The sequence below is a fragment of the Plectropomus leopardus genome, chromosome 10, assembly GCF_026936395.1.
Source record: "Plectropomus leopardus strain MGB_pleo_1.0 chromosome 10, ASM2693639v1, whole genome shotgun sequence".
NCBI classification, from domain to species: domain Eukaryota; kingdom Metazoa; phylum Chordata; class Actinopteri; order Perciformes; family Serranidae; genus Plectropomus; species Plectropomus leopardus.
In genome coordinates, this window is record NC_142185.1 from 23487778 (window position 1) to 23776135 (window position 288358).

Here is a 288358-nt window from a genome sequence, read left to right on the forward strand (position 1 = left end):
ATGAAATAAAGTATATATTTTTTTACAACAAAATAGTCACGGCTTTAGCTAATAACACAGGACCTACCTTTGTTGATTTTGGGGCACAAATTAACCAAGATATTTGCATTTAATCCAATTACAATCAAATGCCATGCACTGAAATTGGGGCTTTTGCAGCCCCAAGAGATCTGGAGCTCCAGTATAGTTTCCTGGTAATCCAGTCTTGCAATTTTAATCACTTGTACACTAATGAAATGAAGATTAATTTCTAGCACAACACAGGTTTCATTGTCTCTTGAGAAAAAAAAAAAAAGACTAAAAAAAAAAACACAGCACAGCCTGTCACAAACATCTTTGTTGTCGAGTTGTCAGGATTTGCCAGCTCTTGTGCACATGTGCAACATCTGGAGTTTATATTATGTTCCAATATAGTCTTCAGGGCTGTATCATAACAAAGATGCATTCATAAATGAGGCCATCATATCAATATGATCCGTGCAGAGTGAGTGTGGAAATAATATTGTCGAACATAATGATGAGGATTAAAGACTGCGTCGTCTGGGTATTGTTTCATTAGTGCTGGTGTTTGCTGTCTCTGGGGTGGATTTTGGATTAGTGCAGCCATCTTCCTCTGAATGTCAGCGACAATATAACACAAGCTTCTTTAACAACATGCAAATATAAATTGTACCCTTTCCATATCTGCACCCATACCTGCTCATCTGTATCCTTATTAATATACACAGAGTATTCTGAATTGAACTAAAATCAGTCCTTGTATATATGCTTAGTGATGCTGTGTGAAGGAAAAAGCTAATCTTGTGTTTCAGTGATCTGTATTAGTGTTCCATGTTTCCGAGCAGCTTGTTGAGACTGCAGGCTCATACGGGTTGAACAGGGATGAGGGGTTAGAGAAGCATACGAAGGCACATTTAGATCTACTCCAACGGTCACAGTTGCCTGGCCACCATTGCCTTAAGTGTGTTTTGAGTGTACAGTATGTGTATGTCCGTGTGTGCAACGTGCATGTGTGTATATGTGTCCCTCGTGCATTTACTGTGTGTATACATGAGTCACTGTTGTTTGAGGGAAAACCAGAGCTGGAGATGAAAGCATTTGGCAGCTTTGTTTCCCCAGCCGTGGAAGAGGCACAGCTTACTGTGACTATTGTCCTCTCTAAAACAGTGACAACTTTGAGAAAACAATCTGTGAAAAATAGTTGATGTGGTTTTCTTGGCTGCTGTCCACGCTGTTATCTTGACAAGTTTGTGCTGCTATGACGCTATAAGGCCTTAGGTGTTTACTTGTGGTTTGGAGTGTGTAGTTTTCCGCTCTGGTTTATGCTCTAGATGGAGGAGGTTCAACAGGTCTACCTCCAGCGCAGATTCATTGCTATTATGATTGTCATTACAGCTACTATCCGTTGTTGGCAGACAGAAGGGGATGTGCTATCTCTCGGCATGAGGATCATCTGGATAGCATTTGTATATTCTAAGTATGGAAAGTATGAGTGAGTATGTGTGTGGGTCAGAGATGGAGCCAGGATCATAAAGTAGAGGCAGATTTTGTGCCATTTGTTTCATGTGATCTTTGAGATTTCATTCTGGCTGCTGTCACTTACTACAATGGTGAACCTCATGTCTGACAGATGCACATTTAGTGTTTCCCGTCTGTCTCTATGTCTCTGTCTCTCTCTTTCTCAGACAAACACACAGTTATAAATGTGTACGTACATCTGGGCGACTGTCCAGCTGGTAGTACTTTGCTTTTGCTTTTTGTGTAATGTTATTTAATTCTAATAAAGTGTCTATGTCAAAATTACACAAAATCTCAATATGTATTCTTTGTCATTCTACTGTAAATATGAGAGGGTTTTTTTTTTCCTGTGCTTTTGATGCTTTTCATGAATTTGAAAATACCTTACTGACCGTTTGAAATTTTACTTTGTACAAATTATTTGCGATTTTCAGAAATATTTACTGTTTGCAAACACAACATTCATACTTTGCCACTCCTCTCTACACTGCTTGTATGGTCACTGAAGAAATACGATTGTTCAATGCAGTCCAGCCCCCAAGTTGTAAAATACTGACCAAGTAGCAATCGTCGAGGCTCTAAAACAGAATGGATGGTTGGATGTGCGCTACTGCTAATACCTGATCCTGAATTTGTGTTTCCTAGCCTCTGATTGGCTTGGCCTGCCGTTCTTACCCTCAACCAAACCAATCCTACTCTAAAGCTAACCTATCCAACCAATGATGGCAACTAGTGCTAGCCAATCGTAAATAGAGTAGGGTGGGTCATGTCTCTGCTGTCCTTGGATTCGTAAATTTGCTACCTGATCGCTGCAGTCCAGATCTCATCAGTGCATCATTTTTGGAGGGGGTTTAACACTATTGCCCAAAGGTTGCAGCCCATGGATGTCCCAATAACAGCAAAATAAGAAGAAAAAATACAGTCAATAGGAAAGGTTTCTTTAGATACATACATGGCCACGAACTTCTAGTGGGTCATATGTGAGTGATGTCTGCGAGGGATTACTTTTGTGTGAGTCTGTACATTGTTTTTAGGAAAATCCTGCATGGTATACCATAAAAGGAAACAGAAGAGCAACAAATTAATTGAGACTCATCTGTCTGTTTCAGCTCCTGTGAGCACTTTTAGCAAAGTATAAGGCCGTGCTGAAACTCTAGAAGGTAAAGTGCAAAGGCATTGCCACTGACTCATTCTTTTGCTTACTTGGTAGTTATGCTTAGAGTGGCCTTAATGGAATCAAAAAGAAACTTAATGTTGGCTTATAGCTACTCTTTACATAGTCCTTCTATAGCTTCTCAAAATACCAACCAGCGCATAAAATGTAAATAAATCTATACAGTGTTCTAAAATAACCACTCGGCCTAAATGGGCAGTAAAATATACAGTGACAATAGTATTCCATCACACAGGAGCACTAACGAAATACTTCATGCATGAGAGTGAAGCAGAGATGTGCTGATTTAGCACTGTTAGCTTGACCTTCAAAACACAATTCCCTTCCAGCTGGCGTCTCTTGACATCATTTTAATTGTAATAGATAACCGTGTTTACAGGTACTCACTGAAAACTGAATATAATTTAGATGACAAGGTTATGAGTAATGGTTGACGAGTGGTGGTTGATAGAGGGCAGTACTTTCTATCAATAGGGACTCACAAGGATTAGCACTGCCTGGCTACATGTGTGAATGAATGAGCATTTAGCCCAGAAATCAATGTGCCTTTAAAAGGATTTCATCATTCCTCCTACTTGTCAATAATGACACAAATCCTTTAGGTCCCAAGTGAACAGGCTGTTATTTATCTTGTTGGTTGCTGTCACTGAGACACAGATCAGCTTGTATACAAACAAAACACTTTAAAGACTCAAAATGGTGATGTGTTTGGAAGGTTTGGCTTGTTTTTAAGCAGCAGCTACTGTCCTTGTTTAGACAAAAATAAAAAAGTATTGATTTTTCCTTGGATCAATAACCACCGATATTATCTCTGACATAAAGCCAGTAAATTTCAGGGAGCAATTAACAGCAATGGCCATTACCTCCTGCTAAACATCCTCAAATCATCACCTCAGAGCAGCCCAAGTACGGGAGGTCAAGGAGGTCACAGAACGAAGCAGATGCTTATATGTCTCTGTTGATGGATGAAGAAGACATGAAAAAATAAACTAATACCTAAATAAATACTGATATATTAAAGATTATTTATATAGCACTTATTGAGATGAGATGCAACGAAGTGCTTTGTAAGGAAAAGAGAAAATATATGGTGACATCAGTAAACCATGTTTGAACTGGGTCACAGAAAATTTAGATCAGGTCATACAAATGTACATGTCACATGTATTTAAACACATTTTTACCAAGTCACAACCCCAAAGCCTGAAAAATGAAGCCAGTGGGGAACTGCGAACAACTGCATCTCATTGAATTGCCCGTCAATCCTCACAGACCCCCATGTTTAAAAGCCCAGCTTGACAGCAGAAATAAACATATTTACAGCCTGGTAACAGAAACAGTCTCTATAGCTAATTTCAGTAAAATTTATTGAGGCCCAACATTTATGCATATTTAAGTGTGACAGATGGTTTGTGAGACTGATCACAAACCATTCGTCAAATCTACCTCTCGCTCTTCCACAGTTTTAACCTCTCGTTCAAATGATTTCTTCTTGCTCCAAAAAAAACAAGATGACAACGGCCAAAATACTAAACTCAGTCTACAAACCAATGGCTGACTCTAGCAATATCCATTATTTGTACAGTCAATGACATATACCAACCTAGATACGCATTAATACCCACACTAGATACACATTAGAAATAGCCTTTCAATAAAGTCATGTAAGAGATGATAGGCCCACTGATTTTGCAAATCAAATTTAATCTGACAAGTTGTTCCTGAGGGTGGGCTACTAATAACAGCTAATTTAGTTCCCTTTAGTCTTACAGGTCAAAATGTTCCTGTCTAAGGACCTTAGACTGTGTGTGTGTGTGTGTGCACTCGCGCATATATATAACAGGGAACATACTCATCGTTACACAGTCACCAACAGGGAACGGCAAAACTAACAGGGGACATTTTTTAAGTCCCCACTTGGACATGCTCTAAATCATCATAAAATCATGTGTTATGGCCTCTGGTGAAATTTTTCAGATTTTGCCAAGAGGGGACCAAAGTGTGTGTGTGAGTGTTTATATCCATATTCAGAGCTCTCCTCCTGGTTGAGCTGGTATTTGAACGACCCATTCACACACGTCGCTTTTAACACTCCTCTCCCCAGCAGCCTTTCAGACTGCAGATGGGCCGTTAAACAGGCTTTAGTAATGTTAATGTGGGTGACATGAAGACCACAGAATGTAATGTATCAAATATGATACAAATAGCATGATAGGGTTAATAAAGACACCAGTCTCCTGAAAAGTGATTTGTTATTAGTCTTTGCATTAAAATTCAAGGCTTGGCTTTAGGTGATTTCATAAGTTTTAAGCTCTATACTGTATTAAAATAAAGGGCTACCCAGAAGGCAGGAGAGAAATCAGTATTTTAGAGCCTTAAAAAAAGCAAGAAAACTATAATCCAAGCAGAATAAACCTTTACATAAAATGATCAGCAGTAAGATTTTTTCTTCTTAGGTTTAATTATGTAAAATGATGTAACATCAGACCTTGACTAGACCTTTAAAGTTGTTCAGTCCCTGACGATACTGACCTGACCAGTTTTCACGAGCACTGAATGTCAATCAGTTTTTCAATATACTTCAAAATACACTCTCAGTCTGTACGCATAGAAATGTAATTTGTTTGTGGGTGCACATTATAGAAAACATGTCCAAACATAGGATAATGCAACATGAGTCCACTGTTGGCTGGTACATAATGACAATTAGTTCTCTGATAGCATGGAGTGACGCTCACACCATGTAAAGAATAAATAAAATGAGATAGATAAGACTTACACAAAAAGAATCTCACCTAAATAATTCAAAAATTATTCCTCAACTATGATTACAATGACTGTGATTATTATAATTATAACTAATATTTTATAACAAACTATAAAGGCTCAGTTTTAGTGGATGGCTTAACCATCTAGCTTGACACTGTTTTACAATACACGGCTTCCCAGAGGGCAAGGGAAATATTTTTAAATCTAAAGAAAGGAGAAATAACAATAACAACAATAATAATAATAATAATAATAAGGGTAGGAAGAAAATGTGGAGAGAAAATACCAGCAAGATCTTTACTAATTTTAATGAATTGCTTAAATTAGTTTATTATCAGAATTTAACTTAACCTTGAGATTAGCTCAATCCTCCAAAACTCCCTTTGAGTTTTTAGATGCACTAGAAGCACTAGATTTCTGTCAATCTTACAATGTACATATGTTTTTTTTTCTCTCTTGACACTGTGTTTAAAAAGGGAGCTACCCCAGTCCATTCTCATTGTTAACTTTTCAAATACATTCCCTCTGTCAGTGCTTTTGGCATACCTGCATCAATCTGGATCATGGCAGGATGATGTGAGATGAGAACAGGCCGGACAGAGCCAGCGGCATTGTTATTATATCGCCAGTAGACAGCCAGACAGCACGAGGCACATCTGCATACATCTTGCGTGGCTAGCATCACTTGAGAATATGGATGGACGTACTCAAAACTTCCATTTAACAGTTTTTACAAGCAAAAAAAATGCCATGCAAGTTTTAGGTTTTATTTTTGAGGATTTAAAGTTTTTTTTTCTATTGGGAAAAGAATATTAAAACAAAAATGTTATTTTTTTTTTTAAAAAAGGAATAAAGTTTCATCATCATTGAATGATGCCTTTTCAGAGCCAATATTTGCATAAAATGAAGCAAATAATTTAAAAATAGCTTTGCTGGTCCAAAGTCTTCTTTGTAAAACATCAGAGCCACTCAGAAATACTTAGAGGGCAACTGAGGAACTGAGTGGATTAGTTGTGGGCAGACATACAGTGAAAATCAGATTTTAACCGGTTTAAATAGTTAAGAATTCTGTATAGTTGCAGTGATTTGACAAAATTGCAGGGTCTCCCAGAATTCACAGGAATCAGCTGAATTTGGGTATTTATTGTTATGGTTGAACCAATGTATGTGTGCCCATCTATAGGGAATCCATTTTATTTGTCGCCCACATTACAGAAAAGAGGTCCACACTTGAGTTGTATAAAGTGACATGAGTCCACTGTTGGCTAGTATATATTGACACAAGTTCCATCTAGATATATAGTATAGAGTGACATTCCCATTTCAACATGGATAAATGACAAAGAATAGGAAAAAAAGAAGTTAGATGCATTATTGTTCAAAGAAAATAATCTTACAAAAATGTAATAATAAAATTATTTATTTTTTTAGGAAATTGGAGATAGAAATATCATTTTAGTTTTTTCGTACATTGCTTTTTGAATCGTGCACCTGAATAAGTTTTTGAGTTGCTGTTTAAGAGTGTGCTCCTTTTTACCTTGTGTTGAAAAACACATTGACAACCCATCATGATATAAATGACTAGAGCAATCTTTAATGGTATTTATAATATGGGAGGTTTTGTGAGCAATCAGTTTGTCTCAGTTACAGGGATAAGTCAGTTAGAGGAATGATTAACCTCTGAAACCTCTGTTCAACTGCTGAGATGAACTATTTCAAATTCTATAGGTTTTGGCTGTACTTTTGGCTGTACTTTTAACTTTAAATTCTAAAAAAGGAAAGTCAGTCCACACTTTGTCCCTCTTGGCCTGTACAAATGACACTTCTTGTTTTGTTTTGTTTTGTTTGTTTTATATTTTCTCCAATGTTTTAAATTAATCTTAAATCTGCATTAGACAGCAGACAAATTGTATATACACATTACTAGATCTCAAGAAAACCAAAACAACTACAACTACTAAAACAACTAAAGAAATATAAAACAGCCAACAATACAAAAACTGCAGAACTAGGATCAAAATAGGATTCACTTTCAAGTAAAATAAAAAAAATAACGCTGAGAGATTTGGATTGATTGTCTGCTGTGTGTACGACCTTTAAAGTCTTCTGTTGTAGGAGAGGGAACTGAGAGTTTTTTAAATGGGTGTACTGGCATGCAAAATTACCAGCACATTTATGGATTGTGTTCTTTAACAGAGGCTGACTACTCATTTTGTATTGGATTAAATGATTTGCCATCTCTCTGTGTATGCTGCAGTGACCAGAGGGACTTATTATTATTCAACACAGTTTTGGTTTATATGAAGAATTTCAAATTCCTTAAAGGGTTTTAGTTTATGATGTAAGCATTAAACAATCCTCCACATTGACTGAGGGAGTGTCCAGCACCCATGCGTGCCTTTAAGGTTGCCTCTGAGAAATGAGTGACTTGGAGAGGGTGAGGGTCAGCGTGTGCAGCTCTGTGCCAGGCCTTGACCCTCTGCAGTGTGGGGTTGGTTTCTTTGTTGTTGACTTATGGTCAATAGGCCATTCCACATTAAGCTTCAGAGATGCTAATTTATAGCTAGCTAGAATGTTACATCCAACTCTGACTGCCTGAGACATGGGTCTGTCCCCTGTCCTGGTTACAAGTGGCACACAGTGCTTATTTTAGCTGGTACAACATCTCTGATTATTGGGAAGAACATCCTAAAAGTTTACAGATTGGGCATATAATTCTCCACTCAAATTCCCACCAGCTTGAATACTGATACAAAAGTAGTACTTTTTTACTGGATAGTTAAATATTTGAACATATTTAATCACCTAATTACATGAATTTCATGGCAAACCATTGTGATGTTACATAGTTTATTGTGCCAAGTTAACATTTAATTGTTCTAATCATAATAAAAGGTTTGGTTTCAACTATAGGAGTAAAACAAAACTAAAGAGTAAGAGTGATCGCCTGATCATCATGTTAAACATATTCAGGAAACAGAAATAAAATGTCAGAATGCAACATTGAGCCAAAGAAAAACATGGTGGATTATTGTAGTTTTGGTAACATAGGTTTTGTTATTGATCTGTAATGTTGAATTTATGTAGTCCATTTTTCACCTCCTGAACCCTTTTCATTTTGAGCTGCAGTGATATAAATTTAAAAGGTTTGGTCATAAATCAGTTTGAACTTATATATGAAAATAAATAGTTTTCTAACCTATAAACATTTAATGGGGCAAACGCGTATGCATGCTTAACACAGCGCTGAGAAACAAAGCATTTTTTAAGTGACTGTAAGATTTAAAACAGCAAATGCAACTTTAAATGGCCTCCCAAATATTATAAGTCAAGATCCACTACATGGTATTTTTTAACAGTTTAACAATATACCATCAGTAGTGTATCAGTGTATCAGCTGCACATCAGTAGTTGCAATTTATTTATTAGTTATCAAGTAGTATTGACAAAAGTGAAATTAACAGTCTGTTAACAGCCAGCTTAGGAAAGATGACACTGACATGTAAAATTACCAGCACATTTATGGAGCGAAATGCATCCCTAAAGGAGGTTAAATATTCATTTGTTTGTGAAAAATTGTTGTTCATCTCTAAGATGTTAAACATTTGATTCAGTGGTGCTCTGCATTATTAAGTAAGCAATCACATGGTGTTATAGATATATTGTTAGATTTATGAGCCTTCAGTTGATGAAGCTGACAAAATATGTAATTTCCTCTACACTGAAGAGGTGGAGTGACCAGCACCCATATGATTCTCAGATCCTAACCTTTGAATGTTGAACAGTGGAGACTGCTGCCACTGAGAAGTGAGTGACCTGCAGTGAGTGAGGGGGTTTGACTCTGTGCAAGTCAGTCTGTGAAAATCTGTCAGGCCTTGATTCCTGCAGTGCGGATGGTTTCTTCTAGCTGATTTATGGTCGCAGTAGCACATGACACATTGAGCTAAGGGGTTGCTAACTTCTCATATCCAAGATGCTGTATCTGATTTAGACTGACTGAAACGTGGCTTATTCCCCCATCCTGGGTTTAACAAGTAGCACACACTGCTTATCTTGGTTAGTACAACATCCCTGGATTATTGGGAAGAACACCCTGAAATTGTAATGAGTAGGCATACAATTCCTCCACTTTAATTTCCATTTTAAATACTGTTTTTTTTTTTTCAAAACTTGTACTATTATGGATATTTAAGTAGTTGAACATATTCAGTTACCTAATGATTACATCTGTTATTTCATGACATACCATTTTGATGTTGCACAGGTTATTGCCCAAGTTTACATTTCATTATTCTAATTATAATAAAAGGTTCTGTTTTTAACTAAAGAGGTAAACAATACTACAGAATTAGATACTCTGTAAAGCATCTACAAACATTATTTAGATAGTTAAAATGTTGTCAATGGTTATTGATTGTATGGAGTAAAACTAATTTGGCCCTTTTAAATGTTTTATAGGTGAGCTACATAAAGAGTACATGTTTGTGTCCTGATTGTGTGATTATCATTTTAAACACATATATGAACAGAAAGTCAATGTTGAGATGCAACTTTGAGCCAAAGATAAATGTAATGGGTTATTGTTGTTTTGCAACTTTTGTAACCTATTAAAAATTTAATGAAGGGCAAAACATGTATGTATACCTTACAAAGTGCTTAGAAAGACATTATTTATTAAGTGACCTCAAAAGATTTAAATAGCAACTGCAACTTTATAATGGTCTTCCAAATAGTATTTCAAGATCTGCTACATGGTATTTGTTAACAGTTTAACAAGTTTATTACCATTAGCAGTTTCAACTTTATAGAAACCATCCAAACAATGTTTATAAACAGTTTTCAAACCAACTATTAATAGTTAACAAAGTGTTATAAATATTTGGTCTATCTATCCAAGAGATATTTATATTGTATAATTTACTTTTTTTGTTTTTACAAAGGTTTACAAATTAGTTGGAAACCATTAATACTTAGTTTATGTATTTATACAAGACTGTATAAGTCTTGGTATTTGACTAATAAAATAATCTATAACATTACTTATAATGGGTAAAGTTAATTAGTTATCATTTCTTCATTGGTTATCAAGGAGTATTGACAAAAGTATAATTAACAGTCAGTTAACAAATTATTAATGATGCCTATAATACAGTAATGCCAGCTTCAGAAAGATGATACCACATCTAAAATTACCACATTTATGGAGTAAGATGCATCCCAAAAGAGGCTGAGTATTCATATGTGTGAAAAAAATGTTATTCATCTCTGTATGATCTATGTACATTTGATTCAATGGTTTTGTGCATTCTTTAGAAAGCAATCTGTCTTTATTACATTCACACACAGTTTTATAGATATATTTTTATATTTACTTGGCCTTCAGTTGATGAAGTGGACAAAAATATGTAATTTCTTCTACACTGAAGAGGTGGAGTGACCAGCACCCATATGATTCTCAGATCCTAACTTTGAGTGTTGAACAGTGGAGACTGCTGCCACTAAGAAGTGAGTGACCTGCAGTGGTGAGGGGTTTGATTCTGCAAGTCAGCCTGTGAAAATCTGTCAGGCCTTGATTCCCTGCAGTGCGGGGGATGGTTTCTTCTAGCTGACGATGGTCGTTATGGGCGTGAGGACATTACACATTGGGCTTCAGGGTTGCTTACTTCATATCCTAGATGTTGTATCTGACTGAAACATGGCTTTTTCCTCTTCCTGTGTTAAACAAGTGGATGTTGGGTAAGATAATGTTAAACTGTAAAGAGTAGAAATACAAGCAGAATTCCACATTTGTCGCCGATTGCACAATTGACTACAAGCTATTCAAAAAAGGAGTTAAACATGTTTTTCACATGAAGAAACATCTGCTGGGAAGTGACATAATAACCACATGTATGTAATATCACTGAAATAATTGAAAGGTAATTATTTATTAAGTGGCCCCTCTAAAGCAGTAGGGCATCTTGGCTCAGTGGCTCTGTTTGTCTGAATTTTTAACGCAATGGCCATCAGAAACACATTAACATTAGTTAAACTTAAGTGCTAAAGAGTTGTTTCAGTTGACAACACTGGAATGTAAAGACCTGTAAAGCTGAGTGTCAATGTAAACTTATTTTAGCTATCTCACATGCCTTCATGCACACTCTCTGTGCTGCAAGTGACAATGTTGTATACCAGCCCTGTATTTGCCAACTAATTTACAACTCTATGTGTTACCAACTATAGTTATCAAAAACAACCAAAAAATAGATATAACAATAATAAAAAACTTAGTTCTGGTTGCACAAACCTCTTTGAATGGGGTCAACAGAAGATAACTAGTGAAGGCCCATTCATAGATGTGTATCCTGCTGTGATGGTTTTGAGATGAGGTGTTGGTGGCTCATCACCATTTCAATGCCCATCAAAAACACTAACATACCAGTTAAACTTTTAAGTGTTAAAGAAAGGTTTTAGTTCACAATACTGGAATTTAAAGTCCTGTAAAGCTGAGTGTCATTGTGAACTTATCGTATTATTATATTATTTATTATGTGCCTTTCACTTTCATGCACACTCTTTTGTGCACTGTGACAATGCTGCATGCCAGTGTGTGTAGTATATGTTATAGACTGTAGTCATTAAAAACAAACATCGTTGAATGGGGTCTAGATTAGATAATGATAGAATACACTTACAAACACAGGTGTTTCACCCATCACAAAAAAACTATTCATTTTGAACACAATGGAACACATTACAAAACAAGATATTTGGTGTTCAAATCCATTACCTATCATAATAGCATGAAAAGGAGCCTTTGAGAAATACATAAAAGAGACAAGGCTAAAACCAAAATGAATGGCCATGACCTTGACCCATAAAGCTGCACTGCATTAAATACCAACATGACTGGAAGGATATCACAAATGAGCTCTGGGACACTAAAAACCACTGACAGTGGACACAGTTTATCACTGTATCTATAAATGCAAATTAAGACTTAACTATGCAAAGTGAAAGCCAGATATCAGCAAAATCCAGAAACACTGCCAACTTCCGCCGGACCTGAGCTCATCTGTCACGTCACAGTGAATATTAAGACAAGTTATAATTGTGTTCACATTATAGCCTCTTATTTTAAAAGCTACAATGGCAACATTTCTGGTGCCAATTTACTAAACAATGAGAAGCTTTACTGAATAGATACATTTTTGTATTAGATATTTTTCTCTTACAAAATGCACCTTTCTATTTCTTTTCATTAATCTATGGTGGAGTGTGAATATCACTCTGTCCTATCCAAAAGGGAACTTGTGTCATTATACCAGCCAACTTGGGACCAACTGCCGCTTTATTCTATATGTGTGGGCCCTTTTTTCTGTAATGTTGATCAACAAAGAAAATGCATTCTTATGCATATAAATTGAAAGCACACATACATTGTAAAAAGAGATCCTGTGCTTGTAATAACTCTTAATGGGAATTTCCAGTAAAAGTCTGATAATAAATCTATTTTTATGATTAATCAGCAAATACTGTTGCTGACCTTTATATCGCTTTTTGGTCCTTTCTGAGAAACCCTTCATTGTAAAGGTGAACATCTAAAGTAGGAATTCCAGTATGTTTTTTCCATGGCCAAGGGATCAGCCAGTATGTGTGATATCTCTGATCTAGACACTAGAGAAAGAAGTCTCAGACTTGTAATGTCATGAAGTATAAAGTCTGAGCTGCTCCTTCTGCTCATCGAGAGCCTAATTTTGGGGACCAACAGAATGTTTGTTATCCTCAAACCCAAGTGAACTTTTATTATATTGGTGTTGTCAGTTCTGTAACAGAAAATGTTCTATATACTTATAACATTGTTCTGGCTGTTCTCAGTGTCATCTAGAAAATCTTCACAATTTCATATCAATGAGTAACTTCTACACTTTATATCACATGACATCACAAGCACTCCAGTTTTTTGGATATGGGAGCGAAGTTGCCCATGTTTACTAATGTTTTAGACTGCCTTAGATCATAGAAATAATATGTATGTATTTTAGAAATGGGCATAATTTCCCATTAATACAGTATCAAGCCATAAAAAGGTTAAGCCAGCCACTAAAGTTGAGCCTTTATATTCTGTTACACAAACATACTAACAAATCATATTTGAAGAAGAAATGTAACATTATTCAGATGAGATTTTTTTCACAAAGTATTATTAAATATGTTTGTATGTGCTTTACATGGTTGAGTGTGAATGTCACTCCGTGTGCTATCTAAGAAGGAACTTGTGACATTATGTACCAGCCAACAGTGGACTCATGTCATTATATCCTACTCAAGGGTGGACCTTCTTCTGTAATGTGCACCAACAAACAAGTTGCATTTCTTTAAGTACAGACTGAGAACACAAGTATATTGAAAACTTGATTGACATTCACTACTTGTGAAAACTGGTCAGGTAAGTATTTGAACAATTTTAAAGGTCAAGTCAAAGTTTGATGTTACATAATTTTAATTTAAAACTCCTTTTTAGTTTTCTTACAAAAGGAAATGGAGTGTGACTTTTTTTTCTTTCTTTAGAGTGCAAAGTTCAAAGTACAAACAGAAGTCGACTTATGAAGGCCCATTCATAGATGTGTATCCTGTTGTGATGGTTTTGAGATGAGTTGTTGGTGGCTCATCACCATTTCAATGCCCATGTTCAAATCCATTAACTATCTGCCATAATAGCATGAAAAGATTTAGAGAACCTTGAGAAATCTCTGCATAAAAGGGACAAGGCTAAAAACCAAAAATGAATGGCCATGACCTTTGACCCATAAAGCTGCACTGCATTAAATACCAACATGATATCACAAAAATGAGCTTGGGGACACTGAAAACCACTGACAGTGAACACAGTTCATCACTGCATCTATAAATGCAATTTAAGACTCTACTATGCTAAGTGAAAGCCAGATTCAACAAAATCCAGAAACGCGCACTGACTTCTCTGGACCTGAGCTCATCTGTCATGTCACAGTTTGATTTCTTTCTTTTGGAAGCAAACAGCTTTTAAGGATTAGTCACAGACTTGTGTTAAATCATTTTATAGTGATTAACTAATTAAAATAAATATATTATTTATTAAAATAAGTAATTATATTGCTGATCATTTTATGTATAATGTTACTCGTTTATAGATTTATTTTTCTGAATTTTTGGTGATACATTGGTAGTTACAATTGGTCTGGTCTAAATATACATACATATATATATATATATATATATATATATATATATATACATATATAAAACAAAGACAACAATAAAGTTATTAACAGTAAATAGTAAGATAAAACTGAATTCACAGGATTATGGGAGCCTTCTTTAAAAGATATACTTTGCTTTGGCAAGTATTATTTCTGTAATATTTATTATCACAAAAAATGTTGATATATTGCAAGCAATAAAGTTTACATACCCATTTTTAAAGATACAAATGAAGTTTTAGTGAAAAAGAAGCACTCTATAGGTGAGAGAACCAGGATAAACCAGTTTGACTGCAGTATATGGATGTCCCCTTTGATAGGCAGATCGCCAAGGCTTCAGGTCCTCTTGGCAATTTCTTTAAAAATTGTAAAAATCACATTTGCAGTAATATTGTGAAAGAAGACCTCAAAAGTAAATTTTCAATTCTAGTTTTGTATTTTTAAAATGACTGCTAATAAAGGTTCCCTCTTGGATAGTACACTTAGATAGTCCCCTATTATTCATGTTCGCATGTATGTGTGTGTGTGTGTGTGTGTGTGTGTGAGAGAGAGAGAGTATTCTGTTGATGAAGGAAGTAATTTCTCAATTCAGTTCAATTGTATCTATACAACCCAATATCACAAATCACACTTTGCCTCAGAGGGCTTTACAGCTTATGACAGAGATATAATCTGGGGCATCTGGGCTATTGAACAAAATCATGATATACCGATATACTGTTAATAATATAAAGACCTTAAAAGGGGGAAAATAACGTCTGCCCACTATCAGCATTGTGCTCTGTCTAACACTTTCAGTAAAACTACTGCAGGTAACAAACAAACAAACATGCACACACACATACACATGCATTCACATGCATAATAATGAATAATATACAACAATTTTTCTCTAAAATCAGCATTTTTATGAGCTGTAAAACACTGAAACAGCCCCTTCCAGCTGCCTCCATCAGCCAGATGCATCACCTGAAGAAATCGTGCATCATTGTGCTCGCACATGCTTTGGAAAGAGATGCATTTATCACTGCCGGTTTGCTTCGTCACTTCACCAGATGTACAGACGTGCTGTAACACCTGTCTGAGTCATGTTTCATGCGTAAATGACCTCCCCTGAGTGTCAGCTTTTACTAAGGTGGAAAAAAACATGAAAAGTGGTGTTCTGTTCTTATGTAGGTGAGGGATCACTCCTAAGACCTGGATGCATCTGAATACAGTATGAGCAAATAAATACTGATGTTGATGCTTTGTCCAGAAAAAAAAAGGCTTGTCCTGGCTCAATTTTCACCACATCACAGTGCAATCTTGTGCAGAAAATAGTGCACTTTGTTAGTCAGTGAAATATGTGCAAGGTTGAATATTGTTGGTCTGAACGAGGCCTTTAGTAGCCGAGTTTAGTAATTTCAATACAGAGGAGCCAAAATGTCCATTATTCTGTGTGAAAGAACCGGATGAGCAATCATGTGACTCTGTGACCCTGTGTGTCCCATAGGGGACGTCATGGGACAGAAATAATCACTCACGCTAACCTTCCTTGTACTTTAAATGTATTGCATACTGTGTATTGAATGGGGATGCAGCCTTTGCATCCCTGGAAAGACAAAATCCTGCACAGTAACAGGATGAACCATGGTAGTTAAGACTTTGACTGTAATGACCGAAAGAATTGTCCCCCACACTAATTCAGAAAGCTGTGAAAGAAAACACAACAGATTGAGGTAAAGAGTTTGTGTTCTTTAAAAAGTGTACAGGACCAAAGGCAATAATACAAGTGAGCAGTGGACAAAAAGGTCTACAGCCCCACTTGTTCTTGCTGTGAAGTGACATTTTAGCTCAGGAACCACTTGACAACGTTTTCACAAACCGCTGGGACTTTGTGCCCTTGGGCACTTCTGAGTTTTGCGTGTGATGGCATCATCTACCAGCCTGATTGCAGAATGAATTCAAGGAAATCATTAATTACTTAAAATCTGATTTAATAATGGTATATTGAGGGTTAACAGAGAAACAGAGAGTTTAGTTTAAACAAGTGTTGATATTGGCCAAGTAGAGTTGAAAAAAAGCTTTCATCCTGATATGCAGACTGTTCTCAGGTATTTTTTTTTATACCTATGGAACGTAATGCACCACAATTTGCATATAATCCACATAAACAAAGAGCCAGTAATTTATATACCACGTAATTGTGAAGGCTGCAGTCATGCGTCGAATGCACTGACAAAAGAAAAGAAGGGAGTGGTATAATGACTGAAAGTCTGCATAAGTAGGCAGGCTGGGGAGCTAATTGGTCAAACAAATGCTCAACTTTCCCCCAAAAGACCAGTATTTGTGCCTTGTGCAAAATCAATTAAATTTTGAGTCACTTTAAGTCCATTCAGAATGAACCTATTACACACTTTTGGACTGCAAGCCACCAGTTGGGAACCACTGCTTTAAGGTACAGCTTTTTAACTAAACCTAATCGGTAGGGGCGCCATTTGGTCGGGGGCCACATCAGTAGATATCTTGCAAACTGTTGTATGAGGATATATTATTTTATATAATAAAAGCAGCCAAACGGTCTGACAAACTGCAGGCAGGCAGTTATGCTAATGGACACACAGTAGCTCACAGGCAAGCAGGCAAGCAGAAAGACAAACATACAAAGCAACAGAATGACTCACATCCCTGCATCACAGCAGCCTGCGGTGTACCGAGGTACTGTAAAGGTAACAAGACCCCCCAGAGAACAAATGAGAGAAGCAGGAAAACAAAGCATTTAGGGAGTCTTTCTATCAGTGGACCTGTTTCTGAATGGAACATTTCATCAGTCGATTTCAGTAACTTAGCAACTAACTCGGTGACAAAAAGAGGGAAATGAGATCTTTTGTTTGTGTCACTGTGGTGGGATGCAAGCTCCTTAGCAGAAAAATGAAAAATAATCTTGCAGCTTGGACAAATAATAGCATGTTTATGACTGTCTGCAATTCATTTCAAAGTCACAGCATCTGTGTAAGACCAATTATATCAATTAAATTCATTTTGGTTGATATCTCTTGTGCTCTTGTGCCTATGTACTGTGAAAATACAAATTTGGTTGAGTTGGCCAAGTCTGGAGTGTTCTTTGACATTTCACTAAAGCTATATCCAAATAATGAGCGGACATATTGAACACCTTTTCTGAAGCCCTATAATGGATCTCAGCCATGGAAATACATTTCAGAGCTTTATCTGAACAGTTTGGAGTGTGTTCACAAAGATATCTATGATGTCATAAAAAGGAAAATGTACATAATTAGTGTAACAATAATTAGTTATTTTTCAGAACATCATGAGGATTTATGTACTCTTAAATCAAACCATTATTTGTAAGATACAGAGTAATTTATTGGTACAGTCGCATACTGCCACTTACTACTAAAAAAACTATTAAACTTACTATTAAAAAAACTCTCACACTACCACCACCACAAGAAAGCACTGGATGTGAAACGAAAAAAGCAAAGCACCTTCTCCTTTTTCTTAATGTAGCCAAGCTACAAAAGTTTTGTAATTGATTATACTCGTATATAAGTCACTGTTGTATTTATTTCTATGCCCCTCCTAAACACAAATACATCTATATTACTGTCTCCAATCTGTTTCATCTGTACTCATGTGGCAAAAAGACATGTGTGTCAATCATACTTACAAATTGAAGTGAAGCCGAATTGAAAAGAAGAGAGACAGAGATGGGAAGCTGACCATATAACACTTAAAGGGACAGCAGAGCTGTGAAAAGGAAAAAGGGGCATATGGGGGGATTGGAGAGTGACTCTTCCATCTCCACTTACCTAATTGCTACATTAGAAGACAGGATGGAAAAATGGACAGAGCGCTCCGGAGAGCCACGGAAATACAGACAGGAGTGAGTTTTAATGCAGCACGCAGCAATTCCACGGATCTGATGGAGCTTCATGTAGATATTATTTCCACATGGCTAAAAGCCTACCTCAGAGAAGACTACGCTCTCTTACTTTTCAGACCTACTACTTTAGAATCCATTACGGAGCCTTGCACTTTCTGCCTAGAACACAGATTCATTCCTGTGACTACAGTTCGGTTACAAAATCAGGCTGTTTGAGGAAAATGACAACTCCTCTGTTAGAACGAGTGCTGGCACAAAAACAAAGTGACTCGGTAAGGCATTGTCATTGCAATCAGAACTTAAGCTGTTTAAGATTATTGAATTAAACTTTTTTATATATCTCTTTAAGATAAACCAGGCTTCCTCTCACTCTGAAACACATGGCATGCACTAACATTGCCTTGTTGTTGCACTGGCAGCTGGCTTATTGTGGGAGTGGGCTGGAAGGAGGTTCAGGGATGGATGGGCTTTATGCAGACCTGCCAATGAAACAGACAGGTGACCTTTAGGTTGTTTCCTAATGCTAATAAGACATCTCCACAGGGAGAGCGGTAAGTGCATCAGAGTCATGGTTGCCATCATCAGAGCCATGATGTGATGAAAAGGCTGATAATTGGGACCATCAATGGTTTTAGGTCACTACGAGGTCGCTGGGTTACATGGATGGTGACACTGTGATTGATTAATAAATAACCAACTAATAATGCTGTAGTCTTGTTCTTTGTCCATCAAATTTTTGAAAGTTTATATCTCAATTTTTCTTTGATTTGAATCAATAATTTCATCTCATGCTGCTTTTATTGTCACCATCAGTTTTGCATTCAGTGGCCATGAGAGGGTAATGTTTTCCCTGTTTGCTACAGGCAATTTAACTGAAAAATTGCTGTGTCAGTTTAGGTCAGTCATGACATGTGAAGCCTTCATATGTTGCACTACAATACATGACCAAGTCTTACTTTGGAACAAATATTTTGTTTTTTTGTAAGAAAAGGAAGCCAATTAAAAAATGCATTATTATTATTATTATTATTAGTAGTAGTAGTAGTAGTAGTAGTAGTAGTAGTAGTAGTGCTATTAAACACAACAACACATTAACCATGGTGTTGTTGAAATGTTAAACAACATAAAGTCTCAACATATGCCCTACATAATATTGTTTAAATGTAATGTATTCATGTTGTGCAGAAACTTACAATGCCACATTCATTCTGTTGACTAGGTTGAGGTGCTACATGCTAAACACCATAAAATATATTGTTGTGTAAATGACAGACGGATGATTTCGAAAACTGACATGAGGAAAGAAATAGATAGACCAAACCAGTGTGAATAGGTTGGTTTGACTTCACTTAATAGCTTAAAAGTACAGTATGTATTTACTCATATTTAACTATGTGTTCATACATGTGCCTGCCAGGGTTTGAGGTTATGTTAAGGTACCCACATTGCACAAATTAAACAATTTAGAACATGCTGTCGTGGAAATCCTGTGGAAGGCAAACATGTCCCACCACTGTACCTGGACTGAGGCATATCAAGGTTGCTTTGAATGTTCAACAGTTCGAACAACATTAGACTAAAAACAAATTCATCTTTTATTCAATTTCCTGTTTCTGTGTTGGACCACTTAAGACGGGGTCAAGATCCTGATTGAATGAGTCAAACTTTAAGTTTCAAAGAGGATAAATGAAACTTTGACTCTTCATCTAGATCATTCGATTACATGACATTGAATTAATCAGTGTCCAGAAAGGCACACAAAATACACACACACACGCACACACACACACACACACACACACACACACACACACACACACACACACACACACACACACACACACCAATCCTAATTTTCCTCTGGAATTCATCTCATCAAAATAGTTAAAGGTAATTACTGCTGTCACCTGCACCTCATTCCCTAATGATGACTGATGCAGTCTGTAGGAGGAAAGGAAAGGAAGAGGGAGGAATGAGCGAGTTTAATATGTTTGCTGCGTGTGTTCAGGATCTTATCTGTCTGCCTGTGGGATGCTGGTAAATGGCGACGACAGAGCTGAATTCTAACATGTTAATCAAAGAGTGAGAATGTTTCTACCTAAGGGAAATCAGTACTTAATTTAGCACTGAGCAGAACATGCACAGACGCAATAAACTCAGATAATACACGAGCAGGCACTCTGGATGGTATACATACAAACAGAGAACATCTGCCACCACACTTAGATTTTTCTATTTCAGTACCTGTAACAGAAAGCAGATCCAAACTCTGCTTCACCATAAAAACTTTTCAGCTCCATATATGATTCACTACGAGTCCAAAAGGTTTTAAGGCATAAACAAGTGGATCACAAAGCTTCATTAACAAGCACTGGCCTGATAAATTAACTCAGTTATGTAGTTACAGCAAAGAGCTGCCATGAATGTCACAGGCATAAAGACTGAGGCATCATATCTTGTTTTATTATGTGCTTTCAGCCCCAGGCATGAAAGATCTCATCAACCTTCAATTAACCTTACGGCTCCTCATCTCCTCCTGCCCCTTTTCTCTTGTTCTTAGAGGTGTGGGTGACCGGAGGCTGTTTTTTTTACAGTCGCACACTGTAGGTTGACAAATCAGGCAATCAAATCTATCAGCGCTAATTGCTGGCTTCCCCTCAGTGCCTCTCACTGGAGGTAGAATCGGTGCTGGATTAAAACGGAGCACTCACAAAAAAGCAGCCAGGATAAAGCCACCACTTGAGGTGAAGTAGGTGTCTTTGTTTTTCATCAATCTGCTTCCCCTTTGTGCCTTTTCCTGACCTAACGTCCTGACTCTGTTTGAATTGATTTCACCAAAGCACGCTTTCAGTTCCTTCCACATGATTTTCATTCTGTCTACCTGCTCACTTGATTTTATTATCAGGCTGTAACTGTTGCACCTTACATTTAAAAGTTACAACTACTAGAGTGGGGGAATTTATTCACAATTTTATATTTAAAAACCTGCCATTATGCATGTTTTTATTTCCATGCTTGTGTTTTAGGTTTCTACTGAAACAAATTATCAATAAACACATTCTTTTCATTCCTTTCCTCATAGTGTCTGTGCTGAAACACCTGTATTTACCCACAAAATGCTTTGTTTTAGTGCCTGTCTCTTTAAGCCATCCCACCCGAAAAGCCCTTGTCTGCTCTGATTAGTCAGCATCTCTGGGCCCTTCAGGTCTTCCAGGTCTATCATATCTGCACTATTGACAATCCTGCATCCTGACTGCAGCTGGAAATAGACTGCAGTGATAATGCTCCATATAGTCCTTTACACAATAACTTACAAATGTCACTTATCCATGGTTTACAGACATGTGCAGTGCTAGCACTTATTCTAATGATTGGGTAGTACTGCATCCTGGCCACACACAGACAAAGTTTTCAAGGACATGAATATTGGGGGTGTTTCAGGTGATCTAGACACCTGCCATGGAGACTTAACACAGCCTCTGCCTTCTGTCGACCCACCCAATACTCAACAATAGCCTGGCCTTGGGACTTCTCATCAGCCTCGCTGATGGAACACACTGATGGTAACACTGCAGACTCTGTTTGATAAGGCTTGGATAAGTGATAAAGTTTCCACTTCTGGGTGGAAAAGTGCGTGACACAGACAACGCTCAGCCTTGGTGGGTAGGCGTCCACCCACAGCAGCTTAACTTACTGGAATCCCCTGTTGACGCACTGATCTGAGAGGGCTTAACTGGTGGCTCAATGCAGCAAGCACAAGAAATAGGAACACGTCCAGGAGGCTTTACCCACTGTGTGTTCTTTGCATTACATCCAAACTCACACACAAAGTATACACTCAGGCTGTTTTTCTGTACTGTTCATATATATACTTAACAAAAGTAATGCACCAGAATTTGTATTTAAACCATGTAATCATGAGGACTGCAAACGCATGACCAATGCACTCACCAGAGTGAAGAAGGTCGAATTATCAAAAGTCTGCCTATAGAGGCAAGTCAGGGTAGTGAATAGGTCAAACAAACACAGGAATTTCCCCCTGGAGACTTATGTTTGTGTCCTACATAAAATCATGTGAACTTTCAGTTTTTTAAAGGTACGCCGTTATGTTTAGTACATAATTTTGCATCAGGTATGTAACCTGTGAATGCCCAGTTTTACCTCCACTACCGCTGCATAGAAATAGGCATTTTCTTTTCCCCTATTTTTGACAAAAAAAGTTACTATATCAATTTCTAGTCATTGAATCATATCTTATTGTTTCGCTCTAAATGAGCCCATATCATTCTTGTATTGTATTGCGAATGATGTATTTTAACAAGCATCATATTGTTATCAAAACGTTTCGCTACACCCCTAATACAAAACCCTGTAACGTGATGATAGCCAGTCATAATTCTTTAATTAAACCTTACCTAGCCTGTAGAGGCCCTTATTCATTGAGTGCTAATTTACTAGATATCATACAAAATGTTGTATGTGCATTTGTGCAAGCTATGCGAGCCATTGTATAAGAAAACATTGATATACTGCATTTGTGTGTGTGTGCCCAGAAACTCATAAAGTGTAAGTTCACAAACTAGCAAAAAAGAACAAGTGACTCAGCAACTAAAAGGCAGAGAATTACCAAATACATCTATTTATAATGCACAAAAGAATCAGAAACAGGGAGAGTCAATTATTATATTATGCGAAAAAAATAGGTGATTCTCAGAAGCTGAAGAGAAATTCATCAGCCAGGGATGACAGCAGGTCAACTTGACCTCAGCACTTGGATTTCTGATGTGCTTTTATTAGATTCAACTGACTGGAAAATAAAAGAAATTGGTGCAGATAAAACGACAATCAATAATTCTATTCTTTTTTTTTGAGCTTTCTTAAAAGTATGTGATTAAATTTAAAAAAATCCATTATGATAAGCCAGTTATGTAAGTTATTGAGATTGATTTTTTTAAGTGTACTTTTTTTAAACTGTTCTTTAAACATATACTGGCACCATTTTACCAGCAGACTACTTATAATACAGGTGATGTATGTTATGTATCAAACAAAAACCTCAGGATCTAACATTGAAGTAATGAACTAAATGTTTGATGTTCTGTGAAAAGCCCTTTTGCTACAACTAAAAACAGTGAGGAGAGAGCCAGACTGCGTTGCCAGGACTGATATTTAGAAGGCCTGGGACGTCGAGCACTTTAAGCACAGTAGGGGTCAAAGCAAGCACACACATCGCTATTTTTACTCGACAAGCCGCTTAGAACCATTTCATAACATCAGTTTATATTTTTACACCACACAGCAGACATCTGTTTTTATTCATTCATCCTCCTTTCAAATTCAATTGGTTCTGAGTATGAACTACATTTCTAGGCCGAGGGGTCTGCCAAAATGTTTCTCTCAATTTTATTTCCTCTCTTTGTTTGTAATTAATGTGAGGTCTCAAAGTTTGGGAAGAATTACATAAACAAAGAAAATGTTCTTAACAAATTATAAAGATGGAGTGCAGCCAGTACATTCTTAGTCACGTTTGGTTGTTGTTTTTTGTTGACAAGTCAAATACATCGATATAAAGACCACATCGTAAGAGAAATAATCCTTGCAAATGATGTATTACACAGCGAGTTTCAAATGAATGACTTTTTTTTTTGCAGACTATGGAATCACGAGTCGACACAAGGATTTGTGTAACAAAACACAACTTCAAAAAAGCTTTAACTCATTTAAAATCTAGAACACGGGACTTAAGAGGTGTTACAGGTTAATGCTCTCTGTGGGTATCCAGGTAACTAATACTGCTTTGTAAAGAAACTGTCTTCCCATGAACAGCGACAGCATCAGTTATATAAATGCCCCAAAACAGCACATGTCCAGGAGACAAAGCATTATGTTTTATTATGGGCATGTTACAATTTCTGTTCATTCTGCCTCTCTGAAGCCACATTTCATATCATTTACCTGTCCAGCAGATGCCTCAAGACGCTCCGTTAATTCCAGATCCTGCCACTCCTCCTGCCCTGCAACAAGCTGAGTTTTTCTGTCCATCTCCACACCTGCACCTCGTTTCCTCATCGGACCATCAGTACTAATGCCGAAATCCTTTGTTCTCCAGTCCTACTGACTTGATCTGTGCTTGACTGAACTCTTTGGGAGCATGCTTTGTTGTCTCCATCCACACAAAATGAATGTACACAAGTTCCACTGACTGTGGTTTAAGCTATTTTGAGGCGAGTCCAAAATTTGGAGAAATTTTGAAATATTATAGCTAATAATAATAACACTGAATCCCAGAGATGCAATTTCAAACTAGTGAGTGGACATCTATGGTCACAATGTTTGCAGATGCGGGCAGGAGCTGACACACACCCTGCGGGACTGGGCGGGAATAGATAACACACTCAGCAGGAGTAGAGGTAATGGTTAAAAATCCACTGGGAGCCTGCAGGAGCAGAAAATCCCATCAACTGTTGACACAAGGCATTTTATTTTGAAATACTTGCAGGAATGTGTTGTTGGCAATGCAGGAGCTTGCAGACTTCATAAATGAGTGGAATTTGTGCTTATGAATGTGGAAATACAGTACTCATAGCAGCAGGCAGCGACGCAGCGGCGGCACAGCAGCATGTGTGAACACACGCTGACACAAACACAACACACACACAACTTGGTTTTCCAACACAAATTGGAAAACCAAGAGGCACGCCAGTTCAATACAAGTTCTAGCTAGTTTGTAAGCAGTACCAGTTGATCTGCTGTCTGTTGCCTGTTAATCCTGGATTCTGAGATGTCCTACCTGCCTGTTTGAACATCTGCCTGATCTCTCTCTAATTTGTTTGTCTGTTTGAACTCCCAGTTTGGACCTGTCTGCCTCATCACCACTCCTGTATCATGTATGTGTGCATACCTTTAATCAATAAAGTGATTCAGTCTGCCTTCTTTGTCTGCATTTGAATCCAAACCATTTCCTTAGTTATGACAGGGTTACAGGCCAACAACATATTTGTGGATTTATTCGAGGACTTGTTGGTAAAACAAGCCACAGATGTCACTAAATGCTCACCAAAATAAACACATTTAAGATAAGAAAAGAGAAAAACACAAATTAAAGTCATTATAGTACTTTTAAAAGATTGGAGACAATGTTATATGTGACTGGAGGATATATAATTACTCAAACCTTGTGTCTTTTGCTTTGTGACATCAATCTTACCACCTAGTGGGGCATAATAACCAGATTTGAAGCCCATTGCTGAATAAAAGACAGCACAGATGCTTTGGGGCATTCAGAGCCAGTACTGAGGACTGATTCACTGCTGTGTTGATGACATCTGATTAATCCCTGCTCTGCCATTCTAGTCTTTCAGCCTGAAAGCCTCCAAAATCCTTTTTTACAACCAAATCAGCCTGTCCAGCAGACCAGACTGCAGGTGAAGCAACTTAAGGTTTGTAAGGTGAACCCAAGTATTTTCCTTTGTGCAGAGGGTTTGTCTTTGTTTGGGAGTAATGTTGCCATTGTTGGTTATAGCACTGTTGTTTAATGGCCTTGAAATTTAGGTGTAAGAACTCACAATGCATGAATATAAAAATTGTTTTTATTGGATGTACATGCATAATGCATTTCCCTTAGACCTCTCTCTTATATTCTCACATTCAGTCAGTATAGACAGATATCATGAGAACTTGAAAAATCTAAATGAAGTCAGTGCAGTGCAGAAGACTGGTGACATCAATCAGGATAAATTTGTAGTTTTTAGCAAGCCATTTCATCAACATTTGCTGCTATAGTACGTCATGTTTTTCCTTCTTTACACACACAAGATGTTCGAAATGGCTCATTCTGAATCACATCAAATGGATGTAGCTGCTCCAGACTTGGGAAAACAAATGTATATGTGCATTGGGAGTGTGTGATTACATCTTCTTTGGTCACCTTGAATAGGTTTAAAACAAGCCGACAAGGTGACCTCGTACAAGAAGCAGCTGAATGACTCTCAGTAATTAACGTACAGTTATTTGTCATTCATCTGGCAGATTCGACCTCTGCTCAAGCTTGGTGTTGCTATGATGGGAAGCATATAAGTGCCCCAGATTCAATAAACCAATAAGTGTCAGGGAGATGCTCAAGGACATTTTACATGCCCACAATGTGATCATGCAACATGTTTTCTATGGCGCACCCTACAGGTGTTAATATTTGCTCATTCCCATGCTCTTGGATGTAAAAACTATTTAGCACTTCATTTAATATTCATGATTCTTGACTGTGAAGTATTTTTTTTCTTTAATTTCCTGCATTTGAATCCACAAAAGACCGAACTGTTGCTTGTTAGTTCAGCCAGATTCACATCACTTTTTACAGATTTTCCATTAGCCTTGATGGCTGCACAATTTCTCAGTAATATACTTTTCTCTAGCCTAACTGAGACGGCAACAAAAGGTTTCCAATTGGTTCAGAGTGATACTGCAAGAATTCTCAAAAGATCTAAGAGGTTGGATTAAATACTGTCCCACCAGTACTGATACTGATGTGCATTGGCTAAATGTTCGTGCAAAAAAGATTTTAAAATCCTCCCTCTATAAGACTTTGAATGAACTGGCTTCTTCAAATGTATCCTGTTGTCACATATCCTGTTAGAAAAGTTTGTCCAGTCCACAAAGGCTGTTACCTCCTTAACATAAATTTTTGTGAAAAATGCCAAGTTACTGTGGATAGCTTTATGAAAAGAAACACCTTAAAATAGCTAAAAGTTCAAATGCTTCTGAACACCATTCTCCTAGAAGAAAGTCCTGCGTTTTGTCACCCATCCAACACCCGAATGCTTCCTTCTTCACTCCTGTCCGCACATTGGTCACGTGATCTCAGCCTTCCAAAATATTTGAGTTATGCAAAGTTAACTGGCTCATGATTTTTTCCTTTTTAAAAATGTATTCTGTATGTACTGCAGTGTGCATTAGCTTTCAGTGATGTGCTTTGAACTGTATTTCACAAAATACTTCACACATTATGGATTCTTGCCTTGTTGACTTGTCGGGTCCTGCGGGTGAACAGCAGCATTTTAAAGCACCTGTGTGCAGAGCTGATTCCATATAAGATGCAACAGGACTGCATGCAATTGATAAGAAATCAAATATCGTTGTCAGAATTCTACATGGACATAATGTGAAGCATATTTGAAACTACTTAAACTAAGCACGTACAGGGCAAGCCCAAAATTGGATTTGCTGAATTGGTTTCAAATACGAAAAAAATACTGGCAGGCTAACCTTGAAAACACCATACCTGGTGGAATTGGATAATGTGACTCTTCTGAATGCCAATGTAACTGCCATAAGGTAATGCCAGAAACATAATAATATCAAGAAATACCGACCATTGCTGCCTGCCAAAGTGATGTATGGGAAGACAAACAAAAACCCCCTATCAAGCTGATTAAACCAAACATAAGGGCTTGGTCTAGGCTCCTGAATTCAGGACATCCTCTGCTTTCTCTGTATTAGATTTTCTTTGCATTAAGAAATCACTAATGCTTCACTACCATTCAACTTGACATCTGGGAAACAAGTGAAGCAGAATAACCAGGTTTATAATGTCTATCTTAGTGTAATGTCATTAGTCCAGGCATTATTCTGCCAGCAGTGGGTAGTTTCAGTTGAAATATTAAGTATCTTTTCCCCACCCGCAAAATCCTTGTTTGACTATAATTTGTATGCACTAAGTTTATTGAATCTATTTCTTCACTGTTGGCTGGGATTTTCGATATTACAATGCAATTAGACGCATGTTCAACATAAAGATTCATTCATTCATTCATTAAGTAACAGTTTTCCAGCATTCCTCAAATAGGCTTCTTCTAAGTACAGTGGGAGCAAGAAAATGTAAAAAATGATACATGCATACATAGTGAAAGCCAAAATTGCATAACCAAATGTAAAAACAAAAAAAGGTAGCTGCTATAATCAGTCTTTTGTAGTTTGTCTCCTGTTTTGTAATTCAGGTCACTCTCTTAATGTTTCATATCTGGTTTTACAGCCGACTTTTTCCATTTTTCCTGTTTTCCCTGTATACCTGTCTTGTATTAGTCTGGTTTGTTCCATCCCTGCAAAACCCTCGTTATCTCCACCAGCCGGTCTTACTTCATATGCCAGCGCCCACCGACCCAAGCTGTATCTTGTTCTTGTGATTAACTCTCTGTAAAGGCCTACAGACTATTTCAAAGTGTCTTTCAGTTGCTAGAAAACGACAGTGTTGTTCCCTTCAGATTTCTGGTCCAGCTACGACTGCATCAAAGCAGCATATGAATGATGAATTTTAGTCCACCTGAACTCAGAATCAGAATCAGAATCAGAAAAAGCTTTATTGCCAGGTATAGTTAACACAATACGAGGAATTTGTTCTGGTGCATTGGTGCAACATAAATATGGAAAAAAGAAAACAGATAAAATAGAAGATACAAATATAAAATATAAAATATAAAAATAGATACACACTTTGGGAAATGATTTCTGCAGTCAAATAAGAGACCTGAACACTATCAGGAAACTCGGGTCTGTGGTGCTTATTTCCTTACCTAATTCCAATTTTGATGGAAATGAAACTGACAAGACACACACACAGCACACATAAATCCAAATGCTCTTCTCTTCTTCTATAAATGGTTGACTAGCAATTGTTAGCTTTAACAAGCTGACTTATTGGTTGCAGTGGAGGCTTGACCCAAAGTCCAACCAAAAGAAGCCTTGAAACAGTCAACATAAACCAGTGTGTTTCCCTTTGCCCCTACCAGTTCTTTGTTAGTGTTGCAGTCTTTGTTTTGGTTATTTGTCTTGGCTCATCGTATTTCAAGCCAGCCAGTATTTTGCCTCCGTCGGCCTGTTCCAATATTTTCTTGAGTTGCTGTTTTTTTCTGCACTTGGGTCCACCTGCCTGCATAACTGTGACATATTCAAGGGGAACAATCTGAAAATATATTAAAAATATATCAGAGCAAGGGCGATCTACATCAGTGGTTGGCATCACACCAGCGATCCTCTACACACCATTTTTGTTCTGGTGTGCAGGAAAAATAGTGGTGACACATTAAAAATTATGCTTCCTAATGTCCACTGAGGCCATGTCCTATTGACTGACTGAGCAGTTGTGGGTATTTGGAAAAACAAATGGGTTATGGATGAATAAAAATAAAGCTTGCCTGGCATAAGTCAGGGTCTTAACTGGCAGCCTCTGACAGGGTGGGAGGCTTTGACGGTGCCTTTTAAGCTATAAAAAATAATTTCATGTCGGGTCAACTTGAATGATCTGTTGAAGATATGGCTCAATAATATTGGCTGTAATATTGCTGTAGCATCGTCAGCACGATTTGAGTGCTGTCAAGACTCAGTGTGGAGCTCAATATAATAAATGACTGCATGGGGCTCCTTTTTTGACACAACAAACATAACTAACCAAGCTTTGGATTTGTTTTTAGTTGCACAGTTATGAGTTAATACTCTTTGAATGATGCTGAAGTTATCAAAAGTTCTGTTTATCATATTTTTCAAGCCCCATGTGATGTATTTATGGATTACACCTGAGCCAAGGAGAGACCTGTGCAGACAAATGGAAATATCCGAATTTCTCTCAATGTATGGAATTTTTTTTTAAGCTTTGCTTTACACAATGGGCCTCATGCAAGAAATGATGTATGAACAAATTCTCTATTTTTATTATTTATTATCTATTATTTTTACCCGTATCCACAGTTTGTTCTTATTTTGATTGTACAAAAAACCATTTCATGGTTCCAGCTTCTCCTATAGGGACTTTTCATTTTAGTTATTCTAATTATTTTGATTTATTGAATTTATTTAACCCTTTTTGCATCTGTACTTTTACTTTTATTACCTCAATAAAAGTATATTATATATAATTATATATAAAACCATATCCCTGAAATCACATTTACTTTTCTATGCAGAAGTTCTTCAAATTTTTATTGGTGGCTTTTCTCCAGTCTTGGGTATATGCCAAATCTTTGCACACAGCTTAAAACCTCAACTTATATAGTGTTTAAGGGGCATTACCTATGCTAAGAGGTGACTTATGATCAAGAAGGATCCATGACTGAGCACACCTGGGCTGGGTAAGAGCAGACTTGAATGGTTAAGAACATATGGTGTATCTGGAGTTGACTTTTCTTACCTTTTTCTTACCAGAAAATTAAGAGAAAATGTGTTTAAGAGAATGTTCCCGCATGAGGCCAAATGTGTCAAATTCTCTGTCACGCTCTTCCCTGCTCACCTTTAATGACTCAATTTAAGGGGAAGGCTCAACCTTTTCTAATGAGTTAATCAGGATCAGCCATGCAACCCTTCTGATTAGTTTAATATCCTGTTATAACCTGTGGGAAGTCTGGAAAGTGCATACATTTGAGATTGTTTCGGGGGCACTAGTTATGCTGAAGGAAGTTGTATGACAGATTTAAGATAAATGCCATCATTATAAACCTTCATGGCAGAGTAATCATTAGTTTCATGACCGATAGTTTCATTTCCTATTACTTACACTCTTGGTGTGGTATGTTATTTACAGTTTTTGATTCATTATTGGAGCCAGTTCCCCTAAGGACACAGCAGCTGATTACTTTTGAGGCAGCCGTCCCTCAGGTGTGCTCCTGGACAGTCGGGCACAGTGTATAGCCTGCACACTATGAGACCTGTGGCTTGTGGATTATGTCAATATCTGGGCAGTATTGAATTAAAAAGGATAGTTTCTTAATTTCTTTTTTTGTGTGTGTGTGTTAAAATGCATCAAATTTCAAATGCATATATTTAAAGGCCATTTTCTCAAATGAGTTTTTGTCATAGGATTATGGTTTGAGTTAGGGATTAGGGTTATAGCCAAAAATATCTATGTCCATAGCACTTACACACACCAAAATTTACAGTTTTATTCCTGTCTATATTCTGAAGGGTTTCACAGAGGGGTTTGATTTATATCACATTTTATTCCTAAAAACATTGCAAAATTTGTTATTGTTTTATGGTTGTTGCAATGTTTCTGGTTTATGAAGTGTTAACAACAGATATCCAAAATTCCCTCTGTTAAAACCTTTGACTTAGAGAACATAAATCAAGAATTTGAGCGAAGTGTCATGGTGATATCGATTAGTAAAAAAAATGACCCCATTCACCTGGGGTCTCTCCTTCAGTTATGTATCTAAATTGAACAAAAAACAAACAAATACGCATCTTTACTCTTCTGCACTGTGGAAACAGCATTACGCAAGTCTCATCGTGCATGCCCCCGTCTGTTAATTGTAGACAGAGTCAGATCATCATCAGTGAGCCGGCTGATGTCTGCGGCAGATGGCATTAGAAACAGATGCTGTCAGTCAGGGTTGAGCTCCATTTGGGTCTAATAACTGATGCTCTATGTGACCTGTATACGCGTGTGCATGTGTTAATGTGTGTATACATGCGTGCTTGTGTGTGTGTGTGTGCAAGACAGAGAGAGAGAGAGAGAGAGAGAGAGAGAGAGAGAGAGAGAGAGAGAGAGAGAGAGAGATGAGTGTGTGTGTGTGTCAATGAACTTAATCTCTCTACTCCTTATGAGACAACTAAAAACTGCTTACTACATCTGCTTGGTAATGTGTGTCTGTTTGTCTGCTCGTGTGTGTGTGTGTGTGTGTGTGTGTGTGTGTGTGTGTGTGTGTGGGCAGGGATTAGTTTATTTTAAAACTGGCCATCCTGCAGGGAGCTGACAGACGACAACATTTTACCCCATTACCCACTAACTTTTACATCTTCTGTCCTTCCCATCTGTTTGGCCTGTGACCTTTGACCTATGGTGTACTTTTAAAAGAAATCACAAAATTAACTACAGCTGAACATTCACTGACAAGCAGTGTATGAAAAGTAAAGAAATACTTCAAAGAGCACAACAGAATTTAACTCAGAGGTCTCGCTCTGTGATTTCCGATATTTATATGTTCATTTGTGACTCAAAAGTGACAGAAAGTACAAAATAAAATGGGAGATGGAAGTAGTGTTGTCTACAGCATCTCAATAACTTGTGAAAGTCTTCATCCAAGCTTTGTAGATTTTAAATCCAAGGAGGCACAAAGTTTTACTAGGGAGAAGAATTTGAAGGCATGCAGCGCCTACTCTTCATTATACCATGTACACTTTTGTAAGAGCACTCAACTAATTATAACTTATGGGTTCAGTTTCAGTACTATTGGGCTAAACAGGGGTGTGGCACCAAATTCTTCTCCTGATTCATAAGCAGTCTCTGTTGGCCCCCTGCCCTTCTCTTGAGCCATGTCTCTCTCATCTCCTTTTTTATAAAGTCAGTTTGCTTTCTCTACCGCTCCATTCATTTCTCTTTTGTAACCCTGATTCTCACTTCTAGAGGAGGACTTTACAGTGTACATTATTGCTCCAGCAGCTTAAGCAGTCACTCAAGAGACTCATGAAAACACATAACCTCGTGCAAGGGCAGACTAAGCCATTTTGCACCTTTAAGGCGTGAAAGGGAGTCTCAAAGAGACTACACCGTTTTTGGTCTTTCACCTCAATTATTCAGCCACTTTTAATTTGGTTGTGGCACTTATTGCTTGGAAAAAAAGAGATTGCAAACAAAATCAGTCTTAGTATCCCAGACTTTACAAGAGCCCCGTCCAACATGGTCCCAAGGTCAGTCCCACTTTCCGCCCTCTATCACACCCTTGCACCTAACCTCAACTGAGTAGCAGCACATAGAAACAGAGCAAGTTAAACATATGATCTGTACAAAAACTCATCTCCAGTCCAAAATATGTAAGATACCAGATCTGAAACAAAAAAGTGAATATATGCTTATTCACAGCACGTTGTGAGACCCATCTTCAAGGCAGGTCTCTGAGCACATTAGAGCACATTAGAGCCTCAGACCAGCTCTTTGAAGTGCTATTATGGTGGTGAGATGATGGGTATGAGGAATGGCATCCACAATGCACTGTGCACATACATGCGTGTGTGCGCACATGCACATGCCTGCGTGCGTCTGCACATACCTGCATGCTAAAACTTTGGTTCCCATTGATTACCTTATTTTGGCGGCATACACACTAGTGTGTCATTTTGTAAATTCCTGGGTGACATTGAAAGATACTCTCAGTGCAAATTTGTGCACAACACTGTTGATATTTGTAGGAAAATACGATGTACATTTCCAATTTCTGATCACTCTATCGTACCACTGAGCTCCTTACAACTGTAACGCATCTCCCAGCTATTCATCAGCAGATTCCTCTGATGACATGCTAGCTTATTACAGTTATAATGCCAATGTCCTTCATTGGTTTTATGTCATCCTTTGATAATCTCATCAAATCAAATGAGCAATCCAGTTATGAAACAGGTTTCCAGCCCATAGACCAGTTGATGCCTGATAATAAATTGGACAGAACAGTAATCTCATTATGATGGGGTGTTCTGCTTTGTGTCCAGTTGTGGCAGATGTGAAGAATGAAAATTTGAACATGTACACAAATACAACAGATAGAAAGGTACCTTTGACACAGCTGTTTCCTCCTGATTCTATGCTCTCAACAAGCTTTGTTTGCACATCGCTGCACCTCATGCACAGACATTAAATCAGTCACAAAGCTCGGTAAGACCACAAATAAGCATATTTCCCAATATGACATTGTTTTTCATTATATTTTCCATGAGTCACAGCAACATTAGTCGTGGGAAACAAGAACTGTGAAGGGAAAATTGCTCAATTTATCTAATTGCCTATAAATATCTGCATACCACACTTGAACAAGCCATTCTAAACCCAAAAAGCAAAAAGCAAGAAACAGTAGGCAAGATAGTGTGTGTCATACAGCGACTTTCTGAGAGCATAAAGTGGCTTTTGAGCGTTGGGTACACTTTTGTTGACCGAGTTCAACCGAGTTATGTGGAGCTGCAATGTGTTTTATTAAGTTTTAAGCTGTGCCTTCCTTGCTGTTTACTGCATGATTTATTTCAGGTAGCTTTGCCAAAAATGAAAAACACCCAGAAAAAAAAAATTAAAAAAACTCTTGATAAACCCTGGATTCTTTTTTTGCCTTCACATCTTAAAGATAAACATCTGCAATTAAACATCAGCCTTAAGCAATATTCATTCACCGCATCTGCAGGAGCTTATTTTCTCTCAAAAGGCCGATCTGTTTAGAGATTGATATTGATAACATCAACTTTGACTTATCGACTGGACTGTTCTGGAATTAAAGATGTTCTGCCAATAGTCTAACAGGTGTCTAAAGCACTGAGTCATTCACACTTTGAGGTCACGTGATGTCAGCTGAGGTATCATGTGCGTTGTAAACGTCACATGACACTCATATATCCAGCATAAACATATCCAACTGTTTATAGTTGTGTGAGAGGAGATTTTATAACTATGGAAAGTTATCACAACAGTCTTTTACCTTTTCTGAGTTGAACCTGGAATCCAGCATCTTAAACTTAATGTGATCAGCCAAAACAGTGTATTGCCAGATAAGATCAGGCTGTTTAGCTATGTCCCACCATTTTTCACCTGAGGCCTCTGCCTCTGTCAACACGGTATCACATTAAATGAATGGGGGTGCGGCTTTTGGGTGCATGGTTGTACTATTTACTTCAGTGAAAGTTGTCATTGTGTGTCGAAAGTGTATCCAAAAAGAGTTTAACTCTTACTCCCTGCTCCTGCGCGGTGGTGGATGTGTATTCAGATCTGTTAGTTAAGTAAATATTACAGCGTAAAAATACCCCGTTACAAAAAAGGACTTGCATATTAATAATGAATTCATAGTGCATACATACACACCAGCAAATGCATAGAAAATGTACTCATAATGCAACACAGTCTATTTTAGATTAATATATGTTGATTACAATTAGTGATGCATAAATGTGCACATCACTCAAATGTTGTTCCAGCTCCAAAGGTTGATTTTAATTATTTTATATACTGATGGTTAGTGTAACCTTTAAAAAGAATAAGAATAAAATATAATATATAAGTTGAGTACAAGTATGCTATAATAAAATGTTATAAACAAGCATTCAGACTATAACATAATTTAAATTAGAAATATAGTTTTGTGGACATGATCCATATTTTTTGATAACTCTCTCTTTTTAAGCTGGTTTCAGCGCTGTCAAATTCTGGTCCAAATATCTGCACTGAGTAGAAGCCTGAAAAGCAAACTCCCCATGATAGGAGCAGAGGCTCAAAGGGCCTCAGGCTGGTCCTCTGGTGGTTACATTCTCAGTTCAGTCCTGCCATCATTCAAGTCAGTGGAAAGCGCCACTCACGCAAGTACACACATATGAAAACACGCATCAGCACCATCCATGCAAGCATCCTCTTTCATGTAAGCAGGCGATGAAAAAGCATTATATGGCACCAAGATGTCTGCTCCATCTAAGTAGAGGGTTCAAGTGAGTAGTGTGCTGCATATTCATGAAGCTGGATTTATTCACTGGAGTAACATCATTATTGGGGATACTGTCTGTTCCTCCCAACCAAGCAGTTATCAATATTCATAATTACACTGGAAACTTGATTCTTATTTAGGATGCAGGTGCAAATCTCCATTGCCCTCTACATATTTATTTGCCTTTAGTTTTGCCTTTTTCTGTACCATGAAGTCAAACTATACAGGTGTATGTCCAGATTTTGCACAATAACCTGTCAATCTGTGCTATAAATGCATGAGTCCAGATGAACACACTTTGTTAGACCAGAACAGAAGAGTGGAGATGAGTGGCAGAGGGAGAAAATCACAGCGAGACAGTGTTAAAAGCTCTAAATGGGTTCTTCTAATTATTCCTGTCATACGTCAAAGGATGTAAGTTGAGTGGGGGTGCGAATTTTCAGGAGGCACATGTGCAGTATCTATGCAGAGTTGGTTCAGCTGAAAGAAAGGGATGCATGCTTGAGAGAGTGTTTCTGCCTGGCAACCATATATGATGCACTCTAGATATGATTTTCTGGGACTCTTTGTTTGCAGTATTTTCACCCTAACTGCATTAATAAGCACCCTGCTCTCTTGTTCTCTGTGTAGCAACTTGTTCCAGGCAGACAATCAAACACTGGCTCTAGAAAATAATTGCATTTTTGCATATTCACGTCGGCCACTGTAATTAGCAGCCCCTCTGCGAAAAGCCAAATAGCATTAGAAAAACACTTACTTTTAAAATGAAACTGCTTTATTCAGTGTTTTTACCATTTTAAATCACCAGATATTTTGGTTTAGGAGAGGAAGAAACCTCTGTGGGTAGTTTAGCTCCAGGTTAAAACCTCCTGAACGTTTGGATCTTCAGTTATAAGAGAAAAAAAGATGACAAACTTTAGTAGCAGCCCATCTGTGGCAAGCCAGACAGCATTGGGGAAAGCCTAATTTCTAACGTGAAACTGCTTTATTCAGTGTTTTAACTTAAATCACCAAGTTCATTTGATTTGGAAAGAGGGACCCTTGTGGAGTATTCAGCCTCTGGTTAAAAAAAAAAACCTTCTGAATGTCTGGGTCTTAAATTATCAAAGAAAGCGTTGAGCACACATTAGCAGGTGCTGGGCTAGAAGCCCGTCTCGAACATGCCAAACAGCATTAGAAAAACACAGCTTTTTTATGCTAAACTGCTTTATTCAGTATTTTCCCATTTGTTTTGGAGAGGAAGAGACCTCCTTAAATAGTTAGCGTCTCAGTTTAAACCTTCTCAACTATGAACACTGAAGAAATCCTAAACAAGAGTTTAAGCTTGGCAATATGGTTGGCACAAGTTTAAGCTGGTTGCAATGTGCAATCCTCACTGCTAGATGCTGCTGAATCATACAGACTGCTCCTTTAACAGGAACAATGCTCAAGGTAGCTCCTTAGACTAATGTGTTAGGTTTTCTAATTAAGGTCATTACACTTAGCTGCAAGTGGCAGTTTACCCTCCTGCCTTAGTGAAATCCAGGGAGACCTCCAGATTGGACGCACCTCATCAGTAACCGAGGGCCGATGAGAAACAATTAGAGCGTAATTGGGCTTCTCTGGCTGTGACTGACACTTGCCACAACGCCACTCACACGCTGTCGTAAGCAACATTTACAACCCAGTGCCCAGCTCACGCTAATCTAATCAGCTAATCATCTGCTTAATTATACCTCATCCATTAAGCCTTTTAACAGTGGCCAAAACTGAAAACTGAGGAATGCAGAAACTGTGCAGCACAACCAGTAGCCTCACTTCCGCCCCGACATGTCAGCAGTGATGTGTATGACACTGCTGTGTCTGATGTGTTTGAATTTCCGCTGAGGCCGATCATCTTCTTAAATCCCTGTAGTCCTAATGTTGCTTTCCTCCCCTCCCTCTTGTTATAAAACCTGCACAGTATACACATTCTGCTGCAAAAACAAGTGGGAAAAAAAACAGGGGGATGCGCCAGAGACTTGGCTTAAAAACTGTTACGAGGGACCGTTACATAAGGACTTCAGAGGCTTTAACTTTGGGAAATATTAAACCGGGCTTTTCTTAACTCTTCTCACAAGCCTACACAAGAAACATGCAAGTAGCAACACCTCCATGACAGACAAAGAGACTCATGCAAAACCCGGGCTGGTGAAAGGGTGGTTTGAATCTTGCGTAAAAATGTTTTTTAGTTCCTAGTGTTTCTCACACATACAAAGCTTCCAGCAGAACTGACAAATGACTGTTCTGAGGGATTAGCTAACATCCAATCAGCAGCATGCAGCCTGGTGGAAACAGGGGAAAACATGTCTCAGTTCAGCTCAGCTTGCTTCACTGGTTCAGCGCTGCTACCCGGTTTCTGCCTTTTGATTTAACAATTGTTTAGGACTGAAAGCACACATGCAGATGTTAAGTCTTTGTACACGTTATAAGAAACAATTTTGCATAAGAAATGTTGTGAGGGCCGTGTCCACTGCAAAATACACATTTTCCTCTTCAGTAACTGAGAGCAATCTACATTTTTTAATATATTATACTCCCTTTAATGCCTTCATATACTGACCTCTGTTGGTAGGTGTATGGCAGCACCATTGAGTTAACGTTCAAGATCAGCATGAAATGCTGATGAACCAAATTTTAATAGTAAATATACCAATATTGTCCTATAGGACTGTTTTTGATTTCAAAATCAACATCAGTGACTCCTTACATAACATCTGTAGTGCTACATGCCAAAACTACAGAAGCACATTGCTGCAGAAAAAGAGAAAAAAAAGGATCTGGAAATAATGTGAAAAGTTTGTTATAACAATATGGTTTTTCATGATTAAACAAGATATTTTCGTGTCATAACAAGATAATATAATCACGAGAAAATAACTCATATTTTTGCATTTTAACGTGTTATTTTCATGTTACAAAAACATAATCCTAAAACGTGAAAATAACAAATATTTTCACATTTTGACAAGTCGTTTATTTGGTATAAATAGATAATACTATAACATAAAAATAACTAATATTTTCACATTTTAACCAGATTATAACAAGATAATACTATAACATGAATATAACTTAAATATGACAAACATTTTTTTTTTGTCATGGCAGCAATATGTTTTCTTACAGTACAGCAATTTTCTCTACACAAAATACAGCGGCACACACACACACACACACACACACACACACGCTTAGTCTGTGGTCTGAATGGCAGGTGGAATATTGGATGCTGACTATTGGCAGGCTAGTTGAGGATTAGTGAGATGAGCTCCCCCCCCCCCAAACAAGCTGAAATAGAAATGAGGGCTCTAATCCGAAGTGGATGGGCTACTGGGGCAGAGTGGAATATATGCAATTTGGTATTGTTCCTCACTTTAATAATCCACCGTTACAATGGCGTTTTCAGCCTGTCTGTCTGTATGCAATATAGTCAACCACTGAGAAATAAAGCCCAGGCAGCCCATCTCAGTGACTCACCATTATTTATTCCCTGCAGGGTGACACAGTTAATGGGCCATAAAAGTATGAATGGCCACAAACATTATTGTGCATAGTGAGGAGAGTCAGTGACTTACTCCATTATGTCAGCGATGCTTAATAAACAGCTGAATAAATGCATGTGCAGCGACATTAAATTTTAAAAGGTGAGTGTATATACGATTAACCCAACCGGGGTCAGTCTTGGTCAGCAGTTTCATAATGTACGACTGTAAGATATATCCAGCACTCTGGCTTAATTTAGCTCAGAGTGCAGCAGTATACTTAAAGTGTGTGGTATATATTTTTAAGTAAATACTTAATGGAACACCCAGTGGATATTGTATGAAATAATCCCTCTGCTGATGTGAAGGTGCATTGAGTTCAGCAAAAAATTGAGTCAATAAATGAAATGCCCTTATATCATTCATTCATGATCCCTGTGGTTACTCTGACCACATTTATTTCAGAATCTAATTTTATACTCTTGGATGTTTGGCAGCACACACTCCAACGCATAAACGGATACTGCCATCTCCTGGTTATTTTTGGAACTGCATGCTGAGTTTTTGCTGCAGACTTTCTGTTGTACATGGATGACGACAACAATGTATTTATTATGAATTTAATGCTATATCATTATAAATTGAAGCTTTAAAATGTGCGCCACGTATTGTATACTAATGATTAACTATTTTATTTGTTATCATAAGTTGGATTTCCTTCAGGATTTTCTGTGGAGGGATACTTTTCAGTTTGTGAAAGTAACCTCATGAATGTCCCCAGTGTTACCTCAGCAAACGGCCTGCATTAAAAAGAGAATTCATGGATTTTTACCGCCATTGTGGGTCCCCCAAAAAAACAACAGATGGTAAAAGGTTAAGTAAAAAATAAGTAGGTAAGTTACTTGTTGATTATTTTTGGATGGCATTCTATACCATGACTTTTGATAACATTTTTGATGTCATTGATATTTTTGTTAAAATGCAATACTATGACTTTTTGTTTATCTTTTGATGGCGGGCTAATATGACTTTTTATATTTTTTTTATGTCAACCACTATTATGATGTTTTAATGTTCACTTGGAAAACATACTATACTATGATTTTTTGTGCCATTTTGGACGACATACTATACTATGATTTTTTTGTGCCATTGTGGACGACATACTATACTATAACGTTTTTACGCCATTTTGGAGACATTAAGAGTAGACGCGCATGCGTTGGCGCCTGCGCGTAATCAGCAGGAGCTCTCCAAGAAAGTGACCTTTTATACCGTTTTTACCCACTTTCAATTTGGCTGACTTTAACAACATATTTTAGCCGAATATGGAAGCTAGTGTCTTTGTATTTGGATTTTAAATTGTTTTAAGGACTAAACCAAGCAACGCCCCCACGGCTGTCCAAGTTTGACAGCGTGGGAAAATCGTGGACGCTTACACAACAACATCTGAAACCCAGCCTTCAAATCTGTGTTAGAAATGTAATACGGCTTACTCACCAATATCCGCCGCCTAAAGGAAGATATCCGGGATAAAGAGACGTTGATCGATGATTTTAAATCCATCGCATTAACCCAGTCCAGGCATGTATCCTGTATGCGGGCCTCCGATTCACCGTCGCACTCTTCTGGGCTTCCACAACCGGTGGTCTCGGACTCTGCTACCACTCCTCCCCTGGCTAACTTCAATCTGTTTCAGAGCTGGTACCGAAACGGTCTCTGACTGGGCTCCAACGGGAACCAGACCCAAGATTCAAGCTCTTCGGTTAACTCCAATCTGGTCTCGGGCTTAACCTTCACGCCGCCTCCTCGCTGCAGGAGTCTCCGGCCGACTATCCATCCTGTGCTCCGACACTCCGGGGGTCCACGTCGCCCTGAGCCCGGTTACCCTGGATAAAGTCCCCGGCATGCTATGTCCACTCGTATCTTTCATACACAGGGTTATAGTCCGGGTAGGGTGTAAGGACACATCCGGTCAGCAGTCTGAGTTGACTAAAAGGGAGTTTAATGACCTTTTTGGCCTTTTAAAAAAACCGCAGGAAATCCGTTTTTATCGGCGGTCCCCTCCCAACGTTGTCCCGCAAAAGTTTTATTGACAACTGTATATTTTTTGGACCCCCCTCCAGCTAGCTTGGTAGCCGAAAGCTAACGGCAAACTTACACTGCTCGTGCTGCCCAGGTGCTGCTTCACGTGAGTCTTCTTCTTCTTCTTCTATGGGATTTATGGCAGACTCGGCGCGTCTGCCGCATTGCTGCCTCACGCTGTTGCTACCGGTCATTACACCCTAGCTGGCACCTACTGACCCTGGGATTACAGGCCTGCAGCATGGAGAGAAATCATGGATTTTATTGTCAGTTACATGTTTATTCACCGAATGCTCAGTCTTCTCCCTCGTTCATGATGGCAGCTCACAGAACTGCATTAGCTCTCACCAGCGTCAGGCATCTCTTGTCAAATTCTGTGTACAGCGATGAATGTAATATTATGACTGTCATCTCCAATAGCGAGCCTAGAGCAAAGAGTGTTTTGAGGAGCGTCTTACTTTGTTAATGTCCCTCTTAAATGTTATTACTCTGTGAAAAGGCCTTGCCATGATAGTGATTTAAATGTGCCTCATATCGGGGCACTTACAAAAAAGACCTTTTCTGTAAATGATCTTATCTGTGAGTTAAAGCTATACTTTATTTGCCTAACAGAAACTTGGCTAAAGAATCTAGGTGAAACCTCTCCTGCAAACTACAGCTTTATCCACATGATACGTGAGGGAAAGAGAGGAGGAGGACTGGCAGCTATTTTCTCTGATATTTTTAAATGTAAGTGGCTGCATCTTGGCAGTTTCTCACCCTTTCTTACTGGAAAATCGTTCTTCTGTGCTTCTGATAACTATTTATCCAGAGCACACAGCCTCATTTGTTCCTGAAATATCAGAACTGCTCTCTATTTGCTTTACTAATTATGACAGAGTTCTAATTTCTGAAGATTTTCAATTTGCATATGGATAACACCTGGGACAACAAGGCGAGGGAGTTTAGTGAGTTTTTGAACTCCTTTGACTGCACTCAGCATGTTATTGGGCCAACCCACAACTGTGGCCATACCCTAGGTTTATTGGTCTCTAGGGGCCTTGATAATACTGTTGATGTGATCTGATTTGTTCATTGGTTGAATGGTGAGGTGGTTGTCTTTCAATGCTGAGGTTATGAGCTCAATTCCCACTTGTGCCATCATGCAGGTGATTTGAATCTTTGCGTGTTCCACAATGACTTTTGACACTTAGCATTACATTTCTTGAACAAAATAAAAATTCAATACGAATGTAATCATGTGAAGCACATCTTGTTTGTGAAAGTAGATTTATATACATCAAAAGAGCATCAGCATATAGTGATGACCACCATCAACAATCTTAAATAACATCAAGAGTTTAGCTTGCGGTCGGTTGAAAAAGTAGTGAGCAATTCAAATGCATGCAATCTCCTTGGACTCTGCTCAATTCCACTTCTAGCTTTTATTATCATCGTCTTCATTATTATTATTATTATTTATTAAGAGGTGTGTTTTTTTTTAGGTTTTCTTCTTGTCTTCAGGCAGCTGACAGCATACAGTAATTTTGGTGAACATGACTTCATTGTTGGAGGAAAAGCATTATTAGGAGTCATTAGCTCTCGTCAGAATCAGCACCTCTGTGGTAAATATGTCATGTGATTGCTCCGTGTGTCATCATCATGGGTTGTTGTGAAAATTGCAGATTCAGACACTTTTATTTTGGCTTGTCTTCTGCACACAAGTTCAAATACTTCTTTGAGGTACAAACCCTTCCATTATTACAAGCAGTTTATGAAAGCCTGTTACATAAAAATACAAAAACATCCAACTTTCATCGCTGTTTTTGCATCTTGACTGAAACAGTATCACATAGTACAAAAACACAGCAGAGGAACAGATTATATGTCTGTATTTATTTTCATCAGAACACAATTTTAATCATTGTAGCAGTAGTTTTCATACTTTTCGAAAAGATCATGACTCGTGAGACTGTTTTATAAATCATTTCATCAAAGTTGTTTGTAAAAAAATTAAAGAAGTTACTTGAACTAAAGCATCTATAATATTACAATATACTGGTAGTATAATAGTAATCATAATAATCATAATCGCAATGATACTTCTATATGACTTTGAACCTTTTTCATTTCTATTATCATAAATCTTTCGCTTTCACACACACACAGAGCCACAACCTCTCACAATAAGGTTGCGAAGCTGAGAGTGAGTCTATTGGTTAAACTTCCCCACATTCTCTTTTAACATCAATGATTTCAGACGCTCAAAATTAAAAAAAAAGAAAAAACAAAACAAAAAGAATTAGAAGAAGAAGAAGAAGAAGAAGAAGAAAGTAACAGCATGACATCAACTTAAAATACACAAGGAAACCTGGACGCAAAGACATACATTGTTCAGCATACTAGGGAACGTATTTACAACCAAAAAAGGAATGGGCTTCTGCATAGATCCACAGGATAGAGAACGGAACTATTGTGAAAACAGAGAGAGGCTGAGAGGGAGTGACAGAGGGCAATATTTGTGTACATACCATTTGGTGGTGGGTGCACAGGGGGGAGGGGGGTTGGGGGGCAAGAGGCATACATAGTCTATATCTGTAGGGGAAAAACACAAAAATAGTTTTTGTAGGTTGGTGTGTTATGGAATGTGACAGACCATACCCTACGACTGCTACAGACCATTGTCGGGGATCTATACTGAATCTATAGGACCCTACACAATTTCTTCTCAGTATAATGCAGTAAGAAGTGACAAACCAAAACACACAGAAAAATAAAGTTATCACAGCAGAGTAACTGTTGCGTGCATGCCTGCATTACCAACAAAAGTCAAATCAGAGATTTACATCAGTCAAATCTAATTCTATTATTGTCTGGAAGAAACCTTGCACACAAGGTCCGTCCTTGGTGCGAATGTGTCTGAAAGCGGCATGAGGGACGACACACAGCATTTGCAACCCATGCAACCGCAGTGAGGATGCAGTCCTGCATGTAAAGCAGCCTCTGCATGACTTTCGAATGCAGGTTTGTTGTATGAATGCGTGTCCGACAGTTGGTTTGTGATGTCATCACGGCATCAACTGCTGACATGATAGGCAGAATGAAATCACATGTATGTCTTGAAGAGATCCCTTACATGTGTTCATGGTGGAGGGTTTATGAGATGCAATCCGTGTACTGCTAACATGGCACATTTCTCCGGCACTCAGACCCTGTTTTTCTCCTGTTGTGTGTCCTATCAGATCTGAATTGGGTTTATTTTACTCAAGGGTTGCTTTGGCACCAGTTTTGTGTCTGCTTCATTCTCTCTGACCTTCTGTGCATCATCTCATTTCAGACAAAGGGTTCGAGGGATATTCTATGAGGCAAGTGCAGGGGAAAAAATATACCCCTACGCTATTCATTGTGGGGTCTCAGGGCACTGACACAGTTATTACACATTGTACAGTACAATGGTTTCATCCTACAGTCCATGCAGCTTTAGGTGCTGCGGCAAATAGTGAGACAACTAATGTAGCAGGTCCCCGTGGGTCTAAAGACAGCGGTGGTTTGCCACACCTGTCCTGAAGGCCCCAAGGACGCAGCAACACTAATGAGCTCTCCAGAGAACACACTGCAATTAGCGACAGACACAAACACACATTTCTGCATGTATACACACACGCACACATACACACACAACAGCACACTTTTACCCACAGGCCCATCACTTTTTCCTCCAGCTTTCTGACTCCTGTATATGACAGTCCTGGTGTGATAGGTCTTCAGCAGCGGTAGCAATATAAAAGAATAAAAATATCTCCATCTACTGGTGACCAATAGAATAGCAGCATTTTTCTATCACTGACTGCGGTCATCCAAGATGGGCATGGGTGTGCTGTGCTGAATGACAATGAGTAGTTATCATGCAAGCAGGAATGGTGAAAGTGGGGCAGGGTCTTAACAGAATAAGTGTGAAAATAAGCCAATATACTGGTTATATAGACGTGAAAATGTGAATAATGATGAATTTTAAATCCTCATATAAGCTGTGTAATAAAATTCTTGACATCAGATATCGGATTGGACATCTCGTTTGGGTAATCAACATACTTGAGAGTGGAAAAAAAAAAAAGAAGCATTCAGTAACATCTGTTTGTTTTCGAATACCTGATCTCACAGCCTTGTTCATCAAAGAGACAAAATAAAAATCTAGAAACAAAAAGAAGAAGTCAGCCCTTAAGGTCACGCCATTCCTTTCTGTTTACATGCTGGTCAACATTTAGAAAATAAACATAAGTGTCAGCTGACTTAGACGATTATCAGATTATGCCATTAGTGCTTGCACAAACAATGACACGCTCCTCTCTCTGGATTTCTGTTCCTGCTCTCCAGCAGCAGCCAGTGGACTGCCTCTGCACTGCAGGTAAAAAAGAAACAGGAAGTGAGCCATGTTTTTACCCTATGTCTGCTAACAATTTGGATGTGCATGTCGTCAAGTGTGTGTGACTGTGTTGGATGATAATGTTTGTACTGTATATCTTAATAAGCCCTTTACTCAATGAGACATTAGTTTGATGTTTTGAGGAGAAAAATACAAAGACAGTGGGCATGCTACAGGAGCTGATTTGGGATCAGATGTGTTGCAGAGTGGGGCTGAGGACAATCAACAAAAGAGGCCGTCGTAACCTTGCAGAGAGCCTCCACATGCAGTTCATGAGAATCGATTACAAGTTTTGATTCAACAGAAACAAACGGACCATTTTGGACTCAGTGTTGGTGATATGTGGAGTGTCTTTCTGTACGTACTGTGTGGCCAGGGAGTGGTGTAATATACCTATCAGTGGACAGGGGATTTTCCTGCACGCTACTGCAAGTAGCATGCTACCGTTCATAGTGAGATGTTGACATTTTTTTATTCATCATAACTGCTCGGGAATTACAATTCACCAGTTATAAAAAGTCTGTAAAGGTAACATCCAGTCATCGTTGTTCTTGTGAATAAAAAGGCCTGAGGTTAAAATGACACCACTCATATAGATGTCAGTATTGGTTTCAGGGCAAACATTAAATTTAGTTTTTGTTTTCAAGTGGTGGTGATGGAAGAAAATTCTGAGTACTTAAACTTCAAGGAGAAAAGGCTCTTGAGGCAGAGGAGACTAAAAAGGAGCCTTAAACAACCGTCACCTTTATGCAATGGGCATTAGTTTGACTGGATAGTACCTTTAAAATAACCAAAGCTTCTTTGTCTGGAACAACAGTGAATTATATTTATTGATCCAGTGCTATAATCCTGATGTCAGTTAACTCTGCAGAGCAATGTTGCTGAAAAATGACCACAATCTGAATGGGGTTTTGGTAAAACGCCTGAAATAACATCTTTGGTTAAGACAAGCTTAACACAGTTTCATGTGTTGTTCTATGAGATAACATCATCCTGACTGTGCTTTTTGTTAAAGCATCCTGCGCAGTAATTAAAAAAGTCGCTAACAAGAGGCTAACTCTTTAAGAACTGAACTACACAAGATATACTGCAACATATTTATGTTATTATCCAGTCTATAATGGCTGACAGTTAAACCAGGTATTATATTTGGTAAATTAGTGTCATTAAAAGGAAACGGGCAAAGAATTACCAACGTAAAGATTCCCTTCTAATTTTGTCAGAACAAGCTTTCTATGGGTTCTTTGGCATCTAATCACGTGCTTCTGCCTGTCTTTAGTCAACCAAATCACCAGAATAAGTAGTGAAATTTTACATTTCTGCAAACCACAGAAATGTAACATTTCTACTTTTCATACAATATGTAGCTGATATGCTGTAACTTTACATTTAACCAATGATGTGGTTAACAAATGGTTATGTTCAGGCATAAAAACAACTTGGTTCTAGTTAGGAAAATATCATGTATTTGTTTAAAATACACAACCGCAGCTGGATTTGCTGTGCTGTCTCACTAAAAAACATCCGGTTTTGGTTTTGGTTGGTGCAGTGGTCTGTTACTTGGCAGCTGTCTTGCCTCGGTTTCATGCCATCCGCCATCACAATGCACAAATGTTACATATCTGTGGTTTCTGGCAAATGGGCTGCTTTTGTTCATCTTCATTCAAAAGACAGCAGAGTGCAAATCTTAATGCTTTAGTTCAGCGTCTTTAAGCCACAATCATTCAACACATAATATGCAGCCTTGTCAAAATCCAGACATCATATTAAACTTTTTTAAGTTCAGATTTATTGTCAATGTGAAATCATTTTGATTCAGATTTTGTTGACTTGGCTCTGCCCTATCATAGTGCCTGAATCTAAAACAATCAGTCTGGATTAATAGTGCTTGGGTCTTACATTTATAGTTTTGGCTGTCAGTTTTATTGTTTGTGATAAAATCATACTCCAAAACGTTAACAGCTGATATCTGGCACAGAAAACTGTGTATACATACTCAGCGTTCACTTTATCTTCCATATAAGTTTTTTTGGTTGGCTTTGGGCTTGTTTAAACTGATTGCTTTTGTCTCTTCGCCTGTCAGACCTAATTTTATCAGAGTCATCCCATTCCCAGAAAGCAAGAAACATGGTGAGTATAGTACCAGAACAGGCACCACAGTCAAAACTATAAAAAAAAAGGCTCCAAGTTGTAATAAAACTGAAATATTAATGATGTTGCAGGAATGCATCTTGTTTGTTTTTCACAGTTTAGCCGGGTGTTAGCTTTTTACTGATGCTAATTACAGAAATGTTTTGATCCTTTAAAACAGTGTTTATAGGTGAAAATTATCTCATGAAACAAAGTGTAGGACCATAAACCTGTGTTAAACACAGTGCTTATTATGGACATCAGAACCACATTCAAAACCCAGTAAAGTTTTAATGGGATTGTGGCCAACAAACCAGCATGGCAGAGCTAAGTGACATCTGGGTGTGGTGGTGGGGGGGCTCCATAAAAACATTATCGCTGCACCAGCCTGTTAGCTAGACTTTAAGGATACGTGTCACACACTCCTCCTCACACACACACACACACACACACACACACACACACACACACACACACACACACACACACACACGTTTTAAGACATGCACACAAGCACACACACGCCCACGCATACTCACGCGCACATCTAGAAACACAAACCATCTCACACACAAACTTGCAGCTAATTAATTTTTTTTTATACATTATCTGTCTTATTTAGAGAACACATTTTCTTCCTGTATGAGAGACCCAGAAACAAACACAAAGGATGAACATTAGAAAGAGAATATGATTGTGTTATTCCATAGTCAGCCAGTGCAACAGAAACCAATAATTGGAACACAGTGTAAAAAAGCGTAGTGAGAGAAACTCAGCCATGGGGAAGCCGACCTTCCCACTCAACAAAGGCTGTGGCATTGTCCCCTTTCTATCTGAGGGACTGGTCGAGTCCCTCAGTGTGTCTGTTTGTTTACTTATTTATTTGTTTTGATTGATTTGTGTGTCTTTCGTCTCAAAGCGTCCCACATTTTCCATTTGCCAGAAAGCGTTACAGAATGTCCACAGGCACACAGCGCCAGCCGCTCGCACAACTGTAGCTGTATTTTTCCACACTGGTTGCCATGGTGAGGGGAATCCCCCACCCCAACAACCTCACCTCCTCCTGGCAGCTCTATCACTCCTCGTTGGCGGGGCTCTCCTCCAGAGGCGTGATGGCGGGGAGGCCCAGTCCTGTTGCATTGTGGGATGCAGTGAGGCTGGCAACAGTGTGTAGGAGGACGAGGACCAGCAGGCAGAGTTTGAGCCGGCTGTTACACAGTCTGCAGGCTGCCGAGGAGCTGAGGGAGGTACGGTGCTGGCATGGCGGGTGAGTTCTTTTCAGGGTCCCCCGGGAACGGTTGTCCACTTTCAAGTCCCACCGCACGTCACAGCACTCTGAGTCCGGGTCAACACCTGATGGATGGTCTTCCAGCAGCCCTGGGGGTTGTTTTGGGGGGAAGAGAGCGGTAGCGGAGATATAAACAGTTAGTGCACATTTTGTCTGAAAGATTTTGCATGTAGCGTTTTTTTTATTAATCCTGTACTTGCTACCTTTGACTAGAGTATTGCTGCTTTACGGCTTCACCTACAAGCACTGCTTTGAGGACCAAACACATAAATGACAATAATAACGATAGTTTTCCCAATAAACTTGATTATTCTTGAAATTATTGGTTTAAAAGCACAGTGGCTCAAATAACTCAGTGAACTGCAATGTAAGAAAACACAAGCAAATACGGAAAAAAAATCACCAAATTTTACAACAAAAAGTGTTTCATCTGCACATGCTCATCAGTTTTAAATGTCCCTTAAAAAAGGTCTTTTGTGTTTCATTTGCAGCTGGAGCCAAGATGAAGTTTACAATATTTTAACTCTAGTGCTGTAAGCACAAACAAAGTCCTCTACCTGGGGGCCCAGCTGCTGCTGCTGCATACAAACTGTGGGCTTCACAAATATTCAGGCGAGCACGTCCTGATCAAAGCATAAATAATGGATGTAGCTACCGTGATGTCACCCAGTGGTTGTGGACTGTCGTTTTAAAGCCTCGAGTTCAGCGTGTCAGCAGTCGCAAATCTCCTCTAAATTTGGAGGAGTTGAAGATTTGTAGGAGCAAGAGGCGGATCTGACATAATTTAAAGCCTTAGTAAATGTAAACCACTTTTTGTACCAAGCAGTAAACATGTTTATTTCTGGTGTAAAGTTGGGCATTTTAACATGGGGGTGGGATTTACTCTGTTTTGAAGCCGGCCTCAAGTGGCCGGTCGATGAACTGCTCTTTTTGGTACTTCCAAATTGGCTTCATTTTCCAGCCTCAAGGTTGCCGCTTTACCCTGATTGGGTGGCTATGTTTTTGCTCATTTCAGTAGGTAAATGTATGCTCGGGATTAGAGGAGAGTATTACCCTTTGAGTCCAGAAGAGGGCGGAGCCTGTGAGAGATTCAACAATTATTTGTGTAGTTAATTGACAGAAAATTAAAAGAATAGAATCGTCAATATGGTCAATAATCACTTTTTCAAGCATAAATGCAAAAAAAGATTAAGATTAAACTAGCTGCGTGATTATGTCATACTGGGCTCTTAATATATTGTGGCATCTTATAGACCAAATCACTTGTTGATTAATCAGTATTGACAATAATTGTTAGATAATGCTCTTTTCCACTACTCAAGAGTTTCTAAATGTGACATATGTGATATTTGTATAGATATTTGTGATATTTAAATGTGATGATGTGTTCTTGTTTGTGTTTTGTTCTCTTCATGTTCACTTATGCCACAGTGTACTGAGTCGTCTCACCAGGTTGTAATGAATGTGTGATTTCTCCATTCTGAATGCTGCACCTCTAACATCTCTTTTCTACTCTGTTCAGAAACCCATAAATTACTGTGATTACTGTTACCTTTGCTGCTTGGTCTACAGATACACTATGGAAGTGGTTTTGATTTATGGGTTCCATATCGAAATTTTCCAGAAATATATACATATTTTGTGCTTTTTTAAGAAGCATGGAAGACAAAATACATATGAAAAGATTATGCATCATAATGTTCTGAACTGAAATCGCAAACAGCTGATCTGACACTCTCACATGACATTAAAAGGGTGGTTTGTCATGGCCTGTGTGCATGCTAATGTGAGGAGTGAACTTTGAGGAGGTGTGTGCCCACTCAGCACAGTTTGACTGTCAACAGCTTAACTGTGACAAAAGGAACTATGCAATTACAGCGAGTTTCTGATAAATCTGCATTTAAAGCAACCACATCTGCAGAGTTAGTGACAAAACAAACACACATGCACACATACAGAAGTAAAATATGCAGCCTGTGGTTCTGCAACAGCTGCTGTCATCTCACTCATTTACTTATTCAGCAGCGTGTGTGCACAGAGTATAATGTACATTTAAAATTGGTTAGACCTTTCTACTGCAAGTAAGAAAATAGTTTTTCAATTTACCGTTTAGTCAGCAAAGCCCATGGAAAGACTAAAACCATTTAAATGATCCAAAAACAAGTACCGACTATGTAGTCAAGGCCTCATATAGTTTATTCTTATGTGCCACAGATCTCTATTATTGCCCAAAAAGTATTTATAATACATCAGTGAGCTGCACTTTTACACTGGGAGACAAATGTCTTCATTCCAATGAACAAAGGTACTCTAGTAAATTTTTGACTCAATCCCCATTTACACAGTCATATGAACTAACTAGTGCAGCAAATGTGTATTAATCCACAGATGAAAATAGTCCCAAAGAAATGTACTATTTACTCCCTAAGTACCATTTGAGAAAGAAAACACATTGCCCAGCTGCTCTGGAAAAATGTCTACGCTCCTTTAAAATCTTAAGTATTTCTAATGTTGAATACCCAAAGGTTAAGAGGTAGCACACACACAGATCAAGACAAAGTTGCCTAAACTCAATTTCACAATTTATTCTGGCCATGTCAAACAAACACGCTCATGTTTCATTCTAGTGCCCTTCGTCAGAGCAGAGATTTACGGCTGTTTCAGCTGTATATGTTCTTTGGTGTTGTCCCTTTTTTACTCCTGCAGCTCTGCCCAGGTGTGCTGCATTACCTAACGAGGTGCATCACTTCTAGAGGTGCACCTGGCCTGAGAAGGAGCTGCTTCCCGTGGATTTGATTGTTTTAAGGTGTCTTATATGGTTATTTTGGGTCAGTGGTGGAATATTTGCCCCATAAGGCCGCCCAAGGGTGGGGTGTAACAGTGCCATATACATTTTTTTTCTCCAAAATATGGCAATGATTGTAAATACATATGTAAGCTATTTTTGAAGATTTCTTCCAGTGAAAGGAATAGGTATGGGGCTAAGAGCTACAGGTAGGCTTCGATGACTATTTAAAAAACAGACAAACAAACAAAGTGTTGGTTCTGGTCTTTTGTTGATAATAACAAAAAAATATAACAGAATATTGCCAGTCTTATTCATTAACTTCAGAGAGCAGCAAGCGCAGCCTTGTTTAGTGAATTAATAACATCAGTCCAAACAATCAACAGAAAAGCCTACACAAATGAGAAAAAAACATTTTGAGTTTCTTCTGTCATACTTTACATGAATGTAACCTGATACTCAATATGACCACTAGAGGACGCCATCAACATGTGATGTGAGTGTGTGTGTTTGTATTAATCATGTTCTGGGGACAAAATCTGCTCACACAGTGTTAATATGCTCTCGCTCACTCACCTTCCATGTATGTGGACACAAAAGTCTTGTTACGACAATTTATTAAGGATTCAGAATTTGTGTGTGTGTGTGTGTGTGCCCAGAATATTGCAAATAGGCACAAGCACTGACCCGCAGAGTGCAGTACAAACAGTGCTCCGTTGTACAGCTGCCACTTGGTGCTGTGAAAAATTGGCTACAGTTTGTTGTTATCGTGTATCACCCTGTTAGTCCGGTGATTAAACACAGAACATCCTGTAACTGTAATGTCACAAGTGTTCACTGTGTGACCGTCACAGGGTTGTCTCCTATTGAAGTATCATTGAACAAGTATCATTGTGCAGATATACTTTATCCCAATTTTCAATATTCTGCCACTTAGCATTTACCCCTCCGTTTTGTGTGTTCACGTCTAGGGGTAGGGTGTTCCAGTTTTCCTGGGATAGATGGGTAAGGTGAAGGGTTACAGCAAAATGGCCCTCCAAATGATGTTTTTTTTTTTTTTTCAGATGCACACCCAAAACCAAGTGTTATGAGAAATCATGGGACAGATGGCTGCTCAGGCAACTAATGAAACCCACATGTGTATTTTCTTTGTTAATAAAGATTTTAAATTACAATACTCATTGTATTATCTGAAAGTTGTTTCCATGTATTAGGGTCAGATATGGGACCAAGTCATTGTTTTGCAAGTCACAAGTAAGTGTCAAGTCTTTGCACTCAGGTCCCAACTCAAACTGACTTGACTCAGGACTTGTCGGTCCCAACTTAACACTGACAAGTCTCTAGTTAAGTCGCAAGTCCTAAACTTTGAGTTCAAGTCCTAAGCAAGTAACAATGACCTCTTTACCAAATATAACATCATTTTAACATCAGATTAATAATCTATTAAATTTACAAAATTCATGTTTATTTGTTAAAAGTTTGTTGGAATTTGCAACTCATTTTTCGATCTACACATTTTGCATGCTGAAATTAATGTTTTGTTTACCACCCGTTGTTTTTGTATGCAAACAAAATTGTCTTTGGTACTGAATTTTCCAAATGGCACTCAGTAACTATTCTCTCCAGCAGCTTGACTGGATGCTGGCTGACTGGTTCAAACAAAGTGGATCTGGAGAATGAAGTGTTGACTGACTGAGAATGAATAACATTTAGTTGATCCAAGAATTGACATTTTTAAATGATACTTTTTAATTTGGACTTGCATTTTTCAAACCTTTCTGCAAGTACCTCTAGTCATGCGTGTTTTAGATCTCTCCCTGCTGCAACACGGCTGATTCAAATGATCTGCTCGTTATGAACTGCTGAAGCCACTTGATGTTTGAAGTAGCTGTGTTGGAGCAGGGAGAGACCCAAAACATGCAGGACCAGAGGTTATAGGTATTTAAAAGTCAAAAGGCTAAAGTCTAAGACTAGTTACAAGTCACTGGTGTTAAAGTCCAAGACGAATTGCAAATCTTGATTTTGTCAAGTCAAGTCTAAAGTCATCAACTAGCTAATATTACATTGTTGTTGCTGATTTGTGCATGACAGTCCCACATTTTAACATATATCCATGATGCATACCCCTCTTTGGTATAAGAGATTTGACTTAAGGAGCAAAGTTGCTCCTCTGATATCAGTGCAGAATAGCAGGGGAAGAGCACAGGTTGCTGATTTTAGCCGACAGAGCACCGCTATTGGCCTAGTATTAGGCATTATTCTTTTTAATGTGATGACTTGTTTGATGGGTTGATTGATTTTGAAACTTAATTCAATTCCAGAGCAATTTTTGTTGCTAGCATCGATGCTTTTCTGTTTCAATCAAATAAATTACAGGCAAATGTTGTGATTATACCTGTATTACAATTTTTGCGTCTGTTTACGTAAACACCATCAATGGCGATGCTGATGATGTTACAGGGTCTTAAAAGATTGTCCCATTTCACAGAGAAAGATTTCTACCACTGCTATTGTAACTGTGTTCGATCAGGCACTTGAAAAGGAGAGGTTGGGGTAAAAATAAGTTACTCAGGCCAAGAACATGATCTATAGCACACAGGATGGAAAGAAGCAGAAAAGGTTGGAGAAGCTTGTTGCTCGTAGCTTTGAATCCCAGGATTTAGGAAAGTAATGCTCTTTCATCCCTCACACAGTCAACAAAGCGCTTTGCTTCAACTGCTCACTAAGGTTGTTGAGCACTAAAGTTAGACTGGGCAGCTGCATGTGATGCTAATCTTTAAAATAGGGTTTAAAGAAAACAAACACAGGAGGTAAATAAAAACAGATGAATCAATAAAGTGTGAGATTATTAGTTTTTGTACCTGTGCATATAAAACTGGGGCTGCCTCCATGAATGAGATCATCATTGTCGGGCAGGACGAAGGGGCACCGCTGCTGCACCTCCAGGCAGTACTGACCACAGGGGATTCGCTTACTGCAGTGCATCTGGGTGGTCTGGAAGTACTGAGAACACAGCCAGGGCTTATAAACCATCTAGGTAGGAGACAGAGAGGTGAGGGCAGGGGGGAGAGAGAGACAGGTGGAGGGGGTGCAGAGAGAGGATATCGATGAATTAGGGAGGGTTGCATCAGATGATATGCAATCACACACATGCACTCTCTCACATGTATGTGCATCATCCGTGACCTCTGCAGCTATTGATTCACACAGGACTGAGCAGATATCCTGGTGATCCTGAAATCCACTGTTTAATGAATGTGACTGTTGCTGGGCAGTTATCATTTTGTCGGTCAATGTACAGTATTACCCAACCTCCTCTTCAGAACAACTGCATCAGTGTGTGCCGCAGCTAAATTTCACAGTTTTCAGAGAAGGTTTTAGTTTGCAGTGATCCTCAAATACATGGATGTTTCACTATACACAGCCTGAGTAAAATGTGATGCACTATAGGACCTGGGACTTGTTTTATAAGAGTAAAATTGAGTAATCTACAATCTTAATGTGAAGATAAAAGTACCTAAAACACCAAAAATAATAATTTAAGATTTAAGATAACCTGTTATCACTCCTATCACTCCTAGCAGCAACTCACATCAAAACAATCTGATAATTAGCACTACAGGTATTAGGAAATATATGTATTTCTTTTATTTTGGGGTGAACTGTCCCTTTAAAAAGGAATTGCACAGTAAATTATTTATGTGAGATTATTTCAAATGCATGATAAAAACAGGACTTGCATTCATAATGTTGATGTTTGTGTGCTATAATTTGCTTTGTTTTTTTCTCACCCATTTTAGCAACTCTACAAGTGGGGACAAATGATCTACTTAGCACCTTTATCTTTTCTCATGTCATAAGCTAGCGGCTTCATTGTGCGGTATTATCACCTGCAGCAATTAGCTGGTATTTCCTGTGAAACACTCCAGGGACAGCAAGGCAAGCTAGCACCTGTTAAAGTTAATCATGGCGCTTAAAAACAGCGCACTAAACCATATCACTCCCCCATAGATAATCACCGTATATGTTGCTATTGTGGTTGTGCCCAAGCAAGTGTGTGTGTGTGTGTGTGTGTGTGTGCGTGTGCGCGTGTGTGTGTGTGTGTGCCAGAAAGAGAAGAATGTAGCGAGATCGAATGTGTAAGCTAATATGACAAACGTAAATACTACAGATCAAAAGAGAGATATACACAAGAACACAAAATGAAATGATTACTTAAAGTCTGAAATATAGTAATAAATGTAAAAGAAGCTAACCAAGTGTATGCAAGTGTAAAAACTTGCTTTCTGAACTGAACTATTATTTAAAGTGTAGATAATTGCATTCTAGCCAATATGGGCGTCTGTATTTTAGGAGGTAGAGCGGGTCGTCCACTAATCGGAAGGCTTGTGGTTTGATCCCCAGTCAACATGTCAATCTTGGGCAAGATACTGAACTTCAAATTGGTCCCAAAAGCTGTTTCATCAGTGTCTGAGCACATGTGAGTGTCTTAAAACTGAGGTGGCACCTTGAATGGTTGCCACGGCCACCAATGAGCAAATGTGTGTAAATGTGTGAATGTGACTCATAATATGTACGTAATGTAAGGCAGAAAAGAGGGCCAAACCCCGCTCACTCTGGTTTCAATTATAATAAACCCCCCCTCTGTTTTCACTCTCCAGGGAGCCAAAAGGACCTGGCCCAGCACTGGCCCAAACTCGACACACTGGAAGAAAAGAGTCAGGCTGTATCCGATAGCCAAACTCAACTGAGACTCGGCATGAATGACGCCCCAGATTCGGGCCAATTTATTTGTCCGGATTCTGGCTGCCAACACTCCCATCATTGGGCGCTTATCTTAAAAATGACCTGGCCCAGCATCAGCTCAAACTCTGCATGCCAGAGGGAAAAAGTCGGGCAGCATCTGGTTGTCAAACTCGGCTGAGACTGATGAATGAAGGGACATTGTAACTGATATAATACAATTACTACTACTACTACTACTACTACTACTACTACTACTATAACTACTACTACTACTACTAACAACAACAACAACAACAACAACAATAATATGAATAATAATGATAAAGAGATGATGATAGTGTAAAACTATAAACTAAAACTGATATATTTTCTGAGATTGTTATCCTATTATGAAAATCTCATATGTTGCTACCCTTTTCCACACAAAGATGTTTCTTGACTGCTCTGTAATACAGCGTTAGTATATACTTGTGTGTCATTCTACAAATTACTCTTCATATAAATAGGAAAAGGAAAAAGCAATATGTGATTCAAATGAGGAGGAAAAAATGCAATGCATCAGGAAACTATTCTTAGAAATCGTCTGCCTTTGATTCATGTTAGTAAATTATTCAGAACTAGAGTGGGGGCATATTACTGTAAGTCAAAATGTTGCTGGAATAATGAAGAGAGGTTTAACAATTGTCTTTATTGTGACAAGTACCTATTGTCTGGTACTCACGTATCCTTTGTGCTTGTAATGGCCACACTGAGATGTCATTTTTTAGCATCTGAAATTTATCATACCATTATATCATTATGTAAATCTTGCTTCAACATAACATGACTGCTCGGTTGAGTCATCTGTCACGCTCATTGTAGACTGAGAGGCATATATTTTATGCATGATTGAACACGTGCACATACGGACATTCTGCACACATGCACAGATGTTGTACAGTAAATTGCTGTGAGCCAATAATTAGATTTGCAGTCAAAGATAAGGTTGCTTCCTGAGGACACCACACACACACACACACACACACACACACACACACACACACACACACACACACACACTTACATTGCCCTTCTCTCTAGTCTATCACTGTGTGAATGTCACAAATTAAAATGTGGCCTGATGTCACATCTTGTGCATACAGCAGTAGATGATTATTTCTAAATCATTAACATGCTGTGCGTCTGTGTATGTGTGAATATAAGCATCCACGTATGAGTGAGAGTACACGTTTTTTGTTTTTGTTTGCATTTCACTTGTGCAACACATTTTCCACCTCATGTCCTCCTGTTCCCTGTGTTTGGACAACTTCTCATCCTGTTGCTGTCAGCATGGGGAGATAAAGACAAACAGCGCAAAATGCAGCAACGCACCCTGTTTCACTTACAATGTCACTTGCAGTGAGTGTCAAGTGGTGCCTCTTTTGGTATTTATCAGACATTTACCCTACTCAGCAAAATCTCAGGGAACAATGTTAAAGTCAAGGTCTGTGTGGTTGCACTGAGGCTCGGACATGAATCAAAAAATGAAAAGCTGAGTAATGAATAAAATCACAACTAACAAGATTATCATTAAAAACAATGCCTCAAGCAGCCCCCTGGCTAAGACTTGAGTGTGGCAACCATTTTCACGCCCGTGTCACATTTCCTTAAAGTAAAATTGAAATCAGTGTTTAGTGGCGGCTCTTCCTATACACCATATAGGCGGCCACATAGGGCGCTGCCAAAAAAGGATTGTACCAAATTGCCCCCTATCTTATGTCTGTGAAAACATGGATGTTTGACAAGCATCTTCCCCCTGGCAGCACAAAAAATCAACATAATTAGCTTAAGAATTATTGCCAAAAACATGTTTTGCGATGTCATTGTAACCTTCGACCCTTTACTTAACCACCAAATTCTTAACAGTGTATTCTTGAGATATTGCATTCACAAGGATGGGTTGGACACAAGGTCACATTTGACCACCAAATTCTAATCAGTTCATCACAGCAGGTCTATGTGGACGTTTGTGCCAAATTTGAAAAAAAATTCTCTTAAGCTGTTCTTCAGATATTGGGTTCACAGAAATGGGACAGACAGACAACCCGAAAGCAGCCATGAATATTGTCGACACATAGGCATAAAAATCAAATTTCAAGACGTGTATGAGAAAAGCATTATAGTAAGAGAAAATGAAATGGTAAAAATCATTTAAGGCAAAGAAAAAAAAAAGAAAATTTCAACTGTATCCTTTTACTAGTAGCTTATATTATTATTAATTTAATTTTTATTGTGTAAAACAATAATTAGAATCACAATAATAATGTGTGTGTGTCCCGGATGAGGTTTGCCAGGGGAAGCTTGGCTATGGCACTGAATGTACTGGCACTGTATTTGAACTGCTTATTCACAAGGACAAAAGACTACAGTAGGTCAGATCTAGGTGACACTTAGACCACATGACTAGAACAAAAATGAGGGCAGGCGTGCCCTGTGAGCCCGCCAGTCTTCAGAACATCTGTTTGAAATGCAACAGCTGTGGTGTAGAAACCACAGCTCTTTTTGGCCCTTTGCCACACAGTCATATCCTTTTGCGCTCAGTCCCAGTTAGTGAGGCCCACCGCTGCTGCATACGAGATCTCCACTCCCTCAACCATCAGTCTTCTGTGGACGCACGACTGGTAATTTATCATCCTGCTGTCAAATCTCAAAGAGGAAGATAGAGACGACGAGTGAGAGAGACAGGGATAGGAGTGTCATGATAGAGATAGCGGCAGGATTGAGTCTTTCTTTCCTTTATATAACTTTTTCTAGTCTGGAGTGTTCTCTCAAGCCCCTTGGGGAGAGTAAAATACTGCCTTCTCCTCAATCACTGACTCAGTGAGTTAGAGGTCAGCCAGCTGGCTCTCAAATTTTTACTCTCCTTTTTCTGTCACCTTTCACTTCCTTTTACATCTCCCATCCGCTTTTGCTAGCTGAACTTCTGTCATTGTGTCACCTTTCCCGTTCAGGGTGCAACTGAGACACAGTCTCATAACACAGGCCTCGTGGTTTGATGTTGCTTTTCCTGTGAAGTATTTGAAAGAGGCACACAGGAAAAAGCTACTAAATGAATTTTCAAATAATGTGGGAAAACTACTAGTTTGCTTTGAAAAAAGGCAATGGAAAAGATTTATTTCATTCTACAATACAGTCTTCAGGTCAACTCCATAGCCTTTTTTGTATTGCCAACATTTTGTTATGCCCCTCTCTCCTCCCGGCTCTTTCTTGCCTCAGTGATCTGCAGAGTTGACACTCAGCTGTCTCCTGGATTGGATTATTTCATAACGATTGGGCTAATAAGGTTGTAATTGATGGAAGGCCTTACCCTGCCCTGTGGTATTGGTTTTAAGTGGCCCCGGATGGCCCTGCCTTGTCAGTGCCTCGTCTTTAATGTTTTATCTGGACTTGTGGTTTTAGCTAAACTGCTGACAGAGAGGCTGAGGGGGCTGGTAGCAACACTTTACTGCCACTCATTTCTCTTCAACATTACATACATTTGCACAGTACAGTACAAAGACGCACATAAACAGAGTCTCATGAGCTGCCTTGCCAATTACAACTAACAAAGCCATTCACTGCTTTGATGCATTTAGGCTATCCTCTTTTCTTTTATCCTCTTTTCTGCTCTGCTTATTTAAATGATCCTCAGCTTAAATAATGAACCAGGACAAGTGTACATCACAATATCCTGGCATTAGCATACTTTTAACTTTTGTCAGACTGGGGCATGGGTGTAAAAAAACAGAAGGAAATGTTGAAAATGCTGTTAATTGAGGTTAAGCCGCACCTCCTACTTTTTCTTAGACATTTACAGGAAAATAAAGTTTTGTATTTTATTTTTATATGCTGGTTCAAACTGATTATCCATATTTTGTCTCCCAGTATCAAAGGTCATTTGGTGGCCTGCTGCAGAAAGTGAGGAAGAACATGATTGATTGTCTCAGTCATTCGATCTCAATTCCAAGAGAGTGCTGTTAAAAATGTTCATGCTGTAATTTTCAGAATTGGGATCAGAGGTCAACTACAGGGTCATTTCAAGAGCAGACACTCAACACTGAGGTGAGGGGACTTTGAGTACTTTTTATTTCAAAATGCATTCAGCTCCTCTATGTTTCTCTTCTGGCTTTTGCACAGTAGGTTAATAATAAAACAAAAGCCCCCTTTACACTGCTTGTTCAAGGCAGGAATAAAGCACCATTATGTCACCTCACCGTTCTGAATTAAAAGTGCAATCATGAATCTGCGTCCATGTAAAAGGGACAGCCAGCTGGACAGGAACATGTGCGCGACCATAAGTAAAGCAGTTAGCAGCATTAGCTTTGAACTCAAAGAAAAGACCAGCAGCAGTAAATGTCGGCAAATTGGGAAAACAATAAGATTTGGGAGCTCCTTACCCTCTAATCAGAGGACGTGATCAGCTGCCATATAACAAGGATGGTAGCTGATTATTGTTGACATTAACTGCTATTGTAACTGTTTAGAAAGTGCTGCTGACGCATATGTTATATGTCACATTAGAGGTTGACGCCGTTGCGTTAAACATGCCTGTCACATGTCTTTTGCGTGTGAGATGCCTGCATACCGTCTAAAGTCAAACACTGGAGCGACATAATGCCACCATTATTTGATTTTGTGTACTAATACAAAGGCAGCTTTTGTAGCGACCCTATAGCATGTGCACTTTTTTTTTAAAAAAGGCCTCATTACTACCATTAAAGAGCATGAAGGAGGAGCTTTAGATATGCTTCTTCTTAGCTAGGCTACAACATAGCTTAGTCGCTAGCAAAAAATTATATTTAGGGATACTTATCAAATTTTCTTGTGGGTTGGTTGCTCATATTCTATCAATGTCTAAGCCAGTTAGGCTGTTGTATTTTATTGAACATTTTCAATAAAATTAAATATTTTAAAATCATTTAAAATATTGCTTTTACTTTTACTTTATTGCTTTTACTGCTTTTTTTTCTATTATACTGATTTAGGGGCAACCAACCCCATTGTGTGTGACAACGTTGGGCATGGGTGTCACAAGTGCACAAGACATATTTGATAGTCCATATTTTAAAACAGAATAAGCTTAAGGACAGAAAGGTTGCTCAATTCCCACCTGACATTTTAGGCTTCCATTACAAATGGAAAGGGAAACTAATAATGATACAGTCTTAAAAGGGCTAAAATGAAAGTAAAACATGTGACAGCCAGGCCTGATGTCCCCTATTTTACAGTCAACAAGAACAGGTGAAAAACACATTTTCAGTATATTCCCTCTGAGTGCTTAAAAGAACTAGAAATGGTAAACTCTGTAAGTGAACTCAGGAGTATAAACAAAGAGATATGTTTCAAGATTTATTTCAGCAGTATTGAAATGAATTTAACCGACCCTATGTACTGTATACAGTCCACTGATGAAAATGTAATTCCCTACACCAAGTCCACAGAAGCACAGATTATCATTCTGTAAGCTCTTCACAGTGTTGGATGAAATGAGCAGTCCATTCAGGCAGTGACACTTAGGCAGCCCGAGATGTAAGGGGTCAAATAGAGGTTGTTCTTTAGTAGGAGCCAGCATGTAAACTATCGCTTTAATTCCTACACCAGCAGCAGCAGCAATTCCCCATGGGATTTCCACCACAAGATGGGGGCTGAAGGGTCAAATCGCAAAGGTTACACAAAATATAATCTGTAAAACAACACCCGCATTCAAATGTACAAACAAACGGGCGTGTATGGCTAAACACGTAGGTACGTCAATGAATGTAATCAAGCGTGAACTCAAACACAAAGACAAAACAAACCATGGGTCTCTGCTAGAAAAGCGCATGTATAACCAATATCATGGCAGAACTACTCTGCTAACTAAAGCAGATAACATTTAATTGGCTGCAAAGTATTTATGTGCATTTCCTTTTATGTGCAGTGAAAACATGCATGTGTGTGCATAGTGGCTAGCCTAAGGCGTCAGCACCTGGTGAGCACACAAACAATGTCAACAGCAGTAATAAAGAGAAAATGTAACTAATGATTTCAAAAACCGACTGAAATAATCAGGAAGGTTTTAGTCAAGGTGGTAAGAGAAGACAGTGAGAATGTCAGTTTAAAACAAAAGGATGAGCGAGGCTGCCGGCAGACTGAAACCACAATACAATGCATTGATTGAAAAGAGAAGTGGCGCAGAAAGCACGCATGCAACTCCCTGAGAGGCACCTATTCAATTACATTCATGTTATATTTGAATGACTGTGTGGACACATGAGGCTTGGTTTCTCATTATGACCCACCTGCTGTTTGTGGCAGATGCACGACAAAAACACACACACACGCAATCACAACCTACTAAACATGTCCTTTTAATATGGGCTGCTCATTTGGCAAACAAAAGCCATGCTAATGTAATTACTACACACCAAGGACATACAGTATTATGTTAAGTGAGCTTATTAAAAGGAGGATATATCCAAACCGACAGAGAGACAGAGCAGGACATGTGTGTAAAAATAGAGTAACCTCAGACTACAGACTGCACCGAGTTCGCCAGACTGTTTTTCTGAGACGTTTGCTGGGCCATGTTTCGATGTAAGATGGGAAAAATACAACAAGTATGATGAGTGCTGCATCGCAAAATAGCAGCGGTACAGGGATGCATGAAAAATTAATGAATGAAAGATACGGTCATGGCAGTGTGTGAATTAATAATGAAAGAATGAATTTCCTCCATGCAGAAGGTGTTCACTGCCTACAAGAGCGTGTCAGGTGGTGCAGGTGTGAGCCTCCGAGACTTGCTAATAGACCAGATGATAAAGTTACCACTGAGCTCCCCTCACACACACACATTCATAATCATGAACTGTGTGAGAAAAGTGAAGATGGAAGTATTTCACATCGGATTTATAATTTGGGCCTTATTCACAAATAAACACACTTTTAGGCACTGGCTCTAGATTTTATGTATTGTCACTACATTTTGTACAGATATTCATGGTTCTTAGAGGATGAATATGTATAATTTTGTTGATCCTCAGACTTTCCCTGGCACTTTTGTCCGTGCTTAGTCAAATCATGCCGCATCAATTTGCATTTCAATTACCACTTTAAACTGACCATCTACAGAGTTGGGCCAAAAATTTACCTGACCACCTCCAAGCAGACTGTCTCATGGGCCTCATCATTATTATCAGCATAAACATTCAGTGATGATTCAGCAATATGTCTATCAATCAATGTCAAAATATGATGAAAAACAGTGCAAAAGTCTTAGAGAATATATATATATATATATATATATATATATATATATATATATATATATATGGGTGCGCGGTTATGGCAAAAATTATTATTTGTCAATGATTTGACATCATGAATCTATTAACACTGTTAAAAAGTGATTATGACAGCTTTGACCATTGCATTTGTTTAAATTGTCACTCTTGCATGACGCTTTGCTGCTTTAAAAATGTATATGAAAAAATGTAAATGTATATTGACTGGATAATGCCAACTGCAAATATTCTAATTCCTCACTTGGAGAAAAAACTGGTGGAGCATCATTCAGGTGCTCCCTTGCAGCACTACATCTATGTTTCTGAGACACTGTATGCCCTGCGAGGGAGATGTACATCCATACAAGAAAATTCACAATCTCTGACAACAGTAATAAAGTTGTTGACCACAATAACACCAGCGTGGCAGACAGAAAAACATTCAAAGGTTCAAAGATTCAAAAAAGCACACAAGAACAAGTGTTTCATCAGTTGAAGACACACCTTCAAGCAGGTAACCCTGCTGCATGGAGATGTCACTCTGGGCTGACATGCTGAGTCAAACCAGGTCAAGCCACACCAGCACATGGAAAAGCCCTATAGCACCAGCAGGTTGACATAACAAATGAGACTTGGCAGCAGTTCAGTCAGGAAGACTCTTTTCACGCGTTCTTTATTTATTCATTTTCTTTCCTCTCTTGCTCTCTTTTTGTCCTTATTCCCACTCCAACTCAATCAGTTTACTGAGGGCGTTCACTCTTTCAGTTACACCAATCAGGCTTTGCCACAATCTCAGTAAGCAAGTCATCTTGTTGCTGTCAAATTTTAAAACTGTTGCCTTCTCTGCTGCTGTCAGCTGTCATTTCAGTCAATGCAATCCTCAACTCACGTCGACATTTCATCACAACCAGCACCCATGGGTCCTTCCTCTGAGCTCATCAGAAGTCCGCTCCACATCACATTCATGCAGATCCACAGCCATTGCTCTTCGCCCCTTCACCACCACCACCAGTGTCTATACTCCATCGTCAGTGGATATTCCTAAACAGCTCATGGCACCACTACCCCCTTAAAAACATCATGTTTTTAAGGGGGTCATGATGGGGTGTAATTGCCAAAGTCTCTTGTTATATTTCTTCAACTTTCCTTTTGTGCACTATGTCAAAAAATCAATTCAAGTCTCTCCTGATTGAACTACTGGATGGAGTGCCATGAACTTTGGTACAGATATTGCTGCCCCTACATCATACAGCAAAATGTCTCGTGAATTTAACAGCTCAGGTAGAAAAGTCTTAAAAACAGAGGTCGGGACACTAAGATTTTCCCTCTGTACTGAAACTTGGTGCTCCTGGTACTCCTAAACTTCCTCTATTACAAGCATACGGAGAGCAGAGGCAGAGAGCAGAGACGGAGAGAGTGTCGGAGAACGGGGCGACGATGAGACATTTTGAATGCGAGGATGAAGATGAATGAAGAAGAAAGAGGACATTTTCTACAGGCAGCATATCCATATGCACAAAACATTTGCCCTAAAACTCATTTTGTTGATTAATTGAGGTTATCTGGATGTAATTCATCGGCACTGTCAGGCTGACACTTACACTGATAATTAATTTGACAAAGATAATTATCAGCAAGATGGGCCTACTGTGAGTGAGAGTGATGAATCAACACCCACTGCAGTCATACAGCCTGCTGTTAGCTCTACTGGGCCATGCTTGTATGCATGTGTAACGTGTACCTGCAGCTCAGCTCTCTGCCTCTGTGGCGTCCCATTCCTGCATCCCCCTGCCATGCAAACCTGTTAAACACTGCAAGTAATCCCACCAACAGACAACCGTTCACCATAACTGCACAGTATCACAGGAAAATCCCTTCCTCCTCGCGCAACTGCTATCTCTCCTGCTGCTATACATGCCTCCCCCCACCCTGCCTCACTCCCCCCTTGTCTCCCTCTGCAGTGTGTACTGCAGCAGTTGGATGAAAAATGGCCTGGAAGGGGGGGCTGGCGCAAGGTTGCCAGCAGAGACATAACAGATATACACACTCACCTTCAGACACACACTGTGCTCTCTTTCTAGCTTTCCTGTGCTATTTCTCTAGCTTGCTCTCTTTCTGTCTCTTTTACAGGCAAAGCAGACACACATGTAGAACACAGAGACAGAGTTAGAGACAGACAGTGTTGATGGAGGTGTCTTCACAGGTTTTTAATATCTTACAATTGTCAATAGCTTGTTATTAGAGAGTTTTCCCCCGGCCAGGCCAGCCTTTTCAGGTCCTGTGGATCAGATCACTTAAAACTGAGCCCATGTGCCCCTACATTGGTCAGTTAAATACCTTTTTGTTTTAAAGGTCAATGGGCACAGTACAAACATATGCATATGTGAGAATCCACATACACAAACATTTCCTTTAATAGCTCCCCTCAGATGTTTTGCTATTCACGTCTTCATAAAAAGAAAATCATTCCATCCGTGTTTATCTGGCGCAGGCATGAAAGATAAAGTCAGAGCGAGGGGAGCGAAGGATCTTCAAAGGGTGTCACTGAAGTTTATCTCCGCTTCAGTAATTAATACTTTGATTTTGTGTACAGTTTAAGACTAAACTGTCAGCTTTTTTTTTCATCAAAATTGTTCCTCTGTGTAAAGAGAACCTAATAATTCCAAGGTCATACAGTAACTGTGTGTCCACGTCCTGTTTGAGTTGTTGTTTCTGCTGAAATCAGCATTATCCTCTCTTTTCATATAAAGATACTGGAATAAGTTCAATTACGTTCACAAGGCTAACAAAGTTGCAACATGGCTAAAATTTCATTCTTTTGTAGCCAGAGCTGCTGTGCTGTAAGATGGAGTTACTGCAGTGAATCTATTCAAGAAACTGTGTGTCCTTAATCTTTTTGTCTTTATTCCAACCTCCCCATAACTAATGTGAACTTTAAAAGTCAACCTCTCAGTCTCCCAAATCCCCTTTGAGCTGGTAAAATAGAATAATCTTATAATAAATATAAAAACTACACAAATACTTCACCCGTTTCTCTAGCATTTCCTGTATGCAATGACATCACTGTCTCCTTGAAATGACCCCTTTATACTGTATATTATATTAAATGGTTTTGTATATGATTTAGGGGATTCAGTGTTTATAAACAATATTTGTCAATATGATTATGGAAGTAGGGCATACATTATTGTCCTGTGTAGTTTTAAAATGAGATGAAGTATGTTATGCACTGTAGTGTGAGTATGAGAATTAGGCAAGAAGATTTCGTTTCGTATGAATACAAATAAGGTGCTGCCAGCGTGAAGCCTGGAGCAAAACAAAAAAATTATATTTATGTATCCTTATTGCATATAAAAGTGCAAACAAACATATAAAAATGCACGTACACTACATACATCATGGGCAATCTCCTTGAACACGGCAGAAAATCAGCGATATCAACTTTTTAATTATCAGATGAGCAGCTACCAGAGCTGAGGAGGTAACGAAAATGGAGGTCTTGTCTGGACAGGTCCAGCAACAAGCTGGCTGTGAACCCAAGACTGGCTGCTAAAATACATCACACACAAACACAAGCACACATACCCTGTGTAGAGGCCAGCTCCACTGATAAGAGGTTTCACTCTGAACCTTATTAACTCTGAATCTCTCAAAGAATCCAGCCTGCAGTCACTAAATTTACCAGTTTATTAGCTAATTCTGTACAATCAAATGCATACAACAACATCCTGCAATGAATTCTTTTTTTTTTGTAAAGCTCAAAATGTTAAGTTTTTGTTTATTGGGTTTCACAGTGGTTTTTATTTAACTAACTCTGGTCATTTTTTAGGTTATGGCTGTTGGTGGAACTTGTTTGTTTCAAAGATCCCTTGTTCCCAGGGTCCTATACGTTCCCGAGATGCATTGTTTGGAAGGCCCTATATTGCAGTCCAATCTCACTCCGAACTCGGAAAGTAGCACCGCTGTCACTGCTTTTTGCTTAAGTGCAAACACCAAAAGGCACCTTTCGTGTGAAAATGAAACGCTGCTGGACGGCGTCAGCTGAGAACGAGGCTGGACAGAACCCATCGCATTGTTATCATATGCTGGCGTACGGCCAGACAGCACCTGCCACGTCCACATGATACGCGCACGGGCAGCGTCACTTGAGAACGTAGCCGAACAGAACGTGTTGATTGCGCATGAAACACGGCAGAGCGGCGTCAGGTTGAAACACTGCTGGTAACGTTGTAATATAAGGATGTGTCCCACAAACAATGAACTTTCGTGCAGGAGTCCAGTGATCCCTTACTGCTTCCCATGTGAATGTGATGGGTTTTTTGTTTTCGACACCTTACCATGTGCCTCCTTCCTCTAATTCTTACCATCCGTGCCCTTGTTGCTTAAACTTAACCATCCATGCCAGCATGTATTTGCTGATGTTCCTCCGTGGGTTGCCATGTATTGTTTTTGCCTAAATATAAGCACATGTAGCATCATCCTACCACATGCATTCGTTAACATCAAGATATCACCATCCTGAAACATAAACAGCAGATGCAGAAGGATACATAACCTGTAATATGTAGATCCAGAAGTCCACTGACGAAGAGGCAATATGTGACGTATTGAGATGAGAGTGTGTTGCATGTTTCCAAGGTCCTTTGATCCTGAGCTTTGTATCTGCTTACATTAATTTAACATGGGCAAAGGTTAGGTTAGAGGACTGGAATCACATGCAGTGGCACAGATCTTAGTCTAGATTATAGTTACCCTTTTTCAGCGCTAAAATTAAAATAACAAAAGTTAGTCTTCCAATAAATTAACCACTTATGAGAGGAAGTCAGTTCACAATAGACTTTGTTCTGATATCAGACATCTACCTTTTTTTTCTTTATATAAACTCATTCATTCTAATAAATATGCTTTAACATCCTATATTAGCATCAAAACAGCTCACAAATTTGTCCTCAGACTTGGCTGGAGGTCACGAAAATGATCAATTAAACACTGACTCATTTAAATAGCTGGCAAATTAAATGGTGAATTGAGTATAACGTTATCATATTAGATGTTGAATACAATTAAATGCAATTAAATTAAATACTCAAGTGTTACAACCAATTACCCAAATTACATGATTTCACGGTGATCAGATGAAATTGTAAACAAATCATTTTATGATTATAGTTGATCAGCCAGACATTTATTTATCAACAGGAAATTTAAGGAAGTTGATTTAGTGCAATTTTACTCACTGCTGATTTTTTAAACTCATTGCTGCACTTGATTTAATATCGCCTTCAACACCAACCTCATTTAAGTCAATATCGGTTTAACTGTGTGTCAGTCAAGCTGACATCTTACCACACATCACTGTCATGTATCCATGCACTTGATAATGAACATATCTTGCCATTGAAAATGTCAAGCCATGGATAGTGCACATGCACATTTTAAAGTGTACTTGCATGGGTTATAACACATTGTGATGGTCTCTAAAAGAAACTATCAAATCAATGAAAAGCCTTTTAAAGTCTCCAGCATCTTTGCTTCTAGCTGCATGACAAACCATAAGGATAAAGCCACGAAGTACAATGCATTTGGGATGGAAGGGCAGAAATTTGACTTGAATATGTTGTTGAATTAAATAATGTGACCTTAAAAGCACCCTCTAATTAAAGGTGGCAGCGATAGCAAAAATTAAATTAACCGCAGGGCACCATATCATTTGATAGCTATCGATTCCACCCCTCATATCAGATTATAGAATGCTATGGTGCACAGTGTATATAGTGGTTGTGCCTGGTGTCGGTGTATGACAATATAGAGCCTGCTTTGGCAATATAATGCTTCTAATTCATAATAAAAGGCAGGGCACAAGCAGGAAGGATCATGGTTTCATGAATAGAGGTGACATATACAGAATTATTTAGTCTTGTAGCCAAACAGAGGCTGATATATGCGCCCTGCCACCCATGGATGGATTACTTAACGGGAGTAACAGGCAAAGGCAGGGGCTCAAAGTTTCAGGGACCCCCTGGCCTTCACTTGCCAAATGTCACTCAATTTACTGACAAGGAGGAGACTCAAAATGACTGTGACAAGATGCAAAAAAAACTGCAAAGAGACACAGTTTAGGCAAGGCAACCACGAAAGACCAAAAAAAGATGTAAAATTACCTCAGAGATACATAATGACCTTAAAGAGACAAGAAACAACTACAGGGAGACTCAAAAACACAAAGTAACTCAAAACAACCCAAAAGACAAACAAAATTGCCTCAGAGAGACACAAAACAACCAAAAAAACATAAAATTACCTGACAGAGATACATTATGACCTCAATGAGACACAAAACCACAAAGAGACAGAAAACTGCCAAAAAAGACATACAATTATCTTAAACTGATATGCAATGAGCTAAAAGACACAAAAAATACTTCCAGGATTTAAAATCAAAAAGAGACACAAAGTGACAAAAGAAGACACAAGATTACCTCAAAGAAACACAAAGCCACAAATCGACCAAAAAGATTTCAAACTACCTGACAGAGACACACAATGACCTCAATGAGACACAAAATGACTACAAGGAGACACAAAACCACAAAGAGACAGAAACCACTAAAGAAAGAAGACAAAAAAATATCTTAAAGGGACATACAAAGACCTAAGAGACACACAAGATGACTACAGAGACCTAAAACCAAAATGAGACACAACTGACCAAAAAAGACATAAGATTACCCCAAAGAGACACACAATGACCTCAAAAAGACACAAAACAACTTCAAAGAGACACAAAGAGACACAAAATGGCCAAAAAAAGACCTAAAATAGCCTCAAAGACACACAATGACCCCAGAGAGACACAGAACAACAAAGAGACATAAAAGAACAAAAAAGTAGCAAAACCACCACAATGTCTGCATCTTGCTCCAAGAGGTGGTGAGGCATTTTGGCCCATTGTCTCATAATCCGCCCGTGCTACCAGCCCGACATTATAATACACTGTTACTTTGAATTGCTTTGTTAGTTTTGTCAGTTGGTGTTGCTTTCAACACTGAGCCTGTTCAGAGGTGCGTGACAGTTTAGGTGAAACATTTCCAAGGCTAAAGTGGCTGAAGCGCCATTGCATTTGGGGAGTTGCTCATCAAGCAAAGATTTTACTATATTCTCATGTACATTGCAAAAAAATGACTGTGAACGTCAGTCTGTAAACACATCATTATTAACAGCAAAAGTATGTGTTTATTTTGGGGTATTTTTTTAGAACAGCTCAGGTCAAACAAAACATGCTTTGTCAGCAACGCTTCTTAGGAGATTAGTTTCTAATAGCATTATCCCATAAATACGGAGCAAACTCAAGGGCAATGCTCCACGTTATGTTTATGTGCGCAATTATGTATGCACATGCTCGCACAGATATACAGCACACACACATACATGCACAAACACTATGTGGAGCACGTCACTGCAGTGAACTCTCTCGTTGCTCTCTGTTTTCCAGCTGTTGCAGTTCTGAATCATCGTATAACCTGGAGCTAGCAAAGCATAGCACCAATCAAAATATCCTGCAATCCTTCCCACGAAGGAAGAGCCAATGGTCCCCATGGGAATCATCCCCAGTAGCACTGGGTCTCAATAGAGCCAGAGAGGTCAGGAATGTCTGTATTGACCTTGATGAATCACTCACTTGAGTCTCAACCCCCTAAATCCTTCAACATGTCCTCTCCTGTCAGTTTCCCTCTTATTCCCATCTTTACTGGTTTCTCTGGTTACAGCATGGCATCTGCTAAAAGATCACCTATCTCTTCTTTTTCGCACATTCCTTCTCATCCAAAGCAAACATCTATTGACTCACACATTTTTACACAGAGGCAACATTGTCGACTCTTTCTAGCAACAGCATTACAGCAGACAGGTAGCTTTTCTACGCTACCATTTTTACCCAACTCCCTTTCTATCATGGCGTTCCATTTTTTCTGTTTTCTCTGATGTTTTTTTTATCTCACATATGGACGGGAAAGTGGGCCAGGATTGGCCAATGTTTGAAATGCAGGACAGAATTAGAAAGGAATGTTAGAATCCGATGGGGTCACAACGTCTGGGCCGAGCCTGAGACACAGCAGCTTTGCTGCCCCCAATTAGACTAAAAACTACAGGCAGAAAGTCTGAGTCTGATATATTCAACCAGGCCACATTCCGCCCCTGTGCTTCTATCTGTCGGAGAAAGAAAGGAAATGGGAGAGCAAGAGAGAAATGGGGAGATGCAAACATTAGAAGAGGAGGAAGGAGAGACTGAAGATAAATTGGTCAGCCCTCCCCCCACCTCTCTCCCTCCCTCTGCCTCTCTCTCTCGGGACTGCTGTGTGCGAGACTGCAGATAGATTCTGATGTTCTCATTTATGTCTTAATGATTGGGTTAGTATGCAGCTTGTGCTCTGCAATGCTGCGCTTAGACAGAAAGCAAGATCACAGAGGCACGCAAGCATACATGGGCGCTCACACACACATTCACTGCAAGATGAAAGGGATTAACACGGAGATGTGATGCATGCGGTGCCACATATGTAGATGCATGTATCAACGGAACCAGTGATGATGCTGTGTTTTGCAAAGCTCATTGGTATTTTTGGTCAGCAATAAGTTATAATTCTGCAGCACATTAATCTAAAATACACCACAACTGAAGAGAAATGACGCACAGACGGCCTTAGAGTGCACTCGTGTGCAAAAGGGGGACTGAGGTGAGAGAGCGGGAGGCACACACAGAGAGAGATGGTACTTGTAATGACATGTCATACCATCATGGGTGGTTAATGCATGAAATTCCGGGATGAGTGTCCTTTTAGTAAACAGCCGTATCATTTGAATATTTCATTGAGGACAATTACTAGCTTGTTTACTTATTAATCTGATTGCTGCTGCCAGAATAAGCTGCAGCTCTGTATCATGGAGAGAATGAGAGTTTGTGCAAGCAGAGGAGAGCAGAACAGAGCAGCCCCCACACTGCTGGTAGGCCTACTGCAGGGAGAAGCATCACATTTACACTGAATTATAATGATAGCTCGGAGAATATTATCATGGTTGAGTTTAGCAGTCAAAGCCTTAGAAGATATGCACCCAAATGCACAGTCAGTGTGTATCCATGACCACCATAAACGTGTCAACCTGAGGAGAGAGCAGTGATCTCATAAGAAAACACTGGAAGCACAAACAGCTATGAATGAAAAGCTAACATTTCAGAATTACACAATGTAGCAGACTGTTTGCTAAAGCCCTCCCCTCCAAAATTGTCCAATCATCTCTGAGCAACTGTAACTAGGCACGGTAGGCCAGTCAAGCTTTGGATATTTCAAGATCCTGAAGCAGTGTGCATGGGCTCTGAGAACCAAACTCTTCAAGAATTTGAAAGGATTGTTCTTTTATAACCTCCCCAAAAACAAATATATAACAACACTGTGTTTATCAAGTGTAGTGTTAGCATGACTGGCTGATTAGCTCATCTCGTGACGTAGCATCACTTCCAAGGCCAAGAGTTAGCATTTCTTTATGCTTCTGTATAGTGCAGGCAGTAAAAAAAACGTTGACCAACACATTTACTGTGTGGGAAGTTTATACTGTTGCGCTGTGTCTTGGATTTGGAGAGGTTTACCCAATATGAGCTTGCCAAACTCAGGAAACATATGTCGAGATGAGTTTACCAAACTCATCTCATCATATGTCACTCTATTACTGTAGCTACCCAAACTAACGAGCTGCGTCTTTGTCTCTATGTCTCGCACATGATTTATCACCTAGTGAAGAAATTCTACTTTTTTCATAGGACCATTAAGCCCTAGCTTTTTGTTAGCCATCTAATGTATATTAAGACCTTTCTCTATGGTTCTTATTTTCATATTAGTGAGCTAGAAACAAAAAAAGTCAAGTCTTGACTTAAAAAGTCAAGTGCCGACAAAGTTTTCAACTAATTTATTGAGTTAAGATAAGCCAGCTAGCTAGAACTAAACTCTATAAGTGTTACTGAAGTAGTCATCTCAGCAAGCAAAATTTAGAAGTTAAAAACCTTTTTCTGTCTACTTTTGTCTAAAATCAAGGACCCACAGTTAAAAGATTTAAGATGCAAAATTTGAATTCACCACTATTATCACTGTAAACTACACACTGGCAAAAGTAGAGTGGAAAAGCCATAGCAACAGCAACTTAAAGGATGACTGTGCCTCAATCACATGCATGTTATTCCTTTGGTCTAACACCTCTTCCTAACTGGGTGCAATAAAAAAATCAAGCGTACAAACATCAGGTGTCCCGTGTTTGAAAAAGTGCTTGCCCCGGCTCTATTTTGGCGAAGTTTTGCTTACCTCCAGCTCATTGTTAAGGACAGTAGTAACCCGTTGCTTTGGCTCGATCAGGGCTTGATCGGCTCCCTGAAAGTTAAGCTTGTAGCATATTGTTTTTTCGCTTGCTGTATATTGGAAAAAAGGTGTAAGGCAGTCTGACAGTCCAGGTGCTAAAACACAAATTTATGTCATGTCATGTGAGGTGCTCCACAGATGATGAATTGTGAAAGTTGTTTTTTAGATGACACTAAGAGCTCCCAGGGGGATGTATATGACTGCATACTGTATTCTGAGACAATAAAATGAAGCTCATTTATTTATAAAAAAGAAAAAAACGTTCTGTGGATCCACAAAATCAGGCGCTCATTCATTGTCTGTGGAGCAGCTTGGTGCTTTATACTTCATAAAATCACAAGTTCGAGACCTACTTCTGGTTTCTGGCTTTGGGAGAGTAGCTCATGTTCACAAATATTGATTAAACTTGCCTAAGTCATGGAAAGAACATATTGTAAGTCTTAATTTAGCTGATGTTCCCCATTTACAACGCAGCACATGCCTTACTCCAGAACAGCAACTTGGAATAAAACAATATATTTGATAAATAGTTTCCTCACATTAGCAGGAAATAATAAAACAAGAAGATCTGAATAATGCCTGAGACTTTTTTTTGCTTATCTGCTGGAAAACAGATTGATACTGAACTGTTGAGGTGAAAGTGGATCATATGTTCAGACCAAGCGAGGACAGCTCCATTAATCTGAGCTATAGATCCCATTACAAGAGGCTGTGTAGGAACATGGCTGCGTCCCATTACCTGCTGGCTTATTACAACTCAAGGGCCTACTCATACCAACCCCCCTGTCATCTCATATCATCAATCTACATCAGGCGTAACAGAATACATATTTTACACTCTGAGAAAAACAGAGATAATGGGCGAGGGTGGCACAGAAAGGTGCACAGTTGTGTTTCGAAGCTGCCTTCGTCACATCCAATATTTATCTGAGACAAGAACATGGCTGTAGTTCCATTGAGCTGTGATAACAAAATGGACCATCTAATAGCGTCATTGGCTGGGAGAGAGCTAGCCTGGGGGCCCGAATCACCACTGCTTAGGGGAGTTGATATATGAGAGGATGAGAGGAGAGCAGAAGGGAGGAGAGGAGCTTAGGGGTGGCAGCCGTTTCCCATAATAGTAACACTGCAACACCTGCAATACCCATGATCACTATGTTGTGTGTACAGCGCAGGTGCACTGAGTTTTACATAAATGGGGTGAGTGGAGCATGTTTGTGTGTGTGTGCCTGTGTGTGTGTGTGTGCGTGTGTGTGTGCATTTCCCTGGGTCAGGCTCTTCATAATCCAGAGATTTTCCACTCTGCTGCCTCCATTGTGAGGAGGAGAGAACACAGGAACTCTTGGTGCACTCTGCTCCACTTCCAAACACAAGCTCCATGTAACAAAAGCTGATACTACACTTCAGCCTCATCAAGTATATGTGTCCTCTTCAGCACTAATCACTGTCACCCACTCATGGAGGGCTTGCTTAATGAGGAACATTCTCACCAACTGTCTGCCGTGATGAAAGTGCGACACTCTTTTTCTGTGTACAGCAATAAAAGATAACCCATATCTAGCTTCAGTAATTGATAGCCTATATCTCCCCGCAGTTCAAGGTCTGCTCAGGTGGACGTTGTATCAGCTCAGGACCCTTTCACATAAATCTTCCAGGAACAGTGGCTGGTGTCGAGCTGTTAGCACGATCACAAGTCAAGTCACGTGACCTCTTCAATCCAGAATCAGCTGCAACATTCTGTATTTGTGTTACAGTTAACAAATCCTGTGAAAAGACCAAAACCAACGATGCACAGGTCCATCTCTCTGTGTTTTCTGACTCACTGTGTCCGTGGCTTTCAGCCCCGAGCTCATTCATCTCTATTGAAGACATAAATCTTTAAATATGGGTCATAATACCGTATATACTTTCATTTTTGAGAAATGCACTGTAGTGTTCAGCAAATGTCACTCAAAAAGGAGTAAATAGTACATATGTTGGGGAATATTTTCAGCAGCAGGACGGTGTACCTGCCCATAATTATAATGATCGATAATAAAGAAAGATTTCAGGGTGTAACAGTTTTGCTCATTGACGTGCCTTCAAGGGACACTTTGCTGATTTTCGGTCAGCTTTGTATCAAAATGATGTGGATAGTCTGTGGCGAACTTCCCGCCATCTAATCAGTGCCCAGATACCTGCCCTCCCAAATACCCGATTTGAACACTACAAACACAAATAGAAAAGTCCCAACCTGTTGTTAAAATATATCCACCATCCCCTGGTCATCCTGAGAAGAAGCTCAGCTGTTTTTCATGTAATCTGCACGTCATACATATGAAACATGGAAAATCTGCCATTAGTATAAATATGATACCATAGCATACTATAGTATACCATAGCATACACTTTATTGTCCCCTTAAGGAAATTTGTCCTGGACTACGTGGTTGCTGCGCACATAAATGCCCTCACGGGAAAAAACAAAACAAACAAAAACAGTACACATCACACAAGTATATTGCACAAAATCCAATTTGCACATACAAAATAATGCAAAAGCAATGTAATATGCCAACATTTCACTGTGGCAACTGGATTATAACATCTTCAGCCACGCTGACCCGCCGGTGGGTCAATCGTTGTAGGCGTTTGTGTGGACAAAATTTGTTCAGATAAACAAACAATTTCAAACTCAAGTCAAAAACCCAAAGTGTTCAAAGAAACAAAACACATCAGGCTGAATTTGAAGAAATCTTGAAAAATACCTAAATCCATGTAAGTAAATCACCTGCATGGAATCTTAACAGTGTGCTGCACTTTGATCTAGTCGTTACTTTTTCAACAAATGAGTGTGGGCTTTAAAGAATAACCTAGATTTGTTTAATTATTCGTGTAAAGGCTGTTTTGCTTAGTCATTAAGACCTGAAATGTTCCCTGTAGAAATTTGGTACGAGCTTTAGCCACAATGGTATGCTACCTGCAGGGCTCTGATCATTCAGAGCTGTTCCAAATAATCCCAGTGAGATGAACCATCTGTTGGTGATAGACTGTACATTTGGCAACCAATTAATCTCTCTTATTCCAGTGATCTCCCAGTGTTACACTCACCCGCATATGTTTTTTTTTTCCTGACCTTGACGATTACTCTGCCCCCTTTTCCCATTTTCAGTGCAATTTTCATACCATTTTCCTTCTCTTTCATGTCCTCTCGTGTTTTTGCTCATTTACGCCCTCTTATTTGCTACTCCTTAAAATCTTACAAATAAAGGGGGGGGCATAAATATGATAGATTCTGTGTGGCAGAGTAGTATTTGAGTATGGAGATGCAGCTTGCTGAGCCATGACAATGTGTTTTATGAAATTGAAAATTTGGAGCATATTTTTTGCAGACTCACAATCTCCAATGAGTCTGCTCTATTCCATTATGTAAATGAGTCTGTAAGAGTTACTCCTGGGAATTTATGAAAGCAGGGCAGACTTTTATAAAGAGCGCACATATGCTTTGTCCTCCACTGGCTTCAGAGGCTGGACTTGTAGCTAACAGAGTTACCCTGACATTATGAATGGACTAATCAACAGCTTTTGAAAATGAAACAAAGCTGCACATGCTGTTGTTGGCACAAAGAGAGCGCTGACCTTCCTCAGGTCGCTCTTTGGCAGCTATAATGATCCCACCAGGTCCTGCCCTCGGAGATCTTTACTGACAACAACTAGTCACGGGTAATATACTCAGGCCTCTAAACGTCCCTGTACACACAAACTATACACAGCCCACTTCCATCACCACTCCTGGTGTCTCTGTTCTCTTCTAGGAGCTCACATTCCCAACATTTGCATTTAAATTGAAAACAGAGTAAGTAATTCTTTAATTCCCTGAGAATCCACGGTCCCAGATGACCCCACTCCACAGTGTCCTCCCACACACATCTACAAGAACAGAACAATCTTTTCCTGGATACCACTGTGTGCTTGACACCTCCTCTTCCTCCCCCGCATACTATGCACAAAAGGGTGTACATACACGTGCATGCATGCACATACATGAATAAACAGGCTTAGCAGGCTCACGCACACACACCAAGCCATGTCAGCGTCAGAGGAGGATGTGTGAGGATCTGTGTTGTCATAAGGGGAGCACAATGACTCCTGCACTGCTGCTGTGAGCTCTTTGCTTTCTTACTGATGAGTGTGTTATGTGGGCAGTGAATGTGGTCTGAGGACACCCTTTGTCTGCTGCGTTCCATCGAGCAGGGATATAATGCTCAGGAAGACTCAATTAACTCATACAAAAATGTAGCGAGTCCCTTTCTATCACACTGGAATACTTCTGAATGGATTTAATCACGGGGTTGACACTGCCAGGATACTGCTTTTTAAAAATCTGCTGAAACACATATACCTGTCTCACCCCTGCTTACACTCGTCTGAACTGTTTTATAACCAGTTTGCTCTTTTCAAGGCTTGATACCTGTTTGCAGATTGTAAAGTCCTCTGAGGGTTACATAAAATGAATCCAGATGACCACTGGAAGCAATGCTTTTTTGGATGTGTCGTTTTGAATATGGTGCACTGCAGGCACGAGATTTGAAGCGTCAGCAGTGCTCTCACCTGAATTTCAACCCTATGGTGTTCAGGAGTGAAATAAAGTTCGATGCCTGCACTGTTAACGTTTTTCTTGTATCTGGTGACTAGTTTGAAGTACAGGTAACAACTGTGATTCATATTTTAGTCAGACAGCTCACATGGAAGAGATCGTATGTGAATTAGGGATGTCCTGCTCAGATCAGAAGGATCGCTATACAACCCAATCAACGCATTTTTTAATTGATCGGGAGGTTATCCTCTGTTTACGTCCAATGTCACACAGGTGTAGTAAATAGTGAGCACGATTTGAGGCAGATATTCAGGTTTTATTGTGATGCTGCTACTCCAATAAGTACAAAACATTTTTTTTAGTTTCAACTTACACCACTTAACTTGTAAATGAAAATTTTTGTTGATAATTTTTAGTAAACTTGATTTACTATAATGCTGTAATAAGCAGAATTGTGACAGAATTTTATTTGTTGTGACTGAATGTTTAAGTTCAACTATACCACTACTTTGAAGTGGAATTTGTAGTGTTACATTACTACACTAATTGGAGTTGATAGCAATTTATAAAGACATTGTTTGTTTATTGTTATTTTTCTCGAAAAATACTGCACTAAGTGGAGTCACGTTAAAAGCCATATAAAAATAGGTTAAGTTTGTTTCTTTTGTTGGCTCATTTAAACAACTTAAAAGAACTTGACGTATGCATTGTTCACCTGTATTATTAAGGTAAATACAAGTAACAGATCGGGACTGGGTGTCGACAGACACTCAGTATCAAATGACTCGGATCGGGGACAAAGAAACTTGATTGGGACATCACTAACATGAATAAAGAACCATCAATGCACTTTAAAAAACAGTAAAATGTTTATAAAATAAAATCACCATGAAAAGTATGTAAAATCTTCATTAAAGAAGGAAAAATTAATAATAACAGTGGTATCAAAATAAGTATAAATAAATGAAAAATAAAACCATAAAATTATAAAGCACTACATAATAGCCAAACTAAAATACTGAAGTTACCTTTAAAAATCTTTTCAGCTTCTAAAGAAGGCTGCTCCAGCATAATGGCTGAAAGCATTACCGCCAAATATTTTTGTTCCACTATGCAGAACAGCTAAAATAGAGGAATCAAAGGATCTTGGCTTAACTGGTTCATAAACTGAAGGCATTTCTGAGAGGTAGTCTATTGCACAGCCATGTAAAGCCTTGTAAACTTTATAAAATAATTTAAAAATCAATATAAAAACTAATGGGTAAAAAGAGTAAAGACTTTAAAATATGCACAATGTGTGCTCTCCTTTTGGTGTTCGTCAGCACTTGTGCAGCAGAATTTTGAATATATTTTAGCCAATTTATTGAATTCTTCAGCAGACCAGAAACAAGCATTACAACAGTCTAACCTGCTGATCATAAAAGCGTGCATCACTTTCTCTGTGTTGCTCAGCCACAGAAATGGCCTCACTTTGGAGACTTTCTAAAAATGATAAAATGCAGTTTTTGTGACCTGCTGCACATCAGCCTTGAAATTGAAATCAGAATCAAACATCACTGCTAGATCCTTTGCTTCTTGTCTTGGGTTGAGACCTGGTGTATTCACTTTGGAGGCCAGTTTCTCTTTTTAAGCCTCTGAACCGATGATCAGTACTTCTGTTTTATGCTGGTTGAGCCGTAAAAATATCTGTGTCATCCTCGCCTTTATATCTCTAATACCAACTTAATTATTGGTCACGCTAAAATTCTTCCGTCCATGTTAGGGGCTCTACATCAATGTTGGCTTTAGTACGTTTGTAGTTTTTGTAATTTCAGCGAGATTTCCGGGACAGTCATGCAGGACTGTGGACATGGGGCTGCATCAGGCTAAGAGCAACCGCACTATGTTTTCATATGACACATGACATATGACACTTCACTGGCCCACCAAAAACATTTAGGTTGTTTGAAAACACGTGCATCTGCTGCCTCAGGTGCAGCATGGCCTTAAATGTTCCACAGTGTTCAAGCAGTTACATAACCCGCCTGCCTTCTCGCTGGTCTTTGCCAGTGCCAGCTTGGTGGCATCACAGCGGATTGTGTCATCTGTACGTGACTGGCCCCCCTCTCACCACCACCACCGCTGTCTGTCTGCCCGCCTGGCAGCTCTGCAGGCCTGCATAAACACCAGCGGGCTTCACTCCTCCTCTCATTTCACTCCACAGTCACATCTCCTCCTCTGGATTACTGTGACTTTCACAATGAAAAAATAAATGTGTAACTTAGCGACTCAAAACAGAGACAAATCATTAGACGTATCTGCAAACTTGTTTAATCTATGTTCAGCTTTACCTGTTTTGAAGAACAACACAGGGAAGTCAATTTTTCAATAACAAGCAGCGTGTGAAATCCCTCTTTCAACTTCTAAAAAAAAATAAATAAACACACAACAGACACTGGTGTGGAGTTATTTTCCTCTTAACTGGAGCTTATTCCTGGGACTTCCTCTATAAAAGATGCAGCGATGACAAATGTGTATGATAATAGAGCAAACAAGCACATCTCCCGGGGATTCACTCTACTTATCCACATTATTGGGTTTGATATTATGACTTTGGTCTGCCAGCTAACAGCCATGTCTTAATGTCTCCATCATCTAAATAAGGTCCCCTGACTCTGCGCTCAGCTAAATGTCATCAGCATGCGAATGCAGTCGCAACAAACCGCCCATAAGTGGCTTCTGCCTCTAAGCCTTGAAGGAAAAGGTTCCTACCTTAATATGCTAAGTAAAGATGAGCGCCCCAGCGCTCTCCTGGCCTGTATCAATTATTAATAAAAGAGCTAAGAGGTCTGGTCTCTGGGGTTCTGATCAATGCTGAATCGCTTAATGTAGTTTAGTAGGACTGTGTGTGTGTGTGTGTGTGTGTGTGTGTGCACGCTAACATGTGCAATTTATTGACACATCCACAGGTGACGTTTCAAGCCCACACTCTTTATCAGACCTAGTTTGATATGAGATGGCACCATTTTTAAATACCAAAGCTGGATCACACGACGGACACATGGTGGTACAAGTGAAAAAAAAGTCCCCTCAGACACATCACACATACACAGTATCTGCAGATACATGTTTTAACTGCTGAAAACAATACATGCTGCGAATAACACGTACAGAAATAACATACACCAGAAATTTTTACCCAGATGTATATAGGGATCCATACATGTATTACATTTTTTTTAATAGGAAATACCTCTAAGCACATAAGAAATGGCATCAGGCCAGAGGCTGTCAATTCATATGGCTTTATCTATGTAGAGGTGCCTCTGTAATAAATATAAGAAAACAGGATGTCCCCAGTCACGTCTTTTATAGGACATTAACTAACAATCAACAATGTCCTATAGAAGACGTGACAAGGGACATCCTATTTTCTTATACTTTATATAGAGACGAAAACAAGATGGTGGCTTTTCATATCAGAGAAGAGATCAAGAAGAGTATGAGCTCAAAATGTCACTTGTGGATGGAAACTACAGTGTGCAGACCGTTTTCTTGTCCAGCACCTGCCTCACACGGTTTTTGGATGTGCGTCATTACTATGTTTTTTCATATGCTTGCTAACGTGTGTACACATAAGAGCCTTTTTTTATGTAGTTCAGATTTGTTTTACACAGTTATACATGCTGCAGTCGGCTGTTACTCTGTAAACAATACAAACAACACACTTCCTCAGGATTTTAGATGGCTAGTTTTAAGCCTGGGCATGTTTTACATGCAGTACGCATCACGCGCCCTGGAGGTTATGCCTGGGCCACACTGCATGCTTGAGCAGTGTGTGTCCACACTGGCTACGTTTATTGTTGCACTGCTGCTGCAGAGCTGTTTACTGTTTTAACTACTGTATTTCCACACTAATACTGTATTTCATTTTGTCATTGTTCAGGCTACCGAATTGTCAACAACACAGTCCTGCAAACGTTTCACAGTGAAATGCCTTGTGTCAACAACTGAGGGGATTCTGTTAAGAGAAACATTATCAGAGGGCTTTTATTTTGAAATAGAAACAGGAAAGGTTGAGTATAACAGAGTTGCATTTACTGATTTCTGTGACAGATAAAGACATAATTAGCGTTGCACACTGATACCTTCATATAGCATATATCCTGGTGAAATTTCAGTTAGATATGAAAAAAATAGATACCACCCATGCCTAGTCCCAAGCTAGAGAAGTGCTTCAATAAATATAAAAAGTCACACCTAGAAAGTAGCTTAACGCAGTTTGAAAATTTGACAAAAGTTGTCCTTGATTTAGGCTGTTTTGATATCAAGATTATGATCTTGATTTCAAACAGTTGCTGTAGTTGCTTCAGTTTTTTTCCGTACCAGCTTTACCGTGTATGTAACAAGCAGCAAAGAAGAAGTGTCCTGAGGTTCTCTTCAGTTAAAACAACTCGAAAGAAAAGACCGCATGTCTCCTCACCGATAGTTTAGATGCCAACTTTTGACAACTGTTGAGAGGCGTGATGTGGATGAGAGGATAAGGATGCAGCATGGTCGAAATAAATAATCCCATGAGTGTTTTTAGCTGACAAAGAGACCAGCTGCCTCAAACACATCTCTCCGCCAAACAACCAAACACAGGTGAAATCTGCCCATTCATTTTCTCAGTGCGAGCTGCTGCTGGAGCTGTTTAGAAATGTTAGCTACAGTAGCAGGTTATCACTCCCTTGGCACACATAAACAAACCAACATCACAGGCCAGCATGATGCGAGTAAGCTACATTGCTTCCAGCTCCTGAAGGTGTGCAAATGTGTGCACATACACAAACAAGGTCTGTTTACATGATAAAGTGCGTGTAATTCTTATGACTCGTACTTTCTATTTCAGTCCTTTCCAATTCATATTTTCATTTTATTTATTTATTTATTTATATGTTTCAATTTCGTGTCTCCTTTTTATCCCTTTTGATTATTTCCTGCGACAAAATAAAAACAAATTCCATAAATTAGGAATCGTTTGAAATCACGAATACCTGGTGTTGTAAGAGGAATATATTATATATATATATATATATATTATTTAGTTTATTTTTGTGACTTCCCGAACAGCACCTGTAGCACTGAGATAAACAAGCAGCTGAGCCACAAATGCCTGTCTGGGAAGGAGACAAGCAAAAACTTAAGAGCCCATAGTTCCTGTCCTACTGCCCTTGTTTCATCATCGGACACAGCTAGAAAAAGAGTGTGACTTAATAAAGCATTTGTAAGCCCAACACCAAAATCTAAATAAGCCCTATTCTTCTCATGTAAACTGAAAAGTCCTTGTTTTTCTCTGTTATGGCAGCTATGTACCTTTGGAGGTAAGGGGTTGTGCAGCACCTCCGGGTGATCACTTTTAAATAGTTTCATGGTACATTTACTGGGGTAACTGTAGCTTTGCATTTGTGAAATATTGACTAATGATGACATAATTTTAAACATAATACAAAGAATGCAAAATATATTATTCACTTGCCAAATGAGACTGTTCTCTCAAGATGAATGTTAGATCAGAAAATGCCTCTATGTGGCGTTCAAAAGGACGTCAACAAACTGCATATTTTGACCAGACTGTAAAAACAATGGACGTAGCTACTTTAAGGTCATTCTTGTTTTCAAGCCTCTGGTTCAGCATTTCGGCCATTACCATCTTGGTTTTTTGAAGTCAGAAAGTGACTATATTTAAGCGACAGGCTGGAGCTGTGGAGGAGCGAGGCGTGAATCTGACTGAGAAGCCGAGGACACTATCAGCAGACAGCCTGTGACTCAAAGCAGCCTGCTTTTAATTATATGCATTTTTAAGCCTTACTAAAATGTAAACAGGTAAGTTACCTGAAAATCCACTCCCCGCATGTCATAAAGGCAGAAATTAGCTATAGAGACCAAAAGGTTGACTGTAGGCATGTTTATTTCCATAGTAAAGTTGAGCATTTTAACACGGGAGTCTATGGGTACTGGCTCACTTCTGGTGCCAGCCTCAAGTGGCCATAAGAAGAACTGCAGTTTCTGCACTTCTGTGTTCATTTTCAGCTCCGCTGGTTGCCACTTGATTTTTGGTATTTAAAGTTGAGGTTTTGTTGGGTCACACAGCTTATCTTAAAAAATGAGAAATTCACATTATCTCTCAAAAACTCTTACAACCCATTCAAAGCTAGTTTGAAGCTCTATAATTCCCAGCACTGATGCAACTTGGCTTAGGTATGCAATTGTAAACCAAGGTTACTGACTATCCTACAGGTCTTGGTAATAATTTGAAATTCACTATTCTTGATCACAAAATGTCTCAGATAGATTGCAGAATACCACCTGTTCCATTATTTATTTTCATAAAATGACAGCATAAATAAACAAAATCCTGTAAAGCTACCACAGTTTGTAACACACAGCACACACAGGGCTGAATCTCCAGTGTAAAATCACAACACGCAATTGGGTTTTTTTTTGCACCTTAAGAGTGCAAAGAAAGTGTAAGCCAAACCTCTGAAGGCCCCCTTGTTTTGTGATACTCATAAAAGAACCCAGCCTTTAAAATGTTGTAATTTCTCATCTAATTATAAGCGAGCAAAACAATTATGATAATGTGCCAAATACATTTTAGTTATTTATTTATTACGTTTTCAGCCAAGCTATTGGCCAACTCTTTGGTTAAGGCTGAAACATCTCAACAAGTATGCGATAGATTGTCATGAAATCTGTTACATACATTCATGTCCTGCTCAGGAGCAGCTGTAATCATTTTGGTGTTGCACTGATGTTCCATGAAACACCATAATTGGGTCAAAACATTGTGGCAATATTTTGTTTACCATGAAATACCAGCAAAACATATCTGCTTGTAACAGCATGTTTGCAATGCCATTGTGAGCGCGTTAGCCGCGATTTTTCCTGTAGACTAGTACTATTCAATAATGAAGTGAATCACTAGAACAGTGTTTCCAAAACCTCTCCTTTAGTATCACTAGTGCTGCATGTTTGAGATCTTCCTCTGCACACACAGCTGATCTAAATCATCAACTCGTTATGAACCTCTGAAGCTGCTTGATGAGCTGATCGTTTTATTCAGCTGTGTTACAGCAGAGAGAACTAAAACATGCAGGACTGATTGTGCTCAGCGAGAGGTAAACCATGTAATAAACCATGGACAGGTTCCATGTGTAAGTTTTTACACAATCTAGTGGATTTGTGAAACTTTACATTTCAACATTAGGGAGAGATCATGTGGTACAACCCCAGCTGAAAACGATGTTGATGTAAAAAACAACCATTTTTTCATGGCACTATCCTGGCAGAAAACATGGCGGTGTTTTGGTTAAAAATGAATAAATAAATAACTAAATAAATAATTATTTTTCTTTCATGGCAGAAAACTCAGCCATAAAAAAAACATAAAATAAAAATAAAATTAAAAAATCCTTTTTTGTGAGACTATCTAAGTGGAAACACACTGATGTCTCTGTAAAATAACCCGTTTTTTTGCGGTACTACTCTGGCAGGTCTAAAAGACCCAAACAGTGGTCTTTAACAGTGGTCTGCTGACTGATAGGCATCTCACCTAGGTGTCTCACCCTCCACTGTCCCCTCAGACTCTGAATGACAAAGTTAGCTCATGTCACTTTCATAACATTATTATGATACATATGAAATAACCAAATCTAACATATATGCATAGTTTGCACATACAATGCCAACATTATCTTCTAGTGACTGGGCTGCCATTATTAGCTGGCATTCAACTGTACTAACACCAAGCCCTGCCTTCAGCTTTGATGAAGGAGACTGACATCATGATTAACTGACATACTGACAAATCAGTAAACTGGTCACATAAACGAGGTCACTACATCAACGTTTCTTTTATATATTGTGTGCAACAGTATTCGCTGTTTGTTTGTGTGCGTGTGTGTTTGCATGTGTGCTTGTTTTGACATATGTGTTGTCTTGCTGTGCTTCAAAGCTAAGTGTGAGTGAGGATAATAAGTCTGATGCTCTGTAGAGTGAGAGACAGAGAGAGAGAGAGAGAGAGAGAGAGAGAGAGAGAGAGGAGAGGAGAGGAGAGAGGGAGGGATGGGAGGGTTAGCTCTCACAGAATGCACAATGGAGCAAGCAATGAGACAGGAATGTCAATATACCCTATGAGCGTTGCCTGGAATACCTAAACGTGGTGGCAAGTAGAGACACAGTAGGACAGTCTCAGCCTTGAGGTAGTGTGTGTGTGTGTGTGTGTGTGTCTTTATTGCAGCATCCTCTCTGTGTGTACATCAACAGCTACCAGTACCGACGGCACTTCCCAAACACACAAGACAGAATGACATCCTGGACTCTCCCAGTACGTTACAAGGTCAATTCACAATATCCCGTCATCAGATTCAGACTGCACGATAGATGTAGGACAAATAAATACAATCACAGTTTACACTGACAAACACACACATCAAAACACGCATGTGCAGCACTTGTGTAATGACTGAGTGAGGGAGACAGATGGTGACTCATACCCCACTTTAGATTGCCAGCACTACATTTCCCATGAGGCCACTCGTAACGCCTGCTGTCAGAGGCAATGTTCTTCCTGTTTTTCTGTGATTGGAGTGCAGCCTCATGGGAAAAGGTCAGATGTCAGAGCAAGAGAGGGTGACCAGAGGCGGGACGTCACAGAGGAAGCTTACAAATAGCATCAATTAGTTATGTTCAATGGAGGCCAGAAGTTATTTTCAAATAAAGTGGTCTAATTTATTTTTTGCCTGCCTCCTGCTGTACTTTCATTTTTTTACATTTCCCAGAATGACTTTCAGTAACCTCTAAAGAGAACCTGTAAACCCGCTCCACTTTACTGTCTGTGACTCAGTAAAATTAGCTTGATCATTTATTTTCTGTATGGTAATGACATCTATAACCATTAATCAGTTCTCTTTGTTAACACTGTATTCATAATTAAGATTTGCCTCATCATATACAGGACTTTATGTGTTACTGAGCCAGTCTGGACCAAGCGAAGGTTGCAGCCCTTATTCAAACCACAGTACGTCTTGTTGATGTGTCCTCTGAGGCAGCTGTCAGCGGAGAGATTAGTATCACTTCCTCTTTCATGATGGGTTTGTACCTATTGAACCTCGCAGATTACGTTATTGAATCTCGCAAGTAGTCTATACTTGTTTTGGGACACAACTAATGATTATTTTCAATTTGAACTAGTCAGTCGATTACTTTTCCAATTAACTGCTGAATTGTTTAGACTATGAAATGTCAGCAAATAGTAAAACATGCCCAAGGTGACTTATTTAAATTATTCTTTCCATTAACGGTCCAAAACTCACAGTATTCCATTAACAATCTTCTATAACAGAGAAAAGCATCAAATCCTCACATAAGAAGCTAGAGCCAGCAAATGCCATCCGTGCATTTGTCCTTGAAAACTAATTCTAACTAAATAAAGTTAAATGATTAACAGATTATTGAGATAGTTGCTGTTCAGTTTTCTGTCAGTCCACAAATTGCCACTATAATTAACACCCGAAAACTGACATAGACTTTTGATAAATCAGATTCAATTTAGTGTGTTTTCTATTAAACTCTACTGCAAATCGGGTGAAAAAAAGCACATGTGCCGCAGCTCTCTGAACACGCTTTTAGCTTTTTATTTGAAAGGTTTCACCTCCAATATTTGATGACATTTAGCTCTTGATCCTTGAGTTCCTGAGTTTGCAAGTACCTATCGTTTTTACATAAAAGCCTCTGCCAAATTACTTGTAATGATTACAGCATTCTGGCTTTATTACTATCTTTTTTAGTAACATCTAACTGAAACTGCGATTTCTCCCTAACCTAAACCAAAAAGTGCTTTTGATACTTAAGAAGTCTGGAGGTGAATCCAAAGTTCTGATGTAAAAGTTCACCATCCTTCGCAAAGAAGGAAGCATTTGGCACAGCACATGGACAGAGACATACCAATAACAGCGCAAAAAAGTGCAGAAAAGGGTTTGGCAATATGGCCCTAAAATAATATCACAATATTTCAGGGTATTTGTGATAACAATATCATTGATGATATGACAAAATACTAAAATATAAAATATTTCAGTATCAATTGCAACAAATTTAGTGTTAAAATTTTACATGTCAGCATAAACATAACAATTTGCCTTCAAATATTCATTTAAAGTTAACAGCTGTAACAGTTATCAGTCATTATGTCAACAAGTTGGACTATTGCCATTATCATGATATGACCTTCTCTTATAATTATAAAAATTAGACCAGTATCATTGTGAATGATCTGATATAGCACACTCCTGGTGCAGAACAACCATTTCAGCCTTATACGGTGCACTGACCTGCACTGTCCTCCAACATTCAGAATCATCACGTCACCAGACAAAAATCAGACAAAGTGTGTGTTACGGGGTTACCTCGACATCTCATTTTACAGACAGGCAGGAACCTCTCAATATGAAAAAATGCCAAGTGCAAAGGGAACTTTCTCAAGCCAATTACATGTCAATCCACTCATAAACATTCTTGTGAGACACAGAAACATGTCTTTATGATTAAGTCATGGTCAAGGTGCTGTTTGTCTGACAGTGTGGCAGTGTTAGTGTATTATTCCTTTAAATCATTTACGTTCTCACATGTTTGCTGATGAAGTCATACTGGCATGTTGGCTATGGAGGAGCTTAAGGTAGGCTGAAATGTCTTTCTAGCCACCTTGTAGTCCTGAGGCTATCGCTTGGAGCTCTTCTACATTTCCCTTGAAGGGAGAGCATGATTGATGCAACAGGAGCATAAGGGAAGTGTGAGTGTATGTATGTGCATTTGTGTCTGATATGTTTACAGGGACAGACAGATCCTCAGCCTCAGAACTAAGAGCTGACAGCTGCTGGTCAGATACAGTGTGCGCTGAAGAAGACATCCGTCTACCTCCATAAAGGAAAGTGAGTCAGCTGGAGCCAAGGCAGAGTATTTCCACAATAACATGGTCAAAGGCAGAGCTACGCAACTACAACTCATCCACATTTACAGCCCAAAATGTGTATGTACATTAAATTTGCTGCTGTTTTGACGTTACTGCATGCCGCCTAACTTGCTTCATAAATTCATATTTGGCCTGTTTCCAGGCGATTAAGCCGAAATGTCCAAGGGGGAGAGCAAACAGGAAGCAGTCGTACATCACCCGGCATGAAAAGAGTGGTTTCCATGACAACCAGCAGACCTAGATCCAACAACAGCACTTGTTAGGAAGTGTGAGAGGTGAAAAGCATAACCACATTTTCCATGGTTACACTTTTCTGTAAAGTGCTACATTTATAATCTATCAGAGTGTATTATAGTATCGATGGAAAGTAAATATAGACATTAATATCGCAAAATTGAAATATTCCATTTCAGTGTAATGCTCTATGAACTCTACTTATAATCCACAGTATAAAATACAATGGACGACATTAAACCTATTTTAAGCATTAAGCTATGATACACATTTGTTGTTAAAATGTATTTTTTAAAAAATCGTTTGATACATAAGACAAGATATTTTTTTACTTTCAGTAATATCAAAATGAGTTAAAATCAACTCATAACAACCCATAACCCATTTCCTGAAATATGTAAGTTTATTTTGAAAGGACTTTACGCATGAAATAAGCAATTATTGGCAAGCACACTCCGAGTGTGTGAAACTGATGCTACAGAGATATGTAGAGTGTCATAGTTTGAAACATGGGGTTACTGACCATGCTGCCCAATTTGATGAGTTGCTAGTGAGAATGTGTTGTACATAACAGTGCAAATAGCTGTACTAGACTATGTGGAGCAATAAACTGTAATATAGCTTTGAATTGTAAGTAAAGTTTATAATAACAACTTTTCCATAGTACTTGTGGGGGAACATTGCACTATTTATATGTGTGTTGTAAATGGGCTTATAAAGCACAATGTTTTAATAAAGCTATCAAATGACGATATGAAAAAAATACTATGTGTCAGTACAAAGGAGTCTCTCCTTGTATAAAACCTAAATTTATCACCAGACTATGCAGTTAAAATTTAAAATATGGGCTCATCTTGCATATTGTAAACACAATATGGTGTTTACATGTGCCAGCCAAGTTCAGTGCAGAACATTTGAATATCCAAAAAGTAAATGTGTGTGCAAACACTCGATGGCAGTCATATGACTGGATCGCCCTGCAATCTGAGTAAAATTTGGAGAGGATTAGAAAAAGAAAGGTTTTACTTGGCCTAATCTGAAAGACAAACAGCCATATTACAACTGAAGATTTTCAAACAGATTCACAGATTACAGAACTGTGTATCTTTTCTTTGTGCGGTTGATCAGACGTAGCCTGCCATGTGCCATGCCTGCAAGTTCCTTATTTCTGCTTAAAACATTCCCAATCAAGCAGTAGAGTCTTTGGTTGGAATGAAAACTTGCAGACCTCTGTCATAGCGTCGGCCACCCCTGATCTATAATAAACCAAAGACGACACTACTTGATTCTTACAAGAAATATGGATATTAAAGTAATACTTCACCCCCCAAAATAATGAATTCGATATCAGTTACTTGCCTTGTTTGACAATGATTTAGGGAAGAAAACTAGGTTTTTCGTGTCTGCCCACAAGGTGAACAAAGAATCCAAAAATGAATCAATTGAAATTAATTGTTGAATTGTTGAAGCAAGAAATCCGAAATGTGGTCAAAGTGGGAGGTTCAAACTGAGATGAGGTCAACCATCATGGATGGCTGTAAGAGATTGGGACTATCAAGTGAGAAAACAAATCCAATTATCTATATGTCTTGTATCTATATGTCTTCTTAAATGTTTTTTTTGTTTGTTTGTTTGTTTGTTTGTTTGTTTACCACTGATACCATGGGGCAATGCGTTCCAGTTTATTTGTATCCAGCACACTGCTAGATCAAAGCATGGAAAAATACACTGTCCACTGCAGAGGTCAGAAACAGATAGGCAGCATAGTGCATACAAGCCATAACAGAAAAAGACAAACAAATGAAAAACCTCTGGAAGTACCAAGGACTGGAAAAATCTCACAAGTTGCTAGGTCAGCCTGCATATCAAACTCCTGATGTGATAGTTAACCAAACTGGTATTTACTTCAAACACTGACCATGACTATTGTGAGGGGGGTTTCAAGTGTCAGTAAGGCTCCACAAAATGAAGCAATGCACCAGCAAAAAGTAGAGGAGACAGCTTGTCAATATCACTCACTGGTGATAATGTGTGATACCAGTAAAAGAAAAGTAAATGAGGAACTTTTGCTATTAAATGTTAAAAATGTAAAAGCCATAACAGCACCAGTGATTAGCGTAAAAATACTCTGGGCTGTATTAATTTTACACTTATAAACATTTTTATTGCTCTGTTTTTAAAATTTAAACAGTTTTTGGCTCTGAAATGCAAAAGTAACAGTTTAACTGCAGCTCATATATGATGAAACAAATGTACTGGTTATCCTTATATGGTGTTTTATTATTGGTATTTGTTTTTTATAATGTTATGATCTTAACTTCTAGTTGTAAACACTGAAAATGTCTTTTAAACACTGCAATCTGCCTTCAGGACAAGTTGTTTATGGAGAAAACATGCAAATAGTTGAAATAAATTGAGTTACATCACATTGAATGATTCCACACTAACAGTGTTTACATGTTGCTGTACAGCAGCTCTCACTGATAAATGAGCAGAGGGATATTTATGAACATGCGATCACTCAGCTTATTAGGCTTATCTGATGACATGGTTCCTCTGAAATACACACACACACACACACACACACACACACACACACACACACACACACACACAGATACACAGTGCTGGTCAGGGTCGTTTCAGCAATCTCCTTGTAGATCGGTCTTGATTCATGTACTGCAGTCAGTCTCGTTTAATACCAGTTAACAAACTGAGCCAAAACAAATGCACCATGCCATTATCTCATTCCCCCTGGTGTAAGTATGTGTGTGTGTGTGTGTGTGTGTGTGTGTGAGAGAGAAAGAGAGAGAGAGAGATCAGGGGCATTAGAGATAGCTAGAGAGTAAAAGAGACCCATGCTTGTGTGCTGACATAAAACATTTATTTTCACACCACATATTTCTATGGCTGAAGATTAGGACTGGGTATATCTTTTTTTATGGGCAAGGGTTAATGTTTCTATGTTAAATCCCATAATAAACTTTTTTACATACAACATGTCAGAAGAAAGCATGTCATTGATTCCAATCGAAGGCGATATAGGCGTTATGCAAGTGAGAATGGAAAGGCAAGCCCCTTATACGCGTGAGCGGCCATGTATGAGGGATTTCTTGGAGGTAGTAGTCCACAATTTCACAGAGGCATTGTGGATTCAAAACTTCCAGATGATCCGCTCAACTTTTGAAGTGTCATGTGATGCAATAAGACCTCTTGTAGCACCTGCTGCATCATGCACGAGGGAGCTAGTTCCTACCGACAAGCAAATAGCAAGTGCATCATTTGACTTATAAAAGCAAAAAAAGTGTTTCCACTGCAGTTTTGCTCAATATGGCCTTTTTCAAATCACCTGCAATAACACCTCACGTGGGTGTAAAAAGTTTTTTGAGATAAATGTTTGTTTTGGGTTTTTTTTAACTGACATGTTTATATTATAGGCATAGTTTATTTTTGTAATTTCAATTTGCGGAAACCCGCCTACTATCACGCACAAATATTGCAATTGTCTTTGCTTTAGGTTCATCATGTCCTAGGTTAACCACTTCAGTGCCTTAGGCTTACAACTTTTTTGACTATTTCACCTCTCATTTAGTTCAGCTAAAGTTAAAAGCTGGAATGCTAACTCCCAGTAGGACAGGCGGTATATGCATCTCTGTTGACGGGAGTATTTTGATTGAGTGTGTATATGAAAAGATTTCATTCATCTTTATAGAATTAAAAGAAAATAAATGTTCTGTCATAGGGATGATATGAGTCTGCTTGTGTCGGTTGGAAGTCGGCAATTGAAAACAAGGCAGATCATAATGACAGTTGCACTGAAAACTAATCATCTCAAACCAGAAGCACTACATTTTTTAACACTCCAAGACTGACTGCTTGATTGAATTACCTCAGTAAATGATTTGTTTGTTTAGTGCAAAAAAATACACAAACCCACATACATACACATGCATTGATAAGCTGCACAGACAAACACATACACACCCAAGTGCACACAGGTGCTCTAACCAGTAACTGATTGAATTTACGGCAGCCTAAGCCTGGTGAGTGGGGCCCAGAGAGCATCCATGGCGTGTGTTTAGAGGTCCCTCAGGACTATTAAATCAGCCCAGAGTGGATCAGGATGTCATTGCCATAGCGACGGGGAAAAGAAGCAGCCTGATTTACAGCGGGCTTACCAAATGCTGTAAACACATCCTACTATCATGATCAATCACACACACTATTGTCGCACACATGCACAAGGACAAACACCTTGGTCTCCCTGCTTTTCCTCCCTTCAGCCATTTAATCTTGGGGTTGATGGTGTAGAGCTGGGTCCTGTATCCCTAGGCAGAGCTCTTGAAGAGCAGTAGCCCGTCATGGTTCAGTTAATGTCAGGGTTGGAGTTGAGTACCAAACTAGGTACTTTTTAGGGTACAGACTATAAATCCTCTGATACTACTGAGAACCAATTCACATAACCAATTCACAAACCATCGCTGCCAAATGTCAGTACCTAAGAGTGCATCTGTGTGTGTATGGCGACAAGAAGCAGACGCGTGGCAAAGTGAACCAAAGCCTGGAGGCCGGCTATGAAGATCCAAGGCCAGCAATGGAGCTCCAGGGAGTCACTGGGTTCAGAGAGGAGTCAAAAGTGCCCCGCAGTTAGGAAGCCAGCCATGGAGCTCCACCAAACTGTTTTGGTGTCTGGTCTATTTTCTTTTCCAAATCCTTTTAGTGATAGCCTAGTGTCACACAAGCAGACGGGCAGAAAGAGACAGAGGATAAGCTCCATATGTAATTAAAATAGAGCAGAGGAGAAAAAAAATGTTTTTAGTCTACTACGTCAACCCTGCAACTTGATCCAAAATGTAACTTTTGTTATCACAGAGAAAGTAAAGTACCACAAAAAGGGACCGTTTGGTACTTGTACCGAATTCCAGGTACTGGAACTGGAACCAGCATCAGTTCAAATGTAAACAGTACCCAGCCCTACTCTGGGGTTGTAGGGCTTTTGCAACATGGCACACACTGCAGATTGTGTGTGTAGTATTGCGGAGTACAGTACTAGTTTAATATCTCCCAGGAGCATTCACGTAGTTCTTTTCGACATTATATCCAATGGTGAGCTATTTTTGTACTTAGCAGCATGTGACCAAATGCTTGCTATATATTTTTTTTTCTAGAAGACAAAAAAAAAAAATCACTGCATCTTTTCTCCACTAGATTCTTAATCTGCTCTTCTCCCGTCTTCTGAATCTGAAGGGAATGAAGCAGTTGGCTGGTTTTACGCCCCAAAGGACTAAATTTTATGGCCTATCCAAAGAGGTGTCACCCTTCAAATAATGTTTATCTAACAAATTCCACTGTTGAAACACAAGGCAGAACCTGGAGCCAGAACCTTACAGGTTCATAGAAGTTCTTGGGAAGCTCCATGTTCCGGGTCGTTTAGTTCTTACAGTGGAAAAATGTAATAGTTTCTCTCATGGCTTATGTCTGTATTTCAGAATCAATGCTAACAGGAGGATTATCATCCTTCCTTCGCCCTGAAGTCAGCCCACACCTGAGCACACGTGAATGAAGCGCTGCAGTGTTTACCGAGAGAGAGATAGAGGGACAGAGGGAGGCGGGAGGACTCCAGAGCACTGAATCTGTAGGACAGGAGGAGATGTTAAGTTGGAGGTGAGAAATAACTGGTGCAATGCAGGTGAGTGAAGAAGAGGTTTAGCGGGGGGGTAGAGGGGAGCGAGAGTCAGGCCTCTGCAGTGCTTTGCTGAGGAGAACATCAATCCAGAGCCCACTTAGCTGCCATCTCTGCCTTCAGACTCCAATGGGACCCTGTGTTCAGAGAACAGGAAGGACATGGGCCAGCCCTGCAGCACTGTACACTGCCAACTGCGCTATGCAACATTATTCATTCTTATTATTGACCCCATGTGTGCATTGCAGTAAATACAATTATCTCATATTCAGTCCCTTAATCACCACTTCAGCAATAATTCCACTCTACTGTGACAAGAGTGAAAAAAGGTGATGAAGCTCAATTTTTCTCTTTTTACATCATTCTGTTATTTAGTTTTTGAGCTTTATTCTCTGTTTTCAACAGTTTCCGCTGTAATGACTCTCCAATCCCTCTACCCTTTGACCTCGCTGCTGCATTTATAATACATTAAAAACTGATACAGCCTCTTGATGCTGAAATGTCACACAAGAAAAAGTCCACCCCACCTGTCCAAACGGCCTAAAACGGGATCCATTATCAGCATAACTCACAATGCTCCAATCTGTAAAACATTGGTCCAATATCCATTTATCTGTGTAGTTTGTGTATATTCGTGTCCCCCTCCCTCTGTGTTGTTTGGTTTGCCTCCCATTAGAGTGTTGACAGACAGTGGATGCTCCATGCTGTGGAGATGCAGAGAGCGTGGGAGTTGATGGCCAGGATTATGCCACACAGCGCAGATGCCTGCATCCTCACATTTAACCAGAATACATAGCAAACAATCTATATGGAGCAAAATGTCATTTCTTTCAATGTAATGTTTTTAAGTCTAAACTTGAGATGGTTTAAAAGCTTATTTTGAATGTAACAGTTACTGTATTATTTTAAAGTATTTTAACATCATTTTTCCCCATTTATTTTTTTTTTACATTCAACCAAACCTGCAGTGTGACATAATGCTAAAATGTTTGTGCTAAAAACATCTGTGTTAATGCCTTACTCAGTTTATCCTCACACCTACAGTGCATCTCTCCGTTCTTCATCTCCCACTCTTTAGATTAACTGAAGCTGTTTTTCTTAACCATTCATCCTCTGTCTTTTTGCCTTCCTTTTGTTTTCAGTCTCCTTTTCTTCTGTTCTTCTTTCTCAAAATATCTTTTTCTGCTTTTTATCTGATTATCTCAAACGGCAATACGAAAATATATGATATCAAACTGTTGATAGATCATATTATCAAAGGCTGCTGATTGCATGGTGTTCAATAATGCAGGCTCAACACACAAAAGCCTCACTTCTACTGCATGGCACAGCTTGGCTCGACTTGACTAACTTGGATTCTTTTTTGGTTTTCCATTAGATAAAAGTTGCATGGTATGTGGTACTTTTTTTGGTTCAACCTCAGTTGAGGTTCCATGTGAGCTGAGCAAATACTAGAGGATGAAGTTCAAACACTGGAGACCAGTGATTGGTCAGAGAGAATCATCACTCATGCGAAATGGGACATCCTGTGGACACTCACCATTCTTAAATAACCCAGCTATCAGTAGAGGCCACGATTTTTAAAATTCACTCAACCCAGATTTTAAAGGCTGCCCACTAAATCAAGTGCAGTCTTCTGTTTAGTTGTTTACCTGGATGGAGCAATGTGCACCATCGCATTAAAGATGGTGTCACAGCAGATTCATGCGTTATCTCCGACGATCAGCCAAGAATCCCACTTACACTAAAGAAGCACCATAAGCACAGAACATAATTGGGAAAAGCACCGGGTACCAAAAGTAAATCGAGTCAAGTCGAGCTATACAGTGGAAATTATGACAAACGCAGCAAAAGAAGAGGACTGTAAGTTGGGAACAAGTTTAAAAATAGTTTTAAAAAAATATTTTACGAGGAAATAGATGAATTTCATACATTTGTTGGACCTCAACTACACCCACAAAGCATTTTGGCAAACACTGAATGTAAACATAACATGAAAACTCCACAGGTCACCTTTGTTACAACTGCGAACGAGTGAGTCTCATCACCTCTTCTGGTAATGCTGATACTCGTTCAACTAACCCGAACAATTTTCTCAATACATGCCCATGCTGTATGCCTACAATCAGACAGCCACAAAGCATAGTTAAAAAAAAGACATTAAGTTTTGACTCTCATTTGATTCCTGTTTGCTCATATGATGTATGTGGTCTAATTTTTAAGACAGATAATAATTAGATCTCCTCAAGTCTGGATTATTATATTAATAAATTGTTGTTTTTTTTCTCTATTGCACCACAAAGACAAAAAATGCTTTACTTTACTTTACTATACTCAGTCTATTTTATAGACTGATCTGATGCAAGAAGAATCCCCTCTAGCAATTTAAATACACATTAATACTATTTTGTTATGTGTTTAACTGACTTTATTTTCTTTGTGCATAATAGATGATAATTCAAAGACAAAGTTACTGCAGTGCTTACATTCAGTCTCTCCCCCTGATTTTTTCCCCATATCAAATAAGCCCTGATTTTATGGAGAAGTAACTCAGAGCCTTATTAAAACATGAGATGGACATACAACTGCAAATACATTTTTGTTAATATCTGAAAGGGGTTTTAAAATAAAGTATGCTTTCTATCCTTCCTGCCTCAGCGCTACTGTAAGATAGCTCATATAACTGATGCCATCTTCTCCCCGTTGCCAAAACAGGGGCAGTTTTCCTTCTCCTAACCGGATTATCAGTAATCAATAGTGATTATGGGGTGGAGCTGCCCTGGCCTATAGCTAGGGTGTGTGTGCCAGGAGTCAGGAGTCAGTAATCAGTACAGCAGAGGGTTGGAGAGGGCCAGAGTCTTTTCTCAGCCAAATAACACCACTGCCAGGTCATCACTATCTACTCCAATAGCAGAAATCATCCCAGTTACACTGCCGCACCCACCACACACACACAAGGTATGCACAGTTCTATACAGAAATGGATAATGGGTATAAACACATATACTGTGTGCATCATAATGAAACATGCAAGAATATTTGCACACACGCACACTTACAGTACACACACACTCTAGATCACATGATATACCTGGAAACAACGGGCTGGCCAAAAAAAAAAAAAGTATGAACGTGAGTTATCACTCAGGGTTATTTTCTGATCCCCCCCCGAGGCTTCCTTCATGCCATGAAGACAATTAGTAGTCCTGAGTCATAACTGGCTAGAACCAGGAGTGTAGGAGTGAAAGCTGCTAAAAACAGCAGCAACAACACCCTGATGTGAGAGTGAAAGCTACTGTAGAATGCTAATTTCCCTACGTGATATAGATTCTGCTCAGGGAAACATTGCAGGTAGAGACCGCAAAACTTGCCAGCAGAGATCTGAGTGGAAATTTATTTGAAGTGCAAAAAGGGGGCTCAAGCTCATACAGTCCCAGCCGTTTAAAATGTTGAAGGTGTGGTGCATATGAAAGTGTTGCCTGGGATACTGTAACAGTACGATGGCTTGGTTGCATAATGCCCTCAAACTTCTCACAGGAACCGTGCCATGATGCATTTTCTTTGACTGCAGCTACGCTTTAGGCTCACACCAAATGCATGCAAATTCACATAACAAACTGAGAAAATGGCTGGAGGCCAGTCAGACGCTTGCGTACATGCGCACACACACACACACACACACACACACACACACACACAAGCCATGCAAGGTTATGTAAAGTCATTCACCTGACAGAAACTTAAACACTGTTTGATTCTGTTGGATGCACTTTCAGATACTTGCATGCACAGTTTCTATATTCTAGAGACAATGGAAACTGTAAGTTGGTTTTTGTGTGCTATTCTGAAGTATCATTTTATACGACATGAATTAGTTTACATGTTTTTATATCATTTTGCATTTTATATTTCATGATCATTTTATATCTTTTATATTTACTTTAAGATCATCCACATTTTAACCGTGTCCTCATTTATCTACTGTGTCCTGAGGTGAACTGTATTCACACAGCTGAAGTCCTCTCCAGTTCTCAAGGGAAGCCTCAAGGCTCCTCTGGCCTTGTCAGGATTGGGAAATGTAGCATTTGTTTCCTAGAGTCTCAAGCATACCTGGCAGTGAGTGTCAAAATTATTTGTCACATTATCGAGCATGCATACCCCCATACTCATATACATCACCACACAAACACCTAAACTTCATCTCGTCAGCATAAAGAGTGAGCCGTTCTAATGCATTTTTTACGAAAAGTGATGCATCAAAATGTGTGCATATCCCATGTGTTCTTGAGCCAGTAATTCATGTTTAACCCACATACTTGGGAACGCTGCGATCACGTACACTAATGGAATTGAAGAAGGAAGCAGCCCCATAAGAAGGTAGGTTAGGAGGGTGCATGGGTCACAAAACACAAGAATTTCCCCAGAAGACGTGTGTGTGGAAACGTGAACTTTGAGTCATTTTAAGGTACGTCTTCATATGTTTCTTTTCCTAAAGTTAACCACAGTAACATTAAGTACAGTTAAATACGAAACATCTTCAATGGGACACTAATCAGAAGGTTTTCATACGAATCATAGTGTTTGCGTTTTCTTAGGGCATCATTCAAACTGTAGTATGATGATATGTTGAATTTGAATTACACTTCGCCTTAATCACAAGTCTTATTGTTGCCTCAGTAATTCACCTTTCTCTGACCTGGATTCTTCCATTTACCCACAATGTAACTGAATGACAATTAGTGTGGACACATGGTAGTCTCCCTCTGGTCTCCCACCAGGCAGAACCATTTAATAAGCTGCTTTAGCTAGAGCCTCAAAACTCCTTTAGCATTGGTAAGTACGTTAGCACCACCAGCCATGTTGTCACAGCTAATGGTGTTAAAATGGTTAACAGTATTAAGGAGGTTTCTGGCTAAAAATTGAGCTGCTTACTCATCAGGGGTCCTTGAGTGACAACCGGAGGATTGGGAAAATGTTTTAACAACAATGCTCTTGGGTCAGGATGGCATAACGAGTAATAATCGTCAAATGAGCTGCGGAGCTGACTAGCTTCCACCAGACCTAGTTGGTGCTACTGAAGAGTACCAAAACTAACCTATACAACAACTTATAACCTATATAACAACTGGTCAAATTTATTCTCCTTTAGGTTAACTCTTGACATCCCTAATTATGGTAAATGGAATGAGCCTGCACTTGTATACCGCCTTTCGAGTCCTTTTAGACTACTCACTTTCACACCACTAGTCACATTCACTTATTCACACAGCGGTGTCACCTGCTGCTCAGTTTTTGTATACATTCTCACATACTCATACACTGATGGAATAGCCATCACTTCGACATGTTGACTGGAGAAGCTGGGGATCAAACCGCCAACCATCCAATTCGAGGACTACCCATTCTATCTCTGAGCCACAGCTACCCAATTGTAAGATTAAATTTCTATTATATTTAAGATCCCACAGGCTAATGTGCTTCCTTTACTGTGACAATATTATTATATCAAAATGTTGTAGCTATTGATCCAAAATGTCGCATTATCTGTGATTCTTTTACTGCTGCTACATGTTAGCCCTTTAATGATGAGACCTTTTATTTTGAATGAGTGACTTCCTTGGGCTGCAAACTTCACATTGTGCTCGTATCGGTGCTTTATTACTAAGTACACACACATACACAGGATGCACTTGGGTTTATCTTATACACTTGTAATTAACATGCAGACCTTGGTCCCTGCTCTCTTTGTTTTTTCCTTCTGGTCTTGCAGTGAGAAGAGAAGAGAAGAGTTGGAGAATTAGGTTTTCTGTTCCCCTCTGGGTTGATAAGCTCAATAAACCATCAATCACAGCTCATGCGCATCAGTCTCTCTCTGCTCTGCTCTCCGTGGAAAACTTTATTCATGGGCTGGCAAGATGTTATTGCACATGGGACTCGCAAAACAAGACAAAGCTTTTCATCTGAGTTCCTGTATTTGTGTGTGCATGTGTGTGTAATTATTAGTTTTCACAATGTTTTGCAGCCAAATATTCAGACTCATTACTAAAGGGAGACCTGGTCAACATTTCCCATCTCTGTCTACCTGCTCACACACACCAAGAGCTATTCATTCCAACACTCCTGACTGTGATGACTATGACTCATCACTGAGACATCGGTATCTTTTTTGGACCCAGAGTGACATTCTCACATCACAACCTGCTTGTTAAAAAGAGAAGACACATTATCACCTCTGTCTTAACATCTATGCCTAAAATAGCAATGAGACTTAATTAAGAATCAGAAAAAGTTGAACAGAAAATAGGCTCTTTTTTTTAACAACCATGTGTCAAAAGCTAAATCTATCTCTCCAAGTGTTGCTCTCTGTCTGTCTGTCTCCCTCTTAAACACACTTCCACTTCTCTCTCTCTCTCTGCTGCTTCCCAGAAGCCTGAGGTAACTTGTGGCATTTCTATGGTTTCTCTCTGAGGAAACCCAACGCCTTTGCTCTGTGCTGCCCTTCTGTCCTCCATTGTCCTCACATCATGTAGTCACTTTTTCTCTTCTTGGCTCTCTATGCCACATTTTTGCACAGATGCATAAAGAAGTTCAGCTTTGACAGACAAAGTTGTACATGCCTTCACCCTTTTTTTTTCTGCTTATCACTTGATTGAATTATCAGCCTAATAGATGTGGAATAGATGGGGCTTGCTACACCAACTACTACTGCAGTAGATCATTATCCCTTAAAATCAGGAGCATAGACGATGAACTCTCTTGGCCATAGTTATTATGACAGGAGCAAAGGAAGAAGTCAGATGATAGTATAAAGACTGACTATGTATATATGTGTGTGTGTGTGTGTGTGTGTGTGTGTGTGTGTGTGTGTGTGTTTGTGTGTGTGTTTAAAGACCACTGTTCATAACCCAAATGTGGGAGTATCTATGCTTTACTTGAGTGCTGTTTTAGTAGTATTATTTCTGTCAACTTTTACTTTTACTCTACTACATTTCCCCTAAGCATCTTAGTTACTTACTACAAAATAGGGAGAGAACTAAGGTAGGGAGGAGGGGTTGGACAAGTAATTGAAGGAAGAGTTTCTTGCTTGTACTTTAACTTTTGATACTTAAGTACATTTATTAAACATAAAGTTACATTGATACTTATGTACAGTAAATATCATATACTTAAAGACTTTACTCAAGTAATATTCCCAAAGCTGACTTTAACTTCTACCAGTCATTTTTCTGGTAAAATATCTGTACATTTACTCAAGTATGTCTTTCAGGTACTTCATCCACAACTGGCCTTAGTTACATCATGTTACGAAACAAACTTACTATCTTAACACACAACCATGATCTTTTTTTAAACTTAACCAGGTGGTTTTGGTGCCTAAACTTAACCGAACTATAACCATTTTAATGGGCTGATAATGGCCCTCTGAACCTACTAGCAGTTATAGTAGGTCCTTGGCTTGGGCGATGTCACGGTATTACCGCATATCAGGGAATCTAGAAATCCCGGCTGTGATTTTCAGTTTTGTCAAAGATATGGACACTATTGAGCTAATTCTGGAGAGGCCATATTGAGGATGTTTTGCATGCCAAACATTTTACCAACAACAGAGGTCAGTCTTGTGTAGTCTGTTTAGTTGTGCCACACAAAAATTGTTATATACAGTATAACCCAGTTAAATTTCACGAACATTTGAAAAAATAGTAAGTCCTTCTAACCCAAATCAACGAAGTTGATAACTAATGATAACAGCCATTCAATGGAAGGATAACATTCAAAGGGGGTGACCAACAGGTACAACAGCTGTAAGAGGTGTATAATTGGCAATCCAGTGGCACACTGCAGTTTTGGTGTAAGGTATGATTGTTTTTGCATTGTGCACCACCGACACGCTCCAACCAGGTAAACAGGACACTGCAAAGAGCACAAACATGTTTGCTGCTGATTATTTCACATTAAGGTGGAGAAACACCTACAGACAACTCCCCAAAACAACCCAACAACCACATATATACTATGCATTTTTGTTTCACGCAGACTATGAATAATACAAGGTAAACAAAGTAAATCCAATTACTGTGTGGTAATAAGATCAGTAATGCACAGTAAAGTTAAGATAAATGGAAGACGGACGATTGCATCTTGTGCTTGCAACACCACAGTACTGCAAACTCATTACGCATACGTATGTTCACTTGTGCACATCAGACTATTTGGATATACCTCAGTATTACAGCCTTTCAGTTTACTTATCAGACATGTGTGGTAAATAACATCCTCAGGACTCATTAAACACAGAGCACACACAATATCTGAGGAAGTCATGCACAAAGGATTTACGTCATGGTGAGAAGCTGCTTTTAAAGGAGCTGGTGTGACTGATAGCAGACTGTAACTACCCTCTAGCATGTCCTCCGTCCATGTTTAATAAAAGATTACATCATTTTCTACTCTGTCAAAGTTTACTTGGGTGCACGGGACACCTCCGGCTACAATGATATCAGAACGCCACCACCAAACCATTCACTGTCTGCACAATGTTCACCTGACTGTAAGTCGCACATTAAAATGCACCTCGCTTCCAAAGACCTTTCCCTTTCTGCATGCACTTTCCCTTGAACTGTGGCAAAAGAACTAGTCCCAGTACTGTATTTGTTGTGAAGTAGAGGCCATCGGAAATAGGCTGGTACAGTAAGTGATGACTGTGCCGGCCACAATGACACCCAGGAGCCTAGAGCTACAGCACACTCACTCAGAACGTAGCACAGTCTCTAATTAACTAATGAAATATTAAGCATCTCTTCATTCTCCTTCTATTCTGTCTGCCGCCTCCTACACTTTTCTTTCCATGCTTCTCATTACCCATCCTCCTTAGTCCCATTTTTCAAAGATGTTTCATGTTCTTATATACTGATTAGATGAGGTCAAACCTCTGTAGAACGGGGGTAAAGTTACAAGATGTACATGTGTATGCCGTGTTCTAATTTTCCATGATTCATTATGGTCATTATTTAGATGATGTAAATCATGACATTTAAAAATGAGAGCCAGAAGTATAAAGAAAAATGAAGGGAGTCTAATGATACACTCTTTCAATGAGAATATTTCATGACCAGCTACTGTACTTTCCAATGCAGATTATCCCATGTTAGCCTCTGTGTGTGTGTGTGTGTGTGTGTGTGTGTGCGCATTTTTCTCTCAATACAGAACCTACTAACAAAGATAGAAAACAAAAACATAAAAAAAGAGTAAAGTAAAAGTGCCACAATATAAAAACACACACACACACACACACACACACACACACACACACACACACACACACACACACACAGAGTACACAAAGGAGCCACACAAACACACACAAACAACAGCAACTGGGTCCATGTACTGCTGTGATATTGGCAGCTCGGCTCGGTGCCTATCAATAAAGCTCTGGAACAGGCCAGAGGGCCAGGACCCCGTGCTGTTCTCCCAGGTGCCTGATCTATATTAAGGTGGGTTTCCAGACCAGCTGAGCCAGCAGGGGGTGCACAGCAAGGGGAGATGAGGCGGCCTGAACAGTAGTTGGCTACCTCCTACCACGACTCTCTCAAAGAAAAGCACTTATTAGCAACACAGACACAAAAGAGCAAGCAGGTTAACACATACAGTCCGGAAATTTCACTTCTTGTTGTAGCAGCAAAAAGTGAAGCACAACTTGGGAGCAAGTGCTAAAGTTAGAGCATTATAATTCAAGTCATATGATACTTTTTGTTTTGTTTTTGACGCTCAATTGTGCAAGGCAATATTCCCTTTGGGGAAATAACAGAATTTCATTGTTCATTCATTAATAATACTAAATAGTAAATGAAACAATTAACTTGAACTCAATTTGTATTTATTAGCAGAATAATCTCCCTTTTAACTTTTGGCTCTTGATCTATTCCAGGTTTTGAAAAGAGACTACAAAGGGATCAGTCCTTCAAAGAAATAGTGACTGGTTCTCTTTAATGTCTTCCTGCAATTTTATTCTTAGATAACCTGCATATTTGTGTGTTCCCTCCGCGTCTTGCTGCAACTATGTGTGACGTTGAACATTGTGGTGTAGACCAGGACTCATCATAACACACAGGCTTCCTGCTACCTTTCAAGACACTGAGTTCATATTAGTTGACAAAGCTCTTGGCTCTCTCTCCTTAAATGCAAAGAGAATAATGCACTTCGTCAAAACAGGTTTTTAGAGTATCATATTTATGTGTGTGAGCATGTAAATAGCATAATACATTTGTGAGAAACCGCAATATACTACTGGAGTACTCTGAAAGAAACTGGGGTTTATACGTGGAATGTGAATAACCAAATTTCTCTGTGCTTAGGTAAACACCAGATCCTGAATATGATCATAAATAGGTGATTTATGTGCATGTAACCACAATTATTGCACAAATATTGCTTTTTACCCACTTTTTGTAATTTATTTCAATTATTATTACGATACGAGAGGCAACTGTACATTTAGTACAGTACATTAGTGAGTTGTCCCTCAACTATATGCCACTCTGATTTATCACAGAGTCACTTGACATAACTTACTTTTGTATATCTTTCTCACCTGGTAAACCACATATACAGACAGTTGCCAACACCGACAGTTTGTCTGTTCGACAGTGACAGTAATTTAGTCGCTCACTTGTTGTAGTGCCACTGCAGTTTGATTCACTGATACTGACATGCCAACTTATACTATGGGCACACCAAACACTGATTCAAAAGGAAGTCTTCCAAAAGCAAAACGCTTTTAAGTACTCAATCAGCTTTGGGCACTAGTAGCCTAAATATACACCTGGCTGTCTTGATTTACTGATTTTTTTATTTTTTCTGATGAATTTTAAGACCTCTAATCAAGTGATTTATAATGAATCACAAGCAAATTTGGACTCAACCAAGAATCCCTTCACCAAATTTCAAGCCAAACCTCAGAAAGCATGACAGTAAAGTACAAATATATCTTTCAACCCCTTGAGCTTCTTCAATACAAATTGACAAGGAGAAGACAGTGATCTACGCACTATTCTTCCTGGAAAACAAGAGCTGTTTATTGACAAACAGCATGATCAGATACTGCAATCAGACATATGGTCCATCTCTTCCTTACAGTTTCCTTCTCATTTCAAGTATTATCCTTCCCAGTAGAAGGCAGTATCACTGAAATATTCAGCACAGGGTGCGTCACCTATTATAAACTCAGTGCCCTGAAAGGTAGCAGAGTGCCTGTGGATTGTGTTGTTCCCTGGCCCCTCCGGATGTGTTCAACGTCACAAATACGTAGAAGCAGTAAGATGTGGAACAAACACGCAGGTTTTCTGAGGATAAAACCAGAAAGGACGATGTTGAAAAGGATGAATCATTTGAGGATAAGGGGAGTGTGTTTGGTGCCGCCCTGTTTGTACTTACTGATTCTGCTATCGCTCATGAAAAATGATCCGCAAAACAAGATGTTCATTATTTTCTGCATTATTTGTGATTGGATCAGTTTTTTAGCTGTTAGGTGGAGAAAAGCAGGCAACTAGCTGCATAACTTCTTAGTAAGTAACTAACTTCACTGTGTTCTGCTGGAAAACTATTAATGCTGTATGCACCATGAAATCGGATTGTGGTCAAAATTATTATTGATCAGGTTCTTTATTAGAAAAACATTTGTTTTTTTGGCTGCACTGTAAACAGACACACAGTTGCTCCCCTGTTGTATTTCTGACAGTGTAGCTGCTCAGGGAACATTTACTGTAGTCAAACCGTACTTCAGTGACCAGTATTGTTCCTAAATTAACCAGGACCTAAACCTTAAGAATTAGAGCTTAATGTAAAATTCTATGTATTATCTGAGCATTAGGGATGGACCCCAATATTCGAGAATCAGGATAATCGTTTGTTGGATTGGTTATTGGTTTTTAAATTTTCAGATTTGAATATTTGTTAGGTATTTTTTTGTAGTTTTATTTTTGAGAAATGACAATTAAGAAATTATAAATAAATATAAATCCATACATTAATATTTGTAGTAACCTACCACAAATGTTGACCGCCACATATCGAGAGCACATCCTCACACACACAAGGATAACTGTAAGCATTACATGGCTAACATGACCAAACAGTTATTAATGGGTTTAACAACAGTCGAGCTGTTTCTGTGTTGGCGTGAGTTTGTTGGGACCGTTTAAAGGCTTGGTGTCGGATTCTAGCTGCTGCTGTGTCAGCTCTTTCTATGCGGGCATACGCTGAACTAACAATTCACCATAAACGGTCTGTAAACACTAAAACTGATTAATATGATTCCCAAATCTTAAATTTGTTGGAGCTACTGTGCTTCTGTTTAACAACGGTTTGTCAAGTATTGTCTTGGATTTGATATTATTATAGGCAAACACCACAACCGACCCCCATCCAACCCACAGCCAAAGCTTTGAATTTTTGGTCTAGATTACTGTTGAAGCTACTGAGCCCAAAAATGGTATTTGGGACAACCCTAGTGTGCATATTAATTAAAATGTAAACCTTAAAGGAAAAAAGGTTGATTTTTTTAAGTCTTATTGTGCATTTGTCATATAGCCCAGGATTAATATTTTTTATATGCTGCTCTTTGATCAGATTGTAAGAAATCACATCAACATGCATATTTTGAGACATGTTTGTCAAAATTAAAACCATGTCGAAAAAATATTAGCTTTTTCTCCAAAGATATTTTTTCCACCATATTTACATCAATGATGTTAGACTAAATATTAAAATCGAAAAGAAAAACTACCACAAGCTGTAGCAAAAAAATGGCCAAAAATCGACGATGAAGTTGCTTCTCACACACCATTATAACCTTCATTAATGTAGCATTTAGTACAAGGCTGTTGTATTAGACTGCAATAGTTTTAGCTTGGTGTACCTAATAAAGTAACGACCAAGTATATGTTCCACATGTTCCACCATATCATCTGTAATTAGCCTGTCATTGTACAATTTCAAAAGGTTGAAAGAAATGCAATTTAGCCAATTAAGACAACATTACTCAGTCTTCAGCAGCCACAAGGTGCTTCATTATCATGGTGACTGTTCAAGGCACTTGGTCCTGTGAGAGATTATACAAAAGGATGATAATAAATCCAAAGGGATTTAAGATTCGATTCAGACCCATGCCTAGACTTGAAACTCAACTGAGATTAGCATGAAATAGCTTAATAACAATCACGAATGTTCAGTGGGGCCCACGGAGGACTCTCTCTCCTCTCTTCCTCTGCCAGGGACACCTGGAAAGGACAAAGTCTACCTTTCATCACCAGCGGTTGATAACATCAGGCTTCAGAGAGGCCACACTGACACAGGACAAAACATACACAGGTGCACGGCTTACACTGTCTCTCTCTGTCTCTCTCTCTATCTCTCCGTCTGTCTCTGTCTGCGAGTGTGCAGGGCAACAAACACAAGCACATACAAACACATACAACCATTTACACAGGCAAACCTCTGACAGCTAAGGGGAAAAACTTACAGCAGCAGCAGGTGTGATATGTTATCACAGCTGCTCTAATATCATCTTTCACAGAAATCTCTGCATAAACTCTAGAAACAGTATGACCTTTAATGTAATTATAATAGTTTCATACATTAAAACCAAATTTGAGATGTAAAAGAGGTTTTGCAAATCCAGGAAGACAGAAATTCAGACTGTTCTGATTTACTATAATCTACAGAAAGTAGAGCTCTTTAATTCATATATCATCTATGTGATCATGAGTCAGGTGGCTATGACCACTGGACCTATGAGCTGCAAGCTTTCTTGCTTTTCATGACAACAACAAAGGAGGAAGTGAGGTGACATATCTTAAAAAGTGACTAGGTCTGCTTGGGAGGTGGTTGGGGTGGATCAAACAAACACAGGACTTTGACCCAGGAGACCGCTGCCTGTGCCCCGTGCAAAACCAAAAGTCAACGTTACTTTAAGTTACGTACATTATGTTATGTGACAACAGGTCACGTTGTTACGTTACGTTAAGTGTGTAACATGATAATGTCCAAACGCAATTCTTTTCTTAAATATAACATAACTGGTAAAGGCACTCATTCGTAAGATATATGAAGTGTTAAATATACATAACCTATCATAACACACCATTGCATGATACTTTGTCTAATTTCATATGGACGGTGCATTCTTGGAAGATTCACGTGTTGAAATCAATGTTACCTGCAAGTCAGAAAAGTGAAGCCAATGCACAAGTGCCTTAAATCTGCACTCTTTGTAATGGCCAGCAGGAGGTCACTCCAGGAGTTGTAAAAAGAAAATCTATATGAGTCTATGAGAAAATGACCTAATTACCTCAGAAAACATTTTCTAATGGTCTTAATCGCTAGTTTCATATCTTTTTCAGTACAGCATGATGTTCACTCGAAACCAATAGGTGACATCATGGTGGCTATATTCCCTTCTTTACACAGAATATGGTTGATATAGTCCCTGATAGTTTGAGCTCTATCAATAACAAGAGAACAGTTTGCCAGTTGAACAAAATAGTAAGCATGATATCAGTATAGTGAATGAAATATGTTTACACTGAAACACTGACAAAGAGAAGATTAGTTTCCTTAACTCTGAGCTGCAGTTTGTTTTCATATACTTTTTAAATCTTTTCATGACTCGTCAGACTGAAGTTCACATTATTGTCTCACTTGTATCTACTACTACCACTGTTCTACTCATTTTAGACAATAATTGTGCTCACACCTTGAAGGTCGCCTTGTATCTCATAGATACCCCGTAAAATTTATTCTTTGTATTTTATCCCTCTTCACTCAAAAGCACACAATGACTAGAGTTATATTCGATTCCAAATCTTTGTTTTTGTCACATGATTCCTAGTTAGTGAATAGTTGGAATCTCAAAGTGAAAAGTGAGTTCACAAGACTTCATATAAAATAAGGCTGGCGAGGGTTCGCTCAAGGTAATGCAAATTGAGGTGAAGACACGTTTGCGCAAGTTGAAAATGTTGAAAATAATGTTCAGAGCTGTGTGACTCACATCATGAAAAGCAGAGACAGGAGTAAAAAGGAGAGGGTTTGGAGGAAAACAATAGAAAGAATTGTTTCTGGATAGTTTTAAAACCTGTCATAGACACACAGCAAGCACACACAAAATGTGTGTTGTTAGCCGGCTTACTTTTGTTCTGTTAATTCAACTTACTGTAGAATAAAAACATCCAACTAAAAAAATATAAAGTTCAACGGTCAAATTTGTGCTTACAAAGAACTGGTGGAATAATTGCTCAGACAGGAAGTCTGGAGTCTCAATCTTGGTGTGTTTGAATGTTTACAGCGATACTGTCAGAAATGATGATAATTATTTTGATCACACCACCTGCCACATGATGCAATGGAACATTTTTTACATAATCTTAAAAGTGTTTAATGTAAGATAAAATTAACAATGTGGAAACATTAGTGTCCTTGACTCTCATGTCAGGTGCACATTATGTCAAATCACTTCATGTAGAAAAAGGCGTGAACTCTGACAAAGAGCTCATGAAACCATCCTAAATGGACTGCATTTATGTAGTGCCTTTCAGCTTTACTGCACAATGGGCTTTACAATTTCACTCTCATTCACGCATTCACACACACATTCATACACCAATGGTGGCAGAGCTGCCATGCGTGGCACTGGCTGTTCTACTGGGAGCAACTTGGGGTTCATTGTCTTTCAAAAGGACAGGTTATCATGCAGACAGGAGAAGCCGGGAATCAGACCGCCAACATCATGAGAAAAGAACAATCCACTCTACCTCCTGAACCACAACCAGCCCAAGAATGAATAATAATTAAGAAATTCAGGAGGTTTAAGGGCTGTAGCGAATCATATTCTTACATATGCTCACATTCTAAGCTTCAATTGAGGTTTCAAATGAAGCTCCAATTGTCTGTCGTCGTATTCCACAAGGTCACAACCCTTACAAAATTTGAAAAATCCTAAAACAAAATCCTACAATAAGTCTTTTTCAATATATATATATATATATATATATATATATATATATATATATATATATATATATATATATATATATATATATATATATATATATATACATATATATATATACATAATCAACATTCTTTAATGAAAAAATATAAACCTGGACTGCCCTATCAGGCTTTCCCTGTCAGGATAGGCTGCCACAATTGAATCTACTTGCTAACCCAGTTTGTTTTTAGCATGGGAGCTAACTAGCCAACAAGGACAGCAGATATTATCAACGCTGTTTTGCATTAAGACCATCAACAACACCAACTGGGAGGAATCCACAGCTACCTAACCTGCTTACTAAAGGGTTGCTCCATTGTAGCAGGCCCAGTCTTTGGATCGCTAAGTCTCGTTCCCTATAGGACCTCCTGTGTGTAAAGCTACTAGTCTATTTTACAAGTCTACTTTCCACTGTGAGCTATATGGAGTCTATAACTGTGAAGAAATATTGAGTTTGGACATACAAAAAAACCTTTACAGCATTCAAATGTTGATTTAGAATTCTGAACGTGTTTGTTATATATGAAGCTTCAAAGTTTCGAACAAATTGGTACAGCCCTAGTATGGACATTCTCCATAAAAATAAATACATAAATAAATAAGACAAATACACAACAATGGTAGAAAGACATGACCTGTACTGTTTTTATACCCTTTAGCCTGGATGGCCATTGAGGGACAGCCCTTGAACATATGCTCAGTGAGTTTTTTAATTAATGAGGAGCTGAGACCTGGTGCGATGATAATTATCTTCCTTCCTGAACTTAAGCCAAAAGTTACATCCAGAGTGTTCAGGTACACAGGTAAGTTGTAAAACGAAAGCAGTCAGAGTTTCTCGAGGCACAACCAAATATTGTTGAATATAATGAATTCTTACGTATGCAAAATCATTGTTGCAGGTGTAAGATAACTTTGCCTTAAGTATGTCATGTTATTCCATCATCTGATTCCCAATGTGGCTATGTTTCTTTTATAAGGCATAGATCTCATTAACTTGAAAGTTTCTTTGGTGCTACGGTTACAAAACTATCTTTATGATTGCACCTCCAAAGCTATTTCTACCTGTATTTTGTTTGCTTCCGGCTGAGGAACTTTTACTTCCAACACACTGTTTTAAGTTAATGATTGATAGGAGCTTGTCTAATTCAGCTAGGCCACTCAGCCTTGTGGCATATTCTCTCTTACTACTGAACCAAAGAGCCATTTTCCTACTTTAACATATTGTATTCATGGTGAGGAAATCCAGAACATCTGCCACATGTTCTCTATGTGCGTTCTTGTATGACTAGTGGAGGAAAAAGTACAGAATGCTTCATCCCCTTGAAAAATAGATCTGGTAAAGACCCAGAAAGACCATTTAGAATTTTCCTTCATTCTCTACATTAAATATTGACGAAACTGATATCAAACATACTGAAAGTGAATGTTCAACCAAATGCCATTGTATTGCAGGATTAAGTGTTCCATCTTGAATGCATTAACCTTTATTAATTAAGCAAAAGTTTTCAGTGGTCCATTTATAGAACCACTCTGACTGGATTAGCTTAAAGATGGCTGGTTAAAATTTTAAACAGGCAGAGAGAAAGCATACGTTTAATGAACCCCGTCCAACATCTTCCCTCATATGGTAATAATACATCTTGCTTCATACTTACACTGACACTTTTAGTGTTTTAACTTCAGAAACAGAGACCGCCTTGTTCCAATTCAATTGCTACATACCTATACGCTTTATACTTTAGCTGAGTCTAAGGGCACTGACACACCAGGCCGATGGTTGGCCACTGGTCAATGTCAGGTCATCCATGAGCGTCTGTTGCCCTACTTTTTGAGATGTGTCCAAAAACCTTGGAACTTGCCCTTTGCTGGCTAATTTTTCAACTTATTTACCCCACTGAATCGCCGTCAGAGCTGACCGAAGTCAGCTGAGTAATGGACTCTGATTGGCAGTTCAGTTATGTTCACGAGAACAGAAACAGAAATGAGGAAAGTAAACAAACGGCTAAAGTCAAGAGGGCGAGAAATGGAAACAACCTTGTTATATCATGATATTTAATAATTGATCTGTTTAGTAGTAAGTAAATGTGTGCTATTTTTCTCCAGTGCACATGGAATATTATTTGATCTTTCCACAATGAGTTGTGTTGTTAATGTGCTTACTGGCCTACTAACAACTTGAATCCTGTCAGTCTTCCAGTTTCCCTTTTTAATGACGAATAGACTACTGCTGTCTGCTGCAATGGCGAGTACTTATTTCTTCTTACACAGGTGCAGAATGTACATACGAATTCACCGTTAGCGGTCATCTTTGCGATGTGTTCAGTGCAAATTTTTGGCCCCTGACACAGGCAACATGAGGCAATGCAACAGTCAGCCTTTGTCGCCACTGGTTTTTTGATGTCAGTTTGGTGTCTCTGGGCCTTAAGGTAAGATCAGGCTTGACTAAAACATTGCTTTCCAAACTTTGTAAAACACAATATAACAAATAAATATGGAGATATAAATCTAAAATACCTCCACACATCTGACAAGGTTGTTGGTTGCACCCTCAGCTATGCGGTGTACTGGTGCACCGCTGACAAATGACTTAGTGTGCGTCTGTGTAATCACATGCAAACATAAAATCAATTCAATAGATTGGCCCCACTGTCACCAAATTGATGCAGTTTTTTAAGCCAGTATCGGCCCAATCTGAAATATCGAAGTATCCAGTTGGTGCATCCCAGCTTCTGGTCCCTCATCAATCCTCATTCAATCCCCGACTCATCCCCTCATGCTTAACCTCCATTCCACCCGACCCATTGGCTCCTCTCATCTCTCTATTACAAAAACTTAACACTTCACATCCACACACTCACCTGATCCCATCATTACAATAAACCATTTGCATACTGTACATACATGACCCGATGTTCAATAGTTAACATATAAATGTAAGGTCAGAAGTGTGAAGCGACCGGAACACAGATGGATTTATAATATTTTAAAGTGAAAACAGACAAACAGTCATGTTGTTTGATGTCCTTGATCTGAGAAGCATCTCATTCAGGCAGGTGTGGATGATGTCATGTAAAACAGAAAATATTTCAAGGGTAGCAAAGTTCCAAAAAAAGATGTCTACTGTTTGAAAACCTAAAACGTGCAAGTACTATCTATGTTACATGAAAACAGCGATACACTGACATACACAGAACATACATACATACACAGAAATGGGTGGATTGATCCCAAAACTATAGATACTACCAATACAAAGACATATACTGAGTGTTTGTACTAGAAAAATGAATTAATCACATCCTGGGCACATGAACACACTTGTTAGTGCTGCAATATTTGCATCTCTCCATGCGTGCAGTGATCACCTCTCCAGTTCAGAAAATTCATATAATGTACATTTGTTACTTGTCTTTGAAACCTGTCTTGTGTTTAAACATGCATGTGATTTAGTAATTAACAGAGGACAGTCATAAGAAACTTCACGTTTGGCCAATTATTCTGTGATAATTACAGTATATTCAGGAGGAGCCTATTAATAATGCATTCGCCTGTAAATCATGACACATTTCTCTCTCCGACATGATAGCACATTAGCTGGTTTTAAAAATTAGAAGCACCAATATTAATGATACTAGCCCTGTGAGTACTTAAAACTGGATTGAAACCAATTTTTTGGTATTCTTCACCCTTAATCCAATTTTTCTGATTTCATTATGTTATAGAGATCTTGTATATTCAGTATTTTTTGCTAATGTTTTCCTTTGTGCAGTAAAAGTAGTAAATTCGATTAAACTGGAGGCATTTGGCAGTAAAAGTGAGCATCTGCCTGCTTAAGTGAAACTGTATACATAGCTGAAGTGGTAATATGCTGCTGTTACAAGAGCACCACTCAGCAGGTGAGCATGGTAAAAAAAAAAACACAGGCTGTCATCAAGCCAACTCTGCATGACTAAATGAACCTTCTTGCTCCCTCATTTACCTCTAAAACAGGAGAATACTGTTATTTCATATCATTAATTTGGCTGCAAGGCTGTTTTTGCTTCATAGAGGGGGTAGTTGAGTCTTACCAGTGTTGTATTCAAGATCACTTAAACAAACACTAAGTCACTGTGACCAGGACCAGAGAGTATCGAGGGAATGTGGTCAGTTTCTGTTGTTTTCTGTGAGCAAACAAATACAAAAGAACACCAAAGAGCTGAAATCATCTTAAATATCTCTATTCAACACTCCTTTCTTTGCACAGGCAGTTCAGCAACATCCTCACAAAAACTTGTGCTTTCTAGTATAGCAAAGGTATGACCCACCACTGTCCCGCTGACTAGAGCTCATTGCCTTGGTTGGTCAGGTTGGTTAGGTTAAGCAAGGTTGCAACACTTGCAACACTAGCATACAATAAAAGACTAAGGTATTATTTCACAACAGAAACAATAAATAAATTGCTTATTTTTGTTGTTTTAATTAGTAATGGTGAATACATTGGTTAAACTTCAAAATTTGGTTGTCATTGCTTGTATTTAGGATAAACGTCTTGTTTGCCTCGGTGGGCCCCAGCTAGTCGCTGTTTGAAATAAAATCCAGAGTCCCTCTTGTCAGAGACCAAGAAAAGACAGGGTAAAAATGCTGTTCAGTCTAAGACAATACCAAGACCTTTGAAAACAGCCCCGTCACCTAGAAATTAAATTTATACACAACTAATTTGAAGCAGCAAAAACATTTTGAGGGAAATGTAATGTAATTATGTTTTTTTTAACATAACAAGGAAATGTGTCTAATTAACGTACCTGTCAAGTTACAAAAATGTTGATACTCAAAGTATCAGCAACATTTTTACTAACAAATTTCAGTTGTTTTTGAGTAAAATAGGCACGCTAAGAATAAGATATCCGCTCACATTATGTTTTTATTTCTCTTTTTATTATATTAAACCAACATAACTATCGTTCCCTTACTTTAACCACAATGCGTCTGTGGCCTTACTTAACCAGAGACACAAGCCCCAAGTTCTGATGTCAATGTGCTGCACTTTGTTGATGGCTGTCCCACCCCATCACCACCCCACAAATATGCAGCAAATAAGTGTTCTGCTTCATCTTCTGAAAGAACTGTTTCTTAAATAAATCAGGCAAAGATTATATTGCCAAACCAGCGTAATTAAGAAAGCAGTTAAGTAACATATAAACAAAATTTCTAGGAGACGGGGTTGTCAAAAAGTGATCGATCATAAGCAACCTGTTACAACACTGATTCCAACGCTCAAAATATAAGAAGACATCTGTTGATGAATTTGAAGTAACTGAGCACTTCTCCTCACATTTCCAGCATCATCAAGTTGCTTCAGTTTTCTGCATTCATTGTTTAATCTCTGCAAAAAGTCTCAAAGATTCAACTCCAAAACTGCAGCTCTGGGCTTTTATTCACCCCTCCCTTACACATACATACATATACACACACCACCAACAACAAACAACATGGCTCAGCCCAAAGGCCAAAAAACAAATCTATTCATTTCAACACTATATCAAGCCCAGCTACTGACAATAAAGCTGATATTTGTCAACTTTGTATTTTGCAGCAGAGCTGGCATTGCAGCAAGGATGCTGCATAATGCAAATCAGAGACCCCATTTCCTCCAGAAAAAAATGAACTACTGTAGCAGCCAAGTCCCACTGCAGGTGCTGAATGTTCACTCCCTGAGCTTCACTGTTTGTCTCAGCCCCTGACCCTCGAAATGTACTCTCTTTTCTCTCTGTCTCTCCCTCTCTGTTGTTCCTGCTGCAGAAAAACTGCAGATCTGCGTCACCAAGGACACAAGAGACAAGTCTGATGGATCTGCTATCACTCCCTCCACTCCTTCTTGCTTTCACTTTTTGCAGCCCTTTTCACTAAACCTGCTTGTTTCAAGAAAAAAAAAAACATTCATTCAGGGAAAACCATCCGGAACCACAACATCCATTCTGTTTCAAAGCTGCAGCTAACAGAGACACCTGGCCGTGCGTTTAAATGCTAACACATGCAAACACAGACCAGCTGTGAATCAGTTTCTCAGTGCAACACTCTTAGCAAAGCTATGCTGGATTACTTTACAACACCACAGTATCCTCCAGAGGGTATATTTTCTGTGCACAACAGAGATGATTAGCTTAGCATGTTAGCATCATCCTCTCCCCTGCATGTGTGTTAGCATTCTAGAGACAGCGAGGATGCTAAGTGTTAGAGGCTGATTAGCTCGGATGCGTGAAATCAGACAGAACCGGCCTGAACGCAGACACCCATATCCTCCCCTGACCCACTTCTCTCACTCGCTATGGTTCTTTTACTTAATATGCTTGCTGCAAACAACTCAGCTAACTTGGTGCAGAGCTCTCACAGCCATGCTTATTCAAACAGCATTCAGAGGTGGGTCAAGGGACAGCCACAGAAACAGGATGCCAATATCTGGGTGACAAGGGGAAAAGAGATGCACACAGCTGCACAGCCAGCATCTCTGGTTAGCAGTGGAAGACCTTGTATTGTTGTGGTTTCAACTCAGTAAACTGGTCCACACCACGTCTTTCACTCACTTCCAGCCTGTTTCCTGTTACCATGGCAACCGGTCTCTTCCTTCTTCCCAACTATTCCTTCTTTCCACCTCTTCTTTCTCATTCATCCTGCATTATTTCAGCATAAGCTAAGTCAAACAGTGTGCCTATTAAGAGAACTGTTAAGTTATTTAATGAAACTGTGGTGCAGCAAGAGACAATTTATCTTATCCGGTACATCACACCACTTTTTAATAGTGTATATGATTAACCAAAGCATTTGTGTGCTGTTTTGTCTAATTTTGACTACATGAGTAATGAAATTGACAGCACATTAACAACGAATAACAGAAGAAAATTAGAATAGATGCAAGAAATCATTTGAACTGTTAACTTAAGAAGCTTTTACTCTCTCTCTCTCTCTCTTACATGCACACACACACACACACACACACACACACACACACACACACAGACATGGTGGGTAGATTTTGCTGCAGTAGATGTATCGTTGGTGTCTTCACAGTGACATTGGTGCTGAGTTACAGTGCTAATGAGAACTTTAATGTCACCCACACACAGACTCCTGCCAGACAGATTAGAGCTGTGATTACACTGAGCCCCAAGAACACACAGGAACACAATGATACACACACACACACACAGGGACATTACACACCACGCACATGCCCAGATCACACTCACACATGTCGACAAACAAACATAAATGGAGTTGAAGTTTCGAGCAAGCAAAGACTTGTGAAAGCATCATGCGCTCCACCTGCGATTTTCTCCTTTCTGCTGTTGAACTGTGCTACTGTTTGTTCATGCAGCTTCAAGAGTGAGAGACACATACAGAGGGAGAGACAGAGAAATCCAGGCAGGCAGTGGAAGAGAGTTGAGATGCACCAATTTGAACATGTGGATCAGTTTTTGGCAGTGTTCAGCTACTACTGACCTCATTAAGCAGTTCAAGTATCGGCCAAATGTCCCCGATCCACATTAAAATTTGAATTTAGAGCTGTAAGCTAAGGTAACTAAGGCTACCACTTCCTGCATGTGTTTTACTATAATTAGCCTACAATCTAATGTGAAGGCAGCGTTTCTGTGAAACTTAAAGTGTTGACAGTGACTTTAGCAGTTAGCTATTATATATGGAGATTTCCTCCATGTAGTTTTTCTAATGGTATATTTAGATACTTTTAAAACTTTGCGTGGATACTTCACTTAAACTACATTCTTTAGCATCAGTTTTGGTCTTGTGAGAAAAATAAATAAATAAACCAAAAATGGAGCCACACTCAGGTGAAGAGGTTTGGTGAAGAGATGCAGAAGCTGTAATTATGTAATTATGCCGAGGGAAGCCTTCTCTGTGTGGACACAGAACACACTGAGAGCAGCACCAGCTCTGATCCCCGCTGCTCACAGCAGCTCAGAGCTATTTGTTAAGTCTGTATCTGTTCACAACAGCAGTTAACTCTACAGCTTGAACCGCGTGTATGTGTTGAACTGGTTATTCTGAAAATTACCTTTCCAAAAATGAAAAACATATGCAAAGGGGTAAGAAATACACTAAACAGTGTTTATCTGCTCTAAGATAAGCTGCAAACGATACCATGCCAATGTACAGTAATAACCTAGTCTTATTTGCAAAGAAAACTATATTATTAGGTGGGGTTACAGATTATGTTTCAAATATACCTGTTTGGGACTGGAAGAACCAGCCTGTGGTAGCTAATGGGTTAAATATCAGATTTAAGAGTATCTCTAGTCTTTATTTGGTTTGGGGAAGTTCACACTCCAGCAACTCCAAACTCCAAGCAGAACTTGTGATTAATAGTATTAGGCGCTTTATGCTGTCAATGACAACAAATAATAGTGTATACGGTTTGTGTGAAGCTAACATTTGGTCACCCTCAATGCAGCCCTAGGCAAGCTGCAGAACATATCTGATCGAATGTCGCCACAACTAATTTCTAACGTTTCACAGACTGTATGAAATGAGACCTGATGATTGACAGAAGATTGTTAAACTGCCCGCAACTCATCCTAGCCTTGAAACAACCATCATCTGGGCAAAGCTCCTGGACCAGCTGGTGGTAGTCTCACCCTCAATCAGAGCCGGAGAAAGTGCCCTCCGCCTGTCCACTTGTGATTTTACTTCATAGCAAAATAGTGGTTAAGCTAAGGACAGGTGATTTGGTGGTTGTCTAGTAACAATGGAAAAAAAACACAGAAAGCTGCAAAAAAAGCTCTGTCTGATCAGGGCCTTAATCATTAGGAGGTTATTCCTCATTCTCACATTCTTTTCTCTTGCAAACGAAAAGCAAGATGTTTGAACACACAAACACTACAAGCATAAATCGGACTATTTTGTTGCCCTTTTGAGGTGTTTTTTAGTGCACCTAAACAATTTTATAATATTTGAATTATAATTTTACTTATACAGTAACATAAGCCATCAGCTATCAGTCTGATAAAGATTTTACCCTTTGGGGTTAACTGACAATATCGGTGTAGCTGGCAGATATCTGGATAGCACATATCCAGGCAAAGACTTCCTCTTCTTTGCGCCGGTCATTGTTTACAGTCCAATTAACTACTTGAGACACTATATACACGAAGTCACTATGCTCTACAAACAGACATCAGCATATGAATTCAAACAAATGTTGAAAAACCTAATGTAAAGCTCGAGAGGATCGCCGATTGCATTTTAAGATATGTGTTCCACCTCTACACACAGACTGATTACCTGCATGCACCCAAAGCCAGCTCAAAAGTAATTGGCCAATACTACTCCGATTGCAAACAGACTACAAATGGAAACCACAACACTTTTGATACAAAAAAATCTTGTCCTTCAGATTCTGCATTCATTTACAGAAATCTGTTTTTAGAGATTACTTGTACAGTAATAGTGTACTAACTAGCTCTTCCTGTTATTTCCATGTCTTCTATACATCATCAGCTAGTGAGGATACTGACTTTGTACCCTGGACATGCAGCTTTAGCCTCAGTTGGGAAAGACTGATGGAGACGGAGGAGGAGATGAAAGAGAGAAAGAGAGAGCCAAAGTAATTCTGTCAGCAACAGTCCCACTGTCCTCTGTACAGGATATGACCCTCATTGTCCCCTATCAATCAATCACCATCATTTCCTATGCCAGAGCTGCGCTACCAGCATCTGTGTGTCTTGACTGGGAACATCAATCTCAGATGGGCAGGGGGGGTGTAAGGTCAAGCCCTTATATTCCCCATCCCCATCCCTCCCCCTGTGTGTCCGCACTCCTACCACATGTGCTTCAGAACATCATCTGTATCATTCTATTGTCAATCTCAGACCCATCCCCCTCTCTTTTTGTCTTTTCTTTCCACCTCATGTCTTCCTTTCTCTTGACGGCTCCACCTCCCAATCTCTCTCGTCCGAAACCTCACCCCTGCTTTCAAATGGGTAATCAATAAGTCAGTTTGTGAAAGTCACCTTCGTTCTCTCTCACTCTCCCTTTTCGCTTACTCACTCACACAGTCACACACACAAGCGCAGTCACGTATACAGTAAAATGCCTTCCCCGAATCATATCCCACCAACACTGCTACCAACACAAAAACAAATCATTAAATCCTGAATGTTAGAAATTCAGAAAATCCTTCTGACGAATTTGCAACTCCTTTTCATCCTGTCCTATTCAAAGACACTGCACTGCGGGAATGAAATAACACACACACTAGATTATACTGTAGGAATGAAGGCACATTATGCTCAAGCACTGCAATGCATACCACAACTAACTGACACCAAGGACAAGGGGACACTGAGGAAAAATGAGGAGCCCAGACATTTACTTGCTAGCTGAAAGTGAGGACAATCACATTTAAAAAGGTGGACAATGGAAATTGGAGGCCCATGGCCTTTAGTTCTCGTGGAAAAGCTCAGGGAAGTGGATGTGCACTGCAGTTTAACAGTAGTGGGGCAGTTAGCAAGAAGTGCATTTGTCAATCCAGCTTCTCATCCTTAGTCATTTTTCTTTTAAAAGTAAAAGTACTGTTTGAAAGCAAAGTATGAATTTCACCTTTTAGTGGTGTGTCTGGTCACAATTGCGTGTTGGAAAACAATCTTCAACAAGCTACACAAAGATCAGAGTTATACTTTATCGCAAGTCTCTTCAAACTGTGCATTTACAAGACAATCTGCAACAATCTAGTCAGTATGGCAAATCTGGTTAACTTCTCCACCTTGACTAAGCAGCAGCACACAGCTGCATTTCTTTGTGGCAGCCTGCCACGATTAAAACATCTGCCGCCACATATTGATTTTATATTTTTAAAGCTGGACAGTTAATCAAGAGAACGCTGTGGGAATGTCTTGTTTGGTTATTCAGAGCAACACACATTCGGACCACAGCACATACTCTGGGCATAGATGAAGTAGCACAACGCCAGGCGCAGTGAAAGTGAAACTTAACCGTTCATTACGGTGAGATTACATTTACTCTCCTCTGCAGCAGCTGCGTCTCTCATCCATCAATCTGATCAGCTCTGAATGGATTGACAGATCAATAATCTACCTTGTGACTCAAACTTCTCAAAGAAAGACTGGTCTTAAGACCACTTTCAGAGGGTCTCGGTCTCAATAGCGACCTGTTTTATTAATCGAGACCGGTCGAACCACAATTTATTTAACATATTACTGTGATTGGATGTAAAACTTCCTTTTTGATATCCATTCAATCACGTACGTCATTTGTAGTTTGGTTTTATTGTCACCAATAATGGCTGCCACCCTTCATAAAAATCAAAGGAAAATTGTAAACACACACACACACACACACATTTAAGTCTTGGTCTTGTCTCGGTCTCAGCTCTCTCTGGTCTCAGTAAGTATGGTCTTGGACCCACAAAATCAAAATCAAATCAATCAGATCAAAAACATCTGAATTTAGAGAGGAGACACAAAATAATAAAAGAGAGACACATTTACATGCACACACACACACACAAACAAGATTTTTTTTTTTAAAAAAAAGGAAGTTTGCTGATAGCCCCCTCCCCGGTACTTCAACAGTGCTGAACAGGGCAAGGAAAGCCCTAAACGTTATTGTGCCAAAAATAAAATGTCTATCACATGCCATTATAGAACAGTTTACTTGACAGCTGGTTAAAACATAAATGCTCAACAGCGTGTCACAAGGCCAGTTTAGAATCAATATTGTCTCCATTTTCAAGATGACCTTCCCTGACCTTTCTATTCTTCATTTCCGTTCATTGCAGTAAGAGTTTGGACCCTCAGAGATTTCCTTCCCTTGTGCAACTGAATCTTAGGCTCTTCAAAGAGCACGGCCCGTCACACTGGAAACTACCATAAGAGTGCTAAAAGGGGGATATGGAGGGGTACTGCTGTAAATCCTACCATAAAGAGAAAGGATGGGAGACAGCTTTATCCAGCTAAGAGCCTGCACAGGAGGATTAGGGCTACAGGGAGCAAGATAGGGAGAGGAGGAGGAGGTGACGAGCAGGGGCAGCGATCATGTGACGTTTAGCCACCTTGATAAAAATGGAAAGAGGAATGGAAAGGAGACTGTGTAGGATTACAGTGAGGAAATGATATCTACACCAAAACACATTCATGCCCTCCAGGTTAGCGCCATAAAAACACACACATACAGTGGCAGTCCGGACACCGTAAAAATCTTAATTTTATGTTAAGCTCATCCTTACTGTCTTAACACTCAATGACTGCTGTCTCAGCTGTAGGATTCTGGGTATATGGGTATGTGATAGTGAAAAAGATGAGAATTCAGTGTATGTATTTTGACACATCAGGCACACATAAATGGCCAGTTCTGATGAAATCCCGGGAAAAACATTCAGCGACTAAAATTAAGATCTGCAACCATCAAGCAGAGTACAAAGCGTCAACCTTGCTTGAGATGCTGTGTTTGTATGCTATGAGACATAGTACTGTTTTATTTACTGTTGTGCGCCTCTGATGTTTGATGCTGGAAAGAGGACGTGCGCAGGTTGACAGGGAGATTAAAGAATCAGAAAGGTACAGACGCCTGTTTCCATAAAAGTTCTCAAGGGCCTGAAAATGTCCCTTGTGAGTATTTTTGGTCGTGCTCACATGCTTTTTATAAGTCCAGCCGCCAAAGGAAAATGTTGGCATTGTACATTTGTGCAAACCATGGGTATTTTAAATTTGTATGTTCTCTAAAGTGATGTTGTTCAGATTACATGTATATGTGGTTAGTTTCTCATCAGGAGGGGATGATGGAAGGGGAAAGACACCAAGACAAGGCTGCTGCCGAGCAGCAAACAACAGCAGTCCACTGGTGTGTTTTTCAGCAGCAGGTCGTGATATTTCCAGTAGTGTTTGCAACAATAACAACCAGGTATTTTTAAAGCAATGTCAGCACATCTCCAGCAGTGGTTGTATCAGCAATTGGGTATTTTTTAAGGTGACATTGGCACATTTCCAGCGGTCACTGTGGTGACAATACCAGGTATTTTTAAGGTGACATTGGCACATTTCCAGCAGTGGTTTTTGTTACAATACCAGGTACTTTTCAAGCTGTGTTTGTGGCAACAACAACTAGGTATTTTCAAGGCAACATTGGCATTTTTCCAGTGGTGGCTGCCGTGAAAACAACTGTTTTTTTTTTTGTTTCGTTTTTTTTAGGTTATATTTTGGGGCATTTTTTGCTTTATTGATAGGACAGCTTAAGATAGGAAAGGTGGGAGAGAGAAGGGGAATGACATGCAGCAAAGGGATACAGGCTAGACTCGAACCCGGGCTGCTACAGAAGCCTCGGCCATATAGGGCACACACTCTACTGAGTGAGCTCGAGGTCACCCTGACTGGGTATTTTTTAAGGTGATGTCAGCACATTTCCAGCAGAGGTTGTGGCAACAACAACCATGTTTTTTTTGTTTTTTTTAAAGGTGGCATTAGAACAAACTCAGTGGTCGTTGTAACAACAACAACCAGGTATTTTCTAAGGTGAATTCAGGACATTTCCAGCGGTGGTTATAGCTGCAATACCAGGTATCTGAAGCCAAAACATGATCTTTTAATAACTATAACCAAGTGATTTTGAGCCTAAATCAGCCACACTTTAGCCACAGCATTGTCACGACATTAAATTAATATTGGAAGTAACGAAACGTTTCAACATATTTACTACATACAAATGTAATATATATCCATGGTTTGCAGAAATGTATATTGTCAACATTTATTCTGGTGATTGGGTTTGTTAATGTGGCGGTCACACACATGCCTGTGTGTGTGTGTGTGTGTGTGTGTGTGTGTGTGTGTGTGTGTGTGTGTGGGCACACGTCTGAGTTTGCTTAAAAAAAGTGAGGCACAGTGTCACAGGGGTGTGGGAGCAAGGGATAGGAGTGTTCCAGTTCCTGCTCAGCGCTTTTGAAAAGTCAATGACAGATGAATAATTTAAAGAGAATCAGTCAGGGTCTGTCAATGTCGCTGTAAAGCAAAAACTGCATCAAAAGAGACAAAACAGGATGGGACGAAAGCACCAGACATGTTATTCACGAGATTCCCAAGCGGGAGAAAAATAATAAAGAAAAATAAGCATTAAAATGGGAAAGATGGTGTAAAAGGGTGAAGAGGCTGCAGCTGACAAATGGCACATGGTGGCTGAGGACAAATGAACAAAAGAGTCTTAGACAAAGAGCGAAACTTTAGCAGGTGAAAAACCCCACTAACCCCTCCACCATCCATCCACTTCACACACACATACACACACACGCAGCAGGCGAAAAACCATTAGGAAGAGATGCCGATAAGACCCTCATCATCAGGTCAAGCTCCCCTCCATTCCTCTTCTGTCTTGCTTTGTTCCTTTTCCATGTTCCATCTGTACCCATCAATAATCTCTCCCTCTCTCCCTCTTTCTCTGCCCCTCCCTGTCCACAATCAAATTACTGTGTCAGACTGGAGGAGGTGCAGGGTGAGGATACTACTTGCTTAGCTTTAGCCCACTCACAAAAACAGACCACCAAACGTATCGTAGGTCTAACATAGATACTTTAAGCGTGTATCACACACCAGGAAAGGCTCCTCAGGGGTGAGGTGGTTGCTAGGTGCCACTGGAATAATGATGTGAATAATCAGCCTCTTTGGCTTCATAATAAGGGCTGTGAGGAGGACAACACAATCTCATTTGCATTGGTTTGAATGGAGGCGTTTAGTGTAATATTGCCTAAATGCTATTTGAGACGTTTTCCACCCCACCTAAAAAACACATTTTAGAAACACAGGCAATCAAAAGCACACAGACTAAAACAAAGGGCTTTTTTTTTTAAGTAGGTATAACCGTAGGCTTGGGGTAATTATAATGGCCATTTTTCATCATTTCCTGACATTTAATGCAAAAAATAATTAATTAGTTAATCAAGAAAATAATCAGCAGATTAATCTAGAATAAAAATATATTTTTAGTTGCAACCTATAAAATGAAAATGTCCCCACTTTCAAGTTACATCATATACAACTTTAAAGGATAAATTCGACATTTTGGGAAATACCCTTATTTGTTCCCTTGTTGAGAATTTGATGCAGAGATTAACACTGTCTATGCCAAATATGAAGCTAGCACCAACAGGCTTCACAGCTGGAAACAGCTAGCCTGGCTCTGTTTAAAGGCAGGAAAATTTCACCACCGGCACCATTAAAGCTCATTAATTATTACCACACAATATCTTGCTTAACAAATTCAAGAATTAACGTGAAAAGACTGTATCCCACCAATGTAACTACAACTGTTTCCCCAATACATCCTTACTCCTAACTCATGCTTGGGCCCATTACATTAAAATATGACAAGCTGGGTACCCTTCATTCAAACTTGCAGTTTCTGCTTGTTTAATGCATAGAGTGTAAAAAACTAAATTTTCATGTTTACTTTCTTGGGTTTTAGCAAGAAAAGCACATGGTTAGATTTAGAGAGAAACATCATGGAAACATCAACGAAACAGGCCCTAGTCTACATGTTTAATTTATGTCTCTAGCAGTGTATGCTACACATGCTTGCACAGTATGCCATTTTTAAAATAACTTGACTGACTATTGGTTTCACACAGGACACAGCAGACATTCGGTATAAGTGCTAAGTTTGAGTGTCTGAGTTTGTTTAAGTGTGGTTTCTTGCTTTTTATAGCCTACTACTGTAGTTGCCTGGAACATCAGCAAATGCTGCTGTGCATGTTGTCTCATACCACCGTGAAAGGGCTGCTCACCAAGTGTCAATGTTGCATTATGCAACTGCATTATGAATAATGCTTGGTCCATCACATTAAACTAAAACATGCTGGGTACCCTTCCTGTGTCAATTTTAGCCATTCAGGGACAGCATGTCAATTTCCACTCGTTACATACATCGACTCTTCAAAAAAATATACAATGGTAACTGCTGTTAAGCACAGTGCAGAGTGGCATCAATTAGCTAGCGAGAGGGACGCACACACAGAGATTCACATGCGCCAACATGCACGCACAGCCAGACCAGCTACCACAACAGAGAAGCTCGGATTACAACACACATGGAGGAAGCTCGACCTTTTCACTGCTCAGGACGTCATTACTCCACTATACGTTCACAAAGAAAATAGTTGCTTGCTGCTATTAATGCACTGAATGTTGCGTACAGCTCCTTTAAGACTTCTCTCACTCTCACCAAATTAATGTCAAATGGACGGATGAAAACGACTACAATATCCCACTATGCAATGCACTCATGCATGCAAACGTGCTCCCCTTTCACTCAACAAATACACACACACTCATCCATTGACAGAAACACTAGCCTGATTAAAACTGAAAGGATTAGGCACGACCAGGTGCTCAAATGAATTGTTTGTACAAAACCCAGAGAAAATACAGTATGTCAGGGGATCTGACATGAGCCCATCATGCTGCACACATCACTGGGTATTCCCTCTAATCTAACCATTCATTTGTCAGTCTCTCTCCCTCTCCACCCCTCTTCTGTTTGCTCCCGTCACCTGATCGCTGTCAGCCTCTCTCCCATGTGTGTTGTTGGTTATGCTGCAGTATGTGTCTGCTTGCGCTGTGTACGCACAGTCTGTGTGAGTTTATAAACATGAAGCTGCATGTATGTGTGCCTGTCTTCTCTCGCTCCTCTGCTCTGCTCTCCCTGAATCAGGACATGCTGTGAGCGGCTGATGATGATGATGACTCAGTAATGTGAGAATGTCACCAGAGTCTGGGAACTGAGACTGGTTTCTGTCTCTCTGCCAGTGCTGCTCAGACTGTAGCTTTCTCAGCACACTTCACTTTTGCTGCTGTCAGTTCCCTTTTGATCTTGTTGTTTTTGTTCCCATTTCAAGTGTCTTTTAAGCAGGTGAAATCCAGATGCAATTTAATAAACTTCTCCTGACACACAGACACGTAATGTGTCTCCAACTGATTGCAATACCAGCTTTTCTCAAGCTACATGCAAATCAGGATTTCAGTCCAAATGGTGGTTGCAACAGACATGAAGTTATTTGGCTGAAAAACACTTGGAGAAGAATAACTAGTGCAAAAACATAAGTAGCTTAGCTAGGTGGCTAACAACTATCCAAGAACCAGCCAAAACACATGGATTACTCATTTGGATTAACGAACAAGACAAAAGTTTTGCTCTTCATTACTCACATCCCTTCTCACCGATAACAGATCAATGCTCTTTAACCCACACAGATCATTCAGCGGTCGCACTGATCAGGGATCAGATAAACACCACAATAGCACATTATGTTTTCTGTCTGACCTTATGTGTTGCAATCACAGCTTTCTTCCTGCTGCTTTTAATGTGACAGGAACAATGATGGAAAATGTCAGTGTAATTTCAGTGTCACTTCAGCTGCCATTATCACAGGGAATCGGCCCTGTAAATAGCTGCTTCCACAGGCCGCTTACTGACATAGTTACACTTGGGAGCACAAAATTACATTTGCTTCTTGGAGAGATAGATGTATTGATACCTTTTCAGTATCTGGCAAGAATGCTTTTCATTCTTTTTGGCATTTACACTTTTCTGGTATCTCATGCTGTTGCTATCTGATCCACCAGAGACTCTTGAAGTTTTTAAGTGTCAAAAGGGTCTGAGGTCAGCTTTGAAATTTTTTTTTTTTTTACAAATTTTCCCTCTTACCCCAAGTCCAGACTATACATCATAAACAGTGGTGCCCTGTATTTTATCTGACAATAACTAAATACTAAAAACAATGAGGCTTAACCACAACCACCAATGAATCTACTATAGGTTTAGGATGAACAGGAATGAAATCCAGGCATTCCAAACACGTGAAAAACATGGGGGAAAAAACAAGGAGGAAATACATGAAAATGCCTCTATTGTAGTGCACAAATCGTTAAAAAAGACAGCATCTTTCGATCACTACCAGTCTTCGTCAGCACTTTATAAACATTCACATTATAGATATGGCCCCACCCATACAGCGGCAGGAACCAATAGGAAGTCAGCACATAACCCAGATGATGAAATGACAAAAACAGAATGAATAGCAAACCATAATGACAAAACAAAGAGAACATGAATTCAGATAGGAGCCTGAAAATGTCCCATGCAAACCCAGTATGGGTTTAGCTTCACAGTGGTTAAGTTCAGGCTTGAGATGATTTAGGGTGGTTTCGGAGGACATGTAGGATTTGTAAACAGCCTGAGAAGAAGTGCTTTTGCAAGAGTCAAGCTGAAGTGAACAAACTACCCTGCGATTCCTGCATGTAAGCAGGAAGGGGTTGGAGATTTGAGAAAATGTTGTTTAAGATGAATCCATTCTCGTCTGGTGGTTGCAGCTGGGGGAGGTGACAAAAAGCTACAGTCAACTTGGGCAGTTTCCAGCAGCATCAACAGTATATACAGGAAGCCACATTCACATGAATCAGATGCTGACTGAAAAAGAAAAACATGCAGCAGCCTAATTTATACAGTTTTTGCTCACTCAAATACAATGTTCTTGGGTGATAAACAACTACTCCAAGATAACATTCTTTTGTTAAAATATTGTTGGGCTCCTTATGGCCCTTGAAAGGCCACTTCTTTCTAACTCTACATCTTCAGATTTATTTATTTTTCAAACTTAAAGTCTTCATATCATAGATGTATTATAATAACGAGATTCTGGATAGCAAGATGGCACCAATGGAGCAGATACACAAAAAAACATCTTCTAGCTTCCGGGTTTACCTCTGCAGCATGAGGCCTACTGCATAAGCAAAGCAATGTTTCTCCCAACAGCCCTGCCTGCCAGTTCTAGCTCAGCTCATAGACTTTACATTGTGATAATGTCACTGATTTTTAAATTGCTTTTCTCGGCTTGAGTGAAGTTTTACAAATATGAACCTCAACAGCTAAAAAAATCACAATAGAAAGAGTCATAATCTACCTTGTTTGCTATTCAAGGCAATCTCTCAACTATTTCATTGATGTGTCTTTTACAATGGCGGTCTATGGGGAAAAAGCTTTTTAGGTCATGGGGGATTTTTTCACCGCAATACCACAAGTGGCCATTGGAAAAACTTGGAAGAGCGGCTTTCTAGGGCTTGCTTCAGATCCAACCCACATTAGCAATATATCAGATTTAGCGCAGCACCTTCTGGAACCGCAAAAGGCTTTTTATATTTTTGACATATACAGTACTCCCCAAGACCAATATACAAACATTTCATTCATTGAACTATTGTACAGAGAAATTTCATGTGAAGAACCTGTTCACCTGCACTCATAATTCAGATGCTTTTACCTTCAGGATATGAAATGTAATGTACTGTTCCATTCAGTTTCTCACCCAATATGAACACCATCAAAAAGCAAACTGACATTGCTCTAAAAATAGTGTCTATGGAGCACTCACTTGCACTCTCTGCTTTATAAATCCCTTCAATGAAGTTCTGATTAAATGAATTCCACTTTTATCAATGACTTACTCTATTAAAAGGCACATTTTCTCTTCCTTTCAAATAAACAACTGAGTCTACAGATCAATGTCATGCTTACGCACAAGAACTAAATTAAGATGTGCATCTTAACACAAAAGACCTTGAGACCAGAAATGTGAATCAGTGCTGGGCTGTCATAGTGGCACTTCTGTATCTCTAATGGTTTGTGCTTTAAAATCAGTCTCCTCTCATTGTGGTTTTTGTGAATCTAATTGTCATCTTCCTTTTGTTTGCCATCAACTAACACTGCATAAAACTAAAATAACAGACATCCGCCGTATCCTGGACACAAGTGCAAAATCTGTTGCACAGAAGCACACCGGATATTCTATGTAAGTCGTGGAGACGTTTATTATTTGATATAGAAACAGGCTGTCTAACACAAAAAAATCCTCTTAAATAAATAAATGCCTGATGTTTACCGATTTTATCGGAGAGTTTAATGCATTTTGTATGGAGTCAGTTATCAATAGCAGCCATTTCCGTTCTCTCTCGCTCCTTCCTTCTCCTCACTTTGTCACAGAAAATCAAACATAACACATCACCCACTCATCAAATCATTCAACTAAGCATACCAGTGAGACAGAGGAGAGAAGAGACAGATAGCAAGTGTGCATTTGTAAAAGTCATAATTTGTTTATGCCATAGATCTGATTGAATTGGATGCATTACTGCAACTTTCTATCTCATTATGAGTGGGGCTGATCCACAGTGACCGGCTAGATGCATGCAGCTTCTTACTGCACACAGTCACACACATAGACAGGCACATACTGTTTTTCTTTGACTTTTTTCAGCTGACCTAAAAGGTACCCACGCAGCAGGCAAACAGGACAGCACTCCTCTGAATGAGGGAGAGGACTTTTTTCAGAGTAGCGCCGAAAAAAAGGAGAAAAATATGTGGATAGAATGAAATGGGTGTGGACGTGTTGATTGGAGCTAAGGCCCAAGGCAGCGAAGAAGGGAGCTGTATGGTCTCATTGTGCTGCGTAGACGGGGAATCGAGGACGACGAGGAGGCGTTTCCATGGGAGTGCTGCTGTGTTCTTCTCGAACAGACACATTCCCTTATCTCCTGCCTGGGGAGAAACAAACACTGGCAGCTCATATGAAGGGGAGTTTCCCTGGATCTATTTGAGCTGCGTCGAGAAGCAACAGAGCCCTAATTGAATTTGAGGGAGAGAGAGAAAAGTGCAGGACTTGCAGTAAGGCCATGCTGTCTGCGTTGATAGCAGAATAATCTGAGCATTATGTGCTCCATCAAAGCCTACTTTTATTTAATTTACATGGAAAAGCTGTTCGTTTAGCACAACATTCACTCATATTACAGCAAAATGTGTTAACAGAAACATACGCTGAGTCTGTATGTTTCTACGTCTGAATGTGTCCAAAACTCATATAAATATATAAATCCTGTATACTGCATATATATCTACTTTGAGCTGAAAATATCAGGGCAATTGTTCATGTGCTACGTGCTCTCATTTATTTATTTTTTAATATCCATTCCAGGGATGGCAATGTCTGCTGATTGATCACTTATCTCTACGAATACTGGGATTGCCATCACATTTTTGTACACACATTTATGGTCCCCCGACAATGGGTACTATTGATCCTGCTGTTCTCCTCACTTTGTTTTGGTTCAGAGTGAATTTTTAGATGGACTGACAAAAACAAACTCACCACGCACTTATTTAGTAACTCCTCTGGAGCTTTTCAATTGTATCACACAATCTCAACTTCTTTTTAAATAAATGTGTTATTGAATTTTCAACATAGCTCCTCAAGTATAAAACAAACAATCAGGTACACAAACTCATTCGGTGCACTTACAAACATTCACAACCAGGCGAGATTGTTTAGAAAGCGCCACCAACATGTATGTTAAATCACACCAGAGGCAGAAGATCGTGTGTTAAACATCACACCCATCATGCCTCTTTAGATCGCGGGATGCCGCGATGCAGCTGAATGATACCGCCATTGTTTGGTTCTGAGTAAAAATGCAGTAAAAAGAGGGGACTTAGTTGAAAACCTATAATGCGATCTCTGTGTAAAAGCGTCTTCTCTCAGCACTGTTACAGGTGTTAGCATTGTGAGCTACACCACATCCATACTGAGAGCTGGAGAGCTGGTTTCATAACTTGTTGCTTGTATGTTTTTAATTTGTGTGGCTTTCTTTAAAGTCAGAGTAAAGTGAATTCAGAGATTTGTTTCAAAACACATTCTAAATGTTGGAAACTGATTGCTGAAAACATGTTACAAAGACCCTTTACTATATAGTACTGAATTGTGGAGTTAGACGGTTGACTGTTTTTTCACCATTTTCCTGTTTAAAATTTTTTGGGCGAGCCTAAAACCATAGCTCGATGATGCAATGAAGCTATACTCAGCATAACCCGGCCACTGACAATGTAGCAGTATAAAAACGAGGAGCATCATTAGCATAGTCCAGCGATTGGGCGTGGTCTCCAGTCCTCCAGCTGACACGGCCCCAGAGTTTAAGATCAGAGAATACTGTGCATTTATTCATGATTTTGAGACCTTCTTTTACATACTTGGTGATTTTTTTGGTCATTTAAATGTGGCCAGGTGTTAACACATCTGTGATGTGACAAACTCAGAACACATTTTAATTATCACTTTACCTGGACTTTAACTGTAATTTTATTACGTATATTTAGTACTTTTTTAAAAACTTTTTTCTATTCTTTTGTTTGTGTTCTTGCATGTTTACATTGGGGGCCTGTGAAAAATGGAACTTCAATCCTGTTTATGCCTTGTACATAACGCAGAGTTGACAATAAAGTTGACTTTGACTTTGACTGCTTCATCTGCATCTCACATAAACATTGTCAAACATACACATATCTACATCCCCACACTCACAAACATCCAAGCACAAAACCGACACACCAGCTCATCAGCAGACAGACATATTCAGACACGCACATGCTTACACATACACACTTCTATCTTTTCATCAGACACCTTTATGTCTGAACACCCAGCCCGTTCTTTGTTCTTGTTATAGATTCACTGATGTGCCTTCTGCTCTGTTGATCTACCCATGTATACATGAATTAGATGTTACTTTTATCAAGTCCTTTTGTTGCCTGGTTGATTTGTCTTCTTCAGAACTTGATTCTTTCCTTCAAACATCATCAGATCAAATTTAAATTTGTTCAAATTCTTTGATTAACACAAAATACCTGCAAGACCAATGACACTCCCAACAGCCTCAGCTGTACTTTGTGATTAGTGCTACTTAGCCAATATTAGCATGTTAGCGCACAATAAACAAAGGTAGTGACCATGTTTAACTAAACATTAACATGTAAGCACTGTCATCACTGACACACGAAATTATCAATAAAGTTTTATCTTATCTTTTGTATGGTTTTACTTTGACATACACCAAGACTCTAGCAGGCACTTTTTGTTTCTGTTTTAATTCATGTAAAACACAGTCCTCCCATCTTCACTGTTCAAACATAAACAGCTAAATTAAATAGATGCTTAACTGAAAAGTCTTGAAGAAATAACAAGTGATAGAGGTGAAAAGGTGATTTAAAAAGCACAGGGACAGAGACTGGGTGAGGGAGCACACGATGGGATTTGTGTGGACAGGGCTGTAATTCAAGGGAAGGAAAGGACCTTAACCTAGATCAGTATCTATCACTCCAGCAGCAAAAGAGAGCTCAACACCCACATATTTCTAGGAAGGGAGAGGGAGAGAGAAAACAAGGCCCCTGATGGGAAGTAAGTCTATAAGGAGGAGGGAGAGAGGGGTGGAGGTGATGTAGAGACAGATACTGGACACATGTGTACATGTGAGGTTGGTTCCTCAGAGCTCTGACACAGATGGGGGAAAGACAAAGAGGGAAAGGATGTGAAAGTGAGCGAGAGACAATGACAGATAGAGGGAGAAAGGAGATCAACATGTTGAGACAGAGCCCTGGAGACACAGCCACCAGAGAAGCAGAGAATTATGGGAGTGCAAATTAAATTACACCGGAAGGGACAGTCAGGTCTGGACCTGCAGGAAACACTGCACATGGGGCTCTTTGTGTGTGTGTGTGTGTGTGTGTGTGTGTGTGTGTGTGTGTATGTGTATGTATAACCACATGTCTGTGTGATATAAACAGGTACATACAGAGATCAAAAGGTGTAAAGAACAGAAGAAGGAAAAGGTATTGACAGAAAAAAAACAGGTAACAAAGACGGAAGATATAGCCAGGGGTGGTAGTGCTCGAGTCGAGTCTCAATTAGGTCTGACTAGGGAAGATGCCAATCAGAACAAGGCTCACCAAATAATCTTATTTTGGTTTAGAGTGAGTTAATAAAAATACGTGCTTGCTGTGGTCTTGGTAATAATTTGTACACACACTTTCAGGAAGTGGGGCCTGTGAGCCCCAAGTCAAATCAAGAAAGACCCAACTCAGTCAAAAGCAGCATCTGATAATAACAATTTCTCTACTCTGTCTTTGGCACTCAGCCCGATCTGCTCCTTCTAAGGATTTATATCTTTAAAAACATGTCACAAATGTATAGTTGTTTTTTCTGTCATTTTCTAAAACAGCTGTGCACTGTAGTTTTTATCAAATGATAAGCAAAAAGAAGTATATAGTGCATTTGTTGGGGACTATCCAACAGATAAATACACACTCAGAGCTCTAATGAGTATTCACGACAGCAGGACGGGGTATGTGGATTGACTCTAAATAAACTACAGGGCCTACTTTCATGGAAACAGAGAAACATGTCACCTAGAACAACAGTGTGGCTCACTGATGTGTTTTTAATACATTTCGGGCAACAATGGAGGTCCATGACACAGAGAAATATGCTCTATGAGGCTTGAGCTACACAGGTAACACTTGCCAGTAAACTCTAGTAACACATCACTCTCTGACAGCAAACAAGGGCGGCCCAGTGCCAAACAGCATCCTGATGAAAACTAGCTGGTTTGAATGATAACGACATCAGCAGTTTACATCTGTCCATGAAGATTAGTAGACTTGTTATGTCATATTATGTGCGTGCGTGTGTGTGTGTGTGTGTGTGTGTGTGTGTGTGTGTGTGTGTTCTGTTTACAGTATTTGTGTTATTGATGTTGATGCCTCTTTGAATTTGCATAGGCTTCCTCATATTTACCATTATTTCTTCTCCTTTCTTCTCATCCAACTGCTTACCTGTTCTCCTATTCCCTTAACATAAACAATACTGACAACACACGTCTACAGCATAAACAAATACCACATGATGATACAGTTTAAATTCATTTTAAAGGGACAGTTCACCCCCAAATCAAAGCTTCATATTTCTCCCTCATACCCTCATACCTAGATTTATCAGTCTAGATTGTTTTGGTGTGAGTTACAGAGTGTTGGAGATATCGGCTGTAATGATGTCTGCTTTCTGAGTGTTTCCCACAGAATCACAAGTGGCGGTGGCTGACGACAGTGGGGTAGGGGGTGTTACCTTGTGTGTAAGTCCCTTTTTTATTATTCTGTACCCCATCTCTAAATTTGGACATTTTTGTCTGTGAATGCGGCAGAGGCGAAACTCATCCTTAATTATTTTTATCCCTCAGCAGCAGCTTGAGTCATGGATAGCTGATCTGGTCAGAGCTGATCAGATCGATGGACAAGTGGAGATGCTACTGCTGAGTGAGTAAAAGTAAACTTTTAGACCCTGCACAGTGAACGTTTCACTGCGCCTGGTGTTCTTCTACCCCATCTGTGACAACAGTTACGCTCTGATATCCGAGAGTGTGGTGCAATGCATAACCAAACAGGGTGTGTATTTCAACAGCACTCTTAAGGAATGGCCCAGCTCTAAAACTAATTGTGGCGGTGGGTGTTTTGAATGTGGTGGCCCGCCACAAATAAATGAAAGTGTGAGAAACCCTGGCACAAGATGACAAAAGTAATGGCATCATAATTGCATGATTTCTGGAGACATTACTGTTGAATTTTTTTCTATTTTTATTTTTTTTATTTTTATTTTATTGTTGTTTTTTTTCTTTTGGGTGCTTTGAGCACCAGAGGCCATCTAGTTCCACTACACTGGAGAGAAGGCAGACATCTCTACAGCCAATATCTCCAACACTTGGCAACTAACACCAAAACAATCTAGATTGATAAACATGTAAGAGAAAAAAACATGTATTTCAGATTTTGTGGTGAACTGTCCCTTTAAACCATTCCAAAATACACTTTAAGTGGTTGTTTAAAATTTGGATGAAGAAGCAAAAATGTCTGAGATTAGAGATATAAGAGAGATAGGCGTGAATAGCAACAATTATGATTTCAAGCTGTCTAATGTCCTTTTATTGTCCAGCAGAGTGGTTCTTTAAGTAGCAGTGGTTTGCGATGCAGGCCCGGGGTGCTGTGCTTTCACAAAGGTCACACGAACACTGGAGCAGATTAGCAATTCAGATTGGGCTAAAGGGGCTAAAAGGCTGCTGTAGCCCTGCCTGAGTCTGATCACATTAGCAAAGAGTAGGAGTGCAAATGCACACTCGTGATTAGACGGTACAAGAAGGAGGCAGCTATAAGATGTTATAGGACGCGGTTTCATGCACATGCGTACATGCATGCACACAGTCTCTGACAAACAGGCCTAACATTAAATTATGAGTTACAAGAAGCAGACATGTAAACAACACTTGAATCCATTGTGAAGGTTTATCGTCTGCATATCTTCCCACTAACTGTCCTTCCTTTTGACACACGCACACACACGGATTATCAGCACTCTCACCATATGCCGCTCTTCAACATCCATCTCGTAGAAATGGGTTTGGGTTGCAGGATCATTACAAGGGCAGTTTTGAAAGAAGATTTCCTGTTTTCTAAAGTTCACTCCCTGACTTGTTACTATGGAGTGCTGCTGTGGTGATGCAGCAGCTCCTCTGGCCATGGACATGTTTTACTGTAATTATAAATCTTCAAAATGTTAATGTTCAGGACGAGGAAATTGGTTAATATGAGAACATGTTACAGCAAGGGTGAAAAGTTCATCTGCCAAGCATAATTAAAGCTATAGCATAGGTACAGCACAGTACCAGAGCCACTACAAGCCTCACTAACATACAGTAAATCTCTTGTATTCCTGTCAGGCCATATTCCACATTCCTAATGTCATTACATTCCATATTTAACATACCAGCAATTCTCCACCCTGTTAATGAAAGACCCGCATAACCCATATTTTCCATCTTTCATGTGCTTTCAGCCAAACAGAAACACATGAACCCACTCGATTTAGCTAATCAGATATAGATAGAGGTGGGAAAGACAGAAAACATGTAGTGTCTGCTTTGTTTGAGATATGAGGCTGTTCTCTGTGCAAATTCGCCAACAAAGTCAACAAAAACAACCATACGTCACTGCCAGACTAATTAAATCAATTGTTTCATAACTACACAGCTACAGGAACAAGCATGTCCTCCTGAAAGGCCTTTTGCAGGGCTTTCTTTAACCAGTGAGCAAAGGGGGATGCACAGCTGTTGGGGGAGATGGAGCCTCTGCAACAGTCCAGCGCACAACAAATGATCCAGATTGAAGTGTAATAACCAGTGCATCCCCACCATGTTACTATTTACAGGTACATTTTCTTTGCTCAACACAGCCGAGTGGGCTTTGATGCCCAAAGTAACACAAGACGAAGTGTTTCTCTGTGAGACGATGTAGACCCAGGTATGTTAAGCTGTTGACATGCACAACATGTACTGCACCGCCTGAGATATGTGCTGTCTAAGGCTGCAATGTTATTGAAACAACAAGCAAACCGGGGACAATACAAAGCCTGGATTAGGTGCAGAAATCACTGGTGTGCTATTAACGATATTGAAATGAGCACCACTCAACAGCCCTCTCTCCCCTCATCTGATAGAGCTGCAGCCTTTTGCTCCAAATGTCAAACATCACTTCCACAGTCACAGTTCACAAAGTAGTCCATATTAACCCTTTGAAACATGAGCAAATTGGCTGGATTGCTTCCAAAAACATAGGAAGAAAGCAATGAGCAATGAAAGAATGCATGACCCCAGAATGAGCAAGAAATTTGTAAAAAAAAAAAAAAAAAATTTAAAAAGTACAACAAAATTACTTGAAAATTAGTTAAGATTTGTTTTACGAACAATAAAGTTTAAAAACCCCAAACAAAGAAATTACATTCAAAAAAGTGTTTAAAAATATAATAATTTTGTAACATAATTTTTCTCTAGCTTTTTCCCCCTAGATATAGTTCCCTAGCTTTTTTAAAAATCATTTTCTAAATCTAGGAATGTCTTGCAATTTGTGAAACATTTCTCGCCAAGGAGCTGATTGTTATTTCCCCCATGTTTTTGAAGGAAATCGCACCAATTTGCTTAGGGTTCAAAGGTTTAAATACCCGTGAGAGGTGTCTGAAAGCAGCAAAAGAAAAGTGATGTCTCTCAGGTGTCAAAGGGTTAAAGGATTAGGGAAAGAAGGGGAAAATAGAAGGAGAAAGAGTGTTGAAGGACTGCAGGAGACTTGTCCTCTGGTCCCCAGTGCTATTGTCATGTGGTGCAGCAGTGTGTTTGTGTAAACCCTGACAGGCCAACTGATGCAGTAAAAAGCACCGGTAGCCTGATCTCTACAAAAAAAAAATATGAATACCAATATACTGACAGATATGCCCAACGGTTGCCATGACGACTATGAACCCACCCCCTTAAATGCACTTGTGCGTGTGCGTGTGCGTGCCTCGTTAGTCCTACCTTGCATTCCTCCATGCACGTCCTAACCGAGTATGCATCCGTCTCGTATTTCTGAACCAGCAGTTCAAACTCCCGGTAGTTGTCCTCCGCCAGCTGGTCAAGAAGCTGATAAGCCCGGACACACTCGGTGCATCCATCCTGGTCCACCCCCATGGCCATATCCAGGGTGCAATTCACAACCTCCGGACTCGTAAACCCGTAAAACAAATCCAAAAGTGAGTAGGTATTACAAAAAGAAAGGTACAAATCGCTCAGATTCACGTACGCCAACTGTGTCCCCTTTTCCCCTCCACCGGAGAGGCCCAGGCGGCACACGGTCGCCGCGTCCGTGAAAGTAAAGCAGTCTTTGGACAGGCTGTCTGGATGACAGGTGTCCATTCGCCACAGAGTAGAATTCCCTAGAAAAATATCATTTTCCCCTCTGGCGAGACGGTTGGGGTCAGGTGATGTTGGGATGTGGTGTCGGTGGAGGGAGTTTGGGTACTCGCCCATGTCCGTAAATGCAAGCCCCTCGTCCGACCGCTTGTCTCGGGTTCGCGTCAGTTTCGCCTCGGCGCAGAACCACAAGTGATCAGAGAGCAGGACGGTGATGAAGAGCAGAGAGGCCAGCGACAGTCGCCATCTCTGGGCCCGCTCCGACTCGGTAAATGGCTTCTCGTTCTCTCGGGGTGCAAACCAGTATTTTAAGCCCTCATCATGCTGCCGACGCATCCAAGCACCCCTGGTCATATTTTAGGAAAGTGCTGCCCTGGCCGACTCCACCGCGGGGGCTGCTCTGCCACAATACTCATTGACTTGAGGGGGAGACGGACTCCGGTTGGTTCTCCTCTGTAACGGTGGGGTGCCGTGCCTCCGCCGGTCCAGGGCGCTCCTCTATCGCGCCCGCAGCAATCGGTGCTATTCCGATCCAATTAGCGCGCCCGCACAGATTAAGCTTCGCGCTGCCGCATCCCGGTTCTCCATGGCTCTCCGGGGGGAAACGGCGTCCTCTTTGACCGCATGCCCCCCTCTCCCTACCGTCCCTCTCCCGGGTTTGTTCTCTCGTCGGGGGCGCAGGGAGACCAGCTGTTGCGAGCCTCTCGGTGCTGATGCTGCGCGTCTGCCCCGCCGTTCGCTTTGCAGATTCACTTAAAGGAGAGCAACGAGCCCTTTCGATGCACGCACACTGTCCGGTGCCTGGGCGGAAAGCCTAGAATCCTGTCTCCCGTTGGCCATTGTCATCTTGGACCGCGGTTAAGTTGCCGCCATGTTCGTCTTGAAACACTTTTTCGGAGAGCTGGGTCGGTTTGCGTCATCTCCATCGTTGCGATAGCTCCATCGTTGCGCAGTGGCGGAGCAGCTTATTACCTATATGCACACAAACACACGCAGAGACATACACACACGCGCAGGGAGGGAGAGGGAGAGAGAGCACAGACACACAGAAAGGTGGTTAAGGGTGTTTAGGCTATCCTCTCTGCTCTTCATGAGTAATAGTCCCCAAATGTTGTCCTGGCAGGGCACAAACTCACACTTTTGGCGACATCTTGCTTTTGGTGCAGGATAGACGCGAGTCCATTCACAAGAACAACAATGCAGTTAAGACATCACTCTAACTGTTCCAGTCATTTGGATTTCATTGATCTCGCTCGTTTAATACACGCAATGCAGACTGTAAATTTTCAAATTGAACAGTGTTTTTCTTCCCCAAAGGAGACACAGATATAAATAGGTCTGCTAGGGAAATTAAAGCTTTGATAACACTGACAACTGGCAGCTGAGCAAGCAGGGTTTGTGCTTGTAGGTTCAACAATATAATGTACTTGTTCCCTGCATAGGTCCCATCTTATCAGCTCTGTTGTGTTTGGTAAGCGGGTTTAAAACAAACACTTACAGTATGGCTCTGTATGTAATGTACCTGTGTGTAACAGAAAGAGAAAAAGTGGGGAGGGAGAGGTAGTTGCTCTTAGGGTGCTGAAAGTAAATTACAGTATTTATCCTCGTCCTCGGAGCGACTAATCATTGTCAGTGTGCATGGCTTGGAGTGCCACCAAAGAGATTGTTGCTTAATGTTAATGGGCTGTATATTGGGAATAAGACAGGAGATGATTACCTGATTAATTCGTGCTTAAAGCAGGGCGGGAGGCAACTTATTCTACAATTTGTTGTTGAGGGGGGAAAAGTGCTCATCCAACACCAATCCAATTAGTTTTAGAGCAGTCGGTGTCCCCCTGCCAAAAAAAAATTTTGCCACAAAATACTGAACAGTGATGGGAAATAAATGAAATGTTTTACATTGTGTTTTTCTTTCCTGTGAGATATCAGGACTTAATACACTCGATGTTATCTGTGCGGAAGCTGTGGTTTACTTAGTTTAGTGTCGCAGGGGTTTGCTTTGTGAAACCGTCCTCAAACACAACAAAAAGGAGAAGAAGAAGAAGAAAGCCAGTGATATAGGTCATCTCTGTTATGCTCTGAGAGAGTGTGTGTGTGTGTGTGTGTGGGGTCATGTTTTGCCACTAACGTAATTTGCTGATTTATCACCAAATGTCAGCAGGTGCTGCTCATGCAAGGAGATTGAATTTGCATGATGTTTTTAAACCTCTCCGTCTCTGATTCACCTCTGATCATAGCTGAAAATCCACTGCACAGGGCCTGAATTTTGGTGGGAACATTGACTGAATTTGTAACAGCGGATGGTGTTGTGGCAAACATCTGTTGTGTCATTGCTAAGGATGCTTGAATGCTCATCATTCATCACTCATTGCTCTCACATATTATGTCACTGCAGGATGCTGTGATCATGCCTCGCGGGGATAGATGTCCTACTTCGGCTGGGATTGTCTAGTCTTCCTTAAATTGTAGTCAGTTGCTCAATTTTATGCTCCGTCTCTGACCCTGACTGTGTGTGTGTTTGTGCATACGTGTGCTTCAGCCCCCCCTCCTGCAATGTCGGGAGACGTATGGATGGATATAGGAGACCTTGCCAGGAGTTTCATAATACCATTTCCAGATCTGCATTTTGATTGGTTCAAGCTGAACGCCTGACTTATGTCAGCTCCTGAGAGGTGGCCAATCAACAACATATGGAGTGTTTGGCTGGCACAGCAGAGAGTCGTCAGTTTCACACCACTCCCAACACTTTCCCTACCTGTGTGTTTGTTTGTGTATGTGTCTGTAAAGGAGACAGAAGTAGTGTGAGGGCAAGAGTAAGACAGAGTAGAGAGTCACTGCCAAAGAGAGAGAGAGAGCGAGAGCGAGAGCGTGTGTGTCTGTGAGATGAATGCAGATTGCTGGCCCTTAAATCTGGAGCCATCACAGTAACAGTAAGGGCTGGCAGACATGACTCATCCACTACCCATGCCAGGGATCTTAAGTGTGTTTGTGCATGTGTGTCCAATCTGAAACATCTGTACATACATGTGCAGAATTGAGTGTATTGCACCTCTTCTTCTGTTTAACTTTGCAGGAAATCAAAAGTAGAAAATAAATGTATCGTTCAATATCAAACCCTCCTGTTTTATCTATTTTTATATCATTGTTCTGTCTGGCTTATCAAAGCTCGAACATCTATTTATAAATGCCTATTTAAAAATGTTTTATAAACAAATCCAAAATAACGGAGTGGAGGGTTCATCGCCTTTTCAGCACTCAGTTTGAAGCTTTTTAAGTCTGAATCTGATCCAGTTCCAACTATAAAAAGTAACCCCATTCTGTATTGTTTTCCTTGAGTCACACAGGAAGCTTAAACTGATGCTGACAACATTGCCTCTTTAAACAAATCAATATTTCATGAGCATTTTAAGCTTTTTGCACCCTGATGTTCACTATCTCATTATCATGATGTGTTTCCCCACCTATCGGCATTCCTGACAGAGGGATACAGCTACAGAGGAAGACAGAGGTGGCTGTTAGACTGGATCTGACGACAATCAGAGGAAGAAGAGAATTGGGTGACAGAAAAGAGACAGGTGACATCAGCCAACTGTGCAAACTTGTGTCAAATCCACAACCTTCACACCTCCCGTGTCAGCGTGGAACTGGACCTCTTTAAGTGAATCTGTCACTATATCTCTTCCCCTCTCCTGTTCGCCCTTTCTAGATTGAAGATGCATGTTCTTCATTCTCTTCCCTCCTCTTCCTTATTCATCTTTTTCTCCCTTTTTGATGATCTGTCAGCATTTTCTTTCTTCCCTGCCACCATCTCTCTCCGTCCTTCTCTTCTCTCTTCTCCCACTCAGCTGACCCCGTTCGACTCTTCTGATATGACTCTTCTTTAAGCTCTCGCTGTCGTCTTCTGTCTCTCAGTCTCACTCTCTTTCTGTGCTTTCATCTGCCTGACGTCAGAGAGGAGAAAGAGACAGGCTCAGCCTCTCTGATTGGTCGGGGAAGACAGCACCCTCAGCCCCGGCTTACTGTGCTGACTGGATGTTACAAACTGACAAGATGTGTGATTTAAGGATTAGTGCATTATCCCACTCAAGTGCAAATATGTGTATGGAGCTGCAAATTTACCGTATGTTTGTGTTAAACACTTAATGTCTATTTTGTTTGTGTTCTGCTGCTCTGAGTGTGAGCCAGTGTGTTAATATAATTATTAGCTGAATGCAAAAGTCCATTCTCGACCATAGGAGTATTAGCTTGACAAAAAAAAATTAAAGGATCACTTCACCCCATGATTAATGGTTTGTATATCAATTACTCACCCTGTTTTGGGTTGAATTTGTAAACAAAACCTTTTTTGGCATGCCTCAGCAGTGAATAAAGAATCCAAAAATTGACATAAATTCTTGATGAATTGAAGTCATTGGGGTCCAAGAGTAAAAACAGTAAAATCAATACATTAATTTACAAACTCTCACACAACTTGTGCAGTATAATCTTCCATTATCCAGTCATATGCTCAGTAGTTACCAAACAAACAGTCCTATTTGACAAAGACCTGAACAGAAAGTAAAACTTTTTAATGCTCTCTTCAAAGCCAGACTCCATTGACCAAAAATGTTATTTTATCAAGCTGAACACGGGGGCTGTGGGTCTGCCACTGCCTCAGTCATTTAGTTCATTTGTGTTTTTGTGTGACTTTGGTGTTTTAAAACATTAGTTAGGGTTCACCAAAGTCACACACTAACACAAACAAACTACCAACTGAGGGAGCAGTAGACCAGCAGCTCCTGTGTTCAGAGTGGTAAAATTACTGTTTGGCGGAGTCTGGCTTTTTTTAGAAAGCATTGATAAGTTTTACTTTCTAGTCAGTTCACATCAGAAAAGGTTGTGTTTTTGGGAAACACTGGGCATATGACTGAATAAATGACACTTAGATTAAACTGCACACGTTTTATGAGAGTTTTTTAAATGGATGTTTTGACAGTTTTGCTGTTGTGAAATGCAGGAACGTACGACTTCAATTAATCGAGAATTTTCTCCATTTTTGAAATCATTTGTTCATTCAGCATGGTGGCAAACAAGAAAAGCACAGTTTAAATTCAACTTAACACAGATAGGAATTGATATAGCAATGGTCATTTAGGGAGTCAACTTTTCCTTTAGCCCAAGACGCCTTCAACCGCATCTCACATTAGTGAATTGGACTTGCTCAGTGAAATCATGTAGCATAAGTATTGAACTTACGTCACTATGTGATAACAGGTGGTCATTTGTGTAATAACAATTACTGTATATTAAAATACTTTTGATTTTATTATATCTTAGTAAGTTTTGGCTCTTCAGATCAGGTGTAATTTTGGTGCTGACAAGTTGACCAAATATTCTATAAAGCTTTAGATTTTTCAATGTACTTGTCTAACTTTTCACACAGCTACTTAAGGTATGAAAAATCAATTACAATATTCTTGAAATATACACATCTTAGTCCATTGTAGTCACAACATCTCCTCTCTTCTTATATGTGATATTTCATTACATTTCTTAAACTGGTGTGCGCTGCCTTTCCTTACAACTATAATACAACTTTGACAAAAACAAATGCATTGTTCACTGTGATGGACTACATAACCAAAAAATGTCAACCAATGGATTTCCAACCGTACAGGCATGAATGGAAACCAATGGCTGCCTGGAGGTGAAAACATGTAAAAATTTGAAACACTTGAGCACGATTTGCCAAATATTCAGCAGTGATGTAAATTAGACTTGATTTACCATGGGATGGGATTAGATACACCGCTTCACTGGTGTGCTCCTTGCTCGTATGTGATGAAACAAATGTACACTCTGCAGACTGCTCAATTGGTCACTGGACTCGAGGGGGGATTAGGCCGATGATGGAGATACCGTCATGCAGTTCAACGTACCACCCAGCACCACCTCTGCTCCGCCTCAGGGTTTTACTCTCCTGATCGATTGGCTCACCCCATTTCCATTCCAGGAATCTCTAAGCAGTTTATCAACACAGCTCACTTTCCCAAGGACACTGCCTATTCCCATATCCATGATCCTGGATTCCTAGCCTATATTCCCACCGTACAGCCAGATCTCTGCACTCAACCTGCCTCCCGCTTCAAAGGAAATGTAGCTGTCAGGAAAGGCAGCTTTTACCCCGACAAGGAAACATGCAGAATACAAATACATGGCAGAGACTTTGTTTGTGTTGGACTAAAATCTACGGATGTCAAGCCCCTTGCAGTATTTTGTGAATTGTCATGTTTGACTAGTAACTTCAGCAGCTTATTTATACCTTTTTTATGCCCTCTTGTGGTCTGATTTTAAAAATTGTACAACACACAAAATTCTTGTCGGGAGTATCTTCTGGCAATGACACTATCACAACAGTCATATGAAACACTATCAAATATGAGCAAAATATCCTTGAACGTGTTTATGTGTGTTTGTCGTCATCCTCTCTTACCCTGATGTTACATCACTGATGGCCCGACACTGTATCCTGATGATCTCGTAGTCTCTACACAATCTCTTACACCGGGAGTGATTGCTCTCTCTGGGAAAAGACTGACACGCTGTAGAAATGAAAATAACAAAGTGGGTTTAACTTTTCTTTCTCTAACAGCATAACATTTTCAAAACACTGTCTCTTGACGCAGTAAGTTAAATGTTTTATTTTTTGCACAAGATTTGTAATGTGAAATTATCTTTGAGGTTCAATTTGCAACTCTGGAGAAAGGTAGTTGATTTTTGAGTCTAATTCCCAGGTTGCACAATACCAAAGACCCTGGGCTGGTAGTTGAAATGAACCATCAATCCAAAGCATCTTTATTTGATAATCAGCTATTAATTTCTAGAATTAAATACTACATGTTTAAACATTTAAGGAACTGTTTATTATCTATGATAGGGGAGAAGGTGGTACAAAATGGAGGCGGCACTTCAAATATTTTTAAGCACTGACAAGACTGAGTTGTGTTTTTTTAAGTTTAGTTTAGGGGAGGGACATAATACTTTAAATGGCTGTATTTTCATTCATTTAAAAACCTCTAAAATCACACAATTTATCATCACTATAAACTGTGAATATGGTTATTTATGGTGGAGGAAGGGTCATGCATTTTCCCCAGTCACTCAAGGAAGCAAGGAGGATCAAGGGAAAAAAAAGTTTGACTTTTTTGGCTTCATGAATAAAATAACTGACATCTTCCTTACTGGTAGGCCCACAGAGCAGGAGCACTAGAGACTTCTCTGGCCGAGCAGCTAACATCTAGTTAAGCCCTCCACAAACTTGAATGGGGATAAAATGATTAAACTGTGCAGCTCTTTAAGACTTTTAAAATGTTATTGGACCAAACAGATTAAATCCTAATACTGAATGCCATTTTGCAATGTTTTGACACTGAAAAAAATTGTATCCACTGATTTACAGAAGTCTCTTTTCGAATTTAAGTCTATGGAAAAAAGTCCTTTTGAGCCAAATTGCATCATGTGACAGCTGGATGTTGTAGCTACATGGTTAAGCCACTATGTCAACTTGGTTTCAAAGTCCAGCACACTTTCTGGGGGCCTGGTACAAATGTCATACGTGGCAAAAGACTACTTTAGTTGATTCCACATAAAAGGGGGCACCATAGGCAAAAAAAAAATACAAAATTCAAACAAAAAAGCATTCAGAAAATATTTCAAGCAAACTAATTTATGTCCCAAATATGTTTAATGAAACCAAAGATATGTGCACATTTTTTCTGCAGGGGATCTTGAATTCAAGGAGTGTCTTGATCAGCCCCATCGCCTGCTTCCTCCAGATGGAAGGAGCGGGCCCCTGTAACATCAGCTCTAGCCCTAGTGTAAACAGCAGAAGGCAGGATTTACAGGAACTCCAGGGCTGAGACTGAGACTCCTCACTCCAGCAGAGTGAGCCCAAAGGGGTTTTTGTCACCAAGCATCCCTGCTGTCAACACCAACCTGAGCTGAACCTACATTACCTCCCCCGTCTGTCTATCCTCTCCTCCAAGTCTCTATCTGTACATTAAGTTCCACTGACTTAAAAATAGAGATCAAACTGATTTGAAGGAGCTGTTCTCCTGCACTGAGCTATTGGTATCACTTGAGCTCAGTATTCCTCATATGATGTGAGCTTATATAAAAATTTCATATGGCTAAATGTAATGGGACAACAGATAGAAGGCCCTGGATGAACCATTTATTAATGCAAAGCGCAGTAAAGGCTCAGTGTTTGAGCAAGGAAAATGAGCCTGGCATTTCTAAATGCATTTGCCTCTCACTAATCTGTGCTGTTAGAGAAAAGCACCTCCTGATGAAAGGGATATGTCTGCTCCTGGATCCAACAGGAAAGTGTGTGTATGTGTGTGTGTGACAGGAGGAGGGGTTATGTATTATCAAGTCAAATCCAGGCTAACGTGAAACTTGAGCTGCATCCAGTGCTGAGATCCAGTCACCTCTCATCCTGTAGGAGTGGTGTGTTCACAGGAATAAACATACAGCAGCTACCCAGATTGTGCCTGGGATGGGGCTGGAGAAAGGCCAGGGTAGCTCCGCTCCAATCCCCCAGCCTCATCTCTCCTTCCCTCTCCTCCTCTCTTCCGCTCTGAGTGTTAGCGTGCTGAGCCTTACAACATCACCGAGCAGTCCCTGCCACTGTGTTATAACACAGCTCACAGGGCTAATCACGCTGCTACATACCAATTTCATCGCTTCAATCTCTGTCTCACTCATGTCATCACTGTCATACTGCGTAATTGCAAAAATGATCTGCAGTGGAAATTGCTTAGATCCGATAAAATATAATCAGCAAAGGTGACTTATTTTACAATTAAATTTGCTCTTGCTGTTTTTTGGCAGCCTTATGCATCTAATTTGGTGCTGGACCAGCTTTGTTATCATTTTTAATCATACCAGCTGTGCCTGTCTGTATGCTGTCAGTCAGTCTGTTGCTCCATCACTTTAGTCCAGACTAAAATATCTCAACAACTGTTCAGTGGATCAGCATGAAATTTTGTTCAGAAACATTCATGGTCCCCAAAGGATGAATCCTAACGACTTTGGAGGACCCCTGGCTTTTCCTCACTACCACAAAGGTCAACGTGTTCACTCATTAAGTGAACTATCACAGCATTTATTACATACATTTAGCTACATTTTGGTTGGCTGTTATGTGAAATTGGTTTCAAAGCCTGGTGCTGTTCCTGGGAGGTTGATCCCCATCAGCCTCAACTGTACATTGTGTTCAGTGCTAATTAGCAAATGTTAGCATGGTTCCATGCTTTGTTAAGATGTTGAACATGCTTAACATTATACCTGCAAATGTTAGTGTTGTCATTGCGAACATGTTAGCATCTTAACATTTGAATTCTGCTCAAGGCACCACTGTGCTCAAGCACCACAGATTTATAATAATAACTAGATACCAGATGCCAAGATGGTGCTACTCATTCCTGTGGAGTAGCTCAACAGGCGCATACGCCAAAAACGTTCCCAGCTTTTAGGTTTACTTGCACAGCATGGGATAGGAGTTGACTGATGTTGGTTTTTCTGGGCCGATACCGATTATTAGTAGTTAACGAGACCCATAACTGATGTTTGGAAAAAAATCAAAATAGAAAGAATCATCATTGACCTTATTTGCAGTTTGAGGTATCTTGTGAAGAGTTTTAGTTTTATTTACAATGGTGGCTTTAGAGAAAAATGCTTTTTGGGCCACAAGATTTTTTTGCTGCAGAAAACTGGAGGCAAGAATTAGCGGCTTTCCTGGGGGTCTGCCAAGCACACCCTCACAGAGCTGCCATGGGGCTGTAGACTCTTAGTCTTGCGATCGAGTAGTACAGCTCCTCAGGTAACACTCTCTGTGTGGATTTCTTGTTTGCAAATAAAGCCAGGGTTCAGTCACTATCTAATCTAGTATGCATGGTGGTTCGTTCTGTGTGCGAGCCCGGGCCCGCGTGGCACTGTGCTGTACTCGGCCTAAGCCCTTACTCTGCATCATCTATCTCATCGCACAGACTGGCCGACCTCAGATGACTTTGCAGACACACTCTGCAGTCTACCAGTCACGTGCAAATCTCTCCCTCTCTCCCTGTAGTGGCTTGTTCTACTTCTGATCACAGCACACATCTGTGCTTCTCCTGGCAATTTCAAATCTACGTCTAAGTGAGACAATCGAAGGAGGAGTGCCATCCATTAGCGGCTGTTCGCAAGTTGCTTGTTAGGTGCGCCACTGTAAATCCAGTTACCCAGGAGCCATGTTAAATGTAAAGATGGTGTCACCGTTAATTGTGTTATCCGCCTATTTGCAGCTCTGCTAACTGCTCCCTAAAAGCTGCTGTGATATCAAGGATGCTTGCCTCCTCAACAGCAGCACACACGCACACTTGTGACCTCCTTCCTCCCTAAACAACCACCCTCTTTTCTCTCTTGGACACTTATCCCTCTCTCTCCATCAGTCATGCTCCTCTCTGTGAGGCTCTGTAAATATCTGCCACAGACAGAGTAAAGTTCAGGAAAAGGTCAAAAGTGATAAATTTCGCAATGGCACCATCAACTATGTATCCGTGTAAAGCCAGAGTTTGAGAAAGTACCCAGAGTTCCACCTCAGTGTATCATGTTTTCATCAGCCGAGATTATAAGACAGGAGCAACATGATCTGCCTTCATTTTTCTAACACCTGCCTATCAAGCATGTAAACCATCGCTGTAACCATTAAGCGGCCCTTTCAGCAATGAGCCATGGAGGAGCATCAATCCTCCTGGTCCTCTAGGCTCGCTGGAGCTGTGATGCATTGCACCACCGAGATGCTCCATTTACAGGAAGGAGACTAGGGCAGAATAAATGATATGCTGAAATTATAGCTACAGTTAAATCAATCAGCTTGAGAAGATCGGCATCATCTGATTTTGCAAGCTCCCATCATGCAGCGGGGGCTAATTTATGGGGTCACATTGGGGTCACGGCAGTAGCTGCAGTGATACAGTGTAATCAAGCTGGGGTCATAAGAGTCGAGGCCTGGGGAGCATAAATCAACCGCATGAACTGCCATGGTGAGCTACCATACACTCTTTCTCTCTCTCACACTCACTCACACACACACACACACACACACACACACACACACACACACACACACACACACACTGTGGGACACATAACTCATTTATGCAGGTATCATACGTTGCCATCAGGATGCACACGTTCACACACAGACACATAACACCCTGCTCTCCGCTAATTCCTCCCATTAACAGCGACATTTAAAGATATCTCCCTGGTGCACAGCCGCCAGTGTAAAGTACCTTTTCATTAAGCTCTTATTGTGTGGGCCTCAGGGGTGAGGAGGGGAGGTGCCTGGGACTGTGTGTCTCCCTGCATGTGTGTGTGACTGTGGGAGAGGGCACAGTCAAGAGAGAGAGGGAGAAACAGCTTGAAGCAGACAACAACTAAGGGCCAAGTGTGGAGATAAATGAGGAAGATGAGGAGCGCTCTCAGTGATATATAGTCCAGATTCACAGGTTGAAACTCGTGTCTTTAAATCACATGGCTCCCTGAGCTATAACGCTGACTTACTACAGGGTCAGGAAAGGGAGAGATATAGGAAACCGGACACGTATATCATGGCATGGACCTGTATGTTGGCCCCTCCTCTCAATCATTCTTGTCTTAGTGTAGTCTTTTTTCACACTACCTCCTCTACCTGGAGAGCGCTGACCATCTTTGAGTAAATATGTTCTGAAAATCACATGCTAGGCCATATTTACTCATAATTATTACATAATAATTACATTTGTTGCAGCCACCTTACATAAGTTGCCGTGTATTTGATGGACGTATAAATGGTAGCACTGGTCGGTCAGTCCAGTGTGTATGCAACAAGATCTTCATTGGATGGATAGCTGTTAAACATGTGGTGCCTACAAAGCATTGTTTCAGCGTTAGTGGACTTATTTGGCCCCAGCTGGGCTATTTGTCTTTATTTGCAACACACTTCTGCAGGATCGCTTTAGAGCATGACCTGCTGACACACTAATGAATGAGTACCTTTCCCTCCAACTTCCATCACAAGAAGCATTACTTTCAATGCCACGAGGGCATGCATTAGTAAATGACAATGTGTGTATTGGAAATTTACAAGAACCCTCATTCTATAAGCACCATCAGGTTTGTTTACAATAACGTCCAGATGGAAAACCCTGCATAATGTATATAAAATTATACAGTGCTGAGCAAACACTGGCTTAATCGGGTAGTTATCAGTGTAAGTGTATACACTGTATTTAGAATGTTTTTATTGCTTTACCTTACTGTCAGACAGCCCTCTGACAGAAAACTGAGGCTGTCATCTCAAAGCTGCCACCATCCATCAACAAAAATAGTAATATCGCTTTACAGAACAGTGAAGTTTATGGTCTACCGCTACCTCAATCTGTTAGCATGTAAGATAAGGCTGTGAAAATATTGCAAAAGTAGTGTACACTTTAACTGATATTGATTTTTTTAGGTTGGTCTTTTAGGTGGTTAAAATATGTGTTTCTGTGGCCCCCGTTCACAGGAGAACATTGCTTAGCTTCTGTGCCGGTGGGTTCGGTTCATCAAAGACACAAAGCAACACATTACATGAAATAACCATAGAAGCAGCATCATATAGGTTTAGACTATCGTGTTTAACCCTCTGAACCCTGACAAACTGCATGGGTACATGGGAAAAAGGCAACGGGCAACTTGGCAAGAAATGTCCCTAAAACGGCAAGACATTAGTTAATTAAGAAAATTATTTTTTTAAAAATTTGGAAAAATGTCCAGATAGCTATACCTATAATTACCATAATTAGATATTTAAAAATTGAACTTATTTTTTTGTACTTTTATCTAATTTTTGGCTAATTGTCCTTCTGAAGTTGTTCATTGCCTTTTTCCCATATTTGTAAAAGAAATCACGCCAATTTGCCCAGGTTTCAAAGGTTTTACTATATATATTTGAAGCAGCTGAAATTGGCATCAGAAATAAAGTTTTATGTAGGTCTCGATGAAACTGTTTTTAGCAATGCACGTACAGCAACATTTTTGTGCAGTGTAAGCTTTAATTTGAAGAGCCATGTTGTAAGTGCTCTTAATTTGATCATTTCTGTATTATCCAAACACCACTGATTGGCCTTACTTCGCTTTTCATATCAGTTTACTAAAGGTCAAAAACCTAAATTAGAAATAAGATTCTTTACCCTTTCTTCTTAAACCAACCATTTTTGCTCATTCACATACCCATACAGACCCACACTGACATGCACACACACTTATGAAATGAGAAATGAAAGATGGCCTTTCCATCCCTACAGGATAAAACAGTAACCTTTAATCTGGACCACAACCCTGTCTTTTTGTACTGGCGACCAGAGTCCACATGTCCTCTGGTATCAGCTCAGTCAGGAGTGATCTCCCAAAACAACTCAAACAATCACTTATTACTGCTGGTCTGACTGACCTTCACAAAGTGACTGAGTTTTCTCTAAATGGAGAGAATTTACTCTCTAAGTGGATAGCAGTTATCACCATGACCCTATATGCACTCAAATTCCTACAGTTTAGCGCACCTTTAGAAACCTCTTGACTTCCCTCAGACAATGTGGCTGCATTTTTCAAGGACAGTGGGTTCTACTTCTCTGCAGAGACTCAAGTCTCCACAGGCCAAATTGAACACATTGTAATTACAGCATGCCCTTGATATTGCACTTTTTCAAATAGGGCTCGCTGCTGACACTATTTCATGGTTACACCACCTTCAAAAAGAAAATGTCCTTCACAGAGAGACGTGTTTAGGCTTTTCCCAATGTGATGGGCTCTGGACACAAGGTAGCTGTTACTGTATTACTGATTAATAATGATGATAACGATGATGAGGATTACTGTGGTGGGGGCAGCTGAGGTGGTTATTGCCTCAGAGGAACAGTTTGGCATTTCATGAAATATGATTATTCGCTTTCCTTCTCAGAGATCGATACCACTCTCATGTTTGTAGCTGGAAACAGCAGGTGATTAGCTCGTAGCATAAAGACCGAGAGAAGGGGAAAGGGCAAGTATAGTTTTTTCAAAAATATGCTACCGGCAAAGTTCACATGTTAATGAGTGAGCTTTATGGGTGCTGCTAGGCATATTTTTGATCTTTGGAGGGCCAAGATAGCTCTTACTCTCTGTTTCCAGACTTTAGGCTAAGCTATGCCAATAGCCTCCTGGCTTTAGCTTCATGCCTAATGCACAGTAATGGAAGTGGTATTGATCTTCTCATTTAATGTCAAACTATTCCTTCAGCTGTTACTCTGTGATGTCGGACATCTATTGTGTACCCATCTGTCAAAGAGGGATCCCTCCCCTGCTGCTTTTCCTGAGGTTTATTTTTCTCTGTTAAAGGGAATTTTTGTTTGTTATTTTATTATCTAGGGTCTACCGATTGCAAGTGTTGTATGCTATACAGATTGTAAATACCCCTGAGGCAAATTTGTGTGATATTCAACAATATAAATAACATTAACTTGATTTGACAAAAGCTGGCATTCGTACTCATCTCAAAAAAATAAACACTTGAATCACATTAACAAACCACTTGAAGGCTGCTTGATTTAGCAGTTCTGGCAAGTGATGTTACAACTGTGGAGGCAGTTCAAGGTGTCTGGCGAGCCAAAGAAAAGCTCTTCCCTGAAAGTCTTTTCAGCTTTATTTTTGGCACAATGGCCAAATGCACGGTGACCCTGAGAGCTCAACTCACTGCAAATAGACACAATAAAAGCAAACGGAGAAACATCTTCGCCAGCTTGATTACACACGAAAACATCAACTTGACAACACCTGCACAGTATTTAGGAAACACTCAAAATACATACGTCACTGAATGGTTTTGGCTTAGGATGGATGCTTTTTAACCTCAAGGCCCAGACTCGAAAAACTGATATCAAAGAACTAGTGGCACGTCAGCTGTATCTCAGCCAAAAAGTTGCAGCTGAACACATTGCAAAGGTAATAACCAACAGCATATAAGTAGCATATAGGTTCTGTTCTTGCATGAGAGGAAATAACTGTGCACACCAGTAGGTTGTAGTGGTCTGTATTCATCGTTCAAAAAAGGAAACCAGGAAACTGACACAATGGATTCAATATGCTAATTAGCCAGTTAGCACATCGTTGCGCTAGCAAACAATAACACAACTTCAAATATTTTCTGCTAAAGATCTCGAAGGTTAAAAGAGCTGCAGACTCCAACACTGACTCAACATGCTAAATTAACCAAAACAAAGACAATATTAGCTGATTAGTGCCAACAGTATGGGACACACCACCAAAGCTAGGATGACAGACACACACCAGTGGTGAAATACTGCCCAGCGCCTGATTATTGGCTTGGTGTTTCAGGGCCCTTATTCTCCAAATCCTCACTACTTCTGAACTTTGGGTCCCAAATTTCACACAGGAGTGCACACACATATAGACATGTGTATAAACAAACCTGCAGGTTAATTAGAATGATAGATATCATCGAATATGTGACAGAAGGTTTATTTACAGGGGAGCTGAGGGAAATACAGCCCTTATGAAATGTCAACCGCCTCACCACAGGAGGCCATCTAATTGCTGCCTGAGACATACAGCAATTTCCACCTAATGTATTCTTGGCAGGTATAGTGTATAGGGCGCTTTTTGCTCCAGGTACATCTGCTTATTTCAATGTGCTGATTAAGCCATTATTGCAGAATGAACAATCTCATTAAACCATGTTGACTGACACTACAATACAAATGGAAGAGCTCCAGCAGCTCTTACTTTGTTAATTACAAATCAGCATAAAAAGAAAAAAAGCAGTTTTAGGTACTGCAGTGACATGTAACTCCTGGCTGCATCTGAGATGTGTTTAAAATGAAGAGTTGCCATTATGTAGCTGTCCTCTCTGACTCAAAGCAATGCTCTGTCTCCAAGGTGACAACACATTTACATTGTAGCCATGGACACCACATCTATCACCTCATGCATGGCATTCAGTGACTTGCAAATGAAAGAGGCATCACTCACAATGATGTCAGATGAGCTCAAATACGTCTTTCACAAACCCAGCAAAAAATGCAATGACGGCAACTCTTACACACGAAGTTATAAAGTCACAGCACCAGTCAAAAAAGATGCTGACTGACAGAGAAATCGATGTGTATCAATTGCTTGGCCATTGGGCGCCTCGCGTGAGGTGAATGACAAGCCTGTCCCCTGGCCTGATGATATCATATTCCCAGCGAGGTCATCACAGTCTCTCCTCGTCCTGTAGCAGCTCTGAATTTGTATTATTGAGCTCAAGCCCTCCAGCTGTTTGGAGTGCTATATTTCAAGTAATTGAGTCGTGGCGTCTGAGGGTTGAGCCACAGAGTGTGCATGTGTAAGTGTGTATGAGAGTTGGAGTGTGTGTGTGCGCAAGTGTGTGTGCGTGTGCATGTGTGCATGTGTGTGTGTGTGTGTGATAGATGTTTTGACTGGCATGTCAAAGGTAATTGAGTCGAAGGAAAGAGAGAGTGAACTTGCCAGCTGTCAGTCTCTGACGGTATACATTGAATCCATCAGAATGCAGCACTCCCTGTTATTAGCTTTTCCTTCTTTTTTTTTTGCAACTGAGTCCAAATAATAAAAGGAGCTAAAACATGGACATAAGAAAATAAAATAAAATCAAAATAGAATAAAATAGCCTACACGCTTTCATTCCTCAATCTGGACAATTTGGTTCAAATAAACATTTTTCCCTTTAAAGCCCATTTTCCAGGTAAATTCTCACATAAAATGGAGCTCTGTGAACGTTTTGTGAACAAAATTAAAAAGCAAATTAACATTAATGACATTAATCTGTGCACAGGGTGACTTGCACCATATTTATGTGCATTCAAACTCCACAGGGCAGATTAATAGGAGTCCACAATAGACTGTATATAAAAAGTCAACAGTGTATACAGTCTATGGTGTCGACCATAACTCCACAGGGCCTGAATTAATTTAGTAAGCATTAAATATGACATCATCTCCTAATAACAACTATTTCCAATGTAATATGCGTCACCATCAGCAAGTCATGACAGTCACAGTAAAGCAGCATTCATACACGTTCTTCTTATTTGTTATAGTATGAAAAGCACAGGTGAAACCGGTAAAGTTAACGATGGCTTAGTTCCATTAGGTTTTCAAGTTAGCTATATCAGTGAGCCAGCATGGACAATACCAAGGCCTCCTCTAAGTAGAAAGCAGCTATCATTACTATAATTAAACACACCTGTGCTTTTCCCGCAAAGACAAAAATGGAATGTCAAAATGTCTCCTGTGCAAAGGGTCTGTTAATGAACAGTCACCATATGCTTTCACAAGCAGACTGGCCTATATTTTAAGTGACCTTTCTGGATACTTTTCGTGTCATTTTCGTGTAAACATAAACTACGAAAAACTGTTTTCCAACTTACCTGCCCATCTCCCATCTAAAAATGTTTTGTTGTCTCTCTGGCTGTAGTCTCCAAATACCTTTATGGCTGTTGTCTATGCTCGAAATCGCCAATTCATGAAATAAAGTTACGGATCGTACTTCCGTATTTTCATTTAGCCGCCAAGAGAAAGAGTACAAAGAGTAAACAGGCGGATCGAGAAAGATATCCACCCCTCTCGCGCGCTCTCAAACTCTGACCAAACTATTATTAAACTGTAACACTTGGCTGATTTAATATAAGCACTATTGTGTTACTACATTGCTTATTTTTGTGTAAAATATATTCACAATTAGGCTGTAATACAAGAATTTGTAAACAGGAAGTGGGCGCCATACTACCGTGTCGTAAAAACGGACGCTAAAAAAAACTGAGATTGAATCGTCACACGGCAAAACGAAGCAGTGCTGCTAAATATGAACCAATATTCAGTTATAATATTTCTTCGTTTTAGCCTAAAATATCTTCAGAAACATATTTTAGTTCCATACCTGTATTTTTTCCTCAAACAAAAGCATTCAACACATGCATTCCATATTTTCAGAATAAAAGTTGGATAATAATATTTCATAATTTAAAAAATCGTTTTCATAATAAATAAAATGTAGAGAAAAAAAGAAACAGAAAAATGAGAAACCTCCAGGGTCTGCTATAAAGATTAAAAAACTCAAATGTTAGTTTTGCCTATTTAAATTGATGACTTTTAAATTTTCAGTCCCAACTTCTCAGATGATGAAGAAAATATCATTAATTTGGTTATCATTTTAACAAAATATAATATGCATGATTGATTTGGCTAAAAAAAAAAAAAAACTCTACCCTCCTTTCATACTTTTATAGACAGGCTACTGATATTAAAATAACCATCTTTCTAGCGTTGAAATGCTTCTTTATTTGGTGGCGTACTAAATGAAGTTTTTATCTGCCGGAATAGAAATATGCTTCATCAAGGGTTTTGATGCTGACATTGACACAACAGAATCAAACCAATGAACCTCAAGGACAGAGCTGAACGGCCAACAGCTGTGCTGGTCTGCACATAATCTGTCTGTTTCCTCCAAGGTCACACTGAGTGTGAGCAAGCTGTCAAAGCAGCAATACAATATTCAAGGTGGGAAGAGGGTCAAAAATCGACAAATACCAGTTTGAGTACATACAGTCCCAATCAGTCAGCTCAATTGTGCCTTTGTTAGTTGTGCTGACCTTACCGTATACAGTGCAAACAATTGTCAAAGCAGACTGTGAGTCAGTCTTCAAAGTAAACAGGTTACTGAGATCAGCCTACAGGTTGACATACATACTCAGCACACAGTACCTGTCAGCAGTGTTTTGGCAGTCACATCGAAATTTTGAACTATTTATATGGACAGTGAGATGTGTCAGTTCCAACTCCAACACGTAAAACCATGTTTTATTTAATCTGTCAAGTTACAGGCTTACTTTACATCAACAACATGCGTGAATGATAGTTACAATTTCCTGTCTATTTGTGCACTGTGGCATTGTAGGTTATTCATGTAGCATCCCACTGCCATAAAAATGTTGATTTTACTTTTTTGTATTGTTTTTATTATTATAATTACTATTATTATCATTATTATTTTCTTTCATCTTTTCCTTTAACCTGTTAAATCAACCTTCACTTGCCTGTATTATGTTCTCTCTAATAGCAACACCTGGTGGAAAAAAAATGAATAGCACATGAAATGGTAATAGCTCAACTTTCAGTCAAAGCACGGTTTTTTTTTTAAACCCAGAATGTTTCGTCATGTGTGACACAATGTTATAGATATTATGTAATTGATAGGAGACATTTGTTATGGTTGCTGCTCTCTAGTATTTCAAGATGCTCCAAAATTTAGAGACAGTGGCTCCTGGAGCATATTTTAACTCCAGATTGTAGTTGCAATATGTAGTTATTATATATATATATTTACATTTCTAGACCTTGTTGAATTATTATTTTAGTGAGTCAGTATAACAAAAAGACCTGTTTTTAACTTTGTATTTCGACGTTACCAGGACATCCAACTGATGCTCAGGAAACAGTAGATCATAGGAAAAGATTCATTGAAAGGAACAGAAATTGCATTCTCTAGTTGTTATTCTTCTTCTTCTTATTATTATTATTATTATTATTACTATTAATATGATTATGTATGCATTTTTAATTTTTAAATTTTCATTATTTATTTATTTATTTATTTATTTTCCCAAGATCTAAAAATGCATTTCTTCTGCTGTGGAAGTGGAACCCTTGTTTCATGTGCTGATCTCAACACGGAACTCATGAAGGCTACACCAGTAATGCTAACCAGCTGTGTAGCTAGACAGCTAGCCTCGCCGGTTTACTGGCAGTTAATCTCCTTGCGTTATCACCAGCTAACTTTCACTGTATATTACTGAACTGTTTCATAACTGCATGACAGTGACCGTGCTGTCTATGCGTTGCTGTTTTGCAAAATATTCGTGCAGCTGAGGCGCTAAAAATGAGAGAAGGGTGAGTATGTGGCTACCTTGCTAACCATTGAAAAGATAGGTGGCTAAACTAGACGGTAAAACAATGCTGATAACACTAGTAGCTTAGCATGCTTGTTACGGAGCTAATTCGTAGCTACGCTTGCTAACGTCATTTTTAAAGAGATTCGTGTGTTTTGGGGGTAGTTACTTTAGAGCTTGGTATTTCACCGTCTCAGATACAGCTTGTTTTGACAGTTCAGAAATGTATTGCTAAGTGATAGCCGTCGCTAACGTCAAATGATAGTTAACGTTAGCTGGCTACCGCTAACTGTCAAAGCCCTCTAATGGTTCGTCGAAGCTAATTGTATCTGTTTGATATTTGGTTTTCGTGAAGTTGGCAGTAGCTGTCACCATCTCTTCCTTGTCTGTGTGGGGTCAAGCTATTTTTCAGCCTTGTAATATTTATCAATATATCATTAGATTTTCCCCAGCAACGTTATCGTTTAATTTAACGCCTTCTTTTCGGTGGTGCTTATTCCTGCTTCTGGAGAGCCACACCTCTGCATAACGTTGCATGCTGGTTACAGCTGTGTTTACTCTGCCCACACCTGCTAAGATAAAGTTGGGGGTTTCAGTTCAAGTGTTGGTGCCTGCCAGCCGTTTGAATTGGCTAAAACACACCTAAAACACCAAAACGTGAGTTGGTGCAGCAGGTTAGATGTGCTATGCTGAGGCTCTCCAGCGCCAGGCGTGACCACCACCTCCATCTGCCTGTAACAGACAGTCAGTCAAGTGATGGATGAAGCTGGTTGCAATTGCAATTGTCTGGCACGATTTAGTATTTTGGGTTAGTTTTCCCCTAAAACAGGACGGACATGGACGGTGCTGTCTCCAGTAGCTGAGTGGTTTGAGTGACAGACTTTGTGGCACAATTTGGGGTTTTTAGTTATTAGAGTGTTAAACAATTGTCTGTTAGGGGTCAAATCTTCCAACTTTTTTATGACAATAGTGTAAGGCCCTTTGCTTTGAAGGATTCATGTTTTACTCAGCTGTGTAATTCAGCATCATATAATAATATATTGATTCTTTGGACAACAAAACTTTTTTTTTTGTTATCACAGAGTCGGCCATGATAAGATTTCAGTTTGATTATCCAGTGGCCCGTGATTGACACAAGACGTTACCAGTAAAAATTCTTGATGTCTGTTTCCTGGCTGCTTGCTACTGTCTGCCTTGCTCTAGGCTACTAGCTCTCTTTGAATGTTTAGGAAGGAGTTTTGCTTGGATGGAGATTGTGACACAAACATGTGATGGAAATTTCAAAATAGAGGTGTATCAAAGATAATGAGATGTGTCAGTGTTTTTACTTTTCATTGATAATCTTGAATCATGATCACTGAATCGCTATATCATTGTAGATCAATGTATTATTAGACCCCGAGTTTTATTTCATTCTAATGACTTACCTCTGTAAAAGATTTTATCAAAAATAGCCTGTACTTAATTTAATTTAATCTAATTAAGTAAGCTTTAAGTAATTCAAGTGAAAATAAGCGAGTATTTGCTTTTTAGCATTTACCTCTCCATTTCACCTGTCAAAGACAGGATTTATATAACCGATAGCCTAGAGTGAGCTAACCGGACAGTTTTCCACAACCTTGTGGTGTTATGACTTTGTCTGCTGTTTGTGTAAACATTTATGGGTGGAAATTTTGATAATAAGTTATTTGCCATAAATATACCAGATATTAAATAGTAAACGATTTTTTAATGTCAGATTTTTTTGTCATTCCTTGTATTGTTATCAATGTACATTTAGTCTTTACAGTTTTAGATTAAATAAGAATTTTCAGTCATCACTTTGGGCTCTGATGGGTATTTGTCATCATCTTTTTATAAAATACAAACAAATTAAATAATTAATAATGATGAAAATGTGCATTATGATGCTGGTCAGATGTTTTGTATCTATAGTATTTTTTAAATACGGAATTTGTGTCCTTTGTAAGACCATTTCTTTATCACTAAAACATAAAAGTTTTCTATGCAGGGCTTTTTTACAAAATGTATGGGCTCAAAAGAAAAATAATCCCTCTCAATCATCACTAATGACCTGTTATAGGTGTGTGGCAGTGTATTAATCTGCAGAGACCCTGCTCTCAGCCTGTATTTTTTTTTTTTTTGTCTTCATATTTGCTGTGTTAGGGACATTCCTTGGCAAACTTGAATGACCATCCGGGACTTTATAAAAGGTTAGCAAACAGGTGCCAGACCATGAGCAGTAGCATCCAAGAGGAAACTACAAAAATCAGGGACAAAGTGTCAAAAAATGCAGATATGGCAATACTGTTTACAAACAGGAGCCAACACAAGCCAACATATCCTGCATAGTATACAATTTTGATGTTTTTCTGTATACGCTCCTTAATCATGTATATTCAACCATGTTCCCTTCTCTCCTCTGTCTTTGGTTCTCTCTGTGTTTGCAGTGTGTGTGTTGTGTGACTCAGCTCCTGTGTAGCCATGGAGAAGCCCTGGAGGCTGTGGGGGGCGATGGAACGTTGTACCCTGACTCTGGCCTCCTGGTCCTGGGGTGCTTGTCGAGTCTCCCTTTTGGCCCTCATCCTCACCTTCCACCTGTATGGAGGATTCTTTCTCCTTGCTCTTATCCTAGCCTCTGTGGCAGGCATCCTTTACAAATTCCAGGATGTGCTCCTCTACTTCCCTGACCAGCCCTCCTCCTCTCGCCTTTACGTTCCCATGCCAACAGGAATCCCGCACGAGAATGTGTACATTCGCACCAAAGACGGTGTGAAGCTTAACCTCATCCTTCTTCGCTACACAGGAGGGGACACACCTCCTGGAGTCACCCCTGGCAACCAGAGCAGCCCCACTTCCTCTGCTCCGCCTACCATCCTTTATTTCCATGGTAATGCAGGTAATATTGGTCACAGGGTACCAAACGCCCTGCTGATGCTCGTCAATCTGAAAGCCAACGTGGTGCTTGTGGACTACCGTGGCTATGGAAAGAGTGAGGGTGAGCCCAGTGAAGATGGGCTGTATCTGGATGCTGAGGCCACACTGGACTATGTCATGACCCGTCCTGATCTGGACAAAACAAAAGTTGTACTATTTGGACGCTCACTGGGGGGTGCTGTGGCTGTGCGCTTGGCATCGGTCAACCCTCACCGTGTAGCAGCCATCATTGTTGAAAACACCTTCCTCAGCATACCCCACATGGCAGCCACTCTCTTCTCCTTCATGCCCATGCGCCTGCTGCCCTTGTGGTGCTACAGGAATCAGTTCCTGTCCTATCGACAGGTGGCGTTGTGCCGCATGCCCTCGCTGTTTGTGTCCGGTCTGTCGGACCAGCTCATCCCACCAGTCATGATGAAACAACTGTATGAGCTGTCTCCTGCGCGGACTAAACGCCTGGCTATCTTTCCAGAGGGCACGCACAACGACACATGGCAGTGTCAGGGCTACTTCGCTGCTTTGGAGCAGTTCATGAAAGACCTGCTGAAGAGCCACGCCCATGAGGAGAGTGCTCAGCCCTCAGCGAGTGTCACCATTATCTGAAATCAGGGAGCGTTGACTACAGAATATGGGCTGGAGGGAGTGAATTCTGTCACAGGAATTGGATGGACTTTTGGATTTTTGGAAAGAATGTACATTTTTTATGCTTTTGTCTGGGTTTCTGTTTTATTTTACTCTTTCTACCTTTCTGTAAATGTAACATATTTGTTAATGATTTGATTATTTCAAGATTTTAAAAGAGGGTGACAATGCTCTCATGGATTTTTTTTGTGTTGCAGCTATGAATGCATGTATTTATGACCTTAAATGAATGAAGCCAGAGCATACATGCCCACACTGCAAGACAACCTTCTCACAACCACAAAATATTTGCTGTAATGGGTCTACTGAAATTAATTAAAATCACTGAAACAGTTGCTCATAATATAGTGATCATATGAGGACCTACAAATATTACAATAAAAACTGATTACTACTGGAATTAGAAATACACTTCTGATATACAAAATGAGACACTGATAACATGTAGGCTTATACTGTATATATCTTTGTTAATACATTACATTGCACTTTTTTGTTCAGATTTACCCAAGTGTTGAGTGATGTAGGCAAACATCTTCTGAGCAATACTTTGAGGAGCATAAGGATGTTTTTTTCTCCCGCTTTGGTAAGGAACATTCATATTAAGAGTCCCTGTTGCAGCTTGGCATGACATGACATTGTAGTGATTAATATTTATATATACCCTTTTTTTCTGGCACAATAGCATAAAAAATGTGTGCTGCTGAGTAATTATTTTCAGCCATATGAAGTGTTGGCTGAGGTGCAGTGGTCAGTAAAATAATGTTGACATGTTTGTTACTTCTGCCTATCAAATTTGATTTTAATAAGGTACGAGATCTTCTCCATTACTGTGTCCTGTCCAAACACAACTAGCACACAGGATCGTCTTTACTCTTAAATGGGCTCAAGTTACTATTTAGGAACTCTGGCTCCTGTAGTTTGGTAAGGAGCATTTGCTTTGTGTGTGGTTTGTTATTAAAGGATTGGTGCTGATTTCTTCAAGTCTGTCTTAGTACAACACTGTAACACATGCTCGTATGTACTCTGACATGTTATTGGTCGCTGTAATTCTCTTGTCTCTACTTATTGTAAAGAAATACATTTCTAACGTAATTCCAAGATAACCCAAAAAGAGATGCGTGACAAAATGTGCAGTCCTCAGCAGTCTAAGTGGGAAAAATTCACTGGGTATTTTCCAATTTAAAGTCCATTTAGTAGAAAATCTTCTCCTTCTGTTACTGTTACTCTAGTGTCTATAAACAGATTCTGCAAATGTATGCACAGTCTGTAGGCAATGGGGCAGGATTTTGGTATCAGAAGTGTTGTGGTTTCTGTTTGTAATCCGAGTTGTAGCTCTATTGACCAATCATGTTTGAACGGCAAGTAAATAGTCCAAGTGGAGGGGTGGAAAGTGTTGGCCAAAATGCAATTTCTAAACCCATTTGCTATTGTCTGACCATGAGGTAGCATTTTATTAGTTTAAAAAAATATATATTTATTTATCTGAATCCACATGCAGCTATTTCTTTGTAGAGAAGTAAAATAAGAAAAAAATGACTAGCAATGACTGGTGCACAGTAGAGGAAGTTTTGGCCTGGATATTCGAAAAAGATCTACTGGACTGTTATTTATATACATGTCACTACTGATTGAGTAACACATCTGACACACCCACCAAATTAGAGAAAACGTACCTCAAAACCTGTTGAGCACTGTTTCGAGGAAACATGTTCAATCTGAAAACCATAGCCAAACGGTGCATACCGTTTTGAGATTGAACATGCCGGAAATATTGGCCCCTGCCGCCAGAGGCTTGTCATTATCAGACCGATACCTGATGGGTTTCAAAATTGCTGTACCTCCACCCAGATCAACAAAGAAACACAGTCTGGGTTTTCCAAAATAGATTTTGGAAAGAAAGAAAAATAATTTGTCCTACTCAGACTGAGACTTCAGATTAAGAACTCTAGATTTTGTCTCCCATCTCTTTTAGTCAAATTACACAAGGAAGGGTTGTTGTAAACGATTACAACAACCAACCACTCTGTCAACATACATACTGGCATGTGACTATTGTAATAAGACAGTCTTGTTAAAAAAAAAAAAAAAATCAAGCTACCCTTTAAGAACTAAAAATAAAGTGTGAGAGTTTTTAATGAACTGTAGTGATTATTTGTTTGCTGTTATCAGCATCATAATTATTAATTGGATGATTCTCTGTTCTTGTCTCACCCCATGCTTATATAGCAAAATGGCTTTACTCACTTGGAGGGCTTTTAATGAGCTAATTAACCTTTCCTGCATGTCTTCCAGGGGGTGGAGCAGAGCCCGATGATTCAAACACCGTTATCTGCTCCTGCTTTCCAAATGCAGCATGCTGCACTGCAGTGGTCTGAAAGCCATTTAAAATACAGATCTCCTTAGCCATATTTGATACTGTTTGTAAACAGTACGCTAAATTTAACAAACATCAAAAGATCAAATTTGTTTGTGTCAATATGAACTTGGAAAAGAATGGTCTAAAGGCTACTATGAATGTAAATTGTGGTCTAAAGTTAACAAGTGTGCTTTATGAGAAATAATGTATAGATGGTCTTTTTTCTCTTTTTCTCTTTTTTTTTTGTGTGACTTTTTGCCACCATCGGCACTGAATAGTTTCAGACACTTTGTATTCTATGAAATCATAAGCTGAGTTATCCCATCCTATGTTGTGAAAGCACATCTGAATTCAACCACTCGAGTGTACACTCATTTAGTTTCTCATGCTTTGCTTTACACACTGTTTGTTTGCATTGTGCAATCCCTTCATTTAAGAAAAGATGTCAAAACTTGGTATCATTCACTTGATTTATTGTTTCGATGGCTGGCCTAAAACAAAATTAGTAACAACTACAATATTGGGGTTTCATCCTATCCTAATGTATTGTTACTCTCCAACACCCTGTCGATGAAAAGAAATGGAGTCAAACTGAATGTCTCTTCATATTTATTTTTTTTTTATAAAGAAAATCATTTGCCAGGTATTCAGCAAATGCACTATGGAACATATTTTTATCTGCTCATAATTGTTAACAGACAGGAATGAATGCTGTTGAAAGTGTTTGGAATTTGCATTTGCGAGCTGGCATGTGATTACATTGAGTCTTGGCATATTTCCGTAATGGACCTGCACAGTGTTGACATAATTTGTGTCCATCTACCATGATTTGGGAGAACGATTGATGGGATATCTGTACTGTCAGACATCTGTATGACTCATCTTTATCATCAGTATGAAGCAGTGAATACGAGGGATTTTCCATTGTATCTGTTTTTTTTCTATTTCAAAACAAACAATGTCAACAACTTCTTTTGTAAGCACACATTTCCACTTTCTATTTTCTGTACTGTAACATGCAATAAATTGATACGTTAAAATTGCTGTTAGACTTTTTTGTTGTTGTTGCTGTAAAAGGTTTATTTCAATGTAAATCTTCCAATGTCATGTATACAACCTGGCATCACTTCACTTTTTGTATTCTGGGTATTGAAGTTTGTTTGTTTTGCCATGTATTGTTGCTGTTGAAAGTTGAAGTAATTTTTGTACTTCCTTTTTTCAGTACTCGTTTGCTCCTTGAGCTGTCACTTATAAATATAACCGTGTCATTAATAATGTCTATTTCTTCTTTTCTCTGTTCCCCTATTTCTCTACCGGACTGTCGCTCGTGTCCAACTGCCAACCTGTCCTTCCTGTTTCAACTTTTTAAAAACCACATGGTGTCTTAAATGTGTGGAACCTGAGGTATGTTAATGGAGCAAAATGAAGAAAAAAGGGAGAGACTTGTCAGGGCTGTTGGTCAGGCAGGAAGCTGCGTGTGTGGTTAGCTGAGCGGAACAGTAGAGGGGAAGCTGTTTTGACCTTTTTTGTACAGTATTTGTTCTGCATAGTCCTGTAGACTGAAGAGACTACTGAAGGACAGATCGAAAGTCAAGGAAGTCAGTGATACTTTTACAACAGGCAATGCGGTAAAGCCAGAGGACAGAGACAACATTGATGACAGAAGCAAACATCAACCATACGTAGCGTAGTTCAGGCCTGAGACAGGTCATGCTGCCAGTGTGAGCTCTCTGGACATTGTATGGGCCCTGCAATGGCAGGTGTTGAGCCTGGAACCGGACAAAGGACATCCAAAAGGAGACTGTCCTGGCCAGTTTTTCTGCTGACGCTAGTTGCTGTCACCTCCTCCTCTCTTTCAGCTTTGTCGCTGTACCAGCTGGTGGCTCTCAGAGCCGAAGTAGAGGGACTCAAATCGGAGGTTTATCGCAGGAGGGAGGAGGGACAAGAGGCCATGCATGCAGGCCAGGTAAGACAACAAAGGACATTTTCATCTGCACAGGATTATAAAGACATTTTAGCAGCATGTATTCTTTTTCTTAACACTTTACTTTGTATTTTCAGACCGAGAACATCAGTAGGAGAAGCAGCCAAGAGCCCCTACACCAACCCGGGTCTCAAGATGCTATCAGCCTGATGAGGACGAGAAGGTTGGTCTCTGGATCAGAGACATTGGGTAAGACGTGCTAGGCTGCACCTGAGTTTGACAGTTAATGATGCTATTTTCTGTTGTTTGCCTGGAGTGCAAGATTGATGATTTCACAAACCTGTTGATTCATTTGCAAAAAGATATGTAGAGACTGTGGCATATTTCTAGTGTTAAATGTGGCTATGAAGGTCTTCTATCCATTCTTTAATTTTATATTTTCTATGTCAATTTAAAGTCAAGTTTGTTTTATAGCTAAATATCCTAAAATGTTTCAGAGGGCTTTATAATCTGTACATACATACAACAAACCTTAAAAAACTGTCTATAACATCGTACACTTGAATACAATGTAATAATTGCCAAGTGCGCATGACTCATTAGTTTTGGTGACAGCCATTTGGAAAGAAGAAGTTGAATATGGTAAAATGATGATACCATTCATTTGTGCTCACTATTAACTATATTTTGTGAACGTGCTTACCAGCTCAAGTTACAGTTACAGTAACAGTTCCTGGGGGGTTCGGGAAACCAAAGTGTACAGTATGCTATACTGTTGCTTAAGTGCTGGTTTTGTCAATGGAATTTTGCAACAAATTGAAAAGAGGAAGTACATAGACAGACATGGAAAAATAAATTTCTCTTATTTTTTCCACAGTTTCTCAGCCTTGCTTGCAGTTGTTGGCAAGCAGTATCAGGAAAACCTTCAGGAAAGGTACAGTACATCCGACTGCCGTGATATTTTGGTGATTTGTAATTGCTTTTATTTGGCATTAAAAGTATCGCTCACTGGCTAGATGAACTTTACACTATAATAAGTTTCTGAAAACATTTGACGTGAGAACTAGGCAATGCAATAACAATATTCATTCATATTCGATCAGCGCTGCCCAGTTTGACAGTTTGACCGATGTTCACAATCATGATTGACAGCTGTGTCAGAGACTCTAGTAAATGCCATTAGATGCAATAGGAGGAGGAGGAGAAAGGAAATGACTTTTCTTAGACTATCTGTATTACATATTAGTGAGTATGTAGTGAAAGTTTCAGAAAATAGTATTAAAAGTTAATTTTTTAAAAGTTACCAAACAGAGCTTTAATATTACAGTTAGATATATTTCAAATAATTTGTATAAATGTGTGTAAACATATACCAATGTTTGACATGTTTTCTGACATATTCCTGTTTCTTGAATCAGAATATAAGTCTGAGCCGCACACAGGTATCCCCTGGCAGGCTGGGCTGAAACGAGGATCTGCCCTGGAGGCAGATGGAGACTGCATGCTAGTCAGGGAGGAGGGCTTCTACTTTGTGTACGGTCAGGTAGGTGTATTTGTTGTCATTTGATAGTTTTTCCACAGGGTGGTGCTGCTAGCCTGTTTGCTAATCACCAGATTATACATAGGAGGGGGATCTGTGTACATACATTGCAGGAAAAAAGGGTGTGCTTGATCCAAGCATGCAGTCGGTTAACAGACCTTGAAGAAAGGTCAAAGAACATGCAAACGATGCACGCAGAATAAATGAAGTGGCAAATGATATACCACCCACCAGACTGTTTATATGTTTAAAACCCATGCCTCATACCATAGATTTAACCCAGTATTTCTGTTGTGCTCAGGTGTACTACATAGACAGCACCTTTGCAATGGGTCATGTGGTGATTCGGAGGAAGAGGAATGTGGTGGGAGACGAGCCTCAGTCTGTGATCTTGTTCCGCTGCATCCAGAACATGAACCCTGTTCACCCTTACAACACCTGCTTCACAGGAGGTGAGCCTGAGTTACTGTTTATGTCAAGCTATGCTCACCCTGTTTTACAGCAGCTGTTATGGAGGTCAGCCCGTGTTTTGTAGTAGAGCTCTCAAGCGTGTGTGTGTGGGTGGGGGTGGGGGGGTGGGGGCTGCATATGTGTGTCAGTAGTTTAGTATGGCTGATAGCTGTTTGAGGTAGAAAAAATGACAATTGCAATTCAAGGTTTGAAATGTGCATTTTCATCCCTCAGGTATTGTGAAGCTGGAAGCCGGGGACCACTTGGAGCTGCTGATCCCTCGTTCCACAGCCAACGTCTCCCTGTTTGGAGACTCCACCTTCCTGGGTGCTGTCAAACTGGCTTAAAGTATGCCACCTCAATTTGGAGCCCAAGGGATGCTGCCGCGATGGGAAAGAGGTGCCATGACTGGAGGGAAGTGAGCAACAAGGCACAGTTCTGGTGACCTCGCGTGACTTTGGGTGATGGGAATATGTGATGGGAGGTGAGAAAAATACAGGAAGTGGCCATTTCTGTTCTGGCTGAATGATAGACTGTGTGACTCCTTGCACGTTCAGCCTGAGGGGACATTAAGGGAACTATGAGATGGCTCAAGCTCTACTCTTATGGGGATAGTTTATCCCCAAATCCAAAATTAATATTTTCCCTCTTTCTTGTAGTGCTAGATTGTTTTGGTGTGAGTTGCAGTGTTGGAAATATAAGCTGTAGAGATGACTGCCTTCTCTTGAATATAATAGAGCTAGATGGCACTCTACAATATATTTTAAAAACTCAAATGCAATGTCTTTTTGGGGATGAACTATACCTTTAAAAATACATCCACCTTATAGTTACAGCTGTAATATATTCATTTCTAACACACACCAAGACAAGATATGTAAAACCATCAGAATCAAGTACTTTTTCCTTTAAATAATCACAAAGACATGGCAAAGTCTGGCTTGTAAGAGACGTGTTACTTGTGTGTCATTCTTACACTGTTTTGATCAATAGTCTTTCATCCTGTAGCAGCAGCATTACTGAAATAGTCCCTCTCATCTGCTTTATCATTTTAGACATTTTCACTTAAAAAAGAGTGGTGTGATTTTTTATCTTAATGGCATGATTTCATTTAAGCTTACCTTCACACTATATTTCAAACTGAATTTTGATGCAATAAAGTGACAGTACAAGGTATGACATCATCTGAAATCTGGATGGAGATTGTTGTTCCTTTGTTGGCCACAAGAAGGATGACTTCAGTGTGGCAGAACATCCTGTCAGGCAGCAAAAAGACAAATGAAGTTAAGGTTGAGTAGCGACAGTCGAACTCGAACACACAACTGTACTGTTGTGTACTGAGGCACAACAGTACAGGCAGTGCATGGCTGCATATTCAAAGTAGCTGCTGCTCAGTGAATTTGAATTGCCTGTTAAGCCTGAAAGTTGTAAACAGGAAAATGTCCTCAGTGGATTAGTTGTCATTTTAAAGCTAGAGGGAGTTACACAGCAGGATTCAAACACATATTGATCAATGGACTGACATTATTTTATTCAAATTTTCATAAGCGATCAATCTGGGAATTCAATATGTAAATGAAAATTACCTATAAAATGTGGTGTCAGAATGAACCTCCATAATTAAGCACAATAAGAAGTAGGACTGGGCAATGATTATTTTTACCAAGGTTAAATTGGAACCTGCAGCCGCTGTTGCGAGGACATAGCCTCTGTACATACGATGCCCCCTCAACTGAGCTACTGGGTACCCCAATTATTTCTGTTTTTAATTAAATAGGGAATTGTGTTGTGATAGTATACTATGCAATGCCATTATGCACAAATTTGGCATATTATTTTAGATAATGTTAAAATATAAGTAGTGTGATTTTTTTTTTAGCTTATCACCCACCCTTAGTATATATAATACACTTTACATAAACACAAATAAATGTCAGGAAATATAGTCTGAACTATGTTTCTGGCTGCTATCTGCTGTCAGGGAACTACTAAAACAACTAAAACAGAAAAATCATCAGTTTTGGATGCAGAGGTGTGTTCCATGGCACAGGCCCCTACGGGACAAAAAGCCCACCCACATATAACTCAGCTTATGCAGTGTTAGTAAACCCGATTTCTATGTGTTGCCTACACAGATTTATACTTGTCCATTTCACTTGCAGATATTAACATTTGACTTTTCTTGACTTTTCTCTGTTGGTTTTGACGCATCTGTGTGTTTTGTCAAACAGAAACAAAAATACATTGTGAAATATGTATTTTTGTGATACAAAAGTTGTTTTTCCTGAGAATTATATAAAAATGAACATGTGGGGATTTTTTTGTTGTTGCATAGAGCACTTACAAACTGCTTACTAAAATGTATTTACAGAAAGTAACAAAAAATATATTAAAAAAGAATGAACCATCAATTAGTCATACATGTTGATTTAAATAAAAAAAAAATACGATACACATTACATGTTTGAAAACATGTTTTATTTTGTTTTATTTAAGGCCTAAACCTTTCAAAACTAAACCACGTGAAAGTAGCCTATTCAAATTAACTTTCAAAATATGTTCATTTCCTCGGCATAAAAGAGATATGACAACATGCCTCCCTGTATTGCCCCAGATAGGTCAGCATCTTGTATTTTTTAGCCAAATATTTTTTAACTGGCTCATATTAAAAAGATATTTGGAATAGTTTTGCACTGGGGTTCTCCCCTACCTGTCACACTCTGCCCTGTCTGCTGCTCCCTCTCTCTGACTCACACACTCACACACACACAGGCCCTCTGTCCGTTGGGGCAAAGAGTTAGACAAAGCCCAGTGGGTGGTCACTTCTTCACTAGGCATTTTGCCCTTGGAGTCATGGCTCCATTTGACAAGAAGAGAGACTGAAAGAGGGGGAGGGAGGAAGAGAGTCTAAAATAGAAGACTGAGAAAGAAAAATTTCAAATGGACTTAATGGATAGCAGTAGCCATTAGTGGAAGAGCAAGAAGAGAGATGCTGTGAGGCTAAAACAGATAGAGAGAGCAGGCCAGGTCCAGGCTACTACAGCCATGGAAGTCAGAGAAGCTCTTTGATGATCTGGTAAACAGAGCAGGCGGCTGTACAAACAGCGATCCAGAAAAAGAAAAAGGGGGGAGGAGGGGGGAGGAGGGTATAAGAGAAGCGGGGAGCACAGACCTCCCCTATAAACGTGTCAAGCATGATGCTCCCCCTCCCTCTTGGCCAGAAATGTCTTTGTGTGGTGCCATGGTGACGGCTGGTGTGTTGGCGGAAGCTGATGTCATTGTGGGCTCGCCTCTCAAAAGAGAAACCAGCATCTGACCGGAGAATCAGGAAATGAGACCTGCTGTGTACACATGCTGGCACTGTGTATAGTTCACACACGCACACACATGTGGTGAGTGCACACAGCCGTGTTATTACACACAGAGAAAAAGCAGACAGATATATATCTCAGGGTAAAAAACGAGGAAACAAAGTCATAATGTTTATAATCATAAAGTTTTGTTTTTTAGCAGATAATTAATAGTTTGAGCACAATTTGTATTAGAATAATTAAAGGGATAGGTCTGTTTTTTTGTTGTTGTTGTTGTAGGGTCATAATGGGATACTTATTTAGAGTCAGTGTATTACACACAGTAGATGTCAGTTAGTACGCCCCCAGTTTGGAGAAGCAGGCTGGAGTCCGACACAGAAGCTAAGCAATGTGTTGCTGTGAATAGGAGTCAGCAACAAAAAACTTTAACACGTATTTTCACCACTCAGACAGTCCGTTCCAATGGGGAAATCGTTAATCATTTCAGTTCTCCATCTATGCTCTCGTCAAAGCCACCAGACTACACTGAGAAAAACAGTAATTTTAGCTTGCCAATCACAGGAGCAGCTGGTCTACGCCTTCTCCGATCAGTTAGTGTGTGTTACTGTGTGACTTTAGTGAATCCGAACTAAGCCTTTAAAATGCCAAAGTCACACAATAACACAGATAAACTAACTATTTACAGGCAGTGGTAAACCAGCAGCTCCTGTGATCATCAATATATAATCATTGTTTTTCTCAGTGGGGTCTGGCTTTAAAGATAGCAATATAAATTAACTTAATTTTCTAGTTGGAAATCACTGACTTGAAAGTAAAGCAGTGAAAATATTCTCAATATAGTGCACACTTAAACTGATATTGATTTTTTTAGGGGGGAATTTTTTAGGTGGCTAAAGTAAGCTTTGTTACTGACCCCTCCACAGCAATGCATTGCTTAGCTTCCATGTCAGACTACAGCCTGCTTCTCCAAACTGGGGGAGATTGACTGATATTTACTGTCTGTAATATACTGTTTATAGATAGAAACTCCATACAACCCCCATGTTCAATGGTTATCACTGATATAAAAACATCTGTCGAGTGTAGAGACTTAGCTTTTTATGAAGAATCAAACCAATCTTAAAAAACTGAGTAAGAAAAACAACCCTCAATAATGTTTTTTTTTAAATAATCTCTTATGTTTTAATAGGCAGTCTTCACTGCAAAAATATCCACAGGAGGTCCAGTAAGCAAAATAACAACCCTGATATTTAGATTTCTTGTTTGATATTAGTCAATTTCTCAAGAGGACAGAATATTTTGCTCATTTGTAGAAAAGAGGGATGAATTTCTGCAGAAACATCAGTCCCTCAGAGTCTGTCTCCTTCATCCTCCCATTTTTAGGCTGCATCACTTGTTTTAGACGTGGACCTTAGCATCTCTGTGTCCTCATCTGTCCTTTTCATTTCCTCCCTCCTCCCTTGCTCCCTGTTTGGGAGCTTTAGGACAGGTCTGACTGATGACGGGGGCTAAAGGTGATCCCTGAATCCTGATTATAAAACCCAGCGTGCTCTGTTTCTGTGGCAGACCACCACAAACACACACACTGCGGCTTTTGAGGACATAGATTTGCACATGCGTATACACATTCATACGCCTCCCCTAAAGACAAAATGTACATCAAACACTCACTATGCTTCGGTGTACTACATGGTTGCTCTGTGTATGTACTCCCCTAGTATTTGGGGATTACTTTGATCTGCAGCAGTCAGACCAAAGTAATCAGGCTGATCCAGAGCCCTCCAGCTGAACTGGCAGCAGCGTGGATTTCTCATTTAAGTGAGGATTTGGTTTATCAACAAACTGGATTGGATTGTGCCATCCATTACTCTAAAGTCTAAACACCATGTTCTGCGCCTGCCATGCTGTAGATTATTAATCGATTCAGCCTAAGATGACACTAATTGTTTTTGATCTGAAAAACGTGACTGACCCGGCAGAATGAGAGGTTTATTTGTTTTTAACAGATCTGATTTAATTTCGTCTCCATCTGACTACATAGGATCTGATGGAATATAAGCTGATCTATAATTCATATGGCTCTGCCTCTGCCTGGGATCAAACCACGATGAAACGGCAGGCTTGCAATCTGCATGTGTGCAGGAAAAGTAAGAGCAGATTTAAAAGTTGTCTGTGTTCGAGCTCATCTTGGTGAATCTTGGCTTTTTTTTCCCTCGCTGTTTTTCTCAAGAACCTCAGCCTATTACAGAGGAGAGGGAACACATCAAATGGATGAGAGGAGGAAAGGATTTTGGTTTGCCACAACTGTGCCCCCCCCCTTCCTTTCTCCATCTCCTGCCTCCCACACTCGGCTTTATGGCTCCAAGATGGAGCTTTGGCTGAGGCACACAGAAAGCCAGCAACATTTGTCTAGCTCTGTTTTTGTGTCGTGCTTAAATGCCCCCCCTCCGTCACACAAATCTAGGGGCTGCAGGACTGAGTGTGCAGTTTGTATACACTGTAAACTGTAACTTTTTGCTATCTGTACCCAGACCTCTCCACCAGCTCATTTAAAAACATACAAGGAACATGCAAACACGAAAGCATGAACACAACAAACAAAACACTGATGATAAAGCCTAAAAGAAGACAGATGAATGATATTTTAAGTATTTACTATCCATCCCAGAATTCCCCTTTTTTGTTAATTTTAATCATTTGTATTGTCAATTTCTAATAGTCCTATTTCAGTGTCAAAAACGGCATAGAATGGGAGAAATCTGATTTTATAAAAATGTTTTATAGGCCTATGCACAATAGTGCTTTGAGCTAATTTCTAATGTCAGCATGCTAGCGTGCTCACAATGTCAATGCTAATTGTTGTTATGAAGGTATAATTTTTATCAAGTCCATAATTTTAGTTTAGCATTTAAGTATGTTGCTTTTTTATTATTTTTTATATTTGCTAATTAGCAGTAAACACAAAGCTGATGTTGTTGAGGTCCAATTGTTTTCATAATATTTCAGACTGGACCAATCCACTGACCCATGTAAACATGGCTAAAAGAAAGACACCACCCATGCACCATTTTTGTCTTATTTTTGTCAGATCTTGAATTTATATATCCTATTTTAAGGAATACTGGTCACTGGTCACAATTCAATCTCAAATATATTATTGTTTGTTTTGAAAGCCATGGTAACTAAATGATTTTTATGACAAACCTCTTGATCTCGATAAGTAAATTTAATATTCTCATATCTAAACTTGCAAAATCATTCCCCCCTTTAGAAGTTTTTTTTTAGTTTAATGAAATATCTTTAAATTAAAAAAAAGCTATTTCAACCCTTTATCATTTTAACCTGCTATTTGTTAATTTATGTTCTCCATTATCTTAAAAACCTATCTGTTTGTGTTTTTTTCCCCTTTTTGTTTGCTTGTTTTTTTTTCTTTATTGTTCAATTTTAGTCTGTCACTTCTCATTTTGGCACTTTTTATGACATCTGCCTATGCATTTATCTTTTTAAGAAAGTTGAACAAAAAAGGAAAAAAATATTGCTATATCCTCTATGGTCACCACAATCATAAATAATTAGTCTATTTTTGTAAATGTGAATTATTTTCATATCTACATTAATTAATCACTGCTTGCACAGGTGCATGCTGGGATAACAAGATAGCATAAACGCTACAAGTCTATGATGCTAAGCTGCAGGTGGTGATTGCTCCTGCTCCAAAATGAGTTTTACATTTGCCTACAAGCGTCTACCTTCAGCTAGGTGTGTTAAACTTTTCTGCAGACAAACTTTTTGATTTTGAGGAGTGCAGCGGGACCAGAGAGGCTGAGCGGACCGGATGTAAATATGCATGAAGAACTAAGGAGCAGAGGAAGAAACTGAAGCAGATTGAGGGTGACCTGGCGGTGCACAGAGCTCTGACAGCGACAGCTTCAGACAGGTGAGTGATGTTACAACACAAACTTATTTTATATAGTATAAAGTAACAACAACAAACTTCTTCCGTGTTTCCATATATTTTCCGAAGGACGTGGCTAGCTAGCACTGGCTGCTAGCATTAGCTCGAAAAAATCGCTGAAGGTTTTGAACCACTGCGTTGCCTAGAAACGTAGCGATGTGTGTGCGCGCGCTGCACGGTGTTATTTAGATTTTTATTCATTTGTTTGTGGGCTGTAGTTGCTGTCGAGTTTATAATGTTTTTACACTTCTGTTGGCTACATTTGTGGTGTGTAAATATACTGTTAAAGAGACAGGTTACCTCATAATATATTTCATAGACATTTAAACTTGTCATAGCAAGAAAACACAGGTGAAATTGATATTATTAATGATGGCTTAGTTCCATTTAGTGTTTCAGTAAGCTTTTCCAGTGAGCCAGGATGCACAATAGCAGGGCCTCCCCTAAATGTAAGTTATTATTGATATTGAATACGTACATGCTTTGTCCACTATTACATGTCAAAATGTCTGGTTTAAAAAAGGTCTGTGCTTCTTGAACCTGCTGCAATGTCCATGGCTCTTTTTGTTAAATGTTAATCGATAAAAAAATTAAATCTTGTATTGATAAATGATTACCAATTATATGGACAGATTGCAAAATGACATGAGGACAGGGCTCAGCTAGGTAACAAACATTAGCTGTTATACTTTTCAGAAAAAAATGAATAATGGAGGCAAATCCAGTGCAGCATCCTGGAATATATAAGGTGTGTGCAGGGTTTTTTCTAGGATTTGAAGACACTGTGGGGTTAGCTTGAACTTATGTTATTAGGTCCACCTTTTTTTTTTTTTTTTTGATAAACAAGCTCTATTTTGATACTTTTTATGCACTCTGGCAAAGGGTTGCAAGGTTATTAGATTTTCATGGTATGATAAATGTCTCAGAAAACTATCATGGTAGTAAGTTATTACAGAAGTATTATTAATGTCAGTTACATTGACCCTTAAATTAATGAAAACTGATTTTTTTTAAAACTTAAACAAAGGTTTTATTCCTATATGTTATGGAAACTATGTGTAAAAAGTTTCCCCTTTGAAATAACTAAAACAAGGTGAGATTCTCTGTCCAGCTGTATTTTTTTTAAAAGCATAGATCTAGGAATGTACACAGTATGAACTATCAATTTTCATACCACAGTATACCTACTATGGCACCTTATTTACACTCAAGGTACAGGTATTACTGTATTTGCGTATACGTCAAGATATCAGTGCACTTTACGATGTTGCTTCAATGTGTTCTTTGATATAATAGTCATGTAAAATCACTGACCTACTTTTTGTTTCTATCTCAGTACATTTTTGGACAAGTAGTTCTTTTACTTGAATAAAATATTCTGGTTCACTTTCCATCCTTGGAGTTAAGGGGATGAGAAGAAAGTGGTGCTTCGTAGTAGGTAGGAGTTGTCGTTTTGGTTGGCACATCTGCTCTGTGATGCTTTATTGTCCTGTTTTCACTATATATGGTTTCACTTTCAGACCATTGTTTGAATGTTGGGTTCTCCTCCCCCCTAGCATGCACACGCACACATGATCCAGGCGCAACAGAGTGTAGTCGTGTGTATGAACTACTGTGTCACTCATTCCCACCAGCTGCTTATGGGCTTGTGATAAGCAGTTGTAATTAGAGATTTAAAACTCTGGTCTCACTCTCTGTTTTTCTCTCTCACATACACACACTACTCCTAAATCTCTCTCTCTCTCTCGCTCTCTCTCTCTCTCTGCCTCACTGACTCATGCTCTCTCTCCCTTTCAACTACTCCCCCTTCATTCACCCAAACTGGCACGCTCCCCTCTCTCTCCCCTTTTCTCTGATGGGATGTCAGTGGAGGATTTTAGCCTATGGGTGTAGAAGTAGAGAGAGCTGGGAGTTGATTTCTCTCTCTCTCTCTCTCTCTCTCTTTCTGTCTCTCTTTGAGTGTTTCAGATCTTTGCAGCTGAGACCAGATTGTCTCTGGATGTTATTTCCTAGCTGGAAAGAAAGCATCAAGAACTACGGGGGAAATGTTACAGTGAGGTACGGTGTCACTTGTCTCCTGTTTGTCCGTGAGTGTTGGTAAGCTGTGTGTGAGTTTCTCTGTGTTTATCACTCGCACAAGGCCTGATGGTGTTTGGTTATTGGCAATTTGTTTTTTGAATGCTTTATTCTTTGCGTGTCTGTCTGTAACTGAACACACGTCTTACAAAGAGCGAAATGTCCACCTCTGTCTGCATCCATTCTGGTTTATATGTTCTCCAAGTTAAAGACCAGTTCTTCCTTTTAAATGGCCACCGTCTGTTTGTAGACTGTCCTTTGTTTCTTTTCCTTTTTTCCCCCGTTCTTGCGTGCTGTTGTTTGCCCTGAGATGTTGCATGTGTGCCGGCTGGCAGCACAGAAAAAGGAAAACAGGTTTGTTGGCTTGATCACTGCACACACAAACACACTCTCCTCCAAAAAGCCTTTGGGGTTCTGGATGTCAGTTGGGAATCGTCCCAGATTCAGAGGACCTTGGGCAGCTTTCACCCAAACGCTGTGTGGTTGTGTGAAGTGTGCAGAGTCTGCCAGTTTGTTCGTAATATTAAAGACAAGAAAAGGTAAAAGAGGGAGAAACACAAGCGTCGTAATGCGCAGACGGGAAAGAGCAGTGAGGAGACAGAGAGGACAACAGTCTGTAAAGCTTCTTCTGCTTGGTGTGACAGAACATCGCTGAGGGGCAAACAAGAGCATAACTCTGCCTGTGTCAACCCACAAAACTCTGCTTTTGTTTCACAGGGGCTCACAGATGGGCTCATTCAGAGGCTGAGGGCTGTGTGTGTCTGAGAAAGAGAGTGTGTGTGCACGTTGTTGAAGGTGTTAAACCCTCGGGACGATATGATGCAGAGTTGTGACTGTTAAACACTGTGTAAAAAATCAATCACGGTAAACTGATGAACAAGGTGGACCAGTCTTTTCCGTAACAGCCTCCCTTTAACAAGATGTGTGTTTGTCTATGTGCTTCACCCATCTGTCCTCCCGCTCAGCCAGATTGTGGGCCCCTGTGTGTGGCAGTGTTGCATGGAAGTATCACTCTCTCTTAAAACTGAAAAGATTATCTCAGCCACACGGTTCCATAATGCCATTTTCCAGCTGTTGCCTTCTGGCTCGTCTTTCTTTTTAATAGTTTTCCTCTTTGAAACATGGCAAAGCGTGCTGCTTTGGTCATTGGGTGTAGCTGGCAAGAGGCTGATGTCTTGAAGCTGAAGTCTGTGGGTCTGAGTGAAGACGCAACCCAGTCCCCTGTGCTGTGGTCAGCTGTTGAGCCACATGGTCTCAAGACTTAGTCACCACCCTCCCTGATAATTATGGGTTGATTTATGAGCTAGAGAGGACGATGACGAAGAGCAGGAGGTGGAGGAGAGTGGGATGCAGACTTTCCTCCGCAAGAAAGCTTTTTGATGGATCTGCTGCTGTCAGAGCTCCAGAGGTGTTCAAGGAATATACAGCCCCCTCCTACTGTTTCACTCATGTAAAGCAGACCACTGGCTGTGTTGCTGAGGCCCCCGCGGCTTTGGCAAGATTTAAATGGCATCTTTTTTGCATGATTAAGGAGGGGAACACTTGATCGCACAGAGGACTGTGAAGAACTGTGGTGCGGTCATGAAAGTCACAGCTGCATAAAATTCAGAGAGAGGAAACTAGATATGACAGCTGCCACCTGTTACCTGGAATATTCCCGTCTGCTGTCTGATCAGTCGAGTCAAACTGGTGAAGAATTCCAGTGTGTTAACACCTCTTACTGTGGCCCTGTTGATCAGAAGCCTTTGTCTACATTTTTATGTCTAACCCTTGGTCTGTCCACCAACTGATCTATTCTTAGGTGGGACTAGCCAGTTACCACGCTTACTGGATTTCCTCTGCAGCTCCAATGGTGCCCCCCAACCTCTTCAGGAAAAAAAATACCACATGCATACTACATATGCTGAGTAGATAGATGCATTTCATGTGCCTGACGTCAGAAGGCAGACAGCTGACTGGGCAGACAGAAGGAGGGGTTGGATGGGATTAAGGGGGTTACCGTTCATCTGGGAAAGCCATAGATTAGTTTCACCCTCAAATCTGATTAGTGCAAATTGTAATCCACACCAATATGTGCTTTTTATAATTAGTGAATTATGACTTGAGATAGATGCATGTCATTTATGATTGGAATAGTGAAAAACCTAAAGGAGGCAGCCATTTGAGTATAAGTGCAGGGCATTGAACAGCCGTACCGGTTAACATCGGCCCTGAAAGAAAGCAGGCAGCGCTCCTTTCTAAATTGTAGTGCTTCCGTGTCAAGTGTGAACCTGACATTATAGCATTATCGCAATTACAATGAACAGTTTAATTTTTTTTAATCATCGCTTTCTTATTCCACGCACTCGTCTTGTCAAAGCCTGGTACCTCCCTTACCCACAATGCAACCATTGACAGTTGGGTCAGATGTTCAGGTCTGTTTGCTAGAAGATGCTTATGTAGCCTCGACCTGTTGGAATTCATGTTTAAGAAACTGTGAAGAAAATATTGAAAGTTTATAATTACTTGAATATAAAATTAAAACAAAATTGATTGAAGTTCATCTTACGTTAATATTTGTTTTAAAAGAGTCCGTTGATCGTCCTGTGTTGGAGCTTATTAGCTTATTTAGTCAATTTGCTGGAAACATAACACATAAAATAAACAGTAGGTGTAATCCAAAACCTTTCTCATCTGCATTTCCCTTCTTCCTGTATATCTCAGGTGACGGCATGAGCTGAAAAGCGATCCTGAGATGAAGATGAAATCCCCGACTATTCTTATAAGTGAGGCCCATGGGAGCGGGCAGTTGGCAGCTTCAAACAGCAGCTAAAGCTAATGACAGGTGGTGGGAAGCACTGCTGGCAGCAGCAGCAGCAACATGTTATTTGGGTGTGGAGCACTTCCAGCAGGCTAAGATTAAATCCAAACCTTTGGTCTGAGATTTCCCCGCATCTGATGAAACAATGTCATCAAAGCAGAGCGGTCTGCATGGATCCAATACTAAGTTGCACCGGTCGACCAAGCCCTATATGATAGGAGTCTTTGTCAGAGGAGGGGGAGGCTGTTCCCCGTATGACCTCATCTTTCTATAGAAGACTTCCTCATATTAATGCAGGCTTGCTGCTGCTGCTGGCATGTGAATGGCGGCCTTGCAGACTTTGTTTCCCTTCCAGGGCTATTATTGGACACTGTGTCAATAAAGGACATCAATGTCAGGGTCAGCGTCTGGGCTTGCCAGGACTTGCTTCTGGTACATTTGTGTGTATGTGATCATGCATGATTTCTCACCTGTTTGTACCCCGAATTGGAATGGGAGAGCTACACAGGGGTTCCCATGGTCATGGAAAACCTGGGAAAGTCATGGAATTTTACAATCTCGTTTTCTAGGCCTGGAAAAGTCAAGAAATTAGTAAAAATCATTGAAAGTTTTGGAAAAGTCATGAAATTTTGTTGTGGATAATGAAAAGAATTTTTATAGTAATCTTCTGCAGATAATCTTCCACCCAATGTAACAAAACAGCAAATGTATTTTCTGTAAGTTAGCTGTTCACTTAACTCTAATACTCATCAATTAGGGCTGCGCAATATATAGTTTCAGCATCAACATTGAAACAGCAATTGTCGCATTACAGAATGTGCAGTGTCAAGTAAGGCAAAATTTACTCAGACAACTTCATTTCTGCTTGATACAAAAGGAAAACTTGCGTTGGTCTTATTTTCCATGACTTATACTGACCAAGCTTTCCCAATTTAAAACGGGTTACGTGTAAATGGGACGTAGTGCGACAGCGTTTGTTGTGGAAAGTGAGACTCTCCTGCCTGTGTGTGTAGAAAAGAAAACAGAACTGGGCTGGCAAGTGCCTCAGACACAATGAAGCACATGCTTTTTTTGATATGGAAATTTTATTGTGGATCCTTGAAAGAAATGTTTTGAAATTTTGTCTATGAAAATGTGTAAGAACCCCGGAGATATTGTATGCAAAATTTGAGCAAACCGTGCTGGAATTTCTGCTTGTGGAAAGAGAAAAAGAGTAACCTATAGGTACAGGTACTTAAGTGTTATGATGGTAATGTTGTGTGTAGGGGCTGAAATGACTAGATTATGCGACATGGCAAGGATAGTGATGGGAAGATGGTAAAGGTCTCATTTAGGTGGAAGGGAAGAGAGGTGCTCAAAAAGCAGCTGGTTCTCTCCCCTCCCTGGAAGGTGTATGAGGGCAGGTGCATGAAATGTAACCGCTTTCCTGCTCCCATCACTATCAAGCCTCTAACACACACACACACACATATGCACACATGCACACACAGCCCCTCCCCATTGCATATAAACACTTGTCCACCTACCAGGTTCTCTTGCCTGCAGCGAGACAGTGCATATTAGAGGGCTGAGTATGAGCCCAGCTGCAGAGCCATGCAAATGATTTTGAACAGGACTGGTTAAGCATTCCCTTTAAAAAACACAGCTTTGATCTATCTGAGAAGCCATGGGGGGAGTTTACGCTGAGATGAAAGATAACTTCTGGCTGTGATGTTTGTGTGTTTGATTTCAAACATGTCATCCCTCACATTCAACCCTAATCAAATTAGGTCAATGATTAATGGGGCATGATGTCCCCCCTCTTACAATGCTATGATACGGTCCCACCTACTATCATGCTAATCTCCTATGGATCCCTGTCAGACTTTAGTCTACAGCAGAGGGAATGAGAGGGTTGGAGGATGTGTGGATGAAAGAGTGAAGCAAGAAGTAGAGCGTGCGAGGCAAATACTTGAGAAAAAGACTATCGCGCAGCAAAGCTGGATTGATGGTGGAATGTAGTGATGGAAAAGAGAGAGGAATCAAGGTGAAGGGTACTGTGAGTGGTGAAGAGAAGGTGTGGAGGAAAGGGCGATAAAGGACTGTCAGTTAGTATTTTCTGTATTCTGTGCTCATTTCTGTAAGTGCAGATAAGAGTGCTGAAGAGAGGGATGATGATGTGTGGGTAAAGCTACGTCTCAGTCATACTGTGAAGGGAATTGCTTTGGCTTTGGATTACAGGTTTCCTCCTCAGGTGTGTGCGTATCTGTGTGATTTGAACCACTGGTCTGGTAATTTCATGCCCCCGATGGACCTCAATTCAGAGATTTAATACACGCTCACACCTGAACCTCCCCCACTTCTCTTTCTGTGTTCTAACTTCCACCTCGGTTCATCCGTCTTACATTTGTCAATTGACCCTATTCCAGAGTAGAGGGAGTTTAGCTCAACTAGAGCCACGGTCACACACATGCCTCACTTTAACACGGGGCTGATAAGTGTAAAAAAGTATTGTTAAATCAAGGTTATGGCTGATATTCCTTGTGAATGGGACCTTGTGTTTCAGCACAGCTACATCTACAGCCTCATGAGAGCCCAGAGACTTTCTGGTTCTTTGTATCTATGTCCATGAACGAAGCATCCACAGTGTGGTTCTTCGCATTAATGCAAAGTCAGGGTTTATATCAGGGCAGCTCTTATAGACTAAGGCTGCACCAAATCCAGCGTTGCAGCAGTTAGGAGCTGGGATGAGTGGTGGTGTGGGAGTCTCACTCAGATGGCCCTTTTGTTGCGAGTGGAGACACCCAATCTCTCAATCACATAAACTGAGTATCTGTCACTGGAAAGTTTGAATACGTTTGCTTAAATTATTTATAGAGTTTCCTTTGATTATCATTACTGCAATACTTTTACTGCCACAAAATTCACAGAGTCCTGTTGAGATCAACAATCTTGTTTCAAGGGAGACCTGGCCAAGACAGCAGCCCTTGTACTTACGAGAGCTTTTAAATCAGAGGCTGGTTCTTGTAGTTTCAAATATGTCCGAAGGCTATTCCAAGTGAGGGTAGCACAGCACATAAAGGCTTTCTTTCCCAGCTCAGTCTGTGCACTAGGAACAGACAGCAAGAGTAACTGTAGAGATTGCAGACTGTGGCTACAGTCAGATCTCTGTTCAATCAATTTGCAAATGCAAGAGGGGAGTTCAACTCGAGCGCTATCACAAAAAAAGTGAGTGCTCTCCTTTGCAGGGTAGTTTACATGAGCTTTACTCACTATAATATTTAACTGTAGAAAGAGACTACTTGTTCTATTATTTGTTCCAGTTGACTGTGGATGTCTTCGGGTCTGATTGCCTGTTTAAGTATGTGACTGAAGACTGTAGCGTGACACTGGGTTGTGTTTCTCCAAAAGCTGAATCTGTTACAACTTTTTGCAAAAAGCCTCTGCAGTTTTTTTCACCATCCCCTTTATCCCCCACTGCCGCACCCTAGATGCACTACGCACATTGAACTGAATTGAAGGGCTGGCGTTTAAACCACATCGCCAAATTTGGTGTGAATGCGGCCTACCAGACATTACGTAAGCCTGCTGTATGTTGACTATTAGCATTCAAACACAGTCACAAACAGACTGTAGAGACAGACTGAGCATTTGCTTCTAATTGTGTGGATGTCTAGTCTGGCCTGTTATCTAGCACATTAAAACTGTTAATTCAGCAAATTAATTAAATCAGCCCATTTTGGTTGAGCGTGTTCACCAGTGCTGGAGATAAGTCTCGCAGTGCACTGAGCGACAACAGAAAAATGTTGAATTAAACTCCTGCAAGAAAAACAGACTAACTCAGGTGGTGCAGACATTTAAACTTTTATTTGAAATTAGTTAATTTCCAAATACATCAGGCAATAGCTGAGTTTAACTGTGACTTACTACACTTGGAAATAAGGCTGAGAGGCAAAAAAAGTGTCATTAATTATGCGAGAAGCAACAGACAGATTAGGAAAGGCGAGAGCAGGATCGATGCAGACAGATGGAGAGATTTTCCAGGAGGAAAGCACAGGAAGCTCATTAAAAACCAGATGATGTGTGAAGTGATGGGACAGAGAGGAGATCCCTGTGTTTTCCAGACACAGGGATAATACATACTATTACTGTATTTAGGCTTCTTTATTTACTTGGCAATTTTGTTGATAACCTCTACCTCTGTGTCCTTTGTCCCACACCAGACCAGTCAGTGAATGATGAGTGGACATTATGGGTTTTTTTATGTGTCGTCTTGTTTCCATCCCTATTTTCCCCCTCTTTGCCCACATGGTTGAATATCTTTCAGCAGCTCTCTCAGTCCTGTAGGTAAAGATGAAAGTTGGTAGGAAGGGAGATGTAGAGGGAAGATTTAAAATATGGAAACAGCAGGGTGGTGATTGGTAGAGTGCAGGGTGAAGCGGTCTAAGTAAGGCAGTGATGAACGTCTGAAGCCTGCAGAGGTTGTGAAGAGGAGGGCTTGCTGGGAAGGGAAATGTGGACCAGGAGCTCATAATTGAATAACGGAGACAGCTTCAAACAGGGTGGCGGTGTGCGTAAGACATGTGTGTCTTTGTTTGATTTGTCTCTCAGTGACCAGATTTTCCTCCCCCTTTTCCAAGGTCAACATGGGGATTATTAGCAGAGAGGCACCGTAGTAATTATGGTGATGGTCATTAACTATTCATCACTTCACACTACACTGCTGGGCCAAGTGCTTGTGCTTACGTGTGTGTCTGAGTGTGTTACAGACACACACATCTGTGCATCAGCATTTCGGCTCTCTTCTGTGTTGTTTTTCTGTGTGTAAATGAGACAGCTGGCTCACGCCTAAACAGGAGATTTCAAGGCGCACCTTTTCAGACTCTGTTGTGTCTCCCAGCTCTCTTTGTCTGCCTTTATGGGAGAGCCTTGACAAAAGTACGCTCGTCTGACCACAAACTCTTCAGGGCGTGTTCGCTCCATGAGGTGAATCCAGGCGCCTCCCCTTAATGTGTTTTGCACCCTCCTACTCGTTTTTTACACCAGCGATGTGATACTAGAGAAGAGGGGGGTGGGTGCTTGTGAGGATGGGGGTGTAACTGTACCCCCTCAGATGGAGTAAGTGGGCTGGGTTCACCGGGGTCTGGAGAGGGGGAGGGACAGAGAAAAAGAGAGAGAGCAAGACAGATGTAAAAGAATGAACAGCTCCAAGCGGCAGAGTTGCCATGGCTACGGGGGAAACGGATGAATGAATGACATCACAGTGGCGGGGAGGTGAGAGAGTGTGAAATTGATTTGGTGGCAGAGCACGGGGAGGCGGCTCTCGTCGGGTTTTCGTCGGGCAGACACATTTCTCTCTCCTCCATACCCTGGTGTCTCCTGTGGACGGGCTCTCACCGGTAAGGCGCCGCTTTCTCTCCATTTCTTATCAGAGTGGAGATTTTGGGGATGATGGCAAGTGCAGGTGTGATTCTTTTTTCACTTAGATTACTATCTGTAGGTCATGACAACATGTGAGACGGACACAGAGAGAGGGCATGTGTGTGTGTTAATGTGCGTGGATGTCATGTGGGGCTCCCGGCGTGCCACGGGGAATGAAAGGAAAGGCAGATGTGCCGTGCAGTTGTCGCGGGTCTAAATATACCACGAGATGCTTAGTGTGGAAGAATGTGTGTGTTTCTGGCTGGGAATGAACAGCTGATTGTGCAAGAATCATTTCAGTGTGCCCTGAGATATCCTCGCTCTAAAGAGAATTAGTATCTGTGTCACACTTTAGGGCTGATCATGAGTCTGTTGTGATTATGTTTATGTGTGTTAGAGGGAGTCACGCTATCTTGTAGCATCGTTGTTGTCAAGCAACTTGGTGTGTGCTGATGCTCCTCTGAGCCACTGAGCAGCACCCGTGGAGCTGATAAAGTCTTGATAAACAATGCTTCAACAGAAAAGCTGCTTTTCCCAACATTGAAGTGTGAACCCGACTCCTCGGATTAAAGGGTGGTCTTCTTTGGTAGTGCACCACCCTGCTGCGAGTTCATGGGCAAAGTCCGTGCCATTCATCTGGCTGTGTGATTAATTGCAAAGTTACCCTGCGTCGACCCCTGAGGGACAAACAGCCAGAGTTGAAAGGTGGGTGCTAGAGGTCACAGCAAAGCCAATCAGAATCTTTAGCTCAGTGCTCCCTTTGGCCAGCGTCCAGAACTGGGCAACAGATTACATTGCGGATAAAAGGATCAAAATTTCGGATAGATTTGGAAAGCATAATCCATTACTACGACTATTAACTGGTCTACAGATCTGTTGGAATGCAACCTATCTCACATGTGTGGAGGTGGATTTGGGATGGTGGTTGGTTGGTGGTCTCCTCAGTGGTTACCATCAAGGCCATGCTGTTGTTGAGCATAGCATTTAAACTCCAAGGACACTGTGCAGTCTAGTATTTTGGCCTTCTGTGATAGGTGTATGTGAACTATGCTGTCTGTTTGGTTCAAAGTATAACATGCAAAGAGATATATTTACAGTTTAATTTGCATTTTGTCATTTAGCTGCCATTCTTTACCAGACTGTCCTAATCTATTTAGAAAATTACAACAGCCAAAGTATAATGGTAAAGGCCATGATAATACATGTAACACAGCCACCTGTATGCTCATTTCTGAGTAAAGGGGAGACACTAAAGGTGAACAAGATAAAACTTTTAATCAACAGGTATTAAAAAAAGGTAAGACCAAAACAGTGCTCCAATTTCACTTTTTAATAATACTGCATGGGTGTTTTGTTCTCGATGACCTTCCCCAGTGTGTATTTTGTTAATTTTACTGAAATTTAAAACAATTTAACTAATAGATCACCATAAAACTTCCTAGTTGATTACTTACCTCAACACAATTACTAAAAAGCCTGGTTCAGAATTTTTGTTTTTTTATTTTGTTGACTTATTTAGTGTCTAATGTTCTTTTGGAATGGGATTCTAGATTTAAAAAAAAAGAAAAAAGAATTTTTACCATGTTTTTGGGAATTAAATGCTCTATAACGAGGCTATGAATGATATATGAGCAAACTCCTCTGTAAAAATGGTCAGAATATAGACAGAAATAAAACTGGTAAGTTTGGTGTATGTGCGTGCTACTTAAGTTCAGATTTATGGCTCAGGGTATGAGAAAAAGTAATTTTGAGAAAATGGCTTTTTATTGTAAAAATCTAAAAAAAGACGTTATATGTAAATATGGTAAAGATTTCACCATGCAACTCCCCTGATTTATTACTTGAACTAATAAAATAATTTTCTGAATTCTGAAATCTGAACTAAAACAAACACTTTAATGTGTATTTTGGATATTTTTTTCCACTAGTCTAAGAGAAGAAATGTTAAGGAAGAAAAATAGCACAAAATCTCAAAATTAACTGGTGTGTGAGAAACTGTTTTCACCTGTAGTGTATCTCCTTAAATCAGAAAGTTGACATTTAAAGAGAAAGAAGTGTTAATACGTTTTCTTCAAACTTGAATTCCCACATTGTGGTGTTATTGCGAGGCAAAGTTTATTGGAGCAATTGATCCTGTGACAGTTTTGCGGAGGTGAAGGTGTTGAGGAGGAGTGAGATGCGAGAAGTCAATCTGTCCGGCCTCAGCACTGTAGGGTTAGCTCAGGGCATCAATTATGAATAAGGAGGGAATGAATATACATGAGGCCATTTCAGTTTAATTTGAAACTGAGGAAAAATGTCCCTGCCAAGTGTAGGAAACTGAACTCTCAGAGTGGGTCACTGCGTTTTTGTGTGTGTACGTGTAGTCCACATACACATCAGGTAAATTTGTGTTGAGCTGTTGTATGTATTTTGAGGGGAAGACCAGGTGGATGCTTAAGGGACAGTATAAGCAGTGCTGGCATGTCTCTAAAGTCACTTTAAAAGCCAACTGAGTGAGTTTCAGTGAGTCTGCCAGCTTTTTGGATGGCATGGTTGGGGGCACAAGTGGGTCAGCCTTGTAAAGCCACGCCACCTCCGATTGCTCTTTGCCTCTGAGAACAGAACTGCCCTGTAGCGAAACTCAGCTCAACATAATGTTTTTTTCCACTGTTGTAAGTAAATAAAGTGAAGAGGAATCTCAGCCGCTCCACTCTGGCCCTCTGATACTGAACCCTTTCTTATGCGAGTTGAGTTTGTTTCTTCATCTTTCAGTTCACTCTGTGCACCTGTGCTTCACTGTCCATGACTACTGGAAAGGAGGAGGCGTTTTCAACAAGGTTGCTTAGCGACATGATGAGTTGTGTTTATACCATTCTGAAGTCTGCTTATGTGTGTGCATTTTTTCCCCAAGTGTGTGTGCAGTCATTCCTTCCTCCTTGTGGTGTCAGCTGGTTGGCAACGCTGTGGTCCGATATGGTGACTGTAGCTGTACACAAACACTCCCACATTTAAAGATGCCCACATGCACAGACTGTGTGGAGGGTTTTGGCATTTAGGTCTTTCTAAACAGTTATACAGAGACTAGCAACTTTCATTCTTTCATTTTACTGTATGTACTTGTTGAAAGGAAATGCTCAGATGGATAAAGCAACAAGTTGTCAAGCATGTCCATTGCTGTAGCAATATATATATATATATATATCAGCTGCACACATATAATCTGTGGGAAGCGATGACTCTGACATATAAACTCAGTGACTTGGACAGTTCTCTTAGACATTAACAGACTGTCACTCCCTCTGTCTCTCTGTCTCTGTCCTTCTCCCTCTCTCTCCCGCTCTCTTTCTTGCTCTCTCCCTCTTTTACTTAATCTCTATCGTTCACCACCGGAAAGCCTTCAAAAGTGTGAATGCTGAGTAGGCACAGTGGAAGTAGGGTCTGACCTTGTGACTCCTCAGAAGGTGACACTAAACACTGCCCGCAGCTACAGTTGCATGGCAGAGGAATAGAGCAATCAGAGACGTACAAATACAGGCCTTGATTTCACTGTCCTGTATGTGTACGTCATGAATGTAGCCTGCAAAGTTACAACAATAACATGTCGTCATTGTAGGTTTCTGCAAACTGTGGATTTGTTACTTTTGTACATTTGCTTCATACTTATCATATAAACATTTCTAAAGGGACGTAGTTCTGATTTCGTGTATGTGAGCTGACTTTGTCTCTGGTGGAGGGGCTGGCTGGTTCAAGGCCAGCAAATAACAAAACCGGTTGTTTTGTTGCAAGTTATTGACGGCATTTCTAGCAACGATTGTGGCACAGAAACTGGGTATTTTAGTCAAAATCTGATCTTTACCAACCGTAACTAAGTGGTTTCTGTGCCCAAACATAACCACAGTTAAACCACATAAAGTTTCAACATATCCACGATATAATAACATACGAATGTTATGAATCTGTGGGCAGAAATGTACATTGCCGACAATTGTTCTAGCGCTATGGTTGGTATAGAATATGCATTTTCTGTTTGAGATACCATTTTAGTCTTCATTTTTGTTTGTGGGTTGCAGTTTTTGTCCTATTATCGGTTTATTCTACTCCAGTATTTTCTTATAAAGGAAAGGAACCGTTGCCTCAATAAATGTTAGTCTTTTAAAACATAATTTGTATGAAACATTCAAACCAACCCAAAGCATACAGTGGTTTTTAATAGTATCCATTATGTGAACATTTTTTGGCTGCTGAGTTTTGAGAGACTGGGTGAGACAAAATTGACCTCCCTTTTGTTTCAAGTGCAGTTCAGAACTAAAGCAAAAAAATATTGAAAAACACTGAACGGATTTCCAGTTCTTCAGAGACAGATGTCTTTTTCAGTCTTCCCTTTCTCCCCTCTCCGCACAGCAGCTCTCTAAAATCAGTTTAGACATCATGCAGTCATGGAACATTAGATTAGGAAAAATGATGAATGACTCTGTGCTGTTGTCTAGTCTTGTACAAAAATTGTGCCTCAAACAAATCTGTCACTCTTAAATTTTTTATTAGCTTGATACTGCTCTTCTCAGTTGTTCTAATAGGAAAATGATTCAGGAATGCAATACAATTAGTTTGCAAAAGTTAGTTCTTGGTTTGAAAAAGGCCATTAGAATTTCTCTCACAATCACCTTTTGCTTTTAATGATGTCTCCAGTCTCTCTGTGTACTTTCCTGTTTTTGTTTTGCAGTGGTTTATCTAGACAGTCTCTTTTCCAGTCGGCTGCAGAATGCCTAAATAAAACTGAGCTTGCATGAAATTGAACTATTGTTGACGGCACCACGAGTGTCTACATGCATGCTGCGTTTGCCTTGAGATTTGTTTGTTTAATGACTCTTAAAGCCAGATGGGAGAACGTGCAAATCATGGGGATAACAGCGAGATAGGAAACTCTTTGTTTTGCACGTTGGATGTTGTCATAACTTTAGCAAATCTATCTGAAAAGTAGGCCATTTTGCTAAAGGAAACATAGCATTCTTTTCTAATCCCACTTCTAGATCCACAGTCAATACTTGTTCAATATCTGCACACATCGCAAAGTTTGATTTAATGTAGAATTTCCTCTGTATATCAAAACATTCACACCTTGCATTATACAGCATTTAGCAGCTGCTATAAATGTCTCCCCATACACAATTAACTCACTATCTCCAAGTTAGGCAGCCACTCAGGGACAAGCATAGTTTATAAATCAAACACCTGCAGATAAGGGTGCTCTGATCGATTGTCCACCAATCATTATTGATCAAAATAGTTTTGGTGGTTCTGACAAACTGTAGCTCACACTGAACATTGATTGTTATATTCTTGGTTTATTTCTAACCTGATGTCCAGCTCACCCGCCTGTCCTGAGTGTAGACAGAGTTTCTCTCTCCTCACTTGCCACACACACAAACACACACACACACACACACACACACACACACACACACACACACACACACACACACCGCAGACATTGCACTGAACTCTTCTGTAGAGGCTATGATACACTCTGCTGTCTTCTGACAGTGTTTATATTTAGCTTTGTTTTGTCCTGTATTGTGGCGCTAAGACTGGCATGGTATCTTTATGTACACCAGCTCTTTCTCTTATGTATTTCATCAGGATTTATTTTGTCTCTGTGACTGGAAACACAGGGTTCTTAAGGGAGACTGGGGGCAACAATTTTTGGTTTAGTCATTAATCAAAAACCCTCAACATAGTATTCATGTAGGCAACTTAGGTAACTTAGCTATCTGTGGTCTGTGTACTACCTGTGTTGGACTTGTAAATTGTTTCTACAAGCAATGTTCAAGTCGAATTATTGATTGAAAAACTACATGGCAAATGTTACATTTGCCTCCATGTGCAGGAGCTATTATAACGGTATATTTGATGGGAAGCATTTTATTTTATGCAGTTTGTCATTTTCAGCTGTGTACAGGTATGTGTCTAAAGTCCTTCCCATATCAGCGGACACACTTAATATCTTCCGGTGCTGCAAATAAGAAATCACACATTTCGGCACTGCTGCTGGAAAAATATCCTGGAAGAAACACTGAAGTGCTTTAAAGTTGTTTTCTTCAAATGATTGCACTGAATCTAATTATTACACTGATAATTATGTAGTTTTTCTTTTCCTACTCTCTGCTCACTTTCTACTGTTTTGCGTCACCTTATCGTTACCTCGGCAAGTACCTCAGCTTTGCCAAGAAAAGAACAAACAGCTGGTTCAGCATAATTGTTCATGCTCAGTAGCGTGTGTACTGTGTGTTTGTGTGTGTATGTGTTTGTGCACACCTGCACACATACCCAGCAGGTATCTCGGGGAACATTGGTACTTGAATTTGAGCAGCTGTGAGCGTGGCATGATAACATAAGCAGAATGTTGATGTGGGTGAGTAGTTAGACCCAACTGTGTATGCGTCTGTTAGCTCACTGTGACTCACTAATACAGTGTGTGTCAGGCAGTGGTCATGGTTTTCACTCTTAGTCAGAGAAGGACAGAACAAAGCGAGAGGAGGACGCCTCCTCTGTGCCGCTTATTCGGGAGCTTCTCACATGCAGGACTGTGCTGTGCTTTTGTTTGTCTGGTTATTGATTGTCTCACACTGAAGCTTGCAGCCATCCTTTATGTTCCCATGTTGTCCATTGTGCCAGCTGCTTGGAGCTTGGAGCTGGGAAAGAGGGTAGTAAAGAAGAGACAAAGGCAGAGAAATGGACTCGATTCCAGTTTGAGGGATTTTGAGGTTGATGAGAGGAGGGGAGATGATTTAGAGGGGGAAGGACAGACATAATTATAGGCAGAAAGTGAGACATTCAAGCGACAATGTGTGAAGGGAGAGAAACTGGCTCATAAGTTATTAATTGTTATAGCTCTCCTCTATTTCTCTCTGCCTTTGTCCAATACTAATTTACTTCATTTATCTGTCAAATTGTCCTGACTCTGACAGATTTTTCGCATTACTCCCCCTCACTCATGATGCTGTCATGTCCTTTTCTTGCTCCCCACAGTCAGCGGTGATAATGAGCTGAATCAGTCCACCACTGTTCCATTTGTAGCAATCAGTAGACTGAAAGATGCTACAGATGTGACCTGTCTATGCTCCCCTCACCCTCTATTGCCTTCCAGCTGTTTGCTTTGGCTGCTCCGTAGGCCAACCAAGTTATGCCGCAGTGAAGGAATGAATAATAAAGTTGCTGTTTCTTTCCTAAAGCGAAACTTGATCAGACATTCAATGAGAGTTCGTCCTTTCTGTCTCACTTGTCATCTTCTATGACAATCTTTAAAGGTTTAAAGATTAGGGAGCTCTTCAAAAGATTTCAGTGTGTATTAAGCAGACTGATCTGCCTGGTAGTGACACATGTATGACAAGACTGGAGCTGAATGACACACCAATATGTCTGGAAACACGTGATGGTCGGCTTGTTCCAAAGCAGATTGTCTACTTTCTATCTATCATCTACCTGGTGGATGACTGTTTCCTTGGAAACAAACAAGTCTTGGTTCAGAAGGAGTAGATATTATAAAGATTTTATTTGCAATAGTTACACACTGCTGCTCACAGAAAATCATTTAAGATTTCTTAAAACAATTAGCAGTATTATCCGATAGTTTTTAATCTATTTATGCTTTTTAATAACCTTTTATGCAACGAAACACTTGACCTTTGACCAGCAGCAGCTGCTGTAGAAGCTCACTCTGTTGGTTTGTAGGTTAATAGAAATTTCCTGCGCCTTTAGTAGCCACAGTTTTTTTCACTAATAGACAGAAATTTGGCATGGAGGTCAGGGTTTCCCACACATTCATTCATATGTGGCTGCCTGCCATGATAACATTTGCCGCCACATATTGGTTTTCTATTTTTGGAACTGGACAGTTCATTAGGATAGCTATTGGGATATATATATATATATAGTATTTGGTTATTCATTGCACCACACTCTTGGACCGCATAGCATAATCAGGGCACAGATGGAGCAGCAGAATATCAAACGCGGTGAAAGTAAAACTTAGTTGTTCATTGCACTGCGTCTAAAATTTGCATTCACTCCCTCTGCAGCAGCTCCTCTCATCCATCGATATGATTTGACCAGCTCTAACTGGATTTACTTATCTGTTGTCTACTTCATGGCTCCACAAACTGTTACTAAGGGAACAAAAATAGCTCATGAAGAGTTCTGCCTGTGCTGCATTAACGGACCTGCCCTGACCTCTATATTTTGAAAGAGGATAAGGAATGATAAAAAGGTTTAACACACCCAAAAAAGCTACCACCACATATCGATTCTAATTCTGTGTTGGAAACACTGGCGGTTAAGTGTGTGAGATGGTGTGTGTTTATGTTCATTCCACTTGGAGAATAATAGTGTTGTTCTAATGAGGTTAATGCATTTGTTGATGTGGTTATAGCTATTGTGAATTTGCATGTTTTATTTTAAGAAAAAAATAAACTAAACTGCTGAAATATGAAAATTTGTCTCACCACAAAAAGCCATGGAAATTGTTGCCTAAATAAAATACAATCTTGATGATTTAAATCAGCAACTATCTGATCAAAGAATAAGTAAACAAGAGTAAAGAAGTACTCAATGCCAGTCTTTAGTAGGCTGCTGGGTTATAGTAGTGTTCTATAGACACATTTTTGTCCATTAAATAGCCATCCACTCCTGACTGATGGACAGTGTGTACCTGTACACAGTTGCACCAGGTTGAGCATAATTCCACTTTGCAGTAATAGGATTCAGTATTGCTTGTTCATATTCTTCTCTTTGAAATAAATGGAGCAGAGGGGACGCGCCTGCTGTGTGTCAGGCCCATAAAGCAGATTTATGAGGAAGAAATGTGTTATTCTGCAGCCATGTCTGTTCGATCAGTGCCTGTGAGCTGTTGAAAGCAACACTTGGCTTGTTAACAACTGTGTGAGATTGAGTCACACTGGCAAAACGAGGATATCTCCTTTGTACAGATGGCTGGTTTTTATGTGGATGCCATGCTTACCTTTATCTGTCCACCTGTTGTCCATCGTTTTTTACCACTAAGGGATTTAATTTTTTTTTGCTAATGGCACTGACTGACTGTGACAGGCTTAGCTGTAGCTAAAGAAGAAAGACATCCAGAGGGATAAATGTTGCTTTATTTCTTTTTTGGATTTAAAAACAGGCAGTTGTTTGTGATTCATAGGAACTTTATGAGGTAAAATTGTGTCAAGGCTTGTTGCTGTAAGTTGTTTGTGACTCTGTCTGCCTCTGAATGGTCATAAACTGCATGATGTAGCTTTAATTACTGTCTATATGGACTAAAGCAGGGTACGTAAACTTCTGTTTGATTCATTGGAGTTTCTTGTTGCTCTGCAGCATCATGCAGAGAATCATTTAAATTCTCGCCATGCAGGCAACGATCCACCTAAGAATTGACCAGAATTGCTGCTAGGCTATTAACTAGTATTAAAAATATTAAATAGTAATCCCTGCTGTTCAGTTTAAACTGGACTGAGCTGCTGTTTTGGAGGAAAATGGTTGGATTACAATATAATCCGGCCTAAAGGTTGATACCCAGATTATGAATGGATTGCACACAGAGGTCTATGTACTTGAAGAAAACTAGTTTTAGTTTTTATTTTAAGAAATTCATCAATTTTAAAGAATGTGATCAAATAATTCCTGACAAACATCCAGCATTACAAATTCCTTTTGGCTCTTTACAGTCTTTGCATGGAAAAAAAATAAAAATGTGAAAGCAAAGTTAAAAAAATATATTTTGCTTGCAATGGACGATTTTAAACTTTTCTTTCTGTTAGTTGAGTATGAGTTTTAAATGCCATCTTCATGGGCAATGCTTGTTTCTGTTTTGCTCCTGCTGCTCTAAATTAAAAATTTGTGTCTATTCCTTTGTAAAACGTATTATTTTACCTCATAAAATTACCTCGTACCTCAACTTTGGTAGAGGTACCCAGGGCTACTTTTTTTGGTACTTCACGCTTTTTGTAGGCTAATAACAAAACTGTGATTTCTGATCAAGCTGCAGTCTACAAGTGATCCTGCTCCTCTGCTATTATCAAGTAACTCATAGAGCTAAGTCTCTGTCTGTCCGTCTGTCCACTAGCTTGTGTTTGTGTGTGTGCACGTGTGTCTGCTCATCTTTCTCACTCTCTGTTTAGACACAACTACACAACTGTTATGTGGAATATGTATGTATTTAAAAAAAAAAAAACACAAGCACAAACAGCAACGATACAAGGCCATTTCTAAAATAGAATAGAAAAGAAAGCAGACCAGATGTACCAAATTCAGTTACCAGCCCCAATTGTTACTGTTTTTCTGGGGGTTTTTTTGTGCTGTGCTAAGGAGTATTGTAGGCCTTTATTTTCATCACAGCCTATCTATTAATACATCTGTTTTAATACACACCTGAAGCAAAAAAAAAAGAATTCACAAATACATACGTGTAACACATATATGTACTTGTGCAAAACTACATCAGCACGTCACGCCCAAAACCTCGAGAGCGTGTGAAGAGAACCAGTGTGACATCAGTACCATATAGCAGGCAGAGGGCCAATCTGTCTTAATCACACATACATTAGACATTAGACACACAAAGCACACACTTGAGCAGTTAAATGGGACACGCCTTTAAATCTGCAGCCATCTAAATGTCTGGTGTTTCCATAGCCAAATGATGTTTATTCAATATTTTAGACTTCCATTTCAATTGGATTTAGTCATAAATATTTCAGTCTTACATTTAGTTCTTGCTCACATCCATCTCCTCCTTCCTCTGTGTTGAGCAAATATCTACCAGCCAGGGTGCAACTCATCGTGTAGCCGATGTCTGTCAACACCCTTGTTAATACATGGCTGCTCACTGTAAAACCTAGTCATTACATGTTCTAACATATGTTTTACTAATCCTCCAAAACAACATTCAATTGGCTAAAAAGATGTGGTTCAACAAACACTGACAAGGTTAGCTTACAGAAACAAGAGTCTGTAATAATAATGAATTATAAGTCTGAAAATACTCTGCTTAGGTGTAACTGGAATTACTGTCTTGTGGTTATATGCCTGTGTAAACCAGTCAAGTTGCAGTTAGGGTTTACAGCCATGACTGTCCAGACACATATATGTAGCCATGACAGTAGATGCTGCTTCAGATATGGATGTTGCTTTAAAGCTACATATTCTAAAACATGAATGCTTCATTCACATCGTCCCGGCGGCAGCACAGGAGATCTATACAATTAGTAGAATTTTAAGGTGCACGCCCAAAATTAGTGTCACCAATTGAGTATCTGTTTCCCCTTCTGTCAGAAAGGTGTTTCTGCAGAACATTATGATCTAACAGTGAATTTGACTTATTAAATCTAGAATGGCAACACTTTCAAATTTGATTAATTTAGACATTTGTGTAAAACTTTGTCATAATTGGCATTTTAATTTTTGAGTTATGGACAAAAACATGTTTTGTGTTGCCACAGTGACCTTGACCTTTGACCACCGTCTTCTAATCAGTTCATTGCTGAGTTCAAGTGAACATTAATGCCAGGTTTGAAGCAATTCCCTCAAGGGGTTCCTGAAAGATTGCATTCACAAGAATGGACGACGGACAGAGACGGAAAGAAGCCTTTAGTCGCGACTCACAACATTCGGTCTGATAACATACGTTATGGTGGTGTTATGATTCAGTGCAATGCCTGATAATGTGTTTTACAGTTCCATTTTCAATTCATAAAAACCTAATAAATATAGAAAATCCCACAAGTCTCACATAAACAAATAAACAACAGACCTTTTCAGGGTGATTCGTCAGTGGCATCATTTACAAAAACAACAACTGTGGCAACATACCAATAAAACCAAATGTAGTGACAAAGACACATGCTGTTACCACAGTTTAACAACAACAGCACTGTGCATTGCTGCAGATTTTAAACAATACACATACTAAATTAAAAGAAATCACTGTGTATTTAATGGAGAACCTTGTTTGGAACAACGTGCAATTTAGTATACAAGGCAAAATGCTAAACACAGGGCATCTGGTTCTTGTGCATAAATGTGCATTTCTAATGCTACTGTAATGTCAAAATCAAATAAACTAATATAAATATATACTATACTTTAGTTATACTATAACTAAAAGATACAACATGCAGTAGTGCTGTGCCCCTAAAACCAACAAAATAAACATAAATGCTGCTGGAAAATAGACACAGAACAGTGAAATTTCTTTGACCATGATGGTAAAGAGATGAAAGGGGTTAAGGTTGTCAAAAAGGAGACGAGGGCAAATAAGGTCAACTAGAGAATAAAAAGGCACTGGATGAACCTGAATTACTGTGTGTGTGTGTGTGTGTGTGTGTGTGTGTGTGTGTGTGTGTGTGTGTGTGTGTGTGTGTGTGTGTGTGTGTGTGTGTGTGTGTGTGTGTGTGTGTGTGTGAGAGAGAGAGAGATTCAGGTTTCTGGTAAATGCTCTGTGCTTGCTTACTCAAGAGCTTTATTTTGTGGATGCAGGTGTGCATGCATCAGACAGAACACAAGGACTTTTTTTAATGTAATGTTTATAGGTACGGGGACAAGTATGTAGCATAAGCCTATGCCACACACCACTTTATCGTCAAGAAATCCATAACACATTCAAATAGTACTCAAAATTTTCAATTTGGCTGGTAAAATGAATAAATAATTATTTGTGTAAATATATCACACTTGATGAATATTTAATCCAAAGAGATCTCTTTTCATATATAATGCATCACCCCCAAACTTTCTGAGTGCCTTTGGCTTTGCCGTAATTGGGAACATTTCCCGCATCAGACATCCTGCATTATTAGCATCAGTGAAATAGATCGCGTGTGAGCATATGCACACACTCTAGGGTAGTAAGCATAGCAATCATGGTGGCAACACGCTCGTAGTATTGACTGACACCTAAGGGTGATGATGGCAGAATGACGGCTGTGTCAAAGAGAATGAAATTTGTCATCTCCTCTGGGACAAAAGCTGCTCTAATAAGAGTTTGTCACTGCTGTGTGGAAGCAGAAAGGCACCATCTCCAAACAGCATGTGCTACAGTATGCACTGTGATTGATTCTGATGTAATGCACACATGCACAGAGGTATATTGTTGCACTCGTCTAGAATGTAGTGAATGCATTTTAAAGAACAGATTCACCAGTAATTGCAGCACTTTTTTCTTTTAACAGAGATTCAGCTGTCATATATGATCAAGCCCTTCTCTCAGTTTTCTATCTCTATTTTCTTCACTGTATCTGCACTCTCAGTGTACCTCCCTGCTCAGGTGCTTGACCTAATTGTAGCTGCAGAGAGGTAGAATTTATTTGGACGAGACTCCAATTCATTTATCCTGAGGCTGTTAAACTCGAGATGACTTGCCTTCTAGCAGGGTGTCTCACATCAAGACCTCGTGTTACCTTTTGTCCTGAATGCACCGGCACATCAGCGCTCCTCTGATACAGCATGTTACATGTCTATCGCTGCAGGCGCAGATTTTCCATGAGCCATTAATGCTTCGCAACATTCGACTAAAAAGCACGACATTCTCTTGTCAGATTTACTTCTGGTGTCTGGATGTCACGAGTAAAGTGTTAATGGGGTTGTTGTTGTGTCATCCTTGACCAAAAATACTATCTGGCTGGTGTGTGTGTGTGTGTGTGTGTGTGTGTGTGTGTGTGTGTGTGTGTGTGTGTGTGTGTGTGTGTGTGTGTGTGTGTGTGTGTGTGTGTGTGTATGTGCAAGCCGTGAGTGGTGTTAGCGATGACTTATTTAGTGCAATCTTTACAAGCATTCAGACTCAACACGCACACACACACACACACACACACACACACACACACACACACACACACACACACACACACACACACGCACCTTTTTTTTTTTACTCAGGTAGATGTTGGAGCAGTTGCTCCGGCAGTGTTTTGCAGAAGATGCAGCAAGTTGCCTTTGTGACCTGATTTCCTATGACAGGAATTACTCGAGCATTCAGTCTGAGACGCACACACACACACCAAAATGCATCCATCTCCCGGTCTCTGCCTTCCTCTAGTTCCCTTTCAAGCTTCCTCTGCTGCTTCTCTCCGTTCAATACTCTCACAAACCTGCTTCTCACGTCCTTTTATCCCATCTCCACATGCCCGTGTTTGACAGAGATGGGAGATAACAGCCCCCCCCAACACACACACACACACACACAAACACACACACACACACACACACACACACACACACACACGAAATGCAGCATGCTATATAACCCGCAGATGTGTGAGCACCGTGGCACAGATTTCTAAAATGTGTGTCACAATCCTGCTTTAGTCACACACTGCACACCTCATTAAGCTATTTTACGCTCATCCACACTGTGTGTCTGCGGTCTTTCTAGCTATCTCATTTTATCTTTTTCTCTTTTCTTCCCTTTTTCTCCCTGCCTTTTTCTTTCTCTCCTCCTCTCTCGTTCATCCTCACCTTATCACCCGCTTTGTGCAAATCCTAGTTTAAATGCAAAGCTTTGATATTCATGTGTATGCAAATCAGCCTTAAAGCACAAAGTCATAGAGATTGCCCTACTGACACTGCAAGCACATAGTGCATGTTGCATCACTAAACACTTGGTGTGTGTGTGTGTGTGTGTGTGTGTGTGTGTGTGTTGAAGCATGATAAACGCATGATAGAGTGTGTGAATGTTCTGGTCTCAAGCCATTCTAGTAAACTATCTGTAGTTAATTTGTGGCCAGTTTGGGACCATTGATGAGCACTTAACCTGCAGCTGCACCAAAAGCCGCACTGCAGCAGCTTTCTCTCTCTCTCTCTCTCTTTAGCTGTCCTTCCATCCAATTTAACGCTCCCTCTCTCTCCCTGTCTCTTGCCATCTCTTGCTTATTTTTCTTTCTCTTGCTCCCCCTGCTGTATCTGCATTTCCTCAATTTTTGCATTCCCATCTCAATCCCTGATTTTCTCCAATGACCTCCCATGTGCTCTCTCTTTATCTCTCTCTATAATTAAATCTACAAAATAGGGAGGTGCAATTAAATTAATCCCCCCCCTTGCTTATTTTCTTTTGTCTGAAAAGGTAGAGGATAGTCCAAAGCAGTGTGCATCCTTATGAGTCACTGCATATGTGTGTGTATGTGTGATCAGACCGGGAGGGGTGTGTGTAAGGAGGTGAAGAGCATTGCGTCATTGGGGGTGTGTTGAGCAGGAGGTGGGCAAAGCCGGCTGTCAGTCAGTGACGCGAGTGGAGCACGTGCGTCGGTCATGGCTGGGAAGACGTTGTGCGGTGGTTTTCTGGCTGTAGGCGAGGAGAGCTAGAAACAGCCGCAGCTCCCCTTGCTGACGGGCTGATCGAGGGAGTGAATGTCTGTGTGAGTGTGTGCGTGCGTGTGTGAGTCTGTGTAGATGCTGCATGGGCTGCAACTGGAGCTGCCGCTGGTAAATAATGCAGACAGGGAAACAGAGTTTGGATAGTATGCAGGGAGCCTGATTAATAATGCATCCTGCCGGGTTACGAGCTCTGCATTAGTTAGTTTTTGCTGGAACCTGTAGCTGCCTGCTGTCTGCCTGCCTGCTTCACTCGCTGACTCCCTGAATACCTTCCTGCCTACCTGCCATCCTTTCTTACCTGACTGGCGGACTGTCTGACCAGGAAAATGTCTCACTACCATTTTATCAAATGCTGTAAGTAGCCATTCACCATCTCTTTCAGTGCATGCAAGTGTGTGTGCCTCAGCCGTGGGTGTGTGCCTGTCGTATCAGCACTTACTATATATGCAGGGTGTCTGGATGAGTTTACATGCTCAAGAATTCTGTCACCAGCTGCCGACACAGCAGCACAATCTGAACTTCAAATGTGTATCTGTGTCCCTTTTGTGTGTGTGTGTGTGTGTGTGTGTGTGTGTGTGTGCACGCAGTAAGTGGGTGTGTGAGCCTGCTGCAGAGAGCTGCTGCAGATGTGTGAAGTTGACCGGTGAATGCGGCAGGTACCGGCGAGAAGGGAAGGAAACATGAAACAGAGACACAGAGATGCAGATCCCATGAGCGTCTGGCATATTCATAACACAGTGACAGACTGACAGAGAGAGAAAGTCGTTTCAGGAGAGAAGGACAGATGGAGAGAAGCTGAGGGTGATTTAGAGGAGCGTTGCAGAGGAGAGAGGGAATGGAAAGGAGGTGAGGACGGGATGAGTGACATATGAAGAATGCGGCCAAGTGGCGCCATGAATGATGAGCAGACTCTGGGAGGAATGAGGGAGAGTGATAGTAATATTTTAGAGGTGAGGGCCAGGAAAAAGGGACATAAAAGAAGAGAAATAAGTGAGTTCTATCATAGAGGTGATGCTGGCTGTCATAAGGTCTCTCATTGACTCTGAGAACCCCAACTGTCTCACCCCGACTTCTCTCCATACTACATACATCTGTCTCTATCCTGCACATATATAGTGTCTGCAGCCTGAGTCTGTTTGTGCACATGTTTGTGCATTATTTTCTAATTTACAAGCTCCTGCAGTGCTGTCTGTGTTATTAGCTGGAGCCTGCATCGGATGCTCCACATTCAATCAATAACTGATAGCTTGGTGATGGGATGGCAGCAGAAGAAAGCTACTGCTTTCTTACTCTCTCTCTCACTTTCTATCTCTTCACTCACTCTATCTCTCTCAGATTCATTCAGCCCGGTTTCCCATCAGGCTCACTGTCCTTCCCTCTCTTATTCACTTCTCTCAGAGCCATTCATCACACAGTAGCAAATGCCACTGCAGACATTATGTCATAGTTTCTGCAAATATTAAATGTAAGTTTGTAAGGTTGTGTGTTTTCATTAGCTAGGTTGCTGCAAATTTACATACTGTTTTCATTTGAAAAATGGAAATTCAAGTATTTATTGACTGGGGGGCAAATTCTTATTGATCCCTGCTGTCAGCGCTGGCTATATTTGATGTTTCCATCTAAAGAAGGAAGACAAAGAAATGCTCCCAGGAATATTCTCATATGCCAAACATAATTTTATATTCATTCAGCCACATTACATGCAACAACACACAGCAGGTTATGGCTAGTCATGAGAGACAGATTTTATAGTCACAACATATCACAACATTTCTGCCACTTGTGAACTGCTGTGCAGTTAAAGTGAACCTTTTAGCACACTGAGCATACATCATTATTTTTTTGACAAGTACCTTTTTTTAATCGCTTTAAGTTAAGTTACTAACAACATTTTATTTTATGTCAGAGTGTATAGCTGTTCTTGATACATTCATTATCTCCTACATACTGTACCTTGAAGGGATAGTTAGGATTTTTCTTGAAGTGGGATTTTATGAGGTACATAGTCCTAGTCAGTGTATTACATACAGTAGATGTCAGTTGCCGTCCGCAGTTTTGAAAAGTTGACAGGAGTACTGACATAGAATCTAAGCCATGTAATGCTGTGGACAGGGTCAAAATGTATTTTAGCCACCTTAAAAAAAACCTCCATTACAGTTTAAATTTCCGTTTCATTAAGAGTATTTTCACAGCCCGACCTTTCCATCCATGCCGTTAATGGCTTCAGTTTCCCATCTATGCTCTCACCAGACAGTGGAGACATAAACAGGAATGTGTTTTGCAGTAGGTGGGCAATTAGTTAATTTGTGTTGTTATTCGACTTTGCTGAATCTAAATTAACCCTTTCAAACACCAAAGTCGCACAATAACACTGACTAACTGATGGAGATGGCAGTAGAGCAGCAGCTCCTGTGTTGAGCAATGTTTAATCACTGTTTTCCTCAAAGGAGTCTGGCTTTGAAGAAAGCAGCTACACAGCTTAATTTTCCTTTTCCTTTTTTTGCTCTCAATACAGTATACACTTAAACTGATGTTGATTTTTTTTTGAGGTGGTGTTTTGTTTCTGACCCCTCCACAGCAGTATATTGCCAAGTAGAGTCCTGCCTATCTCTCCAAACTGGGGTTGTACCGACTGACATCTACTGTTTGTAATATACTGACTATGGATAAGTACCCCATGCAACCCCACTTGAAAAAATCTGAACTGTCCCTTTATTGTCTCGTATGCCACGTTAGGTGACGTCTGTCATGTGTGGGAAGTTTATGGCTTGATGTGACTGTAGCCTTGAATGCCTGTATAGCTGATGACATACGAGGTTGACAGAGTGTGTGAAGGATGTGGCCAAACCAAGGATGAGATGACAGTCACAAAGTCAAGGCAGAGATGGAGACAGACAGTTCACCATGTCAACATTTTGTGTGGTAAAACTGAGAGAGCTAGTGTGTTTAACGATCTCTGTTACTTACTGTCACTCATGCTGCTACCTAAGTGGTTGAAAGAAGAAGAAAACAGAATGAAATCTGTGGCTTCAGTGATTATTTTCTCGGTGTGGCAAATCTCCCTTTAATCAAGACAAATACAAAAAGATTTTTTTTGTAGGTGAAATAAGCAGTCAATAGAAAAATAATCACCTACTGTTTTGATAATCGTTTAATTTATTTCCAGATTCTCATTTGTGATTAACTTCCAGATTTTTTTTCTGAAGTGAAAGTAAAATGAATATTTTGAGAATTTAAACAGATGAGCAGAACGATGATGTTTTTTTTTTGCTGACATTTTATGGACTGAATGAATCGATTAATGAAAAAATATCTGTCAAATTAATTCATGATGAAAACGATTAATAGTTGCAGCATTAATTATTTACCTTTTACCCATTCTCACTCACCTGAGCCTTGTACTCACGTATATTTACCTCTGGCTGTTAGACTGACATACTGGTCTCAGATAGTTTTTCTGTGTGTGTGTGTGTGTGTGTGTGTGTGTGTGTGAGATTACATACTGTACATAAAGTATGCTCCAGCAGTGGAATTCTGCTCTTGATGCTCTATACTGTGCAGTGAGTAATGTGTCAGCGTACGATAGATCAGGGCAACATATATTGGGGCACCGACTCTTATAGGTGTCTACTATGGAAACAGGCTGAACCACAGCTACCACTGCAAGTCACATATCAAAGTGGGGTGACTGAGGGGGAGAAATATGTGGGAGTAGAAGAAAAAAGGCCATAACAGGGAACTGAGGAAGCTGAACTGCAGAGAGATGGAGTGGCCTGATATTGGAAGAGGCAGTAGGTTGAGTGTGTTTTTGTGTTTGTATATGTGTGTCCGCTCACGGACAAGTTCCTAAAATAAAATACAGTTAAAGCAGACACCTGGCATGAACAGTATAATAACGACTGCCCCTTGTCTGGAACCTGAACACAAAAGAACCTTTTTTTTACATGTCTATCCAGAGCAGATGGCACTGGTGTATTGTGCAGGAGGTGTGTGTTTGTGTATGTGTGGCAAACCCTGGGTGGAGGGGGCAGGTGTTTGAATAAATGCGTAGATGTGAGAGAGGCAGCAGCTCCATTTGTCTGCCTGGACGGCTTTGTCTCCAGCCGATAAAGATCTAGCCCAAACACACCTCGGCCCCAACAGTTGAGAAACAACAGTTTACTGTATAAAGTAGACACAAAGCAGCAATAGTCCTCTCATGGCCGTTGGATGACTGTCAAGGTTATTTTTTATTGTTGTGTTGCTTTTCACTCCTTGATGTTAGCACTGTTCAAAGACAGTGTCACTCTGTGGATATGCAAAGGGATGAAGATGATAAAGCAGTGAAAGAGAGAAAGACAGTGGTTTGGGGACAATGTTGTACTTCAGAGGTGTCCCACCATCGTAAAAGTAACTAAAGGTTAAAGATACAATTGTTAACTTTTATGAAAATACCTTCTCGTCATCCACACAGTATTACGTGAGACAGATAGTCTGTGAAAAATATCAGGTTCTTCTTTTCACTCCTTGTGCTTCTAATGGAGTTTTTCTTTGATGTACTGTGGCTGTTAAAAAAACAATCAATCAGAGCAATCAAACATATTTAAGTGTACCGTCTAGTAAAATAAGAAAGTTCTCTCTGCCTTTAAACTAATGTTAACTACTAAAATAAAAAAATATTGAATGAACTGCAGTTATAATGAAGTGAAATAAAGAAGCCACTGTCAAATAATAAGGTTGAATACACTCCTGTTATAATAACAGTTCATAAAATATGGTTATGAGCAAGTTAAGCAAAGTACGATGGAATTTTAAATTTAAGTATTGTTATAATTAAAGAAATCAGAACGGGACACATGGACCCATTTTTGCTGTTGACTCGAGACTTCACATCAGCAGTTGGTTGCTAGCCTACCTACCTTCCTTGACTTTGAACACAATTTACGAGCAGTAATTGACATGATCGACAGCTGTATCAGAGAAGCTGTTGAAACAGGACGATTGTTTTCACAGATTGTCTGTCTCATGTACTTCTATGTGGATGTAGTGACAGTTTCAGCAGATAGAACAAAATGTATTATCCTAAGAGTTACTTACTCCAGCTTTAAGCAACAGGAGCATCATTTTTGTGTGAAAATAAACTTGTATTATCATTTTTATTGAGTTCTGTACTGTCTCTGCTCACTGTGTTCATTTTAGACTGTGAAAACTGGCCATACTTATATTGCATGTTGTTTACTAAAGACTGGAAAATAACTCGGATGAGAATCACATGCTCTGCTGAAGAAACATGTTTCTGGGGTTTCATTCTGTATTGAAAAATCAAATGCTGCTCAGCTGACAAGCGGCCTGTGTTTCTTAGACAATCAGATAAGAGCAGAAGCTAAAGCGTCCGTCACAAAAGAGTCACTAGCATCAGGAATCCATGTCACTAAATCTTGTGTAGTCTAGTCACATGTGTTATATCTGAAAGCACTTGGGCCAGTTTAGCATATTCACACGCCCATTGTCTGTGGTAGCTTGTGCAGCCAAAAAAAGGACAACACTTTTTTTGTCACTGGTTTAGGCGTCAATAACACGGCTTAGAATCTGTCTCAGCCAATTGTGAATTTGGTTTGTGAGATCTCATGTCCTAGGTAATGCACTAGTTTCACCAGCTGGTGTTTTTCTTGCAGCGCTTTGAACCCCTGCAAAGCCAAACATTTTAGCAGACAGATGTGCTCTGTCACCCTAATAGAAAAAGAGAGAGAGATGAAATAAAGACATAGAAAACCACTGGAGATCAGTGGAGAGACAAAGATGCGCCAAGAGGGGATACTTAAAACAAAATGGGCCCAAAAGAACAAAAGCAGCAACAGTGAGTTTGATAAAAGACAGAATGAGACATAGAGACAGCTGAGGCCAAAGAGAGATGAGCTGGTGAGTCAGAAAGAAAAACACTGCCTATTTCTGCAAAGACATCCTCCTCCTCCTCCTCATGTTTTACTTGTCCTCTGGGGTGGCTGTGACCTGAATTTGTCAAATTATCAATGCTATAAAAGCTAGATTGATGCATATGCTTTTACTTAAAACCCACCTTATGCAATACGTTTTTTGGGTGTCTCTTGGTTTTTACCTAAGCACGCTCAGTGAATGTCATTCTGAGCCCACCTACTGCACAAGCACTGTACATCCAAATCATCCAAGCAGCCCATAATAGGTTTAGCAGCTGCCTGGGATGAGTTGTGTTTGGCTAAGTTCCACGGAGAGGCAGAGAGATTATGCGTAGTCAGGAGAATTGCTGTGTCAGGAGAGACGATACACAAACGCTGCGATGCTTCTCTCAACTCACCCCACAGCTCAACAGACACAGCAAATATCTATTACATGTCTTTTAAATATGGTAAATGACTGTCCACACACAGAGACAGACATGAAAAGCATACATGCATTCACCCAAACACAGTAACATGTTTGGAGATGAAACCGACAGCGTCAGCATTCTTTCTCAGTTCAATACCGTCTCATTAGCTCGAAATCAAAGTAAATTAAGTAAATACCATGGACTGCAGTGTTAACTGATTCACCGGATTGTCTCCTTATTCTTAGCGGTGTAATGCATGAATATAATTACTTTTGCATTTAGTTTTCTGACACGAAACATCATTGTCTCTTTCTCTTTTTTCTCACAAGGTTGTTTCCAGCTATGTAATGTCTTTCGTCAGAACATGGAGATAGACCAGTGTCTGCTGGAGTCTCTCCCCATTGGCCAGCGCCAGCGGCTGGTCAGGAGGATGCGCTGTGACCAAATAAGGGCGTACTACGAGAGGGAAAAGAGCCTTCAGCGGCAGCAAGGCGGAATCAAGGTTCGAGTCCCGCCCACACACCGCAAGAAACACCGTGTCCGCTTCGGCCTGGCAGATGTCATACAGGATGCCATCATTCGCCATGACGACAAAGAAGGTGGGTGCTCGTAATAGGCTTTGTGTCTGTTTATGGTTGACTGAAAAGGTAGTAGTTTGTGTGGATGTGTAAACATTTTAGGGTGTGATCTGGCTGTAGTGCTGGCTCACTTACCATACACACTCAGGCCACATTCACACCAGTACTTTTCTGTTTTAAAACATTTTAAAACGAAAATGATTTCTGTCCATGCAAGTGTTTGAGCACTGTTTCAGAAATGATCTCTATTTGTATTTACACATCTGAAAATGTATATAACATGACCATCACATTCACTGGGCATGTGGGTGACAGTGTAAACAGGAGCCACATTGTCTGCAGTCAGGTAAGACTGAAAAGTAAGACCAGATGACTCTTGAATTGGACCAACAGTTATTGTTAGTGAAAGTAATACGACTATAGCTGGTGAAGGTGGAGGAAAACAGATTTGGAGTTGTTGCATAATAGAGCGGTACCAGAAGCATTATCCATCGCTGGAGGATGTCAAAGCAGTGAGAAAGGAGTAACTTTATCAACACAAGAAGGATCAAAACACAAAAGATAAGTAAGCCTGGCTTTAATGTTTTGGCTTGACACGTTGCGACTGATAAAACACAGTTGGAAAGCAAACAAGGGTGTCTGCGTCATCATTTTCAGAAGTCTGCATTTCTGCCTGCTCAGACTAAAATACAACTCTGGAGTTTTCAAACTAAAATGGGGTCAGCAGCATTTTCAAAGGTCTCCTTTCTGGGTTCCAAAATGCTGTAGTAGTGTGGAAGCTAGGCATTAATGTAGCAATAGATGTGCTTTTTAAAACAAAAACCTACAAGTGTGAATGTAGTTTGTCTCACTCACTCACTCACTCACGCACACATACACACATACACACACAAACAAGTGGGCCAAAACAGCTTCTGACTGCAGGTCACACATTTGTTTTGCTGGGAGCTGGCCACTCAACTGAGGAGAACAGAGTGTAGCTTTTAATCTAATACAAACTGCTGTCAAGGACAAAAATGCCTCAGCAGTGATGGCAGTCACTTTTTGTGAACTCCAGGTGAAAGAGTCCACACTATTCAGTGGCAGTGACACAAGATTATGAAACCGAAACATCCTGGATCAAGCTGTGGCTGCACTGGATGGGCTGACCTTGTGGGAGCCATTTAGACACAAGACTGATGGAAATTCAAAAAATGTACTACAGGAATTAAATGATGCCACAAACAGCAACATGCCCAAAGAACTGGATGGAATTTTCATAGTAGCTGCTGATTTTAATCAACTCATCCTTCAACTCCAAAGATGTAGCTGGATCAACGACATAAGTAATTTCGTTTTTTAAACTTGGTTAAAAAAATGACCAATAAATCTACCCTTTACCTTCTACCTTCAAATGCCAAAAGAGAAAGAACATATGACACAGTTTTTTGGTGGGTTTACGATATCATGTGTTTGCACAGTTGTGACACAAACCCAAAGTAATGCATCAAAACAAATATTAGAGTGTTAAATATTAGCCTGAGGACAATACATACTGGGCATTGTTTCAACCATTCAGTCATTTGTTTCAAACAAATAGGAGCTTGCTAATACTGAGTGTGCTTGAATGAGTGTGTTTTCCATCAGTGCAGATGACATTGATGATAATAATCAACATACGTGCATTGGAGCATTTAAAACATAATGAAAGTGGCAATTTGCTGAACCTTTCTCATGACTTTGGAATGGTTGTGTAGCCTGCAGCCTGCTTGGCTCCCAGTAAAGACACACTAAAAGCTGTTTTCTGCTAGATCAGATAGTCGATGAACTCATAAGACTCAAGAAGTCCTCTCACTTTACTCTGAGGGGCATTGATTTTTTTGTGTAAAACCTCACCGTGTTTCTTTTTGGCCATGCCAGTCATTTACGCAGCTGTCCGGGTGTATCTGTGTCAGTCCTACCAGCAGTCTCTGCAGGTCACTGTGTTAATCTGCACTCTCTGGCTGCCAATGAGGTTCAGCTGGGGTCTGTGGGAGCAGCTGGTGCGCCATTGCAACACCCAGACTGAAACCAGGGCTCCTTGGCTCGGCATGAATCAGATCTGCTACCCCTCTGCCTAATGCCTACCTACCGACCAGGCGCCGCCATGGCACTGAACTGGTACCAGGCTTATGCTTGCATTGCTATGGAAGAGCTGCCTGACAGCAGTCCTCATATGAGTGACAGATTCACTTATATTGACTCCAGACTGCTTGAAAGCTTTATGATCCATTTATGTTGTTCTGTGTTGACCTGTCTGGTTCTTGCGTCCATATTTCAGTGAATCTCCTCAGGAGACCTTGTGGGTCTTTCCAAAACACTTTGAGGTAACACTTGATTAGCACTTGCTACATCTTGACAACAGTTTTCGAGCATTCCTCACTGGTCCTGGTGAGCTGAGCGATAACAGTTTTTCTCACCGTTGCTGCTTAAGTTAGCTCTCTTTTAGTTTTTGTACAGAGTGATAGGATTTGCCTCAGGCTTGGACGTTCCCCAGAGTAATGTGAGAACATATCTAAATCTTTTCCCTTTACTACAGAAGTATTTTAAGAGAGGAGGGATTGTGTAAACACACTTGTTGCAATGATAGCCCAGGGGTTAATCTAGTGGGTAGGGGTAAAAGAATAAGGGATTTGCATTTGACTCATTAGCCCCGTTTAATACTGCCTGTTCAAAGCAGGAATGTCATGCCGCCCTGTAGAAAAAGGTAGGATTGCACACTGGTGGGGAGGAGAGTGGTCTCACCTTATATGCAACAGCAGTGTAAAGAAGGGACATTGTAGCAGCCCTATAGCTGGATTTCTGTGTAAAAAGGGCCATTTACTATGTCCAGATACCCCAGTCTCTTGCCTGGAAAGCATACCTTAACAGAAATGTTAAACAGCATAGATGAGTGCTGACTTACTTTTTATGATGCAAGGAGTTTCATCATTTCTATGTCAGATATTGCCAGAAAAATAGGAGTAATTCTTGATTATTTTATGCTCTCAGTATTACGGTGAAAGCGATCCAAGAGATGAAGGTTTGGAGTGTGAAATGAGACTGATGGACTGTGTCAAAGCATCATAAGAAGCCAACGAAAATGAACGCCTGTTAGCTGATAGACAATGATATCTTTAACAACATCTTGAATGAAGTGTGCATGTCCCCACTTGATTAGTTTTCGATCTTCAGCAGTGTGTCCCTCAGATGGTGATGATTAATGCAAACTATGATGGAAAGACATTTTGGCGACTCATTGTTTTTAAGAATTTGTAAGTGTACAAGAGAGAAAGATTATCCACACAAGAACCAGAGAAACGAAAACAAAGAAACAAAGAGGCTGAGAAGGAAACACAGTGAGAGACACTGAGTGAACCCTTGCTATGTCCTGTTTAATTAAAGCCTGTTTTCAGTGAGCTGGCTTGAGAATTAGATTCTTAGATAGTTGAGAAACTCAGTCTGCTGACAAGGCAGCAAGGTAATCGGAGATATCACACACATATACAGTCACACAAGGATTTATTTTCTTATCGCTTGTATTGTACAGGAAATAATATGAAGGAGAATGAGATAAAGAGAGGCAGGGTGGAGAACAAAGGAACGTCTGAACACAGTGGGAAAATGAAAAATTGGAAGCCAAAGAAAATGAAAGGCAGCAGGAAAGATGCGTCCCTTTAGGGACTGTATTGTGGGGTTAAGGTGAAAAACATACCAACAGCACACAGCCTTACATTTAGATAGGAGCATACTATACCTCATCTCTATTCTTCATTCCTATCTGTCATATGCAAACATCTGGCTCAGTTGTGTTTTGACATTTGGTGAAATTGCTTTTCCCAAACCAATTGCTTAACTTCATCAAAGCAAGGCACAAGTGGAACGGCAGCAGCTGTTGCCTTGTAGCTATGGAACTTACAATCTATTTTTATAATGTCTTCCCCTTTCACCAGAATAATGATATTAAATGTGACATTTTGGTGTCTGCGGTTTAAGATGACAAGTCCTGGAAAAACAAAATGTGAGAAGTCGATGCAAATTATTTATAAACACTTCAGAAAGGTGAGCAGCAGTTTAGGTACATTTAAGATGCTTTTAGTCAGGATGTAAATTGAAGTGTTAGGGCTCATTTATATACTCCATTTACGTATGAATATAGTTTGTTTCAAATGTCGTAGATGTCAGTTTCCTTATACTTCCATGCTTCCTTTATGATGCAGCCAGTAGATTGCACTAGAGGGCAGATTAAAAATTTTTAGACAACAAACAAGGCAACAGGAGGAGGATGGTTGAGGCTGTTTAATGTACCTTTTAATGGAGGCAGTGTTTGGAGGGCACTGTCCATCTTTGTATGTATAAATAACGTTGGGCATAAATGAGCCCTGCCATTACAATATTTGGGAAGTACATGTGATGCCATGTGTTGTTTGAAAAAAAATCCTGTAACAACTTTACAGGTTAGTCATCAACAGTACGTGTCCATCACAGTATTCCTGAGCAAAACCTGAACCCTCACACAGTAAGCCATTGTGTTGCAGCTTGAATGTGCATTCTGAATCTGATTTTAGATGGCTACACAAATCCATTTAATAGTCTGAAATTGCTACACTTGTTAAGTTCCAGTGTTGTAATATGTGTGAACATGTGATTTGTTTTTTTTTTTTTAAGCCCCACCTGCGATTCAACTCTAAAACATCCCTCAAAACTACTGATATTGATCAGTGTGTATGGATCCATACTGCAGGCACAGCACAGGAACTCACAGACTCCTGTCCACAGTGGGGAAGTGAAACAAGCAGAGGTAATAGTTTATAGGTAATAGCTTTCAGTCTCGAGTGGTGTTTTCAAGCACTGCTTTAGACACAATTCATAAAATTGAATCATAACAGTGCTAAAATAACAACACAGTGTCTAGTGTTACACAACGTTCGGCCATTTGTTTTCATGCAGTCCCCGCCTCCAGATCAGTGCAGCAAAGCTTCTTAAATAGAGCAGCCAATTTTCTGGAAGTTTAAAAAGGCTGTTGTCCCATCGAATATAACCTCTGAATACCTCTCAATTCTGCGGTAAGATGGCACTGGTGCTCCACTGGCACTGGTTTTTCCACATTGGATGATAAAGGAGTCATACAAACTTGCTGTGACCAAGAGATTTGACAGACTACATGCTGGTCTACGACCAGTCAAGGCTGGCAGTCTTTCATGATGATGGTTATGGGATTGGCCTACTAAGAGCAAGACAATGGAGCTGTGTATGATGCCGACTGTCTTTAGCTTCAGAACAACATAATAGAAAGAAAGAAAAAGCAACTGACCTTTCCTTTGTTTAACGGTACCACCTTCAGCACCAAACTTATCTTTAAATCATTCTCCTTTGCTTCGCCATGTTAACAGTTTGCTCCTATTGGTTAAAGACAGGGTCCTGAGGGAACATTTTGTGTAGGCAAAAAAAAATGTAAACATCCAATATGCTAGTAGGGCTGCCCCTTGAAAGTTGGGGACTCGAGTCATCAGCTGGAGACCCTCAGTCAACTGACATTGCTTCAAGTTGAGCAGTTGTTTTTTTGTTTTGGTACCTTGTTCTTCTAGGGTCATGTTGGTACTAGATTTTGCCACGGAGTGAGTGCTATGGCCTTTCATGCTATTCTATGCAGTTGCAGACACACAGGCAGCAGCATAGAGGTAGAGAGACAGCTCCGTAGAGTCAAGAAGTGGTGAATTTACAGCTCACAGAAAGTTAATACGATACAGTCTCTGTTGAAATCTAGTGTCGGCAAAAAATGTTGCATCACACTGAAGGTCCCACAGTGCCTGTTCAGACTTAAACTTTTCACGGAAAAACAAAATGAATTGTTGAATATTCGCATTGAACAGCCAAATCTTATTTGACTGGCATACTTCTAAGTCGGATACAACCTTACATGCTAGTCTTTGTGTTGGGATGTTGTGAGGCGTCCCAAACGTGGTATCCTGTGTTGTCTATTATGACGCATTACAGCCAATTCCCATTATTGTTCCTTGTCCGAGCAGACCCCCTTTGATGGATGGGTCGGTATTTAATCAAGTTGATATTTTGTAATCTGAACCATTAGCATTAGTCCCCAGTATTTTATCTATTTTTCAGAATTCAACCGAGATTAAATCATTTAAAGATCTTGTTATATGTTGATCTTGTACATTTTGTTGGGTGTCTTTCAAAGGAAATCATATTCTCTAGACACTTGTTGTAATTGTAATGGATTTGCTGGCGGGCAGCACAGCTGAAGTTGAAAATCAATGTACCACTCAGAGTGGTACAGAGGTTTGGACTGTGATGGGAAACTCCAGACATCTAGCTAGTCTTTTATTTATAAGTCAGCTTTCCATCACCATGTCGCATCGATCCAACACTCAGGTGTCCTGTTCAGCAGAGAAAACATGTCACATTGTTACAGCCAGCTACTTTAAATTTTATTCGTCTTTAGCATATAGTATATAATCTTCCCCGATGAGAAAACACAAAGCAGAGTTCTGGTCCTCTAGGAGAGATGGAGAAATAGGCAAATGTGGATGTCAGAAGAATACATTGATACCTCTCTGCAATAGAGCGTGCTGGGATTAAAGGCACGTCAAACACCTGTCATGTTTTGACAGAACGGGGCCTGGGCCCACTTAGGAGGGAGAGAAAGATGTCATGATATCTTTTACTGGAATCCAATTTAAAGATTTAAGACTCAGTCCAATGCAGTAGGGATGCCTTTAATGTCAACTGCGTCATCAGGCACTATATTAAAACTTTGCACTGGCAGTGGTGTTTATCTGAGCCTCCAATATTAAACCTTTGGTTCGCTTGGTGACTCATCAGTGTGTCTTTTATATGAGAGGGAGCAAAAGATGTAGGAGAGGGCATGAAAAATAAAGGCACCTTGTGAACTCATTTCCCACACATGCTCTGTTTAAGGTTGAAATTCAGTTTAGATGTCTTTCTTCAGTGTGTGAGTATTTTAATTAACATTAAAACCAAGAGAGAAGAGAAGTGAAATTGATTAAAACACATTCACTTATTTGCAGTCCCTGGGGTGTTTTTCTCTACTGCTCACAAACAAGCAGTGGCATTTTCTTAGTTAGACTGCTGGCTCAAGAAAAGGTGTCATTCCAGCAATGGGACATTTGCAAGCAAAAATGGTTTTGTTTTTGGACGACCTGATATCATATTATTGTAAAAATGTGAATATATACTGTTTAGAGTTGCGATTATTTCATTAATCAATTAGCCTATTGACAGAAAATTCATTGCCAACAGTCATGATAATCGAATGATTGTAATGATTTTTTTAAAGCAAAAACACAAAGCGTTTTCTAGTTTCATGCTTCTTAAATGTGAGAAATTAATGTTTTCTCATCCCAACATATCAAATATCACAGATTTGTCATTAGACCTACACATCAAAAAATAATGTGCTAGGTACCCTTCCACGTTACTATTGGACGTCCAGGGATAGTGTGTTAATTTACACTTATTACATGCATTTTGTCTTTTCAAAATACTCTTCAGTTTTGACAGGCGGTGTGCAGTTGCTGCTATTAAATGCATACAGTGTACAGTGAAATAGTGTGTTCTCCAGGCTGGAGAATTTTCTGCTTTTTGTCATCATATAGGATAATGAACTGAAAAGCTTCGGTTTTTTTGGACGACTGGTCGAATAACACGTAGCATTTAAAGATGTCACCTTGGGCTCTTGGATATTACACAGGACATGTTTAACTATTTTCTGACATTTGATTGACAAAAGAAAATAATGGACAGATTAATGGATGTCAGTAATCATCAGTTGCAGCCCTTATACTGTGTTACGGTGCTTTTCTTTATCATGGAGGCTATTTACACAATGTTGCGAGTTGACGTTTCTGAGGAGGTTTTGCAGACAAGTCCTTAAAATACTTGTTATCCGTGAAAATGCAATAACACCCTGGTGTGTTTACTGTAAATGTACAGCATTGTTGGAGAGACTTTTAACACCTGAAATCCATGAAATCATCTAATTTCTGCACAAGTGGGCAGGAGACGCTTGTTCCATCTTACAGAAGGCATCATATATAAAATAATCTGCATTTAGAGTTAAGCATTATTGGAGAACTGTTCAAGTACTTTTTTCCCATCAGGCTTGAAATCATGGAAAAATGACAAAGCTCATTTCAGAAACATGGGGCAGCGAGGTGAGACGGTGCCTCTCGTGACTATAACTGTGTGATAAGGACCAAAGAGACAGCAGCATTTATAAGGGTGAGTGATATGAACAGAATGTCATACGTGGCTGCCAAGGAGTGATGATGTACATTGGGAGAATATGGCTGGTCGCTAGATGAATAAAATTGGCAATACTGCTGTAAGTGGCATATTATGGAGGATACATTACAGGGATTTTATTAAAATTCATGGAACAGCATGGTCCAGTAAGATAAAGAAGAGACACAGAATCAAAAAGAGAGGCTGAAAAGGGCACATTTAATCTCTTACTGTGTCTACAGAGCACGCTTGCTCAGATGCATTGTATCTACTTAAAGAAGTTCGAGTTCAGCAACAGATAATATTATCACTTACATGGTTTTGCTGTGAAGGTTTTGTGGTCTTATTTTGTGACATAGGCAGAAAGCAATATTGAAATATTTTCAGTAGAGAATTGCTTTTTGTAACTGTCAAGTGTACTTTGCAATTTTCTGAAGGAGGAGAGCTGTATTCAGGTTTTACGCAACACAAAGACAGGTAAAAGACAGAAAATCTGTCAGTCTGAATGACAGCATAGATTTCAAGGTGAGCAGGCGAGTTGTCAGGAATTTGAAAAGTACTAATTAACTTTTTTCTTTTGTCCGGCTGCAGTTCCTGATGCATGTAGTTTTATCAATCTATACCTTATTTAGCTTTCTCTCTTTTCCCCTCTCTCCCTCTTTTTCCATTCCGCCACCAGTTCCTATCTGGTTGCCATGGAAACTCCACATATGTCTTGAACAGCTGTTTTGCAATTTTCCACAAAATGACAGCCGACTTTGCTTTGTGCCCAATCTCCATTCCCCTATCAGCAGCCTCCTGATAGAGGGGTAACACACACACACACACACACACTCTGTGGACCAAAGCTTGACATCAGCATATAATCAAACACCAACTGACATATATTGATAGGAAATTTCTGTTGTTGCTGTGGGACAAGCATATAACTGTCCTAAAGATAAATCTTTGATGAACAGTGTTCCTTCTGTCTTTCAACTACATTACAACAGAGTTAACAACAACTTACAACACTCTAATGTGGATTTTAATGTTACTTTTTCTAGTTTATTACTAAATAATGTAAAGAAATAATATATATAACATATTTGAAACTGTAAAAATGCTATAGCCCCCTATTCTTGCTTCATAGTTTTATTATAGACTGTATGAGAAAATAATTCAGTAGTTGGCATTTTATTTTCTTGCAATTGACTGATTTATTTATTAACTAATCATTGCAGCTATACTTGTATTAACCTGACCTGACCTGAAGCTAATCAAATTGGTTGACATTTCCAGCAGCAATTAGAGCTTCAATACAAGCAAGTAAATTGTATTTACCTGACATATGCCTTTCACTCTTTTTGTGGTTAAAATCCATAGACTGTATAAAAATAGCAACAGTGACATCACCCATTGGTTTTGAAACACTGAGTTTGACGTTATGGCTGTTGCCATCTTGGAGCCAGAAGTGACCTAAGGTGACCATAGTTGAGAGGGTGGCACTGACTCATACACTGTAATAATGACTCGCAGGCAGCCTGTCACTCAAAGCAGCCACTCCAGTGCGCAACTTCAGGTCTTAATAAAATGTGTGAGTTATATAAAAATCACCCCCGTTAACCTTTTTGTTTTGTACAAGGCTGTATAGTTGGGCATTTTCACAAGGAGGAGTATAGGGATTTACTGTCTTTGGAGCAGCCTCATGTGGCCATTCAAAACACTGTAGTTTTTGTCACCTCTGTGTTGGTTGCTGCTTTTTAAAATCCTTTTTTCATCTCTTCTAATAGGACAACCTTAGGAAGTCTCCCTTGATGGCCAGTAAAACAGGAGGAATTCATTCATCAAGCAAAATCTAGTTCAGTGCTCATATGACCTCCCAAATATTATTTCAAAACAGACATGAAAAATATGTGAATCTATTCTTTTAGTTAAACCAATCTTAAAAGGCTAGTCAAGTGTATTTATATAGCACATTTCAGCAAGGCAATTCAAAGTGCTTTACATAAAACATCGAAAGCACTGAGACAAAGTGCAAAAGAAACACATCATAAAAGGACATTTAACTGCAATTAAAAACTCATTCAAAGAGCGAGATAACTGAATGTAAGCTAAAAAAAAATACTAAGACAGATGGAAGTATGAAGTATGAAAAAAATAAAAGTTGCAGTGCAGTGTAAGAAATAAATAAATATTTCTTTGTAAAATGCAGCAGCAAAGAGAGAAGTCTTAGGCTTTGATTTAAAGAACTGAGAGAAAGATTAAAATGTCTACCTGGTGTTGCAGGTAAACTCACTACTAAACAAACAAAGAGACAAATGGATATGTGGGCTTCACACACAAACTGTACACCAGTACTATTGATTCTTAATGTTCAGACAAACACTCAGCTTTTTTTTTGTTAAACTGCCTGAGGGTGAATTTGTAGCTCTTGACCTTCGACCTCTGTTTAGACACATTCAATAATGTGCCATAAAACTCTGGTAGGTTCCTCTATCAACGACTAACTGTCTCGAAAAGAAAGGAAGTCTTCCTCTCCTGATGACTGACTCTCACCAGACAAAGTATAAGAGACAAATCATATGACAGTGTGCATGCCTAAATATGGCTGCTCCGCATTCATTAATGAGCATCCCTGTGATATACTGTTTTTATAGACAGGAAAGCAATAGCATTATCTATTCCCTGGTAACGACTTTAGTGCTAGATGAGCCTTAATTGGTGGTTTACAGTCTGAGCCTCTACAGTATGTAGTGGAGATGGGAGGTAATTGTGCTGATTGACTCAAAGGTTGGCCAGTTTGTTTCTCATCAACCGTTTAAAGGCCATTAAGCACTGAGGGCCATTAGAAAAGTGGGGAAATGTCTGTGCACAGTGTGTGCGTGGCCTGTTTGTTGTGTCTGTGTGAGCTTCTCAAATGATTAGTCAATTTACTGAATAGTCAACAGGCAGAGAATTAACCGATGGCAGTGTTAATAATTGATGAATGCTGAAGTAATTTCTTAAATAAAAATACATTTGCTGGTCACAGCTCACCATTTGATACTTGCTCATATGCATATTTTTGTATTTGAATACTTTTCAGTATTTTAGCTGTTTCTCAAACTGTTTGTAAGAAAAGAAATGTAACAACTTATTTAGTAACAGCCCTAATGAGATGCAGGATAGCCTATACATACACAATTTAGAGGCTTTAGTTTGAAGTGCTTTTAAATAGTACGGTCATGTTTCACTAACACCTTTCGCAGACTGTTCAACCAAAACTTAAACATTATGAGGTTAGATTTCTTCCAGATCTGTTGTAAAAGATGACATTAGTTTAACACATTGTCAGTGTTTCTTGAAACTGCTTTACGCTCATGTTTGCAGCAGTAATTAAACGTCTGTAAGATATGAAAGAAATAGAATTTGGTATTTGATCTGTGGGCTTAAGTTGGTGTAACACCTACAGCTTGCTAATGAGTCATACATATTGAGGCTGTGTCAAAGATGCTAGCTTTTTAGGCCATATTGTGTTTTTGTTGTATTGCATTGCATAATATAACATGTGCCTCAGTTATTCTTATCCCCTGTATACAGAACATTATGGGAACACTTTAAATGACAATAAAAATGCTCCGTCTATGTTTATTAGTAGTGGCTGGTTATTACACACCAGAATCTACAGTTTTTAAAATGTTCGCTGTTTGTGTGTGTGTGCCTGTGTGTAGGTTGGATGAGGTTATTTCAAGCATGTCAGTCTACATAATGACCCTTTAAGTGAAATGACCTCATGAGGGTCATCAACAGTGTTCATTAGCTGGACTTATCACCACTGTAATTACCGTGGTTACTGTCCTCAGAGCTGTTTGCTTTGCTTAAAGACTTCAGTATTTGTTTGTGTATTTGCTTGTGTGTATGTGTGTGTGTGTGTGTGTGTGTGTGTGAGAGTGTGGTGAGATTGCGTGACAGTGGTGGCTGTTTTTGCAGGTCCAGGATCTTCCAGGGTTTAGTCAGTATCCATCTAATGCTGTCAGTGTCAGTGAAATCACATATGTCCAAACCCCAGCACTCCACCTCCCTCTCTCCTCGCTCCCTCGCTTGTTTGTCCATCCTGCTGAATGTATCTGTCACACACTCCAGTACACACACACATACACACACACACCATCTCTCTGTCTCTTTCTGTTTCCTGCTGTGTTTTCTCATTCATTTTTTGTAGATGTAGTATGAATAATATATCAGTGGAATAGTAAAATCACTACAATCTTTTTTAGCCTTCACCTCTATGCTCATTTGTTTACGCCTGACTGCGTGAACTTGTTTGTAGTGGTTTGTGTTTTCTTCAGCAGATCTGTGTCAGTGTGTGAGTGGGCTGTGCTGCTCACTGGAGCTTACAGTGTGTGATGGGAATGTGTGTAACCCAGAGGCTCTCTGACCCACTGCTGGAACAAGGAGCTACCAAATACACACAGCCATGACACTGATCCACGCTGACGTGTCAAGGACAGTTAGCGGACACTCGACGCATATTGGTTTTGAGTGATATGGATCACTCTGTGTGCTGTGTGTGTGTTGATGCATCTTCAGTACATGCCCTAAGTGCCCCGTCTTTACACACAGCAGGTATTAACATATGGATGTGTGTTGTGTTGCAGTGTTGCGTCTCCTGAAGGAGGGAACGGACCCAAACACTCCCACTTCTTCCGGGGGATCCTTGCTACACCTGGTAAGATACACACACATACACAAACACACACATGCATGTGGGATTTTGCCAGTTATAAAGGATATCATACTGACTTACATTCATTCCCTGGAAGAAAGTCCAGATAGAGGTCTTGACAGATTTACCCAGACCTTTAGAGCCAGAGATTTGGACCCCCACAGGTTCGAGTTCTTTTTTTATTATGGTCATTTGGGTCCAATTTTGGTCCTATTCTTTCACTTTGGGTCCACGGTCTGTTTATCATCATGTGTAACACCCGATTAAAACTGAGAAGAACCGGGATCAGCATTGATCATGAGAGAAACTCATAAGCGTTGTGTGTGTAGAAATCAGAGCAGGATACGATAAACTAGGTGCTTCACTGATCCAGAGCTTTGGAAATTAAGGCGTTACAGCAGTTCACATCACAACAACAACAAAATAAGGATGATAGAATAAAGTTAAGTAAAAATAGTAATCTAAGACATTATTAAAGAGTGACTAAAGCTCCCACTTTGGGCGTAAGTGTTTTCTCCCTGTAATGTGAAAAAAGTCTCAAAAATTGGGAGGGCTGGGAGGGATACTAAGACTTGCCTGGTCACTAAATCATGCTGCCTCTCAATCCTCAGCACCTCCCTGTCCCCTGCTCTCACACAGAGTAGTTGGTTGGTAAGAGGGTGGCGACAGAATGGCGACAGGGCAGCAACAGGCGGTAGCAGGCGGCTTGTTTGGTGATGAAAGCAGTTCCCCGCTACCAGGAACAGCCAATAGCAAAATGACATTGCTATAGCCAGGTTTCAACCTTTAGAGGGCAGTCAAAAGGCATATTAATAACACAATATGTAGAATTTTAATACTTTGCACTCAAATGTCAAGAGTTGAACCTGAATCAATCAACAACGCTATTAAATACCCATATAAATTGCTTTTCAAATGAAAAAAGACTTTTGGGGTTTTAGTTACCTTTTAAACAGTATATACTATAAGATGGAACATTATACTATATCCACCATGACAGACGTTTGTAGCAGTAGAACAACATTTTAAGTATAGTTTTTAATCACCAGGTTTGTCATGTCCATAAAATAGAACCCAGAAGGTCCTGAGGCCTGGGTCTCAGACAAGCACTGGGTCGGGTCTTTAACAACTTGCCCAAAATCAGGTCCGGTATATATATTTTAAAAACTTATAGGATCCAGTAAGATATCTGATTGAATATTTCGGGCCCTGTCAATTAGGGTTTTGAACCTGTGAAGACCTCTAACGCCAACCAAAACTGTTACATCCTAAATTTCAACCTCCACCTAAATCTTACCTTTTCATTATTCATTAAGAAAATGTGTTCTGACTAATTACAGATGATGATCACTGATTTTGATTAAGTAGCTCCTGTGTGTATGTGTGTCATTAAAATAAAGAAATGGTCTTTTCAGGAGGTTGGGCACATTCTTCTAGAAATGGTTGAGAAATATTAAGAAGAAAGAGGTGTTGCCCTCTGACATGATGGAGTCCCACTAACCATTCTTCATGACTATCAATAGCATTTTGCTCATTTTTGCCAAACATCTTGCTTGTGGTAATACAAGTATTATTAAGTAGTACAAGAATGTAATGTTGCAATTGTTGTACAATGCATTTACACACTGAACCACTCGTGTACTGTTAATGGTAAGCAGTGCTTGAGGAAATATAAATATAAGCAAGCAAATAATAATGAGGAAATGTACTGTGCTTGTATTCTGCAGTGTGCTCGCCATGACAACGTGTTTGCAGCAGAGCTTCTGATTGAGCGAGGTCTGAATGTCAACCTGCAGGACGATGATCAGTGGACAGCCCTGCATGTGGCATCAGTGTGCGACCATGCAGATGTGGTGCTGCTGCTGCTGCTGGTAAGAAGCACACATGCAAACCAGCGTATGGTATGTTGGGGGGAAATGACACATACACACACACATACATGCACACACGTTTTACAATTTAGTCATTTTGTTGTTGATCTTTGCAATTCCGAGTGTGTCGCCAACAAATTAGATTAGTGTTTTGGATTGGCCTGGCATACTAACTCTATGTTTCGAATCAGCTTTGTACCAGTGGTTGTATTCACATTAGTCATCCAGAGTTTTCTCTCCAAGTGGAGTGTCCTCCATTGACGAGGGGTTTTGGATTACCGAGGGTCTGAAACACGACTTTCCATTCTCTCACAAGCCCAGCTGAATCACCAAAAACGAGAATATTTATAATTTGGGCATTAGCATGATATCAAAGAGAGAGCCTGCTCTATGGAGGATGTTTCAAGCTCTTGTCGGGTCTGTCTTGACAAGAGCTGTGGTTGTACTGATTAGGTCCATAACGAGAGCGGGGCCAGCTGCAGGGGAGGGCATGCACAGACACTCAGTGGGCCGGGTCTGTTCTGCTGCTGTTGATTAGACCCAGTGAGGGTTAACTACAGTCTGGAGCTCCATAGAATCCAGTACAGCCGGGTTCTACTGATTGGGTCCTGAGCGATTGCCGCCTGCCTGTCTGCCTGCAGGGCAGGAAAGGGACGTTCCTGAGAGGAATGGATATGTTTGAAGAGCTGCCAGGCAAATGATGTGCAGAGTGGATCTGTCAGCCTGTTGTGACTGCATGACTGTTGGTTCATATTTGTGTATTTGCATGCATTCAGTTTCCCTTGAAGTAAAGATTCACGCAGTTTGTAGAGCAGGGTGTGATATAGATACGCAAAATGCAATTTATGCAGTGAGCTACGCTTTCATGATAGGCAACACCATGAGAGAGAGAGAGAGAGATTTAATACCCCTCCCTGGGAGGCAGTAACTAAATGTCTCCCTTTCACCACCAAGACAGAGCTAGACTCTAGTAAATGAGGTCATATTTACACAGAACTCAGCCCTGTTGGAAGAGAGCAGGGGGTAGAGAATGCGAAAGAGGGAAGATTTCTAAGAAATAAAAAAAAAACACATTCAGCACTGCATTTTTCCAGCTTACTCTTACGCAACATGAGAACATGGCTTTAGCTTTCGCAGCTTGATTGTCCTTTGACACTAAGTGCTTATTGCTTATTTATTTGACTACATATACTTATGCTTGCGAGTGAGTGTGCCCTTGTGCACACTTGTGTGATTGTGACAGTATGTGGTTGTGAGGAGACTGGCCAAGTATTGAAATGCATTAATATCCAAAATGATGCACATTTGCATTCAATGTTTTTTTTTTCTTTAGGGTAGGATAAGCGCTCAAGTTTTATTTCCTGTTACAGTCAGTAGGGAGGCCCGATGCTCTTTCTGTTGAAGGGTAAAAATAGCTACAGTCCAGCCATATTTCCGATGCAGATGCAATATCCCCTCCCTTCTATTCATTCATTTTGACATCCATCTCCTCCACCACAGACCCTGCCAGTGCCCAGTCATTGCGCTCTGTTCTCAAGCTGCTGCCTTATCAGAGCTGTAAGTGGGAGATCTTTCCCTCCCAATATAACGGGTTTACATTTTAATGAGAAGTGGAACAGTGGTCTCGCCAGAAGAGCTTGACTGGCAGCTTTATCTTTGATTGGCACAGGAAGGACTAGTGCTGCTAAATATGTTCTAATCTTTTGTGTCCTACTCCTCCATCTCTTTCTGCACTTCCCCTCCCTTCGTCCTCTGTTTCTCTGTCCTTGATTTCCTGTCTCCGGTTCCTTCATTGAGGTTTTTGCTGACAAAGATGTTACCAGACTTGTCTTGTGGGTGTGTGTGTGTGTGTGTGTGTGTATGTATGTGCATGCGTGCGTGTGTGTGTGTGTGTGTGTGTGTGTGGGTGTGTTGGTGGGTGGGTGTGTGTATGTGTGTGCGTGCGTGCGTGTGTGTGTGTGTGGGGGGGTATCTTGGTGTATTGTCGCTCTGTGTCCGGATTGGCAGAAATGCTAATTCTCTTATCTCCTGCCTCCAAACAGCAGGAGAGAGTAAGCCGTTTCTAAACTGTCTCATTCCCAACCCATTTCCAAATGCATTCCTAAACCTATTTCTAGCTCCGGCTCTGGTTAATGTTGGTCATCGAGACCCTGGCAGGATTAACTGGCAGTTCAGAGGCACAGTGAATTGTCTCTCACCAAATGAAGACAGTAGTCTTTATCAATGATTTTACAAAAGTATTACACTGTTAGCACCATATAGTGAAAACAGTCTGATATCACACAAAAGCAGATCGAACCATTATCCTTTTCTTTTGATTTCAGCATAGTCCAGTACAGTTAGATGTGGCTTAAACACATGTATCAGGATGTCTCAACAGACCAGGGTTCAAAAGGCATTGATTTTTAATGTATCTATAGATGAGGCCTAAATTGGTATTAAAATATCTTAAATCAGTCTTTAAAAAGTCTTAAAAATGCTCAAACATGGGAAGTAGGATATCATGAGCCATTTTTTCTGAGGTTTCTGAGGAACCAATCAAATGAAAAAAACAAGCTTTTCCAAGGAATGGATACTTTTATGATTACGCAATTTAAAATCACCTTCTTCACATCACATCTTTTTAACTCAAATTAAAAAAACAAGTCAGTCATATGCTATATTGAATTAACATTTGGGCAAAATTGATGTCAGTTCATGTTTATTTTTGTTCAGTTTTGGTTATTGTTAAAGTGGTCTTAAATGTTATTCTGAGGGGCATTAAGAATAATTTTAAAAAAGTCTTAAAACTAACTTTCCTGTTAGTAGGAACCCTGACAGATTCTTGATCTACATGTGTTACATCTTAGCTGGCCTTTTATCCAAAGCCACAGACCACAAGATAGTTATCAAATCTAACTTCTTCCAGTGGCTCACTTATGTCTTCCTCATTTTCTTTTGTATGAACTGAAAAGATGTGGTAGGTGATTAGAGTTAATTGCAGACTTGCCCTGATTCTGCTTCAGTGTCTTCTTGAGAGAAAGTTCACAATGTTGAAATCGTGGACTCTTGGAGAACAAAAAAATGAGTCCGCTGTCTTAAACTGTTTACCACCAGTGCACACAACTGATTTCTTTTTTTTTTTCATAAAATTGTTCTTCTTTTCTTTTCTTCTCCGACATATCATACTTCTCTGCGAGAAACTTGCCTTCTCTTAAGTCTCTAAGCTTGCGCCGGGGAAGATGTAGCAATGCAATCATCTGATCCCTGGGAGACAGGTTCTCTTCCAAAATGTTATTTCTCATCTTACAGTTCAAAACCCAGCGGGGCTACAGTTGTAGAAGTGACCCACTTTCCGTGCTTGTAAATGAAGAATTTAAAACGTCTGAACTTTGAGTGCTTTGAAGTCAAACGATTAGCGGCAAGCCCCGCAGCTGCACTGAACTCCACTTCACACCAGTTGAACTTTGGGGGTGTTTTCTGTTGATAATGCAGCCCTCCCTCCTCTAAACATGACAATAGTTTATCAAACAGTTGCTGCACATTCCTGTGGTCTGTGAGCTGCTGTAATTAAAGTCTCAAAACGTCTATCTCCTCACCATTTATGGACATTTTTTTTGTTGAATTATGTTTATTCAAATGTGAACAAACTCTTTGTTAGGTTTATCAAAATCAGCTATTCATTAATCTCGATGCACATGTGAGTAAATATTTTATATTGTGGTATTTAGTTCTCTTATCCTAGCGTTAGTATCTGCTGATTTTAACATTTTTAAACCGGTTTAATATTTAGCCAAACACTAGACCAGGCTAGTACACAGAATTTTACCTTTAGGTGTTGCAGTCGCATCTGAGTGGAACATACTCAAGCTGGGCTTTGTAACCACCTCTGCTGCCAGCTTAACAGCAGAACAACAGTGACCTCAATTCAGTATAAGTATGTTTTATACAGAACAGCGAGATAGAACGCACAATTTACGCAACATTTTTGCTGAATGCTACATTTCTGGTCTGAACAGGCTGCATAAAAGGTGCTTGAGAGAGTTCTCTTGTCTCATTACTGCAAAAAATACATGAATGTTATACTAAGCAAACACAACATGCACTGTGCTCATCTTCCTCCCTTCCCACCTCCACTGAAATTGTATCTACTTCACGTTGCTGGCTTCGGTGAGGGATTAAATTGCATGTGACATGTAAGACACTAGTGGCTCCGTTTGTTTGCGGGTTTGGCGCCGTGATGGCATCAACACAGGTTGCTTGTGTGGGCTACTTTACTAATCTGCTTAAATATACCACAATGACGAATGCTGGTTCCGTCAGGTTGTGTAAAATCAAACTGGTTTAAGCTCATACACCAGACCAACAAAACGGAAATCATCCTAACTTTAAACTGCATGATAGTCAATATGTACCCATCGAAAGTACAGAAGAAAAATGCGTCATGGTGATTTATAAAGTGTTTTTCTGCAGTGCACACTGCAGTATCATCATAGCTGAACAGATGTTATGTGCAACAGGTTGAGAATAATAAGACCATTGCTCAATTGCTTTTGGTATATTTTTTACAGCGACTTTATTATGAAGTTTCAGGGTTCCTAGTTCCTGAATTATATTTTTTGGAGAACACATCCTAATAGTAGAATGCACAGTATAAGCATACCAGTATTTTTTAAGGGAAGGCTTTGGCATTATTTTGAACCAGTGCATGCAGTTTTAAATTGTCAAGTCAAACTCTCCAAACACAACAGTACAGATATAAAGAAACACAAAATCTCATGGGAGCTCATTGCTTTGGACGATTTCCATTGGGCTGTGACACTGCGACTGCCCCGGGAAAAGCTTTCAGCACATATCTGCTAGTTGTTATTGATTCTGTTGCGGTCACTGCATGTAACAACTGCCATTATGAACCATGGGCAGCGTAGTATAAACAGATTTCCATCTCTGGGACATCAGAGGTGGATTCATCATATTGTGGCAGGGAGTGTGTTGAGGTCAAAAGTCAACTTGTTAACCTCTCACAGCCTGCGTGGCTGCCAGCCAGCGCCGACTCGTTTATATCTGTCAGCACTTACCAGACACATGATTAATGTGTCTGGATCGATGGCTGACACATCACACTTTCTTCACCATAATCTGAGTCTGCTGGTCTTGGACTTTTTTTGTGCCCTACAGAGAATTTTAGATAAATAATTTCTAATTAATAAGTGATAGTTTTGAATTGTTGTCAGATTGTGCATAGTGAGACTCAGTAGGGCAGGTGTAGCATTTTCACATAGATTTTTCACAGAACTTATGTTCTTGTTATGTTGTTTTCCAGTTTATGGTTGTTTTAAGGGACCAAATCCAGTAATGATACCACTTACATCCTAATGTAAAATGTGAGTGTACTTTTATTTTTGCATTTTTACAGAACATTTTTTACAGCACCTGATACAGTAAATAATAACAAGGTGGCTGCAGGTCCGTAAACATATACTATGCAACCCTAACCCAAAATAAATAAATAAATAATCCCACTCAATCATCACTTATGTTACACTACTACAAGTGTGTGGCAGTGTTTTTTGGTTAGAGACTCTGCCCTCTGCTTGTATTTTCTTATTTACTGTGTTTGGGAAATTTATGGACCCCCACAGCGCTCTTTATAACGACTTAATAAAAGCGTATTGATCAGGTGCCAGACTGTAATCAGCAGGCATTCTTAAGACACAGTGCTAAAACAACACAAATAAAGTGAGGCCAAATGCGAGTGAATCTGGGGCTGGCTTTCACTTTGATTTTTGCTAATCAACGAGTTAGCAGTAACCAACAATCCTGCATAGTGTACTTTTTAAAGGGCTTAACATGTTCTAAATTGAATTTAAGAAATATTAGGCCTTAGAAGTCATTAAATAGTCTTACATTTGAATTTGTTTGGTCTTTTCCGTCAGAAACACTTTATCTGATTTTACATTTGCATCTTTTCATTTCTTTTTGTCCAAATGAGTCAAGCTTTTCTTCAACAGTTCACATTTCTTATTTTACAAATCTTTAAAACTACCACTGAACCTTATACTGTCTTTTTACTTTATACTGTCACTTACATGTTGGTAAAAATTAGATAAACTTAACTCATTGTAATTACTATATTCCTAAATTAAACTTACCTCTTTTCTATACTCACCTTCACACTAACCTGAAATACCTGAGGAAGAAAAGGTTTATTGTCCGAAAACCGTTGAACTTGGTTAAAAATACCTTGAAAATGTCCTCAAAAGCATTAAATTTAAATGTCTGATAGCTGTAGACACCCTGTTCAAGGTTTGTCCAGCTGTGTTTTGTGCAGCTGTGAGTGAAGGTGGTCAGTGGTGAGCGCGGCCTCCTGACAGACAGAGCAAGATACAACTGCCTGTCGGCTGATAACTTCATCCAGCCAGACCCCTGTTGACTTTTACTGGACCTTGAAGTGAGTCGTCTGGGTTAGCCTAGCACTTTTCTACCCACTACACAGCACACACACACACTCACACACAGCACACACACACACATGCACAGTAACACACACTCACACGTCAACAGAGGCACCCTGAGTGGAGCTGTCAGGTTTATGAGGAAGTTGATTACCATTTGGGGGCGAAGCACAAATCACAAAGTAAAATAGATGGAGGAGTCCAAATTTGACACCAGAACGAATGGGCGATGAAGTGTGTGTATAAGTGTTAGTGTGTGTTTGTGGGGGTAGTAGTGGGCGGAGGGGGGGGGGGCATAATAATAATATGCACTCTCTCTGACTCACTCATCTCATCTCTTGCTCTTCAAGCTGTGCTTCACGTTGAGATAAGGTTTCTTATTTTCTCATGAATAGTCACGAAGCAGCAGCTGATAGTTCTTTATGTTAATTAATTCCCTTTGTTAACCTCTAACTAACCCTCATAAGTCAACGAAAACAGCTCCCACTAGACAACACGGATGGGTGCGTAATAAAAACCGCAATGCTCGCCAGAACATATCCTCTGATAAGTGGAATTGACAGTATTGTGCCACCTTTATTGCGCTGTAATTGCTCTGTATTTCTTAAGTGAAAAAAAAGGTTTCCTTTGAATATCTGCAAAACATATCTCGTAATAGAAAAAAAGTGTGATTTTTAAATTAATTAAGAATTTCAAGGTTGCACTGAAGGTTTCAGGCTCGGTGTCCTTGTGGTTTTGCTGCTCAGTTTTCAGAGCACTAAGGTTAACAGCTCTTGTGTTGCTCTGTCAGCTGGCTCCTTCCTTACTGTTCCTTTCCTTTTTTTTCTTGTTTTCCACCTCTTCCCTCTCTGTCTGCCTAAGGACTGGGTCATAAATCTCTTTGCCGCACTGCAACTGGGTCGTTAGAATTCTATTAGCTGTAAATATTCAATAAGGATCCTCACTTAGAGTCCCATGTCCCTGTTATCAGACCTGGTCCAGCTATGATCGTTACACCAGCATTTTTTTTATGGTTAAGTCAAACAACAGGAAGCGATTTATAGCTGGAAGCTCACAGTAGCCACTTGTAAGGATGGATGTTGCTTTTAGTGCCCCAAAGAGGGGATGATAAAATGAAAAGGAAATGCGTACATTTCAACTCAACTGGTAAGCACTGCAACATTTTTTTTTAAACAAATAATGAGTGCGGTATGAGTTCCTCCAAAAAAAAGCAATCAGTCATATCCATATTGTGACCAACTGTCGTCACAGTAACACTCATTAAAGGAGCCCGAGGAAATGCCTCCTGTGTTATCCCGTGCTTTAACAGAAGACTGCTCTGGCAGGGTCCTTGTTGAGTAAACACACATTAATCTTGTCACACACGCTCACCCTGATGAACCAAGGTAACGGTAACCGACGCCCTCGCCCTTCACTGCCCCTGCCCCCCAGGCAGTTATTTAATGAGTTCTTTAATTCACTGTATTGTCTGTTAATGTCTCCATGGTTCTGCTCAGGTACACGCCTCTGGGAAGCCAAGATAATTGTGCCCACTTTATCATTGATTCAAGTCTGATGAATGGCCCTGGCTAAAACTCAGTTTGTTTGTGTCTCCTCTGCTTTCTGCGGCCCTGTGTGTGGAAGGCCGGGGTGAATGTTCTGCTGCAGGATGTCAATGGAAACATTCCTCTGGACTACGCCTCCGAGGGAACGGAGACCAGCTATATCCTTCGAAAACACTTGGAAGAAAATGGTAAAGCTCAGAGCACCTCATTTGTTTTGCATTGCACAGTGAGAACAAGACAGAGCGGTAACTTAGATATTTCACATTTTGTTTATCATGAGCGCCATCAAAGGGATAGTTTGGATGGTTTTGAAGTTAGGTTGTAGTGGGTATTTATCCATTGACAGGATATTACATAGATGTCAGTCAGTGCTCCCCTAATTTAAAGAAGCAGGTTGGAGTTTGACATGGAAGGTAAGCAATTTACTGCTGTGGAGAGGTCAGCAACAAAACTTATTTTAGCCTCCTGAAAAAGTCTCACTCAAAAAAATCTATATCAAGTAAAGTGTAAGCTATATTTAGAGTATTTTCTTTGCTTTACCTTAATGTCAGATAGCGATTTCCAACAGAAAAATTAAGCTATCGTATTGCTTTCTTCAAAGCCAGACTCTATTGAGAAAAACAATGATTGAACATATTCTGAGCACAGGAGCTGCAGGCCTAACACTGCCTTGAACAGTTATTTTGTTTGTCATATTATGTGATTTTGGCATTTAAAAAAGGGTTAGTTAAGGTTCACCAAAGTCACACAAGAATACAAAATAACTCAGTGATCCAAGCAGCAGTAGACCATCTCAGTACAAGAGCAGTAGGTCAGTTGAGTCTGGTGGCTTTTTGGAGGCATAGATAGGGAATAATACCAATAATAATACTAATTATTATTAGTAGAATCATAATCATAATAACAATAATTACATTTATAAAGCATCTGTAAAAACAGAGTGTAGACAGTGTTTTGAAAATCAAAGCAAAGCGGAGGCAAGAAACTCCAGAGGCAATGTAACAATAGAAACCAAGCAATAATGCCGAACCACGGCCAGACAAGACTTACGGTACAATTGAACAACAGATTAGAGGCAAAAACATATTAGCAAAAAATACAATAACAAAATAACTTGAACAGCTTTCCCACTGGAACAGGCTGTATGATGGAGAGGTAAAGCAAAGAAAATACGCTTAAGCTGATATTGATTATTTTGGGTGGCTAAAATATGTTTTATGGCTGCCTCATTTACAGCAGTACAAGACTTGGCTTCTTCTCCAGCCTGCTTCTCCAACTAGACACTCGCTAACTGAAATCTACTGCATGTCATACACTGTCTATGGATACGTATCAAATGTAATCCCATTTCAAAAAATCTGAATGATCCTTTTAACAGTTTGATTCAGTAAAAAACAATCAGGCATTTCCATGTTATCACAGCCTTTTCGGAAAGAGAAAAATGAAGCGTAATGGGAAAAAGTAAATATTTAATTTCCATCATTTAGAAATTATAGGGATAATGTGAATAGTTAATGTCCCATGCCTGCAGTTAAACAGAAGGTGTTCTGTGTGTATATGTGTGCGTGTGTGAAGGTAAAGTACACCCACAGGCCTGATGATGGTGGATTGGGGCACTTGTCTCCCACAGAGAAAGGAGAAGGTCAAAACAGGAGCTGCGAATTACGGAGATAAAGGCACAGGAGAGTTGGAGGCACACAGAGACGAACGTAGTGGAGGCACAGACATAGAGTGACAGAGGGAGAAGCAGGGAAAAATGCCAGAGAAACACACAGAAAGACACACACAGAGACACACACACAGAGACACACAGAGAGACATACAGAGAAAGGGGAGCAGGAAGTGTGCTGACAAAGCTAGACAGGAACAGATATAGACAATGATGGAGGGTCTTCCCTCACCCATCTGCCATTGGCCACAAGTTCACATGACAAATGCGAGCTTCTGACTGCAGACAGCTAACTCATCAAAGCTCAGACCACCCTACACACACACACACACACAAACAGACACACACACACACACACACACACACACACACACACACAGACAGACAGACAGACATACAAGCTCACTCTCTGAGTCCCCAGCCACTGAATTTTTTGAGACTTTTCTCTGCGTCTGTCTGCCAGTCTCTGTGGTGATCTCTCCCTCCTGCCTACCTTCAGCTCCCCGATACACCCCCCCCCACCCCCTCATCGCACTGGGCTTTGCCGCCATGAAACACACTCTTACTCACACAGGCTCACTCTGCCTCTGTTGCTATAGCAACTTGGCTGTACACTCTCTATCCCCATCAAGTTTGTGGGAAAAAGACAGACTGTCCGTGTGTCTCTGCATCAGCGAGGAGCAGAAATTCTGTTTTTCTTCTCATCGCCCTCGCTGGGTCACTTGTTTTTCATGCAATACTGAATTCTTCCAATTCCTGAGAGAAGTACTGTAAAAAATAAGAGTTCCTTTCTGTAACAGTAATATTCCTATGAGGAGGTCTCAGCTACACACCCTGTGGCTCTCATTTATTTGCAAAGACTAACTTATCGATTAGCTAATCCAACCAGTCTACTTGGAAAAGTCCCATTACTAGTGCCCTGGAGCTTATCCGAGTGAACTATAGATTGATTGGTAATCAATCCACTCTATTACAGAAGCCAAGTCAGGTCCACTGTGTGTGTCTGTGATTACGGAGCAGTGGATCGATCTTCATAGTTTGGGAAAGACGCTCTTGTAGAGCTCTGTTTGTCAATGTCAGCCCAGGAGACGAGCTACAGTGGCCTTGAACTGTTCAGGTCAGACACTGGAGCTTTCTGTGATGAAACTCTCTTTTTCTTATAACTGAAGTGTCATCAACATCTGGATCAGTTTTAGCCATCACTTGATCTACCAAACGTCTGTTTAGTTTGGAATCAGTTTTTGGGTGTTTTCACTGTCTGCTGTGTACACACGAACGCACACACGCGGCACACAGGCATTGCATTGCATAGTTGTTTTGTTATTCAGCTCTGACTCTGCACGACTGCTATCAGAGAACACCATGCTGAACTCAAACCAAATCCTGTTAAGAAAATTAGTTCCACAAAAAACTGGGGAATCTTGAAATGCAAAACATGTCAGAACCCTGCACTTGAATGCAACTTGTCCCTAAACATTGCAAAAGACTGTATACTACCTAGTTTTGTTCCAAAAAGTTCAACCTTGGGATGAAGGAAATAGTTTGACATTTGGGGGAATATGCATTTTTGCTTTCTTAGAGTTAGATAAGATTATCGAGACCACTGATACAAAGCAAGCAATAGTTTTGCCTGTAACACCCGGTAAAACGGCAACGAATCATTTCTACACTTTGGTTTTGGCTTTCTGTGTGTGATGTTACATATTTCTTGTGTTATATATCTTTCAACCTAACACTGTGTTTTACTTTAAACTTGTACCTACTTGTTGGAAAAATGTAGAGTAACCTAACTCACTCTAATAACCATGTTCCCACATAAAAATCTCTGCAAGATGCAACATAAATACTACTTACCTTAACACTTACCTGCAGTGCATGAATGAGAAAAAAATCTTTTGTGAAAAAATCTGTCTTTAATTTGGTTAATATATCTTAAAAAGAGCTTTAAAAGCATTACATTCAAGTGTCATCCTGGTTTCAAGCATTTATGCAAATTAGTTTTGTTACAATACTGAAATTTCTAACCCTAATGTAATGCCATGAAAAATATCGAAATTTGATACCATTGTGATGCTATGGAAAAAAAGAAAAACTTTGGGCATAAAATCTATTTTTTTTATTAATAGATCATTAAAACAAGGCTGTAACATTACAATGACAAGTTTTCTTCACTTGGTTAGTTGCAGAGAACAGCAGAAAGCACAGTTGGTACTGCAGAAAATGAGTTTTGACACTGTTTCAAATATGTAGAATCAATATGTATCAATAAATCAATATTTTTGACAGCGCTAATGCTTTATTTTGACTCGCAGAGTGCTGTCAGTATTCTCATCTAATTCTTAGCATGAAAGTTAAGTGTTTCCCAAAATGTCAAACTATTCCTTTAAGCATGAAAACATAAGAGTTGCCTTAACATTTAATTTAATTTATTAGCACGCAAGATATGATAAAAAAACAAATAGATGATAAAAAAAAAACATGAAAAGGACTGAGCAGGAGAGCAGGACATGAAGGGGCTTACAGAATTTATAATCTATTCAAATTACAACAGTAATTCTGTCTTTAACATGACAATATAACAAACAAGTAGTTGTATTAATGACAAATGAAGCAGACACATACAGGTAACACATCAACTCAGCTAATACATTAAAACTAAAACTGAGATGTTTTTTCATGTTAGACTTAAATAAGAATTAATGTGAGGACTGGTGTTTCAGAGTAATGGTCCTCTGTATTTCAGAGCATATTGTCTGATAGTTGCGCAGTTTTAGGGAAGATAAATGTCCTCAGCTTGTTGCGTTAGATATGAATGAATATCAGAGTTCATTGTGTTTTTTAGGTGTGGATGTATCATCCATGCACGCCATGAAGACACAGAGACCCAGCACGATGCTGTCTGATGTTAGACAGCTTGTAGCCACAGGTGGAAACCTCAACCAGCCCAATGATGAGGGGGTCACTCTGGTAAGTAAGGTCACATCATTTGTGTCAGTGTATGTGAGTTGACCTCTGTTTGTCTCTCCTTTCTCCTGTCTGTTGTTTGTTCTCTTTCTTCAACTCAATTTTTTTTAATCAAATACTGTGGCTTTTTGCTCTCATAATTTCAACTTTTTGTCTCTCTGAAGCTCCACATAGCATGTGCCAGCGGTTACAGAGAGGTGGTGTCTGTGTTGTTGGAGAGTGGAGCGGATCCTCATCCTGCTGACAACAACTTCTGGACCCCTCTCCACCTGGCTGCTAAATATGGACAGGTAACTAACAGCTGCTCCACAAAATGTCAGAGTGTTGTTGACATTAATGAAGTAGTCCCCTAATTTCCACTCCTCTAGCTGCATTGATCCAGTGTGATTGCAGTCATTAATGAAATGAATGAAATAAGGGGGAAATTATTGATGGATGGATTGCTCCTCTGAGAAAGTTGCCTCCAGTTATCCTGCACACACTCTGATAAACTGCTCTTTTTGGGCCTATTGATCAGAAACAGTCAAACGGCTGGCACAGAGCAGAGCTGCACATGCATCTCTTACAGCATTTTAGATTAGCAGTTTAATGGTCTCTCATAGAGGAAAAAGAGATTGATTTCCAGATGGGGCGGAGGTGAACTGTTGGAGCGATGAGATTTGGTGGTTTGGGAGGGGTCCAGCTATGAAGGAAAGGAAGTGATCATGTTCACATCTTGCTGACCCGACTGGATATTTAATTACATTTCTGGGCTGTGTGCTTGGACTGCTGACAAAGAGAATTTATTCATTTTGGTATTTAGAGTTGCTCTCGACTTCCTTGGTTCTTCTAGCCTCAAGTCATGTTTTTCTTCCTCTACGAGAGTGTGTTTTAAAAATCCTTTCTTCCTCTGTTACCTCGCGGCCTCTCTCTGTTTCATTCATGCAGATCCGCTGCCCTTGTTTGCTCTCACACGACTCCTTTATGCAATTGTCAGTGAAAAAATGATCGTTAATCAGTCGATCTAAGTGCATAAATCTGAAGACAGCAATCTTCTAAATGGAATAATAACCTCCTTGTGTGTCTTTGGTTTTAAGAATTTCTGCATACTCAATTACTCTGTGTCTGTGTGTGTGTGTGTGTGTGTGTGTGTAATATCTAAGTGCATCTGACTTAAGAGTGGCAGTCTGGAGGATTGGGGAATCGATTAGGTTTCCCCTGCAGCACTAAATCACCTCAGCCATCGGCTCTTTACTGGTGCCAGTGCTTTTTCCTCTTGCATACCAACTACTCTCTTCGCCTTCCAAACACTTCCTGTCACCATGCCCTCGTTCTGACAGTGATGCAGGATATTATGGGTTCAAGATGTGTGTATGTATCCAGCCAAGTCAACCACTGGTCCCACTAAGAAGGGGTTATGCTGATATGAGGCCGACACAAACTGTTGCCTGGAAACACTTGCTGGCAGCTGCAACACTAGCTGCTATGTTAAACTCAAAGACCCCTTCTGCAGCGTGGCAGACGCACTACACTGACCCTTTAAGAAGATACATGACCCTATTACTGCAGCTAATTAAGCTCACCCCTCTCGGTCTTGTGATAAGTTAGACCCTGGCTCTCTGCGTCCTTGGTTTTGAGTCAAGGCTTTCCAAGATGTGTTTCTCTTGAGGGGAGAATTTTAAATAGTTTTGTGTGTGGATTTTCATATAAAAGTGACAGTGTTAAAATATGGCCCTGCTTGGACTGGATTAATTTATTCAGTTTTATAATTAAGGTGCATGTGGAAGCTGTGACAATAAAGCAACCACCTGATTCAGTTTAATTTTCTAAAGTACTTTAATGTTATTCTCAAGATTAATTGTCAGGTTTGACAAATATTATTAAAAGGACTTTTGGCCTCTTACCAAACACTGTTCTATCTAAAACTACATTAGCTTCTGCATGAGGTTTCTCTGTTCCCACTCATCCCTCATGTAATGACCTTTTCCTGATCTGCATGACCCATCGAAGAGTTCAGATCTTGTGGTGCCACTGACGCGCTATCAGTATTTATAGAGTGCGAGTGCAGCTGACGGGGCTTGTGGGCAGTAGAAATGTTATAGACTCATAGCTACACAGCTGTTGACATGGGTCAGTGCCAGTCTGCCGAATGTGCTGAGTCACTCTGTATCATACTGCAGATGATGTCTCATTACTCTCCTATAGAACAAAGAAGTGCAACTACTTTTGAATGCTACTCCAGAACCACTTAAGACGTTATACAAGTGTTTTTTTACTCAGAATGAGTAGTACCGCCCATGATGAATAAAATCATTGTGATGCGTGTGATGTGCCGCTTTACTGTTCTTTTAAAGTAGGTTTGATTTCACTAAAGCCTCTGGGAAGTCTTTTTGATGCAGTAAACTGCTCTAAATCAGTGATAATAGTCTATAGTTAGTTTTCAAAGTGGAAATATATCTGAGGTGTCCTTATGTACAACTTCAATGTAAATCTTCCAGACTCACGTAGTCTTTAAACAGTACTTGTTGCATTGCAGTTAAATCTAGTTATGAAACTGAAGAGTAGCAGGGGATGAGTTAGGTTTATTATTTTCTCAGAATAGAGTGTTTTCCAGAGACTAGGCTGTGGTTGAGGAGGTTCTTGTGTTTAATTATCAGCTGCACTCGTCTCATTTTCATTTTGAAATAATGACTTTCTATTTATTGAGCAGCTGAAACTGCTTCTGGGTCATGCCATCTTTCCCACATTACAAAGAATTTAGGAAGAAGATTATTGTCTTTAATCAGTAAATTGACACTATAAATACTTAAACACAACGCATACTAGATTTCAAGATAAACTACAATTAAAAACAATGCTTAGTATTACTGTTTCAGATTTTAATAATTTTGAAACCATGTTTGATTACCTCACTTTAAAAGACTGATGGTAAATACTGTCCAGCATCAGACAAAGCTGGCAACAGCAACCCAGATGAAGTGTAAAGCAGAAAACACAGGGAAATTCATTAACAACGCATCAGAGATTTTTCAGCCGTAATGTTTAAGAATGGGCATACAGCAGGCAAATCCAATGATTGTACTGGTCTCTGATCCTCATTAAATTTGACCATACTTGCCAACTTCAGACCTCAAAAATAGGGAAAATTTGGAAACCAAATTTTAGGGTCTGGGTGTCTGTCCTCCCAAAGAATTGATTTTCAGAGACTTTGTTTTCTGCATTCTGGTGACTTTTAAAGAATAAAAAGAACAAAATACTTTTTTAAAAATGTTGTGTTTAACAACAGTAAAACCAATAATACAACCAATAAAAAAAACATCTATCTTGGTTAAATGATTTCAGTGTGAAAATATTTTCTGCACACTTTAACAACACGGCAATAATACTGATAACCGTTATTTTTGGTCACTATAATCACGGTATGAAATTTTTATACCGATACATTTCTAATGCATTAAAAATTAATAGTCAGGGATCACATAGTGCGTCACACCTCTTGGATTTATTACAAAGGCAAAGAGAGGTGGTGACAGAGAGTGCAAAAAAAAAACCAACCATGTCGAAGATGAAGGAGTAATAAGAGGGAAGGAGAACATGTCTGACTGAGAGCTTGTGTGAGCTGAGACTAAAAGAAAAACCTAGACGAAACAATAGAGGACAGAGGTGACAGGCATCACATGTCACTGTGTGTAGAGATGAGGGGAGATGACTGTGGGTTTCTCTCACTGTGACATGTGATGGACTCATTATTAAAGGATCTCCTCAGTCAGGGGGCAGCACTTGTATAGACCTGTCATGTGTGACACACACTGTTAGCATCGTCTGCTCAGTGTTTAAATTCTACGTCTGTGTCACATCTGCACTGCAGCAATACATGTGGGAATAACCAGTGTATCTCCTCTGACCTTTAACAGGAGCATCTTCAAAAATCTGCCATGAAATGCTTTTTTTGCTCTTGTACTGATGGTTTAAAAGTAGGCAGTTATGCCCTAGAAATGTTTGATTTTTTCAGCATCTAATGAAAATGGATGTGGGTGTTTCTCCCATCTCGTTACAGACAAGCATCGTCAGCCAGCTCCTGAGGCACGGAGCGAACCCGACTCTGTTGAACTGCAACCAAGACAAGCCCTCAGGTACAGTAACATATTTAGGCATTGACACAAATATACACTTGTGCACATACACACACAAATATTGCTGCTGGAATTGGCATATGTGTTGTAGCGAGCAAGAGTTAATGAAGCAAAGGAGTAGAGAAATGGATTTTGACTATACGGCTGCAAATGCATTAATAATCACTGTGATAATATGAAACACAGGCTCACACACACACACGAAGTGAACAAGGCTCCATCATAATCAGTCTCTGCTGAGCATATCTATACACATCAGAGTGTATCTGCAAGAGAGAGCTCATTTATTAATGAAAGCAAACATGAACACCTTACCCATGCCCGCACACATGCCCTGATTAAAATTGGGTGTTAGCAGTAATCAAAAGAGGCTTGTGTGATTAATTTGGTAATGGGCATAAAGGTATCATATCATTATAAAGAGCATGAATTGGTTTTTTTTTCCTTCTTTGTTTAATGGAAGCTTACACGATCAACAGAGGAGATTTTAATGAAACAATTTGCGCTGATTCGATGTTGGGCAAGTTGTGTGTATGTGGATGTTAAAGAGAATCATATTTTGACTGGTAGACAGTGCAGTTCAATAGAGACTTAATTGATGTTTAATGATTTAAATGATAAGTTGCAAATAGCAGATTTATATAGCTACCAACTAAATAAGATATACCCACCGTTACAGTGAAATTAAAATCATAGATCCACTTTAAATCCCACAATCGTAAATTGTATTTGCATTAGCTGTATGCTATAATGTATTTCACCACTAGTGGGACTGTGGAGCTATTTTTGCTCACACTACAAAACTTACTTTAATTGATAATAGAGAACGATTATGGATATTCTTCTTGATATCGCATTGTGCTGATGCTACCTCTAAAAGGTCCAACAAAGAGTTGGACCTTTAACTCTTTTGACATTTCTTACGTGATGATTAAACTTTTGCAGATGTTTCATTCAGTCTATTTAACCTTTTGTACCAGCTTGAGAGAAATCTAAATCTGTCCAATAAGAAGAGACTTGGAAGTGTCTTAAGGAAGGAGTCAGGCCACACTCTTGGACATTTATAACAGGAAGGTCCTCAGAAGTGCTGTTGCTATATTGGACTGCCAGGATCACCTGCTTCTGGATGAGTTTAAGCTTTTGCCCTCTGGACGTCGTTTCGGGGCACCAGTTTGGAGGATCAGGATATTTCACATCACCTTCATTCCAAGTGTGATTGATAAAGCCTTTTCAGGTTGTTATAAATTGCAACAGGTAACACAAATTCAGCCAATCCCAGTGAATTTTGTGCAAGCCTGCAATTTTGTACCTATACATCAACTTAACTGCAAATTTGACTATTTAAAACAGGTAAAAATCTCATGTCATTACTGAGCTGTGTGCAGCTTAATGACTCACTCAGCCCCTCCTGTCATGAGACTGTACTGCAGCATCACAACTGTTTCTGCAATTTTCACTTGACCCCAAAGTTTTATTCCACAAGTCACCTAAAAACATTGCAGCAATGCATAACAATTTTTGAGAAGAGCTGCTGTGAAATCAAGCATTTCATGCTGCAGCATTTCCAAAAAAAAAAAGCCTGTGAAATCCCAGAGGGGCTGATTGATGCTCAATACCAAGTAGCACTCTGGCTGCACTTCACTTGCACACTTACACATTTGTACTCTTGTACATGTGTGGCCTGTTTGGTATATATAGCTCTGAGATTTATTGTGTTGATTTGTCGTTCATGTTGTCTTTTTATTGTTTTTATGTGAACCCTGGCTGCAAAACAAATTTCCCCTTGGATGACAATAAATATAACCAGGAACCTTGAAATGTTAGGACAGGCTGATGTAGTTTACTGCTTCCATCCACCGTGTGGAAATCTGATATTTTCACGTTGCAGATGATGATGAACAACAATAAAATATGAGTCCTGCAAGTAAAATTTTAGACATGACATGTAGGCTGCTGAGGGGTATGAAGTTTAGCATTGGGTTGCTGTGGCTTAAGAGGTAGAGCAGGTCGTCCTCTAATGGGAAGGTTGGCGGTTTGATTCCCGGCTGCTCTGGTCAACACAACCACAAACTGTGCATAGTTAAAAAGTTAGTAACCTTGTACGGTAGTCCTTGGCCACCTGCGTGTGAATGGCTGACTCGTAGTGTAAAAGTGCTTTGAATGGTTGAAGCGACCAGAAGAGAACCATACCAGTGCATTTACCAAGTCCTTTATTTCATGTTCTCTATACAGGATGTTTATATATGCACATATTACTGTCAGTAAAATTTGTGCAAGACATAATGCATGAATGAAACTGATCTTTACTTCAGAGATTAGCCATGTTGGGGCTGATACATTTTTGTAACCAACTTACGTTCGATCTGAAGGTGATGGGGGCAATAGCCAATATTTACTGAGATCCAGTGTAGCAAGTAGATATCCAGGTCAAGACTTCCTTCTCTGTGCTCCAGTCATTCAGGGTAATTGCTATGGACAAATATCTGCGTATCAGCACAAATTTAAAAAGAAAAACTACTATAAAGCTAAATAGTCATCAGATAATAGCTGATAAGTTCTGAGACTGTTAACCTGCAGCTTAAACTTAATTGATCAATACTGCTCAGACTGCAATAAGAAACTGGAACAGCTTGATACCAAAATCTTAATGTTGCTGATGTTGCTGGGTTTCAAGTTATTCTATCGAGCGACAGTCAGAGATGATAACACTTCAATACACATTGCAGTGCACCAACAAAGGAAAGAGAAGAAGAAGACTGGCAACCGATGTAAACAGTGCCAGTTTTAGAACTTTGAAAAGATGAGCTTTGCAAATGTTTTGTGAAAAATTAAACATTTGTAAGACCTCGATGATAAACACAAAGCCTTTTGAAGAGAAACACTGGCCTATAAACGTAACTGTTTTTGCTTACAAGAAAACTCCATGGGTAACTTTTGTAAGTCTTTGGCAGTTTTTCTTTTTCTCAGTGAATGCTCAGACATTTTGTGGGTGTAATGGTTTTAATTTACATATTTTTTTAATTAATTTCAGTGATATAAATGTTGGAAGAAAAGCCATTATTGGCTGACAATCCTGATGATTACTTTGGTAAATTCCCCTCCCACGCACACACACACAGCAGGGGTTCAACTCCCTGCATCTCAAACCTGAACAGAACCATCATAAAACCATTCACTGAACTAGGCTGCAGATAAATGTAGTGTAGTCATTGTTAATGTAAGAGGTGTCTCTCGTGTGATAGTGATGAAACATGTCATATAGGAGGGCTTTGGGCTTCTGACCTCTCCATCGTGGGATGGAATTTCACAGCTGCCTCTAACCATTTACTCCCATAGCTTCATCACACCTCTCACTGCCTCATTCTGGCATTAATCAATAGCCCCTTCTAGCATGTAGGCTTAGAAAAGATGCGAGACAAGCCCTTAGGGACTGAGACAATCCCCCTCTTTTTCACTCGGAGCCCTACACCCCTCCCTCAGCAGCCACATGACGAGAGAACGCCAGGGCAAGAGATTGGAGTCTAGGGGGTTGTCAGTCACACAAAAATAAAAAGACAGGATGAAACCATTCCTCTCCCTGGTGCCCTGTTAGACCTCATTACAGACACCGGGGATCTTATCTCCCCCTTCCTCTTAAGCACAGTTGGATTGATCCACAGTGGGGTTCACATTCTGCACCAGTACAATCTCACCCACACTGATGGCAGGAGAAAAAACAAGAGGACAGTAAGGTGTATCTGGTTGTTTAAGGGTGTAGAGTAATATGGTCTTTAGCTAACAATATTACCAATGTTATGTCTTTGCACCGATAATAATGAGAAAATTAATTTTGGTTTCCATTTCTAACTTCTCTGTGAAATTCAAATATCACAACAAATCACAGTACTGATCAGCCCATCTTTTGTATCTTGTCACCAGATATTTCTGCATCAGAGCCAATAGCTGAAATGCTGCTGAATGCCGAGGAGAGCTGGCTGCAGAGACTAAAGGACCCCTCTGCTCCTCTGCCCTCCACTGACCAACGCTATGATGGCGGTTCACACGACCTCAACACTCCTGTCAAGAACTTGTGGGTTAACCGTTTCATGGGCACAGTCATTTTCTTATTGTTATCTTATCCACAGATTTAAAATCTTTTCTCCATTTTTTCTCTTTTCCTTTGCCACAAATTGGTTTCCTCTCCCTCCCTCTGCTGTGTCTTTTCCAATTCCTTGTCTCTCCACCTTTCACACAGGAACCCCCTGGGGCTCTCTATCTCTAAGCGGGACAGTCTGCTGGAGAAGTGCGCCATGTTCAGAGAGGCAGGAGGAGCACTGAGCCGACAGCCCTCACAGGATAATGGCCTAGATGGCCCCTTTAGCTCTGGAGCCAGCAAACTGGAGCAGGTACCTACCATCTTCTTAAAGCTCTTGTACCACCAAAAAAACAGTAAGGCAGTGAGAAGAGAGCTGTTGGAACGAATCTCAGGAGATGAATGTAAATCAAATAGTAAACTAGCTAATACTTACTGAATGCTGAAATTACTATTTGATTATGTATTTTTTTTTCCCCAAAAAATGTGTCATGTTGGAAGAGGGTAGTTGTATGCACGTCACGCTTAAACGAGGAAAAAGGTAAAGCCTGCACACTTACTCCATGACACACAAGTTCACTGAAGACAATGTTTCGATCCTGTTCGGGTCATTTTCAGGTCAAATGTGACCCCTGAAACATTTGACCTGAGGAAGCTCCAAGCAGGATTGAAACATTGTCCTCAAAGAACTTATGTGCCATGGAGTAAGTGTGCACGTGTTACCTTTTGCCACTGTGTCATGACAGTGTGTCTGACTACCGTGTCACATTGGACGCTCATTGTCCGCCCACTGAAACCCTCATGTATGCGCTTCTTCTGTGACGTGTAAACAAACCACGTAGCTATCAGCTGTGTACTTTAGCAAAGGCAGAGGCAGAAAACTCATTTTATATTGGGATATCTACCAGAACAGACACACAATATAGGCAATTGCAATTCGCGATGGTCATTTACCTTAATAAAGGACTGCTAACCAGAAGCTTTCAGTTCCCTACAGCCAGCCGCCAGCTAATTTAAGTTTTTGTAGTTAAATGTCTAGACATTATGTTGTGTATTTCACCTACAATTGTACAGGCCTTGCAGGCCAGCAAGTCAATTGGGAACCCCTACCAGGCAAAAAATATACCATGAAATACTGTGAAATGGGGTGACTGCTAGCTCACCTGGTGGAGTGTGCATCCCATATAGGCTGATTCCTTTGCAGCAGCCCATGTTTGAGTCTGTCACACAGCCCATTGCCACATATCATCCCCCCTCTCTCTCCCTTCTCCACTCAATCAATGGCTGTCCTTTCAATAATAGGCAAAACTTTCCCCCAAATAATAATCTAAAAAACATTAAAAAGATAAATAAGTAACAAGGTGAAATATCCATTTAGTCAGTGATAATGATTTGCATTTGTCGGGGATTCTTTACTTTTTTGTTATTAGAGTACAGAAGAAGAGAAAAGAAGGCAAGTGCTATGGGCTTTAACTAATAATGGTGACTACCAAAAAAAGGTTATTACTGAACTGATGTCTGTGCTGTGTTAATGCTAAAGCCATGTTTCAGGTATGTTAGTAGAGTCAGTATAATTGACAGATATAATTTCGAGATGAAACTTGTGATTTTAAACCCCTGGTTTCATTGTGTTCGCAGTAATAGCAGGCTAAATTTGAGCCTTAAAAATTAGAATACAAGTCCTTTATTAAAAATAATAAGGAATGAAATCCAAATGGTATTATACAGAAAGATTGACAGCTCTACTAAGAACATGGATAATCCCAAATGAGTCCACAAGAAGAAAGATTTAATACATTCTATTTGTTACTGGAGACCAATGTCCCAGACTCTAAATTTATCATGTAAAATACTCTCTGCCTAAAGCTGCAAAAAAAGCTGTCTTAGCTGTCTTAGTGTCGACATATGGAGTTAAACTCTCAGCCTGCATCCTCCTCAGGTCAAGCTGATGCCTCCAGCTCCCAATGATGACCTTGCATCCCTCAGTGAGCTCACCGACAGCAGCCTCCTCTACGAGATGCAGAAGCGCTTTGGCAACGACCAAATCTACGTAAGTCTCCGCTGTCCTTGTGCCAGTAAATAAGGAAGACCCACTCAGCATTAAACATGCATAAGAAGGCAAAGCACACACAGAATACTGTGAAATACAAACACACTCGCTCTCTCTCGGGGAAATCTGGACCACTACAGTTGTTTATTTGTAGCAGAGTGCTGTGTTGTTTGCAGTTTGGGAATTTCAGAGTGTGATGTTTGGATCACATCACACAGTCTTCATACCCGTGAGCACTGCAGCGGGGTTCCCTCCAGCATGTGTACATGTAGAGTGCTCCGTTTCGGAAGTATAAACACCACACACAGTGCATCACAAATACTGTGCCTCCTCTCCTGACGACTGTTATGTAGGTAATTATGGGATAGTTGTGGCCAGAGGTATTATTTTTAGGGGTTCTCCGTGCCGTCCTAGTGGACATGATACATCAAGAATGCCTTGAGGGAATGTCTTCAAATTTGGCAAAAATGTGCAGTTGGACTCAACAATGAACTGATAAGATTTTGGTGGTCAAAGGTCAAAGGCATTGTTACCTTGTCTTTTTCATTCTATTGAATGCGATATCTCAAGAACGCCTTAAGGGAATTATGTCAAATTTGGCACAAACGCCAACTTGGATTCGACAACAAAATAATTAGAATTTGGTGGTCAAAGGTCAACTTCACCTTGACCTTGCATTCTTCTCATATTTGTGAATGCAATATCCCAAGAACACCTTGAGAAACATTTCTTCAAATTTGGCTAAAACATCCACTTTGATTCAAGGATTGATTGGATAGAATTTAGTGGTCAATGGTAACTGACCTTGTCCATTGCATTCCTGTGAATGTGATATCTCAAGATGGCCCTGGGGGAATTTCCTTCACTTTGGCACAAATGCCCACTTGGATACTCACCCACTCAATAATGATCTGGTTAAACATTGGTGGTTGAAGGGCAAAGGTCAAGGTCACTGTGACCTCACAAAACATGTTTTTGGCCATAACTAAAGAATTTATATGCAAATCATGACAAAATGTCACACAAATGTCTTACAGAATAAATGACAAACTTATGACGTTAATATCTACAACGTCAAAGGTCAACTTTCCTTTGACATCGTATTGTTCTGCTAAAATACTTTTATGGCCATTACTCTGCATCATAAATGAGGAACAGATGGGGACACTTTTGGTCAGATACTGGATTGGGGAGACCAATCTTGGGTGGCCAAATTCAAACTGCACTGACACTATAGATCTTCTGTGCTGCCCAGATGAACATCTGTGTGAAGCATTCATTTTTTCACAGACATCAATATAAACTGTAAGTGCAACTTGATGGGTTTGCAGAGGCATAGAATCACAAGGCCGTAATTGTAGTTTTAATATTTGTGACCTCTGACTGCTTTTACAGCCAAACACTGGCAGTGAGTAGTTATTTTTCCAAATGTAGTTAAATTTTTATAGTCTCAGTTATCTGGAGACCCTTAATGTTCATGAGCTGAATCCCTCCCCCTCTCTGTTTCGGGCCACTGACTTATGTCAGAGAGCTACCTAATTCTCATATACACACATACAGACACACACATACTTCTACTGGTGACAATTGCAAAATCAATTCCATTTAGATCGATTGGAAAGACAAATCCATAACTATATTCAGGAGTAAAATGCCTTCATCTCCAGAAATTGGTCCATTTTATATTCCTGTCCTCCTTTCAGTTAAAACTGTAGTCTGGCCTGTACTTCACCATGGGGACCCAGCTCTATAAAGACTGGAACCAGATCAATGTGCAGCTATCCGGTGCACTCTCTTCTCTGTGAGGAGGCAGTAATAGTCTGTTATTATAGCAACCCAGATGGGCGACAGACAGTAGGGTTAGCCACAGCGGGGGGACAACAGATAAGGAGATGACAATGAAAGGCAGAAGAGTGGTGGATCTAGAAAAGAGAAATGATTAGGATTTAGAATAATGAGGGCTGGATTTGAGGTTTCAGTCCAATTTGGAAGAAGAAAAGGTGAAAAGAGAGGACAAAGTGCAGCCATCAAGAGGACGTAGGAGCACGCCTGATCTGATTGTGTGTAACTCCTCTGTCATGGAGGTGCATGTGGTACAGTAATGCCGTGTGCTCCATTCTGTTTGTAGCAAAGATATTCCTAAATAAAGCCAGGTAAGCAAATAATGGACATAATAGAGGTCATTTGAAGAAAGAGGTGAACAAAGAAGAGATGTGATGAAGGACAGAAATAAGGGGGAGGACAAAGGCGGTGAATGCTCCATATGTTCCCAGCAGGGTGGTCAGAGATGGGGCTTTGATGAGTGGTCTGCTGCCTTCTGCCATTATAGAAGGACCAGTGCACCGCTAAACCCCCGAGGAGAGCGGCAAGGAGCTGGGGGTGTGTCACTGATGAAGGCTGGATTATGGACAAACATGTCACAAGATAAAACAACGGTTAATGTAGAAGTCGTACACTGTTCTCAGAGTTTCACTCAGTTAAAAAAAAAAAACTTGAAGTGTGAATTCTGTTCTGTGTCCGCAAGCAGTGGGAATTTGTTCAAGTCATTAACCTTGAGCCAGGGCCTGAGGATGGAGCCGCATGTTACAGAATGTTAGAAATGTCTGCGCTCTCCCAGGGGACAGAGCCTTAGCTTTCAAACTGCCTCCGGGACTCTTTGTGAGACACAGAGGGTTAGCAGTTTAGTGGAAAGGGTCAGAAATTGGGAGTTGGTTATTTTTATCTAAGCAGCCCCAGGGTTTGTGTGTTCGCTGCGTAGGAGGGCAGGATTGTTTTTTCGTTTATCGGAGAAAGGTCATTACTGAGGTTATCATTGGAGGTTCCTTTCCTGACCTTTCTCTGCCATGACATTACCATATTCTTATGGTAATGGAGAGTGTCACCTCCATGAATACTGATGTAAAGGAAAGAGTGGGACAGCACTTTTTTTCAGTTCTGTGTGAGCTTCATGCACTCTGTGAGTAATTAAAAGCCAGCTTTAGCCTATTTGTATGTCAAAGTCGAAGAGAAATGTTTTACATAATTCAGTTCACGGGTGAAAGATCACTTAAGTGTATTTATTCTCTCTTTTGTAGACTTACATTGGACACATCCTCCTGCTGATCAACCCAAACAAAGAGCTGCCCATCTACTCCACGTTGGTAAGCATGCATTCAGATGACCTCTATCTTAAATAGCAGCTCCTCAGCAAGTTGCAATCACAACAATTCAATTTAATATGGGCCAATCCCACTGAATTCAGCACAATGTTGCAGTTTTGTCTAATGACCGCATTAGACAAAACTTTTCCATAGGTCACCAAACTTAGTTTATTCAGGGTTCCCTCAGTCATACCATATAGAAATACCTTGCAAAGTCATGGAATATCACAATCACTTTTTCCAGGCCTGGGAAAGTCATATATTAATAAAAATCATGGAGCGTTTTGGAAAAGTAATAGAATTTTGTTGTGTGTTATGAAATTGTTGCCGTAATTTTATCATCAATAAGCTTCTACGTAGTGTAATCAAATAATGAAAAGGTGAGGGAACCCTGTTTATTGTTTCTGGTTGTTAAGATGCAGCCATGTACGATACGAACACCTTGAATTTACCTACAAAAATTCCTGCTGAAGACTGCAAAGCATTTCTCTGATATTTTGCATAAAAGCGGGGATATCTCTGTTTCACCACGTTACACATGGTGCAAAACAAACAACAATGATTGACAAAGACTTTTCTTTTGCAAAACTTGTCTGGAGAATGGCTGAAACACATTGACAGCAGACAAGACAGACAGATCACCTTGATAGAGGCTGTTGCATCCATATCTGTTGCACATACTGAAAGAATCAAGCTGAGTTAGATTAAATATGCATGGTTAGCGGTAACATTAGCGTAGTATAAACCACAAAGGCATAGAGGCATTCTTGCCAGCGTGCATGTGTGTGAAATAGATTAGAAATCTCAAATGAAATGTTAAAACATGGTGTGGGAGCTTTATTTTGCCTTTTTGGTAAGGTTTCATTTTTACTAGAACAAATTGCCTTGGGTTTTAAAACCTCCACAACTGTTTTTCCATGTCCACCTGCTCCTGCAATTTCATTGTAAAAAAGAAAAAAAATCTAAAAACATTGCAACATGCATCACATTTCTTTTAGAAATGCTGCCTCGAAATTCCTGCATTTTAGGCTGCAACAATCTCAAAAAAAAAAAACAGAAACCGTTAAAGGACTGACAAAGGGTTTCAACATATGATAGTTATGTCTGGTTTGCAAGTCTATGAACAATGATTTGTGCTTTAAACACGTGGCTTTACATTTGACGGTCTATGCATTTTACATCATGCAAAAGCATGCCATAAAGGAGGCACGGTTGCTGTATAATAAGCAGAACATGAACAGATGAAATGGACCTTGTGGTTGATAAATAATGCAGTCTTCCTGTCAGTGATACACAGCACCAGGCTGGCTCTGCATCAGCGAGAGAGATCCAGTTTTACACACACACACACACACACACACACACACACACACACACACACACACACACACACACACACACACACACAGACTTTATTACACCACCTTCACCATAAAGCGTAATTTTTTAAAACAAAGTCTCTGCTGGTGAAAAGCACCTTATTTAACATATGCAGCAGCTAGAGGAGACTGTCAGTGAATGACTGACAGGCTCTTATTCTTAACACATAATTATTTGTTTAATGTTGTTATATCGATCAACAACAGTGTGTCACCTTATTTAAAACAGCAGATAACTCATTCTGAAATAGCTGAACTGATGCCAATATAGTGCTGCTTGCCCATGTGGGCCCAGGAGGGATTGGATGGAGGAGGAGACATCTTCTCCTGCCATGATAGAATGAAGCCAAGCCCCCTCTGGCTGTCCCATTCCTGCTTGCGTGTGGATTCACTCCAGGCATCCATACCAGACTGACAGGGTGTGTGGACAAGCAGGGAGGAGCCAGTGTGAGAAGGACATATGTCACAACATGTGTGATCTGCTGGCCGTCTGTCACCCCCTCTGGTCTGGTGGTTCACAGCCCATCCTCCTCCCCTTTGCCACAGCTACAAATACAGCAATGGCACACATCCTCTGGACTTGGTACAAATGGGGGTGTTACAGTTCAGTCATATCACAACTCAGTATGGCAGACAATGAAGGGTTCACTGTTTGATGTCTGTCTGACTGATTCACTTACTGCACCATGTTTTCAACAAATTGTTAGAGAAAAAAGTGTGCAAAATTTAAACTATAGTTCCTGCAAGTTTTTCTTTTTAAACTAACTTAACTGAAAATTAAAATATCAAGGTGATAACCGCCTTTTAAAGAGCAAACATGTGAGTAGCATTCTATTAACACTTCAGTTATCAGAGGGCCCAAAGAAAACATCTTTACAAAAACTGATTTCAGGTCTTGACTAACAGTTTGGCAACCTTTGTGGTGTTTTTGATATTTTTAAATTTGGGTACCCCTGTAGTAATATTACTTTTTAAGACAATACTTACCCAGTGTTTACCTATATTGCAATATAAAGGCCTGGGATTAAAGGAATACTATATCAGTTACTCACACTGTGTGACGCTGAATTTGTGAAGAAAACGTTTCTTTTCTCGCATGCTTCCACTGTGAAGGAGAATCCCAAAACGAAGAAAATTATGGATGAATTGAAGTCACAGGGGTATGAGTTTAACAACAGCAAATCTATATTAAAACATCCATTTAGAAATTCTCACACAACTCGGCAGTAATTTCCAAGTCTCATTTATCTAGTCGTACAATATGCTCAGTGCTTCCCAAACAGACAGGACACCAAGCCAGACTCAACTGATAAAAACGGTAATTTTACATCGCTAAACAGTGTAGCTGCTGGTGTACTACTGCCTTGATTAGTTAGTTTGTGTTATTCCAACAAATTTAGGGAGCAGAAGACCAGCAGCTCCTTTGTTTAGAAAGGTAAAATGACTGTTTTTGTCAATGGAAGCTGGCTTTGAAGAGAGCGTACACAAGTTTCCTTTCAGTTCCCCTGTTGGAAATGGCTGTCTGTTTCAAAAATACTGAGCATACAAATGAATAAATGAGTCTTGGATTATACAGCAAAAGTTGTGTGAGAGCTTGTAAAAGGAGGTTTTGCGGTTGTCAAACACTGACCCCTTTGACTTCAATTCATCAATTTTTTTCTGTTTTTGAAGTCTTTGTTTACCCGAGGCATGTGAGAAAGACAACATTTTCTTCCTGAGATCAATGTTACATGGTGTGAGTAATTGATAGACAAGAGGTCATTTGGGGGTTAAGTATTCCTTCATGTTTGTGTGTTTAAATTGATGACAGTTTTCAGTCAGCACCTAATTGATGCCTTAGTCACTTGAGGTTGAATTACATGGTTAGACTGAGTGGTAAACAACACCTTGTTAGTGAGCTGAAAACACAAACACACACCGGTATGGAAAGTTACACCCTGCATGGTTTCACTGTTTTACTGAAACTCTATCTTCTGTATTTCTCAGCCCACGTGTGTATCTATGTTACGTAAGATTGTAATTCAATGTCTTATCGGACTCTACCTGTCTTTCTCTCTCAGGTGAGTCAGTTGTATCTGAGCTCCACGGGTCGTCTGTGCTCCTCTCTGCCACCTCACATCTTCTCCTCAGCAGAAAGAGCTTACCACATGATGCTGCAGGAGAGACGCCCGCAGTGTTTTATTTTAAGGTACAACCGCCTCCTTCAACACACAAACACACACTCTCATAAGCACCATGTGCCTCGGGATTATGAAACAAAAATCTCAACAGAGCTGAATAATTGCGTGAATAATAGTGATGTTCCGCTGGCCACCTGGTTTGTCAACGCTCCTCTGGTGCACACCTGTTCAAGACTCCCTGAGAGATTAATAGCTCTCAGCCTGAGCTGAGCATCGAACCTGTTCACGCAGAGATGGAGATTTGCTGGGAGCATTTCAGCGTCTCGCTCTTTGTCCTGGGCTGGACGGTGGCAGCCTTCTGATTGCAATTAAATCCCGTTCCGGCTCTCCAGTGACATTCCCACTGAGTTGTAACCAATCTGGCAGAGAGTTAATGTGCCCTGGCCAGAGGCTATCCATCTCACTCACACACAAACAAACACACACACACACACACATGCAAGTACATTGTACTGTGCAATCCCATGTACACACACTTGTTTCCTCGATTTGTTCCCTACTGCGCTTCATCCCTCCTCTTCTTGTTCTCATTCGTACAAGCTTCCTGTTTCACTCTGTATTTCCTCACACATTAACAAAAGCACACACACACACCTACACATTTACAAGCAATCAGCAGCCATGATCCCCCAAGGCGAGTGCTCTAACAAAATGCCCTTGAAATCTAATAAAAACTGGTAAATGAAAAGACAGTGGAAAGGCCTTTGGACTTTGCACTCGGCAGGGCTGTTAGTAGGAAATATAGCAACACACATACACACAGACAAACAGCTCACCACAGCACACTGCGGTCATTAGTGAGGGCTTCTGACCTTCCGAAGCCATCTGTTTGGTGTTACTATGCTGGTCTCAACTCTCTGCATGTCGGTGAATGTCGGAGCATGTACTGTAGAGGTACCTTATGTCAGACTTAATATCCGCTCAACGCCAAATTAAAAAACAAGCATCCACTGCCAGAGAAGTTGTGGGCAGTAAGAGTGTTTGGATAGAGCTTAAATTGTCTCAGAAAGAAGGAATTGATTTTGACTTTGTTGGGTGGGGGTCCCTGAAGGGGTGATGTCAGATAGGTGGTGACATCCAGTTGAGGTGACAGATGTGGGAAACACCCTGATGACTAATGCATAAAACCTATTCTTGTGAGACACGTCCAGAGAGGTGTAACACGCACAATGCTTGATTTTTGTACTGTACTGTGCTATCTTCCCTTATTAGCAGACTTTTAATTGTATCATTTTTGCTTGCCCATACTCTATTCCCTATTGATTTTAGATAAGATAGACCTTTATTGATCTAAATTGAAACTGTTGTGCAGTATAATAAAGGACAAAGTGCAAGTAGAAAGAGTAAAATATGAAATATCAATAAAATTGCAAATGTTTTTGTACCCCATCAGTTACACTCGAGTGCATTAGGAAGGGATTTTATATTAATCACAGCAAGGAAAACCTGTTTCAGTGTTCATATGGGCCAGCTTTATAAAAGAGGCTGGACAAATTGTGAGCCTATCCTTTAAATTAGTATCTTATTTGAATATAAATGACTCACCCCATGTTGTGCTGAAGTCATGTAGCAAGCATTTTTCTTGCATACTTTCACTGTGAAACAAGAATCCAAAAACTGAGAAAATCTTTGATGAATTGTTGGAGTAAAACACATCTGTGTACAAACTCTCACACAACTCATGCAGTGTTGTTTAAGTCCTATCCAGTCATACGCTCAGTGCTTCCCAAACACATGCATTTTCACTAAAACTTAAGCATTTAAAGCATTCTGCATAGGAGTAGTGTGTGTGTTGAACTCTGCTCAATGGAATGCACGAGCAGAGTCTCAACAGTGTCACACAAGCGTGCTATTCAACTGTCCGTGAGACTGTTTATGCAAAAGTGTTTTAAATAGTATGTTTTTAGTAAAATGCATGTGTGAGACTTTGTAAACAGATATTTTGATATAGTTTTGTTGCAGATAAATGTGGACTTCAGTAACTTCAATTCGTGGGGAATGTTCTCAGCTTTTTAGATTCTTTGTTCACGCTGGAGACGTGCAAAGAAAACAAAGTTCTTCACAAATTTGACGTAACACCACACCTTGATGTTGCACCATAATTAGTATACAAATGATCATTTTGTGGGTAAAGTATTTCTGATGCAAGAGTTTTTAAAGACAATAATATTAAATAAAACAATAATAAAATTGCAGATGGAAAGATTGAAATTAAATCTTCATTTTTCTGTCTCTCTAGTGGTGAAAGTGGTTCTGGGAAGACGGAGGCCTGTAAGCACATAGTGAGACACCTGACAGCCCGCTCCAGCCCTAAAGGGTTTATGCTGGAGCCCAGAATGAAACACGTAAGTCTGGACCTGTCAGTGTTTAAGATACTCTTTTATTTTACACTTCAAGCAGTCGTCGGGTGTCCTCGGGGCTTATATGGCTAAGGAAAACATGATGTAACCGCAGCGTCCTGGGCATGACTCTTGAATCCACTGTTTCTCTCATGCCCTAGTGTCTTCACTTTGGGTTTGCAAAAAAAGGCAAAACACGAGAAAATATTCTTATTCTAGACATCTGAGCTGTTTTTCATTTTAAATTCTGTACTCTCCGCAATCAGTCCTCATCAAGAAACTCATGAATATTTGTGTGTTCTTCAAAGTGAGGCACTGACTGAATCTCACATCATTTCTCCCTGTGCTTATTGTTCCTTCTCTCATGTCATCTATGATCAAAAATCAGATTGCACACAGTGTAGTGAGGCGGTGGTCATAGCTGTGTGAGTGTATCCTGCTGTTCTTTTGTCGCTATGCAGGGGGAGATGTGTAGATTATGGGGCTGTTTGCTGGTGGTGTTTTCTTCTCTGCTTGATAGCTGTTCATTTGTCAGAGCATGTGTTTGATTGCATCATCAAGATTTCCATTAAGATGACTTTATCTCTTACAGTGCTGTGTTTTTTAGACAGAAAGAGAAAACTGCTTGGGGATTATTCTTCGGTGAAGGTCCATTTTCCCTATACTTTACAGCCTTGTTATGGGAGTATTGATTAAAGAAATGATAGTAGAGTACAAAAGGACATCAAATACCTATGTCCTCCCCCTGGTACATTTCCCAGTAAATTAGTAGAGGCTACAATCATAGAATAGATAATGATGAGTCATTTTCTATATTTTCAAGGTCAGAATTTAGTATCCTACCTCGCACTTTGTATTCCCTTTTGTGTCACTGTGGTTCAGACTATGACATGTTCGTGGTGCTTAACACATGATTCACCGCTCTGCACTCAGTCTATCAGTCGCATTGTGTAGCCTGGGATTGCAAGTGCTCTGTACTGATGAAGTCATCGTTATGTAGTCAATATCTGGGTCAGCTCGCTCTCTGATCATCCATGGGACACACAAATTACTGAGATCCCACATAACGGATGCATATTGACATCTAGTGGTGGAAAGTGGAAATGGAGCAGAACTTCTGTGTAATTTAGAAAGAAATAGGCAGAAAAATATCAAAAAATGTTCAGACTCACTGATAAAATGTCCTGTGGTTTGATCAAATTTTCAGGTTAACTGTATTCTGGAGGCCTTCGGTCATGCAAAGACTCTGAGGAACAACAACTCAAGCCGCTTTATCAAGCTGTTGACCATCCAGTACTGTGACAAGAGGAGGACACTGCTCAGAGGTAACACACGTCTGTCAATGGAAGCTGATTGATTGTTAGTAAGATTTACTTTGAATTTCATGAATTCCTTATTCCATTTGAGAGACACGAGTAGGATCAAAAACATTGTATTTAATTTGTCTTACTTCTGGTTTAGTTTTGCCCTACCTGACACAAGTGTTTCCTTGTTTTTCTGATTTCGCACAGTTTTATTCTTTATTGTTTAAATCAGTAATGAGAGGGGTCCACTCTGCCAGGCTGTCTGTTAAAGGTCTTTCATCAAAGTCTTCATGGTATAAACTCGCAACCCTTATGAGGAAAAGCAGTTGCTTACAATGAATAATAATAAAAATAGTATAGTAGTTAGTATATTATAGTATAATAGTATAATAGTTTTCCATGGGATCGGCTGTAGAACAGTGAAAGACCAGCAGGGGGCAGTAAAAGCCTATGAGTTTACTGTTGCAGTGTTTCTACTTGAGCTCCATTTTTACTGCATCACTCACCTCATTTCACCCCAGTTTAATTTGATCAGAGAGCACTGGCAGTTGTACAATGGCTGCAGATTTAATGTTTAGTGCTACTGCTACTACTACTATCATCAGAACTGTCGAAATGTAATTTACACACGTTATTGAAGTATAAAACACATCTGCTGTTTAAGCCCGTGTGTACACGCACATGCTGGAGAAGTCTCGTCTGGTCCACCTGGCTCCTCACCAACACAACTTCAACATCTTTTATCTGATGGCTGAAGGCCTGTCAGCGGAGGAGAACAGCGCACTTTACCTCAACAACGTCCTGGCTCATAGGTACATGGCTCTGTATATTGAAGTTCATAAAGTCACTGGTGTATGTAGTATGAGTGCTGGTTTGTGATTGCACCTGCTATTATTTTTAAAATGTTTTTAATTTTTTTAGGGATAACAAGATACAATATACTGACAACATAATCTGTTCATATTTGATATCCTCAGAGAGAGTGCGTGTCTGCACTGCATACATGACTGTTTTCATGCTTGTTTATTTGTGCATATTTATCCAAATGTGCATCTCTTACTTTTGTCAGATTTTTATTTATGTTGGGGTTGAACATCTCTACTTATGCATGCTCTTTCTTGTAGTGACAGTGTGATTGTGGCTTACTTTTCTGTTATCCACTGTACGCCACAGTGTGATAATCACTGACCTGAATTGCACTGTTTGGAGCCTTAAATGTACACTAGCCTTTCTGGCATCACACCAACCCATTGTGTCTCCACATGTCTTTGCTGGGTGTGTGTGATCCAATTCTGCAGATTTAAAACCCTGTTTGCTCTCTCCCTCCCAAACACAGCTCTCTGCACTATGTGACTGGGACTGAATGCATAAAACCACCTCATAAATCTTTTGGTTTTAGGTCTCTCTCATCCAAAGATATGCAAATATATTACACATGGGCAGATGTTATGAACCAATGCACCTGTACACTGGTCATAGGACACACCTTCTTCTTTCTGTTTATTCTGTTCTTGTGGTTGTCTGTCCTTACTCCAGGTATCTTAGTGGAGGACTTTCAGGGGAGAAACTTCCAGTAGCTACAGCCTCTACTCAGAGCAGGGAACGCCTTGCAGCCGTCAAACAAGCCCTGCGAGCCCTGGGCTTCAACAAGCAGGTATTGATTGGCAAGGCTCACAGCTTGAGCCCGTTTATTCAAAGGTTATTGACAGCAGGGATCATTCAAAGTGCTGATGTCACATAATCTGAAGTAGCCGTGTATGAGGTCATTGATGAGATCTTACCCGAGATTTCTGTGATCAACACTGAGTTTGTAAGTGTGTCTGAGTTCAGGGGCTGGATCCGCCAAAGGATGTGTCTCAGACCTCAGAGAGCAAAGTGGGCTGTTGCTCAATTTGTAATGTCAAATATTTCAAAATGTAAACAATGACATGGTCACAAGTAATTTCTAAGTTGATGACGACTGTTCATGCTCCACTAAACAATTGACCGCGGCATAATGGGTTATGGGATACTGAGGGATGCAAAGGACACAACAGCGTGTCCTCCCAGTTCAGGCACAAGAAGCTTTTGAAATGAGACGGCCGTCATCGCTTGATTCAAGTTCTTTATTTATCTTACGCACAACAGTTACAGAGAAGCAGTCATTGGCAATGAAAACCTCACAGTATGTCTCAGGGTTCCTCCAACAATGCTAATTGAATATGTGTAAATAGAAAAAGAATACCATGTGAGTAAAAAAGAAGAGACAAATATTAATAGAAAATAGTATATATCAAAGGCCCCCTTCATTAAAAACTGTGATCATGTCCCCTAAAATGTCTGACATTGACCATACAAATTTGCAAGCCTACAAGCTACCAAGCTAACAAACAACATAAACAACTAAGAGATGTTTACTGCATTTACCATTCTGAAACATCTGTTAGTCTCTGATTGTGGTGAATAACAAACTGCTCATCTGAAGCTGGATCCAACTGAGGCTCAATCGTGTACGGTTGAATCTGAATCTCCAATGTTTCTTCTAAAGTAAGTCATCATTTTTAGGGCACTGCTGTTGCGAGTCAACCAAGCACTAGCAGTAGTGGTTGGCAGATGGAGGCCATCTAGAATTTCTAAATTATCTTTATAATAATAATATATATTTTTTCTTTTTATGTGGGAGAACCATACTGGGCAAAAATCCTAATACATTCCTTTGTATTTTTACATACATAAAATGTGTCTGTAGGGTGCTTTTAAAATAAGGTAGAAAATATAATAAAGTTTAAAATAAATTAATCTTAATTAGACAGCAATTGCAAATGAATAAACTGTAAATACTTTTTTAAAAAATCAAAACCTTTTTTTATTGAAATTGTTCAGTATATCAAAAGTGCAGTGCTGAATGGTCATTGCAGCAATATGAGATAAGCGTAGGTATATATCAACAGCAGCTGGCATCAATGTATCCAAATTAATATGGATTCCGTAAACATAAATAAGGGTAACAAGAAAAACAAAAGTTACAATACAATATACAAATAGAAAAATATAAAATAATCCCTCTCCACTGCCAGTGTACTTGACATATAATTAGCTCACTGCCAAGCTTAGAGTCTGTGCTAAGTTAAGCTGCACCCAAAAGTCAAGCCTTCACAGGGCCTTGAATGCTTTTAGAAAATTTCTGGAATTTCCAATTTGATTTCTGAAAATAAAATTTAAAAAGGAAAGGATTGTAGTATACGTATATGCATAATGATAAATTTAAACATATCAAGGTCACAGCTGTTAAACAGCAAGCAAAAGTCTATAAACGGTTAAGCAACAATAAAACAGTAAAATGTGGCATATTCAGCAAATCCATGTGTGGATTTCTTAGGATCCTGAACTGGGACATCATGTTTTTCAATGATCTACCTACAGACCATTTGAAATGTTTAACTAAATGCAGAAGACAAGGTCTTTGATTTATGCACGCTGTGTGCATGTAGTGTGCTACAGTGTGTGGTACAGTCCGTCCTGTGCACCACCAGCCGTGTTCCCAGCCCATAATCAGGTTCTATTCTTAGATTCCCAGTCAGCATCTGTCAGCAGTGAGTGTCCAACGTCTCACCTTTTAATCCAGCAGCAGTCAATACATGCAGGCAGGGCCGAAGGGACGGACGAATAGAGCGATAGGTAGTCTTATATCAGAGGGCACTAGTGTCCACTGGATAAGAGAGGGACTCAGAGGGACAGAAGGAGTGGGGGAGTAGGAGTGGAAGTGATAGACCACCCATTGGTCTCTGTCTAAGTCTAATCAGGGGAAGACTCCCAGTCCAGACCCAAAGGTCAATCGTCATTAACGCTCCCTATCGCTGCTTTTCTCTCCCTCGCGCCCTGGCTCCCTTTCTTCTCCTTTCCTAAGCGGGGGGGAGTCTGTCTGTGTATAGAGTGTCAGACAGAGACTAATGCTTGTGTTTATCTCCCAGATATCAGCTCCAATATCCTGCCTTCAGAGAGTGCACACGCAGACATATTCACACATATGCACACACACACACACACACACACACACACACACACACACACACACACACACACACGCACACCCTCAAACTCGAACATCCCCCTCTCAGAGATTCAGAGCAGTGGGTAATGGGGTATTCCATTAAGTGTCCTCTGCTCAAGGGCAGAGAGGAAGGGAGAGAGAGACGGAGGAGGAGAAGTGTGTGAATGGAGGGAGGAGGGCTGAAGTGTTGGATGTTCCTTTTGTGCATTCATGTGCTTGTTTTCGTGGAATTTGTTGACATGAAGAAACTTTCAAATGTCTCCAGTCCCTTCCTTTATAAAAGAGGTTAAGTTAATGAACAATTTTCTCGTAATTTCATGTAGTGCAAGTTGGTATTACACAGTGAAAAAAGGAAATTCAAAAACTTTTCTTTTGAAAAAATATCACAAAAACAACAAGGAAATGATCTGGAAAATTGCTTTAAAAATAGTAATTTTGTAACATAGTTTTTAATATATGATTAGGATAATTATGAATAAAGTTTTTCCCCTAGCTTTTATAATATCATTTGCTAAATCTACTTTTTTCTTGCAATTTGTGAAACATTTTTTATCAAGTTAAAGAAATTGCACAATTTGCTCAGGGCACCACAAGAAAAGTGATGTTGTTCCTGGTTTCAAAGGGTTATTAATTATTCTCTCTCTCTGTCTCTCTCTCTCTCCAGGAGGTTGAGTCAGTGTTTATGCTGCTGTCTGCTGTGCTCCATATTGGGGACCTACGTTTTACTGCATTGACAGATGCCGATACAGCCTTCCCCTCTGACCTGCAGCTGCTGGAGAGAGGTCAGTGCCCCTGTCACTTGACCGGGGTCACATTTCCACCCTGGACGGGAAGGAAGGGTGCATCACACCCACTCATCTTGTTTACCTCGTCGTCATCGCTCCTCCCATTTTTTTCTCTCTGCTTGGCAGTTTGCCTGCATTAGCTTAAGGTCAGACAGTCACCTGTTTGGTAAGCTGCATTTTCTGCCAAAACTTAACCACGTTGGGGAGAGGGCCCTCTTGAACGCACACTTTCCTGCTCTTGGTACGTGTTTCTCCAGCTCCCTCATTATGCAACCGCTACATTTGCTCCTGTGACCCCAGACCTTAGTGAGATGGTAAACAAATGACATCAGCGCCTGAACGGGAAAGAGCCGGTCTTGTCAGAGGGATGTGATGTCATGGCTAGTGATGTCAGCAAAGGGTTTCTGGGCCACTGTCACCTGTTTATGAGTTCTGCTCAGAAACCCACTGATGACTAATTGCTGCCAGCTCCACTGATCGATTAAGCAGGAGTGATCTGACGCAGAGTTCAGCTCGTTGTGTTGGCAGCATGATATCATCAGAGCGAGGAAGAACAGATTTATTTCTGGGATGTTCTCAGCGCTACCTTTCTGACGCGTACATCCTCACATTTACTGATTAATGCTGTTGTTTTGGTGTTTTTCCATCATGTCACTGTCACTTACCTCTTCCTCTTCCAATCCTCCTCTGCACAGTCGCCGGATTGTTGCAGGTGTGCTCCAATGACTTAAGCACCGCCCTCACCTCTGACGTCCAATACTTCAAAGGTATACACTTACCAGCCTTCGCCGACATCTGGCCCTCCTTATTCCACACACATGAGCAAATTCAGGAGGAGTAAACCTTAAAACTGTTCTCATTAGAGTAAGATCAGTCCAATGTTTTAATATGGGCCTGTAGTAGGTGACTATTGACCACAATGTTTATCAGGTGCTCCAAATTTGGAAAAAGCTCAAAGCACAAAAAAAAATGGATTTGAAAAACTCAGTAGCAGTGTCTTTCTTCAGAAATCATGACCAGGTTACTCAAGATAATCAGCAGACCTTGCCGTGAGCACTTTCATGTAGGAACTATTTTCTGTCAAACTGGCTGAATTTCTCTCAAAAACATGGTAAGATGAAAAAGAAAGAAGAGATGATACACAAAATTAGAAAGAAATTTGTAAAAAGTACAAGAAAATTAACTGAAAATTAGTCACAAAAAAGGAAAGTTAAAAACAAACAACGAAATTACCTAAAAGAAGTGCTTAAAAATTAGTCCTGTAGCATAATTTTAAATATCTAATTATGATAATAATAAATATAGATGTTTTTTTGTGGAACATTTCTTACTGAGTTGCTCATTGTCTTTTTTCCCAGCTAAATTGTCAAGAAATCATGTGTCCTTGTCCTTTGTCTGTCAGGTGACGTTATCACTCGGCGCCACACAGTGGAGATGTCGGAGCAGTACAGAGACCAGCTCGCAAAGGCCATCTATGGACGCCTTTTCAGCTATCTTGTCAACTGCACCAGTGACTACCTACAGGGACAGGATGACAGCATTGGGTATAGCTCTGTGTGTGTGTGTGTGTGTGTGTGTGTGTGTGTGTGTGTGTGTGTGTGCGTGTGCGTGTGCGTGTGCATGTGTGTGTTAACCGTCAAAAGAAATTCTTTGGAAGCCCCAGCCGTTGATAACAGCTATCACAAAACACCACCAATGTAGTGTATCTGTCATCGCACAAGAGCAGCGTCTCATGCAGGGCCTCTGGAGTGACAACACCGATATCATGACATGACACATAGTTTAGAGTGGAGGTTTGTAATAGTTTACATTGAATGGCATGCACGAAATGGAAAATACTGAAGAGCGAGGTAGGGATGGAGGACACACCCAAGGTTTATGTGAAGGTCTTGCACGCAAAAAATTCAACACAAACACACACACACACAGGTGGAGGCCGATGGAATCCTTGGTGTTGTTGATGTTTTGAAGTCTTATCGCACTCAGTCAGATAACCCATGCACCATCTTCTGGAATGTGTTTGTGCTTTGCCTTGTTTACACACCAACCGCACAACATAATAAATTTGTCAGCCACAGTACTCACTACTGACACACCCCCTTCACATGTGTTATTACACACACACACACAAGCAAGCAAACAAGTTCTTTCATCAATGCTGGAGTGAAAGTGGTGTAACATAACAAATATGCTCTTTATGTGTAATTTTTTTCCAGTGATCCTGCCCTGGAAATTGGGATATTGGACATCTTTGGGTTTGAAGAATTTCAGAGGAATGGATATGAGCAGGTGGGACAGTCCCTACTTTTATTAGATTTCAGTTAACCCCAAAGAAATGCATCAAAGTTGCTTCCCCTCAAGCCCCCAGGTTGTTCCTCCTAATCAAGTCACGTGTATTTAAGGCAATCGTTGATTAACTTCATTGACTCAGAAGGCCGCCCCCGGAGCTTTTGGAATCTCTTTGTGGTATTTTAGTTTCAAACAGATCTTAATCGAATTATGAAAATATTTTGGTCCGTGATCTATTTTAGCCTGGACGTTTTGGTCTGTAATTGTAATGAATGAGACGAGGTCTGTGGCTGACTGTGGCGTGATTTTCAGCTGTCCTTAGATGAACTGATGGCTGACACAATGACTGCTCTGTGTGTGAGATGTCGGAGTAACGGGCAGCTTCAGACCAGCGTGTGTGTGTGTGTGTGTGTGTGTGTGTGTGTGTGTGTGTGTGTGGGTGTGTGTGTGTGTGTGTGTGTGCGCGCGCGTGCGTGCGTGCCTGCGTGTGTGTGTGCAAATCTTAATTTTTAACATTAGTATATGACGGATAATTGAGAGTTTTGGGGGGTTGTGATACAAATGATTATTGATTTTTGTATTCAAAATTATTTCTCAATCCAATGAAGTTGCTCCCAGCTGTTTTTGTTTGAAGTATTATTAAAAGGACAGTTCATCCTAAAATCAAAATAGCATTTTTTTCTTTTACTTTTAAGGTTGTTCATCAGTCTAGATTGTTTTTGTGTGGGTTGCACAGTGTTTGAGATTTGGCTATAGGGATGTCTGCCTTCTTTTAATTATAATGGAAATAGATGTAACTCAGTAGTAGTTCGGTAGGAAGACAATAGATCCTACATGTAATTGCGCCCAACAAGGTCTGTGGATTATCTTAAGTGATCGGGCTATGATTCTCAGAAAGAGACATTGCTGTTCAGTCTTTCAGATGTGGGTTTTTTTTCATGCTTTGAGCACCACAAGGCGAGTGCCATCTAGTTCCATTATATTTAAGAAACACAGGCCAATGTCTTCAACTCTCAGCGACTCACGAAAACAATCTAGACTGATAAATAGCATATTAGGTAAGAGGAAAAATATGTTGATTTTAGGGTGAACTGTCCCTCTCATTTGATTGCAACTACTAGAAACAATGGAAATGACCTTAAATCATTTTAATGAAAAGAAAGGCTTTGTCACTGTTTTGGTGATACATTAAGCTCAACGGCTTGTTGTGTTTAATATCAAGAGGTCTGGCCGAAAACATCACAGACATAAGCATCTTTTTTTTAGATTGTTAATTCCTGCAACAGAGATTGGACTGGCCAATATAGTTTATACTTCTCTGTAACATCATACATGCAGCTAAATGTGACTGCACTGCATGAAAAAGTGCATTTAGTAAGGACCACTAGTGGCATTTTTAAGATTTTTTTAAATGCAGGAATTTAATTTGATTCGTAAAGAATCTGGAATTGTTTCCTTTTGGACATTTGTTTTTTACCCCACCACTAGTGTGGAGGTGTGTGTGTATTTTACTGTGTGTGGTTTTGCACTTACTATGCACACAGATGGATTAGCATGTCTTCAATGCTTGTTTGTTCTTGTTACGTCAGTGTGTGTGATTACATTGAATGGTGTGCAGAGTACATGTGTGGCTCTCTACGACGTACCTGTTATGGGCTGTAAATATGTCATGCGCTCATCAAGCATTCACTGTTAATGGGCTACCCCATTGTAAGGCCAGCAGGGACCAGGCAGACAAGTCTGTATATCACCGTGTGTGTGTGTATTTGTGTGTGTGTGTGTGTGTGGTGTTAGGGTTTAATTCATAGTGCTCAAGAGGCTAAGTGCTTATTCCTGCTACCCAGAGCTTACGTTCCCTCCCTGTGGAACTCCCAATCTCCTCCCAGCTTTTATTAAGGCCAGTGTGTTTCTGTCTTGGCTTGCATGCATGTGTGTTACTTTCGTGCTAAGATGTCAGTGGCCTTAGTCTTCCCCTGGATGTTCTCTAATCCAAGTGGAAGCAAGGGATTGCGTGACCTTTCCTCCTTGGGTCACGGAGAATGCAGAGCCAGAAGGGAAGAGAGGGGAGGAGGCTAACAAAACAAGAAAAAGAGAAGAACCACTATCTGTTGCAGGCGCTCGCAATGCCCGCCTCTCTCCCTCAGACATCATTTCCATTGTTTCCGCTGTCTGAGCTGCCTATTAATATCAGCCTGTTCAAATCACACATCACCCCTCCACCCACAGAAGAGAGAAGAGGAGGAGCAAAGTCTGGATAAACAAACTCGGTGATCTCTTACAGTAGATGTGGCGCATCAGTGACAAACAAGCCCTCACACTCTTGACATGTTTGTACACACATGCAGACACGTACACAGACAGGCTCCACATGCACAGCAAGATCAGGGTCATTAGTGCTTGTTAATTAGAGCTGGGTTTGTCAGGGGTGTGTTGTACCTGCTCAGCACTTTGCTAATGAGCTAACTCAATCAGCCACCTGCTGGGATTAAGCCTTTAATGTACTCGACTAGCTCGAAGACAAAGAATAGACAAACACTGATGATAGAAAAACAAGAACACAGCCACATGCACAGCAGCACAACACACCTCTAAATCAGCACTTCTCAATCGGTGGGCTGCGAAACAAAATGTGGGTCATGGCATTGTTCCTATACAATCGCATGACAGGGCCCAGAGAGAAAAACTGTTTATTTATTTCCACACCAGCAAGTGAACATTCAGTCTTTCAGTAACTGGATAAACAACATAACATAACCCCGAAACTAAAGGCGACAGGGCTTTATTTGAGCACAGCATTAATATTTTTACTTTATTTGTGAGCATATAAGATGCATGTTTTTATCACATGGCTGCATCTGTCTGGCGTCTATTTTCGTGTTTGATGCCATAACGTTAGACTACAAAGGATAGATGCATCAGCTCTGGGGTTGAAAAGAGGGACACCTCACTGAAGTACAACAATGACAAGTTCATTCTTAGACTACAGCTTTGTAAGACTTTCTTGCGCGTGTGTTCCGCTTTGTGGCACATTTGGGTTCAGGAGAAGTTGAAACAGGCCTGCCGCCTGCAGTCTGCTGTCCTGAGTTGTTCCTCTTCGTATTCTGTGTTCCTTTTCATTACATCAATGTGACAAGTCACACTTGAGTCTCCCCTCCAGAGCTCCACGTGCACACGCCAGACAAACGCATTTGCCATGCTGTGATTAGTTGACGGCTGGGTTAGGAAGAGTTCATGTGTCCCAGCAGGAACACTTTGTCCATGTTACAGAGGGAAAGATAAAGGCCGTATGTAGGGACATCCATTATTATGTATACCATGCATGAGGTGTTTCTGTAAACATCTTGCATAAATACAGGGTCAGGTGCATTATATGAGCAGTTAGTTCATTCATGCCCCTTTGACCTTCCCGTTGGTGCCACAGCAGTTTGTGTTTCATTTGTATTTGAGTATGTTTGTTTGGTTTAAAAACAAACACACAGCAGCGTCCGTCTCTGAGGAGGAATTTCATGCCATGTGCACTAAAGTGTGTGTTTACAGGCTGATGTGTGTGTTGTGTGCATTCCAGCTGTGCGTGAACATGACCAACGAGCGTCTGAGGCAGTACGTCTCCAAGGTACTGTTCCAGCAGGAACAGGCTGAGTGTCTGCAGGAGGGCATCGCCATGGAGACCCCGCGCTCCCCCAGCAACCAGCCAGCCGTTCTGGACTTCTTTCTTCAGGTACCGTACGCTGCTGGTTTAGACCAGTCCAGTCCAGTTTGGTGTCTGATGATGTAATTCAACATTGCAAGGCCGCCCAAGGCTTTCACAAAGGCTTTAAAAGGCTCATAGCTTGAAGCTGCAGTTGGTAACCTTAATAAAAATAAGTTTTTGTCATATTTGCTAAAACATTCTCTATATGCAATTTTGTAAATCAGAATATGGATCAATGTGCAAAAAAAAAAAGATTTGACCAGGCAAGACTTGAATAAGTAGACTCGACAATGTAAATGTTTAGTGGGGGACACCCCTAGTGAAGAACTGAATGTATTGAAAAAATAAAACTCAAACTGGAACATTACTGGTAGGACTGTTTATGACCCAATGCTCAAGGTTCATATCATGTAATTGCAACATAACCCTAGTTCGACCTTCATAGCATGTTAACCTTTCACCCCATGTTTTCTCTGTCTACACGATTTCACTAATGATCCAAATGTCCCAAAAAATCTAAAGCAAATGAAGATGACTGAAGTTATTTGATATCAGTGGGACAACTGTACCCTACAGGATCAATAAAAGTGTCACTGTGAAAATAATGTATTACTTTTATCAAAAAAGCTTAGTAAACACGAGTGACATAAATAACATGAGAGCATCTGTTTGTTCCTCCTCTAGAAGCCTCAGGGGCTGCTGTGTGTGTTGGATGAGGAGAGCCAGAGCCTGCGGCCAGCAGAGCAGACCCTGTACAAGAGGCTATCCACCCAGCTGGAGTCCAATCCCACTCACGGCCTCTCTCTTACAACGAAGGATGGCAACGGAAACCCCCCACCCAAAGACCAGGGCCCAGCCTTCACTGTCAGCCACTATGCTGGACAGGTCTGTTTATATAATAGAAAAAGTATACATATAGAGATGGTAGGTTGTTGCACCATAACATAAAACCAACTAATTTTTATTGCAGTCAACCTCTCAAATGCTAAAAAGAATGTGAGTATATTTGGCAGCTGGTCAGTGGAAACCCACCATGTTCCAGTTCAGACTACTGAAAATCATGAACCTTAATCACAACTTAGTGTAACAATAATTCAGCTTTGTGCAGGTCTCACTCAGCAGAGCCTGGACAAACCAGCAGCCACTATACAGAAGAAAATAAACAAGCCGATTCCCTGAATTTCATTTCAAAATGACATACTTTTCCTGAAATTTCCAGACTATTCAGTAGATTTTTCAGACCATATTTCACATCTAAGTGCAAATAGCCAGCCCTCAGAAAGCTTTCATTAACCGCTGTGGCTGTTAAGTTCATGCTTCTCCACGCTGAAAGTTGGACCACATTCCACCGTCAAACATCTCTGTCCAAAGAGCAAGTAAACTAACTGGTGCCACCTATACTTGTGTTCCCTTACCTTAACATACGGAATAATTATTATTTTATCATTTTCTACAGTCTATGTGTGTCCCTAATATTTAATGGTCTCTTTTTGAAAACAAGAATTGAAAATGAGTTTAAAAAAGTGAAATAATTTAATTTACATGGCGTCAATCCAGCTTTGTAAAATCACTGTGACGAAAGCAACCATAAGGGTTTCCCTACGCAGAGAAGACCAAATCACCTCATAACTCAAGGATATTCAGACAAATGTAATATTTGGTTTATTTGTGATGCTATGTACATATACAATTCAAACATATTTCTTTCAAACTAATTTAGTCATGGATGTTAGGATTTGGTTCAGTTAAACAAAACACATGGGTGCACAGAGCTGTTTTGCAAGCTGTGATGTACAGATGTGGATGCAGCTCTTTTTAGAAGTGTGCATTCATTTGTCATACTTCTTGTCTTGCTTTTGACGATGTCGCTCTGACCCGCACTCTCTCACAAACTGGTAAACATTTTGGCTGCACTGCCTGGCTGCGCCAAACACCAATAAAAAACACTGCATGTATGATCAGTTTAGTTTTTCAAATCAATTCTATTGAAAAGGAAAAGAAGAAAAGGGGTAATAGTCTTGAGATGCAATTTTGTCTGTACTCTATTTCTGTTTTGCTCTCTTTCTTTTTTATCAAAATTAAATTTCACACTTTTCCATACTGGGCAGGAACCCTGTGCAATCTAAAATCTCAGCACAATAATTAGATCCATCAACATCTTTACGACAAAGCATTTATGTCATTTTAAACTGGTTTAAACTGGTTTAATGACTGAACATTGTACCTAAACTTGTCTGTGTAAGAAATTGAATTTCTTTGCAGATAAGAAGTGATAGTTAAATATGAGATTCATTGTATAATATATTGTCGTTGTGCAAAGGTGGCACACTTGTGACTGCAGGCTGTCTGTTCTAAACATTGAAAACCTCTTGACTTGGGAATTGGGCCTGGAGAAGCCCTTGAAAAGTCCTTGAATTTGATTTTGAAGAACGTGTTGGAAATCTGTTTTACTACTACTATTTTAAGTTGCATATAAAAACCAAACCTACTTTATAAGAAACTGCATGATTTGTTTTTCCCACAGATTTCATATGACCTCACAGGATCGCTCACAAGAAACAAGGACTCCCTCCCTCAGAATCTCCTGTTTACGATGAAGTGTAAGTACCCAATGAATAACAGGCGTATGAGCACATTGTGGCGTCAGAGCACACTTGATCACAAAGATGCACTCTTGTCTAAACTAACAGCACACAGAACCACTCTTTGTCTAAGTGTGGTGGTGTTTGTATGTGTGTGTGTTTCATCCCATATGCAGCAGACAGCACCGTCTGTGTGTATATTGTCTATAGAAGGTGCCAGATGTGGGGTGTTGTGGTTAGCCGGACACAGGCAGTCGTTGTGTGGCTGCCAGGCCAGCCTCCTATCCAGCAGCCTAATTGCTATAATTTCCATGATGAGGCTAATCTTCTAAAGGCTAGCCCTTCACTCACACTTGGCTGTTGTCCCTCCGTCTGACCAAGTCAATGCGGCGCTGCCATTCAGGCACTGACATGCGTGGTTACTTCTTACGGAAGTCATTCCCTCCCCACTTTAAGTTTAAGCCTTAAAGCTAACAGAAGAGCAGAGGGATCTATGTAAGTCTATATTCAGGTGGTGGCAGTGATTGCTTTAAATGAAAAGACAATTACCATTTGAGCTCTGTGTAATTAAGTCCTTAAATGAGTCCAGGACTCATGTTTGTTTTTCTTTGCTTGGTACGCCTACCTGCCATCGTCCATTCCCCTTTCACTCTCTCGCTCTCTCTCTCAGCCTTTCAGATGAGAGCCACACGCCCACGTTCACGCACATGTTGTTTGGCTTTCTGAATGAGCTCATTGTTGTTGTGGACCGCTCCACGTGTTGTGGAGTGGCGTGGTCCACCCCCTCTTGTTGCCTGGCTGATTGTTAACATGGAGCCCAACTTTATGCCTCTTCCTCTGATGCCTCCTCTCCTTTCTTGTTTACGTCCTCCCCACTGTCCTTCCTCCTTTCTTTCTATTTTATCTGCTTTTTCCACCTTTCCTTACTCCCCTCCACCCCCTTATTTCCACCAATGCTGTTGCTTCTTTTCACCGTTATTTTCTTCCCTTTCTTTCTCTCTCTGTATGTGCTTTGTGCCCAGCAGCCAGTGAGAGTGTGTTACTGCAGCAGCTCTTCCAGTCCAAGCTGACTCAGACTGGTTCTCTGGTGCCAGCAGCCCAGGGCCGTGCCGGTCTGAGGGGGCCTAAAGCTGCCCTGTTGCTCCACAGGATGTCATCAGCTTCTCTTATCACTGCCAACAATGTCCCCCAACAGCCGCGGAGGTACCACGACCTTACCAAGGTACGGTACACTGTTTACAGACTGGTGAATTAGCCACACATGTTGCAAGTCTGCTGTTGCAATCAACTCAATAATACACTTTGGCTTTGTTCAGACTGCAGACAATTCAGTTTTTATTTCTCAAATCAGATCTTAAAAAAGCTTGTGTGTCCAGACATCACCAACCTGTCTGCATGGGTTGCTGTGATAACAACACTGAGAAATTACGTAGCAACACTGGTGACGCGATGTTCCAACTCGGAAACATGAGAAATGGAGGTCTCCAAACAATTTATTTCTCTGTTTGTCCAACTGTTGTTCCTCCTCTTAAGCACTTTGCTGGTAGCAGCACAGATCTGCTAAGCACTCATTGTTTTTGTGTGTTGTTTTTAAAGACACTTTGAAATACAGTTTGAGAGACCATATTGTCCAGAATAAGGCATATCTGTTGAAATATGATTGGAATAGCATTTCAAATGATCTCCAAATGTGGTTTGGATCAGATTTGCAAATAATCACATTTTTTTGTGCTTCTGATTTTCTTAAATCTGGATAATATCTAGATATGCCAAAAAGTTATTTGGGCTGGCTGTCTGAACAAGGCCTTGAGACACTCGAGGCCCTGAAGCAAATAACTAGGAAATAGTTCAACCTCCTTACATCCATTAAGGCCAGACACACCAAACCAACATCATAACAAGTGGCGATGAAAGCCCCCTGCTGTGTCGCCTCTTGTTGCCTGAGTCTTAGCCAAAAGGAGTTGTACCTGAACAAAATACAGAAGCTAACGGACATCAAGCATTTACTTTACGTGCCTGCGTGAGGAGGAAATACCCCTTGGTAATAGCAGACGGTGGCAGTCTGTACTAGTCATTCAAAAAGTGAAAACGCAAGACCGTCTTGACGTGGTTTTACCGTGCATCAGGAAACGTTTCTGCTAAGGAGCAGAATCAGAATCTTAAACTTATATAATATATGTAATATAAGTTTGTTTCGATGTCACTCCCTCTTGACTTTTGCTGTTTGTTTACTTTCCTCATTTCTGTTTCTCTTTATCTGCGCTGAGCTGAACTTCCAATCTGAGCGATTTCCGGATCGATTCAACGTGCTGATTTGGAGTAAAGCCCAAATCATCCAAACGAGGGCCAAAACTGTTGGATAGATTGCACCGACTAGGACAGTGGACACTCAGTGGTGGCCCAAAACTGACCAATGGCCGATTGTTGGCTTGGTGTGTCAGGGCATTTAGTTCAAACATGAAAAGAAATGATACAGAAAATCTCAGAAATGGGGAGGAGTTAGAAGCGAAGAGACAAGAAAAAGCCGTTGGTTTATGTAGATATAATATTATTATATTATTACACTTATATTAACAAAATAAGTTACAAATGAACAGAGGTAGAGCTTGAGAAAACAAACATAGCCTATAGGCATATTCAGTGTGTACATCTAAGAGGAGGAGCAGACACACACAGACAACCCCTTAATCCCTTACCTCCCCTTTTAATTAATTTATGTTTGTGGTTGTTAGTATTTGTGTGTGTGCATGAATGAATATATTACAAGGTTCATGCATATTTGTGCTCCTACATGTGTATGAATGTGTAAATATAGATGAATATGCAACACTATTTTTTTCTTTCATTCTGTTTGTATAACTGCATGTATAAAACACAAAAAAATAGTTGCAATTACTTATAAATATAATATAAAAAAATACATTTGAGCATGTAAAGGATGTTGAAGGCCTTGTTAATTTTCTGGCTTTTTAATATAATATTAGCATTTGAATTGAGGCTTGAAGGATGAGAAAAATGTACGAATTAATAAGCTCAATAAACACATTCAATGACAATCAGTTTTGATGTCTTTGTTCCAACAAGCAACTTACTGCTGTGCTGATCAATGGACCACCAGGGATAGTATTTTTGGAAAAAAAACAAGTCTAATTTAAGCTCCTTCCCACGACAGTGCTGTATATAAACCTCTGGGAATAGGATTTGTTTCAGACAGAAACTCTAGCATGCATGCACACGCAGTCATGTGATCACTAACTTTTTTATGACATGCACTCATAAAAATACAAATCTCACAAAGATATTCTTATATTTTTTCAGTTCACCCCCCCGACCCTGTATTTCCATTTGATCTTTTTTAATGTTTCGGAAAGCATATTGTACTGGTGGTGCACATGTGTGACTGGAAAGGCTTGCTGGTTGTGTAACCTCCTGGGGGTCTCGCCTGCTGTCTCTGTGGCTCATTAGCCATCTAGAGAAAAAGCTTACATAAGCCCCCTTTCACCCCCCAGATCTGTCCCAGCAGCCTAGTACAGTAACGTTAAGTAATATTGCAGTACTGCATTGGGTGTAAGACAACAGATGAGACAATAGAAGACAAAAAATGTCAGAGTTGGGCTGAAAAGCACATGAAAAAGAATAAATGGGACTGGCAGAGAAGTGGTCTAATGGGACGGTTTAGTGTACTTTGCAAACATCCTCCACAGAATCAAGTTTCATATTTTGATCTCCAGTCAAAGACATGCACCTTAATTTGATGTTAATATGTGATGATTGTGTTGTAATGATTTCATACTTCTCAGTTGCCACTTCAAGTAAGATGCACAGCTATCTTATATTTTTCTTCTCTCCGTTTTCTCTTTCCATTGGCAGATCTTGAAGAAGAAAGGCTCGAGCTCCTTCCTTCAACGGTTAGAGCGCTGTGGGCCCGTCACAGTGGCTGTCCAGCTGAGGGTAAGAACCACACCTGTCCACCTCCCAGTACTTGACAGGGTCAGGCATAATTCTAGGGCTCTGAGACATAAACCATCATGATTAGTTTTATTTTCCATGATAACCATTAATAATGTAATGGTATGTGTAGTCATCCCGAAGCATTTGGTTCATATGTTGCATACCTTAGTTACACCCTGTGACCCAAACAGTCAAGAGTCTTTTGAAATTGGGGGAAACAGACTCTACTTTTGTCAATATCTTCTGGTCATGCAACAAACTGAAGCAAAACTGGGATGAGATTTGTATAGCTCTTAACTCTTTTTTCCAAGTACAGCTCTCCCAAGAACCAGTGGTTGCTTTACTGGAAGTTATCCCCAAAGGAACTGAAAACAGAAATCACACTATCTGCTCCAGATTCTCCTAGTGACAGCATTTAAAGGAATCATTGCAAATTGGGTAAAACCCCCTGTAGCAACATGACCTGAGGCTCTAATGGAAGAAATTCCTTGAGAACCCCCACATTGTCATTCTCTTTTTGTCTTTTTTTCTCCCTTTTATCTGTCATTTATGAACATTTATGTACACTGTAATTGTTTGACTATGTTTATGTTGGTTTGGATTTTAGTAAAATATGTCTGTTCATGTAGATGCTCGAAACCGACATTCTGCAATGCAAGGTTTCTCTGGAAAGTTTCGGCAGCATGCAAGTTGTGGTCTATCAGCTGTAGCATGTTAGTCGGTTCAGCTGGGTTAAGCCTGATGTACGGTTTGGTGCTCAACACTTCAACAGAAAAGATGACAAAAAAATGTGTCACTCTTCTATAATGCTGTGCACCTGGAGGATTTTACTATGTCACTATAACATCATATTTTGACACACAGTGTGATTGATAATATAACTGTTGTCAGAACTGAGATAGTTTTCAAAACGCACCGACTCCAACCTGTAGTCAGTGTCGCTGTCCACAGAAGCAGGTGTTTAGCAGTTCAAACCGATTCGATTCAATTCAGCTCAATTTTGTTTATAAAGTCCATTATCACAAATTACAATATGCCTCAGTGGGCTTTACAATACACAACATCTCTCTGTCCTTAGACCCTCATGAGGACTAAGGAAAAACTCCCCAAAAAAACAGGAGCTCATCAGGAGCTGAGAGGATAGCGCCTGACTTGACTACCTTCATCAAGCCAACTGACTGCAGACATTTACTGAGAAAAATATTTTGCTGCTCCACGGGAATAAATCAACAGTGCTTTTATTTACTGCTTCACTGCTTTTATTTCCCAGCTCAACATAGCAAGTAAGGGGAATCTGCTGCCCACAGACAGACAGGGAGCTGATCAATCAATGTAGGAAAAAAAGAGTTAAAAAACAAAACAAAACAGAGGGATATTTTTGTGATTTAAACAGCTGTGTTCAAATTCATCAAACATGAACTAAATGAATGGTAAAAAAAATGCAGTCTATCTCTGGTTACCAAAGAGGTAACTTAAAACCATTTAAGGAGGCTGAGATTAAAAAACAGCGTGCAACTGTTTGATTTCTGTGATCAATGCTCAATTGAGCTCAGTGGACAGCGATTTGTATCTGATGAGCATATTGCCTCATTGGTCAGCACTTCACAGCCAAAGCGTTTGAATCTGCCGGCTGCAGGATTCTGTGTGTGTGTGGAGTTTGAATGTCTGCATGTCATGCTAGTTTTCCCCCACAGTGCAAGGTCAAGCAGGTCAGGTTTGGACTCTAAATTGTTGATAGGTGTGAATGTGTTTGTCCATCAGAATATGTTAACCCGGTAGTTTACTGAAGTCAGTCCCTCTGCAAAATAGTAAAGAAATATGCGCAAATAATGAAGCCACAGCTTGCCAAGCAAACCACTGAAGATGTGTTTGTGATTATCTTAAAATTCATCGACTGGAGCCCATATACAGCAGCCTGCAACTGTTGCGAAAGGGCCAATAAATGCAAGATTAGTTTACTGTTTTGATGCTAATCACACAAAAGCAGCCTGTTCACTTTAATTTTGTCTTTATTTTAGTGAAAACTTGTTCCCTGCAGACAGAGCCTGCAAGCATCTAGATCAGAGCTCAAATGAATGAAGGGATTTGTTAATGAAACTTAAGGTTTTGTGTGAATTAAATCTTTGTTTTAAGAAATCACTGCAAGCTACTGCTATTTCATAACTATATAAAGCAATAACAATACTCAGTTAAAGTAAAAGTAGTTCAGTGTCTGCTGGTGATGCAAGGGGGCTGAGATGTGGCTCAGAGACGCCGTACCTTTGCCTTGAATGAAGCCAGTGTGTTGCACAATCAGAGTTGTGGGCTTATGGTGGACGAGTCCCTTAGGGAATGGCAGAGAAGGAGAGAGTGGGCTGAAGAATGATGCTGTACCAAGCCAAGCATGAAGCCCTCCACATGAATGAATGAACAATGAACAACAACCACTGTGTGCGCACCCATTTGTGCTTGTGCATGCACATGTTTGGTAGGGGAGGACAGAAATGTTAATGCTGGCAGTGACGTTCAAAGATGAGGGGCGAGGTGTTGATCATTGTACCTAAGGGAATGCAGAGCATAGACTGACGTCAGTTTGAAAAGTGGCAGAAACACAGATGCAAGCGTTTACGTGAATTTCGGATGTGTGGCTATGTGTGTGTGTGTCTGTGTGACCTTGGATGCAGCATCTGTGAATTCAGGGCTTAAAGAAAAGCTCTCTCACTCTCACACACACCCTCTGAAAGAGCAAAGAGCTCTTTGTGTTTTTGCTTCCTCCAGAGGCAAAACACACCCCCAAAATCAGACCATTTTGTCTCAAACACTATGTGATCTCACTCTAGTGGCTGTGGCTTACAAATCAAGCTACAACATCAAAAGAAAGAAGGAAAGAGAGCCCTTCCTTCCCTTAGCTAGTACTTAATGTGCACAGACAGCATAATAAATGTTGTTAATCAAAGCACAACATATTCTGTTCTGATTACAAGTGATTGAATCCAACTGTGTCTCCTCTCCTTTTCCCCTTTTCAGAACTCACTATCAGAAGTGATCAGTAAGCTGCAGGCTTGCACTCCTCACTTTGTGGAGTGTGTGCGCCCCAACGCCAGTGGTCAGCCAGACAGTTTTGACAGCTTCCATGTGTCTACCCAGCTGCAGTACATCGGGGTGCTCGAGATGGTGCGCATGATCCGTTATGGATACCCTGTCCGCCTGTCCTTCCCGGGCTTCCTCAGCAGGTCAGTGCCAGAGCATGTTGCATAATTAAGAGCGCTGCAACTGTCATGACTCGTCGTCTGACGTTATTGTTTTGTCTCCGTATGCAGATTCATTCAATTCGCAGACTTCTCTTTCAGCTTTGAGGGAGAGGTCTTAAAGATGATGGATTGCTCTGCTTCCTTTCTCTGATCTCACTTGTTTAGATACATTACGTTCCCAGCAGGTCACCGTGATCTCTGTCAGTTTGCAGGGCGTGCAGGTCAAAGTACACTGAGAACTTGACAGCATTATACCCTCTCTACATCTACAAATGAATGCAAGGGCATATAATGTACAGTATTACGTGCTCACATGCAGACACATTAGCTTTGACACACATTGTCAGAGCAACCCTTACTGTAAGAAGGACAGAATGACCTCAAGGCTTATTTAGAGTATGATGGGAGTCTATTGCAGCTGATGAATGCCACGATCACATTTCCCATGTCAGCCTGACACACACACATTAACCAGTCAGTTGTGTGCAAAGTCTCCATGCCCCCACGCTTGAATGTTCATCATACTTCTCCCCATCACATCATTTTTTTAACTCTTGTTCACCATGTTCTTGGCTTTCCTGTGGAGTGGAAGATCCCTGTTACCAACTTAAGCTGCTCCTTGACTTCATCTCACTTCCATTGTTTTTTATTTGCTCTGACCTTTTTAAATGTAGTGAGAGTATGTTTCCATTCCACCACCTCGCGTCCATTTTTTTTATCTCACCTTCTATCTCCCTTAGATTGGCAGTTTGTCTCAGTCTTTCTCTTCCTGTTCCTCTGATTCTGAGAACCAGTGGAATACTGAGAGAAGAGGATTTATCTCTAAGTCTCTGTCTTTCTCTCTTGCTCTTTCTCTACCTCCACCATCCTCAGTCTGTCTCGCAGCCTCTCTCTCGCTCTTTTTGGGGATAAAGGGATTAGCATGAACATTCCTGCCAGATAATAAGAGAGGACAAAGCTGGTCACATGACCCCCAAAAGTTTCCACTACCCTGCTGTAAACATCATCACACCACCTCTCTCTCTCTCTCTTTCTCTCTCTCTCTCTCTCTCTCTCTCTCTCACACACACACACACACACACTTAAGTACACACACACAAAATGTAGTCACGTGTCCCAAACGTTCCACAAGAGAAAGTATGCTAAATCAAGATCATTGTTATTACTGTCACTATCTAAAGCAAAAAGGCTACTTGTAACTGTACATTAGTCATAGGCAATGAAAAACAAATGCTATGACTCACACTTTTAATTTTGTGAACTTAAAGGTGACCTATATGCTAATTTTCAGGTTCATACTTTTAGTTTAGTTTTGGTTAAGTTAGGTTTAGGTTAGCTTTCCACCATGAAAAATCAAATGTTGGAAACAGATGTTTTGGAATGGTCTGAAGCGTGACGTTTTTGCTCAAAGGGTTACTTCTTGGTAGGTTTACCTCATTATTTGAAAATTTCAAAACGTTTAATATGAACATTGAGAGCAACATTATGTACTGTTTACAACAAAAATAAGGAAAAGCATAAAAAGTTCCCTGTAAGGGTTTCTGGCCACATTCCATGTTGATTTTTTTTTTTTCATTGTACTGACAAGTAACATGTAACCATAAAAAGGATACAAAATTAGGAAAAGAGAAAGCTGCTACCAAAGCATTGCAGAGTATACTTAAAGATCAGAAGCAGGTTTATTGCCAAGTAGGTTTTCACATAAGAGGATTTGCCTTGCTATTTAGATGTTTAAAGGTCAGAATATAAGTACTGTAAAAGTCAAAAATCATGCATATAAAATAGAAAGGAAAATAACTGTACAGTATTTAAAACAACGAGGATCGAATGTCGAAATAATGACTAAAAAACATGCAAGTGTTCACAGGATGAACAATCTGTGCGAAAATGATAACCCATGAGGTTGAAGTGTGCTACATTCCTTGTCTGACACTTAATATTTTCTCATCAAACATACACCACTGAAACTCATATATAATAGGCTTTCATGAGGGAAAATTTGAACATGGAATTGGATCTGGAGAACCATGTCAAATGGTGAAATGAATCCAGTATAGATTGTAGTGTTGTTTGTCTATAAGCTGCCGCCAGCTCCCTTGTGTTTCTGATGGATATACCTTGTAGAGCCGTCGCTCGCATTGTTCACGCTGTAATTGAAAGATTCCTGGTGAGGGTTTGTGAAAGCTGTTACTTAAGCCGTGTGTGCGTCTGTCTGTGTGTGTCGTATGATAATATGTGCTAGCAATGGGTGTGACCAGCAGATAACAGAGCATCAAGCAGACCAGCTGGTTGCCAGAGAATGGAAACTTAACCATTGCTACACTGAGCATAAACCAAACTGTGTGAGGGCAATAGTGTGAGCATTTCCAGTGAATTGGTTAGATATAGGTTGAGGTGATTTTGGTTGTACTATCAGTCTCATGCAGCTGAGTTAAAGCTATTTCTTTGCATCGCGTGTTGATAGAGCTTGTTGCCAGTGGAAGAGCAGAGAGACAGAAAAGCTCCAATCTCCCATCTTACATATCCTTGTCAAGAATATATGGTTAAAAAGGTCTGGTTAGGGTATGTTAACACTGGAAAGGGTGTTTGCACTCCATCCATTCAGTAAAGAATAGAACAGTAGAGAATACAGATGCTGTGCTATCTCTTGTTCTATAACTGGATAAGTTATATTCTGTAGATCTGCCGCAAAGCCTCAAGAAGTCTGGCAAGCAGATGCTCGCTGCTGCCATAATGTGGTAGCTCAGGCTGGGTATATCCTGGTGAGTAAGAAGACCATGAATGAGACTTTTATTCTTTAATTGATATACTTGGATGGCTGAGCGTTGAGGGCCCTGGAAGAGCGGTAGCTATTGTCAATCAGCAACTAACTGCTGCAGCGCAGATGTCTATACTGTGTCAAACAGCATACATGTCTTAACTTTTAGAGGCAGGATTGGTGATCTGGCGGTCGAATGGCGTGGAATATATGAGAAAGGATAAATAAAATATAGAGCATAGTATATACCGTATAATGTATTGATTGAATTAAGGCAATCAGAGGCTTTCAGGTCCCCACTAGCAGGAGTCTAATCCACCAGTGCAAATGACCTAGGAGAGCAGTTGTGACAAAATGAGGAAGATGAATCTGTTTAATGTGATATAAGCCCACTATTATTATTAGCTTTATAGTGAAATCAAAATTAACAAAGAATAGAAAAATATGACTTGAGGTTTGTAGAAGTTCCACATGTATGTGTTTAACTAAAGAGGATAAAATGGCTGAATCTAAATGTCATCGCTCTGGACTTGCAGACTAAGCTGTCATGGACGTAAGTCATATATATTGTGATGTGTTCACCGTCATCACATCACCTTCGCCAGGGAGTCTAAACAGCCATTTAAAGGGCCTCATGTCTCTTTCACTGGTTACTATGGAAATGTTTGCGTGACAACTACAATGAAGTACACAGTGTCTGCTTATCTGTCCCTGCAGATAACAAGATATTAATCTCATTCATAAGCTTCTTTTGCATTTTTAATATCTCTATAGCTGACATTTCTACATATTTCTTTGTCATGATGTGGTTGAACATTATTTTAAGCCTACGCAACTCAAGTTGCATTTTAGAACAGTAATTGTTTTACACATTTGTAATGAGCTTGTTTTGTTAAAAATACAACTGTCCATCCCTATTGCAATACATTGGGAAAATTAAATTGTTGAAGTCTGGGAAAGTCTGCACACCAAATGGACTCTTTGGAAATTTGCAGAAAGCTGGCTTTAGGACCCTTGTGCACTGGAGGAATTGTGGATTTGTACAGCCCTCAGCACTCCCAGCAACGGACTGTTTCATGTTTTGGATGCACAGCACTAGGCAATACAATACAGAGACTGTCGATGTTTGGGAAGCTTCTTCAAAAATGTAACTCAGAAATTACTCATTACATTTTCATTACATTGAAAAAGTAATAACTTTAAATGTCAGCATTTCCATTCACTGACTGATAGAACAGCAAACACGCAGAATCTTTAAAATGTTGAAACAACACAATCTTATTCGATGTAGAAACTGTAGTTTAACCCTTTGAAACCTAGAATGACATCACTTTTATTGTGCTGCTCCAGATGCATATCACAGTCATTTAAACCTCTGAACCCTGAGCAAATTGGTGTGATTTCTTTAAATCATATATTAAAAATAAATTAAATACAATTTAAAATGTTATTAAAAACATGGGGGAAAAGACAATAAGCAACTTGGTAAGAAATGTTTCATAAATTGCAAGAAAAACGCTTGAGAAAATTACCAGGAAAAATAAAAATGCTTAACAATATTTATATTTAACAAAATTATAGCTATAAAAGGGAGTTACATAATTACAATTTTTTAATCACTTTGTCCAATTTTGTTGCTCATTGCCTTCCTATGCTTTTTTTTTTTTTTTTTAAAGAAATTAAGCCAATTTTCGCAGGTTTCAAAGGTTTCATTACTGAATATCGAATCATAGTCCTACTTGTTACTAAAATAGTAATCAAATTATTGTTACACTTTACAAAGCAAGGAAATACTGCCCAGCACTGGTATGTGTGCATTGCATATGAATGTTTAGTGTTCATACAAATGGACCTTTTGAGTCTGCCTTTGTCTGACGTGTGTCCCCATTCTGCTGTTTATACATTAAGACCATGCTTAATTTGAGTGGCTGCCACTCACAAAGACACCAGTCAGCCCAGTCCAAGTGCCATTCATCTCTCTCTCTCTCTCTCTCTCTCTCTCTCTCTCCTCCACTGGGTTTAGACATGGCCAATGAATGAACACAGCCTTGGCCAGGCAGGGAGCTGCTGCAGAGTGGGGGTGGACTACACTGCTGTCTTCACAGAGCTTTCTCTCACTCAATTTCTTATCCTCTCCTCACATGCTTTCTTTTCTGAACTGTCATTTTTTCTTTCATCTTCTTGACCTCAACATTTTCTTTTATTTCTTTAATCCTTTCAGTCTCTTCATTTCAGCCTTTATCTTTCCTTTTTCCCTTCGCCTGTTTCTCTCATTTGCGCACATACTATTGCAATTTTGTCCCGTTTCTTTTTCTTTCTCCATTTGTCACTCTTTCAAAGCAGAGCCCAGGCCTTGACTAATCAAAATGACAGCACAATAAATCAACCATTAATCTTAAGGTTGCTATATTCTTGTGAACACAAGCACACCAGTGTGTCCACACAAACACACGCTTGCACACTGGAACCACGCAGGTCACTTCACTAAGTCATAGTAGCTCGCCTGAAGCAAATTACATTATTGTCCTGGTAACCGGAGTGATTTATGAGGAAATCTATTTTACTGTTGCTTTTATTTGTCTTTTATGATACACTATGTGTTTTGTGGCCGGATTTATTTTCCACCGATGTGTAAGGTCAAATATGACCACTTGAACCTTGTTTCTTTCCTCAGTTCTTCATTGGTACAAAGTGGATGAGAAAGAGGCATCAGTATTCATAGAGCATGTCACAAATGCACAGGTATATAAGTTATGTTTTCTATATGATCAGTTCCATTTGGGTCCTCCTTACCTCCTACTGGTAGATAGAGACACACATTTGTAGATAATTAAGTTACCCACAGAATAGTATCCATCATTTTAAATCACTGGGATGAAAATCTAAGACTAAACAAAGCCAATACGGTTTGAGAATGTGGCACAGGAGCAGCCTCAGAGAGGAAGGGATGTTTAAATTCAGGCTGCTTTGCCTTTAGCACCTTTGTGACGGTCTCTAACAGTGATCTGATGGCCTGTTGGTCACAGAGAGCCACGTTAGCACCCTGTAGGCTTCCATTTAAACTCTTATCAAAGGCGTTATTTCACGTCTTTGACTCCACATGAAGCCCCCTTGGGTCTTGTAAAAGCGGGGACCATCGATGGTTTTCATATCCTCATAGGGGAGGTCATGGGTTTACAGAGTTCCTTTGTGTTTTATGGGCCCAGGGGGACGGCGTGTGCTGTCTGCAGGACTGGTATTACCATACAGAGAGAGGGTGAGGGAGAGTTCAGACAGACCCCACTCCTGCAAATCAAACACATCCACATTCATGTGCACTTACTTACTGACTATTGACAACACAAGTGGTTTATGCTTTCAACCATCTGCTTGTTATATTTTCCTCTTCAAACGTGTGACATCATCAGCTGCCAGGTGAGAGCTGGACTCTGACTGACAAAATGCACTGTTGAACTGATATGAATTTTGAGGGTTTTGTGTATTTACTTAGCAGATATTCATTCATTTAATTTAGAAAATGTAATAATTTAGTACCAATCTGTGCATATACTACATAATATACTTTTAAATATTCTACATAACCATTGATGTCTAAAAGGTTTTACAAAAGTTGCAGTAGTTACGATGTGACATGGCAAAGACAAATGTAGGACTGGAAAAGTGGGGGTACCCAAGAATATTGATCTGATTGGGTTGCACTTGTACCAGCCATGTCAGCTACTGACATCATGAACCTCCCCACAGCTGAACATAGCTTTATTTGATTTTTTGTAAAATATCAGGAAAACACTGTTTTCTGATAAACAATTCATATTCACCTTCAGCTCTCAAACAGAAATACAAGGGTAAACTCTCAATATATTGTCTTAAAAATACGCATTTATGTCTTCTGCTCTGTGAGCTCTGAAATTTACTTACTGTCTTTATCCAGTTCTTGCACATGCAAAATAAGTAAATGTGAAATCTATTGTTGATTATACCTATTGTTACATTTCTGTCATGAAAGCAGCAGGATATGCATTAAGTTATACAGCAGGGAAATATGATGCCATACTTTATGATTAATAATTTGTAATGTTTGTATTGTAAGTGTTCATGTGTAATAAGTATTGAATAAGGCTTTTACATAAAAAAAAGCTTTGACATGTCACAGTAAGAAAAGCGCAGGTGAAAATAAAAAAATGAATAAATTAATTCCATTCAGCTGCTTTAGTTTCATGGTCCTCATATTGTTCATGCTGGCTCACTGTCACACTCTCATGACTCACTGGGACACTTGAATAGAACAGAGCCGTTGCTAATGTTATGAGTAACACCTGTGCTTTTCCTAACGTGTCAAGTCAACATGTCTGCTATGAAAAAAGCCCAGCGTATTTATTGTGTGCCCTGTGACTCCACCTTTATCTTAGATTAAAATAGTCATATTGTATAGTAACAGTAAGGTCCCTTTTGTTGCTATTCAACAGTGAGTGTAAATTTATTTTTATATTTTTCCCATAACTTAATTTTAGTGATATCCTTGCTGTCTTAGCACTGCAGCCAGTTATACCATTTCAGCTACATTGAATGTTTTCTTCAGTACAGTTATGTTTACACTTATGTATTTGTGGCTAATAATAACGTTTTGTTTTTATTCCAGTCACATTTCTTTTTTTGGAGCGTATTCTCTGAGGTTAGAGCGTCAATTTACAAGAAAAAAACTCACAAATGTACTGCCAGAAAGTCAGGTAATGTCAAATAAACAGTGACACAAGAGACTTGGGTTTGGGTCCCATATGAGTTAACAGTGGCTTTTTAAATTTGTGAAAACAAGGTTGTGGTGTGAAGACTGTCTTTATCAGATGAAACTCAAAAAAAAACCCCACAGGTGTTCTTGAGGAAAACGGTCAGCACGGGAGACGAAAAAACACCTCAGGCATGCGTGGAACAGAAACAAATGCACTTGGATTAAGTTTTTTTTTTAAAAAAACTTTATTTAAAGCATGGCTACTTGCATTAAAACACCTAAGACACTGGCTGGTTTTGACCCAGGGTGCACCCTAATGAAGACCTTAGGGTCAAAATTTGTTCCTGCTCCACACATCAGTTAAAAGTTTTTTGTCCCATTTTCTCATCACTTTAAGGCTTAGCTGTCTCATTGTTTATAGTTTTTAGGATACAAACCTGCTGAATGCACTCTGTATACGAAACTTAAGCAGAATATATGAAGAGATCCGTTCACTTTACCATCATTTTTCTAATTTGCTAGCACATTCAGGAATATACACGCGGGTGTTAATAGCCACATTGGCTGTTTAAAGGATGTAAATGTTGGTTGTGGACACCTGGGTGCAAATAGCATTTCCCTTTTTTTAATCTGGTCTGGCTATTCAGCAAGGCAGATTTACCCTTTCTGTCATCGTTAAGCTGCTCATTCATTCATGTCTACACAGTCAGAATTCATGCCGCACACAAAAACATCCAGTTATGTGCATGTAAAGAGATACATATTATCTGTGATAGGATTCTGTGACAACATTTCTCTTGTTCACTCTCCCTTTCGCCCCCCCACTGTCCCAGGCACAAACAAACCACTGTCTCCATCCAGCTGACCATTTATAGCAACGGTTGCCCTGGGCAACACCAATAGGAACAGATGCTGTTTGGCTGGTCCGCCGTATGACCCCACTGACCTTTCGACCCATTGTTTCTGAAAGAGAGGGGGTGTTTCTATGTCCCGCCTAAATTTTTTAAGTTCAGCACTTCAGCTCTGATGTTCTCTGTTTTTCTTTGTGTGTCTCAGATATAAAGACCTCGTGGTCCCGACTTTGGGAGACAAGAAGAAACTGTCACCAGAAGAGAGATGTCGCTCCGTTCTGCAACAGTCCAAACTCCAGGGATGGCAGGTGTGTATGTTTGCATGTCTATGTCTTTACTCTTTTTCTGTCTCAATCTATAACAAAAGATTTGCCAAATGACTTAATCCCTGACCCTCCATTTGAAAGATCCCATGGAATCTTTGACAATTTGTCCAGCTGTCCTACCTCATCATCATTCTCCTCACACACACTCACACACACACACACAGCAGCATGGACCCGTCCACCCCCCTCTCTGTCCTGTCTGCCAGACTGCTGTTGTGTCTGAGTGTGTGACCCTACAGGTCACATCAGCTCCCGCCTCACACACGCATGCACACTCCTCCACAATGTCGTGCAGATACCTTTTCATACGGCTCTGCTTTACACGCACTCACACACACCACTCCTACAAGTAGCGTGTGTTGGAATGAATAGTGTCTGTGGAAGTATGTCACCCCCACAGATCTGTGCACCTGGTATGGAGTGACCTCTGTCGCCCCCCAAATGCCCTCTAGATCCAGGAAGTGAATGCAGTGTCAACATGCAAACTCCACACCCACCTATTATCATACATCATGGCTACATCACTGCACTCCCATCAAGTCCACACTCTGCCGAGATGTCCAACAGAAGACAGGCAGACTCCAGAAGCTGAATGATGATGGTTGTTTATACACGTTTGATCAAATGACTTGCGTGTGTGTGTTGTGTGTGTGTAGATGGGCAGCAGCAAGGTGTTTCTGAGATACTGGCAGGCAGATCAGCTCAACGACCGCTGCTAC

At 40.0% G+C, this 288358-nt stretch overlaps 4 protein-coding genes across 8 annotated transcripts in view; 3 read left to right on the forward strand and 1 right to left on the reverse strand.

The window, feature by feature from the left end:
* Positions 1–43243: 43243 nt before the first annotated feature.
* Positions 43244–158420, reverse strand: nalf1b (NALCN channel auxiliary factor 1b). Of its 2 annotated transcripts, XM_088083332.1 has the most exons (5): positions 158264–158420; positions 147250–147358; positions 140403–141749; positions 55052–55223; positions 43244–49494 (listed from the first exon to the last, which is right to left on the reverse strand). In XM_088083332.1, the coding sequence occupies exons 3-5, from the start codon at positions 141129–141131 to the stop codon at positions 49193–49195; spliced, it is 1203 nt and encodes a 400-aa protein (XP_087939458.1). In that variant the 5' UTR covers positions 141132–141749; positions 147250–147358; positions 158264–158420; the 3' UTR covers positions 43244–49192. The 2 variants fall into 2 exon arrangements, with proteins under 2 accessions (XP_087939458.1, XP_042350935.1); XM_042495001.2 differs by lacking the exon at positions 147250–147358 and having other exon boundaries at positions 158264–158412.
* Positions 158421–160542: 2122 nt separating this feature from the next.
* On the forward strand, positions 160543–167762 carry abhd13 (abhydrolase domain containing 13). Its single transcript, XM_042494307.2, has 2 exons — positions 160543–160781; positions 163231–167762. Exon 2 carries the CDS (start codon positions 163265–163267, stop codon positions 164318–164320), a length of 1056 nt encoding a protein of 351 aa, XP_042350241.1. The 5' UTR covers positions 160543–160781; positions 163231–163264; the 3' UTR covers positions 164321–167762.
* Positions 167763–168148: 386 nt separating this feature from the next.
* tnfsf13b (TNF superfamily member 13b) lies at positions 168149–173043 on the forward strand. The gene is made up of 6 exons (XM_042494309.2): positions 168149–168684; positions 168780–168891; positions 169520–169576; positions 170061–170185; positions 170484–170634; positions 170867–173043. The coding sequence occupies exons 1-6, from the start codon at positions 168460–168462 to the stop codon at positions 170977–170979; spliced, it is 783 nt and encodes a 260-aa protein (XP_042350243.1). The 5' UTR covers positions 168149–168459; the 3' UTR covers positions 170980–173043.
* A 14976-nt stretch (positions 173044–188019) lies between these two features.
* The window catches only part of myo16 (myosin XVI), a 127565-nt gene continuing 27226 nt past the window's right edge, over positions 188020–288358 (forward strand). For 2 of the 4 annotated variants that reach the window (XR_015777649.1, XM_088083335.1), the window contains exons 1-29: positions 203438–203867; positions 210165–210434; positions 223295–223365; positions 225090–225233; positions 233291–233399; positions 237723–237847; positions 238009–238134; positions 241881–241956; positions 245875–246025; positions 246191–246341; positions 247968–248078; positions 251153–251218; positions 254658–254785; positions 257017–257122; positions 258324–258441; positions 259085–259232; positions 259957–260074; positions 263115–263232; positions 263931–264002; positions 264638–264779; positions 265452–265524; positions 269090–269242; positions 269900–270100; positions 271740–271815; positions 272820–273019; positions 275668–275748; positions 278755–278960; positions 287519–287621; positions 288296–288358. The exon at positions 288296–288358 is cut by the window's right edge and continues 34 nt beyond it. Coding sequence is in view for 3 of the 4 variants with exons in the window: in XM_088083335.1 (XP_087939461.1) it covers positions 203840–203867; positions 210165–210434; positions 223295–223365; positions 225090–225233; positions 233291–233399; positions 237723–237847; positions 238009–238134; positions 241881–241956; positions 245875–246025; positions 246191–246341; positions 247968–248078; positions 251153–251218; positions 254658–254785; positions 257017–257122; positions 258324–258441; positions 259085–259232; positions 259957–260074; positions 263115–263232; positions 263931–264002; positions 264638–264779; positions 265452–265524; positions 269090–269242; positions 269900–270100; positions 271740–271815; positions 272820–273019; positions 275668–275748; positions 278755–278960; positions 287519–287621; positions 288296–288358 (3534 nt within the window). In the remaining variant the exon portion in view is untranslated. Of the gene's footprint in view, positions 188153–203437; positions 203868–210164; positions 210435–223294; positions 223366–225089; positions 225234–233290; positions 233400–237722; positions 237848–238008; positions 238135–241880; positions 241957–245874; positions 246026–246190; positions 246342–247967; positions 248079–251152; positions 251219–254657; positions 254786–257016; positions 257123–258323; positions 258442–259084; positions 259233–259956; positions 260075–263114; positions 263233–263930; positions 264003–264637; positions 264780–265451; positions 265525–269089; positions 269243–269899; positions 270101–271739; positions 271816–272819; positions 273020–275667; positions 275749–278754; positions 278961–287518; positions 287622–288295 lie in introns of those variants that run through there. The other 2 variants (XM_088083337.1, XM_088083336.1) reach the window with 2 other exon arrangements.

Coding starts and splice junctions, on each gene's coding strand:
- abhd13 (XM_042494307.2), top strand. CDS start 163,265: ATGGAGAAGCCCTGGAGGCTGTGGGGGGCGATGGAACGTTGTACCCTG.
- tnfsf13b (XM_042494309.2), top strand. CDS start 168,460: ATGGGCCCTGCAATGGCAGGTGTTGAGCCTGGAACCGGACAAAGGACA. Junction 168,685..168,779: donor AGGCCATGCATGCAGGCCAG/GTAAGACAACAA, acceptor TTGTATTTTCAG/ACCGAGAACATCAGTAGGAG. Junction 170,635..170,866: donor CAACACCTGCTTCACAGGAG/GTGAGCCTGAGT, acceptor TTCATCCCTCAG/GTATTGTGAAGCTGGAAGCC.
- nalf1b (XM_088083332.1), bottom strand. CDS start 141,131: ATGACCAGGGGTGCTTGGATGCGTCGGCAGCATGATGAGGGCTTAAAA. Junction 55,224..140,402: donor CGTGCATGGAGGAATGCAAG/GTAGGACTAACG, acceptor TCTCCTACCTAG/ATGGTTTATAAGCCCTGGCT. Junction 49,495..55,051: donor CCCCAGTTTTATATGCACAG/GTACAAAAACTA, acceptor AACAACCCCCAG/GGCTGCTGGAAGACCATCCA.